Genomic DNA, 263050 nt, shown 5'->3' with positions numbered 1-263050 from the left:
ACTTTAACCACTAGGCCAAACTCCCAGCCCCAAGAGTTTTATTTATTTATTTATTTTTTTTGCCAGTCCTGTGCTTGAGCTCAGGGCCTGAGCACTGTCCTTGGACTTTCTCAAGGCTAGAGCTCTACCACTTGAGCCTCATCACCACTTCCGGCTTTTTTCTATGTATGTGGTACCGAGGAATCGAACCCGGGTCTTCGTGCACGCTAGGCAAGCATTCTACCACTAGGCCAAACTCCCGGCCCGTGGAGATGAGTTTCATAGGGCTGGGAATGTGGCTTGCTCCATGTATGGAGCTCTGGGTTCTATTCATCAGTACCACATACCATATAAACAGAAAGGGCCAGAAATCATGCTATATAGCTCAAGTGGTAGAGTACTAACCGTGAATAAAAGAAGCTCAGAGGGGCTGAGGCTCAAGTGGTAGAGCTCTAGCCTTGAGAAAGTCCAAGGACAGTGTTCAGGCCCTGAGCTCAAGCCCAGGACTGGCAAAAAAAAATAAAATAAAATAAAAGAAGCTCAGAGACAGTGCCCAGCCTCTGATTTCAAGACCCAGGACTGGTTAAGAAAAAAAAAAAAGTTTCAGCCTGGCACCCGGAGCTCACACCTGTAATCCTAGCTACTCAGGAGGCTGAGATCTGAGGATCAAGGTTCAAAGCCAGTCCCGGCACAAAAGGACCTGAGCTCAGGGATAACTCCCAGGCCCAGGGGTAGGGTGGTAGCCTTGAGCTGAAGCATTCAGGGACAGCCCCCATGACCCACCAAAAAAAAAAAAAAAAGGTTCATTGGCTTTGCTGGCTGGCTTGGAGCCATGACCCTCAGATTTCATCCCAGTGAGAATTTAGGCTTACCGACCTGTGACTGGCAGATTGTCTTAAAAAAAAAATCTGAAACAAGTAGAAATAAAGCACAAATTGGTACTACTACATACCAAATATGCAACCTCCCACCCACCTCCTCCCTCCCCCTTTTTTTTTCCCCAGTCTTGGGAACTGAACTCAGGTCCTGGACACTGTCCTTGGGCTTTCTCAGCTAGCACTCTACCACTTCTGGCTTTTTCTGTGTATGTGGTACTGAAGAATCCAACCCAGGTCTTGGTGCATGCTAGGAGAGCACTTTACTACTGGGCCAAACTCCTGGCCATTTTCCTCCATTTATTCTGGTATTGGGATGTGAACAGAGGGCCTGGAGAATGTCCTTTTGCCTTTTCTGCTCAAGACTGGTGCTTTACTTTCAGCTTGTTCAGTCTGCCTGCCTGTCTGTATCTAAGTGATTAATTGAAGTGTCTCTATTTCCAGTTATTGAGTGGTTTTAACTGGGGACTTTCCTGCCTGGGTTGGCTTTAAATCTTGTTCTTTTTTTTTTTTTTTTTTTTTTTTTGCCAGTCCTGGGCTTGAGCTCAAGGCCTGAGCACTGTCCTTGGACTTTCTCAAGGCTAGAGCTCTACCACTTGAGCCTCAGCACCACTTCCGGCTTTTTTCTATGTATGTGGTACTGAGGAATCGAACCCGGGTATTCGTGCATGCTAGGCAAGTGCTCTACCACTAGGCCAAACTCCCGGCCTGAATCTTGTTCTTATCTCAGTATCCTGAGCAGTTAGGAGTTACAGGTGTGAGCCACTGGCAGCCTTCATTCATTCATTCATTCATTTATTTGTCCTGGGGTTTGAACTCTGCACCTAAGCACTGTTTCTGAGCTTTTGTGCTCAAAGCTAGTCCTCTATCACTTGGGCCACAGCTTCACTTCTGGCTTTTTTTTTTTTTTTTTTTTTTTGGTAGTTCAGAGGGAGTAAGAATCTCATGGTCTTTCAAGGCTGGCTTCAAACTATAATACTCAGATCTCAATTTCCTCAGAAGTTAGGATTATAAGTGTGAGACACTGGCCTACTGCCTTGTCACACAACTCTAGCTACTCAGAAGACAGATCTGATGATTGCATTTGAAGTCATCCCAGGAGTAAAAGCTGAGGCTTGAAACTTAGAACTCAGGGATTGGACACTATTCCTGAGCTTTTTTTTTTTTTTTTCCTCTCAAGGCTACTGCTCTTGAGCCACAGCCACACTCCCCCCCCCCTTTTTTTTTGTTTATGTGGTGTTGAGGAATAGAACCCAGAGCTTCATGCATTAGGCAAGCCCAATAAACTTAAGCCACATTTTCAGACCCTGAGAGATTGAATGCTAGCCTTGAGCTAAAGGGCAGAGCTCAGGCTCTGCTTTCAAGTCTTAGAGCGGGCACACACATAAACAGTAACAAAACACATAACATACAAGTTGCATTTTTCAGTCATTTAAATGAATCCTTAAGTTCGGTTTGTGTCAGTAGTAGGACTTGAACGCAGTTTCTCAGCACTGTCAAGGCTAGTGCTCTACCACTTTGAGCCACGGCACCGCTCCTGGTTTCCTGGTGGTTAACTGGAAGTGAGAGTCTCACGGACTTTCCTGCCCAGGGCAAATTTTGAGCCGCGATCCTCAGATCTCAGCTTCAGAGTAGCAGGGCTTTACCGGCGTGAGCCTCCGTCGCAGGCTTAATTTCAGTATCCTTAAAAGAATGGATATCCAAATCGTGTTTTTCCACACACCACTGCACACAGCTGGCTGCGTATCCCGTAAGTAGAGTCCGCACTTGGCTAGAGCGTAGGATGACACACTATTTCCCAGCACAAGACAGGAAGTTGGGGCAGCAAGGCGCTCGCCCCTGTGCGCACGCGCGCTGGGAATCAACGTCTCCCGGCGCAGACCCGCCTGCGCAGGCGCGTCGCGGAGGGGCGGGACCGGCGTCGGCCTCTCTTCTTCCAACTGCAGACTGAGGCAGCGCCATTTTGAACCTGCGGCTGCTGAGGGCGTGAGTGTCGGGCGTCTGGGCTGCGGCCTCGGTTACCGGGCGGTGTCTCCCCTCACTTTCTCTGGTGTGTTTCCCTAGATACATGTGGAGACGGATCCGTCTTTACAGCTAGGGTGGTATCCAGTATCCGAGGCGGCCGCGTTGAAGATGATGTTACGAGGAAACCTGAAGCAAGTGCGCATTGAGAAGAACCCGGCCCGCCTTCGCGCGCTCGAGTCGGCAGCGGGCGAGGGGGAGCCAGCGACCGCGGCGGCCATGGCGCTGACGGGGGAGCAGGCCCCGTCGGGCCCCGCGCCCTCGGAGGAGCACGCCGAAGAGGAGGTGGGCTTCACCATCGACATCAAGAGTTTCCTGAAGCCGGGCGAGAAGACGTACACGCAGCGCTGCCGCCTGTTCGTGGGGAACCTGCCCACCGACATCACCGAGGACGACTTCAAGCGGCTCTTCGAGCGCTACGGCGAGCCCAGCGAGGTCTTCATCAACCGCGACCGCGGCTTCGGCTTCATCCGCCTGGTCAGTCCTCGGCCGCGCGCCGCCGCGCCGGGCCCGGGCGGGGCGGGGGCGGGGGCGGGGGCGGGCGGGCCCGCCGGGGTCGCACACCGGGCGTCTGGAGGGAACTCTGGTTCGGTCCTAGGCCTTGAACTCGGCCTGGGCACTGTTCCAGAGCCCCCCCCCCCCCCCGCACCCCACGCTCTACTACTTGAGCTCCTTCTGGTTTGGGGGGTGATTCATTGACTTTAAGTCTCATGGATTTCTGGGCTGACTTGGAACCGTGATCCTTAGATCTCAGCTTCCTGAGTCGCTAACGTGGCAGGCGTCGGAGAGATCCTTCTTAAGAGGCAGAGTTTAAAAGTTGGAGCAAAAGCGACTGTCCAGCTCGAAATTTCCGAGTGGGAGGTTCTCAGCAGCAGACCTGTGTCTGTTGGCTTTCCAGCAGAGTCGCCATGCCTTTGGCAGGAAACGCCGCTATTTCTCGCCTCCAGCTCCGTTCGCTTTTTTTTTTTTACCTTGTACCGCTCCGCTGCCTCAAACTCTCTGCCAGGCCAGTAACGGCATAATGCTGATTTGATAGGGGTTTTAGTATTTTTTGCTTTGTCGTGTTCTCGGGGTTATGAATGGGGGAAAACAGGATGTATCCCAGCATTACAGTATTGCACATCCTACGCCATCGATACGAACTGTAGAAAGTGCTCCAGTAATATGTGCCCGCTTTCCTTTTTGGAGAAAGAGGTAGTTTTTGAGGTTTGAATTGAAGGCCTCGTATTTATCTTTGCAGGCTGGTACCCTGCCACGGGAGCCACGCCCCCTAGCCCTATGCTTAACTTTTCTTTGTAGCTTGAACTGTGGGGATTATCTCAGGATAAAATTTACTTTTTAACGTTTTACTGTGTGCTTTGTGGTGAAGACCGTCGATTATACAGTGTGTTTTGTTTTGTTTTTGTGTTAGTACTGGGACTTGAACTCTGGGCCTGGGCAATCTCAGCTTTTTCTCTTAAGGCTGTCAGGCTATCGCTTGAGCCACAGCTCCACCTCCCGCTTTTGGTGATTAATTGGAAATAAAAGAGTCTGTTGGGCTTTCCTGCCAGATCTAGGTTCAAGTCATGTCCTCAGCTCAGCTTTCTGTCTCCTGCATAGTGAGAATTACAGATGTGAACTATAAGTGCCAGTTCACAAAAATTACCTTGGATACCAGGCACCGGTGGCTCATGCCTGTAACCCTAGCTCCTCAGAAGACTGAGATTTCAGGATCGAGGTTCGAAGAGAACCTGGGCTGTAAAGTCAGCAAGGCTCTTATCTCCAATAAACTACTCAGAAGTGGGAAGTGGTCCTGTGACTCTTAAGTGGTAGAGCTCTAGCCTTGAGCAAACAGAGGCTCAGGGTTCAAGAATGCCTAGGACTGGCCAAAAAGAAAAAAGAAAGAAATCCTGGAATGTGGATTATATTAATACTTCTGGTAAACTTATAAAGTTGTGGTAAAGTATTTATGCAATACATTTATGGTTTTTAACCACCTGGCCTATCTTATTTAGAAGGTGGTACTCTAGGAGAATGAAGAGGTCTGTTTTAAAAATTTTATGATTAGGGGCCGGGAGTTTGGCCTAGTGGTAGAGTGCCTGCCTAGCATGCACGAAGACCCGAGTTCGATTCCTCGGCACCACATACATAGAAAAAAGCCGGAAGTGGTGCTGAGGCTCAAGTGGTAGAGCTCTAGCCTTGAGAAAGTCCAAGGACAGTGCTCAGGCCCTGAGCTCAAGCTCAGGACTGGCAAAAAAAAAAAAAAATTACAATTAATAATAAACCAATAATCATTTTACTAACACTAAAAAAACCTTTTTCTTCAGTTTTTAGGGTATTAAAAGCAGTTCTTTTCCCTTGGTGTATCAGCACTGTCCAACAGAAATTTCTGCATTGGTGGACGGGGTACTATTATAGTAGGCATATGACTTAAGCACTTGGAATGTTATTAGTGGGACTAGAGAGTAGAAGTTTGCTACCACCCTACCCCTTGAGCCACAGGGTCACTTCCAGTTTTCTGGTGGTTAATTGGCGATAAGAGTCTCAATGGACCTTACTTAGTGCCTAGGCTGGCTTTGAACCTCGGATCCTCAGATCTCAGCCTCTAAGTAGCGAGGATTACAGGCGTGAGCCACTGCGCCTGGCTTATTTCCAGCTTTTTTGGTGGTTAATTGGAGATAAAAGTCTCAGGGACTTTTCCTGCCCTAGCTGGCTTTGAACCTCGGATCCTCAGATTTCAGCCTCCTGAGCAGTTAGGATTACAGATGTGAGCCACTGGCACTTGACATGGAATTTGAAAATTTATTTATTCCTATCATAAATTTAAATAAGTCCCAGTTGGTAGTGTATTGGGCCGAGTATTATCTTTTTCTCTCTTCGTTTTAAATAAAAAATAGGAGATGAAAAGGATGCTGTTGCCTGCTTCTTTGGGATATGCTCCTACCAACACAATCTACACTTAAATTTTTTAAATTATTTATTTATTTTTTTGGGGTGGAGGTCATGGGCCTTGAACTCGGACTGGGCACTGTCCCTGAGCTCTTCAGCTCAAGGCTACAGCCCTACCCTTGAGCCAGGCATCACTTCCTATTTTTTAGAATTGGAAATAAGAGTCTCAGGTCATTTTGTGCCTGGGCTGCTTTGAACCTTGATCCTCAGATTTCAGCCTCCTGAGTAGTTAGGATTACAGGTGTGAGCCACCGCACCCAGCTTAAATTATTTATTTATTTATTAATTGTTTTATTATTTTTGCTAGTCCTGGGGCTTAAACTCAGGGCAATATCCCTGAGCCTCTGTGCTCAAGGCTAGCATCACTTGAGCCGCAGTACCACTTCTGGCCTTTTCTGAGTAGTTTATTCAAAAGTCTTACAGACTTCTTTGGGCTGACTTTGAACTGCAATCCTCAGATATCAGCCTCCTGAGTAGCTAGGATTGCAGGTCTGAGCCACCCGTGCCTTGTTACTACTTCATAAGTTAGATAATGAGTACATTTCCCCCTCCTTTTTTTTTTTTGACAATGTTAATCCATCACTTTCCCTCAGTTTCCTCCTCCCATTCCTACCCACAAGTTACTTAGGTTCAGCTGGAGTTTTTTGTGTTGGAAAGGAAAGATTTGTCTATAAGAAATTAGTTTGGGGATGGGAGCAGAAAACTTGGAGTGATGGAAAGGGTGACATTTTCCAAAAAGAAATGTACTCCTATATAACTATAATCCCTCTATAACAAAAAATGAAAATGGCATACATTTATTTTTGGTGTTGGTCTTGAACTCAGCCCGGTTGCTGTCTCTTTTTGCTCAAGGCTAACTAACACTCTACTACTTGAGAGCCACACCATCACTTCCGACCTTTTTTGCTGATTACTTGGAGATGGAGTTTCTTGGATTTTTCTGTCTGGGCTAGCTTTGAGCTTCAATACTCAGATCTCAGTCTTCTGAGTATTTCTCAGCCTCCCCAGTAGTTATAATTATTGGGGTGAGACACTGGTGTTAAGCTATGTTTAGTTTGCTGAGGAATGCTCCAATACTGATTTCCATAGCACAGTAATTGCTCCAGTAAACAGTGTATTGAGAGTGTCTTTTACCCCCACTCCTCATCAGGATTTCTTTTTTAGCTCCGCGCGTGTGCGTGCATGTGTGTTTGCATACATGTGTGTACGAACTAGATTTCTATTCCATTCTCAGCTTTTTTTAGAACCACTTCTGGCTTTTTTCTATGTATGTGATACCAAGGAATCGAACTCTGGCTTTATGCTTGCGAGGCAAGCACTCTACTACTAGGCTATATTCCTGGCCCTCTCCCCTTAGCTTTTGTTCAGACCTTTTCATTCATAACTGAGCCCTACCACTTTTGCCATGCCCCCAAGTTCAGTTTTTGTTGGCTAATCAGAGATAAGTCTCTGGGATTGCTTTGCCCTGGCTGGCTCTGGCTCTACAGACTGGTAGCCAGCTTGTGTGTGTATGTGTGTGTACACCTGTGTACCTATGCACCTGTGGGAGAGCACACACACACACACACACACACACACACACACACACGACTTACTGAGGCTTGAACTTGAGGCTCTTATATTCTTGCTTGGCTTTTCTGATCACAGCTAGGGGCCTACTGCCCCTCAACCTCCAGCTTTCTGCTGGTTAATTGGAGCTAAGAGTTTCCTGCCTGATCTGGGTTTGAACATCTACTCAGTTCTTACTTCTAAGTAGCTAGGATCACAGGTGGGAGCCATCAGCACCTATCCATGGTTTTTGTTTTGTTCAGATTTAATTCAAGATCCTCCTGCCTCAGCCTCCCTAGGATTTCAGGTGTACACTACCTTGTCTGCTAAATTTTGCTGTAGTTTTCACATTTTCTACCCATTTTCATCTGTCATTTTGTGGTCCTTAACATTCCAGTAGAATGAAGTCCAGTATTGCTGTCTAAGTAATTTGTGTGTATATATATGCACACAAGTGGGCATGTAGATATGTATATATGTATATGTACACACATATATATGTATACACACAGTAAAAGGTACTTTTTGAAGACAGTGATGAGGATCAAACCTAGAATTTCGTTCATGCTGCTATTGAAGCATCCCCACACCGAGAACTACATTTTGTGTAGAACTACTTTTGTGTGTATATGTGTGTGGGGGGGTGTGGGTCGTGGGGCTTGAACTCTGGGCCTGGGTGCTGTCCCTGAGCTCTTCAGTTCAAGGCTACTTTCCTACCCCTGAGCCTGGGTGTTGTCCCTGAGCTCTTCAGCTCAAGGCTACTGTCCTATCCTTGAGGCAAGCCCTACTTCCCGTTTTTTGGAGGTTAATTGGAGAGTCTCATCCTCTTGTGCTGGGACTGGCTTTGAACCTTGATCCTCAGATTTCAGTTTCCTGAGTAGCTAGGATTACAGGCATGTGTTCTGCGCCTGGCTGGAACTACATATTTTAATTGTGCTCATTAATGAGGTTTTTTTTTTTTGTTTGTTTTTTCCAGTCCTGGGCTTGAGCTCAGGGTCTGAGCACTGTCCTTGGACTTTCTCAAGGCTAGAGCTCTACCACTTGAGCCTCAGCACCACTTCTGGCTGTTTTCTATGTATGTGGTGCCAAGGGATCGAACCCAGGTTTTTGTGCATGCTAGGCAAGCACTCTACCACTAGGTCAAACTCCAGGCCCCTGGTTGATGCGTTTTACATCTGCTTAACTTAAACTCCATTGTGTGATTGTGTGTGTGTGTGTGTGTGTGTGTGTGTGTGTGTGTGTATGTATATAATTAATTAATTCCCCAATACATTTCCTCATGTTCTTTCTTATTCTCAGGACAGCATTTCAATTCAAGCTTCCATTCCTAAAAATCTAGCTTTCATCATTGTTAGATGATATCACATTAGGTAACAGAGTGCCTGAATTTTTATTTTATTTTGTGGGCCACACTCCCAGCCCCTTAATTTTTTTGGGGGGCGGGGCTTGAACTGGAGGCTTTTTTTTTGTCTTTTGTCAGTCCTGGGCCTTAACAGTCCTGAACAGTGTCCTTTGGCTTTCTATAGGCTAGTGCTCTACCACTTGAGCCACAGCACCGCTTCTGGCCTTTTCTGTGTGAATGGTCCTGAGTATCAAACCCCAGGCTTCGTGTATACTAGGCAAGCACTCTACTACTAGATCACACTCCTGTCCCTAAAAATTATTTTAATTTTCAATATTAATTTTTAATCTGTTGTTACAAAGGTGATGTACAGAGTGGTTATAATTACATAAGTGAAATGAATGTATTTCTTTTTAAGAAAATGTTACTCCTTCCCTTACTCTATTGTTATTGTGTGTGTATATATGTGTTTGTGTGTTTGTGTATGTCTTGGCACCTGGGCTTGAACTCTCTTTGTGCTCCCCCTTAGCTTTTTTGCTCAAGGCTGGCACTCTACCACTTGAATCATACCTTGCACAACTTCTGGCATTTGCTGGCTTATTGGATATGAGTTTCTTGGGTTTTGTCTGTTTGGGCTGACTTTGAACTGAGATCCTCAGATCTCAGCCTTCAGAGTAGCTTGAATTATAGGTAAGAGGCTTAACCTACCTCATGTAGCTATTGGAAGAGTTGAGGGATATGTTTGTGAATATGAGACAGAGAGACAGTCAGGGCCTTGTGGTTTTTATGCTTAAGGCTAGCACACTACCTTGAACCATAGCTCTACATTGTTTTTTTTGGTGGCTAATTGAAGAACAATCTCATGGACTTTTTCCCTGGGTTAGCTTTGACTCATGATCCTCACATCTCACTGTACTGAGTAGTTAGAATTGTAGACAAACTATCAGCACCTGGCTTGGTACTGGGTTTGGAACTTAGGGCTTGCTTTTGCTCATCTGGTGTTCTACACATTGAGCCATGCTTCTAATCCTTTACTACTTAAACCATACCTCTAGCCCCCTTAAACTTAAAACGTTGATAATCTCTGAATAGCTAATAAACTGTTCTACCAAAAAGGTGAAAAAATTGGATGAACACTGGTACTTTTTTTTTTTTTTTTGCCAGCCCCGGGCTTGTACTCAGGGACTGAGCACTGTCCTTGGGCTTTCTCAGGGCTAGAGCTCTACCACTTGAGCCACAGCACCACTTCTGGCTTTTTCCCCCATATGTATGTAGTACCAGGGAATTGAATCTGAGTCTTTATGCATGATACTAGGCCAAATTCCCCACCTCCTGGTGATTCTTATAATCCTAGTTACTTGAAAGGTAGAGATGGAGAGGATTATAGATTGGGCAGTAAGTTAAGACCTCATTGTGAACACTGTGAAGCAGTGGCTCAGGCCTATAATCTTTTTTTTTTTTTTTTTTTGGTGGGTCATGGGTCTTGATCTCAGCCTGGGCACCGTCCCTGAGCTCTTCAGCTCAGGACTACCGCCCTATCCTGGAACCACACCTCACTTCTTCCCATTTTCTAGAAATTAACAGGAGATAAGAGTCTTAGGTCCTTTTGTGCCTGACTGACTTTGAACCTTGATCCTCAGATCTCAGCTTCCTGAGTGAGCCACCACACATCAGGCCTATAATCTTTATACTGGAGGTAAGGGTTGAGATCTGAGGATGGAAGTTCAAAGTCATTTTGGGCAGGAAAGTCTGTGAGGCTCTAATCTCTAATTAACCACCCCAAATAGGAAGTGGAGCTGTGGCTCAAGTGGTAGAGAGCTACTCTGGAGCAAAAAAAAAAGCACAGGGATAGTGCCTATTCCCCAAGTTTAAGCCCCTGGTCTGGCAAGGCATGTGCATAAATGCACAGGATCTGTCTGTCTCTATTTATCTCTATCTATCTATCTCACTCTATCTCTCCCTCTGTGCCTTTCTCCTTCTCTTTCTCTCTCCCTTCCTCATGTCTTTTAATAGCTAGAAGTAGATTGTGCTTGTTATCCCAGCTATGGTGGGAAGTGTAAATATGGGGATCTTGATCTAGGCCAGCCCAATTTTAAAAGGCAGGGGGCTCAGGAGTTTGGCCTGGTGGTAGAGTACTTGCCTAGCATTCATGAAGACCCGGGTTCGATTCCTCAGTATCATATTCATAGAAGCTGCAGAAGTGGTGCTGTGGCTATAGAGTGCTAGTCTTGAGGAAAGCCAAGGACAGTGCTCAGGCCCTGAGTTCAAGCCCCAGGACCGGCAAGAAAAAAAAATGAAGACCCTCTGGTGACAATGACTCATTCCTGTAATCCTAGTTGCTCAGGAGGCTAAGATCTGACGATTGCAATTTGAAGCCAGCTGGGACAGGAAAGTCCTTATGAGACTCTTTCTCTGATAAACTACTCCGAAAAAAATTAAGTGGTATTGTGGCTCTAAAGTGATAGAGTGCTGGCATTGAGTGCCAGAGCTCAGGGACAGCACTCAAGGCCCCGAGTTTGAGCCCTATAATGGATCCCTATCCAAAAAAAAAAAAAAAAAAAAAAAATCAAGACCCTACCTAAAAAGATCAAAACAGACATGAAAGTTGAAAGGGGGTGGCTCAATTGGTACAGTTCCTGCCTATCAAGTCTGACTGAGGTAAACCCCAGTATTGAAGTAAATAAATACATAAATAATAAAGTGATTCTATCATTCATTTCCTAAAGATATCCATTATTTTCTCTAAGTACAAACCACTGCATAGATGTGTTTGCTATTATTGGCTTTGAGCTAGCGTCCAGAGGAGCTAAGGTTAATTGGCATGGATAGCTGACTCTTGGCTAAACTGTCAACTTACATATATAACAGAAACTTTTTTAAACCTCTCAGAAGTAACAAAAGGTAACTGCAGTTCCCTTTCTGGTTCTCATTCCTTTGTCAAAAGAAAGGAGCAGTTAATATAAGGAAGGCAAAAATGGATAAACTGTAATATACAGAAAGAATTGGATTAATAGAACTAGTCAAGCAAACCCTAAAAACTTGGAAGGTATATGCCTTTTCGATACAGTGCATTGATTCCCTTTAAAAGACAAATGAAAAACCACCATTTTAAATTTCTTGTTACTGCTATTAAAAAGCTATTTTTCCTTCTAAAAAGGAATCCAGAACACTGGCTGAAATTGCAAAAGCAGAACTGGATGGCACCATTTTGAAGAGCAGACCCCTCCGAATTCGCTTTGCTACACATGGAGCAGCCTTAACTGTCAAGAACCTTTCTCCAGTTGTTTCCAATGAGCTTCTAGAGCAAGCATTTTCCCAGTTTGGTCCTGTAGAGAAAGCTGTTGTGGTTGTGGATGATCGTGGTAGAGTGACAGGAAAAGGTTTCGTAGAATTTGCAGCAAAACCGCCTGCACGAAAGGCTCTGGAGAGATGTGGTGATGGGGCATTCTTGCTAACAACGTAAGTTAAATATCTTTTTGTTGATTTAAATATGAGTTCTTTAAAAAACTTCTGTCTTTTCTGGTAGTTCCTATTGCTGTTTTGCCATTTGGTAAGTAGGTGTTTAGGGAATATTCAATAAAAATAAGGAATTATTGTATATTACTAGGAATCATGTGAAGTGATCTTTTAGGAAATGATAACTTATTGGGGTATAACATATATTAAAAAGCATCCCCATTTGTTTGTGTGTATTGTGTGAATTGTGTGTATGCTGGGACTTGGGTTTAGCTTTTTCCATTTAATTTTAGCTATACCTCCACTTCTGGTTTTTTATTGGTTACATTGGGGAAGAGTCTCTTGTATTTATCTATTTAAGCTGGTTTCTAACCATGATTCTCAGATCTGAGCTTCCTCAGTAGATATGATTACAGGTTTGAGCCACCAGTGCTCAGCAAGTACACTATTTTCAGTGTGCTCAGTAAGTTTTTTAAAATTTTTTCTAATACTTTTACTGTTACCACTAAGCAAGATATGGAAAATTTCCATCATTCTACAGAAGTTATTTTGTTATTTCATATTTCTCCCTCTGTCATATTTAAATATTGATCTGTTACTAAAGATTTTTTTTTTTTTTTTTTTTTTTTTTGGTGGGTCATGAGACGAACTCTGGGTGTGGTCCCTGAGTTCTTTAACTTAAGGCTACCACCCTATCCCTTGAGCCACTGTGCCACTTCTGGTTTTCTGGTAGTTAATTGGAGATAAGAGTTCACAGACTTTTTAGTGCCTGGACTGGTATGAACTGTGATCCTCAAATCTCAGTCTCCCAAGTAGCTAGTTTTACAAGTGTAAGCCACCTCACCTGGCTCTGTTACTAAAGGCTTTTTTTTTTTTTTTTTTGGTCAGTTCTGGGCTTGAGCTCAGAGCCTGAGCACTGTCCTTGGACTTTTTCAAGGCTAGAGCTCTACCACTTGAGGCTCAGTACCATTCTGGCCTTTTTCTATGTATGCAGTACCAAGAAATAGAACCCGGGACTTCGTGCATACTAGGCAAGCACTCTATCACTAGGCCAAACACCCGGCTTCTGTTACTAAAGTTTTATCTTGAGTAGTATTAAATGGAACTATATACTACTGTTCACTGTTTTCTATTTTCCATAACATGAATGAAATTGCATCCATATTGTATATACAGTACTTTGTTACTTTTACAGCTCATTCTACTATATGGGAATAAGTATGTTTTTATGCTGGTTCTGGGTGTGAACTCTGGGCCTGGGCACTGTACTTGAGCTTTTTTGCTCAAGGCTAGCTCTCTACCATTTGAGCCATATACTTCTGAGTTTTTGGTGATTAACTGGAGGTAACCAGTAGGCCAGTAGCTAAGCATGAGCCACCAAAACCAAACTTGTTCATATTCTTCCTTCTTTCTTCCTTCCTTCCTTTCTCTCCTCTTCCTCTCTTCCCCTCTCTTCTCCCTTCCTCCCCCGCTTCCCCTCTCTCTCTCTCTCTCTTTCTTTTTTTCTTTCTTTCTTTCTCCAACCCTGGGGCTTGTACTCAGGGCCTAAGCACTATCCTTGAGCTTTCTCAAGGCTGGAGTTCTACCACTTGAGCCACAGCCCCATTTCTGGCTTTTCCTGTGTTTGTGATACTGAGGAATAGAACCCGTGTCTTTGTGCAAGCTAGGCAAGCACTCTACCACTAACATTCTACCACTTAGCCAAACTCCCTGCCCTTGTTCATATTCTTGATAGCTAGACTAATTGGAGGTGAGATAGAAGCTCAGTGTTGTTTTTATTTGCATTTCCTCTATGGCCAAGATTGTTGACCTCCTGCATTTATTGGCCATTCTGAGACATGTATATTTAACTCATTTGTCCATTTATTGATTTTTTTTTTAAACTTGAGCTCTTTGATATTTTGGTTATTAGGCCCTTATGATGTCTAGCTACTAAAGAATACCCCATTTTGTAGGCTCTTTTTAGCTTAGTAACTATGCCCTTTTGCTGTGAAGAAACTTTTTAGCTAGATGCAATCCCATTGTACAACCTCTTTCCAATCTGCTGCTCAGAAAATTCCTGCTTTGATAGTCTTTTTTTCTCTCCTTTTCCTAACCTACTCCTTGAACGTCTTGTGTTTTCTGTTCCTCTTTTTCCCTTTTGCTAGCTGATTTAGGTTCCATTCTAGGCTGTGTTTTGTGTGTTCCATCTGTAAGCATTGATGCTTGCATGCCAGTACTGGGACTTGAACTCAGAACCAAAGCATTCTCTCTTAGCTTTTTGTTCAAGGCTGGAGCTATACCTCCACTTCTGGCTTTTGCCTTAAGAAACACTGTTCTGAAGCCGAGTGCTGGTGGCTCAAGCCTGTAATCCTAGCTGCTCAGGCTGAAGTTTGAGGATCAGGGTTCACAGCCATCCTGGGCACTAAAGTCCATGAGACTCTCATCTCCATTTAATCACCAGAAAACCAGAAGTGGCACTGTGGCTCAAGTGGTAGAGTGACAGCCTTAAGCAGAAGAGCTCAGGCCTAGAGTTCAAGCCCCACTGCCAAAAAAAAAAAAAAAAATACTATTCTGAGGGTCGAGAGTTTGACCTAGGGGTAGGGAGCTTGCCTAACATGTCCCAAGACCCAGGTTCACTTCCTGGGTACCACATACATAGAAAAAGCTGGAAGTGGTGCTACAGCTCAAATGGTATAGAGCTCAAGCCTTGAGAGAGCCCAAGGACAGTGCTCAGTCCCTGAGTTCAAGCCCCAGGACTAGCCAAAAAAAAAGAAGAAGAAAGAAATACTGCTCTGAAGGCTAGAAATATGGCTTAGTGGTAGAGTGCTTGTCCAGCATGCATGAAGCCCTGAATTCCATTCTTCAGTACCACATAAACAAAAAAAAAACCCAAAACAATAAAAACAACAAAAAACAAAACAGAAGTGATACTGTGGCTCAAGTGGGACAATACTAGCCTTGAACAAAACAGCCCAGGCCCTGAGTTCAATTCCCAGGACTGGCAAATAAAAAAAAAGAATGCTATTCTGCACCATAGTTTTAGGCACTGAAAATTACAAGCAGAAATTAGTGGTTTGAATTGGGGAGGTGGTGAAGATAGGGATTATATATATAGAATGTGGTAGGTACACATTTAAAACCTTTTTTTTGGGGGGGGTGTCATGGGGCTTGATCTCACCCTGGACTTGAACTCTGCCCCTGGGCATTGTCTCTAAGCTCCTCAGCTCAAGACTACCACCCTACCCCTAGGCCTGGGTATTGACCTTGAGCTCTTCAGCTCAGTGCTACTGCCCCTACCCTTGAGTCAAGCCCCACTTCCCATTTTCTAGAAGTTAATTGGAATATCGGGTCCTTTTGTTCCTGGGCTGGCTTTTAACCTTGATTCTCAGATCTCAGCCTCCTGAGTAGTTAGGATTACAGGCATGAGCCACCACGCCTAGCTCAAAACTTTTTTTTTTTAATTTTTGGGGTAATATATAGAGGGGTTACAGTTACATTTGTCAGGTAGTGAATTACATTACTTCTCACACATTGATACCCCTTCCCATGTTTTTGCCCCCGTTTCCTTCCCCTCACCTCCTCCCAGTCATCTTGTTTTCCCCCTTCCCTATTTCAAATAAATGTATATGCAGTATACCAGGTAACAAAGTCAGATACTGTAGTGACATGGGATTAATCAATCATAAGGGGAAAAAAGATAAAGAAATAACATAACACATTAAGAACAATAGTCACAAAGATAAATCTCTTGTTTCTATATTCTGGAGTTCATTTCATGTAGTCTCATCCTATATGACCTTATGTACCTAGATTTTTGAGCTATTGTAATCCTCTGCTAGGAGAGTCCTAGATGTGTGCTAATTATTACAAATGAGGGAAACCATTGAGCCTATGTTCCTTTGGGTTTGGCATACTTCACTCACATTTAAAACATTTTATTGAACTTAATTATATAAGTTGTGCTGGTTCATAATTAGGGACATGTACTTCCATGTTTATTCTCCTATAAGTGACTGAGAGTGTTTATTGACTGATGTTTATGAATGTGCAATACTTGCTGATATATTTTTGTTAACCTAGACATTTTTCCAAGTGTATATTTTTAACACAAGATGGTTAGAAGAGATTATTCATTTTAGACACTACATTTCTTCTTACTAATGGCTCTGTTCTTATCCAGTACCCCCCGTCCAGTCATTGTGGAACCCATGGAGCAATTTGATGATGAAGATGGTTTGCCAGAGAAGCTAATGCAGAAAACTCAACAATATCATAAGTAAGAGATGGATAATAAAGAATATTTGGGGCTGGGAATATGGCTTAGTGATAGAGTGCTTGCCTAGCATGTATGAAGCCCTGGGTTCCATTCCTCAGAACCACATAAACAGAAAAGGTCAGAAGTGGCACCGTGGCCCTAACCTTGAACAAAGCCCTGTTAACCTTGAACAAAGCCCTGAAGTCACATCCCAGGACTGGCTTTAAAAAAAAAATGTGTGTGTGTGTATATCTATCTATCTATCTATCTATCTATCTATCTATCTATCTATCTATAGGGTATGTGCTATCTGTAGTTATTATAATTGCTACCAAATACTACTGATTTTTTTCCCCTTCTTAGTTGTTCCTCCCCTAGTCATTTGCTAGGCATGCACTGTACCATGTGACTCATGCCCCATCCTATTTTTGCTTTGGTTACTTTTTCAGGGAATGCATCAGGCTTTTGCTTGTACTCCTTCTACTCAAGGCCTTTGTATAGTTGGGATCACATATACATGCCACCATGCCTTTTTTAAATTTAATTTTTTTTATTTAAAGAATTTATTAACATTGATTTTTACATCATATTTCAAGTGACGTATTTAACAAGCAAGTATTTAAGAAGGGAATCTCTATATACAATCACTGGCACTTAGATTTTAGAACATAATTAAAATTAGGCTGAGGGTTTGTATGTCATAGATACATATTAATCTATGTAATAAAACATTATGCCTATAAAGCCATAAATTTTTATGTCTATGTGTTTATATTTCCAATACTATATCCATAGCATTGGGTATGCAAATATTGAGTTCTCGCTCTTGTACTGTTTGGATCTGATAGCCACATACTAAGGATACCATGTGCCTTTTGTTCCTTTGGTCTTGACTTATCTCACTTTTTTTGTGGGGGGGTTCGATCATGAGGCTTGAACTCTGGCTCTGAGCGTGGGTGCTGTCCTGGAGCTCTTTAGCTCAAGGCAAGCACTCTGCTACTCGAGCCACAGCACCATTTCTATGCCTACCTTATTAACATGGAATGGGGTTAATTTGGATTGGCCTCCTTAATATTTTGAGATTATAGGTTATTATCTATGGCCATTTTTTTAAGTATTAGTAAAATTGAAATGTCTGTTTTCATAACTATAGCAGGGCTTAGTAGGGGAAGATTCAGAAATCATTGAAATGTAGATCCTATGAGTAAAATTCTACAGTTTATATTCTTCGGGTATATTGGAAGTTAAAATAACACTTTGGGTGGATGGGGTCTGATAATAGTTAAATAAAACTGGCATAGAGGAAAGAAGTCTTTTTGGAGATTAAAAAAATAGTTTGACCAGGGTACTGTGGCTAATGCCTAATCCTAGATACTCAGTAGGCTGAGATCTGAAGATGGCGGTTTGAAGCCAGCTCAGGTAGGAAAGTCCATCAGACTCTTATCTTCAGTTAACTACCATCAAACCATAAGAAAAATGGAGGTGTCACTGTGGTTCAACGTGGTAGAGTGCTATCTTTTGTTGTTGTTGTTTGCCAGTCCTGGGGCTGGAATTCAGGGACTGAGCACTGTCCTTGGGCTTTCTCTAGGCAAGTGTTCTGCCATTTGAGCCACAGCACCACTTCTGGCTTTTTCTCTGTATGTGGCAGTGAGGAATGGAACCTGAGTCTTTGTGTATGCTAAGCAGGCACTTTACTACTAGGCCACATTTCTGACCCTAGGATGCTGTCCTTGACTGAAAAGCTCCATGACAGTATAAAAGTTTATTTCAAAATGTTTTGTCTTTATTCCCTCCTCCCCCCCCCCCCCAAAAAAAAAATTGTTGATCCTTTGGCTTGAATTCAGGACCTGGGTTCTCTCTGAACTGCTTTAGTTTATTGCTAGCTCTCTACCACTTTAACCATAGCTCTGCTTCTGGCTTTTTGGTAGCTAAGTAAGATATGAGTCTCATGGACTTTCCTGTGAGGACTGATTTTGAACCATGATACTCACATTTCAACCTTCTGCACAGTTAGGATGAGAGGTATGGTGCACTGGCACTATATTACAAGTGGTGTGTTTGCCTTTTATCTGTCCTGGGGCTTAACCTCAGTTTGGGTACTGTCCCTGAGCTTTTTGACTCTACACTGGAGCCACAGTTCTACTTCTGGCTTTTAGATGTACTTAATTGGAGATAAAGAGTTTCACAGACTTTCCTATCCAGACCAGCTTCAAACTTTGATTCTCCAATATCAGTCTGCTGAGTAGCTTGGATTACAGGCATTAGCCACTGTTACCCTGCTTTGGTGGTATTCAGGCTTAAACTATTGGTCTTGTTTTCTACCATTTGAAGCAAGATGATTTTGCTGCAGTAACAAAAAACAAACAAAAACAAAATAAAATGAAAAAAGCACCATTTCTTTTGGTGATGCTGTGGTATCGCACATGATCCATACTCTTTTTTTTTTTCCCACCTTTTTTTGGGGGGGGGTGGCGGGGCAGTCCTGGGACTTGAACTTAAGGTGAGGCCTAGGCTCTGTCCCTAAGCTGCTTTTGCTGAAGACTAACACTCTTATCACTTGAGCCACAGTGTCAGCTGCCAGCTTTTTCTGTTTATATGGTACTGAGGAAAGGAACCAAGGGCTTCATGCCTACTAAGCAATTACTCTATCACTTATCCACATTTCCAACCTGTACTTCTGGCTTTTTGGTGACTAATGGAGATAAGAATCTTACCAATTTTCCTGCCCAGACTATTCTGGAATTTTTAGATCTCAGCTTCTTGAGTAGCTAGGATTACAGGTATGAGTAATTGGCACTGGCTTTATATTTTTTATTGCTTAAAAAAAAGTCCAATTTTTAAGTCAGTTGACATAGACATTTGATCCTGTGGTTTTGTTGCTGCTGTTCTGTTTTTGGTCAGTTATGGGGCTTGAACTCTTGAAGATTGTGTGTTGTCTCTGAGCTATTGTACTCAAGGCTAGTGTTCTGCCAGTTTGCACCACAACTCTACTTCCAGCTTTTGATTGGTTAATTGGAGAAAAGAGTCTCATGGGGATTTTTATCTGCCCAGATTCGGTTTGAACTGCAATCCTTAGGTCTCAAGCCTCCTAAGTAGCTAGGATTACAGGTGTGAGCCACCAATGCCCAGCTTGATCTGTGTTTTTTAACCCCCACTATGTATATTAAATGAAATTCAAAAGGCTTTATCCATGGTAAGGGCAAGGCAGTTTGTAACATTTACATGTGTAGTTTTAAATTCTGGTCCTGTTGCTCACTAGATAGGCATTCCTTTCTTAAACAGTGTCTCAGACTCATGCTAGTTGAATATGTGTATTACCATGAGATAATCTAAAGTACCTGTTAGGCAGAATGCCTTGAACATAATAGCATATATTTTTTTTTTCTTTTAAATGAAATTTTAGGGAAAGAGAACAACCACCACGGTTTGCACAACCTGGGACATTTGAATTTGAATATGCATCTCGATGGAAAGCTCTTGATGAAATGGAAAAACAGCAGCGTGAGCAGGTTGACAGAAACATCAGAGAAGCCAAAGAGAAACTGGAAGCAGAAATGGAAGCAGCTAGGCATGAACATCAATTAATGCTAATGAGGCAAGGTAAAAATGAATTTGTTTATTTTTTTGTTGGTTGTGGGGCTTGAACTCCAGGCCTGAATACTGTCCTTGAGTTGTTCTGCACTGTACCACTTTGAGCCACAGTACCACTTCAGGTTTTCTGGTTTAATGGGAAATAAGAGTTTCACAGACTTGCCTATGTCAGGTAGCTTGAGCCACGAGCTTCCCGAGTAGCTAGGATTATAGGTATGAGCAACTAGCGCCTAGCAAAACAACAAACTTCTCATTGAAAATGCAAGAGATTAGAAGTGTTTCACATTTCTGAGTCTGGGTTTCAGTTTTTTTTTCAGTTAAATATGCTCATCCTATAAAAATGAGTTTTACCTGCATTGATAGTAATACAGCAGAGACAGTTGTCTGATACTTTTTGTATGTGTGTCAGTATTTGGGCTTGAACTCAAAACTTCTCACTTTAAAAAATATTTATTTATTTTTTGCCAATCCTGTGGCTCGTACTCAGGGCCTGAGCACAGTCCTTGGGCTTTCTCAAGACTAGCGATCTGCCACTTGAGCCACAGCACCATTTCCAGCTTTTTTCTGTGTATGTGGTCCTGAGGAATTGAACCCGGGTCCTCATGCATGCTAGGCAAACACTCTCCGGCTTGGCCAAATTCCCGGTCCTAAACGTCTCTTCTTTTGCTGAGCTTTGTCAGTTAGAGCTGCCCTTCTACCATTTCAGCTACACTTTTTTTTTGCCAGTTATTTGGAGATGAGTGTCACAGATTTATCTTCCCGGTCTGGCTTTGAATCACACTCCTCACATATTAGGATAACCTTAACCGTGTTAAAGTTATTAATCTTTTCTAATAGCAAATATATGATTTGTCTGGCAAAATGAGAAGCACAGTAAGTGATTCTTGGGAGGCAGATAGGACATAAAACCATAAATTAAGATTTTAGACTGTAGAGGGGCCCGGAGTTTGGCCTAGTGGTAGAGTGCTTGCCTAGCATGCATGAAGACCCGAGCTTGATTCCTCGGTACCACATACATAGAAAAAAAGCTGGAAATGGTGCTGAGGCTCAAGTGGTAGAGCTCTAGCCTTGAGAAAGTCCAAGGATAGTGCTCTGGTCCTGAGTTCAAGCCCAGGACTGGCAAAAAACAAGAAAAAAACCCAACATTTTAGACTGTACAGAGAAGTATAAGTGCTGGCTACTTAAATTTACCTACTAGACAGCAGCATACTAGGTGGGGCTAGAGATTGCTTTGCATAGCATGCACACACAAGTCCTTAAGTCCAATTCTGAGTACTTTGAGGTTAAAAAATATGGTACCTAATGAATAATCTGATAGAGAGGAAAAGAGTTTATGTGTGCATATGGATATGGAGTTTCAGAAAGAGTAAAAAAATTTTTTTTCTGCCAGTCCTGTGGCTTGAACTCAGGGCTTATGCACTGTCCTTGGGGTTTTTCAAGGCTAGTGCTTTACCACTTGAGCCATAGCACCACTTCTGGTTCGAACCCAGAGCTTGGTGCATAGTAGACAAGCACTCTACCACTAGGCCATACTCCAGGTCCATAAATTTTGTTTTTCTTTGTGCACGTGTGCGTGCGTGCATGCACACATGCCAATACCGTGGCTTAAACTTTTGGCCTGGGTGCTATTTCTCTCAGGGCTGGTATTCTCCCTCTTGAGCCAGAGCTGCACTTTTAGCATTTTTGTTGGTTAATTGGAGATAAAAGTCTCAGGTCATTCCTGCCCCTTTTGGCTTCAGATTATGATTCTTAGCTAAGATTAAAGGCATCAGGTAAGCACCCAGCTTCAGACTTTTTTTTCCTTTTTTCTTTACTTTTTTATTGTCAGGGTAATGTATAGAGGGGTTACAGTTACATTCTCCAGGTAGTAAGTGCATTACTTTTCACACATTGATACCCCTTCTCATGTTTTTGTCCCCATATCCCTCCTCCTACCCCTCCCATTCATCTTGTTTTCCCCCTTCCCTTTCCTCTTTCAAATAAACATATATACAGTATACCAGGTAACAAAGTCAGATACAGTAACAATATGAGATTAACCAAAGGGCAAAAAAAAGAAAAATAGAGAAATAACAGTATATTAAGAACAACAATCACACAAGATAAAGCTCTTGTTTCAATATCCTAGAGATCCTATATGACCTTATGTACCTAGGTTTTGAGCTCTTGTAATCCTCTGCTAGGAGTCCTATATTTGTACAAATGAGGGAAACCATTGAGCCTATATTCCTTTGGGTCTGGCTCACATAACTTAAAGGATTTTTTTCCAAATCTTTCCATTTCCTTATGAATAGGACAATGTGTTCTTTTTGATTATCAGCATAGAATTCCATTGTGTATACCACATCTTCTTGATCACATTATCTACTGAGGGGCAATTGGGTTGGTTCTATATCTTTTCTATGATAAGTAGTGCTGCAGTGAACATTTTTGTTCTAATGGCTTTAGTATGTCCTTGTTTTCTGGACATTTGTGTAAATGGCAAGGAGTGGGATTGCTGGGTCACAGGGGAGCTCTATATTTAGTCTTTTGAGGAATCATCATACTGCTTTCCAGAGTGGTTGAACAAGTTTACACTCTCACCAACAGTGTAGTAGGGATTCCTCCTGACCACATCCCCACCCAGCTTCTGCTATTAGATTTCTTTTTTTTTTTTTTCCAGTCCTGGGCTTCGGCTCAGGGCCTGAGCACTGTCCTTGGACTTTCTCAAGGCTAGAGCGCTACCACTTGAGCCTCAGCACCACGTCCAGCTTTTTTCTATTCGAGGAATCGAATCCGGGTCTTCATGCATGCTAGGCAAGCACTTTAACCACTAGGCCAAACTCCCGGCCATCTGCTATTAGATTTCTTGATCTAACTGGAGTGAGGTAGAATCTCAAAGTTGTTTTGATTTGCATTTCTTTTATGGCCAGAGATGTTTAGGATTTCTTCATGTGTCAATAGGCCATTCTTTCTTCCTCTTCAGAGAAGTCTCTTAAGTCTTTAGCCCATCTTTTAATGGATGGTTGTTTCTTTAAAGATTAGTTTTGGAGAGATTCAACTTTTTTAGCTATGGATATATTTTAGATATGAGGCCTTTGTCAGTTGTTTGGCTGGTGAAGATCTTCTCCCACACTGTGGGATATTTAACTTGGTAGCTATGTCCTTTGCCATACAGTTTAATGCAGTACCGGTTATCCAAATTTAATTTGTTGTGTTTCTGGGTCTTTATTAAGAAAGTAGTTTCTCCTCCTCCTCCTCCTTCTCCTCTCCCCACCCCCCTTCTCCTCTTCCTTTTTTTGCCAGTACTGGGCTTGAGCTCAGGGCCTGAGCACTGTCCCTGGATTTTTCTCAAAGCTAGAGCTCTACCACTTGAGCCACAGCACCACTTCCGCTTTTTTCTATGTTTATGGTACCGCGGAATCGAACCCAGATCTTCATCCATGCTAGGCAAGCACTCTACCACTAGGCCCAACTCCCAGCCCCATTATATTATTCTTGTAGATTATTTTGTTTGGAATGCATTTATACTCATAACTAAAGTAATAGAAGTATATTTACATACTTCAAGTGATAATTTCCCACTAAGAACATGAAAATAGCTATGTTTGCTTCATCCTCTTCCTTTTCCCTTTCCTCTCTTTTCTTTTTAAATTTCCAGTGTGAGCCTGGGAGTTTGGCTTAGTGGTAGAGTGCTTGCCTAGCATGCACAAAGATCCAGGTTTGATTCCTCAGTACCACCTATGTAGAAAAAAAAAGCTGTAAATGGTGCTGTGGCTCAAATGGTAGCGCTTTAGCCTTGAGAAAGCCCAAGGATGGTGTCCAGGCTCTGAGTTCAAGGCCCAGGACTGGGTGTGAAAAAAAATTCCAGGCTGAGACTGAGACTCCTGCAGTCTGTGCTTGATATTTTTGCTTGCTTAGTACTGTACTGATGGAGCCATTCCTCTAGCCTTCCCTCTCTCCTCTTCGCTTGTATGTGTTTGTCATGGCACTTGAACTAAGGTCCTGGGTTGTCTCAGCTCTTCAACTCAAGGCTACCCCTTGAGACACAGTGCCACTTCTACTTCCACTTTGGACCCAGTTCCACTTCTGGCATTTGAGTAGTTAATGGGAGATAGAGTCTCATTGTGAGTTTTCTGATCAGGTGGATCCAAACCATGATCCTCAGATCTCAGCCTCCTGAGTAGCAAGGATTACAGGTGTGAGCCACCGCTGAGCCACCCAGCGTACGAGCAGTATTTCTTGAGCTATTGGATGTGCTAAAATACTATTATTCAAGTACTTTAAAGTTGGAAGGTTAAAATAACTTCATTTTTTTCCTCCTCAAGTGATGAATAGTTGTCTTAGCTTCCTGGTTTAATATTTTTTCAGTGGTGTCTAAAGTAAACCTCAATTTGAATTGTACTTCATTTATTACTTCTTCCTGCCTATCTTTGTAATTTATATCTTTTCTTTGTTTTGGTTGGTCATGGTGCTTGAACTTTGGGCCTGGCTGTTGTCCCTGAGCTTTTCAGCTCAAGGCTATCACCTTACCCCTTGAGCCACACCATCACTTCCAGTTTTCTAGTGATTAATTTGGAGATGAGCCTCACAGATTTAAGTGTCCAGGCTGCCTTTGAACCTCGATCCTCTGATCTCAGCCTCCTGAGTAGCTAAGATTTCAGGGGTGGAGCTACCTTGCTTGTTAATCATACTATCTAGAAATTTCCTTGAGGCCAGATAATCTCTTTCAGTTTTTGTTTCAGATTTTACAGATTAGAATTGGTAGTTCAAAAGGTATGCATTCTATTTTCATGAAATGCCAGGCATTAAAAAGGAAATTTCTCATGGTAGGAGATCTTCTGTTTTATCTGGACCAATTCTTGCTAACTTTTTTTTTTTTTTTTTTTTTTTGCCAATCTGGGACTTGAAGTCAAGACCTGGTTATGGTCCCTGAGCTTCTTTTATTCAAGGCTAGCATTCTACCACTTGAGCCACAATGCTACTCCAGCTTTTTCTGTCTGTGTGGTACTGAGGAATTGAATCCAGTGCTTCATGCATGTTAGGCAAACACTCTATCAGTAATCCATATTCTCAGTTCTGGACTAGTTCTTAAATCTGCTTTACTAATATCAGCCATGGAGAACCTTCTTGGGCTTTGTGTTGCTTGCGTTGCTTGCTTGCTTGTTTGTTTATTATGACAATTTTGTAATTTTCCTTTTTGTTTTCTTTCTTCTCTCTCTCTCTCTCTTTTTTTTTTGTCAGTCTTGGGGCTTGAATTCTGGCCCTGGGTGTTGTTCTTGAGCTTAAAAGCTCAAGGGTACTGTCTTTACTACATTGAGCCACAGCACTACTACTTGTTTTCTGGTTGTTAATTGTAGATAAGAGTGTCACAGTCTTTTGTGCCTGGGCTGTCTTGGAACCATGATCCTCAGCTAGGATTACTGGGTGGCTTTTGTTGATATTGTCCTTGTTAGTCCCAGTGCTTGAACTAGGGCCTGTGTACTGTCTTTGAGGGTTTATTTATTTACTTATTTTTGCTCAAGGCTAGTGCTCTACCACCTTGAGCCACAGTACCAATTCTTGTTGCTGATTTCATTTGTGTACATTCCTTTTCCCTTTTGCTTTTTTATGTTTATGATACACTGAAGTTTGTTAATCTAAGCATTTTAGGTATTATTTGACTGAGTAACAAGTAGGTCTTCACATCTGTGGTTGCTTTTGAATCTTCCTCCTCCTTTTCTTTTGCCAGTCCTGAGGCAAGAACTCAGGGCCAGAGCACTGTCCTTGAGTTTTTTCCTCAAAGCTAACTCTCTACCACTTGAACCACAGCACCATTGCTGGTTTTTCTATGTATGAGGTACCTAGGAATTGAACCCAGGCAAGCACTCTACCACTAGGCCCAACTCTCGGACCCTGAATTATTTTCTTAATTTCCAACATTAATTTTCCAAGCTCATGATTGTCCTTCTAAATATTGAGTAATTGTTTACCTTCTATTTTGATTGTTGAGCCATTGAGCTAATTGTAGTATTGTGCCCAGAAACTTGAAGCCCCCCCCCTTGATAGCCAGAGACCAAAGATCATTGTAAATTGCAATGAGTCGTTTATTGACGAGCTCGAGCACGGGTCTCTGCGCACTGATAGTTGAGTGCAGATCAGAGGCCCTGAGCACAAGATTACAATACTTTTTATACATTTTTTGGTAGGGGGAAGGTTCCAGCAACCAATCAATAACACCACGCAGGAGATTTTATACTATATTCCATTAAATGGTTGGTGCAACACAAAGCAGGAAATGGGTCGTGACTAATCATTGGTCAGTCTAGCTCGCTGTCATTTTAGGAGGATGGTTTTAGGCCAGATATGAGTCTAGGGGAATCTCCATGGTGATGGGCTTGTGATTGGTTGACATCTGCCCTAGTTTGCTGGCCCTCACAAGTCTGACCTTGCAGGTACCAGATGGCTACTATCTCTAGCTCCGGGCTTGGAATGTGTATACTCCTTACTACAGTGTAGCTCAGTCTGGGAACCAAGGACAAATGGGTGGTTGTAGATTAGCCACAACGAGAGCACTTGAATTTCTCAGGGTATTAGCAAGCAGATACACAGAAGCAGAAAGGCAAGTTAAAGAAATACAATTACAAAAAAAGTTCATATAGAAAAATACAATATAAGAATACAAATGATGGTTAACATAGGTTTATAAAAATATATGTGTAAATATTTTCTACACTCCTCAGTCCTAATATTTAATACTAGAGGTGAAGCCAGACACGATGGCTCATGTCTGTAATCCTAGCTACTCAGGAGGCTGAGATTTGAGGATCAAGGTTCAAAGCCAGCCTGGGCACAAAAAGACTTGACAGTCTTATCTTCAATTAACTTCTAGAAAATGGGAAGTGGGACTTGGCTCCTAGGTAGTTCCGTAGCCTTGAGCTGCAGAGCTCAGGGATAGAACCCAGGCTGAGTTCAAGCCCCATGACCCCCCCTCCCAAAAAAGAAAATTGTAGGTGAGAAAATATAAGAGATTATAGCAGCTTTGTCTATTTTTTTCCCACATTTTCCTCTTCTGTTTTATTGTTTATATTTTCCCAAGAATTGAATGAAAGGCCTTGAGTATACTTGATTTAGCCATACCTCTCTGCTGAGCCGAACCTCAACCCTAATTCCATTTTCTCAAATGACAAATTGAAAAGTATAAAATCCATTTGTGGCTAGGAGTTTTGCCTAGTGGTAGAGTGTTTGTCTAGCATGTATGCAGACCGGGGTTTCCATTCTTGGTACCACATACATAGAAAAAGCCGGAAGTGGTGATGTGGCTCAACTGTAGAGCTCCAGCCTTGAGAAAGCCCAAGGGCAGTGCTCAGGCCCTGAGCTCAAGCCTGGGACTGGTTAAAAAAAATCATTTATTACAAGAAAAAAACCCCAATTTATGTTCTTTATATAAGATCCTTTTTTATGGAAAAATAAATATATTTTTATGTTATGGTAAATGGTAGATAGCTTTCCTACAGAACAAATCATGGATAAAACTGTTACAGGATGTGTTGTATTAACTTTTTTGGATTTTTAAAAAAATAATAGAACAAGTCTGATACTTCAGTTCATTGAAATATTTTGAGCATACAACTAAATTATAAATTTCTAGTAAGTTCACTAGGTTTCTCCAGCTAAAATGATGATTGTATGTTTCTTAGTGTTGATGCACAATGAAAACTTTTAGTCACCGTTTTTTCTTTTTCTTTTTGTTTGGTTGGCCATGGGGTTTGATCTCTGTACTTGAGCTCATCAACTCAAGGGTAGCACTTTACCCCTCGAGCCACAGCGCCACTTCCAGTTTTCTCGTGGTTAATTGGCAATAAGAGTCTTAAGGACCTCCATGCCCAAACTGGCTTTGAACTATGATCCTCAGATTTCAGCCGTCTGAAAGGCTATGATTATAGGCATGCGCCATCAGGCCCATCTTACCTAGTTACCTTTAAACATAAGAATACTTGGTCCATATTCCTGAAGGTTTTGATTTGATAGGTTTTAGAATAAAAGGATTTTAAGTAATTCTAATGAGTAGTTATTTGCTAACTAATAAATCTATAATTTTCACTGTGCACTGGTGGCTCATACTTGTAATCTGACTCAGGAGGCTTAGATTTGAGGATTGTTGTTCATTCTCTGTGGCTGGTTTCCTGCCCACCAGTATACATACATACATACATACATACATACATACATACATACATACATACATACATACATGGCTGGTTTCCTGCCCACCAGTATACATACATACATACATACACACACATACACACATATGTACGATCATGTATATATAATTTTAATGTTTAAGTCCTATTGAGTGATGTTCTGTGCTTGACCTCAGGGCTGAGTACTGTTTGTGGACCTTTCTGTTCTACCACTTTAGTCACAGTGGCTTTTTCTGAATAGTTTAATGGAGATAAGTCTCACAGACTTTGCTTTTCAGGCTTTGAACTGTGTTCCTCAGATCTCAGCCTCTCCTGAGTAGCTAGACTTGAAAAGTGCATGAGACTTTTACTTTTTCCTTTTTTTCTTCTGATGCAGAACTCAGGCTGAGTGCTGTTCCTTAGCTCTTCTGCTCAAGGCTAGTGCTCTGCCACTTTGAGCCACAGTGTCACTTCTGGTTTTCTGGTGTTTAATTGGCAATCGGAGCCTCATGGGGACTTTTCTGTTCATGTTTGCTTTGAATTGTGATCCTTAGATCTCAGTCTCCTGAGTAGCTAGGATTACAGGTGTGAGCCATTGGTACCTGGTTATAAATTTAATTTTATGTTACTTTGGAACCCCAGTTCTTGTTAGTGTTAGGAATTAATAATAGTAAATTCTGGGGTATGGTACAAGACTTTGTCCCAAAAAGAGCAAGCCAAAAAAAATGAAAGTGGCTATTTATTTATTTATTTATTTATTTTGCCAGTCCTGGGCTTGAGCTCAGGGCCTGAGCACTGTCCTTGGACTTTCTCAAGGCTAGAGCTCTACCACTTGAGCCTCAGCACCACTTCCGGCTTTTTTCTATGTATGTGGTACCGAGGAATCGAACCCGGGTATTCATGCATGCTAGGCATGCACTTTAACCACTAGGCCAAACTCCCAGCCCCGAAAGTGGCTTTTTAAAATACCACTGTCTAACCTTTTTATTGCTGTTTGTTTTTTCTTTCAAGAGTTTCTCCTCATTGCCCTTTCAAAAACATTTAGTTTAAAAGTGATTTTAGGCTTGTTATATTAGGAAGGGCTTAGGATTTTTTTTGGTCAGTGATGGGGCTTGAACACTGGGCCTGGGTACTGTTCCTGAGTTCTTCAGGTCAAGTCTACAACCCTACCCCTGGGCCTGGGTGTTGTCCCTAGGCTCTTTTGCTCAAGGCTACCGCCTTACCCCAGGAGCCACAGCCCCCTTCCTGTTTTCTAGAGATTAATTGGAGTTAAGAGTCTCACTTTCTTTAGTGCCCTGGATGGCTTTGAATCTTGATCCTCAGATCTCAGCCTCCTGAGTAGCTAGGATTACAGGTGTGAACCACCACACGGCTCTTAAGGATTTTTTTTCCCCTTTTTTTCTTTTTTGCCAGTCATGGGGCCTGAACTCAGTGACCAGGCACTTTTCTTGAGTTTTCTCAAGGCTAGCACTCTTGTCACTTGAGCCACAGCATCACTTCCCGAGTTTTCAGTGTATGGTAGCAAAGAATCAAACTTAGGGCTTCATGTATGGTAGGTGAGTAATTCTACCACTAGGCCACACTCCTGGCCCAGACTTAGGGATTTTATGCGGTGAAACTATGTATATATATTATTGCAGGGCTTGAACTCAGGGTTTTTCTCAATGCTAACACTCTACCACTTGAGTCATAACACCACTTCTGGCCTTTTCTGTTTATGTAATATAAGGAATTGAACCCAGGCCTTTGTGCATGTTAGGTTAGCACTCTACCACTAAGCCTTGCTCTTGGCCCACTAGTCTTAATGATCTGCTGATTGATTGTACTGATTTGATCTGGTTCTTTCTTAAGTATGATTTGTTAGTGTCACTTAAGGTAACATTTTCATCTTCGAGTTTGCTGCTAAAAATCATGTGATCTTCAAATTGTAAATTTATGTCTTAGTACAGCTACCATTCTACTTTTTGTGTATGCTAGGCATTTGCTTTTCTTCTCTAAGGGGATAGATAGATATGCCAATAGCATATATTTGCTTCTAATTCAATGTCTTCCATGGTCTATTCTAACATTAGGATTGCAGGCATGTGCCTAGCCAAACTACAAGTGTTCTTCTTTTTTCTTACTGTGTGTTTGTTTTTGTGTGGACAAGGAACAAACTCAACAACATAGCAAGCAAGTGCTTTGTCACTGAGCTATGTCCCTAGCATTTGTGCCATGCCTTATGTTTAAACAATTAGTATCCATTTAATTTCTAACATAAAGAAAAATTCTGTTAGTTTCTTGAAGAAACAAGCTAGAAAATACAGTGTTTGGATTATGTATCTTTTAATATTAAAAGATTTATGGAACTGGGTGCCAGTGGCTCACACCTGTAATCCTAGCTACTTAGAAGGCTGAGATCTGAGGATCGCAGTTCAAAGCCAGCAAGGCATGAAAGTCTGTGTGACTCTCATCTCCAATTAACTAGCAGAAAACTGGAAGTGGGGCTTAAAGTGGTAGAGTGCTAGACTTGAGGTGAAGAGCTCAAGGACAGTGCACAGGCCCAGAGTTCAAGCCCCACGACTGATACCCCCCTCCCCCCCAAAAGAAAGGTTTATAGAAAATATGTTAATATTGGGCAGGAGTTTGGCCTAGTGGTAGAATTGCTTGCTTACCATACATGAAGGCCCGGGTTCAATTCCTTAGTACCACATACATAGAAAAAGCTGGAAGAGGTGCTGTGGCTCAAGTGGTAGAGTACTTGCTTTGAGGAAAGCCCAAGGACAGTGCTCAGGCCCTGAGTTCATGCCCCAGGACTGGAGAAAAAGAAAAAAAGAAAATGCATTATTGTAAGTTACTAGGTATATCGTCAGTAATAGGGACTCTGATATAACAAAGGTAAAAATATTAATATATAGTTAATATTTTATAGATCTAATGAGACGTCAAGAAGAACTCAGACGTTTGGAAGAACTCAGAAATCAAGAGTTGCAAAAACGGAAGCAAATACAGCTCAGGTAAAACATATCTAGAAGATTGTACCACTATTTAACATAATCTTTTGTTACTCTTTGGATTTTTTTTTTAAGCTGGTATAGGCCATTTTGATTGTATATAGTTTGGGATTAAATAATAATTTTAATATAAGAATATTCAATGACAACCACTTTTCTAGAGATGTTTATATTTGAGTTGACATTAGTTTTTATTTCCACATGTATAATTACTATGCCTTTATGCAGATTTTATAATTGCTTAAAAATATCTGTTAGTGGACTCGGTTGGTTCAAAGGGCTTAAAATCACAGTATTTAGGGACCGAGAGTTTGGCCTAGTGGTTAAAGTGCTTGCCTAGCATGCATGAAGACCCGGGTTCGATTCCTCGGTACCACATACATAGAAAAAAGCCGGAAGTGGTGCTGAGGCTCAAGTGGTAGAGCTCTAGCCTTGAGAAAGTCCAAGGACAGTGCTCAGGCCCTGAGCTCAAGCCCAGGACTGGCAAAAAAAAAAAAAAAAAAAAAAAAAAAAATCACAGTATTTAATAGATTAGCCTGATATGTAAGTTATATGTACAAATAATACATTGACAGTTTTCCTATGCCTTCAGTAGTTCAGTTTGAAATAGGGGATACACATTACTCTCAATGCCAAAGTTATAATAAGAAAATGTTCTGAACAATGACAAGAGAGAGGAAGTAAACTTAGAAATTTTGGTTTTGAAAATACTATAAAGTACTTATGGTCCAAGTGACTCATACCTTGTAATCTTAGCTACTCATGAGGATGAGATCAGAGTACCAAGGTTTGAAGCCAGCTTGATGGACAAATCTGAGAGGCTCTTAATCTCTCAGCACTAAAGAGCTGGAAGTGAAAGTGTTTAAGTGGTAGAATACCACCCTTCCGTGATAGGAAAAAACATAATTAAGAGTATAAGGCCTGATAACTGGCACAAAATAAATACATAAATACAGAAAAAAGGAACAAAAGGAAAGAAAAAGAAAGGAATAGAGAGAAAGAAAGAAGGCTGAGATCTGTTGATTTTGATTCAGAGCCAGCCCAGATATGAAAGTCCATGAAAAACCCTTATGTGTACATAATCACCAAAAAAAGTTGAAAAGGGAATTGTGTCTTAAAGGGTAGAATGCCAGCCTTTAGTGAAAAAACCCCAGGACAGCACCCAGGCCTTGAGTTGAAACCACCTAGTACTGGCCAAAAAAAGTGCTGTGTGAAGAAGCTACTTAAGTAGGGAGAGGTGAGTGACTATAATCCTGCCACCCAAAGTGAAAAACCATGAGTAAAGTTTCCTACGGTCAGCAGATACATAATATTCAGGGTTTCCTTTTTCTTTTTTTCTGGCCAGTCCTGGAGGTTGAACTCAGGACCTGGGCACTGTTTCTGAACTTTTTTTGCTCAATGCTAGCACTATAGCACTTGAGCCACAATGCTGCATCTGGCCTTTTCTGTTTATATGGGACTGAGGAATGGAACCCAGGGCTTCATGCATGCTAGGCAAGCACTCTACCACTGAGCCACATTTCCAGGCCTTTTATTTTTTAATTGGTTGATATATATATATTAATTTAATTTTTTGGGGGGGGGGTCCTGTGGCTTTGAACTCAGGGCCTGAGTACTGTCCTTGGGCTTTCTCAAGGCTAGAGCTCTACTACTTGAGCCTCAGCAACATTTCCAGCTTTTTTCTATGTATGTGGTACTGAGGAATTGAACTCGGGTCGTGCAAGCTAAGCAAACACTCTACCAGTAGGCCAAACTTCCTGCTCTGTTCAGTACATTTTTATGTATTTTTTCCAAGTTCATACCTAAGCAAAGCAATTCATGTGTAGTTTCTATATTGGAATTGATTTTACTTCACTCAAGTTTCAAATTTCAGTGCTTAGAAAGGCATAGAAAATGTATTTTCAAATCTCCTTCCAGAATTTCTGACCCCCAAAATCCTAGTGGTTGGTCTGGAATTGTCTGGACATTCTGATATATCCTCTAGTTTTAGAACTAGAGGTCTGGTGCATCTGAAGTCTGGAACTATATCTGTTACCTCCTAGGACCCTTCACCTTTTGGTTGCTTGTATTTGTAGTCATTATTAATCAAGTCTCTTCTGCTTTTACAAATAGAAGGAATCCTTTCTTCCCCATAGTAAAACACTTTTTTGAAATCCACCTTTCTTTTCTTATACCTCTGCTTAGCAGCTAAACTTTCCAAACAGATTCTCTTGGAATCTTTTCTCACATGTCCAGATAATTAAAATCAAATAGAGTGTGAGAGGATATTAAATGAGCCTGTTATTTATAAATGAATATCATAATTATCCTGGTAGGTGATGGGACAAAAATGAAAGACATAAAAAATATTTTTGAAAAGCAATATTTTTACTGGTAACTCCCAAGAATAAAGACAAGAACAACCATACATACTTTCTGTAATTTAGCTATACATATGAATTAGCATGTATCATTCCCCTATGTCTGCACGTGCGTGTGTAACCCTGATTTTTATGGATTGAACTTAGGCCAGATCTTTTTTTTTTAAATTTTTTTAAATTTAAACTTTATTATCAGGGTGATATATAGAGGGGTTACAGTTACATTCGTAAGGTATTGAATACCTTACTTTTTTTTTTTTTTGCCAGTCCTGGGCTTGGGCTCAGAGCTTGAGCACTGTCCTTGGACTTTCTCAAGGCCAGCACTCTACCACTTGAGCCTCAGCACCACTTCCAGCTTTTTGCTATGTATGTGGGGGTACCGAGGAATCGAACCTGGGTCTTCGTGCATGCTAGGCAAGCACTCTACCACGAGGCCAAACTCCTGGCCCCTGGCCAGACCTTCTTTCTCATTTTTTTCTTACCTGCTTATAGCTACCTTTGTATGATTTTCCTAATCAGCAATTTGTTTGCCTTGGCTGACTTCAGATCAGGAACTTCAGATCTCAGCCTCCTGTGTAGCTAGGTGTGAGCCAATGGTGTCCTGCTTCTGAAACTGTGTGTGTGCTAGTCAGGCTTGAATGTTAGGGCCTTGAACTCTTGCTTGGCTTTTCTGAGCAAGGCTGGTGTTCCTTTACTTGCTCTGGTTTTAGATTTCTGCCAGTTAATTTGAGATAAAATTCTGGAGGATTTATCTGCAGAGGATTTGTCTGTTGGGGCTAGCTCCAAATTTCAATTCTGAGCTCTCAACTTCCTAAGGAGCCATCAGCATTCAGTTTCTATTTTTTTGTTGTTGTTAGCTTTTTTTTTTTTTCCTTTTTTTTGCCAGTCATTGTCCTTGGACACTTTTTGCTCAAGGCTAGCACTTTGCCACTTGAGCAACAGCACCACTTTTGGCTTTTTCTGTGTATGTGGTACACTGAGGAATTGAATACAGGTTTTCTTATGCATGCTAAGCGAGCATTGTACCACTAGGCTATGCCACTGGATCCCCCCATCAGCTTTAAAATAATAATAATATATATGTATATATGTATATTAGCCGGGCATGGTAGCTCATGCCTGTAATCCTAGCTACTCAGGAGGCTGAGATCTGAGGATTGAGGTTCAAAGCCAGCCCAGGAACTAAAGACTGGGAGATTCCTATCTCCAATTAACCATTAGAAAATGGGAAGTGGTGCTGTGGCCCAAGGGGTAGGGCAATAGCCTTGAGTTGAAGAGCTGAGGGACCTTGCCCAGGCCCAGAGTCCAAGCCCCACAATCTATCTCCCCCCCCCAAAAAAAGAGTATGTATATTTTTGTTGTTGTAAATGTAATGTGCAGAGGGTTTACGGTTACACAGGTAATGGGTACATTTCTTTTTGGACAGTGTATCCCTTTCCCTCACTTTCTCCTAATTTTTCTCTTTATTCCCACCCACAAATTGTATAGTTAATTTTCAACATAGTGTCTAGTAAATATCACAACTGCATTTGTTCACCCTTTGTCCCTCCCTTTTCATATCCTTCCTTTAACCCTCTTAAAAGACTCTTTAGAGAGACAAAAAGAAAACAGAAACAACAAAAACCCCTCCCCCACCCCCCTATTTTTTAAACTACCCCTGGGGCTTGAACTCAGGTCTTCGGTACTATCCCTCAGCTACTTTTTTTTTCCTCCCTTACTGCTACTACTCTACCACTGGAGCCAGAACCCCTCTTCAGCTCCCCTCTTCAGCTTTTTCTATTTATGTGGTACTGAGTAGTCCCCCCCTTTTTTTGGGTGGATCATGGGGCTTCAACTTTGGGCCTGGGCTTTGTCACTGAGCTATTCAATTCAGTTCAAGGCTACCACTTCTCCCTTGAGCTCTTAAGCTCAAGGCTATTGCCCTACCCCTTGAGCCACAGCCCTACTTGCTGTTTTCTAGTGATTAATTGGAGATAAGAGTCTCACATACTTAGTGCCTGGGCTGGCTTTGAACAGCGATCCACAGATCTCAGCCTCCTGGCTAGCTAGAGGTACAGGTGTAAGCCACCTCACCTGGCTAAGGTACTGAGTAATCAGACCCAGATCTTCATGCATGTTAGGCAAATAATTCTTCCACTAAGCCACATTCCCATTCCCTTGTATGGTTTTCTAATACTGGAAAATAGATGCAGCTGGGCACTGGTGGCCCATATTTGTAATCCTACTTACTCAGGAGGCTAAGAAGCCAGCATGGGCTGGAAGGTATGTGCTGTGGCTGAAAGTGGTAGAGTGCTTGACTTGAGCAAAAAAGTTCAGTGTCAACATCCAGGCCCTGAGTTCAAGCCTCATGACCAGAACTCCCCTTCCCCCCAAATGCAGAAAACAGGGATGTGTTAGTTAATATATTTACATATATTTCCTAATATTATCCACCAAGAGGCCTGAAAAAGCAATGCTGTTCCTATATAACACTGTTGCCCCCATCTTTGTTTCTAAGTACCAGTCAGTAATAAAAGAAAGCACGTTTTAGAAAAGGTGGTTATTTTTATTTAAATACCTAAGACTTTTATTTAGATAAAAAGATACCAATTATCTGGAGAAAAGGAACCTAAGAGCTCTAAATCTAAAGCTGGTAAAATCTTAAAAAAAAATTCACAGTAATTATTTAGAGTATAAGACAAACCATTTACAATTAAGAACACAAGAAATGATCTGATGAGAAAAGATTGATTTGTATTTGAAACCAATTTGGGTATAAATTCTCATCAGTTATATTGAAATAAAAATACAGAAATAAATTTGAGAAAAATTGAAGCACTAAGAAAATTTCAGACTACATGTTAAGTAACTGTAGGCTAATAGGGCTATTATTAAATTTTTCACAGTAGCTTTAACCATTTGAAATAAAAGTGTTAACTTTCACTGATATTGATTAGCTTTTAAGAAATGATTCTTACTGTGGGGCATTTTTCACAAATGACGCATATTATGAGATTCCGTGGCTCTCCACTCCTCCTTCCTGAAAGATAAATTGTGTTTTGTCTGTGTGAGTGAATCTTGTTCATAGGATAATGATTATGTTTAATAGTGAAGGTTCCCAAGTATATTTGAACTGATGAGTGTGTGTGTGTGTGTGTGTGTGTGTGTGTGTGTGTGTAACATCAAATAGAGGATGTTAGAATGGGATATTAATATATAATCTTAAAAAATACAGATGTTACTATGATAAAAATGATATAAGAGGGAAGAGTAGTTTATTATAGGATTAAAAAATGCTTGGTGAGGGCTGGGAGTTTGGCCTAGTGGTAGAGTGCTTGCCTGGCATGCATGAAGACCTTGGTTCAATTCCTTGGTCCCACATACATAGAAAAAAAGCGGGAAGTGGTGCTGAGGCTCAAGTGCTAGAGTTCTAGCATTGACAAAGTCCAAAGACAGTGCTCAGGCCCTGAGCTCAAGCCCAGGACTGACCCCCCCCAAAAAAGAAATTGCTTGGTGAAACTGAGACATGCTAACAAGAGAATAAAGAAGTGCTTCAAAAAGGGTGTAATTGGGCTGGGAGTATGGCCTAGTGGTAGAGTGCTTGCCTACCATGCACGAAGATCCGGGTTTAATTCCTTTTCATCATATACATAGAAAAAGTAGTAAGTAGTGCTGTGGCTCAAGTGGCAGAGTGCTAGTCTTGAGCAAAAAGTGTTCAAGGACAGTGCCCAGGCCCTGAGTTCAAGCCCAGGACTGGCAAAAAAAAAAATAAATAAATAAATAAAAGGTATAATTGTGGCTTAAAACAATAAAACTACTTTGAAGCAAGTCTGAAGTTCCAAATGCTTCAATGCTTCAAGAGCCAACAGAACAGAACTAATGGCCAGAGGTGAAAGGATTTATGGAACAATTTCAAAAACAAAATAACCCCTCTCTGTACCTATTAACTTTTGTTTTTTGGTCAATTGTGGGTCTGAGCTTTTTTGCTCAAGCATAGTATACTACCACTTTGAGTCACAGCTCTACTTCCAGTTTTCTGGTGGAGATAAGAGTCTCACGGACTTTCCCACCTAGACTGGCTTCCAATTGTGATCCTTAGATCTCAGCCTGAGTAGGTAGGATTACAGGCATGAGCCACCAGTGTCTAGTCCATTTGTTGCTTGTTTTAGATATTTTATTGTCATTAAGACGATGTACAGGAGGGTTACCATTAAGTTAGATGAGTACTTTTTTTTTTTTTCTTCCAGATCTAGGGTCTGAGCACTGTCTTGGGGATACTCGAACCACAGCACCAGTTCTAGCTTTTCTATGTAGGTGGTACCAAGGAATTGAACCTGGCTCTTCATGCATGCTAGGCAGGCACTCTACCACTAGGCCAAACTCCTGGTCCAGTACATTTCTTTTTTTTAAGACAGTGTCATCTCTTTCTTTGCTTTCCTCTAGTTTCTCTCTTCTGCCCCTGCCCCCAAATTACATAGTTCATTTTCCACATAGAGTATACTGAACAGCATGATTGCATTTGTTTATCTTTCTATCCTTTTATGGCGCCTCTTCCTCCCCCTAAACCCAAAAGCAAAACCACCACCACCACCACCACCACCACCACCACCAAACCCCATGTTGCTGGGCACTGGTGGCTCACACCTGTAGTCCTAGCAATTCAGGAGGCTGAAATCTGAGGATCGAGGTTCAAAGTTCAAAGTCAGCCCAGGCACAAAAGTCCGTGAGACTCTTTTCTCCAATTAACCACCAGAAAATTAGAAGTGGCACTGTGGTTCAAGTGGTAGAATGCTAGCCTTCAGCTGAAGAGCTCAGGGACAGTGCCTCAGGGACAGAGCTCAAGCCCCACGACTCATAAATAAATAAATAAATGGCCCACATTTCCATTTCCTGGAATTCGTTTAGATAAATAGTATTTTGAATGCTCAGAGTTAAACTTTTGGGTTCCTTTCCTAAGACTGTCCTTTAGTCTGGCTGCCTATGTGTGTATGTCTAAAGTTCTGTATCATGTCCAGTTATATTTTAGATCTAGTTGGGTTTAGTTAAATTTTATAAAGACGACATGGACTGTTTGTTTCTGTGAGCTTGGCTTACCTCACTTAGCATGATTTGTTCTAGGTCCATCCATTTTCCTGCAAATGATATAACATTATTTCTAATGGATTAATAAAATTTCATAATGTATGTGTATATCACATTTTCTTGACCACCATATTTGTTGAGGGCTTCTGGGCTGTTTCTATAACTTGGCTACTGTTTGCTTGCTTGCTTGTTTGTTTTTTGGGTTGTGGGGCTTGAACCCAGTGCCTGGATGCTGTCTCTGTAATTTTTCACTGAACTCTTCAGCTCAGCAATCTGTACATCTACATTTATTGCCGCACTAATTACAATAGCCAAGTTACAGCTGGGCGCCAGTTACTTGCTTGTAATCCTAGCTCTTGGGAGGTTGAGATCTGAGGATTGTAGTTTGATGCCAGCCTGTGCATGCACATCTATATTTGTAGTGATGTTTTGGGTAGAGTAGTATAGCTGGATGGTATGGAAGTTCTATGTTTGGCTTTTTGAGGGACCTTCAATATTAGCATTCTCTCACATTCCCATCAGCATTTGTTGTTCTTATTCTTGATGTTGGCCAATCTAATGGGTGAAATGGAACCTCCAAGGTGTTTTCAAAGTTGTTTTTGATTTGGATTTCCTTTTATAGCCAGGCATTTTGAGTATTTCTGTTTACCATTTGTATTACTTTGAAAGAGTTTCTCATAAGTCCCTTAGCTCATTTATTGATTGGTTTTAGGTTTGAGGGGTTTTAATTTTTTGAGCTCCAAATATACTTTGGATATTAGACCTTTGTTGGATATATGGCTGGTACAGCCTGTTGACTTTCTTTTTTACTATGTCCCTTTTTATTTTGATGTAATTCCATTTATCAAGTCTCTCTCATATGTGCTCTGTGTGGCTCTTTTTAGAAAGTTTCTGCCTATACCTGTGAGTTCTGATGTTTTTCCTGTTATAGTTTCTGGTCTGATGTTGAGGTCTTTTGATTCTCTTTGAGTTGATATTGGTATATAGTGATGAAGATCCACTTTTAGTTTGCTGCATGGGAATGTCCAGTTTTCCCAGCATCAGTTATTGATGGGGCTATCTTTGGCTCCTTTGTCAAATATGAAGTAATTGTAGGTATATGCCTTTATTTCTGGGTCTTCTAGTCTGTTCCATTATCTTTGGACCTGTTTTTTTGTGCCAAGCTGGTTTTGTTATTATAGAGTATGGGATCATAATACTACCAGCTTGACTTTTTATTTTGTTTGGTCCTGGGGTTTGAACTCTGGGCCTAAGCACTATCTCTAAGCTTCATTTGCTCAACGCTAGCACTGTATCATTTGAGCCACAGTGCCACTTTAGCCTTTTTGGTAATTTATTGGAGTTCAGAATCTCTAGGACATTCTTGCCCAGTCTGGCTTTGAACCGTGATCCTCAGATCTCAGCCTCCCGAGCAGCCAGGATTATGGGTATAAGCCACCAGCTTATGCTTTTATTTTTAATGCTGGTACTGGGATTTGCACTCAAGGGCTCAAGCTCTTACTTAGCTTTGTTTTCAGTTAACAGTCCACTACTTGTGCCACAGTTCTGGTTCTGGATGGTGGATTTTTTTTTCCCTAATTAATTGAAAAATTATAGGATTTTTCTGTCGTGGCTGGCTTCGAATAGTGATTCTCAGATCTCAGCCTCCTGAGTAGCTTAGGATTACAGTACCTAAATATAGAATAGCAATTAAGTTTCTAAACTGTAGAAAAAACATTAATGTCCATAAGACCATACTGTTAAAAAATATTTGAACAAATATAGAAATGGTAGAGAAGGAAAAACTTCTTATAGTAGAATTTTAGTTAATAATGTGGAATTGTTGAAGAACTTAGAAAGTTACTGATAAGTAAGCAGTAGAAAATATTTATTTCTAGCTAATAACATTGATGGCCAAAAGCTTGCAAAACAGGATTAAAAAAATAGTTTCAATATAAATATGTAAGAGCTACACATCTAGACAGATGAAAATGTACAGATGGAAACATCTACATTTAAAATAAACAAAGCAGTTAACACTATAAACAAGTATTAAATTTTCCTTGTCCCACATAATGAAACTATTTGCATCAGGCACCCCTTGATACTATACTGTGAGAAGAATATAGCATATGATATCCTTTATGTGATATTCTTATCAAATATGCATAGTTTTCAGTCATGAGAAAACAGCAAAACTCAAATTGGACATTCTCCAAATAATTCTCCTTCAAATTCATAAAAGATTGGAAGACCAAACTGTTACAGAATACAGGAAAGTACGAGAAATAATGATTGAATACAATAATGTGGAGTTCTAATAAGGTCCCGAAACAGGAGGAGGACATTAGTAGGGATATTAATAAAATGAATAGGTCCATAGGTATAATTAATACCACAGTTAATTCTTGGTTTTCATTACTTGAATAATGATTGAATATCATTGATGAATGAATATAGGATCTTATTTTACTGCTTTTGTAATCTTTCTGTAAATCTAAAAAAGTTTTAAAACAAAAAAGTACTTTTGATGTCATGGAGATAAACTTATAAAAGAAGCAGATTCCAAAGTGGAACTTAAAATGCACACAAAATTTTAGGTAAACTTCAGTTAGAATAATCAAATTACTCAAATCAAATGCATAGAATATGTACTTGAATTTGTGAGTTACTTAATCCATTCATTCACTGAACTATTAGTTGTCTGATATGAAAACTATTCTCTACATGTAATTAACTTTTTGGTAGTATTGGAGTTTGAACTAAGGGCCTTGAGCTTGCACTCTGTTTCTTCTCAATCCTTTTTGTTTTAGATTTTCAGATGAAGTGTCCTCCTTTTACCTTTGCTAAGCTTGGAGATTTTTTACTTATGATTCCAAATAGCATTCATTTTGTCTATCTACATGATAAGTTTTTAGTACGCTTAATAAAAGAACATCATTGTACATGCAAGGACAGTTGAATCCATTTCAAATTCAGTTAACTGAGTCTGGGCATGATGTTGTATATCTAGATTGTAGTAAGACTATGTCTCAATACTCTTTTCCTGTCCTGTATATAAAAATTCAGATAAGTAAATATTGACAGTAAAAATGCTTGAACAAGAAGAAGATATAATTTAGTGATTTTATTTTTGCCTAAATTCTAGAAATCTTATTATAATCTTCCTTTACCTTGTGGCTAATTTCTTTTAAAATTAAGCCTCTTGATTTAGGAAATGTGGCAACCTGTCTTAAAATTAATTTTTTTTGCCAGTCCTGAACTCAGGGCCCAAGCACTGTCCTTGGGCTTTCTCAAGGCTAGAGCTCTACCATTTGAGCCACAGCACTACTTCTGGCTTTTTTCTATGTATGTGGCACCATGGAATTGAACTTGGGTCTTCGTGCATGCTAAGCGAGCACTCTACCACTAGGCCAAATTTATGGCCTCAAATTAAAGTAATTTTGTACCATGTATCAAATAAATAAAAGCAGTTCTGTCTTAGGACTTAGTTTGTGTTAATGATGGTTCACGAGAAAACAAGGAAAATTACAATAATTAAATGGAAAATGTCTTAGCTTGCTACCATGTGTAAGGTTAACTGTATTTGTTGAATTAGATAATCTAAACTTTTCATTTTATCTTAGTGGAAAGATAGGAAAAACTGTCTTCTGCAAGTATATTTTGAAAGAAATGAAAACATTTGTTTGTTTTACACAGATTTTTCATTTTTCTTAAAATGCTACAAGTAAACTATTTAACTTTTCATGGGTTATTTAATACTTTAGAGGCTGTGGTGGTACAGAAGGAAGACCAGGGCAAGGCACTAGGTGAGCTGTTTCTACCCGTGACATGACAACTTAGTAGTTGTTCATTTGTTTTGTTCACTCATTTATTCCTTCTCTTTTCATCACCTTACTAACCTGCCAGCCTATTTATCCATTTCCTTAAGTCATTCAATATAGTTATTCTTATGATTTATAATAATAAAAATAATAATCCTTATGATTTATTGGGTCCTGTTATATATTGGAGGACACAATACAAGGCTACTTTATCCATTAGGCATCATAGTTTTATGCCTGGGAGCCTCTCCATCTTTAATAGTCATGTGTGAATATTCATTTTACTACAGAAAGATTGACATAGTTGATTTGGATGCTGCTCCAGATTTCCCTGAGAGATTAGGAAGAAGATGATGATGTTAATGATGTTACTGTAGTTACACCAAGAGGTTTCATTTCCATATCAGTGTTACCCCTCCATTGTTATTCCCTATTTCCCCCTTTACATCCCTACAGTCATATCTTGTGGTTCAATTTTTACATAATGTACTTTAGATATAATGACTACATTTGCTTACTATTCTTCACTCCATTTGTGTACCCACACTCTTTATCCTCCTTCCCCAAACATGGTTCCAGTTTCACTCAGAATGAAAGGAATACTGTTACAGTGATCTTTGAAAAAGGTCAGGAAAGTTGACTTTGAAAACACATTTGGCCTTATGGTTGGTCAGATGTAGCACAAATATGGGTACATGTTCTGCAGTTATATGAATGTGAAAGTATTTTATTAATACTAAATTTTATTAATAATAATGCATATAGGAAAGTTAACGTTTTTGCTTGAAATTTATTTTGTTTTGTTTAGGTTTTGCTTTGATTTGTTTTATGGCTCTGGTTCTGAGACTGAGTTTGAAGTTGCTGGAGTAGTTTAGTCTGGCCATAAACTGTAGATCCTCCTGCCTCTACCTCCTGAGTGCTAGGCTCATAGACATGCACTACCCTACCTTGTCTGTCTTTGAGGTTGCTTTTTTGGCCAGTCCTTGAGCTTGAACTCAGGCCTAAGCACTGTCCTTGGGCTTTCCTCAAGGCTGGCATTCTACTACTTGAGCCCACAGCACCAGTTTTGGCTTTTTTTTATATGTGCTACCTGGGAATCAAACCCAGGACTTCATGCATGCTAGGCAAGCACTTTCCCACTAGGTCATGCTCCTGCCACTTTTTTGTTTTAATTGGTTGAGGAGATTGAACTAGGGGCCTGGGTACTGTCCCTGAGCTCCTTTATTCAATGCCAATACTTTACTTTAGAGCCATAGCTCTACTTCTGGGTTTCTGGTATTTAATTGGAGATAAGAATCTCTTGGACTTTCCTGCCCAGGTTGCTTCAAACCTCCATCCTTAGATGTTAGTCTCTTGAGTAGTTAGGATTATAGGCAGGAGCCACCAATCCCAGCATGAAGGTTCTTTTTTGGGGGAGGGGGGTCATGGGGCTTGAACTCTGGCCTGGGTGCTGTCCCTGAGTTCTTCAGTTCAAGGCTACCACCCTACCCTTGAGCCATAGCCCCACTTCCTGTTTTCTAGAGGTTAATTGGAGATAAGAATCTCAGGTCCTTTTGTACCTGAGCTGGCTTTGAACCTTTATTCTCAGATCTCAGCCTCCCAAGTAACTAGGATTACAGGCATGAGCCACTGTGCCAGCTCCAGCATGAAGGTTCTTTTAAGTGGACTATAATAGATAGAGCTATACTTTGGGAGAGTAGACAGCAGTCTGAAAAGAATTCATATTTTGCTTGAAATCTCTTCGGAACACTTTTTACTTAATGGGGTTGATGTGAAATTTTAATTTTTTTTTCCACTTTGGCTATGGAAAAAGTAGTGTACTTGTGTTTATAGAGAAAGTTATACCACAAATAGCACAATGTCTTGAAGTTTGAAATTATTACCATGTTTGTGTACTATGAGTAATGTGGAAGCTAGGCATTGTGGCCTATGCCTGTGAGCCCAGCACTTGGCAGACTGAGCAGGAAGGACTTGAATTTGAGGCTAGTGTGTATTCCATAGTGAGTTACAGCCCAGCCTGGATTACTGAGGGCGACCATGTCTCAAGAAAGAAAACAAATCAGAATACATTCCAAAACTAGAAAATTAGGCCTATTTGAAGATGTTATCAACTTGATACAGTTTTTGCTGTTTAAATTAATTATACATTTTGTGTATTTGTATGGACACATAGGTGACTTCGCAGTGACTTACTTCCAGTATCATGTGAAACTTCCTTTAATATTAGTGTGAACATTTATTCTCTTCATCATGTTATAATTGATTTTTGTTTATTTTTTCTTTGGTCTATTTCGGAACTCAGCGCCTAGGAGCTGTTCTTGAGCCTCTTTGTCCTCCTGGCTAGGGCTTATCACTTGAGCCATAGGGCCACTTCCAGCTTTTGAGTTGTTATTTGGAGATAAGTGTCTGGTGTACTTTCCTGCCTAGGCTGGCTTTGAACCATGATCCTCTGATCTCAACCTTGTGAGTAGCTTGGGTCACAGGAATGAAGCCACCACTGACTGGCTTAATTACTAATTTTATAAATATTTTTTTTAAACTATAAATTAGCTTGCTCTGGGATGGAGCATTTTTTTTTTTTAAAGAGAACAAAGTAGGGCCGGGAGTTTGGCCTAGTGGTAGAGTGCTTGCCTAGCATGCACGAAGACCCAGGTTAGATTCCTCGGTACCCCCACATACATAGCAAAAAGCCAGAAGTGGTGCTGAGGCTCAAATGGTAGAGTGCTAGCCTTGAGAAAGTCCAAGGACAGTGCTCACGCCCTGAGCTCAAGCCCAGGACTGGCAAAAAAAAAAAAAAAAAAAAAGAACAAAGTAGCAAATATTTTAGATGTTGTAGGGTTATATGATTTTCATTTTAACTATGCAATTCATTCAACTGGGAAGTAGCAGCCATAGATTTTTCTATTAAATTGTAAACTTCTTCAGTGGAGCAGTAGGGTAATGATAAAGAGAGCCATATAAGACTGTATGTAACCAAATTTTTATCTATATGATGTGGTTATGCTAGCTTAAGGATGTGCCCTACCTCTTGAGCCATGCCACGAGCCATAATGTGGTCATGTAAGGTGGTTTATTTTTGGGTAGATTTCAAGTGTCTTTGAGAAAAGAGCTTTGCCATGGCAGTGATTGATCCAGAATTCTCTTTTTATAGTGAGAGGACTGTATATGTATATATATATTTTTCTTTTTTTTGAATTGTAGATTTCTTTTTTACAAGTATAAAATCTTTCAAAAGTATTATTGACTTTATAGTAGAATCTTTCAAACATTTATAGTGACAAAAGATTGTGGTGTAGGAATAATACCAAAGTAGAAGCAAGATTTTGTTTGTTTTATTTTTTTGGTTGGTGTTTGGTTTGGTTTTGTGCAGTACTGCTGGAGTCTGAGCTCTGGGCCTCACACTTAATAGGCTTGGCATTCTTCCATTTGAATCATGTCTCTAGCCCTCTAGATTTATTTTATTCAAGTACTGGGGATTGAACTGAGGGTTTTGTACATGTTTTCTATTCTCTTGCCTTCATCTCTCATTGCTTGGATTACAAATGAGCAACAATATACCTGGTTAGATTTTTAAAAATATAAACATAGTTTATTATAACTTGTATTTTGGTTTATTGTAGTTGTTACTTTAGGTTTAGAGTAAAATAGAAGAAAGATAAATCTAAGATGCCATAAGCAATCCTTAGTCACAGTTCAGGCATAATCTGTATAATCTGTATAGAATCTCCATAAATTATATAAATTATATATATATATATAAATTATATATAGAATCTATATAAATTGTTTTAAATGAAGTAAAGTGGCTAGCATGTCACAGTAATGGAATTCTTATTTGAAAAATTTTTAGACATGAAGAAGAACATCGTCGTCGTGAGGAGGAAATGATTCGACATAGAGAACAGGAGGAACTGAGGCGACAGCAGGAGGGTTTTAAACCAAACTATATGGAAAATGTAAGTAAAATGTTAACTAAAATTATATTAAATGGGTGGTGTGTTTTTGGTAAATTTAAAATTTTTGTTTATACAATAATATATTTTCTAAACTATGAATTTCATATTTTCATTTCATACTAATGATTTCCTCATCTCAATACTAAATTTTATTTTTGAAGTATGTTTTATGAAGTAACATTTTTTTAATTCAATGGCGCTTTTAAAACTACACTACCAAGTTTGAAATCTTAATGTTTATACCATCTCTACTTCACTGATTACCATATACTGTTATTAACAAGTTTTTATTTGGGAAGATTTCAGACATTTACAAAAGGAGACTGGTATGTGATCACCATTCAACCATAACAACTCTAAGCACATGGCTGATCTTTTTCGTCTTTAAGTATATTCATTTTCTTTATTATTGTATATGGAATAACCTGACTTTAAGTATTTTCAGTATGTATTACTAAAAGATGAACTCTTATTTTAAATCTTTATATCATTTCTTGCAATTGTCAGTATGTTAATATTGTAATAAATCAATCTGTACCGGTTTTTAAAAAATTACTATTTTCTTTTTTGGGTGGTATACTGGAGCTTGACCTCAAGGTGAACTTTCTCACTTAAGACTCGTTTATGATTGGCGCTCTACGACTTGAACCATATTTCAGTTTCCAGCTTTTTGGTAATTAATTGGAGATGATTCTCATGAACCTTCCTGCCAGGCTGGTTTTAAACTGTTATTCTCATCTTGTACTTTCCTGAGTAGCTAGTATTACAGCCACTAGCTGGTATAAAGATGGTTTTTAGAGGCTTGTTATACTTAATTGTTTTTTTTTTTTCCCCCTCTAGTCCTGGGCTTGAGCTCAGGGCTCAAACACTGTCATTAGACATTCTCAAGGCTTGAGCTCTACCACTTGAACCTCAGTACCACTTCTGGTTTTCTTCTGTATATGTAGTACTGAGGAATTGAATCCGGGTCTTCGTGCATGCTAAGCAAGCATTCTGCCAGTAGGCCAAATTCCCAGTACCCTTGTTGTTTTTTAAATATATCTTCTCCTTTTTCCTTATAGTTTTCCTCCCAGAGATATGGTGTCATTATGTAGACTGTCTCACATCCAAGATTTTGTTTGTTAAATAACTGCATTTATATTTATACTTTGTGTGTGTGTGGGGGGGGGCAGGTCATGGGGCTTGAAGTGGGCCTGGGCACTGTTCCTGAGCTATTTAGCTCCAGGCTACTGCTGTACCTCTGGGCCTGGGCACTGACCTTGAGCTCATCAGTTCAAGGCTACCACCCTACCTTTGAGTCAAGCTCCACTTCCCATTTTTTAGAGATAAGAATCTCAGGTCCGGGGCCAGGAGTTTGGCCTAGTGGTAGAGTGCTTGCCTAGCATGCACGAAGACCCAGCTTCAATTCCTTGGTACCACATACATAGAAAAAAGCTGGAAATGGTGCTGAGGCTCAAGTGGTACAGCTCTAGCCTTGAGAAAGTCCAAGGACAGGGCTCATGCCCTGAGCTCAAGTCTAGGACTGGCAAAAAAAAAAAAAAAAGAATCTCAGGTCCTTTTGTGCCTTTGTGCCCTTTTGTGATGGCTTTGAACCTTGATCCTCAGATCTCTGCCTCCTGTATACCTAGGATTAGAGCCACTGCTCCCGGCTACATTTTTTTCTTTTTATCTCAGCATTTCCTACAAAATAGCATTAATTCAGAACAATTCCATCCAGGCTTTCATTTTTCATTTATAGAATAAATAAGAATACATAAAAAATTAAAAGCATAACTTAATGATAATTAACAGAAGTTATACATTTTATCTTGAAAGAATGCCAGCGTAACATTATTTTTAAAAATACTCCCCCCCCTTTTTTTTTTTTGGCTAGTCGCAGGGCTTGAACTCAGGGCCTGAGCACTGTCCTTGGGCTTTTCTCAAGGTTAGCACTCTGCCACTTGAGCCACTTCACCACATTCCAGCTTTTTCTATGTATGTGGTACTGAGGAATCGAACCTGGGCCTTCATGCATGCTAGGCAAGCACACTACCACTAGGCTAAACTCCCAGTCCCCCAAAATACCATTTTTTATGTCATGCCTCTCACCCCTCTTTTTTTTTTTTTTTAAACTGATACTAGCATTAAATAGAGCCTTATATTTTAGTTGCTTTCTCGTGGCTGTGCTCTGAACCCCTTAACCACACCTCTAATTACAGATGCAATTCCATAGATTTTTCTGCTTTGGCTGACTTTGTGTCATAATTCTCCAGGTCTCAGCCTTCTGAGTAGCTAGGATTACAGGCATGAACCACAAGTGCCCAACTGGTTGGTTAAAGTTTTTGTTTTGTTTCCTTTTGTTTTTTGTTTTTTTCCCCTGGGGCTTGAACTCAGGGTCTGAGCACTGTCCTTGGGCTTTCTCAAGGCCAGAGCTCTACCACTTGAGCCACAGCACCACTTCCAGGTTTTTCTGTGTATGTGGTACCGAGAAATTGAACCTGGGTCTTCATGTATACTGGGCAAGCACTCTACCACTAGGCCAGACTCCTTGCCTTTGTTAAGTTTTTTATCTTTCTGAATTTTGTTAATTAATCCTAAAGTTCTCTTTTCTTCCTTTCGTACTAACCACTGTGTCAGATCTTTGCTTTTATCATGAGCTTTTTGGTTATATTTGATATGTCAATATAATATGATGTGTTTTTCAGGTCCATATTTTAAAATTAGGGTGTATATCTAGTGTTTTTATCCTCAGTAATCTCATGTAAACCATGTGTGATATATAAGGCAACTACTGATACAGAAAATTCCATCAATTCCTTTTATTTTCCTAGATATTTAATGAAGGACTTATAGTAAAAAGATTCAAACATTTATTTTTCTGACATGTGCTTTATAAGTTTAGAGCAGGCTGATGTTATTGTATGTCTAAATAATCACCCTGTAGATTAGAAAATAAGTAAAATGTATTCTTATGCTTAATCTGATTAAGTTGGTCATTATGATAAATCTTTGAAATAATTTGCAACTGAAAATTAAGTGAGGTTTTTTCCTTGTTGTAATTTTTAAATTGTTATAAGGTAATGTACTGTTAAAAATTTTTTTTTATTGTAATTAGTGAAAGGGTTACATGATATTTGCCAGATAGAAGGTGCATTAATTCACATACATTGATACCCTTTCACATGTCTTGGTACCCATTTCCCTCCCCCCCACACACAAGGGCTTGGGAATGTGGTTTAGAGGTAGAGTGCTTTCCTACCATGCATGAATGACTGGGTTCTATTCCTTAGTACTACATAAGCAGAAAAAGTCATAAGTAAGTGATGTGAGTCGCTCATGGGATAGAGTATTAGCTTTGAGGAAAAGAAACTCAGGGACAGTGCATGGATTGGCAATAAACAAAATAATTAATTTAGCAGCTCTTAAACTGGAATTACTTGTAATAATAGTTTTCATGTTTATTTTTGTGCCAGTCCTTGGGCTTTTACTCAGTGCCTGGACACTTCTCCCTGAACTTTCTTTGCTCTAACTTAGTATTCTATTTTGCCACTTGAGCCACAATTCCACTGCTGGCTCTTTTCATAGTTAATTGGAGATAGAGTTTCTTTTTTTTTTTATTGTAATTAATAAAAGGGTTACATGATATTTGCCAGATAGAGGGTACATTAATTCACATATATTGATATCCTTGAGATAGAGTTTCATCTACTTTTCTTCCTGGGTTGGATTTGACCTTAATCTTTAATCTCAAACTTCTGAGTAGCAAGTGTTATAGGTGTGAGCCACTGAAGCCCAACCTAAATTGAAAGAGAACATAGTAACTGCCTGTAATCCTAGCACTTGGATGTTTAGGCTGAGGGAGTGTGAATGGACATTAGTGACATTTCCTGTGACATTTCAGGCCAAACTTCAGGTATATAATGAGACATTGTCTCAAAACAACAAGAACATACAATTGACTATAACCCTTCTTATTTTCATTTAAAAGTACTTTGCTTTCAAAATTTATTTTAAATGATACATATAATTTTACTAGTATTTACTGGGGTTCGGGAATAGATGAATTTGATATTTTTGTTTTTATAAGATTACACTGCTAGAGAAAAGATTAGATAATTTGGGCCAGGAGTGAGGCCTAACATACACAAAGACCTACGTTCGATTCCTTGGTACCAAATACATAGAAAAAGCCAGATGGATTGGTAGAGCTCCAACCTTGAGAAAGCCCAGGACTGCCCCCCCCAAAAAAAAATTCAAAAAAGATTAGACAATAGTAAAATAGTAAATAGTAAAATACCTTCTTTCCAATTTGTTAGAACAGTCTATGTTGGATACTTTATGTAACAGTGTTGTTAATTGGGCTTGAGTAGTAGATTATAGCCTGGTACTACAGTCCATTTTACTACAATTCCACCACAGAAATAGGGATGGTCTTTACAATTTTCAAAAGATTGTTGACAAAAAAAGGCGGGGCCTGGAAAGCTGGGCATGATTTTGCTTACCTATAGTCAGTCTCAGCTGAGGCTAAGGCAGGAAGATTACTTGAGTCCAGAAGTTTGATGCCAGTTTGAACATATTACCAAACGCTTATTTCAAAACAAAAATTATAGATACTATTTCAGTTGCACAATTAACTTAAAAGTATTTGATACCTGGACTTTTATAATATTTTCTGGCGGAGCAGCAATAGCCCATACATGTAATGCTACCTACTCAAAAGGCTGAGATCCGAGAATCCAGGTTCAAAATCAACCTGAGTGGACAAATTCGACAAATTCAAATGAAAATTGGAAGCTGAAAACCGAGAATTTAAGCCCCAGTCCAGGGACCAAAAAGTAAAAAGAAATCATAGGCACTAAAAGAAATATTAACAAAAGTTCTTCATGCATTTCAGTTATTAGTAGGAAGATAGCTTGATAACCTGAGCACATTAATGGAAGCTGTCTGAATCGTCCTTCATTTGTTCGAAAACTGTCTTTGGAAAAACTTGCTTTGAAATTAGGCTCTCTTCTCACCTCCTCTTGCCCCCCATCCTAGGGCTTGAACTCAGGGCCTGGGAACTGTTCTCAAGGCTAGCATTCTACCACTTGTAACCACTTCTGGCTTTTCCCGTGTATGTGATACCGTGGAATTGAACCCAGAGCTTCACCCATGGCTAGGCAAGCACTCTACCAGTAGGCCATGCTCCTGGTCCTAGACTTTATTTCAAGTTTTCTCTTTTTTCACTATTCAATTTAAAAGGAAGAATGACTTGGTGAATTCATTTTGCCCAAGCAATAATAGTGAAGTTAATTTTCATGGCTACTTTAAAATATTGTCTCTTATTATTTATTACTCTTCAGTATATTCTCACTCAACTAAGCATATTTGAATTGTAAACTAATATGATCATTGTTTTTAATACAGCAAAGAATGAAGACATTTTTCTTTTTCTTTCTTTTCTTTTTCTTCTTCTTTTTTTTTTTTTTTTTTTTGGCCAGTCATGGGGTCTGAGCACTGTCCTTGGGCTTTCCCAAGGCTAGAGCCCTACAACCTGAGTCACAGTACCGCTTCCAAATTTTTTCAATGTATGTGGTAATGAGGAATCTAACCAGGGTCTTCATGCATGTTAGGTAAGCACTCTTACCACTAGGCCAAATTCCCGGCCCCCAAGAGACATTTTTTTTTTTTTTGGTCACCCTCTAACTTGACAGTTTTATGATTTACATGGAAATGTGTTTCAAGGAGGTTTGTCAACATTTTGTCAAGTTGAAGTTGCTTGCTTGTTTAAGTTTCTTTTTTAGTGACGTCCTGGGGCTTCACTTTAGGGCTTGGATGCTGTCGCTGAACATTTTTGCTCAGTACTATTGCTCTACCACCTGAGCCACAGCTCCACTTCCGGCTTTTTTTGGTTAAGTGGAGTGTTTCACAGACATTTCCTGCCCAAGCTGACTTTAAACCACAATCCTTAGCTCTCAGCCTCCTGAGTAGCTAAGATTATAAACATGAGCTACCAGCACTTGGTTTAAAAAAATGGCATTCTGGGGCCAGGAGTTTGGCCTAGTGGTTAAAGTGCTTGCCTAGCATGCATGAAGACCCGGGTTCGATCCCTCGGTACCACATACATAGAAAAAAGCCGGAAGTGGTGCTGAGGCTCAAGTGGTAGAGCTCTAGCCTTGAGAAAGTCCAAGGACAGTGCTCAGGCCCTGAGCTCAAGCCCAGGACTGGCAAAAAAAAAAAAAAAAAAATGGCATTCTTCACATTTTTTTCCTCAAAGTCAAACTCATTGATAATTACTGTTGTAATTATAAATTAAACATGCTAGTCGGGTACTGGTAGCTCACACCTGTAATCTTAGCCATGTAGAAGGCTGAGATATGAGGATCATGGTTTAGAGCCAGCCAGGGAAGAAAAGTCTCCATGAGATTCTTATCTCTGATTAATTACTAGAAAACCAGAAATGGAGCTGTGGCTCAAAGTGGTAGAGTGCAATTCTTGAGCAGAAGAGGTCAGGGACAGTACTGAGGAGGCTTGAGTTCAAGCCCGACAATTGCCAAAATTTAAAAAAAAATTATTTTTATTTGTACAACAACTTATACCTTTAATGTATAGCTTTTTATGTTCTGTCTTAGGTACATCTAGAATTGTCTTAACCAAAGTACAGAATGTGCTTCTAGGTAGTTTTTACTAAACGTTTTCTACTATAACAATTTTATAGCTCTTGAACATATGACGGTTACTTTAGAAACAACAAAAAAATTGTAGGATTGTCTTGTAATAGTCTTCATCTTAAGTTATTCTATTACTGTAAATTAGACTGAACACCAGTTTTTTTTAATGGAAACAATGTGCACTATAGTAAAATTGGCAGATTTAAATTGTAATATTTGTGTTTGCAGTTTCTTGAGGTAAATTTACTTAGAATTTTAATTGTGAAAATATCCAGATATCAGTCTTAAAAAATTTAGTAATTATATTACATAGTGATAACATACTTTGTTTAGGGTAAATTGGGACAGTGTTTATGTTGGGTGCTTGCATTTCTTCTTCTTCTTCCCAGCGCCTGCCCCGCCCCGCCCCGCCCTGCCCCAGGCCAGGCCAGGCCTACGGCTTGAATTCAGGGCCTGGGCACTGTCTTGGATACTTTTTGCTTACAACTAGCTTCCTGCCACTTTAGCCACAGCACTATTTCCAGCATTTTCTGAGAATGTGGTACTGAGGTACCCAGGGCTTCATGCATGCTATGAGAGCATTCTACCACTAGGCTATGCTCCTGATCCATAGCATTCTTTTTCTTTCCCTTTTTATTTTAATCTGACTCATTCATTGACTGGGGCTCTACCTCCTGAGCCATGCCTCAACCCCTAAGATGCTAGCAGTTCCAAGAACTGCTTCTTCTTCCAAGAACTGTTTTTCAAACCCTAAGGCGCTTTGTAAAAATGTGAATCCCTGCTGGTGTGGTGTTCTAACACCTGACATAATAGCTACCCTGGAAACAGGATGGAGAATCACAATTTCAAGATCAGTCTAGTTATTTAAAGAAGATTCCTCAAAACAAAAGCTGATGGCTTATACCTCTAATCCTAGCTACTCAGAAGGCTGAGATCTTAGGATATTAGTTTGAAGCCAAACTAGGCAAGAAAGTTCATGTGACTCTTAAGGCCAGTTAACCACTAAAACGTCTGAAGTAGAGCTGTTGATCAAGTGGCAGAACCTTAGCCTTGAGCAAAAAAGCTCAGGGACAGCACCCAGGCCCTGAGTTCAAGCCCTAGCATTGGTGTACACGTACACATACGCGCACACGCGCACACGCCCATGCTCTTTTTTTCCCCCTTCTTCCCTCCCCTCATCTCTCTCTGTCTCTCTGTCTTTGTGTGTGTGTGTGTGTGTCTCTCTCTCTCTCCCTCCTTCCCCGCCCCCCAGCAGAGTTTGGAAATGTATTGTGGTGTTCAGGGTACTTTTCTAGCATGCTTAAAGCCCAATCACTAGTACTGCTTCTCTCAAAATTGGAATCTTAGTTGTCATATGTCAGAAATTTGTGTGATCAAAGTAGATTCTGATGTATTTTCTTTTGATTATTTTTAAAAACTAAATCCTGTAGATAACCAAACTTTTGACACACTTGTGAAACTTAAGACAAATCTTGAGCTTCACCAAAATAAACAATTTTTCTTGCTGGGCTTAGTGGCTCATGCCTGTAATCCTAGCTACTCAGGAGTCTGAGATCTGAGGAGCAAGGTTCAAAGCCAGCCCAGGCACAAAAGAATCTGAGACTCTTTATCTCCAATTAATGTCTAGAAAACAGAAAGTGGGACTTGACTCAAAGGTAAGGTGGTAGCCTTGAGCTGTGCAGCTCAGGGACAACGCCCAGGCTGAGATCTAGCTCCATGAGCCACCCCCCCCCCCAATTTTTTTTTTCTTGATACTGGGTCTTGAGTTCACAGTTTCAAGCTCTCATTCTACTTTTTCACTCATGACTAATACTGTACCACTTGAACCATCCTTTGACTTTTCCTTCAAATATTTAAATAGGTCAGTGTTGGAGTCATGGATTCTGCATTAAAAAATTCTACGTCTTGTATAAGTTACTAAGTTTCCTGTCTACCTTCTTTCTCTTTGGTGCTGGTACCGGGGCTTAACATTCGAGCCATTCCTCCAAATCCAATATTCTGCTTGTTAATTAGAGATGAAATCTCGCAGACTTCTTTTGTCCTGGTGGGCTTTGAACTCCAGTTCTCTGAGTCTTAGCCTACTGAATTGTCTGTGTCTGTGATTTCAAGAATAACTGAAATATGTTGAAATAAAAATGGTGCTAGTTCATTTTTTTTTTTTTTTTTTTAGTTGGTTGTGGGACTTGACTGTGCTGCCCCCGATATCCTCATCTTAAGGATATTAGCACCCCTTTGAACAGCACCACTTTGGTTTTCTAGTGGTTAATTGGAGATAAGAGTCTCACAGACTTTTTAGTTCCTGGGCTGACTTTGAATTGTGATCCTCAGATCTCAGCCTCCTCAGTAGCTAGGATTACAGGTGTGAGCCACCCCTGCCTGGCTAAGTTGGTTCCTGAGAATTCACATGGTGAATAGGTTTGGTACAATGCCAGAGGCAGTGGGCAGGTAAGATTCATATAGGACACGATTTAAATAATGTAACATTACATACATATTGTACCTCGTGGATTTGAGTGTTACAACTTTGAATTTCATATTACACATGTATATATTTCTCAAAATAAATGTTTAGTCTTATAATCATTAAATCTACGCCAGAGTCAATAGATTGTGGGATAAAATAAGCTTAATCTGCATAGCCCTCTTTTTGTAAATGTATTTTTTGGGGGTGGTGGGATCAATTATGTAGCTTGAACTCACGGTCTGGGTGCTGTCCTTAAGACTGTTTGTGCTCAAGGTTAGCACTCTACAACTTGTGCCACAGCATCACTTCTTGTTTTTGAGTGATTATCATTGAGGTACAACTAGTTACGTGTTTGTAGTAAACTTTATAGAAAGTAATAACAGTCAAATAACAAACAATTTTTTTGTGCTTGGTTTTCAGCACAACTAACTTTTCAATCTGAGGATCTCACTTGAATATCCCTTCACAGTGTTAGCCTTACAGGAAGACTGATTTCCATTACAGGAAGAGGTTTTCATTTAGGAGGAAAATTTTGTTTTCTGTGTTCCAAACATAGTGCTGAGCACTATAGAGGGCCTTAGTGGATATTAAGTAGAGACTACTTTACACAGAGAATTTAAGAGTTAAGCAAAATGATTCTGAAAATTTGGAGAAAAGAAATTCTCTACTGGAGAATGTTGTATGTTATTGAGGAATTTTGATTGTTTCTTCCACATCCCCATCTTTTTATTATTCTGCTGTGTTATAGGTCTACCTCATGTCTTTTCTTATGAAATGGTAAGTTTTAATTTTTGGTTCAGAATGGTAACACCTTTTAACCTAATATTCACCTTTTTTGAGGAAATGGAGGTGAGGAAAGTCAAGACTGCAGAAGTGATGAAGCTAAATGTATTTTGTGAAATATCTAATATGTGCAACAGACAAAAAGTTTACTTATTAAGTAATATGAATTGATAGTGATCTAGGAAGTTACAGTATTTACTTAGTTATCATATTTAAGACTTGTTTTACATGGTTGTTATTATTTTAAAATGTTCTATACATAAATGTTTTATGTGAAATGTCAATTTTATTCTAAATTACATTAGATAAACACATGTTCATGTCTAATATTGGATTGCTAGCAATATGGCATAGGAATTTGTGGTCATAAGCATGCTCTCTGTACTGATGAAATGTGTAAAATGTGTTTATGAATTCATAGAGATTTCTATGTGTTATTATTTGAGGCTTTAAAAAAATATCAGATAGCTGAAATATATGGGTAAGTTTGGGGCTTTTTTTATTTTTTGCATTATGATGCTTTCTACTAATTGTATCTTTTTTTTTTTTTTTGGTGGGTCATGGGGTTTGAACTCAGCAGGCCTGGGTGTTGTCCCTGAGCTCTTCAGCTCAAGGCCACCTCCCTACCCTTGAGCCAAGCCCCATTTCCCATTTTCTAGAGGTTAATTGGAGATAAGAGTCTCAGGACTCTTTTGTGCCAGGGTTGGCTTTGAACCTTGATCTTCAGATCTCAGTCTCCTGAGTAGCTAGGATTACAGGCCTGAGCTACCACACCTGGCTCATATCATGTTTTAAATGCAATCTTTTTTTTGGTAAACCTACCATCATTTTTGTGAGATAACTTTGTCCTCTAGCACATTGATGCCTTTTTGAAATTTTGGTTTTAAATAATGCATAGTTTTTTTTTTATATTCATTTCACTCTTTAATGGGGAGCATAGTTTTTTTTTTTAACAGCTTCTCTTATGGTTAAAAACTATAAATATTTTTGCTATTTTGCTACCACCTAACACTGAAAAATTGTATCAGATTTTTTGAATTATCTACCTAGAAAAATGTATTTATTTATTCAAAATGTCAAGATCTCTGAAGAACTGTTAAGATAATTCATGTAAGGCTTAGTAATCACAAACAAAAATGTCTTTCTCTATGTGTACTTATGAAAAAACTAAGTGCTTTGTTTTCTTCCATTACTTCTTTTTATTGAACTAATCTCTGGTTAATCTTTTATACATTGACTTTGCCTATTATAGTAGTTGTTTAAGTTGGCTAAGAAAATATTTTTGAACGGAAAAGGATTATGGATAAAGAAATGCAAACCAGTCACCAGTATTATCTGAGTTTCTATTAATGGTATTTTGTTATCTTGCAGTTGATAACATTGCTCTTTCTTTCTTTCTTTCTTTCTTTCTTTCTTTCTTTCTTTCTTTCTTTCTCTTGTTTGCTCTTTCCTCCTCCTCCTCCTCTTCCTCCCCTCCCTCCCTCCCTCCCTCCCTCCCTCCCTCCCTCCCTCCCTCCCTCCCTCCCTCCCTCCCTCCCTCCTTTCTTTCTTTCTTTCTTTCTTTCTTTCTTTCTTTCTTTCTTTCTTTCTTTCTTTCTTTCTTTCTTTCTTTCTTTCTTTTTTTTTTTTTGTCCATCATGGGGCCCAGGGAAGGTCCCTGACAGCTTCAGCTTAAGGCTCCTGCTTTAACCCTAGAGCCACAGTGAGCTCTTCAACTCAAGGCTACTGCCCTGTTCCTGGAGCCACAGCACCATCACTTCTGGTTTTCTAGTGGTTAATTGGAGATAAGAATCTCAGTCTTTAGTACCTGGGCTGGCTTTGAACCACAATTCTCAGATCTCAGCCTCCTGAGTAGCTAGGATTACTGGTGTGAGCCACCGCGCCCGTCTCATTTTCTTATGAGTTTGGATCAAACTGAATTTGGTGAATATTTCTGAGGAAGTCTCAGTATTAAAACTACTTCAGCTGAGCTTGAGACATACATGTGATCCTAGAAATCAGAAGTTTGAGGCTAGCATCGCCTCAAACTTAAAAAAAAAAAGAAAAGAAAACCAACACAAAAAATGGAGTAACACTTCAGAGTTTTCCTTGGTTCTTGAAAATGGTAATCAGGCACATTAAAAAAATAAGATACTCTGCTGAATAAGTTTATTTAAAGTTAAATATTCCCCAGTGCCTTTGGTGTATACTAGATTTTATGTGATTAGTTTTTTCTCCATTCAAAAGCAGTCAGTAATTTTTTTTTACATACTGAGGGTTTTCTTTTCTTTTTCCAGATATTTTGGATTAAATCAGGGCCACCCATATGGTAGACATGTGCCCTACCAACTGAGCCAGGCCCCAGGTCTTCTTGTTCTCTGTCTTTGTTTTTACTGGTCTCACCCATAAATTTCTTTTGCCTCTGACTCCTAAGTAGTAGCAGGGATTACAACCAGGCATTTAATTTTATCAGTAACAAGTGCCACCATACCTTGCTGTGGAGGTGAATTTCAATAATAACATCAAAATACTGTATTTGTTCACCAAACCAAGGTTTTGAAGTGATAGTAGTTGAGAAGGTATATGCATCAAATAACGCATTCTTGTTTGTTTTGACGATTTGGGTTGAATATTTAACAAGGAGCAACCAGTTTCCTTGTATCAGTTCAGTTTTTTTGTTGTGAGGACCATTGGGTATCAAACCTAGATAGAGCCTCCTGCATACGTTAAGCATTTGTTCTACCATTGAGTTATTCCCCATGCTTCCCTACTCCCCTCCCTTCCCCTTTGACTCTCCCCTTCCTTTTCTTTCCTTTTTTCCCTTCCCCTCTTGTCCCTCTTTCCCTACTCTATTGTACTATTTCCCTCCCCTCCCCTTACTCCCCTTTCTTTTCCTCCTTCCCCTCAACTTTTTTAGAGTGTTTTTTTTTTTTGCCAGTCCCAGGCTAAAGCTCAGGGCCTGAGCACCGTCCTTGGGCTTTCTCAAGGCTAGAGTTTTATCACTTGAGCCTCAGCACCACTTCCAGCCTTTTTTCTATGTATGTGGTACTGAGAAATTGAACCCTTCATATGTGCTAGGCAAGCACTCTACCACTAGGCCAAATTCCCTGCTTTAGAGTTACTTTTGAAGGTTTTTTTTTTTTTTTTTTTGCTAGTCCTAGGGCTTAAACTCTGGGCCTAGACACTGTGCTTTTTTTAAAGAGCTCTACCCCTTGAGCCACAGCACTACTTCCAGCTTTTTCTGTGCTTATGGTATTGAGGAATCGAAACTAGGGCTTTGTGCATGCTAGGCAAGCACTCTACGACTAGGCCATGCTTCTAGCCCAAGAGTTATTTTTGATTCAAAAAAATGAATGGTTGAGCACTGGTAGTTCATGTCTGTAATACTTGCCATTCTGGAGGCTGAGATCTGAGGATTTAGGTTTGAAGCTAGCCCAGGCGGGAAAATCAGTGAGATTCTTATCTCTAATTATTCACCAAAAAGCCAGAAGTAGAGCTTTGGCTCAGGAGGTAGAGCATTAGCCTTGAACATAAAAGCTCAAGGATAGTACCCAAGCCCTGATTTGAAGCTCCAGGCCAGGCATGCACACACAGACACAATTGAATGGAAAATACGGAGATTTTCTATATACCTCTTCTTCATATGAATAGTTCCCCTACTATCAAAATTCCAAAGCAGTGTGACATAGTTGTTAACAGTTGATGAACTTGCATTGAGGTGTTCTTATCAATCACAGTGAATAGTTTACATTAGGTTTATTTTCTTTTCTGTTTAACTAGTTTAATTCTGGCAGCCAAGGTAAAACCAAGGATTTGTTAGTCTATCTTATGTACATTAGTTTTAATTCATGTATATTAGTTTTAATTCTTTGTACTATTCATCCATTAGGTTTTGAAAGAGTGCAATACCATTTACTCTGTGCCAAATTATTCATCCCTTCCTCCTGACCTGAAAGCCACCATTCCTTTTAGTATTTTCCTAATTATTGTGTCGATATAATGTCATATATTTAGACTCCTACACTATATAACCTTTTTAAATTGGCTTCTTTCATTTAGCAATAGGTATTTTCCCCCATGTCTTTTTATGGTTTGATAGCTTATTTCTTTTAAGCACTCAATAATATTCCATTGGATGTACTATAGTTTATCTGTTCATCTACTAAAGGAATCTTGATTGCTTCCAAGTTTTAGGACTTATGAATTAAGCTGCTATTAACATTCATGTCCAGATTTTGTGTGGACAGAAGTTTTCAACTCCTTTGGTAAAAAGCAAGGAGCGTGATTGCTGGATCGTATGGTAAGAGTATAGTTTTATAAGAAATTACCAGAGTATCTTCCAAAATGGTTGTACCATTTTGCATTTCTCCCCACAATGAATGAAGATTCCTGTTGCTCTATATCTTGCCAGCATTTGGAGCATGAATGTTTTGAGACTTTGGCCATTTGAGTTATTATATAGCACTGTTGGTTTTTTTTTAATGTGAAATTTCTAAGTAATATGATAAAACATTTCATTTTAGCAATCATAGAACCTGTAAGTAGTTTTCCTCAGTTTCCATGGGTTTGGGATAGTTGGAATGTATGTATTCAAATTGAGGTGGGAAAACGCAAGTTATACTAAAAAATTATTTTATATTCTATAAAATATTTTCCCTTTTCTTATCTAGCAGTGAGATCCAATGTTCTGGAATTTGGTTTTAGTTCCTTGAATTTTGTAAAGTTTACATACTGCTATTTTCATTGTATCAATGGGAACATTAACTCCCTTTTAGTTAAAAAACAATTTTATCTTTTAGTGTTTAATATGCTGATATAATCTGTTCAGTATTTTGACACTTTTTATATAAGTGAACAATTTCTTAGCAAAAAGGCTTATCTTTTGAGGTTTTCTTTTCTTTTTTTCTTTTTTGCCAGTTCTGTGAGACTCTTATCTCCAGTTAACTACCAGGAAACTGGAAGTAGCACTGTGGTAGAGCACTAGTCTTGAGCTGAAAAGCTTAGGGGCAGCAGCACCCAGGCAGGCCCAGAGTTAAAGTTCTATGAAAAAAGAAGAAAACCCACTGATTACTTAAAAGAGGTTTTGTTTGGGGAATGGCAAGTGTTTGCTACATTAGATATTAAAGACAATTATAAAGGAAGTATATTATAAATGGTAGTGTGGCATTATTTTACTTCTGTAAGGTCGTCTTTTCCTTTTTCATTTAAAATTTTATTGTTGAGGTTATGTACAGAGGGATTACAGTTACATTCATCAGGTACTGGGTACATTACCCCATCCCATGTTATTCTCCCACTTTCCCTCCTCCCACCCCTGTATTTGACTTAAGTGTAGTGAGGAAAATGGTATTGTTTTATATTTTGCCTATTTTTAAAAATGTTTCATTCTTTTGAAAATAGTTGATTTCCCATATGTGCCTTTGTATTCTGTCCATCGCAAAAAAAAAAGTCTTTTGGTTAAAAATCCATGAATATTTCTCATTTGTGGATGAATAGAGTGGTAAATTAATATAATTTTTTCAGACAGTTATAGATAATTTGCAACATTATAAGTAATATGTAGTAGTAATGACTTAAAAGTTCTCCTTGCACTAAAATCCATTGGTCTAACTTAATGTTTTATTCATGAGTTTTATATCACTATGTGCCAATTAGAAAAACAGTAAAAATGTGATACTTTAGTAGGTAATTCAAATGTTAATGTATCTAATTTTACTACTTCTTCTAGGCAGTCATCTGAAAAGTTTTGAGTTGCATTTAATCTGTACATGTCACAAATAGAATAGTTAACTAATTAAAAGTGGGTTCACAGTATATATTATTATTATTATTATTTTGCTATTCAATTTTGGTGGTTGTATTGAGGTAGAGTTGTGGCTCTAGGGCTAGAGAGAGCTTTGTCAAATAAATGCAAGCCCTGAGTTAAACTAACAGTACTGCTACCCCTCACCACCCATACTCATACAGTGTTATATAACTCTTAGTGTGAATGAAGTGGAATCATTGTGACTTTGTGTGTACCTCTTTGAGAGGGTCTTGGGGCCTCCTAGCACTTTGTGAGATCTCTTGTTATCGTGGGTTATGCTTTGACATATGTGAATTAGCTATACTTTGCTATACTTCTTTTGCCTATTGGTCAATTTATAGTTCCTTTTACCTAAAAGTAAACAGTTTTACAAATCCTGTACATTAATAATCTTAAGTTTTACTAGGTTTCTACTGTTAGTATCTTAAAGAATGAAGAATGTATCATGTGAAGGTGTAACTTTATGAACTCTATTCAACTGATATCTCCTATCTATTAAACTTAAATAACTCAGTGTCTCAGTTTTATTATTCCTGAAGTGGGATAACAATTAGATATGCTTTGTGGGGTTTAATCAATACTTTTAAACTTGAGTTTTTATCATGTTTCTCTATTGCATTAAAGTCTTAGGAAATGTTGGATTCAAATTATATTAGCTTAAACTATAATAAAGTTATAAAGTGTTATTAAAAGTGTCATGTAGCAATTCTAACTTAAAGTATTTTAAGAATAATTCATAAGAGAAGTCAGGGTCTTTTGGGTGGGTACATAGTTGTGGGTCAAGTAGTGAGATACAATCTGAGAAATACTGCCTTAATTTCACTTTATAAAATCCACTTAATTCTACCCCTTTTGCATTTTAGTAGAAATATATAATAGTGGTTAGTGGAATCTGAACATCTGACTAGGAAGCTCCCCAAATTGTTATAAAATGATTTGTCATCTAATTACACTATATCATTTTAAATTTTAGACTTAAAAGTTTTATAAACTAGGGTTCCTTATTTTTTCTTTATTTAACTATCAACAATAAAAGAGTAATAAATTATCACCGACCAGCCTGGGAGTTTGGCCTACTGATAGATTGCTTGCCTAGCATGCACGAAGACCTGGGTTTGATTCCTCGGTATTTCTTGGTACCCCACATACATAGCAAAAAGCCAGAAGTGGTGCTGAGGCTCAAGTGGTAGAGTGCTAGCCTTGAGAAAGTCCAAGGACAGTGCTCAGGCCCTGAGCTCAAGCCCAGGACTGGCAAAAAAAAAAAAAAAATAGATATCATTGACCAATGCAATTAACATTGTATTCCTAACCTCTATTATTATAAAAGTAAGTCCAAAAGCAAAATGTAAATTAAACCCATTCTCCACAAAAGCAAAAATAAGATCTATGTATTTTACTGTACTGTGCTTGTATACGAACAGCTTCTCAATAACAGATAAGGAGTGTGGTATTTTTTTTTTTGAGACAGTGGCGGTGTGGGTCATGGGGCTTGGACTCTGGGCCTGGCTGCTGGCCCTGAGCTCTTCACCTCAAGGTTCATGCTCTGCCCCAGAGCCTGGGGCACTGGCCCTGAGCTCTTCAGCTCAGGGCTACCTCCCTACCCCTTGAACCATAGCACCACTTCTGGATTTCTAGTGGTTACTGGAGATAAGAGTCTCATGGTCTTTAGTGCCCATGCTGGCTTTGAACCTGATTCTCAGATCTCAGCCTCCTGAGTAGCTAGGATTACAGGCATGAGCTACTAGAGTAGGTAAAATTTTAAAAAATATATTCATTATTGCTTTTAAACATTTTTGCCAGTCTCGTTTGTCTTAAAGTCTATGTTGTGGTTGTTTTGTTTTGTTTTGTTTTTTGGCCAGTCCTGGCACTTGAGCTCAGTGCCGTGAACACTGTCCTTTGGGCTTTCTCAAGGCTCTACCACCTGAGCCACAGCACCACTGGCTTTTTCTTCTGGCCTTTTCTATGTGGTATGTGGTACCAGGGAATTGAACCTAGGGCTTCATGTATGCTAGATAAGCACTCTACCACAAAGCCCTGTTATGTTTTTGTAATAGGTTAATTATAGCCTCCATTAATACATGAGAGTTGAGAGGAAATTTATTTTGTGGAAGTTAAAAAAATAACTTTTAGGAAGATAAGACACATGACATATCTTCATGATAGTACTTTAGTTGCAATTTATTCACTTTATCAGATGTTAAAGATTATCTTTGGACATATTTATTTGGGCAGTGTTTTAAATCTTTCTCTCCCTTGCCATGGGCACTGAGCTATATTCCCTTTTATTTCAAAAGGAGCCATTTGCTCTTTATGACATGTTTCTATCATAAGAAACCCTTTTATGTCCTTTAACTTGTTTCATATTTGCTTTAGATTTAGTAAAATGGGTCTAAAATGCAGTAAATATGCTCTTATTAGAATTAAACAGTCTGTCATGCTGGTACCTGTGCTCTTTGTTTTTTTTTTCCCTCAAAGCTGGTGTTCTAGTCACTTGAACCACACTTCAATTCTGGCTTTTTTTCTTTCTTTTTTTTTTTTTTGCCAGTCCTGGAACTTGAATTCTGGGCTTGGGTGATGTTCTTGAGCTTTTGTGCTCAAGGCAAATTAGCAATGTACTATTGATCTACTTCTAGCTTAAGATGTAGTTAATTGAAAGTAAGCATCTACCAGGCTTTACTGCCTAGGCTAGCTTCCTGGACCTCATATCTCAGCTTCTTGAGTAGCTAGACTTACAGGTATGAGCCACCATCACTGGGCCATTTCTGGCTTTTTGTTTTTTGGTGGTTAATTGGGGATAAGAATCTTACAGATTTTCCTACCTGGGCCATAATCCTTGAACCATACCTTGAACCATAATCCTCAGATCTTAGCTTCTTGAATATTGAGGATTATAAACATTGATTCCTGGTTTAATCTCAATATATTTCATGATTACATACTTAGTGCATTTATCTGAGTAGAAATGGTCATCAAATCAAGTGGAAATTGCTTTTGTTAATTTCACTTAGAGATTTTATTGAAGTTAGCTGCATGTGTTGTTTGAAGTAGCGTCTGTAATGATATTGAAAGGTTTTGATCCATTGTGTTATTTAACCTTCATAATGTATTGTTTCAGAATTGCTGAAGAGTAATACTTCATTCAGGTTTTAAAGTAAAACCACTGCTCAGTTAGAGAAAAGCAGTGTATGTTTCATGCTGAATATTCACTAATTGCTCATCTTTTCTGATATATCAATAGGCCGTCTGTGAAATTATACTTCTGTAGTTAAAATAAAATTCAAGAATGATTGCCGACTTCTAAACCATGGAAATTGTCTGAGACTTAAGCAACCTGAGATGGAAGAAATTTTTGGTTCTAACTAGTGAAATTGTCTTGAGGATTCAGATCTATATCTTTGGAGTAGCATACTTTGTAATAGATTTTATGCAAGTGGATAATTTTAATTTGTAATCTTTCATATAAAATAGGTGGCATAAACAGTTGTATTAAGCCTATGAGGGTGAGCTTTTTTGGTGTTATTATGTAAATAAGTTGGAAAATTTCAAAGATTTGAATGGCAAGTGATGTTGCAATTCACTCTCTTCTTTTTGATTTTTAGATGGGAAATGTAAAGTCATAAAATCTTTAGGTTGACTGTGACAACTATGTTTACTTACAGAGAGAACAGGAAATGAGAATGGGTGATTTGGGTCCCCGTGGAGCAATAAACATGGGAGGTAGGGATTTGAAGCAAAAGACTTTCTGTAATTTACTTGTGATTTTTTGGGGTAAACTGTATATGCTGTTTGTGACATCTATCTGCATTACTAAGAAACTAAAATATGGAACAAATACATGAATGAAACTTCTTACATTTATTACATTGAAATTAAAAGTTACTATGTTAAAGTGAATGCATAGGAAGAATATTTACAGCCAAAATACACAGTATTAATATTCTTTGAAAATTTTGATTATACTGAAACAAGATCAGTCATTGCATGATGTAATACAATGCCGTTATACTTTCAGTCAGATTTTATTGTTTTTTTAACCTTAAAAATTTATATCTGTTGAGTTATATTTTAAATATTTTAGAGTGTCTTTTAGTGTTTTATAAACTTTTATACTAGTAGTGTTTCTTTGAAGCTAGTTTTCTGTTTTCCAGTGTATCTTTTTCCTTTATCTCCAGTAAGTATTGGAGAGTATGGTGACTTGTTGAGGAAATGAGATGTCTTGTCAATACATATCTTTATAGTTCATGTAAAACTTTCCAGAAAGTACCTATACTAGCAACTTTTAATATTACATGACTATACAAAAGTAGTATCACATAAACTGAAGGAAAAGTGGAATATTACAAGTTTGATGAAATTTGAAATGTTAAAGAGATTATAGATAATGTGAAAATAGTACCATGAAATTAAAATCTATATAGCTCAAATGCCTTTGGTGTTTTAACATAATTTGATTAGCATAACATCCAGTGCATACACCCATCTTGAATGTTCTTAAAATATGTGGTACATGCAACAAAACTTAGAATATGTAGCCTTTTTTTTTTTTTAAGCCTCTGATGGTAATTCTTTAATCAGATGGTATTGCTATTTATTGGTCACTTTTCTTACCCACTGACAAGTAGTGATTTAGCATCTGAAATATAAAAGAAGAAAGAAACATAGTCATGATCATGATGTGTCAGTACATGGACACATGGTATCATTAAGAATATACTATGTAAATTATGAAGAATAGATGAATTTGTGTAATTTTTTTCCACTTTAGGTTCTGGGTTTTAAAGACAGTAAGAATAAGGTTACTGTGTATTATAGGAAAATTTGAAGATTCCTATAGTCATTAGATTATGTTAGCATCAGAATAAAACTCTGAAATGGTATAAAATTTAACTTAATATAAATTCTAATACCATTTTGTGGGTTGCAGAGAGTCCAGAAGGTATTCTTTTTGCTTGATGAGTGATTTTATGAGAATATTCCTTTCTGCTGTGTGTGTATGTGTGCATGCATGCATACATACATGCATGCATGCACACATACACACATCTCTGGTCCTGGGGCTTGAACACAGAGCTTAGGTACTGTCCTTGAGCTTTGTGTCTTTACCACTTGAGGCACAGTTCTACTTCCAGATCCTTTCTCCCTCCTCCCCCTTTTCTTTTTCTTTTTGGTGGTTAATTTGAGATGAGGATCTCATGGACTTTCCTGCTCAGGTTGGCTTAGAACTGTGTCATCTTCAGATCTCAGGCTCTTGAGTAGTTAAGATTATAGGCAGGAGCCACTAGCGCTCAGCTCCTTTGTGCTTTTTAGTTAGGAATTTCTTTATTTTTTAGTTGTGAATCCAACTGAATAAAATTTTTTATTGCATTTTATTCACCAGAAACCTTATTTATCTTTTTAAATACTTATAATCCTAATAATATCTAGTTCACTTAATAGTCTTTTCATCTTTAGTCTTCACAGTCCATCTATGTTTTAGTGGTTTATTGGAGTTATCCAGTCAGGCTGCTGTTGAGCAGGTAAAACTGTCATATCTCATCAAGTTATATTGATGGTGCTGGAGAGGTAAAACTCATGCTTAGTGTACTCTATACACTCTGGGCTTGATCTCAGTAATATCCATTCAGGACCCCTGCCCCCAACGTACTAGTGGAATGTGTAGCAGATATTTCTGGTCTGTTGCCGGTGTGCTGCCCATGTAAAATATAGGTTATAAAGCTGCTGTTCAGATAGCAGCTAATGGTCCAGCCTTTCTTAGATTTAAAATTTATTTATAGGTTATACTACTAGAAAATATAAGTGCTAAAATTAGTGCCTTAGTCAACTACTTAAGAGTTGGAAATATAATTTTGAATTTAAAAATACTCATAGTGTTTAAGTTATTATTCACACTAGTTAAGTATAACAGTTGTGGATATTAAAGAGAAAGGAAGGCCAGGCCTGCCTAGACAAGATCCCTTTCCCTAATATGGAAGAAGTAAAACAACACCATTAATTTGTTGTTGTTGGGATAAACTGAGGTAAAATATCTTCATACTGTCTTCCATATTATTTAAAAATTATGTCTGTTATGTATTTACAGTAATTAAAGTATAAGTTTATCAACAAGAGTATTTTTGAAATTAAGGAGTTATTCCTGGGGCTGCATTCAAACAGTAGTATGGGAGGCCAGGCACTGGTAGGGGGAATAGTACTATTTCTTTCTCTGATTTGCTCATTGCATTTGACCACTGTGTAAAGTTAATTAAGTTGCTTTAGATATTCAGTAAGTAGTAGGTATGAATGAAAATTTAACTATTTCATAATGTGCTATAGAGAAATTGGAGCCCTGTGTGTTAAGAGAATTGATCTATATAATGAATTAGAAGAAAACCTAAATTGCAACCTGTCTTTAATTATAAGCAGATGTGAGCATTTTAAAAGGAATATGATTTTAAAGAAAATGCCTAAAATTATATTAAGAATTAACTATAGTATTATAGTCCAAACACTGCTGCAATTAACATGAGGTGGATACTTCTTTTGATGATTCCCTTTTTCAGGATGTCACATGCCAGAATATTCACCTAATGATTTTATCTGTATTTAAGTGCAGTTGTGTTTAAAAAATAAGTTTCAGATGCTAGTAATCTAGTTACTCAGCAGGCTGAGATCTGAGGATCATGGTTCCAAGAAAACTCAGGCAGGCAGATTCTTGAGATTCCTATCTCCAGTTACATGCCAAAATCGCCAAAAGTGGATCTGTAGTTCAAGAAGTAGACTCGTGCACACAAAAACTCAAGGGGTAGTACTTTGGTCTGGTTTAAGTCCCAAGACTGAGGCACATACACACATAACCTCTCTCCCTACCTGCACAAAGTGTAGTCATGATATGCCATTTTAATTTTTTTTAAGATTGGATAATTTAATATGTGAAAAAAATCCCATAATTTTAAAAGGGATTAACTGCATAAAAGTCAAGAGATTTGTTCAGTCATCTTTGTGTATATTCCAAGGAGTTTCCCCTATGTAACTTAAGGTCTATACATGCCAATATTTAGGGCAGGACAAGTGTGTTTTTGTTTTTTTCTTAAAAGTGATACTTCTTTGCTGTTCATTAAAACTGATAGAGGTGCAGTCAAAATTTTTAGAGATTATTTGGCTATATTAAATAATTTGAAACTGTTGCAATCTCCATTATTGTAAAATAGTTACCTCATTTGTTTCAGGGATTTAAGTTCTACCTACAGGTAATCTGTTTTAGAGTAGATAATTGAGTGTTCCATCTTCAAGGAAGATGACTTTTATACTGTGCATATAGATTACATACATTTTGTAAAATTATTATTGTTTATTAAACTAAGATAGGACAGCTCTAAGTATAGATTGTTTTACATAGATGCGTTTAGCCCAGCACCTGCTGGTAACCAAGGTCCTCCTCCAATGATGGGTATGAATATGAACAACAGAGGAACTATACCTGGCCCTCCAATGGGTCCTGGTCCTGCCATGGGACCAGAAGGAGCTGCAAATATGGGAACTCCAATGATGCCAGATAATGGAGCAGTGGTAATGTATCATAAACATTATTTTGATTATATTTAGTAACATATACTTCTGCCCCAAAGATAACTTCACACTTAAAATAATTTGACATCATTTGGATTGGTGTGGTAGTAGAGACTGACAGCCAATGGAGAAAAAATAACTTAGTGAAGTTAAATTTAAATTTATAAGAAACAATTTTTTAAATTGCTAGTGTTAAGATTACCATTCTTGGGATATAGATGTGGATAAAACTGCAGTTGTTTTTTGATGCTTTTAATTAGGTTCTCTATCAGTATTTATTATCGTGATTAAGTATTTTGTAGCTGTTCTTTTTATGTGAGAGCTCTAACTTTTGGAGATAAAACTCACATACTAAAATCTAAAATATAGTTTTCAATAAACAGCTTTGATAAGATTACTTACGATTTATTTCAAAGTGTTTATTTTCACTATAAAACTTAACATTTTGATTTTGATCTGAGAGTGTGAAGATATCTTTGTATGGGTTAAATATTCTAAAACCCAAGGCTTTTCAGTTGTTACGTTTAAATGTTATGTTGGCAAGACTGAGCCCTTTTATTTTCTTAAAGTTTGCTGCTATTTGAATGAGTCCATTTAATAGAAAAATGGACTCATATGTTCTTTTTCAATTGATTTTTTTTTAATGATAAAGGAAAATTGGTTGAATATTTTGAATAATTATTATGGCACTATTATTGGTTTTAAAACAAAAGAAAGCAATTAAAATGAGACATTGCCATTATTTATACAATCATAGTGATTAAGAAGACATTAAGCCAGGTGCTGGTGGTTCATACTGGTAAACCTACTCAGGAGGCTGAGATCTGAGAAAGTCTAAGACTCTTTATCTCCAGCTATAATCACCAAAAAGTAAGAAGTGAAGCTGTGGCTCAAAAGGTAGCAGAGCCATAGCCTTAAGCCAAAAAGATTGCCTTGAGCACAAAAGCTAAGGGACACCCTGTGGTTAAGCCTTAGGATCAGTACAGTACAAAAGAAAAAGTTAAGACATTGTACATTTTAGAATTGAGGAATACATAAACTCTTATGAATTAGAAAGTTTGGACAGCTGGAGTTTTTTTTTTTTTCCTTTTTTTTTAAATGAAAGTTTTTTGTTTTTTTTTTAAGGGTAATGAGGCAATGTCATAATACCCTCTATAAACAGATGGCACATAAGTCACTTAGCGTATTTGTTCCTTTCGTAGATTCTACATTTTTGTAGTAAAATGCCTCTGAAAGGTAATAAAGATATTTTGATTCAATTTTTGTTTAGTGTGTAATCATTGGTAGTAACATGGAAGTATCATTAACTCTTATGCTCCTATCTCCTTTCCTGAAATTGTGAACTTCATTTAAAATATCATCCTTGGTGTTTTTTTTTTATCTGCATTTTACTACTGTACTTAAGGAGTATTTAATTTTGTAATTATTGTGAAACTTTTCAAATAAGTTTTTCAAATGTTCTATATTATCAAATCAGTCTTAAAACTTAGTCTATTTTACCAAGATTAGTACTTGAATGAAAACAACTCAAAAGTGTCCATATGGAAGTAGTAATTCTTTGTGTTGTTTGTACTAGAGCTCTGTGTCTTAAAAATATTGATATTTAGGTTATTAGAATGTTGAAACCTTTTAGAACAGAAGCTGTCTCCCCAGTTTTATTTCTCTGATTTCTTTTTAAAAAGTTATTTTAGTTTCTGGGCATGATAGCACTTACTTTTAATTCCAGTACTTGAGAGTCTAAAGTAGATTGTGAGTTGGGAGATAAGTTTGGGCTACAGAGCAAGACTCTAGACCCACAAGCAACCCAAAATAAAAACCAAAAAAAGGAAAGATTGATTAATCATATTTTTGTTTTACAGCAGTTTTATCCAATACAAACTTTTCAAAAAGGGATCAGAGCAGAAATAACATATTGATTAGGTTTAAGATGGCATTTGCTTATGTGAAATTAGTTCTTTTTTTAAATGAAATTGGGGCATAGCATTAGCAGTTTATAAATCATCAGATGCTGCCTTTTTTTTTTTTTTTAACATAGTAACTAATTAAATTGCTCCTTTCTTCCTTCTATGTGTGATCCTGATTCTGCTGGACTTTCTGCTGAACTTCATGACACCACCACTTGGGATTTTGCCAATTTTTCTTGTCACTTAAATTTGGTGTGTTCCAAATGGACTTGACTTAATAATATGGCACTATAGCACAATGATAGGTTTTCTCAAGGACCACCATCCCAGATGGGTTCACCTATGGGGAGTAGAACGGGTTCCGAAACCCCACAAGCACCAATGAGTGGTGTTGTTCCTGTGACTGGTGGGCCTGGTGGCTTTGGTAGAGGGACTCAAGGGGGCAACTTTGAAGGTCCTAATAAGCGTCGTAGATATTAAATATTCTTTGATTCCTGGCTATTTAGAAAAGAATATTCAGTGGTATGCCTTTATACTTCTACCTGTTATCTGGAAGAAATAGTTTTACTGTTAATGTTCGTAGAGTTAAACTTATGTAAAACAAGGTTTTTGTATTTTTCTTTATTCATAAGCTTTGTAGATTTAGAATGATGATGCTTATCATTGTGAATGTTAAAATGTGTTTGTGACTTTAGCTAAGAATAACTACGCCACAGTACTGTGAAATTTATGTAGTTACTTAATCTCAATAAAGAAATCTTTGGATAATTTAAAAATGTTATTAGTGGTATTCCCTTATGGTTTTACTAAACTTTGCTGTAATAGTAATATTTTGGTTGCTCTAATCCCGCCCATTTAAAAGTGAAAATGATTTCACTTTATAGTTTGCATAAGTAGCCCTGAAGATAGAAGCTTAGTAAAGATAATGTCCAAGTAGTAGGTAGAGAAGTATATTTGGGGGTGGGAGGGCATGAGAGTTTAATTTGTATAAACACTTGCTGTTCTGTTAAATTGGAGTTGTTGTTTACTATCATTCTGATTATTCAAATATTCTTAGGAAGATTATTAAGGATATCTTGTCCTGTGCTGATTTTTCAAAATAAATCTTTTGAATCTTGAAAAACTGTTTGAAGGCAGATCTGTTTGCTCATAAAATAATGTTTTAGTTTACCTTTGATCACTTATTTGGTATCAATATCCAGATCTTACCCATTATCAGTATATAGTTAATATTAATTTAAAAAAAAACAAACCATATTGTTGAGTTAGCACATAAAGAAACCTTCATTATGTGATTCATTCATGGTTCAGCATTTGTTCAGAATGTCGATTTCATTAAAATGAGGGCTTGACTTCATAGTAAAGCTTTTCTAACGGCCAGGGGGCTGAATCTAAGAAATACAGTTCAAAGGGGGATTTTAAAAGCAGAGTTTACTTCAGGCTGATGTAATCAGAAGGCTGAGGCAGGAGAATATTGAGCAGCAGAAACAGACCAAAACAAATAATTTAGAATTGCAGGATTGTTGGTAACTAATCAGATCACTCTTGAAAGACCTGTTTTTGATTTTGATTTTTCAGTACTTGGGGAAAATGATTTCATCACATTATAATTTTTATTTCAAAATATACTCAATTATCATTGCATTTTAACATTTATTTCAAAATATATTCAGATATATTTTACAGTTTGGTCAGATTGAGCATGGATGTTTAAAATTACATTAAGGAATCTCATATAAAACCTGCATCATGTAATTCACCATCTACTGATCATAGTTGTTATATCTCACATATTATTTTTAGTATGTTAAAATATCCTGCTATTACCACAATTCTGAAAAGCAGCATGCTATTTTAAGTAGACAGTATGTAAATTGTTCCATCTCTGCTTTTGCTACAGGTGTATTTTGGTTAAGAATCTTTCATAAAAGCAGTTGGTTTAAAGCATAACTGAGGTGTGTTCTTTTGTTCTGAATACTCGTGCGTGTGCGTGTGTGTGTGTGTGTGTGTGTGTGTTTTAAGATAACAATGAATAGATGGGATTTTTAAAAAAATTGGCAATATTCACAAGCTTTTGTTTTTGGCAATTTCTTGAAAGCATAATTAGATGATTGGTGGTAGTAATACAATAGCTGAAGACTTTTCTAATTATGCCTTCCATAAATATGATGCGAGTAAGGTTTGTTTTAATTTATTACATTAATTTGAGTATGATTGTACTCATTTCACTTAAATCTACCTTTCATCATGTGTGTTTGTCATATAAGCCTTTTGTAATTATTAGTGTTATATTTTATTAAAATCTGAATAAGAGTGGGGAAAATATGATTCTTTGATGTTAATATCCATTGAACTTTGGCCAAGGCTGTGAAATTTTGTATGATTCATTTGATAATGTTTGAAAGTCAGTGCACAAAGAGAATATCCCAATCTCCTGAACATCCTAGTGTCTGGGCTCAACTTTGTCTCCAAGAACAGATTTCTACACAACATTCCCCCAGCAACAGGAAAATCCTTGTTCCAGTACTTACCAAGTTTATCCTGGGAACAGTCAGCTTCTGAGTGACAGTCAAGTGGAGCATCTCTGAACTTACAGTTACTCAGCTTTAGTGTTTTTGTGTAGCTGAACAAGTTTGTGACTACTCAGTATTTTTTCTTTTGATTTAGTATAACAAAAAAGAGTTTTAAATGTCATTCCATTTAAAATAGTTGGTAAAAAAAAATAAAGAGGAAATTCATTAGCATTAGTCTTTTCTAAGGTGTGAAGTTGTCATGCTACCAAAGGCAATATGAAACTATTAATAATACAGTGCCACCAGCTTATATTTTGATTGTGCTATCATTTGAAGAAACAAGTTTAGGATCCTGCAGGACTTAAATTTCATATGCTATGAGTATGCATAAAAGAGCGTTCGTTTTCTAATTAGTTTTTCTTCCAACAGCATATTTTGTTGTTTTTTTTTTTCTTTGACTCTTTCAACAATTTTTAAAGTAAATGCATTGGTTTTTTTTTTTCTTGAGCAATATAATTAAAGCTTAAGTCTGTTTTTAGTTTGTTGCTTCGAGGATTTTGGATTTTTCTGTCTACAGTCTATACTTGGTGCAAAGTATATGATAAAAAGATAAAATATATAGGCCAGGAGTTTGGCCTAGTGGTATAATGCTTACCTAGCATACCTGAAGACCCTGGTTCAATTCCTTGGTACCACATACATAGAAAAAGCCAGAAGTGGTGCTGAGGCTAGCTCTAGCTCTAGCTCTAGCTTTGAGAAAGCCCAAGGACAGCGCTAAGGCCCTGAGTTCAAGGCCCAGGATTGGCAAAAAAAAAAGAAAAGATAAAATACTTATTTTGAATCCTAAAATGTTAGCATTTTGGTGGAAAGTTTATTCAGAATTATGATTGTTGAATATTTCAGGAACTGATAAAGGCTAGAATAATTGTTTGATGTCAGTGTGGTCAGTTACTAGTCATTAATACATGGGAGGTTGACAATTAGTAGAACATAGATTATGAATGAGAAAAAAAAATGTGTAGGTGGGAGCATAGCCTAGTGGCAGAGTGCTTGCCTAGCATTCATAAAGCCCTGAGTTTGATTCTTCAGCATCACATACTCAGAAAAAGCAGGAAATTGCGCTGTGGCTCAAGTGGCAGAGCGCTAGCCCTGAGAAAAAAGCCCAAGGACAGACCCCAGGCCCTGAGTTCAAGCCCCAAAGCTGGCAAAAAGCATCAACAACAAAAAGAAATGTGTGATTGAAATAAGATTTATTTTAATTGAAATTTGATCAAGTGTATGGTAAAAGTTTTAAGAGTTAGTATAAAGGGTACTTGTCAAAAATAAAAGGGCCATGCCATTTTGGAAAAGTAGGCAGTTTCCGATGGCATTTAAATGTTTTATGTTAGAGTTTGATTAAATATTTATATAATAAAGCATTCTTACAGTTTCTGAAGATGCTGATTTTTTAAAACCCCTTTGGGGGCTTATAGGTTATTGTTAAATGTGTGCTTATTTAGCATACTATAGTTCTGTGTACCACAAGATAATGAGAATTTCCATAAGAATTAGGCAGCAAGGCTGGGAGTTTGGCCTAGTGGTAGAGTGCTTGCCTAGCATGCATGAAGACCCGGGTTCGATTCCTCGGTACCACATACATTGAAAAAAGCTGGAAGTAGTGTTATGGCTCAAGTGATAGAGCACTAGTCTTGAGAAAAAGTCCAAGGACAGTGCTCAGGTCCTGAGTTCAAACACCACAACTGACCAAAAAAAAAAAAAAAAAAAGGCAGCAAATACCTGTCTCTTAGATTCAACACTTGTTATTATTTTCTTGATTTACTTCCTAGATATTACTAAGCATGGGATTCTAGGAGAGATGAGAAACTACTTAAGTAGCTAGCAGGTTTTATGTTACTTTTCCTCTATAATAATTCGACTTTGTTTTTTCTCTCACCATTGGCACTCTACTACTTTAGCCATACCTTCAGTTCTGCATTTTTGCTGGTAATTGAAGGCAAATATTTCATAGATTTTTGTCTGTGGTTGTTTGGCTTGACTTTGATCCTTAGTTCTCAGCCTCCTGAGTAGCTAAGAATACAGGTATGATCTGTAACTTTAAAACTTCTTTTTAAGTAGTTTCATATTAGAGAATGTTCATTTGCACACTCAAATGAAATATGCGTCAGATTGGGCATGTAGCTCACTGGGAGAGCACTTGCCTAATATGTATATGACTCTGGGATCATCCTGAGCACTGTCAGAAAAAAGTATGTCTCAGTTCCATAGCTCACTATGGGTTTATTTCGTTATATGCTACTACAAGTATGATTTCATTTCTGGCAGTCTTTATTTATTACTAAATTTCTTGATCACTGAATAATTTATATGAAGTTTGAAGCTTCACTTAAACGTATTATGAAGATTGGGGATTTAGCTCAGATCAGAATATCCTAAGTGTAAATACTGAAAAAATATTTTTATTTCTCTTGTAAATCTAAGAGATGTTACCCAATTTATTATGGTTTTTCTGTAAATTGGTGTCTAGATTGAATATCTCTCAAATTTCTTTAATAATTGGTTATATTTTTATTTACATGCTGTAAAGTAACAATATGTATTTTCTGTTTTATATATTAATTATTTTTTCAAGTAACGCTGATTGAGGGTACCGAGTAAGATTATTAAAGCAATATAGCCATTGTTCAAACATATACATTGGAAAAACTTCCACAAATACATTTTATGTCTTGAATCACTATGATTGCTACCAGTTTCCTCTCCAGAAACACTGTATTTATTCTTGACTATTAAAAAACAAGTCTCCAGCCAGGCATGATTGCTCACTCCTATCACAACTTGGGAATTGAAATTGGGAGAATAACTGATTCTAGATTGAGTATAATGTTCACAAGTTTCCCCCCCCCCCCCCAGCTCACTTGAGTAGGGTAGCGTTTATCCTGATGCAACAGGATTATGGTATAAGCTGACTTCGACAAAAAGCAATGCCCTATCTCAAAAGTATTTTGAACAAAGGAGATAAAGGCAAGCCCAAAACTCAATTCGAACCCTAGTAACAATGGGGGAAATAAAGGCTGAACTAAGAATTTTTCCTTTTCACTTTTTCTCAGGGGCCTTGGTTAGTTTTTAGAAGACATTATGTTCTGTTTATGTGCATAAAATTTCAATTTTGTCTTGTAAGATACCATGCAAAACTTCATGTGATGAACTTATGAACTTTTCATCACAAATTATAACAACAATTAGTAGAATTAGGACCAGGAGTTTGTCCTAGTGGTAGAGTATTTGCCTAGCATGCACGAAGACCTGGGTTCAAGTGGTAGTATACATCTAACTTTGAGAAAGCCCAAGGACAGTGCTCAGGCCCTGAGTTTCAGCCCCAGGACTGGCAAAAAAAAAAAAAAAAAAAAAGGAAAGAAAGAAAAGAAACAAAGAATTACATGGGAATATGCTTGTTTTAAATATATATATTAAAATTTATTTGTTTATTATTTTAATTTATTTATTTATTTATTTATTTATTTTTGCCAGTCCTGGGGCTTAAACTTGGGGCCTGAGCACTGTTCTTGGGCTTTTTCCTCAAGGCTAGCACTCTGTCACTTGAGCCACAGCACCACTCCTGGCTTTTCTATCTATGTGGTATCAAGTAATTGACCCTGGGTCTTTGTGCATGCTAGGCAAACACTCTACCACTAGGACAAACTCTCAGCCCTGAATTATAATTTTTTATTTTTCATTTTAAAGTAAGTTTACTAAAAGTATTTTTGGGATTGGGGATGTGGCTCAGGTATAAGGATGCCTGCCAGTGGAGCAAATAGAAGAGAAACTGAGTTTAAGTCCTGGTCTTAGACCCAGAAAAATTGTTTTTGGTTCTGCATTTGGTACTTTCCTTGGCAAGCGGCATCAAGTGAGTGAGACTTTCAGCCAAATGGAAAAATTTTATTCATTGTACTCAGGGTTTTGCCTTGTATTGGTGGTAAGGTAAGTGGACCTTATATTCTCTCCTTCTCCATCTCCCCTCCCTTCCTCCTCTCTCTCCTCCTTCCTCCCACTCTGGCTTCCTGGGCTTTCTCGTATGAGTGCGTGCGTGCGTGCGTCTGTCTGTCTGTCTGTCTTAGGACTATGTTCTTTTTATTTACTTTTTTCTTGTTCACAGCTCATGTAAAATAGTTCAACAGACAACTTTTGTCTTCCTTTTTGTGGGGGGGTCATTTGTGGGCCTTGAACTCTGGGCCTGGGCACTATCACTGAGCTCTTCAGCTCAAGGCTACCCCCACCCCACCTCTTGAGCCACACAACGCTACTTCAGGTTTTCTAGTGGTTAATCGAAGACAGACTTTAGTACCTGGGCTGGCTTTGAACCACAGTCTTCAGATCTCAGCCTCCTGAGTAGCTAGGATTATGGCGGTGAGCCACCACACCCGGTTAACTTCTGTCCTCTTGACTTTCATCCTACTACTTGAGCCATTTCTCCAGTATGGCTATTTTATGTATGCCTGTCTTGGGATGTAAACTCAGCCTGGGCTCACTTGAGCCACAGCTCTACTTCTGGCTTGTGTGTGTATGTATATGACAGTGGGGGAAGGTGTTTCTTGGAAATAAGAATATCTCACAGACTTCTGCCTGGCATGGCTGAGAACCTTGATTTAGCCTCCTGTGTAGCTAGGATTACAAAGGTGAACCTCTGGCTTTCCAGTATTGCATTTTATTTTGTTGGTTAATTGGAAATAAGTGTCTCCCCGACTTATTTGCCTTAGCTGGCTTTGGACCTCCATTTTAAGATCTCAGTTTTTGACTATGCTTAATAAGGAACTGTGGTACTGGGGTTTGAACTCAGGGCCCCATTTCTGTTTTTTATATCTTATGTGCTTTATGTAAGTGGCTTTTGATTTTGCCGAAGTTTTTGAAATGATGTTTATATCTAGATTTTTTTCTAGGTTTTTCTAGTTCTTCAGTTCTAAATGACAATTTATATATGTATTGTACATCTCATGGAAGTAATATACAAATGAGGTAATGTCCAGAACAAATAATATCAGCCATTTATTACGTTTTATGCTCTGACTGAATATCTGAATATAAGGGCTATGTAAATATAAGCATGCCTATTTTACCATATTTGGACCATGAGTTAATCTATATTTTTATTTCTGTGTACTTATCAATTTTAAAAACTCTTGTAACTTATTTTTAAAAATTAGATAATCTATAAAAATAAGAAGCCTTGTTATTGCACTTATAGTCCCAGGACTTGAATTCAGGGCCTGAGCACTGTCTTTGGACTTTCTCAAGACTATATAGTTTTACACTTGAGCCACAGCACCACTTTATAAGTATGTATGTTGCCTAGTGTTTTATAAGTTAAAAAATCATCTGTAATCATTCTAACTTAGCAATTTCTGTATCTTGATATTTAGAAGCTGTAAAGCAGTAATTTGCACAATGGCTAATTTACCTGTGAATTTTTTGAGCTGATTGCAATGTTTTACACATTCATATCTCAAAGATTTTATACTATAGTATAAAGTCTAGTATAGGTTTGGGCAGAGTGATAATTGGAATAACCATCTCTCAGAATTTCACTGTATTTGTTAATTTAACATTGTGGTTTTGTACTATATAGTCATCTTTAGCAATATGAAACAAAATTGGCAAAGAGAACCCCAACAGTAATGGCAAAGAAAACCCCAATAGTAATGTTTTATATAACAGCAGTTCTCAGAGTCCATCTTCATTCAAATCTCATGGGAGGCTAATTAATGCAGATCTCTAGGCTTTCCACCCTATGATTGTGATTCCATAGGTATTCCAGTTTGCTGAGAATCTATTCAAAAGAAGCCCACTCTGTAGCTTGGTGGTAGAATACTTTTAAAATGTCTGAGTTCAGACCTAGTACCAGTTAATTAAAGTTCTTTTTTACTTTCTTTTTTGTAAAGCATTTTTAATGGTGTGTGTTTGTAGTATTATCTCAATACATGGTACCTTGAAGATCCCTGGTCAATCATTGAGTCACTCTAAAATATCCCCAAAGATTTCCATCTATTCTTAACTGACAAGCACTGCAAAATTTTGTTTTTACTTGGAAGTATACTAGATTCTTCACTTTGTAGTACATTGCATATATGATCCATTTTTCAAGCTAAACTTAATGTGTTAACAAACCTACAAGATAAAAACTAAAGAAAGATGATAGAAAGGTACATTTTGAAAATGCTAGAAAGGACTAGAGAAGCAATGTGACAGCCAGTATTTATGTCACTATAGTTAATTATGCTTGGTGGATGATGGATGGTGGTTCTGGAAAACTGTCCTGGTCTTTGTTTATATCCTGTAAAGTGGGAGTATAATGATAGCATTTTTGATTGGCTAAAATAATAGTTTGACTTTATATGTTTGTCTTTTACTTTTCTAGATTGAAGATAAAAGATGGATAAGATTATTTATTATCTATTTTAGGAAGTAATGCCCACTTAAGAACTTTTAACAAATGGAAATTAATAGCTTTATTATAGTCTTACGAGACTTTCAGAGGTTTATGATGTTTGTATAATAAATCTGTTCATAATTTAGTGCATCCAAAAAGTTAAATTGGTCCATTTTGAGAACAAAACCAGTGGCTGCTATATTGACAATAATTGTTTATCCAGAAATTAGGCTGTGATTCTATAAACAATTAACTGCTTTTGACCCTTGTAATAATCAGATAGTTTCTATAACGTTGACTTTGTTGCATTGGTTGGTGCTAGAGTATTTGTGTGTAGCTTAAGTGTTGAGTGTTTCTAGTTTGAGTTGTAATGCAGGTATCATTTATGGGGCCTTCTCATAGACCTTGCTTTTCAAAGGTTACCATGGCACAAAACTTACTCCAATCTATCTTCATTAGAAATTCCTATTTACAAAGCATTTTGTGAGTTTTCAGTACTGAAGATAATTTTGGCTCTGTGATGGCACATTAATTCCGGATCCAGGAAGTCATCCTTTATCTGTTTTTTTTTTGTGTGTGTGTGTGTGTTTGTTTTGGTTTGGGTGTTTTTTTTTTTTTTTTTTTTTTTTTTTTGGTTAGTCCTGGGGCTTGAACTCAGGGCCTAGGTACGGTCCCTGAGTTTCTTTTTGCTCAAGGCTAGCACTCTCCCACTTGAGCCATAGTGCTACTTGCACCTTTTTCTGATCACACAGTATTGAAGAATGGAATCCAGAGCTCCATGCATGCTAGGCAGATACTCTACCACTTAGCCACATTCTCAGCCTATGCTTCTTATCTTCCATTCAAATCCTTGCCGCCCTCATTTTTCTGTTTAAGAGTCATAGTTCCTGTTCTTGAACTGCAAGAAGAAAACACCAGACTTCTACCCCAAGGGCACTTATTAGCCTCTTTCTAATTGAGGTTATTATGCAGGCTAATGAGACTAAAACTCCTTCTACTCCCTTTTCTCTATACAGAGCCTTGAGTTTGCTTGGCTGACACTAATATTTGAGCATCTACCCTAGCATTTTATTGGTCATTATTGGAGATGGAATCTCAGTCTTTCCTTCCTGGATTAATTTATGACTATAGTTCTCTGGATTTCATCCTAAGTAGCTGTGATAACTGTATGACTCACCAGTAGCTGGATTAAGTATTTTCTTTAAACATTCTTAAACAAAAATACACAAACCCTAGATATATCTCCCCCCCTCTCATTTTTTTTTTTTTTCTTGTTGCTGGGGTGTGTACTTGCCCTTATTCTTGGTAAGTGCCTACCATTTGAACCGTATTCCCTAATGCGTTTGCTTTTCTTTCTTTTTTGCCAGTACTGGGCCTTATTCTCGTCCTGAACAGTGTCCTTGGGCTTTCTCAGGGCTAGCGCTCTACCACTTGAGCCACAACACCACTTCCAGCTTCTCTATATATAGGCACCAAGGAATTGAACCTGGATCTTCATGCATGCTAAGGGAAGCACTCTACCAAACTCCTGACCCATTTGCTTTTTTAAAATTTTGTCTGATCAGATGAGGTCTCTCATTTGGCCTAGTAAGCCTCAGACCCTGATCACCCTACCTCTGCCTCCTGAGTAGCTCTGGTCTTGTTAACTTTTGCCCATACTGTTTTCTGCCTTCAATCCTGTCTTCTCCTTCCAAGATTCTGCCATTTAATGATATACATAACCCAGTTTTAAAACTAGGATTTATTTGGATACATTTTGTTAGATTATCTGTTACTAAATTCAAGTAATATTTTTAACTCCTTGACACTGAAGTGAGTTAAATTTCAACTGAAGTGAGTGCTTAACTTTGTATATGTTGATTTGGATCAGTTTTTAGTAATTAAGTGATTGGGGATAGCTGCTTTTTTTTTCTTTCTTTCTTTCTTTTTTTATTTTTTTGCCAGTCCTGGGCTTGAGCTCAGAGCCTGAGCACTGTCCTTGGACTTTTCTCAAGGCTAGAGCTCTACCAGTTGAGCCTCAGCACCACTTTATATGGTATTGAGGAATTGAACCTGGTCTTCGTGCATGCTAGGCAAGCACTCTACCACTAGGCCAAACGCCCAGCCCCTGCTTTTTTTTTTTTTTTTTTTTTTTTAATGAGAGAAAGATCAGGAGTTTTTGAAGATGTATACTGCAAGTTTGGGTGGGAAGTATCATAGAAACCATTGATTTTGTCTAGCAGTAGAATGTGTTTAACCATATGTGCTAATTGTGTCCATATGGGGAGAAGGGATTATATATTGATATTGGTGATTTAACCTGATGACATTCTAGGTTGGTTGAAAATATAGACCCTAGATTTGTGTTATTTTGGAATTATTCAAATGCCATGGATAAAGACTGCCTCTCACAACACTAATTTCTATGATAAATGAAATACAGTACAAGGAGGAATAAATTAAGGAACATTTCAACATTCTCAGTTAAATACCAATTTCCTACAATTGATATATCTAGTTTCTTGCAATCTAGGTGCTAGACATGCCTGTGAGTGTGGTGTGCCAGTCTGTGCCTCAATGGCATTTATCTTCTAGATTAAGAGATGTAGATATAATGATAGGGGCCAGATGGCAGTGGCCTAGTGGTAGAGTGCTTGCCTAGCACGCATGAAGCCCAGATTCAGTTCCTCAGTATCACATACACAGAAAAAGCCAGAAGTGGTGCTGACCCTCAAGTGACAGAGTAGTAGCCTTGAGCAAAAAGTGTCCAAGGACAGTGCCCAGTCCTGACTTCAAGCCCCAGAACTGGCGATGATGATGATGATGATGACGATGACGATGACGATGACGATGGTGATGATGGCGGCAGCAGCAGTAGTTTGCCATGCAGTGACAAGGGCAGAGGAAATGCCAACTATGATTGTGTGCAAAGATACTTAAAAATATCCACCCTAAGAGAAGAAGATGCTGTCAATCTGTGGAAATGTGCTGTTTCATTGAGTCCTTTGAAGGAGATTATAAAGATGGAGTACTGAATTTTTACTCTTATTACAATTGACAATTCAGGTATGATTGCAGTATTAAGTGTACTTGGAACGACGTTAATATTCAACTTCAGTTGTATGTATTAAGTATTTTGAAGAAAATTCAGCATGTGAGTTCGATATACAAAGGCTTAGTATAAAAATGTAAAATATCTTGTTTTTGGCTATCTGTTGAAATTATAATTTGGATATGTTGGGTTAAATAAAATACTATTATGCTAATTTTATCTGTTGCTTTTTATTCCATTGATAAGGATTCTAGGAAATTTAAAATTGCTTATACAGTCCATGTTTTCTTCTGGATAATGCTAGTTTTAACAGAACAACTTAATATTTTTCCTTTTATAATTGTGCCAGAGTTCTGTTATTCATTATATTATGTCGTTCATTATTTTGTCTTACATAACGTAAAATTGAACTAAACATGACTGGAAGGTAGCCCAGTAGTAGATTGCTTGCCTAGCTTGCACAAGACTTTGGATTTGAGCCACACACAAAAAAAGCTATCTAATTATGTACCTTACATGTTGAGCTCATTTTTTGGTTTGGTTTTGTTTTTCCTTTCTCTTTATTTACCTCTTGACAGAGTCTCTCTGCAGTTTAGGCTGGCCTAGAACTATATAGCCTTAGGCTCAGTTGAAATTCTCATTTTTTACTGCTTCAAACTCACTCATGAATGGTGGTATTATAGGTATCATAATGCCTGGCTCAGATCAACTTTTTGTATTATTACCACTTGGTGATTGCTATAGTTTAGGAATGAAATTTGAGAACCCAATTCTCAAGAAATAAATTGTACATACTGATGTTCAGCAGTGTACCTTTTCATTTCTCAAGTTTGCCTTGATATTATAAATATTTTTAGCAAATTCTCCCCAGATATTATCATACAAGGTTTCTCTTTAAAATTCATGTGACATCTGTTTATATAATTGTTCATTTAGTCTCATGTAGATACCAACCCCTAGAGAGTATTAGCTTTATCATGTAGTGACTTGCTCTGATTTCCAATGACTTTTTCTTTTTCTTTTTCTTTTTTTTTTTCCTTTATGCTGCTCCTGGGACTTGAATGTAGGTCCTGAGCACTCTCCCTTCGCTTTTGTGGTCAATTCTGGTGACAGACCCATAGCCCAATTTTTTTTTTTAATATTTGTTTGTTTTTGATGGTCAATTAAAGATAAAGAGTCTTAGACTTTCCTGCACTGGTTGGTTTTGAACCATGATTCTTAGATCTGAGACATGAGCTACCAGTGCCTGGCCCAAGTGAGTTGTTTGGTGAAGCACAGGCATGGTATATAGATGATAATTAAGCACGAGCATGTGCATGCGTGCACACAAGCATGCATACACAAACTACGAAGTGAAGTGTCACACCCTTGCTTTCTGTGATTTAATACTTAATGGGACAGGTAGAATTATAAAGGAGCTATAAGAACAGTAATAAAGAATATAGAACTGCTTTATTTGGGGGAAACAATGCTTCAGGAATACAGCAGTTTCTGAGCAGATTGTAAGGGGGTCATAGCTTCTTGGCAGAAGGAAGTAGGAAAGTTCATAGGGTGCCAAGATTGTGTAGTCAAAAAGGGTAGTGACAACAGAGTTCATGAGATTGTGGGAGGCTGTCTTAAGGTGAGGGAGCTAGACGGGTAGCAGAGAAGTAAAGTTCAGGGTGGGAGATGTAGTAGTTGTAAAGCACATGCCTTTTTGTGTACAATCCTTAGTACATATTCAAAAAAAAGAAAAGTGAAGTTTAGATCTTTTATATTTTAGATGAGTTGGACTCATGCCAATTAGAGTTTCAGACTGACTAGGTTACTACTGATTTTCTGGAATGCAGAAGGAACACATAGCTGATTCACACACATTTGCACCATCTACAAGATCTTTGAAAGGCTATTTAATGACAGGCAAGATTAGATTCTTTTTTGTTTTTATTTTTTGTTTTGTTCAGTTTTGGGTCTTGAAGTCAGAGCCTTTTACTCAACACTAGTATTCTACAACTTTGAAGAACAGCTCTACTTTTGGTTTTCTGGTGGTTAATTGGAGATGAGAGTCTCATGGACTTTCCTGCTTAGGCTGGTTTCTATCCGTGATCCTCATAGCTCAGTCACCTGAGTAACTAGAATTACTGGCCTGAGGCATCAGCACCTGGTTGTTTTGGTTTTTAATATGGATAATTCATAGATAAAATTAATAAACTAGTATTTAAAGAAAAGATACAAAATGTTAAGGTTTTTCTCATTTGAATGGTGGGTTCAGGGATCTGAGACTAAGGTAAGTGTTTTCAGGAGTGATAAGGAAATCCAGTTCCTAATGAAGAAGAAGGTATAATCCCCTGGGTTTTTGAATGTTTCATATTGAGTGTTTATACTTCGTTAGTAATTTTTTTTGCCAGTCCTGGGCTTGAGCTCAGGGCATGAGCACTGTCCTTGGACTTTCTCAAGGCTAGAGCTCTACCACTTGAGCCTCAGCACCACTTCCGGCTTTTTTCTATGTATGTGTACTGAAGAATCAGACCCGGGTCTTAATGCATGCTAGGTAAGCACTATACCACTAGATCAAATTCCCAGCCCCATTTTGTTAGTATTTTTAACACTTGGAAAAATCTTCCTACTTGGTAAATAATACTCCAAAGCCACTGACATCGATTACATTTTAGTGAACATCCCCTTTGCATCTCCAATGCATCTTGTCAATAACAAAATAATTCTACTGGGTGCAGATGATTCAAACTTATAATTCTAGCTACTGAGGAGGCTGAAATCTGAGAATCATGGTTCAAAGCCAGCTCCTGTAGCAAAGGCCACAAGCTTCCAATCTCCAATCAACTACTCAGGAAAAGCCAGAAGTCATGCAGTAGAGTACTAGCCTTGATCACAAAGAGGCTCAGTGATACCACCCAGGCCCCAAGTTCAAGCCCCAGGACTGGCAAACAAAACAAAATCCTAATCACTTCAATTCCCCGATCCCTCTCTTTTTTTTTTTTTTTTAAATGCCAGTCCCAGGGCTTGAACCCAGGGCACAACACTACTTCTGGCTTTTCTATGTGTGTTTGTGATACTGAGGAATCAAACTTGAGTCTGCGTGCATGCGGGGCAAGCACTCTACCACTAGGCCAAACTCCTGGCCTCTGATCCAATCCTTTTTTAAGTGCAGTAGTTCCTCATTTGAATTAAGATTGAACTATATTATAGATTATAGGACTTCATTTGATTGCATCTCATTCTACTTTTTTTTTTTGAGTAGTTTATTGGAGATAATGCTTATCTCATGGGAACTTATTTGCCCCAGCTGGCTTTGCATCCCAATCCTTAGATCTCAGCCTTCTCAGTAGGTAGAATTAGAGATGTGAGCCACGAGTGCCGGGCTCAATCTACCTTTTTAATTTTTTTTTCTTATGGCCAGTTCTGGGCTTGAACTTGGGGCCTGAGAACTGTCCTTGGGTTTCTCAAGCAAGAGCTCTACCACTTAAGACACAGTGCCACTTCTGGCTTGTTTCTGTATATGCGATACCAAGGAATCGAACCCAGGTCTTTGTTCATGCTAGGCAAGCACTCTACCACTAGGCCAAACCCTGGCCACCAATCTACCTTTTTAACCTGTTATGCTGCCCCCCTTTTCACTAAACTGTACTGTGCTGCTTCTGTCTCCCAGTAGTTGTGTAGGTTTCTTACCAGTGGAATTTCATAGCACTTCTTTTTTTGCATGTCACTTTGTCAGTATGTATTTACTCTCTATATCTGCATTTTATTCACCCCTGTCAGTATTTATGCACAGTGCTTTTTTGTTCCCTCACATATTTCAAAGTCATCAATTCAATAAAACTTAGACTAAAAATACTTCAAAATTTAGTTAAAGGCCAGTTGGTATTGGTGTCTCATGCCTGTAATCCTACCTTATTCAGAAGTCTGAGATCCCAGGGTCCTGGTTCAAAACCAGTCTGGACAGGAAAGTCCATGAAACTCTTATTTCCAAATAACCACACAAAGCTAAAGTGGTAGAGTGCTAGCCTTGAGCATCCGGAACTGCACCAAAGCCCTTATTCCCTTTAAGCCCCACAACCTGCAAGCATACACTCAAAATTTATTGAGCTTCAACGTGAGGTATGGCGGTTAATTCCTATAATTTCAGCGCCGGGGAATCTGAGGGAGGATGATCACAAGGTTGAAGGCCCTATACTACAAAGCAAGTTCAAGGTGGCCCTAGACTAAAACAGAGGTTAAAGCTGAATGTAACTTTCATTGAATTGTGTGGATAAGAATCTCAGATCAATAATAGATTTTGCCTGTGCACATAATGGTGAAGAAAGTAGAATTAGTCTTTCCCCTTTGAGTTTGATACCTAATAGGTAACAAGAGAAATACAGGAAGAAAGTCTGTAAAAAAGATTCTTAGACAAACAATTCCACCACTGTCCGGAGGGTCAGAGCAAGAAGAGCCAGCCAAGAGTGTAATTTAATCCAGTTTTGACTAGAATTTGGTAAAAGAGTATACACACTATCCAAAAAAAAAAGTGAAGAATTGGGTTGAATTAATGGGAAGATGTTTTGCTCTGAGACTGAAGTGTGAATAAGGTTGGCAGTACGAGAGAAGACGTTTCCCACCATTGAAATAAAGTTGAAAACAAAACTCGCAGTGTTCTGTGTATTGGCTCTACCACATATATGGTGTATTGTGTTGGATCCCTAGGTGTGAAGACGAGAGGACTCAGAAGTAAGTTTTAAAGACTAAGGTCTCTCCAGGAAAGAGAACATTCTCATATTTGCATTGTAAGAGGTACTGGTGGTTTTTTGTTTTTTAATAAGTTTGTAAAGTTAATAGCTTCCTTTGTGTCTTTGGTGTACATTGAAGAGAACATTAAAATCAACAAAAGTGGAAAAGATTGGTTTGCCAAGAACATCTTGCTAAAAAATACCTTTTGGTGATGTGATTATATACAGATCTTGCATATGATCGCCTCTGCAAATACTGATCTAGTTAGTATGATTCTTATTTCTTGTAGTTAAAAATTGTTATGATTTTTTTGATAAGTAACTTTATAGAGGTTGCATGTTTTGAAGGGAACCGATGTATTTATGTTGGAAATAGTACAAAAATAAGATTGAAAAATTGTGTTCACAAATTTTAGATGGGATATAAATTTAATTTAGAAGAAATGTTATTCACAAAATATTCCTCTGAATTTACCTTTTGTGTTGGTAATCCTTTCAAGTGAACAGTTATTAAGATACTCTGAACACTTAACAAGTTTTCTTCTATTCCATTCTTTTTTAGCTGCTTGCTTTCTTATCACATTCTTTGGGCTGCACTTGGTTGTGTTACTGGAGACTGAACTCATCCTGAACTCATCCTCTTGCATTTTGCTCCCCAAGTTCCTGTGTATATTATTAGTATCTGTATGACTGGGTGTCATAAGGGCTTCAAAAATTGCTTAAAGATGGGACCAAGAGTTTGGCCTGGTTTTACAGTGCTTGCCTAGCATGCACAAAGACCCTGGTTTGATTCCTTGTTACCGCATACATAGAAAAGGCTGGAAGTGGTACTGTGGCTCAAGTGGTAGAGCTCCTAGCCTTTCGAAAGCCCAAGGACAGTGCTTAGGCCCTGAGTTCAAGCTCCAGGACTGGCAAGAAAGAAAACAGGAAAAATATTACTTAAACAGTACATTTTTCTGAACTGCTTCTACAATAATTTTAAATATGCCCATGAAGAGATAAGCTGTTATTTTATGTCTGATTGTGTCTTAATTTGTTAAGTTCAGCTGGTATATTTATTTTATCATCCTGGCCTCTATATTTTGTAAGTTCAACTTGAGAATGAAAATGTCATCAGGTCTAAGGATCTGGCCATTTTTCTCCTTGATTTCAGACTTTAGGAAAACTTGAAAGATAAAAGCATAATAAAATATTTGGAGGGAATTTATTTTTTAAGGTTTATGCAACTTGTATTAACAATCAGCATGCTGTAGTGGTATATACATTCAAGTACATTTGCACCACAAATGAATCATGTTAGCAAAAAGTTACAGTATTTGTCTTTTCAGCTCATGCATAATATATAAAATGTAAATATATTAAACATTTAATAAACCTACTTAATTTTCTGTCCTACTTGCTGAATTTGAAGAAAACAGGTTTTTAAGACTTAGGCATTTGAACTATTCTACTCTTTATTTTCATATATTTTCCCATAGCATTCAGGTCTTTACCATCCTTAAATTTCCATGTTATATTTGTCATATTGTTATTTGTTCCCTCCAGCTTCCTTTTGGATGATTTCCCTTTCTGCTAGTCTAAACTGCTTGTGTGTCATCACACCCTTAGGACTGCAGCTCTCTGATTGGAACTGTGGCTGGATTCACATTAAATGAGAACAATTTGCTGGGCAGTTAACCATCTTTCTTTCCTATTTTTTTTAAAATTACTGCCTTTGTATAGTAACAAATCCAATATAGATTGTGTATTGGGGTCATGCAGACTTTTTTGGGGGGGAAAAAAACAATTCTTTTTTGATGTAGGTTGTATGTTCTGAATCTGAAATTCAAAATGGTTACAGTTCTGAAACTTTGGAGCACGGACCTGATGCTGAAGTGAAAACTTACCACCTGACCTTGTCTTATGGGACCACAGTCAAGATATTATCTAGCATTATTGTCAGGCAGAGTGTGTGTGTGTGTGTGTGTGTGTGTGTGTGTACGCGCGCGTGCATGTAAATATACATGTAAATTGTACATATACATATGTATATACATGCATGCACTAATGCACACATATATGAATGAAACACTTGCCAAGATATTATAATTGTGTGTATATAAATACTCCAGAATAACAAAGCAAACAAACTAGCAAGAATCCCAAATACTTAAGGTCCCAAGCATTTTTGTAAGGGATACTTACCTAATATGAATGTTAGGTTTTGTCATGTCACCCAGATACAAACTAATAAGCTAACACACTAGTTGGACATCAAAACCGTAATTAAAAGATTATTATATAGAGTCTGTGAAGTGGTTGTAAGAAATTAAACATTTTTGAAATGAACAGATTAGCTTTTGCTTATTGAAGAAGATACTTGAGCCAGGTGGTGTAGGCCACTCCTCTAATCAGCACATGAGATGAAAAGAGGATTACAAGTTTGAGGTCAGTCTGGGTTCCATAGTGAATCTACCTGGCATACCCTCTCTCTTCTACAGTATGCTTGACCGTGATTGGCAGGGCAGGATAGATGGGAGGTGTATCTGCAAACTACTGGCAGAACATAGCACAGAAATCATAATGGAGGTAAGGTGTAAGGGATGGTAAACACCAGGGGCCATTGTATCTCTTAAAGCAGTTTGGGAGGTGAAATACAGGAGTTGGGGAAGCAAACAGAAAATGTTGTAGGAATGAGACAAAAGTGAAATATGTGTCCGGGGATTAGGTGAGCTATGGTCATCTCCACAGAATATCTTCCAGTATCTTTTGAAGAATGGCTATGACCACTGTTAGGAAATTTTGAGACCTGCTAACAACTCAAAATGAGACTTGTACACTTAATAAATGGTGGAATCATTAAGATTTTTTTTTGGCAAAAGAATTGTGCTGGTGCTGGTCTAGGTGGCTCAGGCCTGTAATGCTAGCTACTCAGGTGACTGAGAGCTGAGGATCTCAGTTCAAAGCCATCCTGGGCACTAGAGAATTTGAGACTCCAATTAACCACTAGAAAGTGGGAAGTGGGGCTGAGACTCAAGGGGTAGGGCAGTAGCCCTGAGCTGAAGAGCTCAGGGACAATGCCAGGCCCAGAGTCCAAGCTCCACGACCGACTTAAAAAATATATATATATTATATATATTGTGCTAGTTAAGACAGGCATAGTAACAGGTGTATAGTCTTAGCTGCCTAGGAGGCAGTGAGAACCTTTAGACAGCAAAGGAGATTTGTGTTTCACATAATTAGCAATTTGAATAAAGTCACATATGAAGCACTTAGGCAGGTTAACATACAGACAAGTAGTGCTGGAGAGGGTGGGCAATTTTGACACCTGTGAGTTGAAGTTAGGATGTGGCTCAGTGGGTAGTGCTTTGTTTGGTAGCATGCATGGTGCCTCAGGTTTAACGATCCCTAAGAATAAGAAAACTTGGTAAATATGAAGGAGTTCAGATCATGTGTGTAGAAGCAGTGGTAGGAAGGATGGTTATATGGAAAAAACAATGCAGGAGTTACAAGATTTTATTTTTTGTCTTTGTTTTGTTGGTCATTGGGCTTGAACTCAGCCTGGATGCTGTCCCTGAGCTCTTCAGCTCAAGGCTATTGCCCCACCCTTGAGCTAAGCCCCACTTCCCATTTTCTAGAGGTTAATTGAAGATAAGAGTCTCAGGACCTTTTGTACCAGGGTTGATCCTCGGATCGCAGCCTCCTGAGCAGCTAGGATTACAGGCGTGAGCCATCTCATCCCAGCTTTCTTGGTTTTTGGTTGCTATCCACTTTAAGAATACATTGGATGGAAGGCTTTAAGCTCTTGTGAGATTTAAAGGGCGTAAAACTGGAAGAGCTAGGGGCACAGTAGAACAGTTGCTTTCTAGAAGTGTAAAACCCAGAGTTCTACCACAGTTACTTCCAAAAAAAAGGACTCCCCAATGCTTTGTGGAAAAAAGATAGCTGAAGAATTTTTAGTTATTGTAATCAATAAAAGAAAATGTACAATAGGAATTGTTTGCCAGTACAAGACTTAAACAGTTTAAGGCACTTAACATTTCTCTAGTACAATATATAAACGGAGTAGTCACTTAAATAGATCATACAAAGCTATGTTAACAATCTTATTTGTATGTCTCATATACAAGGCTTTACATGGAGAAGGCTGAAATTACATTCATTAGTAACAGAGACAAGCATCTTACAGAAAAGAATATGTGTTATAGTTGATTTTATTGGTCGTTGTCCTGCACAAAGAAATGTAGGTGGTCAGACTCTTGTGCTTGTATTCTTCAGATTTAAGTTACCTAAATAGTCCTTCTGGTACATAAGCTTCTCTGCTGTCCCCTGGCCACTCAGATTGTGTATCCAGGGCTGCACCTATTAGTCTGTCTCCTTCCCCAAGTTTTGGTACATGCATGGATGTATTCCTGTATATTTGTAATACAGACACAAAAGCTTCATGCTGTGTACTTGTTTAATTGATTATATGACTTTTAATGTGTGTGAAGCTCATGTACAAATACCATCATATGACAAAATGACTATTGTATTCATATATAAATATGCATCTATATCAACTTAAAATGCTGTTTTAACTGTGGATTCTAAGAATTAAACTATATTCCCAGCAGTTCAATATATAAGTTCAGTAGAGATCAGATGTCAAAACCAGGGGACTGATCTAGATGGTAGTAAACATATAAAAGTCGCACTAGGTGCTGGTGGTGGCTCACAGCTGCAGTCTAGCTGCTCAGGAGACCAAGATCTGGGGAACATGGTCAGAAGCCAGACCAGACGAGAAAGTCTGTAACACTTTAAAAAACATATACATGTATATTATTATTGTCAAGGTGATGTACAGAGTTAACATCAATCAGGTAATAAGTACATTTCTTTTTGAATAGTGTTTCCAAGTAACCAGCAAAAGATAGAAGTAGAGCTGTAGGCTGGGAATGTGACTTAGTAGTAGTGTGAATGAAGCATCGGTTTCCATTTGTCAGTACCACACAGACAGAAAATGGTTCTGTGGCTTAAGTGGTAGAGTGTTAGCCTTGTGCAAAAGAAGCTCAGGACAGTGCCCAAGCCTGAGTTCAAGCCCCAGACAGGCAAGCAAAAATAAATAAATAAATAAATTTTAAAAAAAAATGGAGATGTAGCTTAAGTGGCTTTTGTATGAGGACAGAAGTTCAGAAATAGCGACTAGGCCTCAAGTTCAAGCCCAGGTATGGGGTACATGCATGTGCATGCACATATACATTCCCAGAAAGAATAGAAATTTCATACAAAACGTGTAAAGAAGTCTGAGCCAGGTACAGGTGGCTCACGCCTGTAATTCTACCTGTTTTGGAGGCTGAAATCCGAGGATCATGTTTCAAATCCATCCTGGGTATGAAAAGTGGCTCTGTGGCTCAAGTGGTAGTGCTAGCCTTGACCTGAAGTGCTCAGGGACAGCACCAAGACCCAGAGTTCAAGCACCACCAAAGGGGAGGGGGAGGAGGTTTTGACATTAGCTAGTAAGAAATTCTGGAAATCATATACTTTAGCGCTGGGAGTTTTGCCTAGTGATAAAGTACTTGCCTCACATGCACAAAGATGTGGGTTCGATTCCCTGGTACCGCATATACAGAAAGCCAGAAGTGGTGCTGTGACTCTAGTGATACAGTGCTAGCCTGAAGAATGCTCAAGGACAGTGCATAGGCCCTGAGTCCAAGCCCCAGGACTGGCAAACAAAACAAAATATATGCAGTATGCATGTAGAATCATGTAGTACATGTGTAATATATAATACATATAATATGTATAAGTAACACATTTATCAGACCAACTTAAGAATACAAATGAATTCAAGGGCTGAACTCCAAAAAGTAGACTACTATTGTGGGGCTAGGAATTTGGCCTAGTGATACAGTGCTTGCCTAGCATACAGGAAGATCTGTGTTTCTCCACGGTTAGAAAAGGAAAAAGAAAAAAGCATGCTCATATAACATGTAAGTGGTCCAGAAAGGAGACAGACACAATATACTTTTTGCTGTAACCGGATCTCTTCCAAGTACTGGTGATCACAGCTGAAATGTGTTTATGTGCCCATTTCACCTCAAATAGCCCCAAAGAGCTCAAGGTTACATTTGAAAGGTGGACTTAAAAGATGTGTTGCAGAGGAAAAAATACCATATTAGGGGTTATTTTTAAGTCGAAAAGTACTTTGGCGGTTGGAAGCATAGTCTAGTGGTAGTGTGCTGGCCTAGCATGCACGAAGCCCTGGTTTCCAATTCTCGGTACCACATACACAGAAAAAGCCGGCAGTGGCACTGTGTGGCTCAAGTGGTAGAGCACTAGTCTTGAACAAAAAGTGTCTAAGGACAGTGCCCAGACCCTGAATTCAAGTCCCAGGACTGGGGGAAAAAAATGGTTTATGGCAGAGACTTTGGGCAACCTCCTTTCATTATCCTTTCTCCAAAAGCCCCTAGGCTTACTTTTTCCTTGTTTATCCCTTCAATGAAACTTTGACAGCTCAAGCCAGCAGAACATTGCAAGGGGCAACACTGGTCATGGTACTTTGTATAAACTGACAAGTTAAATCGAAGCCTCTTTGTACAACTACTTGAAGGTACTTTCCAGAAGTTTTTTTTTTTCTTTTTTAACAAAAATGAATAGAAAGAGCTGATAACTGCTGTAGAGACATTAGTAGATATATAAAAAGGGAGAAAGGGGGATTGGGAATGTGGCTTAGTGGTAGAGTGCTTGCCTAGCTTGCATGAAGTCCTGGATTTGATTGTTCAGTACCACATAAACAGAAAAAGCCAGACGTGGCACTGTGGCTCAAGCAGTAGAATGCTAGCTTTGAGCAAAACAAGTTCCTTGACAGGTGTGAGTTCAAGCCCTAGAACTGGTCTGAATATATCCAATTTCATGCCTTTTGTTCCAATATTCAGGACTAGAACCCGATTAGAGTTTTTCCTTTTTCCCCTCTGTGTATTTTCTATTAACTCACTGATACTTCTCTGATTCTTTTCCTTGGCACATGGTGACCTCCTAGAGGGGCTCATTGTCCGTGCTGTTGAATTAATAACCAGGCAGTTTGTCCATGGCACACAGGGGTTTGAAGCAGAGTCAAATAAAATTTCTTTGTTCTATGGCTTGGAAGTGTGGCTTCGTGATAGAGAGCTTACATAACATTCACAAAGACCTGGGTTCCATTACTCATTACCGCATATACAGCTGAAGCCACAGAGCACTAGCCTTGAGCAATAGAAGCTCAAGGATGGTGCCCAGGCCCTAAGTTCAAGCCCCAGGACTAGCAAAAAAAAAAAAAAAAATTGTTCCATAGACTTTAGGTTCCAAGTAAAATGAATAGAAAATGCCTTAGTAAGCACTGAAAGTTGGAGGGAATGGGAGGTCACACTTAGGGAGGTACTTCCTCTGTCAGGTGCTGAGTCTGAAAACAGTGAATGTATTGAGGGCATTTTCTGGAAGGGCACTGAAGGGCAGTGATAGGTGGGCAGCAACTTTATGCATTAGAGCTCTGGCCTTGAGAAAGTCCAAGGACAGTGTTCAGTCCTTAAGTTCAAGCTCCAGGACTGGCAAAGGAAAAAAAATAGACTATGTACATTTTTTTTTATGTGTTCCTGGGCACTATCCTTGGGTTTTTATTGAGGCTAGTCCTGTACCACTTGAGCCAAAGTATCATTTCCAACTTTTTTCTGTGTATGTGGTACCAAGGAATCGAAAACTGGGGCTTTGTGCATGCTAGGCAAGCACTCTACCACTAGGCCACACTCTCAGCCCCATTTTTGATTGTTTTTTTTAGGGGGTGGGAGGGGCGATCGGCCTGGGTACTGTCCCTGAGCTCTTCATCTCATGGCTAGTATTCTACCACTTGAACCACAGTGCCACTTTCAGTTTTGTAGTGGTTAATTAGATAAGAGTCTCAGGATCTTTCCTTCCCAGGCTGAGTTTGAACTGTGATCCTTAGATCTCAGCCTCCTGAGTAGCTAGGATTACAGTTGTGAGCCGCTGGCACCCAGCCCATTTTTAAAATTTTAAGCCATGTAAGTAAAGTTGTGGCTCAAGTGTTAGAAGCCCAGGCTTAAGTGAAAAAGAGCCAAGGGAGAACAGCAGTCCCCTAGTTCAAGCCCCAGTATTACCACATAAATGCATGTGCATAATCTCTCTCTCTCCCTCTTGTCACACGCGCACACACCTTAAACTTCCAAACCAGTGGTCATTAACAAGCAGAGTTTTGGTGCATTTTTTTTTACTTTATGCAACATTGTATCTCATTATATATTTCTTGTTGATTCCCATTTTCTTCCTGCCTATTGAGTGTTGGGATTACACATGCACCACTAAGCCTATTTCACTTTTATGCACTTCACAAATACCTTGCAGTTCATTAGGCTTTTTTTTTTTTTCCAACCAGTCCTATGTCTTCTACTCAGGGCCTGAGCACTGTCCTTGGACTTTGTCAAGGCTAGAGCTCAATCACTTCAGCCTCAGCACCAATTGTGGCTTTTGTATGTATGTAGTAATTGAACCCGGGACTTCGTGCATGCTAGGCAAGCACTCAACCCCTAGGCCAAACTCCCGCCCCTAAGTTCATTGTTTTCAAAGCATATATGTGTGCATGCACGTGTGTGCATGGATACTTGTATTAGTAAAGGGGACAGAACTCAGGTCCTGGGCGTTCTCTCTCAACTTGGCTTTTTCCACTCAAACTTGGTTCTCTACCACTTCAGCCACCGCCTCGTTTCCAGATTTTTGGTGGTTAATAGGAGATAAGTATGGAATTTTCTGCCTAAGTAGTCTTAGAAACATCCTAGCCTTCTGAGTCTACAAGGATTACAGAAATGAGCCGTCAGTGCCTGGCTACTTCAGGCTTTTTAGAAGATGTGTTGGCATCCCATATTAATACAAAACATTCGTTTAGCGATCTTGATAAACCTTCATGCAAATCCAGTTGTTGGGCTGTAGTTGTAATTGAGAGGCCATGACCCTCCAGTGAGGATGTGCTGGGTGGGGCAGCAGGTGAAAGCATCCTGACTGGTAGACATTTTAGCATCTCCTCCTACAGCTAAGTTAGTGTAGATTGTGTTTGCTTGCTCTTTATGCAGCATTCTGATACTTCATTCACATCACCTACAAGGAATGTGTTTTGCCTGGGTGCCTTTGACTCATGTCTGTAACTAGGAACCACTCAGGAGGCTGAGATCTAATGACGATGGTTCAGAGCCAATCCAGACAGGAAAGTCCGTGAGGTTTTTATCTTCAGTCAACCTTAGAAAAGCAGAAGTGGCACTGTGGCTTTATTTTGCTGTTGTTTTTGGCTGTTGCTGAGGCTTGAACTTTGGGCTTGGGCACTGTCACTGAGCTCTTTTTTTGTTCAAGGTTAGCCTACCACTTGAGCTACAGTGTCACTTCCTGCTTTTTCTATAGTTGGTTGGAGGTAAGAGTGGCATGGACTTTTATGTCCCAGCTGGCTTCAAACCATGGTCCTCAGATCTCAGCCTCCTGAATAGGTAGGGTTACAGTCATGAGGTACTGGCACTTAGCTCCATTTGTTTTGGTGGATCATGGGGCTTGAACTCTGGGCCTGGATGTTGTCCCTGAGCTCTTCAGCTCAAGGCTACTGCCCTACCCTGAGAGCCAATCCCCACTTCCCGTTTTCTAGTGATTAATTGGAGGTAAGAGTCTCTTGGTCTTCAATGCCTGGACTGGCTTTGAACTGTGATCCTCAAATCTCAGCCTGCCTTCCATGAGTCTCTTATCTCCAATTAACCACCAGAAAACTGGAAGTGACACTGTGGCTCAAAGTGGAGCCACTAACCTTGCAAAAAGTATCTTGGAGATAGGAGCTGGGAATTTGGCTTAGTGGTGGAGTGCTTGCTTAGCATGCATGAAGACCTGGGTTCGATTCCTTGGTACCACATACATAGAAAAGCTGGAAGTGGTGGTGGGCCTAAGTGGTAGAGCTGTAGTCTTGAGTATGCCCAAGGACAGTGCTTTAGGCCCTGAATTCAAGCCCTAGGACTGTCAAAAATACGGGTTATGATAAGGACACCTGCTCAGCCATGTTCATCGCTGCACTATTCACAATAGCCAAGCTATGGAAACAACCCAAATGTCCTACTGCAGATGAATGAATTTTTAAAAATGTGGTGTGTACACACACACACACACACACACACACACACACACACACCACACATACCTAGACACTAGACGAGATAAAATAATGGCATTCTTTGGGAAGTGGATGAAATTAGAGCAAATCATGTTGAGTGAGATAAGACCAAAGGAACAAAAGGTGCATGAACTACATAGACATAAAAATCTATGGTGGGCTATATACTTTATAGACATGTTTTATTACATAGATTTATATGTATCTGACATAACAAAAATTCAACTTAATTATGTTCTAAAATCTATGTGCCAGTGATTGTATATAGAGATTCCCTTGAATACTTGTTTGTTAAACATGACATTTGTAAAATGATGTAAAAATCAATATTAGCAACATCTTTAAAAAATTATAAAATAAAAGATCTAAGGGACAGCTCCCCAGGTTCTGAGTTAAAGCCCTATGACTGACAAAAAAGCATTGATAAAGTAAAAGTAGTTTGTTAGTAATGTGGTTCAATTTACTACTACACGCTTTTTTTTGTAGTCATGGGACTTGAGCTCAGGGCCTGGGCACTGTTCTTGAGCTCTTCAGCTCAAGGACACACTGCCGGTTTGTGTTTTCTGGTGGTTAATTGGAGATAGAATCTCATGGCCTGGGGCCGGGAGTTTGGCCTAGTGGTAGAGTGCTTGCCTAGCATGCACAAAGACCTGGGTTCGATTCATCGGTACCACATACATAGAAAAAAAAAAGCCAGAAGTGGTGCTGAGGCTCAAGTGGTAGAGCTCCAGCCTTGAGAATGTACAAGGACAGTGCTCAGGCCCTGAGCTCAAGCCCAAGACTGGCAAAAAAAAAAAAAAAAAAAAAAAGAATCTCATGGCCTTCAGTGCCAGGGCTGGCTTTGAACTGCAATCCTGAGTAGGTGAAAAAAATTTTTTTTTCCAGCCCTGGGGCTTGAACTCAGAGTCAACTAGACTGGCAATAATAAATATTAAATAAGTTTTAGTTGATTTATAGCATGTTTAATTTTAAGAATCTATATATTTTATAAACACCCCCCCCCACACACACACATGCACACACATACATATACATATATCCTGGGCTTGAGCTCAGGGCCTGATCACTATTCTTGGGTTCTCTCAAGGCTAGAACCCTACCACTTGAGCCACAGCAACACTTTCAGCTTTTTCTGTGTATGTGGTACTGAGGAATCGAACCCAGATCTTTCATGTATGCTAGGCAGGCACTCTACCACTAGGCTAAACTCCTGGCCATAGTTTTCAAAATAATTAAGGAATTTATATAATTAACAAGGATCATGATGCCATGCAGAACTAAGAATTCCTAGAAAGCACTTGCAAAATTTTATATGTATACTATTGCAGGTACATATGTTACAAAAATTGTATTATGGGGCTTCACACTTCAAATGAATTTGAGACTTAAATGGATTTTGAAAATGCAGTTGGTTTAGGACAGAAATTTCTAATATTTTGTGATCATGTGTACCCTAATAGGTTAAAAATTGAATACGATTTGTGTATATTACTACATTGCAAGTACGTTATACTGCATTAAGAAGTCAGGTATGAGGCTGGTACTGGTAGCTACTCAGGAGGCTGAGGTCTGAGGATCGTAGTTCAAAGCCAGCCTGAGCAGGAAATTCCATGAGACTCTTATTCTCTCCAGTTAACTGGGAGTATTGCTGTGGTAGCCTTGAGCAAAAAAGCTCAGGGACTGCACCCACATCCTGAATTCAAGCCCAGGACCATCCCTTCCCCTCCACGCCTCCTTGCAGAAAGTCAGGTAGGTTAAAGCATTAAATTCTTAAGAGGTAGAGCACTTGCTGAGTCTATAGAAAGCCCTGGGTTCCAAACCCTAGTACAAAAGAGGAAGTAACCCAAACCATCCACATTTTGTAAGGATTAAATGATAGACATGAACCTTTCCGTATGAGCAATCTTGTTTTGTGTTCTTTGGAAATTATTGTTCCAACATAGTTCTATGATAGGAGTCTTCTGATGAGGCACAGAATTATATTTATTTCCTGCTGTGGTACAAGTAATAGATTTTTATAGATACATTAGTTTATATTCTTTGTGTTATTCTCCCATTATAGAGGTTTTTGTTCTTGTTTTTAAGTCAGTGACGGGACTTGAACTCTGGGCCTGGGCGTTGTCCCTGATTTCTTCAGCTTAAGACTTCTGCCCTACCCCTTGAGCTACATCACCACTTCCAGTTTCCTGGTGATTAGTGCTTGGGCTGGCTTTGAACTCCAAACCTCAGATCTCAGCCTCCTGAGTAGCTAGTATTACAGGAGTGAGCCACTGCACCTGGCTCCATTTTAGAGTTTTAAGTTATGTAAAATCTCACCAAGAGATTTGGAAACAATTCCGTATTTAGGATACCCAAACATAAAAATTGATCTGTATTTTTATTTTTTGATGGGTCCTGGGGCTGAAACTCGGCCTGGGCGCTGTCCCTGAGCTCTTCAGCTCAAGGTTAACAGCCTACCCCTGGAGCCACAGTGCCACTTCTCGCGTTTTCTAGAAGTTAATTGGAGATAAGAGTCTCATGGTCTTTAGTGCCGGTAGTGGGCTTTGGACCATGATCTTAAAATCTCAAGCCTCTTGAGCAGCTAGGATTACAGGAGTGACCCACTTGGCACCCAGGCTTGATCTGAATCTTAAGTCCTGTAGTGGCATAAGCCACTACAAGTCAGTCTTTTGAGGAAATGTTGAATAATTTGAATTGAATGATAATACTCACTGAAAATTCTTTCATCAACCCATGCTGTATAAAGTGTTAGGTTAATAGAATTTTAATTATCTTGAAAAACTTTGAAGAGATTAGTTTAAAACTTTGAGATAATTCATAAAATATTAAGTAGGTGTGTGTGTGTGTACGTGTACGTGTATGTGTACGTGTACGTACGTGTGTACATGCACTCTGGACCTGAGCTGGGAATTTGGCCTAGTAGTAGAGTGCTTGCCTAACATACAGGAAGACCAGGGTTCGATTCCTTGGTGTACCACATACACGGAAAAAGCCAGAAGTGGTGATTGATTCAAATGGCAGAGCTTCAGCCTTGAGAAAGCCCAAGGACAGTGCTCAGGCCCTGAGTTCAAGTCCCAGGACTGTCAAAAAAAGAAAGAAAGGCTAATACTCAGCCACTGGAGCCCCACGTCCACTTCTAACTCTCTTGGTGTTGAATTGTAGATAAGAGTTTCGTGGACTTGCCTGTGGGAGCTGATTTTGAACAGCAGTCCTCAAATCTTAGTCTGAGCAGCTAGGACTACAGGTTGTGAAGCTTTGATGGTGGACTCACATACGTTTTTAAAAGACTCAATCTAATTTTGTTTCCTAGGGAGATAAAAGAAAACATGGATGAAGCTACCAGCGTTCAGCTTGTGATGTGATTCAGACCAGAAATGCCAGAATCCAGCTTCCTCTCAGGTCAGTCAGCATTGCTGTTTATTCAGATTCTGTTCGCTGTAATGATAAGCCCAGTGCTGGGTTTTAGGAGTTTGGTTTGTTCCAGACAGCAGGGTCTCGCCATGTAGCCTAGACTGTTCTGGAATTTGCCATTTTTCTGTCCAGGCTTCTGTGTTCCCACATTATAGGCTTGAGACACCCTACCCAAGTTTTGGTTTGGCAGTGTTAGAGACCGACTCCACGGCGTTGTGCGTGTTAGGCTAGCACTCTGCCATGAACCACATACAACCAAAGCCCAAGTCTTCTAGTTGTCTTTTAGTTAGTAGAACATCTAGAGTAGTTTAGCTGAAATCCATGTGGAAATTATCTGGCATGGAGGATGGATAGAAGGGGATCTCTAGCTCTAAATTGCTGTCTCCTTTTCCAGTTGTAGTAATGTAGTAATGTCTATTTTGATTTTCTTTAGGTAAAACAGAATTAGAAATGATATATTTATTTAAAAGGCCGTATTTTACTCTATGAATGAACTATACAACTGGTGGGTAGCGATGGGAAGGAGAAACTGGGAGAGAGTGAGGGAGGGGTGACATTGTCCAAAAAGACCCCCCGGGTGTCACCTTTATATTATCAATAACATAAGTAAAAGAAATAATGGCCTTATTTAAAGGGCAGATATGGCAGTATATGCCTATAATTCTTCTACTTGGGAGGTAGAGATCAAGAAGACCATGGTTTGAGGCCATCTCGGCCAAAAAGTTAGTGAGATCCCCATCTGGTTTGGGGATCACATGCGTAGTCCTGGCTACTGGGAGATGGACTGTAGTCCAAGGCTGGCCTCTGGAAAATGAGATCCTGCCCAAAGAGACAACTAAATCATCAAAACAACTGAGCATTGTGTTCAAGGAGACAAGCCTGCAGGTCAAACACCGTCAGTACTTTGAGCAACTTTTTTTTTTTTTTTGGGTCGTTCATGGGGCTTGAACTCTGGGTCTGGGCACTGTCCCTGTGCTCTGTAGTTCAAGGCTAGCACTGCACCACTTTGAGCCACAGCTCCACTTCCGGTTTTCTGGTGGTTAACTGGAGAGGCTAGGAGCGTGGTCTAGGGATGGAGTGCTTACCTAGCATGCCTGGATCGAGTCCCTGGTACCACATAAACAGAAAAGGCCAGGAGTGGCTTTTTCAGCCTGTGACTTGAGTGGAAGAGAACTAGCATTGAGAAAGCCCAAGGACAGTGCCTAGGACCCAGGACAATGAAAGCTTCAGGAATGTCCCCCCCCAAAAAAAAAAAAATCGCATGGACTTTTCCTGTCCTGGCTGTCTTTGAACCGTGATCCTCAGATCTCTGCCTCCTGAGTAGCTAGGATTACAGATGTAAACCACCAGTGCCCGGCTTTAGTATTTTTAATATTATATCAATAATTTTACTCTTGGGATGCATTTTTTTTTTTTTTGCCAGTCATTAGCTTGAACTCAGGGCCTGAGCACTGTCCTTGGGTTTTCTCAAAGTTAGCACTCTACCACTTGAGCCATAGCACCACTTCTGGCTTTTTCTATGTATGTGGTACCGAGAAATCGAACCCAGGGCTCTGTGCATGCTAGGTGAGCACTCTACCATTAGGCCATGTTCCCAGCCTTTACTCTTGGTATTGAAATGTATTTAATTCCCAGCCACCTATTTGGTGATGGCAGACGTTGTTCTCTCCTGCTCTTGCTGGTACATGTGCAGTACTGAGGACCACGTGTCTGTGGGGCCGGAAGCCTGGGAATGCAGGTTCTGTGGACAGCAGAGTCCATTTCATTAATAAAGCTCTGGAAAAACTGTTACCACTTGGTTTAAGCAGCACTGTTGCTTTCCTGAATCTTTGGAGAAACATTTTTTTTTTTTTTTAAGGTATCTGCTGCACCTAACTCCTTCTGCGACCCAAAACTGAGCACTGTTGTCATCCAGCTCTAGAAGTCTTGGCTTTAGTTCCCAAATCCTTACTGTGCCTGTGTTACTCATCCCCTGGGAGTTTGAGAATTTGAGAAGAAAGCCTTATTTCCTTCAGGTCAAGCGTGGTGCATGGCAAGTGTTTGTCTGCAGCAGGTCACTCTGACTTTGACTTAGCTGAAAGCTTCCTCACCCTGGGCAGAGCACTCCATTCTGGTCCTAAGAGACCATAGCCTATTTTTTGTTTCCTTGTTAAGACCCATTGAAGCCCAACCCCAAATCCAGCCTCTCGCACAACCTCCATGCCCGCAGAAAGGTAATAAACCATTCTAGCCTGTTGAGGGTTATGTCTGCTCTATCCCTTTTTTGTTCTCTTCCATTTTCTTAACCTTGATTAGGGTGGATCCCAGTGCTTGGATGCTGTCAGCACTTTTCCACTAAGTTGCATCATCAGCTCCTCAGGGGTTTCTTGGCATCTTAGGCCACAGTGCAGCCAAAGGAGAGGCAGATCAAAATGGCTAAGTACTTGCGTAGCTTGCCCAAACTCCTGGGTCCCACATACAGCACTCAATTCAAAACAAAAACCTTGTTACAAACATTAAATTACCCTTGTTTTTATCATTTCCAAGTATCTCACCTTGGAGAGTTGAAGGCATGACTCAGCTGGTAGAAGGCCAGGGCAAAAGTATCACGCACTGAGTTCAATTCCGGGTTTCAGACAAAAAAAATCTGGTCTAATTTCTAAAGCTGTGCAAGTTCAGATTTAGGCTCCCGGACGAACATCTCTTTCAAGTTCCCAGATGATGATGCAGCCCTAAGGGGAACAGTTACTTTTTCAGGTACTTAAACACTGAATAGGGCCGGGGTTGTGGCCTAGTGGTAGAGTGCATCCACGAAACCCTGGGTTCAATTCCTTGGTACCACGACACAAAAAGGCATAAGTGATGCTTCAGCTTAAGTGGTAGAATCCTTGAGTTCAAGCCCCAGGACTGGCACAAAAAGAAAGAAAGGCTAACACTCAGCCACTGGAGCCACACGTCCACTTCCAGCTCTCTTGGTGTTGAATTGTAGATAAGAGTTTCGTGGACTTCCCTGTGGGAGCTGATTTTGAACAACAAAAAAACCTCAAAAAGGGGCTGGGAGTTTGGCCTAGTGGTAGAGTGCTTGCCTAGCATGCATGAAGACCTGGGTTTGATTTCTCAGTACCACATACATAGAAAAAAGCCGGAAATGGTGCTGAGGCTCAAGTGGTAGAGCTCTAGCCTTGAGAAAGTCCAATGACTAGGGAAAAAAAAAACCCTCAAAAAACTACTGAATTGGAGGAAAAAAACTTTCAAGGGTGAGATGTTAACTCAGATGAGTATTTTTAAAACTGCTCTGCAGTGATCCTTCAGGACTGAAATCCTTTTCACACATACAATATGGATATTAGTTTCTGTTTACTGATAAACAATCCATCTCTTTTACAGGTCCAAGTCTAAGGCCTTGGAGTCAGCTTGCTGAATAAGTCCCTGCTCTCTTCAAAAATCTCTTTTCCTGGATGTGGATATTCCTGGTGTGATATACAAATCCGCCGCTCTCCTCTCCCCGGCCCCCAATTTTCTTCCCCACACATCACACCTCTGGTGGTGTTGGTGCAGGCCCGGTGGCCCTCTCTCATAGGTCAGCGTGCTTGTTCCCTAGGCAACATTAGGCCCATTCAATATAGTAAATAGCCACCAACCCTCTGGTCTGGGACAGTTCCCTGTTGCTGAGCTATCACCATGTAAGTAAGCAAGGTCCCCCTAAAACCTTGCAGGTCCTATAGGTCACCTGACAATAGCCGGCACTTGTGCATGTATGCATGTAGTGGGGAGAGAGAGGGGAGGGAGGAAGTGGGCCGGTCCCTTCTTCCTTTGTTCCCTGTCTGGATGTCTGCATAGTTTTTGGCAGTCTCCATATTATCTAACCCCCTTCTCAGAATTGGCTCCCTTCCTGCAGAAATGTGACCCATGTGACTGCCCCCTAACTTTTTACATTTCATCCACACCTGTCCACTGCTGCTGCTTCCATTCCTGCTTGGAGCAGCCCAGGTCAGACCCCAATAAAGCCTTGAGCCCACATCAGAGGTTGCTCGCCTCTCATTTCTTACCCAAGTCACTGTGGAAAAGCTAAGACCCAGAAGAAATAAGCCAGAAAACCAATCTCATTTGTACATGCAGTTTGTGGGAAGGAGGCCGAAACACGGAGGCTTAGAGAAGGCTGACTCATGGTGGGACTGAGCTCATGTCGGGGGAAGGCAGGAAGAGGTGTAGCTCTAGGGATGACCTTAGAGCCAAGGACTGCCCACTGCCCCAGGTGGACCAGTTACCTGGTGCCGGGGCCAACCGGCAGCAAACCAGGGTTCGCAAATTGGGATTCCTGAAATAGGAGGCAAGGACTAGGAAAAAATAGAAGAGAGACAAACAGATGGGGTTCAGGAGGGCTACAGCCCAAATCAGGAGCCACAGCTTAAGAAGCCTGTAGCCCAAGACCGTAGCCCAGTTTATTTCCAGTTCTGAATCTTAAATACACTTCTTTAAACTAGGGAACTGCCAGGGGCTACATTCGTACAAACAGTATCAAGTCTCAAATAGGTTGAATGAGAAGCTACCAAGTCCCAAACAGGTTAAATGAGAAGCTATTGACACAGCCCAAAATCATGATAAGAGCTTACTTCCTTGTGTACTCAATTGTGCGGGTCCAAGGTCACTGACCCCACAGTCGGTCCCCGACAACCTGGGTTACTAGTGCTGGGCCGGGACTTCTAGAAGGACCACAGGTGCACAGAGGGAAAACAGAGGAAGGGTTGTTTCTCCCACACAGAACTAACAACATTATTCTATATAAGCAATTTATAGCTACTTAAGTAGTTCAGTGAGCAATCATTGTTATCAAATATGCCCAAGAGGCACATTTAAAACGGTACCTACTGTAAGCTCCATCCCAGAAAACCACACAGACACAAACTAGAAGCAAGATTTCATGTCGATCAAAGCAGACATGCTGATCTCCCGTGGGATAGCAAAGAGTGATTTCCTCTCAGGCAGGGGGAGGTAATTACAGGGTGCTGGGGGCAGGATATCTTTGAAGCTGTAGCGGGACCCAGGAGATTTTAGCCATCCAGGGCCAAACATCCTATAGCTGGCTTATGCCAGGAAACCATCCCCTACTGGTACAGTCAGGTCAGGGCACCTGGCGGAATGGCGCGGGGACTAAAGCTACAGCATGTTGCTGACACAGTTGGGGCTGGGAGTATGTGTGCTTTGGGGAGAATGGGCTGGGGGTACATGCAGTTTGGGAATGGACAAATGTAACTTGGCCTGGCCTGTGGATGCCTCCATGATGTCAACCTAAATTAACCTAAAATGGGGCAACTGTGCCTCCACCTACTTTTTAACTGAGTTCCTTATTAGTGTTTGCTCATAAGTAGAGGGTTTTGTAGTGTCTTCATATATGCATTAACAGTTTTGTAAATTAGATATAAAATATTTTGTGTTGTGATGGCTTTGTGTTGGTAACTGGACCCACAAGTCTTCCTTTTCAGTTGTCTGAGAGCCACCCAAGATTCTGCTTATCTGCTTTTACTTTATAAAAATTTTTATATTGCCCAGGCACAGCTGGCTCACTTCTGTCCTTTCCACAATTTAGGAGTCTGAGATTGAGGGGCTTTTGATTGTAAGCTAGCTTGTGCCCCAAAGTCCACCAGTCTCCTCAAAGGAAGAGGGCATGGTGGCATGTCTGTGGTCCCAACTGTTGACACACATTGCTGAACTAGCCTACGGGTCAGCATTGTTCAACCCTGTCTCAGAAGTACTCAGAGCTGAGCTCTAGCCACTCAGGAGGTTGAGATTTAAACCAATTTGAGTAGCTAAATCTGCAACTCTTTATCTTCAGTTAACTGGCAAAAAAAAACTGTAATCAAATTGTAGAGCCTTAGCCTTCCAGGAAAAAGCTAACAAGAGTGAGAGGCCTTGAATTCAATGCCAGTTTAGCACAAGCATAAATGATAGTAAAGTCGTGGGCTTGAGCTTCGGGCTTGGTCACTGTCCTTGGGCTTTCCTCAAGGCTAGCATTCTACCTAGAGCTACAGCGCCATTTCTGGCTTTTTCTATGTACGTGGTACCCGGGTCTACTAGGCCATACCCCTGGACCTGATAGTCCAAGTTTTAAAAGGTCTGTCCCTGACATTTTGTTTTCCAGTCCCTGTGTACTGGAGATGAAACCTCAGCTTCACTAGGCAATGGCTCTCCCACTGAATCCACCTTTTGGAACCTTCCTTTGTTTCTGTGACATGCTAAGTAGCTTGCATTTTAAGAGCTTCATTGGCCCTTTGCTGTGGATGCTAATCCTTGTCTGCACTGGCATATTTCCATACTGAGCTGTTTTTGCAACAGTACACAGGGGAGCTCTATGTTTAGTCTTTGGAGGAATCACCATACTGCTTTCCAGAGTGGTTGAATGAATTTGCACTCCCACCAACAGTGTAGTAGTGATCCCTCCTGGCCACATCCCTGCCAGCATCTGAGTTCTAGATAATACTTGATAATGAAGAGTCTCAGGGCTGGCTTTGAGCCTTATCCTCAGATTTCAGCCTCCAGAGTAGCTGGGACAATGGGCATGAGACGCTGTGCTCAGCTTGATTTGCATTTCCTTCATGTGTCTATAGGCCTTTCTTATTTCCTCTTCAGAGAAGTCTCTGTCTTTAGCCCACTTTTTAATGGGCAAGTTGCTTCTTTGAAGATGTTTTTGAGAGATTCAATTTTTTGAGCTGTAGGTATATTTTAGATATTAGGCCCGTGTGTGTTGCATGGCTAGTAAAGATCTTCTCCCACTCTGTGGGCTGTTTAACTGTCTAGCTATGTCCTCTGCCATACAGAGGCTCTGCAATTTAATGCAGTCATGGTGGGCTTTTATTCGAACAAAATGCATTAAATTGTATGACTTTACATTCCTAACAGCTGTGCTACAGAACACACATCTGGGAAAAGCTCCAAATGTAACAGTCCTGACAGAAAACATTAAGCTGTTCCTTCCACATTCTAACTCCTTGCCCACTTCACCATCCATTAAATCCTCTGTTCAAAGATCATGTTTGCCTACTGGCTTCCTTCAACTTCCACATTTTCAGCCCAGACTCTTAAAAGGTCCTGTGTAGATTTCTATTTGGCTTGCTTTGTTGTAGCTGTTTCCTTGATAAACAGCCTGAGTCCAAGGATAAATTTCATTTGAAAGCCTTTGAAAACAGGTATTCGGCTACATGATCTAACCTACCGTTCCTAAATTTTCCCCAGGGAAGCTATGACATTAGATGAAGCCACCAGTATAGGGCTTAGTTCAGTTGAAAAAGTTCAATACTCTTCCATTTAAGTAGGAAATACACATATTTAATGTACCTTCTTTTGAAGTTCAGGGACTTAAGACAAAGGAGACAGACTGAATTTATTGAGAAAACCATTAGTTTTAAAGATGTGAGCTTTACAGAGGCAGAGTGCTTATCTAGTGTGTGCTAGTACCTGGGTCCACTCTTGGTATTGCGGTGAAGAGAAGATATACAAAAACAGAAGGGTTAAGGGCATTTAGCTCAAGTGGTGCTGTTTACGTAGGCCATCACGAGCCCCGGGGTTCAATCACCAGTATGGCAAAAGGTAAAATAAAAATAAAAAAGGTAATATAATTAGAAACCTTTAGTTTTCAACGTTTCCATGATTTGTGCTTGACAATGTTTGCTAAGTATTTTCAGAAGATGTCAACGTGAGGCAGTGTTTTCATTCACAAGGCACTGTGTAGCGGCTGATGCAGCAGAAGGCTTGGCTGGGAGCCAGGCCAGCAGCATCACTATGTAAACTAGGCACAGGAGCTGGCGTGCAGTTTCCTTCATGGATGGCCTATGCAGAAAGCACTGCTCGTGAGCCTTGTAATGGCCTGGACCCGAGGTCTTGCTGAGACTCTACCGTGTTACTGCGGGTAAAGATAAGCAGGAACTGCACACTTAGAAAGGGACACCTTATGTGGGTGTCACTCACCACCTTAGGTCAGTCCTCGCGTTCAGATGCATTCCAACAGGATGCCTCCCTCCCCGCGCCCTTGCTGTAAGCACCTGAACCTAACAACGAAGTCTCAGGGCTAGAAGGTCATTGCAAGTTAAAAAATCTTTAATGCTCTTAAATAGTCCTTATATATATAGCATTCCACATTGTGGAAAAAACAGAAATAGGCAGTCTGGATACAATGCTGAAATTCTGATTACAAATAATGACATCTAGATTTTGCTTAAGTTACAGCCACCATGTCCCACCTTACAGACTACAACATGTGACACAAGAAGTTTGCAGGTGAAAATTTATGTTTGAAACATAAATTCCAAACTGCATTGAAGATAATATTTAGGAATCCATCTGAAAACAGATCATTGCGGTCCTTGGGTCACTGCAGCTGCACTCGGTATGCACCTATCAGCAACTTAACCTGGGAAGGAGAAAGGCACGTCAGTACACAACTGCAAACTCTCTCACAAAAACATGGCCAACACCTGTCTTCACTGGGACAGTATTTTAACCTTGGTTATCAACTTAGGTTATGGATATTTTAGTAAAAAAATTCAAATCTTTCTAATTTAAAGTAAGATAATCACATGTATTATCAGATTAGCCATTTTAACTAGCTTCCCTCCACAGGGAGTGGTTAGTCTGAACATAGAGTGGGAATTCAGCACCAAAACCTAAACAAGACTCTGACTGTTGAGTCTTCCCAGCGTGGCCAGAGTGAGTGGACTCCGTGAAGGAAGGGGGACTCCTTCTTCTCATGGTTTGCTTTGTCTGCTCACGTCTTAGACCCTTCCATTCACTGTCCTAAGGAGTACCGTCCCCACCACTGACAATTTGGAAGCAAAAGTAGCCTGCTGGAAGGTTTCTCCTGACAGCACAATGGGTGGCAATGACACTCACCTTGGTGAAGGGTGCTTCTGTCAGTCTTATGAAGAGCTTATTAGGGCCTGCAACAGGGCTGAACGAATAAACAAAATGACTATCCTAGAAAAGAAAGACAGGAGGATAGGTTAACATTTATCAGCTAAACTCTCATCTATGTACTCTAGGTTGGGTGTGGAATTTGCAATGCAGTACAGGCTAGACTCAAACTCCCAATCCTCCTGCCTTGGTCTCCCAAGGGATGACACTGCAGATGTACCACCGCAGCTGGCCAATATGTATGACATGCTTTCTTTTCTCTTGATTTATTAAAATACGCAGATACGTGTTTCAGGTTCACACCCAAGAACAAATTTTTAAAATGACTATAACAAGTAATACTGCTTAATGTAGCCCAAGGAAAGAATTTAAAAGTGGTGAAAGGATTAAATATACAAATTCTTGGAGAACAGCTTTTTGTGGTATCAGAAATGAACACAGAACTTGGGGCCGGGAGTTTGGCCTAGTGGTAGAGTGCTTGCCTAGCAAACACAAAGACCCAGGTTCGATTCCTCGGTACCACATACATAGAAAAAGCCAGAAGTAGTGCTGTGGCTCAAGTGGCAGAGTGCTAGCTTTGAGGAAAAAAGCCCAAGGACAGTGCTCAGGCTGAGTTCAAGCCCCAGGACTGGCACGCGCACGCGCGCGCGCACACACACATACACACACACACACACACACCAAACACAGAACCACTAACATGAACTAAAATGAGCATAAAGAGCCAGGCACAATGGATACCTATAAGACCAACCACATACACACACACACACACACACACACACACACACACACACACACACACACACACACACACACACACCAAACACAGAACCACTAACATGAACTAAAATTGAGCATAAAGAGCCAGGCACAATGGATACCTATAAGACCAACACTCAGAAGCTGAGACTGTCTCAAACAAAACAACAAAAGGGGTTAAGGGTATGGTCTACACTTGTCTTGCGAGTGTGAGCCCCTGAATTCAAACCCCAGTTACATACATACACCCCAACAAAATGAACAAAAACAAAAGTGAACAACAAAAAGAACAAATACAAGCAGTGAAAATATTAGTTGCAGGGCTGGCGGCATGGCTCAATGGGTAGAGTTCCAGCTGAGCAAGCTAGTTCAGCGAGTATGATATGCCTAGCAATAACACATTGACAAATTCAGAATAACTATACTCTGATTAAAGGGAATGTCTCATTGCCAACAACTAGTTTCTAGATCACTTATTTGTAATCATATCTTATTCACACCTAACTATCTACACTTCAATTTAAACTTTCAATATTGAACAACAGGAAATCTTACCAGAAAAACAGGAAGTTGAAATCTGTCATTTAAAACTACTGCTTGTACACTGCATGGGCCACAGAGCCGAGCAATAACTTCCTTACCCAAAAAATTTGCATGGAAAATGAAGAGCAGGATACCAGAGCCTGAAGGAGGAAGAAAGAGAGTAGTTCACACACAGGCCCCATCAGGCCCCAAGGGGACAGCTCAGGAGCCGGGTGCAGCGCATGGCAGAGGACACTTAATCACTCAAGCACAGCCTTCCAATCTCTGCTGCTTTCCCCTGCAGTTTCTACCCTACAGAACTCAGCTTTTTGTCCATGTAACGCTTACCAATTGCTCTTAGACTTAAACAAAGCCCAGCGCCGGGCACAGTGGTTCACTCCTGTAATCCTAATTACTCAAGAGGCTGAGATCTGAGGATCAGGGTTCAAGCCAGCTGGGCACTAAAGACTGTGAGACTCTTATCTCCAATTAATCACTAGAAAAAACAGAAATGGGGCTGTGGCTCAAGTAGTAGGGCTATAGGCTTGAGCTGAGGAGCTCAGGGACAGTCCCCAGGCCCAGAGTTCAAGCCCCACGACCAAACAAACGAGAGAAGGGGTGGGGGTTACTTAAAGGTGAAGCTAGCTGGGCATTAGTAACTCACACCTATAATCCTACTCAAGAGGCAGAGATCTGAGGGTCTCAGTTGGAAGCCAGCCCAGGTAGGAGTCTCTCCTTTTCTCCTCCCTTCAGGGTACTATTACTGTAATACAGATTTTGCTCTTCTGACCTGTTTGCAGCTCCTCTTGCCTACAGCACCACTCAGAATGCTAGGGATAGGGTTTAGTCTCTTCTTTCAGCTCTACTAAGTAGGAAGCAGCCATAGATGTAAGGTTGGGATCTAAGGATAGAGTATCTGGTTTCTGTCATGAGGAAGAGACCGCCATGGGAACACTAGTGGCTCTTTTTAGTGACAAAAGACTACTATTAAAAAAAAAAAAAAAAGAAAAAGTTTCAAGGCTTAGAATCTGGAAGGAGTATTTTAGTAAAACTCCATTTAAAAAAGTATTGTTAGGGGACTGGGAGTTTGGTCTACTGGTAGAGTGCTTGCCTAACATGCACGAAGACCCGGGTTCAATTCCTCACTACCACATACATAGAAAAAAGCTGCAAATGGTGCTGAGGCTCAAGTGGTAGAGCTGTAGCCTTGAGAAAGTCCAAGGACAGTGCTCAGGACCTGAGCTCAAGTCCAGGACTGGCCAAAAAAAAAAAAAAAGTATTGTTGGGACTAAATTCTCCTACAGTTCATGCTCGGTGGCACTGCCTGAAATCATAGGGTCTCTGTTTTGTCAGCGTAGCGTTGCTGTTAACTACCTTACATAATTTTTACACATAACGACACTTGCTTAAGATTTTCTTTAAAGAAAAGCTTCTAACAGTTTACATTCATAGGGTACATTTCAAACAGATCTGGCTAAGCATAGGTTTACCTTCTGGTATGTTCTGTGGAGGGTTGTAATTGAAATCTGTTGAGAAATTAGGCCCCTCACAGAGGCGATGACATGCTATTGGGAAAACAGGCTCCAACAGAGCAAGGCGAGCCTCAAAATAATCCCTGATCGTCTCTTCGGCTACTCTTGAAAGCCTAGTAAAAGAGAACAGAGGCCGGGAGTTTGGTCTAGTGGTTAAAGTGCTTGCCTAGCATGTATGAAGACCCAGGTTCAATTCCTTGGTACCACATACATAGGGAAAAAAAAAAAAAAGCCGGAAGTGGTGCTGAGGCTCAAGTGGTAGAGCTCTAGCCTTGAGAAAATCCAAGGACAGTGCTCAGGCCCTGAGCTCAAGCCCAGGAGGCAAAAAAAAAAAAAAAAAAAAAAAAAAAAAAGAGAACAGAGAACCATTAAGATAAATGTACATATATTAAAATAAAACAAATATTACATCTTAATAAAAAAACGTTTAAAATGAGGGAAATGCTAATTATGCTGATTTCATCATTAAACATAGTTACATATACATCAAATGAAGACAGTATATCCCATTTATTTATATAGTTTTTTTTTTTTTTTTTTTTTTTTTTGCCAGTCCTGGGCTTGAGCTCAGGGCCTGAGCACTGTCCTTGGACTTTCTCAAGGCTAGAGCTCTACCACTTGAGCCTCAGCACCACTTCTGGCTTTTTTCTATGTATGTGGTACCGAGGAATCGAACCCGGGTCTTCATGCATGCTAGGCAAGCACTTTAACCACTAGGCCAAACTCCCGGCCCCCTTATTTAGTTTATAATTTCAATGTATGAGTTAATAGAGAAAAGAACAAGCCATAATTCACAACACTGACCATGTTCTTCTGAGATAGAACTGCATCTCTTTGGGCTGGGAGTGTGGCCTGGTGGTAGAGTGCTTACTAGCATGCATGAAGCCCTGGGTTCCATTCCTCAGTACCACATACACAAAAAAAGCCAGAAGTGGTGCTGTGGCTCAAGTGGTAGAGTGTTAGCCTTGAGCAAAAAAAAAGCTCAGACAGTGCCCAAGCCCTGAGTTCAAGTCCCAGGACTGTCCAAAACAGAAAGAAGAACTGTGACTCTACCTTCCCTAGTTTCTGTGCCATATTAAGACATCTTCTGTTTTACTATCTCCTCTGTTGTTTTTTTTTTTTTTCTGAGACAAAGTATCCCACTAAAGCCCGGGACAACCTTGAACATGGTTCTCCCACATGCTGAGACTGCAAGTCTTCTGCCTTGTTTTCTCCCTATTACTGGTGGTTATCTGGTACAGGACTATGCTTAATACATGTTTGTGTGAATTGTGAGAAATAAAGAGTCCCTCAGTCCTGGGCAAACAGGATGGCTAGCTGTCCCACTGGCTGGCTCTGTAGCTACCCTATGCAGCAGGAGAAGAAACAGCCAGCTTCTCTGAACTACTTAGAAAGTTAGAAAGTGCCTGCTACAGATGTCTGGAGGGCAGAGTAGATACATGCCTTTCGTAGGCTTTCTGCTTCTGGATCCTCTACCTGGAAGTGGAGTGACCATATTGCAGACCCAAAGCCCAGTGATTTCCTAGTGTAGTGGGAGCAGGAGGCACAAAGAGGCACTACCTTTCCCAGGTCTGCTCCCATACCACACTCACCTATGCCAGTCAGCTGGGACTGCAGCATTCCTGGCAGGCACTGCCAGAAGAATTTTTACATTTGTCTGTAGGACTGAGGATGGAACCTTAAGGCTCATATCCACTAGTCAACACTACACCGAGCTAGAGTGCCCAACATTCACACAATGTTTTTCTGAGTAGGCGCACACAGGCTATTCTAATTATAATATGCCCAAACAGAGATGTCATGGTTTGCAATTTAACCACAGCATTCCCTTTTTTTATTTGCCAGTCCTGGGCTTGAGCTCAGGGCCTGAGCACTGTCCTTGGACTTTCTCAAGGCTAGAGCTCTACCACTTGAGCCTCAGCACACTTCTAGCTTTTTTCTATGTATGTGGTACCCGGGTCTTCATGCATGCTAGGCAAGCACTTTAACCACTAGGCCAAACTCCCGGCCCAGCATTCACTTTTTGCACTTACGTCTCCAAATGGCTCTTCAGCAACTCATATACAAGCATGTTGTTACACTGCTTTGCAAAGTAAAGTGCATTATTTTGGTGCTTTGACAAAATGTTGCAGTCAGCTCCCCATTCAATCACAAGCCGCACAATGTCTGAATTTCCTCTTTTACAAGCCTAGAACAGAAAAATAGTTATACTGTAACTGTAATCTAAAAAGTACCGTCATCTGCTTCCTTCTTCTTGTGAGTTCTCTGTGAAGAAGGCCAAGGTTCACAGGTGCTAGCAACTGTGCACAATTAAAAGGAAGAACTGAAGCTGGGAGTTTGGCCTAGTACTAGAGTGCTTGCCTAGCATGCTTAAAGACCCGGGTTCGATTCCTTGGTACCACACACATGGAAAAAGCCAGAAGTGGTACTGTAGTTCAAATGGTAGAGTTCTAGCCTTGAGAAAGCCCAAGGAGAGTGCTCAGGCCCTGAGTTTAAGTCCCAGGACTGGCAAAAATAAAAAAGAAAATATATATATATATATATGTGTGTATATATATATATATATATGTATATAGATAGATGTAGATATATCTAGAGATATATAGAGATATCCCTCTCTCTCTCTCTCTCTCTCTATCTAAGTTTGCCTGCCAAAATGCTCACTGTTTGAATGCTTTTCTGCTTTTGTCCTGATAAGTTTTTCCAAAGGTTCCATCTTTCTCATGCAGTCCACTTTTAGTTTCTGGCTGGATCTCTAGCCCAGGGCTCTGTCCTTAGCATAATTTGAGGCGCACTCTTCCCACAGCCAAATGCCTGCCTCCTGCTGATACCTGTGCGGTCTGCACTTGCTAACTCAGGCCCATCAGCTCCACTGCTGTTCTCAGGTTCTGTGAACTCTGTCCTCAAAAGCTGGTGACCTGAGTGGGAGGAAGGCACAGAACCAGTGGAAAATGGGTGAAAAACACAACAGGGCCCACCAGCTGCACTAGACATGGACAAAAGTAAACTAAGCAACTAAAGGGCAGTGAAGGGAGGGAGGAAATGGGAGAGAAAGAGGAACAGCTGAAACTAAGTAACAGGAAAGAAATGAGAAATGTACATTTCATCTGATCAGGAAGAAATCATTTTACCATTAATGTTCCGAAGAGTTAAACTTTTTTCCTATCTAAAACTTGAGGTCTTCGTATTTTTTGTTAAACTTAAATTTTGTAATTCAGAATGATGACCTACCTGTGTAAGTGTGAATGTAAAAGTATTTATGTAATTACTTAAGCGCAATAAAGAAAAAAAAAACTGGTGATCTATCCTCTCTCATCCCTCTATTCCCACTTAAGTACAAATTACTACTATTTTGCTTCATTTCAGAACTCTCCCTACAAGTTTGCAAAGTGCCTGTCTTTTACTCCATCCATTTTCTTTACTGCACTACAAAACGTTAAGCAATCCCTTTAAATGGGGATTTGTCTGGAGCGTTCATCTTTCAATGGCTCCCAGCTGTCCCAGTATCCTCCCAGACCCGTGTCTTGGTGAATGAAGTGCCCGTGGCTAGCCCTCCCTCACTTTCTTCTCCCCAGGTTTTGAGTAGCTGCTATCCGGAAACACCCCATGACCACTGGGTCTTGAAGACACTGGGCAGAAATAACAGCAGTGCTCTGAATCTAAGTCAGTAATCGATACATAGGAATACTAAAGGATTAAAGACCAAGCCAAATGAGCATTTCCATAAGCTAAAAATGGTGAGGGGAACCCCCAAAGTACAAAGTAGGTAAGTCCTATATTGTAAGTGTGGCCAGGGGCCAGAAGAACTCTGCTTAGAAGGCCAGGGTTCAAAATAAAACAGTGTCGGGCCTGTTGCAGAGCCCAGCCACACTGCTCACACTGGATGTGAGCTGGGGTGAGGTGTTGGAGACAGATCCCTTTGTGGACCATGGTTTTTGTGAAGCTCCACCTCAGAGGGAGAAAGTCACTTTTGGTTCCGTGTCTGGACCTTCTATTCATGCCCCAACAGCAAGCTGGAATTGCCACAAAGGAATATGCCAGCCTAGATTGGGGGACAGATGCAGTCCTGCTGTGCACAGCACTCAGCGTGCTTAGAAGTAGCGGGAGGCTTCCTAACCCTCGCCTTGAAAACCCCGCAAGCCAGAGTGCCACACAAGACACATGAACCAATATGAAACAGTGACGACCAAGGGAGAGCCCCATGCTTTCCTACTCAGGCTTGCGTGGCCACGAGCACTCTAGCACGGCTATTTCATGGGCTTGCTGTGTTGGTTGTGACTCCCGCTGTGCCAGCTGGGCACCTCTGGCACACATCTTAAGCCCTACTGGACAAGGCCATGATGGCAGTGCGCTGGAGCTGGCCACTGACACCTGTCTCTTACTTGTCACTGAACAAGCCAGTGGCCAACAGAATTGGAGAAAGGCCAAAGAGAGGCTGGTCTTAGATCACTTTATTGTCAGACCTGGGACTTGAACTCAGGGCCTGGGTGCTATCTTTGAAGGTTTTTACTCAAAGCTAGTGCTCTACCACTGAAGCCGCAGCTGCACTTCTGGTAGTTACTTGTAGATATGAGTTTCAGTGACTTTCCTACCAAGGCTAGGTTTGAAATCTCAGCCTCCTGAGTAGCTAGGTTGACAGGTAGGAGCCACCAGCACCAGGTGCTTTGGGCCCCTTTTATCTGCTTGGTTTATAAACCCTTCCTTGGAATTTGGGATCAACCTCTCTTGTTAGCATTTAAGACAAGTTTAATAGGTTGCAATCTGAAATGCGTCTGCCTCTTTCTTCAACAACTTCTCCTTCTGGCAAGATAGTCGGTACACACTGAGACTTAGGTGTCCCCAAAACAAATGCAATCCTTTCTCGCTCTCTGGCTATCATGATTATTTTTTTAGGACACAGCTCGGCACCTGCTACATCCCATCCCAAGTCTTGTGGTGGGCTCGGCAGGCTGAGCTCAGGGGCACTTCCCTGTGTGTGTTTCCACACATCACGTGCACTGCCACACTAAGCGATGCCCTGCTGGCCCACCCCAACTCACTTGTGAGCTGTGGATTCTACTAGCGTTCCTCAGGAAAGCCGGGGGCTGGTACTGGTAAGCACCACAAGAACAGCTGCTGGGACGGAGAGACTTACCTTCATGAGTGCGGTCTCGCCGTTGCTCTGCTGCACATTAACAAAGGCTCCCGCTTCCAGAAGAATAGCCACTGTGGTTAAAAAGTTCTACTTAGAAAAAGAAAATAGGAAATTTAATTCTTAGAATTCTTTATTAAGACGTCTTTTAGATACTATGCTAAATAGAGGACGGGGTGGCCTGCTCCTGTATCTTTACTGAAGGGCTGTTGGAAGCCCACATACTGAGCCAGCAGCTCTGGCCACCTGCCATGCAGCCACCTGCTGCTCTGCCCAGCACAGGCCACCTCTACCTAGAAAGAGCACTCAGGGCTTGACACTCTTACTTGGCTTTTTTTTTTTTGGCTCAAGGCTGGTGTTTACCACTTGAGCCACACCTCTACTTCAGCATGGCTTTTTGCTGGTTAACTTGGAGATAAACCGCCTCTCAGACTTTCCTGTCCAGGTTGGCTTCAAACCTTTATCCTCATATCTCAGTCTTCTGAGTAGCTGGGATAACAGGTGTGAGACATCATTCCCTACTTCAAAAGACATTCTTAATTTCTGCTATAAAGGAGTTTCAAATTGCTTAAGTTGCTCAAGACAGAAATTAATACTGATACTTCAGATGTATATAAATTATTCCCAACTAGGTAAGTTACATTTTGAAGTTATTATTTCAAAATACTTCTGATAAAAAAAAATCCATTCATAATGTATCACAGACCAAGTGAAACATGAAAGTGCAGAGTCATATGACCACATGACCATTATGCTTTCCTACAGATATGGATTCGTAATGGCCTGAGGACCTTCTCGGCAGCGTGGATGAGGGCTGTGGTTCCATTCTTCTGCTGTCCGTTCACTTTGGCCCCCTTAGTGATGAGCAGCCTCAAGAGGTCATCCTGCCCTCCCGCCGCAGCCAGCATCACCAGCGTCATCCCGCTGGCATCCTGTGTCCGTTTATCAACAAAGAAGCTTGTTAATTGTGAGTAACCACCATTTTAGAAACAAGTCTCATTAGACAGAACTCATTTAAGCATCCACCAAGTTTTTCACTAACACATCCTAATAATAAACAGACAGGCATCAGTGGTTCATGCCTATAATCCTAGCTGCTCAGAAGGCTGAGATCTGTGGGTCAAGGTCTGAAGCCAGCCCAAGGAGACAAACCTATGAGACTATCTCTAATTAACTGGAAAAAGAGGAGAGAGAGGAAGAAGAAGAGAAAAAGGAAAAGAAAAGAAAAAGCAGGAAATGGAAGTATGTCTCAAATGGTAATAATCATGACAAGAGCAACAGAACAAGTTCAAGGCTGGTATATAAACTACACACACACATACACACACACACACACACACACACACACACACCATTTAATCCTTTTTTCTACACTTGTTTTCATAAAAAATTATACATTTCTAGTGTTAAATTCTAAAAACATGCCAGGTACAGTGGCTCACACTTATAATTCTAGCTACTCAGGAAGCTGAGATCTGGAAGATAATAGTTTGGGGCCAGCTGGGCAGAAAAAAATCACTAGATTTCATCCCTAAAATAACCAGTATAAAGCAGGCTGGAGGTTTAGGTAAAGCATAAGCCTAGCAGGCATTAGGCACTGAGTTAAAAACCCTAGTACCATCAAAACAAAACAAAATACCCAAAATACATCAATAGTTTTCATAGTATATAATGAACAGTAAATTCTTTTGAAGCAGATAATCAAATCTTCTAACCAGAAGATCCAAAACCAGTAACTTAAGCTGGGAATATGAATTGCATTAAGTGATTGAAAGCCAGCCACAACCAACATACACACACATACATACACATACACACACACACACACACACACACACACACACAAGCACATTAACAGCTTCACCTTCTATTCTTAACAACAACCAGTTGAGTAGAAAATGGCCTAAGTATAGTAACAAAATTATGAAACATAAAGGAATATACCTAAATGTATAAATAAGTCCTACATAAACAAAAAGTACACAGAACTTGGCTTAAGTATATAAACCAAGAATCAAATGCACAACGTTATTGTGCTTATGATGGAAACCTCAACATTATCAACTTGCAGTTAATTTCATGCATTTTATGCAATTTTAACCAAAATCTGATGTGTGATCTCAATCTTAAAATATACACCTAAAACAAGAAACTAAGAAAATACAAATTTTTCTTTTGTCTGTCATGGGACTTGAACACTGGGTCTAGGTGCTGTCCCTGAGCATTTCAGCTCAAGACTACCATGCTATCCCTTGAGCCACAGTGCCACTTCCAATTTTCTAGTAATTGGAAATAAGAGTCTCAAGACTTTAGTGCCTGGGGTTGGCTTTGAACTGAGATCCTCAGATCTCAGCCTCTTGAGTAGCTAGGATTACAGGAATAAGCCACCATGCCATGCCATTTTTTTTTTTTTTTTTTTTTTTTGCCAGTCCTGGGCTTGAGCTCAGGGCCCAGGCACTGTCCTTGAACACTTTTTGCTCAAGGCTAGCACTCTGCCACTTGAGCCACAGTGCCACTTACAGCTTTTTCTGTGTTTGTGATACCCAGGGCTTGGTGCATGGTAGGCAAGCACTCTATCACTAGGCCACACTCCAGGCCCCAAATATGCTTTTTTTCTTTTGATGGGTCATGGGGCTTGAACTCTGGGCCTGGGCTATGTCCCTGAGCTCTTCAGCTCAAGGCTAATGCTATACCAGAGCCACAGCCCCACTTCTTGTTTTCTAGTGATTAATTGGAGATAAGAGACTCACAATCTTTTTCTTTTTTTTTTTTTGGGGGGGGGGGAGTCATGTGGCTTAAACTGTGGGCCTGGGCACTGTCCCTAAGCTATTTGGCTCAAGGCTACCACCCTATCTCTGGCCCTGGGCTTTGTCCCTGAGCCAGTCCCCACTTCCCATTTTTTGTAGAGGTTAATTGGAGATAAGAGTTTCAGGTCCATTTGTGCCCGGGCTGGCTTTGAACCTTGATCCTCAGATCTCAGCTTCCTGAGTAGCTAGGATTACAGGGGTAAGGCACCACACCTGGCACTATGCATTATTTTTATAATATTAAGTACTGAGCATAAGTAATTATAAGTAATTTGGTCATTATTAGTAATGACTGAAGTATCAGATTAACTGGAGGCAGGGCTCAGGTGGTAGAGTTCTTGCCCTGAAAGCATGAGGCAGAATTCAGTCCCTAGTATTCTTCCCACACACAAAAAATGACTTGTCAAATGAAATTATGTCAGGCATTCCATGGTTCCTTCATGAGACTTCAAAGGCACATTACCTCTTGTTCCAAGTTATAATCTTCATCTGAGTTGAGTGCAACTTTTACAGTAATATAATCCCCATTTTTCACAGCATCCCTCAACAAATCTAAAAGGAAAGGAAAAAGTGAATTGAGTTTTATATATTTAGATTGGTAAAATGAAACTGAATAATTCCAGAACCACTCACTATTTGGAATTACATTCACTGTGGCAAAAGTCTCATCTTCCCCATTAAGGTGCTTCTGAAAATCTTCTAAGCTCATCCACTCCAGCTGCAGATCCATGCCCAAACTTAAGATCTGTTGCCTACCATCTGGTGAAAAAAAAAAAGGGCCTCATTAACGTATTTTCATATGGTATACTGGCAAAACCAATACGCTGCTTAGAAATGTACATTTTGGGCTGTTGTGAGGTTTGAACTCAGTTTCACACTTGCTAAGCAAGCACTGCCACTTAAACCACTGCCAGACACCTGTTCTTTTAGTGTTGGGTTATTTTCAAGATAGGGACTTGCTCTAGGCTTAGACTGGCCTAGATTGAGATCCTCTATCCAGAGTGCTTCCCTTTGCTGCTGGGATGACAGGCATATATCACATTGTTCAGTCACTGTGCACTGCTTGATAGCTTGGAATACAGTGTGTATGTGGGTGTGTCTTCCACGGCTGGGGATGAACTGGCATATGCTACCAGCCATAGATCAAGATGGAATCTCATGGACTTTCCTGCTTGGGCTTGCCTCAAACTGTGATTCTCACATCTTTGTCTCTTGACTAGCTAGGATTACAGGTATGAGCCATTGGTAGCTAGTTTTAACTGAAATTTTATGTACACTTTTATATATAACTCTTTTCCTTTTGGTGAGGACAGTACTAGGGCATGGACTAAAAGATCTCACTTAGGTTTTTCCATCATGGTTGGTGCTTTACCACTTGAGCCCTACCTCCATTTGGGCCTTTTGCTGGTTAACTAGAGCTAAAAATTTTTGTGCCCAGGCTGGCTTTGAACTCTCATCCTAATATCTCAGCCTCTTAGTAAACACAGGCTTTGTGTGTTCTGGTCCTAGTCTTGAACTCAGGGGCTGGGCACTGTCCCTGAACTTTTGTGTTCAAGGCTACTGTTCTACCACTTTGAACAACAGCTCTATTTCTACATCTCCATTTTGTTAGTTAACTGGAAAGTCTCATGGATCTTGCTTTTAGGGCTAGCTTTGAACTATGATCCTCAGATCTTACCCTCCTGTGTCATTAGGATTATAGACATCAGCCATTGGTGCCCAGAAAGAACTGTGTAAGTAAACACTTAAGAAAGCCTGTGCTTGGGTGGAAATGTGGCTTAGTGGTAGAGTGCTTGCCTAGCATTCATGAAGCCCTAGCTTTGCTTTCTCAGTGCCACACACATACACAGAAAAAACTGAAGTGGCACTGTAGCTCAAGTGTTAGAGTGCTAAGCCACATTTCCACCCAAGCACAGGCTTTCTTAAGTGTTTACTTACTGAATGGCTAGTATGTGTGATAACTGTCCAGGCAGACTCGATCTTGGAATTTTGGTTTAATATACTTGTTTGAAATGATAGTCTAAGCCAGGTGTGGTGGTTCAGGCCTGTAATCCTAGCTACTCAGGAGGCTGAGATCTGAGGATCAAGGTTCACAGCCAACCCAGGCACAAAAAGACCAGAGACTCTTATCTCCAATTAACCTCTAGAAAAAGGGAAGTGGGGCTTGGCTCAAGGGCAGGGCGATAACCTTGAGCTGAAGAACTCAGGGACTGTGCCTAGGCCAAGTTCAAGCCCCATGACCCTCCCCCACAAATAATAATAGTCTACATTATACATTATTACAAGTTAACTTTGTCTAATTAGTTACAAAGGTACTAGCAGTCATGTGCTTTTTCCCTCAGTCATGTGCTTTCTCAGTTGGGTATAAATTATGTTTCAAAAATAACTTTTACGCCAGGCTCTGATAGTTCACACCTAAAATCCTATCTACTCAGGAGGCTGAGATCTGACTGTGGTTCAAAGCTAGTCTGGGTACAAAAAGTCCATGAGACTCTTATCTCCAATTAACCACCAGAAAACTGAAAGTAGCACTGTGACTCAAGTGCTAGAGAGCTTGAGCTGAAGAGCTCAGGGACAGTGCCCAGGCCAAGAGTTCAAGCCCTACGACCAACAAAACAAGCAAAAAACATGTCTATTTAAACATGAGTCATTTCCTCTATATGTTACTTTATAAAATGAAGACCAAAAACATTTGACAGATTTTCACCTAAAACCAATTACACAATTACAGGGCAACAGAAATAAACTGTGTAAGAGAGATGCAAGTAAGAGAAAGAACTAACACCTCTCTCTCTTTTTTTTTTTTTTTTTTTTTGTTGGTTGTGGGACTTGAACTCTGGTTCTGGGCATTGTCCCTGAGCTCTTCAGCTTAAGGCTAGCGCTCTACCACTTGAGCCATAGCACCACTTCTCCCACACTTCTCTTTCCTAACTCCAAGAGCAATGTTGGTTCTCCATACCCTGGCTATGTCCCCGCTGCCTATGGGCTGTATAGTTCCTTGTGCCACTCAATTCTCAACAGCAGCGGAAGTGGTAGTAAAAACAGCTAACATTTACCAGGAGTAACATTTACCTGGTGGTAGAGTGCTTGCCTAACATGCATGAAACCCTGGGTTTGATTCTTCAGTACCACATACAGAGAAAAAGCAGGAAGTGGTGATGCCCATCAAGTGGGAATGCACTAGCACTGAGTAAAAAGTGCCCAACGGCAGTGCCCAGGCCCTGAGTTCAAGCACCAGGACAGGTAAAACAAACAAACAAAAACCTAGCTAACCCTTGTATTCATGCAGCTTACAAATGATATTACAGATGAGGAAACAGGCTTAAAGTGGCTCTGAGGTGTGTCAAGAAATAACAGACTTGATTTTAGCACTGAGCCTCAGTGTATATCTTCGTCACGAGCAGAGCCCCTGACTTCCCACCCCAGCTATAGAAACAACAATGACACTACTCGAGGAAAGAGTGAGATAGAGCAGCTGAATCCACAGAGTAGAAAAGCCAGCTCTGTGGATTTCTATGGTGACTCAGATTTTGGTCTGATTCTATGTTCATTCCTATCATGTGCTGACTGTTCCCTCTGCACATATAGATTTTTTTTTTTTTAAGTACAAAGTGAGCTAGAGGTCAAAGGATGAATAAATGTTGTGAAGCAAAACAAGTATAGGCCTGCGAGCACCCAGTCTGAAGTTTGAGATGCTTGTGACTTCTGTACTGCTAGTTTTTCTACAGTGTTATTTACATCTAGCATGTTTGGGAGGTTGTTAATCCTTTAATAATTTTTACCAAAAGTAAATGTATCAGACTGGAGGAGTGGACTGAATATGGACTAGCTATGAGTAGCAAAGCTCAAGCCCCAGTATAGGCATAAAGATATCACAAATAAATTTATCCTGAAAACATTATACTTGTTTCTGAGCTTCATAGAAATTACAAAACTTGCCAAGTACTGGTGGCTTATGCTTGTGATTCTACTCAGGAGGCTGAGCTATGAGGATTACGGTTCAAAGTCAGTCCAGACAGTGAAGTTCATGAAATTTTTATCTCCAATTAATCACCAAAAAATCGAAGTAGCATTGTGGCTCAAAGTGGTAAAGTGCTAGCCTTGAGTTAAAAAGCTCAGAACAGGGCCAGGAGTTTGGCCTAGTGGTACAGTGCTTGGCTAGCATGCATGAAGACCCGGGTTCGATTCCTTGGTACCACATACATAGAAAAAAAGCTGGAAGTGGTGCGAGGCTCAAGTGGTAGAGCTCTAGCCTTGAGAAAGTCCAAGGACAGTGCTCAGGCCCTGAGCTCAAGCCCAGGACTGGCAAAAAACAAACAAACAAACAAAAACTCAAGAGCAGGAACATAGCCAAGGCCCTGAGTTCACGTGCCAAAAAGTTCTTTACTTTGGCTACCAATCCTGTGTCTTTTCACTCAGTAGCTTTGATTAACATGTCATGCTTTGTAGCAACTTTACTCTTTAAATTTCATGTCTGTGTACGTGTGTGTGCACATGAGTGCTTGCATTAGTACTTCTACTTAGTGCTTTATTTTCTGGCTGGGCTTTCTTACTCAAGGCTGGCACTCTTGAACCATGCCTCCCCAGTTAGAACTCTCTTTTGCCAGTCCTGGGGCTTCAACTCAGAACCTGAGCACTGTCCTTGGGCTTTCTTAAGGATAGCACTCTACCACTTGAGCCACAACATCATTTCCAGCTTTTTCTATATATGTGGTATCAAGGAACCAAACCCAGGTCTTATTGCATGCTAGGCAAACTACCACTAGGCCAACTTCTGGCCCCAAACCATGCCTCCACTTCTGGCCTTTTGCTAGTTAATCTCTTATCTGCCTGGGCTGTATTCTAATTGCTACCCTAGGATAAACAGTGTTTTTCTGTCTTGAAAAATCTTTCCCTAAATGAGGGAGGGGAAGATCAGTGTTTAAAAAGAAATGTATTGGGCCGGGAGCGTGGTCTAGTGATAGTATGCTCACCTAGCATGCACAAAGCCCTGGGTTCAATTCCCCAGAACCACATACAAAAAAAAAGCCAGAAGTGACACTGTGGCTCAAATAGCAGAGTGCTAGCCTTGAGCAAAAAGTATCCAAAGACAGTGCCCAGGCCCTGAATTCAAGCCCCAGAACTGGAAAAAAAAAAATGTACTGGGAATAGGAATGTAGCATAGTAGTAGAGTTCTTGTCTAGCATGGACTGAAGCCCGTGGTTCCATTCCTTAACTAGCATACGAAAACAGAAAAAGCTGGAAGTGGCACTGTGGCTCCAGTGGAAAAGTGCTAGCCTTGAGCAAAAAGAAACTCAGGGATAGTGCCCAGGCTCTGAGTTCAGGTGCCAGGACTAGCAAAAAAAAAAAAAAAGCATAATGTACTTATTACTACCTTCCCTATGTAACTGTAACTCCCTCCCCCAATTTGTCACCCTTACAGTAAATTTTTAAAAAGTTTCCCTATCCCAATGTCAGAAAGATTCTCTAAATACTAGTATCTAAATGCCTAATATCTAGTTCTCTAATCCTAGTTCTCCATACTAATATCAAATACTAAATCCTCTAAATGCCTAATTTCTAAATATTCCCTGTGCAGTTAAGGGCTCACTCCACCAGAATCTGATTTCCATACACCAGGGGCTGTCTGGTAGATAACCAGTTACCTTGAAATAGTTTCTCCTTCCTGCGAGGGTCTCTGTCTTTTGCCTGCCACAGCTATCTCATCTGCATGGGTCTCAGGAAGGTCTGGGCTTTGCTGCACTAGTCAGTATCCCTTCCTAGTGCCAAGCAAACTCTCCCATCAACTGTCCAGTTTTACAAAAGGGATATGATTGCTATTGGGATAAATTGGGTTTGCTTTTCTTGAATTAGTAATTGTAAATTCCATTAGTAGCTTTTTTTTTTTTTTCAGTATGGAATTCAGGGCTTTTCACATACCACACAACCATGGATTTTAGTGATTTTCAAGACAGAACTTTCTCTATACAGATCTTACATTATAATATCCTTGGTAATCTTTACAATGCTTCTGCCCTCCCTCCCCAAGTCATGGGGCTTGAACCTGGGCCTGGTGCTTTTGTTTTTTTTTTTACATTTTTTTATTGTAATTAGTAAAAGGGTTACATGATATTTGCCAGATAGAAGGTGCATTAATTCACGTACATTGATACCCTTTCACATGTCTTGGTACCCATTTCCCCCCGCTCCCCCCGGTGCTGTCTTTTGAGTTCTTTTGTTCAGGCTGGCTTTGAACCATGGTCTTCAGATCTCAGCCTCCTGAGTGGTAAGATTACACCAACAGTGCCAGGCAAATGTTTGTGTTTTCAATGGTGGTCCTGTGGCTTGAACTCAGGGGCTATGTACTCTCCCTAAGCTTTCTTGCTCAAGGTTAACATTCTACCTTTGAGTCACATTTCATTTCTGGCTTTTAGGTTATTAACTGGAAGTGAGAGCCCAGGCTGGTTTCAAACCACAATCCTCAGATATCAGCCTTCTGAGTAGATAGGATTACACTGCCGATATATAGAAAATTTACTAATTTTAGGACTGGGAGTTTGGCCTAGTGGTACAGTGCCTAGCATGCAGGAAGCCCTGGATCTGATTCTGTGTGTGTGCATGTGCGCGTGTGTGTTTTGTCTGTTGTGGGGCTTGAACTCAGAGCCTGGGCCTCTTTGTGCCCAAGGCTAGAGGCTCTACCACTTGAGCCACAGCACTACTTCTGGTTTTTGAGTGGTTTATTGGAGATAGAGTCTCAAGGGGACATTCCTGCCCAGGCTGGCTTCAAACCATGATCCTCAATCTCAGGCTCCTGGTAGCTAGGATTACAGGTGTTTGCTACCAGTGCCCAGCAAAACATAGGTTCTAAGGTTTCACAATTAACAAATGATTTATCAACAGTTTAATTTTCTGTCAATTGACAAAGCTATCCTTTTTCACAGTTAGCCAGTTTTCTTTTTCTTACTTCCCAGTGCAGTGAAATCTAGACACCAGAGTAATAAAAGCAGCATGATATTGGCATGAAACAAACCCAAATGGAACAATAACAACAAAAACCCACACAGTTACAGCCATCTGATCCTTGTCAAAGGAGGATAAAATACAATTAATGAAAACAGCCTCTTCAATAAATGGTGCTGAGAAAACTGGCTATCTCAAACTAGACCTGTAATTCTCACTCTGTAAAATATCAACTCCAAATGGATCACACATCTTAAGACCTGAAACTTTAAATTTACTATGGGAAAACACTGAAAATCATAGGCACAAATAATTATTTTCTTGATAGGATTCCAACTGCCTAGCATGTAAGAAGAAAAAAAGGGACTGCATCAAATTTAAAGGCCTTTGCACATCAAATAAACAATCACCAGAATGCCCCTACAGAATGGGAGAAAAATCTCTGCCAAGTATTCAGTGGACAAAGAACTAAGATTCAGAATATACAAAGAGCTTAAAAAAAATAAAATAAATAGAACATAGGCTAGGAATTTGGCCTAGTGGTAGAGTGCTTGCCTAGTATGCACGACACTCACAGTTAGATTCCTCAGTACCACATACACTGAAAAAAGCCAGAAGTAGTGCTGTGGTTCAAGTGGTACAACACTGGCCTTGAGGAAAGCCCAAGGACAGTGTTCAGGCCCTGAGTTCAAGCCCCAGGAATGCCAAAAAACAAAACAAAACAAAACTAAAACTAAACAAAGAATCACCCAATTCATAAATTAAATACTAATAGCTAATAGATACCTGAAGAACTACTCAATAATTCCTAGCCATAAAGGAAATGTAAGTCAAAACCACACCAAGATTCCATCTTATTCTACTCAGAATGGGAATCCAGTAAACAACAGCCAGTCACTGGTAGCAAACCCCTAATCCTAACTACTCAGGAGGCTGAAATCTCAGGACTAGGGTTCAAAGCCAGACCTAGTAGTAAAGTTCATGAAACTTTTATCTCCAATTAAGGACCAAAAAATGCCAGAAGTAGCCAGTAGCTCTCTTGTAATCCTAGCTACTCAGGAGGCTGAGATCTGAGGTTCACAGTTCAAAGCCAGCTAGGGCACAAAAGTGCTGCTGTGATTCAAGTGGTAGAGTGGTAGCTTTGAGCTGAAGAGTTCAGGAACAGTGCACAGGCCCAGAGTTCAAGTCCCATGACTAACCAAAAAAAAAAAAAAAAAGCAGTAGAGCTGTAGCTCAAGCCATAGCTATAAAGCAAAAAAGGTCAGCATCAGTGCCCAGGCCCTAAGTTCAAGCTCCTGGACCTGCATTTACATACACCAAAAATCCAAACTTCCTGTGTTAATTTTCCTAGGTAAGCTCCATTGCTAATTTTTTTCGGTGTGTGCTGGTAATGATGCTTGAACTCATGGCTTTATGTTCTTAGCTTGGCTTTTTCTATTCAAGGCTGACACTCTAGAGACTGAATTCACCTCTATTTCTGGATTTTTGCCAGAGATAAGAGTCATAAACTTTCTGCCTGGACTGGCTTTGAACCAAAATCCTTAGTTTCCTGAGTAGCTAAGATCACAGGAATGAATCACCAGTGCCTGGCTTTTTCTGTTTTTTATTTTTTAAATAAGACTAGATTCAGTCTTCACATTTAATTCACAATTCAGTCTGCATTCATTTTCATTCCTTATGTAGTTTTGTTAAGAAAAAGTTATAATGGTCCCACAGAATGAATTCATGTTGGGCTGGGAGTGTGTGTGGCCTAGTGGTAGAGTGCTTGACTTGCATGCACAAAGCCCTAGATTCCATTCCTCAGTATCATAGAGAAACAGCTGGAAGTGGTACTGTGGCTTAAGTGGTATAGTGCTAGCATAAAGAAGGCACAAGAACAGTGCCCAGACGCCTGAATTCAAGCCCCAGGATGGGGGTGGGGGGGCGGAGAATGAATTCCCATGGTGTTATTTTTAGGAAGGTATTTTTCCTCCTGAGAGAGGTTCTCACTATGCAGTCTAGCCCAGGCTAGCCTCAACCCTGAAATAAGTACTCTTACCTCAGCTTCCCAAATGCTGGCATTACAAGCATTTGCCATCATGCTAGGCTTTTGTTCCATTTGGTGGATTTACAATAAAAAACGAACGGTGAGGTTTATTCATGTTATATCAGCCATAAACAGTTACTTGGTCAATTTTTCTTAGGCCAGCTTTTTTTTTTTTTTTTTTTTTTTTGCCAATCCTGGGCTTAAGCTCAGGGCCTGAGCACTGTCCTTGGATTTTTCTCACTCTACCACTAGGCCAAACTCCCGGCCCTCATTTTTTTTTTTTTTTCAGGAACCTTACTGTGTCATTCAGTTTTCAAATTCATTCATAAGAAATTGTGTTCACAGAATTCTTTTTAATTTTTATACAATCTGCAATTGTGTCTATTAGCCTTGTTTTCCTCCCCCTCAATCATGGTCAGATGATTAGCTTAGTATTTTTCTCACAGCACCAGCTTCTATTTCGTGCTCCTACATCAGTGGGCTTTTTTTTTTTTTTTTTTTTTTGGTGTTGTTACTGTTTCTTATGTGTTTGTTTTCCAGTAGTAGGGTTTCATTCAGGGTCTGGGAGCTGTCCCTTAGCTTTTCTAATCCCAGCTAACATTCTATTTTTTGAGCAGTTAAGGCAAGAATCCTACAGACTTTACTTTCTGGGCTGGCTTCAAACCATGATCTGCAGGTCTTAGCCTCCTTGAATAGCTAGGATTACAGGTAAGCCTCTGACTCTGGTATCTTTTTCACTTACTGCTTATTATCTTAATTGCAGCTCTGGTCTTTGACATTTGCCCAGAGGGAAATGTCCTTCTTTCCTATTAGTCCTGGAAACTATCTCAATTTCTTGCATGTAATCTCAGCAATACATCCAAAAGTACACTTGGTCCTCAGAATTCTATACAAGATCCTCTCCTTCTCAGTTCCAGGAGAGCATTAGCAATAGAATCTAATTTGTATTTCTTATTATTCCCAAGTTAAAAGGGAAGAATGTCTTTTTTTTTTTTTTTTTTGCCAGTCCTGGGCTTGAACTCAGGGCCTGAACACTGTCCTTTCTCTGTATGTGGTACCGAGGAATTGAACCCGGGTCTTCGTGCATGCTAGGCAAGCACTCTACCACTAGGCCAAACTCCCAGCCCTATATGACCATTTTTTAATGTGACTTTTCTAAAAGAAATTTAAATATATACCATAAGTCTATAAAATCAGACATACTTATAATTTCCAAATGTACAGATAAGCACATTTCAGGAAATCAAAAAAATATTTCATGCATCTACAGGTCCAAGTATGACTCAAGACTTTAATATAAAAAGTTATTTATTTAGGAGATACAAATAAATTTTTCTGTTATTTTCTGACCTGACATCAGCATTACACAGTAGGAAAGAGTAATAGAATGTGCACTATCTTGAAATCATTCTATCAAACTATGCCAAATGAACTTACCTGAACTCTCATCCATTTGGCATACACTGTCCGGAGCTTCCTGATCACCTTCTGCAGCAATGTGTGCCCATGTGTCAGTGTCATCTCTGGTGGTTTTCTTTTCTTTAGGTGAACACTTGCCTTCTTTCATTTTACAATCTTCTGTGGTTTTACAATCCAGTGGCATTTCTTCTTTTTTCCGATTAGCTTCAGGCACATCATTCTTTTCTTCTGTAGTTTTTTTAAGTAAATCAAATGCATTTTTGATTTCCTTAATTGCTAGTGCTAAAATTGCAAGTGATATACAATATCAGTCAAAAGTTTATTTCATAATCAAAAGAAAATGTTAGTATTAAAATTACAGTCTTTTACTAATACCATCTTTGGTTACAAACATGACCAAATTTTCAATCAAGGTCACAAAGTCTTTTTTTTTGGGGGGGGGGTCAATTGTGGGCTTGAACTCTGGGCCTGAGTATTGTCCTTGAGCTCTTTAGCTCAAAGCTAGTGCTCTACCCCTTGAGACACAGCACCACTTCCAGTTTTCTGGTGGTTAGTTGGAGGTAAGTCTCATGACTTTTTGTGCCTGGGCTGGCTCTGAATCGTGATCCTCAGATCTCGGCCTCCTGAGTAGCAACACAAAGTCATTTTAACAAATCTTCCTGTTAAGCATCCAATAGAAAATGACAGGGACAAAAAAACTATTTCAGCCTGTTCATTGTTAATTTTCTTCCATATATCTTCAATTATCTGTTCATTTGCATGGTGCGGTGATCATTTCCAGGTTTTTGTATATTTCAGACAAGTGCTCTACCAGTGACCTAGACTTCTGGCCCAGCTATTTGTATCTTGTAAGCAAGATGTACATAGGTATTTGTCTGGGGAATTTTATTTTATTTTCTGCAGGTCCTGGGGCTTGAACCCTGGGCCTGAGCTCTGTTCCCAAGCCCTTTCAGGTCAAGGCTAGAGCTTTACCACTGAGCCACATGCCATTTCCAGTTTTCTGGTGGTTAATTAGAGATAAGAGTCCCATAGTCTTTTGTGCCTGGGCTAGCTTTGAATCTTGATCCTCAGATCTCGGCTTCCTGAGTAGCTAAGATTACAGGTGAGAGCCACCAGCACCCAGCAACTCTGAGCTTCTTTTGCTCAAAACTAGCCCTCTTATCACTTTGAGCCACAGAGCCACTTTAGGTTTTCTGGTCATTAATTGGAGATAAGAGCCTCAAAGACTTTCCTGGCCAGGCTGGCTGTGAACCATGATCCTCATATTTCAGCCTCCTGAGTAGTTAGGATTACAAATATGAGCCATCAGCGACTGTTTTGTTCATTTGTTTTTGAAAGTACCGAATTTAAAATCAAAGCTTTATGGTTTCCAGGTTGTTTTGCTAGTTTTTGAATAGTCTTAAATGTATGACTAGGCAAGCCTGGGCTCCTTAAACTTCTGGTTAACTGGAATAACAAGCATGCTACCATACCTAGCATTTTTTTTTTTTTGCCAGTCCCTGGGCTTTGAGCTCAGGGCCTGAGCTCAAAGTCCTTGGACCTTCTCAAGGCTAGAGCTCTACCACTTGAGCCACAGCACCATTTCCAGCTTTTTTTCTATGTATGTGGTTCCAAGGAATCGTACCCAGGTCTTTGTGCATGCTAGGCAAGCACTCTACCCACTGGGCAAAACTTCCAGCCCCAATACCAACTTTTTATTAGTTGAGATGAGCTGTAAACATTGTGCTGGGGCTAGCCTCCAATTGCAATCTTACTATCAATACCTCCAAGTAGTTAGAATCACAGGAGTAAGCCACCTTGCTCAGCTCTGTTTCAGGTACATTTTGTTATGAACATATTTTTGTTAAGTGCAACTACTGTTTGCTTCCCTTACAACAGTACTCACTGGTACTATTGGAAGTCTGGTTTTTAGTGTCCTTGGTTATATAATTTGTCTACTGTATAGTCACAGCATATAATACGGTCCTTCCTAATTGTCTAGTGCTCAATACTGGGGGGAGGAGGGTGCTTTGGAATAAACCAAAGGCCTAGCCAAACATATAATAGGCATAAGTTCTCTGGGCTGTATTCCCAGCTTTTCTTTTCTTTTTTTATTAGTCATGAGGCTTGAACTCAGGGACTAGGTACTGTCTCTGAGTTGTGTTTCAATACTTTTGGCTTATTTAACAATGGTAATGGTGATTTCTAAAATAAAGTATTTGGTTCCAATTATCATTTATCTTTAAGTGATCTAAAAACTGTATTCAATATTACATATATATAGATGACAGTTAAGTACAATTAATACACAAATTTTATTTAGAATATACTCTTGTTTAGCACAATTAATTTTGTCTTTGCAATTTTAACTTATTTTATCATCATATAATATACCATACACACACACAATTTTTATTTATTTTTTTTTTGCCAGACCTGGGCTTGAGCTCAGGGCCTGAGCACTGTCTTTGGACTTTCTCAAGGCTAGAGCTCTATCACTTGAGCCTCAGCACCACTTCCAGCTTTTTTCTATGTATGTGGTACCAAGGAATCGAACCTGGGTTTTTGTGCATGCTAGGTAAGCACTGTACCACTAGGCCAAACTCCCAGCCCACACGCACATAATTTAAACTGTTATATAGGTAGAGTATCCCTAAAAATCCAAAATCTGAAACTTTCTGAGTTTTAATATGATTGAAAATTAATTCTGCATGGAACCTCATATGACAGGTTATAGTCAAAACTCGTAAACACTATGTGCTATGGTCAGTATAAAACAAAAATTAACAACACACAAGAAAAATTCACAAAGTACCTCATGATATAAAAGCAAATATCCCAAAATCCTAAAAAAAGGAAAAGTCTAAAATACTTTTAGTACACTAAGCATTTCAAGGGATATTCAACCTTTACTATTTATTTATTGCCAGTCCTAGGGCTTGAACTCAGGGGCCTGAATACTGGCCCTGGGCTTTCCTCAAGGCTAGCGCTCTACCACAAGAAGCCACAGCTTTTTGTATGTATATGGTACCGAGGAATCAAATCTGAGGAATCTTTGTGCATGCTAGGCAAGCACTTTACCATTAGGCCAAACTCCTGGCCCCTCAATCTTTATTATTAAATGTAACATAAAGCTCTAAATTTCCTCAGCAAACAAAACTCTAAATCTATGACATTTTAGGTTAGAAGAGATTACTTCAGAATGAGCTGAATTCCTTAAAAAAATGAGATGATATGGGAAAACATTAGAATTTATACTTACTCCTTAATCCCTTTGGCTCTTTTTGACCTTTTTCTTCCTTGTCTAAATTGGGCTTTTTCTGACACTGTTCTTTGAGGTCAGTTTTTAGTGTTTCTTTTTCCTAAAGATATAAGATCCAAAAGAAGATTGGCTAAAGAGCTGATACAGTCTATTTGGACACAGAAAAACACGGGTTAGTAACATCAACATTTGTCTATGTAAACCAAATCTTTTCCATATACCTCACACCAATCTCTTTTGTATTACTACAAAAACAATGTTGCTTTCACTATATAATCTGGTTCAACACAAGTCCCCTCTCTCTTTTTTTCCTTTTTCTCCTTCCCCTCTATCTCCACATACCTCCATCTTGTCCAGGCTCACAGTTTGCTCTCCCCCCAATAAACTCTTTTCTGCCTGAAAAATAAAATTAAAAAAAATTTAAAAAGTACAATGTTTAGCTAGGCATGGTGGCTCACACCTGTAATCCTAGCTACTCAAGAGGCTGAGATCTGAGGATCACAGATCAAGGCCAGCCTGGGCACTGAAATCTGTAAGACTCTTATCTCCAATTAATCACCAAAAAACTAGAAGTGGTGCTATGGCTCAAGGGGTAGGGCAGTAGCTTGAGCTGAAGAGCTCAGGGACAGCACCCAAATTCAGAGTTCAAGTCCCTCAATAGACCAAAAAAAAAAAAAAAAAAAGTACAATGTTTGGATATAATTAAACTTCTTTATATATACAAAATGTCATAATGAAATACATCATCATATTGTACATGTACATATTACCGTATGATTAAAAAACAAACTTCCAATAAAGTTATAAAATAGCAAATTAAAAAAATTAGGGCCAGGAGTTTGGCCTAGTGGTAGAGTGCTTGCCTAGCATGCACGAAGACCTGGGTTCCAATCCTTGGTACCACAAACATAGAAAAAGCTGGAAGTGGTGCTGTGGCTCAAATAGTAGAGCCCTAGCTTTAAGAAAGTCCAAAGACAGTGCTCAGGCCCTAAGTTGAAGTCCCAGGACTGATAAAAAATAAAATAATAAAATTAATGTTAGCTTTGTAGAAGCATGATTATTTTTATTTTTCCACACTCCTTTTGTCTTTTTAACTTTAGAGGTAACTCATTTTTTATTTACTTATTTATTTTTGCTTGTTGGACTTGAACTCAGGGGCTGGGCAAAGTCCCTGAGCTTCTTTGTATTCCAGGCTAGCGTTCTACCATTTGAGCCATATTACCAATTCTGGTTTTTGAGTAGCTAAATGGAGATGAAAGTCTCACAAGGATTTTTCTGCCTGGATTAGTTTAGAACCATCATTCTTATATCTCAGTTTTCTGATTACAGATTACAGATTTGAGCCACTGGTACCAGGCTTATCTCTGAGCTTTTTGGGTCAAGGGTAGAACTCTACTACTTCTGGCTTTTTGGTCATTAAATAGAGATAAAAGAGTTTCATGAGCCACCAGTGCTTGCCCTGTTTGCCACCCCCCTCCCCACACCTTTCTTTTATACTCATCTTGACTGGCCTCAAACTCATAATCCTTTTGCCTCAGCCTCCCAAGTGTTAGGATGGATGAAAAGAAATTGTGTGTGTGTGTGTGTGTTCTGGTACTTTAACTCAGGGCTTGGGCTTTGACGCTGAGCTTCTTTGCTCAAGGGTCACGCTACCACTTGAGCTACACAGCTCAAGCTCCACTCCTGGCTTCTTAGTAGTTAACTAAGAAATAAGAGACTCACTAATGTTCCCACCAGGGTTGGCTTCAAAGTGTGATTCTTATATTTTAGCCTCCTGAGTAGCTAGAATTACAGGTATAAGCTACCACCACCCAGAAAAACTTACCTTGTTTTTATAGACTTTGATAAATGTATTTTTATAATCCTAAAAATTTCCATTTTCTAAAAACATATATTATACTGGGACAAACTACTAAAAGTTTTATAAGAACTAAAAGATTTATAATGTACTGTGTAGTTCTAATTACAATGGAAAACCTACCAAGTAAGCTGATAAATTCATAAGCCTAATTATACAATGAATGCTACATTATCATTGAATATCTCTAAAAATATTCTGACTCTTGTTAAGAAATTAGCCTTCTATTTTCAGTCATATTTCACCTAAAAGAAAGCTGGAGGCCTAGAGTGTGGTCTATTGGTAGAGTGCTCATCTAGCATGCATGAAGCCCTGAGTTCAGTTCTGTGGTACCATATACACTGAAAAGCTGGAAATAGTGCTGTGGCTCAAGTGGTAGAGTATTAGCCTTGAGCTTTCTCAAGGACAGTGCCCATGCTCTGGAGTTTAAGCACCAGGACTGTCAAAAAAAAAAAAAAAAAAAGTTGGAGACTATGAGACAGGCTCGAGGGCCAAAGACTAGCTCTTCTGGCTACTTATCAGTAAGTCACTCCTTGATAACCACTTAGCAGTACTTGCCTTGCTGAACACTTCTGCACTCTTTTAAGTCTTACCTCTTCTGTGGAGTCAGATGACCGGAAGCCCCTGTCTTCCCCAGCAGATCTGGCACTCTTCTGTGTTTGGGCAGACAAATATGGCATTAGCTTATCTAACTCTATGTTACTTGGCTTGATTCCCTGATTCCTCTGCTTTTTAGGTATAATTTTCTTCTCTGAAAAGGTCTTCTTATTTTCTACCATTATGACCTCTTTCACTTCCTCAGTCTTTCTCGGCTTCTTTTTTTTCCTCTTGCCTTTGCCATTATCATCCTCATCTGCATTGACGATGTCATTCAGCTGTTTCTCAAAAATATCATCTTGCTTTGTATCCTGCTCTACTGTATCTTTCGCACCTTTTAGTTTCTGTTTCTCTTCTCTGCTGTCAGAATGAAACTCTTCCTTATCATCCTCCTGCAAAGGGTAATCAGTAAGTATACCTGATTCAGATTCCAGCTGACCATCAACCCATTTCTCTTTTGTTGTTTTTCTGTTGTCTTTGGGATCTTCTTTTTCTTTATTTTTTACATCTTTTACATCTGCCTTTTTACCTTTTCTTAATTCCTTAGTTTCTTTTATTTCATCCTTTCTTGTCTTTTTGGAGTCCTTTAATTCTTTTTTAGCTTCCAAAGTTCTTTTTTTGGTCCTTAAATCTAAAACTAAACTTTCAGAGGAGCTCCCCAGCTCTGATTTTACTCTCAGTTTGCCAGTCTTAGTTTTTCTCTTTTTCGGATCATCTGGGCTTTTATCTTCTTTGTTTCTTAATTTCTTTTTCTTCTTCCTTGGAGAAGAATCTTCTTTTGTTTCACTTTGCTGATCACTATCAGAATTTGCCTCAAATATGTCGCTATTTAAAGACAGTTTCTATAAAATATCAAAAAAAAGTTAAAACACTGACAAATTTAGGAAAGTAACATAATGAAAAACATTTTTAAAATTTAACTTTTAAAATTACCTAGAATGAAATTGTTCATTACTTATTTATCCACTAAAAAAGTGGAGGTAAGTCATAGTGGTGATAATTCACTATCAACTTTAAAAAAACAAACTGGATGACAATGTTCAAATAAAGAAATGTACTCATTACCTGACTTATCAAATGATAACTCCTTTTACAATACCTTAACATTAACAATAAAAGTATATTAAAAAATGGGCCCGGAGTTTGGCCTAGTGGTAGAGTGCTTGCCTAGCATGCACAAAGGCCTGAGTTTGATTCCTCAGTACCACATACATAGAAAAAATGCCAGAAGAGGTGCTGTGGCTCAAGTGGTAGAGCTCTATCTAGCCTTGAGAAAACCAAAGGACAAAGCTCAGACCCTGAGCCCAAGCCCAGGACTGGCAAAAAAAACAAAAAACAAAACAAAACAAAAAACTATATTAAAAAAAGAAGAAAAAAAGCAAGCACAGACATCAGTGTGTCCTGGAGGCCCCCAAAGAAAGCAGGGGTTAAAATAGCAATTGACGTGAACACCAAAATTCCTGAAATTCCAAGAAAGTTTTTTTATTTTTTGCTGGTGTGGAGTTTTTTTTGTGTTGTTTTTTTTTCCTTTCTCTCTCTTTTTTTTTTTTTTTTTTTTTGCCAGTCCTGGGCTTAAGCTCAGGGCCTGAGCACTGTCCTTGGATTTTTCTCAAGGCTAGAGCTCTACCACTTGAGCCTCAGCACCACTTCTGGCTTTTTCTAAGTATGTGGTACCAAGGAATCGAACCTGGGTCTTCCTGCATGTTAAGCAAGCACTCTACCACTAGGCCAAACTCCCAGCCCCTTTTTTTTCCTTTCTTCATGTTGGTCATGGGACTTGAACTCCAGGACTGGGCACTGTCCCTGAGCTTTTCCTGCTCAAGGCTAGCACTGACCCACAGTGCCACTTCTGGATTTTTCCAAGTAGTTTTTTGGAGATATTCAAGTCTTATGGACTTCCTCTGAAGCCCAGGGTGGCTTCAAACCACAATCCTCAGATCTCAGCTTCCTGAGTCCAGCCCAGTTATGTGGGTTTGAACATAAGATCTCATACTTGGTCATGGGCTTGGCGCTATCATTTGAGCCTCCAGTGTAGGGTTTTGCTCCTTATTTAGAGATGGAGTCACACTGATTTTCTTACCTGGACTGGCTTCAAACCATGTTCCTTCAGGCCAACGCTAGTGCTCTACCACTACGCCACAGCACCACTTTTGGTTTTCTGGTGGTTAATTGAAGATAAGAGTCTCAATCTTTTGGGCCCAGGCTGGCTTTGAACCATAATCCTCAGATCTCAGCCTCCTGAGTATAGGCATGGGCACTGGCGCCCAGCTAAGATAATGTATTTTAAGATCTGAGATCCCAGAATGTTCTTAAACTTGCTGCTATAGTTCATAGTAACATATGGAACAAGCAAACTGTATACAAAGCTTTCTAATGTTATAAAATCTGAACCATTTCTTATAAAAACATATTTCCTACGCTAAAATTAAATAGAAACTTAAGAATAAGATATTTATATGATTACAAAAACACTGTACAAACTATTTTAACTTCCCATTTTCCTAAACTGTTTAATCCTAGATAACTTGAAGGTAGAAAAAAAGAGAAAAGACACTCTACTTAAAAAATGGCCCTGAGCAACATGTTATAAATTGACAGTTTGAACTGGTCTCTTTGTATAGCTACTTAAAAGGTAATAAAAATAAATGGAAAACTGTATGAAGATTTCCCTATAGCGATACTTTTAGAATTTTCCTGAATCAGACCGGGAGTTTGGCCTAGTGGTTAAAGTGCTTGCCTAGCATACACGAAGACCAGGTTTCGATTCCTTGGTACCACATATATAGAAAAAGCCGGAAGTGGGGCTTTCTCACTCACATCTTAGAGGAGGCCCTGACCGGTCAGTATGATTCTCGATGCTAGGCGCGGAATAAAACTCTGTTTAACTTAACTTCCAAATTCCACTTTTGTGTCAGACTCGTTCCTTTGATCACGGACCCTAACATTTGGGGGCCTTGTCTGGGATCAAAAGATGAGGACTGAGCCAGCATCAGAATTTTGAACAAAACCTCTGGAGCAATCTCCAGCAGGCCCATGGAGAAGGACAGCAGATCCTCATTCAGATATAATTTTGGCCCTCACCAAGTTCCAGTACTGGGCCTTGAACTCAAGGCTGAGCACCGTCGTTGGACTTTCTCAAGGTTAGAGATCTACCACTTGAGCCACAGCACCACTTCTGGCTTTTTTTTATGTATGTGGTACCGAGGAATCGAAGCCGGGTCTTCGTGGACAAGCACTTCCACTATGCCAACCCTCCAGCAAATTATTTTTATTTTTTAAAGAATTTACAACATTGATTTTCACATAATATTTCAAACAATGTGTTTAACAAACATGAAGGGAGTCTAAAAAAAAAAAAGAAAAAGCCGGAAGTGGTGCTGAGGCTCAAGTGGTAGAGCTCTAGCCTTGAGAAAGTCCAAGGACAGTGCTCAGGCCCTGAGCTCAAGCCCAGGACTGGCAAAAAAAAAAAAAAAAAGAATTTTCCTGAATCATCCCGTAAAAAAAACAAATGACTAGTACAGTATTACAACAACATATATAGCAAAATAGTGGTCACGGTTGGTGGGGATTGAGTCTTGTAACGTGTTTGATATACAAATGGTCTTCAACACTACTCCCATGAGGGGAAAAAACTTCAAATAAACTGTTAAGCAAAGGAAGGTAAATAAAGACAGGTTAACTTAAGATTAAATATGAAATCATGTGTTGGATCTGTAATAACACTGCGAATTGTAATGAAAAACATTTTCTCCAACTGCACAAAAATAAGTTGCTTATACCATGGACAAACAAGTGATTTTTTTTAATGTAAATTTTAGTATCAGGGTAGTGTTTAGAGGGGTTACAGTTACATTCATAAGGTAGTGAGTACATTAATTTTTGAACACTGTAATCCTTTTCATCTTCTTTTCCCACTTCTCCTCTCCCTACCTCCTTTACAAATTGCAAAGTTCATTTCCAAAATATTGTCTTGTGAATATTGCTGTTACACTGGTACATGCTTTATCCTTTGTCTCACCATTTTGTCTTACCCCTTCCCTTCCCTGATTCAAATAAACAATAAATGTGTATTATGTGCAATTCTTTATCCCCCCCCCCTATTGGTTTATCCTCTGTTGCTGCTATATCTGACTGTATTATATACAAGTGAATTTTGTACGTGTTTTTCATTTCTTTTCTCTTCTTTCATTATAGCTGAACAATAGTAGGGTGAAGTTAATCAAGATGTCATAACATAGCATTTTAATTGAAACTCCTTTGTACAACTACTTAAAGAGATGAATGAATATTTCCCTATAGTGGCATCAAGGCAGAAAGATGAAGAATACCACAGTGCTTTATAAATCTTCCTAATACCTAATACTTCCATTACAAAAAAAAAAAACAACCAAGCAGGATGAAGTGGCTCACGCCTATAATCCTAGCTACTCAGGAGGCTAAGTTGATCTAAGGATCACAGTTCAAAGCCAGCAAAGGCACTAAAGAATGTTGAGACTCTCCTTTTCAATTAACCTCTAGAAAATGGGAAGTAGAGCTGAGGCTCTAGGGGTAGGACGGCAGCCTTGAGCTAAAGAGCTCAGGGATGGTGCCCAGGCCAAGTTCAAGCTCCATGACCCAACAAAAAAAAAAAAAAAGAAAAAGAAAAGAAAAGCTACATATATAATAAAATAAATTACTTGGAGCTAAGGATCTTATTTGATCTTCAGTATTGTACCTTTCCCTCCCCAAAGTGAACTATTTTAACTGGTAGCAAAATGTAAGATAAGACAGGTTAACATAGAAATATGAAAGCAGGGGGGTGGGGGGGGAGGGTAATGGGACCAAGACATGTGGAAGGGTATCAATGTATGTGAATTAATGCACCTTCTATCTGGCAAATAGCATGTTACCCTTTTATTAAATACAATAAAAAAAATAAAATATAAAAAAAAGAAATATGAAAGCATATATTCTGTCAATGACACTGTGAGCAATTTTTTCCAAACATAAAGAAGCAAGCTACTCACATTTTCTATAAATAAATTTATGATGTATCTTTACTCTACCTTCCCTTTTCCCTTCCTTTTTCTCCTTCCTGTTCTCTCTTTTTGCCACTACTAGGGCTTGAACGCAGAAGTTACTTGGCAACTTAAGCCTTATCTCCACCCTACACTTCCCTTCATTTTCATGATTTTTTTTTTTTTTACAGTGCTAAGGATTGAGCCCATGGCCTTGTGCATGCCATAGACTTGTTCTACCACAAAGCCACACCCTCAGTCCTTCTTTCTTAGGTTTCACACCAAGGAAATTATTAACCAACTAACTTATCTTCCACAGTTTGCATGCTGAAGATCTCCTAAAGGTCTGTGAGTTTAAAGGATGATGTTACCAGATGATAGTGGCACTGTTACTGCATCAGGCCTAGGAGGAGATCCTTAGGTCATCAAGAGGATACCCTCAGAGGATGAGGAACCCTAGTCTCTTTCTGCATCATAGCTTATGCAGGGAAGGAATGTGCCACATGTTCCCCAACACTGCCAGCCAGGTAGGTCTTGAACTGGAACCTCCAAATCAATGAGCCAATTTAAACCTTTCTCTGTACAATTTAATTATCTCAGTTATTTCATGACACTGTAAGCTGAGTGACACAACATTCTTCTATGCTTATTTACCTACTGTTATTGTAGGCTGGCAACAAGAACAGATCAGCAAAAATCACTGAAATCCGTCTGGGAGAAAAACTAGTCATATGAAACTTTCACTAGGGGAGCCAGAAGCATGACCTTGTAGTAGAGTTCTTGCCTATAGCATACACAAAGACCTGGGTTCAATTTGTCAGTACCACATACATAGGAAAAGCTGGAAGTGGTGCTGTGGCTGAGTGGTAGAGCTTTAATATTGAGAAAGCCCAAGGACAGTTCAAGCCTCAGGACTGGCAAAAAGACAACAACAACAAAACCCAAAACACTTTCAATAAGGCTAGAAATGTGGCTTAGTGCCTGCCTAGCATGCATAAAGCCCTGGGTTTGATACCTCAGTACCATATAAATAAAAAAAAGCTGGAAGTGGAGCTGTGGCTTAAGTGGTATGTGCCAGCCTTGAGAATGCCCACATTCTGAGTTCAAGCCCTAGGACTGGCAAAACAAAACAGTACAAAGTAAAACTTTCCTTAAGTGCTACTATAAATTTTATTTTAGAAATGTGGCTCAGGGGGCCAGGAGTTTGGCCTAGTGGTAGAGTGCTTGCCTAGCATGCACAAAGACCCGGGTTTGATTCCTTGGTACCACATACATAGAAAAAAGCTGGAAGTGGTGCTGTGGCTGAAGTGGTAGAGCTTTAGCCTTGAGAAAGCCCAAGGACAGCACTTAGGCCTTGAGTTCACACCCCAGGACTGGCAAAAAAAGAAAAAAGAAATGTGGCTCAAGCAGTAGAGTGCCAACTTAGTAAGTACTAGGCAAAAAGAAAAAAGTGAAAGAGAAGTAAAAAGATTCTGTTGAAAGATTATGCATACTGATGGCCCACACCTGTAATCCTAGCCACGCAGGAGGTTGAGATCTGAAGATTGAAATTCAAAAGTCTGAGACTCCCATGAATTCTCCAATGAACTTAAAAAAAAACTAGGCCGGTAGTTTGGCCTAGTGGTAGTGCTTGCCTAGCATGCACAAAGACCTGGGTTCAATTTCTCGGTAACACATACATAGAAAAAGCCAGAAGCGGTGGTGTGGCTCAAGTGGTAGTGCTCTAGCCCAAGGACAGTGCCCAAGCCCTGAGTTCAAGCCCCAGGACTGGCAAGCAAAAAAAAAAAAAAGCTCAGGGGCAGCACCTAGGCCCTGAGTTCAAGTCCCAGAACTGGAACAACAAAAACAAACAAACAAAATCCCACAAAGAACTGTTGTGTGGGATACCAACAAGAGGTAGGTAGTCAGACAGATGGTGAGTAAGAATGAATATGGTTGGGGCAGGGAGTTTGGCCTACCAGAGTGCTTGCCTAGCATGCACAGAGACTCAGGTTCGATTCCTTGGTACTACATATATAGAAAAGCTGGAAGCAATGGTGTGGGCTCAACTTACCGTGAGAAAAAGCCTAAAGATAGTGCTCAGGCCCTGAGTTCAGTCTCCAGGATTGGCAAAAAAAAAAAAAAAAAAAGAATATGGGGAAAGGGAATAAAGAAGAGTGATAGAAGGGGTGAGTTTAAGACATATTATGTGCCATGTATGACAATGTCACAATGAAACTACTACTTTGGGGGGAGAGTGATGGATGAGCTAACAATGATAACGATGAACTGAAGTTGGTCACCAGCGGCTAATGCCAGCAACAGCAGCTACTCAGAAGGCTGCGATCTGAGGATCACGGTTTGAAGTCAACCTGGGTAGAAAAGTCCGTAAGAATCTCATCTCTAATTAACCAGCAAAAGAAGCCAGAGAGAAGTGTGGCTTAGTGGTAGTGGTAGAATGCTAGCCTTGAGAGAAAGGATAAGGGACAGTACCCAGGCCCTGTGTTCATACTCAATTACAGGCACTGTAGACATAAATTGATATGCTGACTTGAAACCACTAAGTCTAACTACTTAAAGATATTAAAAAAAATTTTTTTAAGGCCTTACTACTTTTTTTTTTTTTTTTGCCAGTCCTGGGCTTGGGCTTAGGGCTTGAGCACTGTCCTTGGACTTTCTCAAGGTTAGCACTTTACCACTTGAGCCTCAGCACCACTTCTGGCTTTTTGCTATATATATGGTATACTGAGGAATTGAACCCGGGTCTTCATGCATGCTAGGCAAGCACTCTACCACTAGGCCAAACTCCCAGCCCCCAAGCCTTACTACTTTTATACAACTAAATACACTAATAAACAATCATTTAAAAAAGAAAAAAATAAAGATGCAGTAAACACAATACCTGAAGATCCTTCTTCAATGCTTTAGCTTTGTTATCTGAAAGTTCCTTCTTAAATTCAAGAAGAACTTCTTTACAGTCCTCCAGGTGAATCTCAGGTTCCCAGGTGTCATCATCTGATGCATATCCTTTCCACCGTACTTTATAAAGGATCTTACCCTGTGATGCAATTAAAATCAAGCATACTGCTGACTATATTGCCAAAAACATACAACTGCTGAGAAAAAAACTTGAAAATTGCTTCTAAATGGAAAATCACATTTTTAGGTATGTATATTCCTCTCCTGAACACAAATGGCTTAAGGAAAATCAGTACCACTGAATTAATTTTTTTCAAAACAAAGAGGTGAAAGCTTTTTTAATATAAATTATATGAAGCAATGTGGAATGATGGAAAAGCAATAAAAAAAAAGAACAGGGATGGATCAAATTATTATCTTTGGGTGACTTTTATTACATAAGAAAAAGGATAAGATTAAAAAATAAAAACAAGGAGCTGGGAATTTGGTCTAGTGGTTGCCTAGCATGCCTGAAGACTTGGGTTTGATTCCTCAGTACCACATACAAGTGACAGAGCACTAGGATTGAGGAAATCCCAAGGACAGGGACCAGAACTGACAAAATATCATTCAAATATGGCAATTGAGTTGAGTTTCTTCCAACTATTACATTAATATATACTGGAGGTTTTAAGATATTGTAAGTACATCTATCTATTGTCAGCTGTGGGGCTTGAATTCAGGGCCTGGGCACTGTGCCCGAGCTTTTTTTACTCAAGGGTGGGGCTCTAACACTTTGAGCCACAGCACCACTTCTGGTTTTCCCGCCCAGGCTAACAAACTATAATGCTCAGATATCAGCCTCCTGAGTAGTTCCAATTACAAGCATGAGCCACCAGTGCCCAGTTTACATGAACTCTTTAAGTAATAGGATTACTTCCTAATACCTTAAATATGAAGTATGAGTGTTAATGTAAGGTGAAAGATACAGATCAAATTATTATCTTTGAGTTTTATTACATAAGGTAAAGTATAAGATTAAAAATGAAAAACAAGGGGCTGGGAATTTGGCCTAGTGGTAAGAGTACTTGCCTAGCAAGCACAAGGACTCAGGTTCAATTCCTCAGTACCACATACATAGAGAAAGCCCTAAGTGGTGGTGTGGTTCAAGTGGTAAAGCTCTAACCTTGAGAAAGCTCAAGGACAGGGCCCAGACCCTGAGTTCAAGGTCCAAGACTGGTCAAAAAAAAAAAATTTAAGGGCCGGGAGTTTGGCCTAGTGGTAGAGTGCTTGCCTAACATGCACGAAGACCCGGGTTCAATTCCTCAGTACCAAATACATAGAAAATAGCCGGAAGTGGTGCTGAGGCTCAAGTGGTAGAGCTCTAGCCTTCAGAAAGTCCAAGGACAGTGCTCAGGCCCTGAGCTCAAGCTCAGGATTGGCAAAAAAAATAAAAAATAAAAAAAAATGTGTGCGAGGCTTGAAAGAAAAGCTTTCAGGACTTATGTCAATACCTATGCAAAATATCTGAATAAAAGATGACTGGCTGATTACTTTTGAAGAGAAGTTATCCTGGGGAACATCTCTGAGGAGCTTAAGTATATTATAGAAAATGATCCATTGAGCCGGGAGTTTGGCCTAGTGGTAGAGTGCTTGCCTTGCATGCTCGAAGACCCGGGTTCGATTCCTCGATACCACATACATAGAAAAAAGCTGGAAGTGGTGCTGAGGCTCAAGTGGTAGAGCTCTAGCCTTGAGAAAGTACAAGGACAGTGCTCAAGCCCTGAGTTGAAGCCCAGGACTGGCAAAAAAAAAAAAAAAAAAAAGAAAAAAGAAAAGAAAATGATCCATTGAGCCAGGCATGGTGGCCCAGGCCTGTAATCCTAGCTACTCAGGAGGCTGAGATCTGAGAATCAAGGTTCAAAGCCAGCCCAGGCACAAAAGGACCTGAGACTCTTATCTCCAATTAACCTCTAGAAAACGGGAAGTGGGGCTCGGCTCAAGGGTAAGGGGGTAGCCTTGAGCTGAAGAGTTCAGGGACAACACCCAGCGCCAGGGGTAGTATCAAATGGGCTAGAAAAATGATACATGTAAACATTTAAAAAATAAACTGGGTGAAGGTGGCTTATGCTACCTAAGGCCTGGGACCTGAGAATTACGGTTCAAAGCCAGCACAGGCAACAACAAAGGCTGTGAGACTCTGAGTCTCTAACCACCCAAACCCAAAACTGGCACTGTAGCTCCAAGTGGTAGAATGCTAGCCTTGAGCAAAAGAGCTCAGGGACAAGGCCCATGCCCTAGGTTCAAGCCCACTTCTGGACACAAAAAAATAAGGAAGGGTTGATATTGTGGTTTAAATGTTGGAGTGCTTGGCCCTAAGTTCAAATCTTAGTACCACTAAAAAAGAACTCGAAAGCTGTATTATCAAATGAAAGTAAATTAATTGTAGCTGGTTGTGATGGCTCAAGCGTTGGAAAGCGAATATCAAAGTTTGAGCCAGCAGGACAAGTTCTCAAGACTCCAATAACTGGCACAATAGCATATACCTGTCATACACAGCAACACAAGGGAAACCAAAGTAGAAGAATTACAACTCAGGCTGGATGCTGGTGGTGACTAGCTAGACAAGAAGTTGAGATCTCAAAATTGTGGCTCAAAGCCAGCCTGGGCAGTTATGTCTGAGACTCTTATCTCCAGTCAATCTGCAAAAAAGCCAGAAGTGGAGCTCTGTTTCAAGCAGTAGAGTGCTAGCCTTGAACAAAAAAAGTTCAAGGAGGGGGCCAGGGGACTAGTGGTAGAGTGCTTGCCTAGCATGCACAAAGCATTGGGTTCAATTCCTTGGTATCACATAAAACAGAAAAAGCCAGAAGTGGTGCTGTGGCTAAAGTGGTAGAGCTCTGAGACTTAAGACACCCAAGGTCAGTGCTCAGGCCTGGAGTTCTAGCCCCAGGACTGGTGGAAGGAAGGATGGAAGGAAGAGGGGGGGGGGAGCAGAGAGAAGGGAGGAAAGGGGGAAAGGGGGAGGGGGAAAGGACCTGCCACTTCAATAATCCTTCAGCCTCCCAAAAGCAGGGATTACAGGCAGAGGCATCAGGACGTCCAGTGTTTAAAAACTAGCATTTTTAGCACAAGTTTGTTACTGAAGTTTGCCTCCTTCACTAATTTACACCTTTAGTTTCACTCACTTTAGACTAAATAAAACACAAGACTTATTTTAATTCTAAAGATAATACCTTTAATCTCAGTGTGGTAGTACCCAGCTTTAAGGTTAGCTGAGGCAGGAAGAGTGTAGGAGGCCAGTGGGGGCTAACAAAAATCAAAGGCTAGGAAAAACAGAATGGGGAGTTCAGGCATGGAGTGGGCTTTCAAGTTTACCATATGGTTACAATCATGTTGTGTACACATTAAGAAAGGTAAAGGTGGCTTTACCTTTGGGTAAAGTGGACTGGAAAGGGGGCAACACAGGGGTTTGACCTCAAGGCTCTACACTTGCTAGGTTACTTGAGCCAAGCCTAAAGGCTTTTTTTTTGGTGTATTGGTACTGTAGCTCAAACTCATAGCCTCAAGCTCACTTGGCTTGTTGGTGGTTAATTGGAAGGACCTCTCATGGACTATACCCCTTGGGCTGGATTAGAACCCTGATCCTCATCTCAGTCCCCTGAGTAGCTAGAATTTCAGGTCTTAGCTATCAGCGCCTAGCCCAAACCTTTAGGTTAATTTTAAGGGCTCTTAACATTAGCTGTCTAGGACTGGGATGCCCAGGTGACAGGATGCCTAGCACAGACGAAGACCTAGGTTCGATTCCAGGGTATCACATACATAAAAAAAGCTGGAAGTGGTTCTATGAGCTCAAGTGGCAGACCACTAGCCTTGAGAAAGCCCAAGGACAGTGCTCAGGCCCTGCGTTCAAGCCCCAGGACTGGCCGAAAACAAACAATAAAAAACATCAGCTGTCTTGGTGGGACTGGGATTTTACTCTGGGGCCGAATGAAACGATCTTTAAGTCGTGTAATTCTGGTTTTATAAAACAACGGCGAGGTGCCAGCTCCGGATGAGAACGCGAAGGCAGCAGCGCCCGGGCTTTCTCAAGGCGGGAGCATCTTCGCAGGCGCGGCACCGGGGTGGCATTCTGTGTCTTCTGTTCCTCGAGTTTCCCCGGCCGCGGCGGGCCCGGCCGGCAGGCGCTGCGCCGCGTCCCCGGGCGCCCCGCCCGGCCCGGCCCGCACTCGGGACTCCGCGGCCCTCCCGACCCACCCTCGCCGGGACCCTCCATTCGCCGCTCGCACCAAAGCCCTTTCCTCCCCGCACGGCCACGCATGCCCCTCCACGCACCGCCTCGGTCTTCATGTCTAGAATCTTCTCCACCTCGAACACATCCTCTCCGTCCTCCTCGCTTTCCCCAACGGCCTCTGTTCCTTTCGTGGCTGAGTCCTTCTCGCCATCTCCTCCTTGGACTTCTCGCCACTCACCAGAGCTGTCCGGCCCTGACACAGGTGCTGCGGCCAAACTCGTTCCCTCCACAGCCGGCGTCACTGACGCCATCGCGGTAAGTTCCCAAACCGCCGAGAAAAACAACCTCGGCGCCGCCTCGTGCTTCGCGAACACCTCAAACCCGCTACAGCGGAGTGACACGGCCTTGAGGAAAATTAGCCAATGGTGGACTCGGGGTTCTGGAGTAACACCTGCACTGGCCAATCACGTGAAGGCGAGTGCGCCAGGCCACGCAGAACCTACGGGAAGCGGGTGGGCCGGCCCACGGGCGCCCAGGGCGGAAGAACGCCACCGGGGGCGGGGCCGAGTGGGTGGGCGGGCGGGGCTGCAGCTTGGCCTGGGCTCCGCTGACTCCGGGGGCGGGGCGGAGTGGGTGGGTGGGCGGGGCTGCAGCTTGGCCTGGGCTCCGCTGACTCCGGGGGCGGGGCGGAGTGGGTGGTGGGTGGGCGGGGCTGCATCCTGGCCTGCCTCCGTGGACGGGGGGCGGGGCCGCCGCCTGGCCTGCCTCTGCTGCGGTCTGGGGGGCTGGGCGGTGTCGCCCTGCCGCTCCCGGCCGCTCTCCCCCGCTCCCCCTGTTGCTTACTTCCTGCAGGAGTGACCCCGGGACTTCCTAAGATCCAGGTTTCGGTGGGGTGCCTCCGGCTCAGCCCAGCTGCAGAACAATGCCCTGGAAATCATTTATATACATATACAAATGTATGGCTCGGATTTGCTGGACCTGTTTGGTTATTTTAGTATTGTTTAGAAGATAAGGAAATTTGGCTGTGGGCGGCCTCTGCAAGTCATGCGTTTAAACTTCAGTTCTACAAGAAAACAAAAACAAGTCTCCCAAATTCTGGGGGGTTTGGGTTTGTTTTGGGCCTAGCCCTGAGCGTCTTTTGCTCAAGGCTAGTGCTCTGCCACGTGAGCCACCACACCACTCTGCTTTCTGAGTAGCTTCTAGGAGGTAAGAGTCGCGTGCATTTTTCCGTGAAAGCCAGAAGAGCTGTGTGTGGCTCAAGTGGTAGTCACCTTTGAGCAGAAAAGCTAAGGAACAGACCCCAGGCCTTATGTTGAGTTCAAACCCAATACTAGCGCACACAGAGAAAGTACTTATAAGAAATACCCGCCTTCTCACAGCACAATAATCATTTGGGCAAGCGCAGAGGGGATACTTTTCTAATATATGCTGCAGTTTAGACCAAAGAGAGCACACATTGTGTTTATTATCAAGTTATTCATGAGTGTCTTTCTTCATTCCTGGCTTTTGAGTTCCATATCCCATTTTCCCTAATCTCTCCTGCTTCAATCTTATCAGTACTTAGCAATTTATTAAACAAGCACTCTACTACTAAGCCAAACTCCCAGCCCGCTGTTTAACTTTTTCTATCTTGTTGGTTCATGAACTGAGGGTCTAGGTGCTGTCGTTTAGTAGTAGACTAGCTCTCTACCACTTGAGACACACCTCCATTTCTGGCTTTTGTGGTTAAATGAAGATAAAGAGTCTCAAGGACTTTTCCTGCTTTGGTTGGCTTTGAACCACGATCCTCAGATCTCAGCTTCCTGAGTAGCTAGGATTTCAGGCCCTGTACCTGGGTTGGCCTTGAATGTTTCATCTTCCGTTTGTCTAATTCCTTAGTACTGGTAGGTCCTCCAGGGAGAAATGGTCCCTTCTCTTGTTCTCCCGTTGCACCCTAGGAGCTTGAGCACCTGTAACCTAGGCAACTGGCATGCCTGGGGGAAGCCGGAGTTCCTCTAGACTCTGAGGTATTTCCCTAGCCTCTGAGGTCACCTCTGCTTCTGCTAAGGCCACACAACCCCTCCCTGCATGTAATCTCTTTTCCTAGGTTTGACTTCGTCTTAGAGTGGTTGGAAGTTTGCTCCCTCCCTCAATAAACCGATCTTCCCTTGAATAGCTTGGGAGTTTCCTTTTAGTAACAGTTATAAGAGTTGAAAGAGGGCTGGGAGTTTGGCCCTAGTGGTAGAGTGTTTGCCTAGCATGCACAAAGCCCTGGTTCAATTCCTTGGTACCACATACACAGAAAAAGTTGGAAGTGGCACTGTGGCTCAAGTGGTAGAACGCTAGCCTTGAGAAAAGCCAAAGGACAGTGTCCAAGCCCTGAGCTCAAGCCCCACAACTGGGGGGGAGGGGGATAGAAAGAGGAAAGGGAGAGATTAGCCATAATGGTATACACTTAAAATCCTAGAACTAGAGAGACTGAGGCAGTAGAATCACAAGTTCAAGGTCAGTTTAGGCTACATGTGAGACTGTCTCAAAACAAAACAAAAAGCAGTAATAAGAGGTTTTTCTTTTTCTTTTGCTGTTTGTTTTTGTTTTGTTTTGTTTTTGGTACCAGTCCTGAGGTTTGAACTCACGCACTAGATGCTGTCCTTGAGCCTTTTCTCAGAAGGCTAGCACTCTACCACTTGGGCCATGTTTCCACTTGTGGGGGTAGGGCGGTGGCCTTGAGCTGAAGAGCTTGAGGAGCATAGAAAATATCTATTTTCTATAAACCTATCTTAGCCATTTGTATTTTTATGCTTGTATTCATTTGGATGGTTATACTTGTATATCCTTAACTTGCCTTTCTGCTTCTGTATATCTGCTTGCTAAAATCCTGAGAAATGCAAGTGCTGTCCTTGTGGCTAATCTACACCCACCCATTTGTCCTTGGTTCCCAGACTGAGCTACACTGTAGTAAGGAGTATACACATTCCAAGCCGGGAGCTAGAGATAGTAGCCATCTGGTACCTGCAAGGTCGGACTTGTAAGGGCCAGCAAACTAGGGCAGATGTCAACCAATCACAAGTCCGTTACCAGGAAATCCCCTTAGACTCATATCTAGCATAAAACCATCCTCCTAAAATGACAGCCAGCTAGACTGACCAATGATTAGCCACGACCCCTTTCCTGCTTTGTATTGCACCAGTCATTTAATGGAATTATGGTATAAATTTCCCGTGTGGCGTATTGATTTGTTGCTATTACTTGCTGGGGCCTTCCCCCTACCAAAAAATGTATAAAAGGGACTGTAATCTTGTGCTAGGGGCCTCTGATCTGCACTCGACTATCAGTGCGCAGAGACCCATGCTCGAGTTCGTCAATAAACGACTCATTGCAATTTGCATTGATCTTTGGTCTCTGGCTATGGGGGGGGGGCTTCAAGTTTCTGGGCACAATAGTGGTTTAGTACTGATAAATGTGCCTTTTAAAAATGTCTGATTGATTTATTCCGGTGTTAGGGTCCAGTCCCCCAATTTTAGGGTCCGTAATCAAAGGAACGAGTCTGACACAAAAGTGGAAGTTAAACAGAATTTTATTCTGTGCCTAGCATCAAGACAGTCAGGGAAATCTCTAAGATGTGAGTGAGAGAGTGACCCCGCCTAAACTTACAGGCTACTTTTATAGGCCACCAGCCATGTGGTTGGGCTTGGCCATACACAGGTGGCCAATGGAATCTCAACATCTTGAGTGATAGCTGGGGCGACCACTTGACACCTTTGCTGTTTGAGCTGACCTATCATCTCGGTGGGCTTCTGGCACACTACTCTGATGACAAAGGAAAGGGGAAGGAGTTTCCTGGTAGGCAAAGGGGGTAGGGTGGGGGAGGAACTCTGATAACTCCACCTGGTTATGCTGTTCTAGTAATCTAAGCTCTGTTATCAGGGAATTTACAGCCTCCAGCTCGAGTCAAGTACTCCTTTGTCATGAAGACAGAAATGCCTATAGGGGATGGAAGAGAGATCTCAAGGGGTCTCTATGTTTTAAAGGGAAATCTAGAGCGGGGTCCCTTCACCAGTAGCCTTGGTCCCCTCTATAGCCACGTTTCCCGCCAGCGTTTCACACCACTCAACGGCAGGGCCTGGATTCAATTTCTGACGAAAGTGATTTGGTTGGGTTCTTGTTGAAGGCAGGTGTTATGAGCATGAAGATGTAAAGGTGGAATGGGGATAATGATGTGAAAATACTAACATAATGAATATGATTAGAATGAAAAAAATGGGATGAAATATAGCTAAAATACTTAAAGAAGGGGTGTGTGGGGGGGAGGGAAATGGGTACCAAGATATGTGAAAGGGTATCAATGTATGTGAATTAATGCACCTTCTATCTGGCAAATATCATGTAACCCTTTTACTAATTACAATAAAAATAAATAAAAAAAAATAAAAAATACTTAAAGAAGTATATTGTCTTTTTTTTTTTTTTTTTTTTTGGTGGGTCATGGGGCTTGAACTTGGCCTGGGCACTGTTCCTGAGCTCTTCAGCTCAAGGCTACTGCCCTACTCCTTGAACCTCAGCCCCACTTCCCACGTTCTTTATTGCCTGGGCTGGCATTGAACCATCCTCAAATCTCAACTTCCTAAGTAGCTAGGATTATAGGCATGAGCCACCTCGCTGGCTTGGTTTTTGTTTGTTTGTTTGCCAATCCTGGGGCTTGAACTCAGAGTCTGGACACTGTCCTTGGACTTTTTTTTTGCTCCAGGCTGGCACTCTGAAACTTGAGCCACAACACCACTTCCAGCTTTTTCTGAGAAGAGGTAGATTGCCAATGCCAACTTGTATCTAAGAGCATATGGCCATAAGAGATAAAACCACTAGAACTGGGCATATGGCAGTAATAATGGAAACATCCAGCACCCAGGCACACAAGACAGAGTAAATGGCAAATGGCTAAGAGTCCAGACACCTGGCATAGGAGATAAGAGTAAGACACCCCTGGGCACAACCAATTTGAAGAGACTTTTCTGGGCCCTAACCAATCTGAATCAAGCAAGAAGGAGTTTGGGCTGGAGAGGAGCAGCTGAGGACTGATATAAACAAAGGACCCAGAATGAAGGACAGCATTTCTGCTGGCCTTAACCAAGACTGTGTGGTTCCAGGATCTTTGGCCTGCAGAAGATGCTCCTTGCCTGAGAAGACCGACAAGGACCGAGACTCATTTCCATTTTCTGGAGTTCAAGTAATATATATATTATCAGTAAAGGTCTTCCTTGAGCTCTGTAAGCTGCATTAGCAAATTAGTCAAACTGAAGGTGCTTAAAGGTCAGAGGCAAGCGACCCATATGGGCTAAATGCTTTATTGGAAGATAGACTTGCTCCAAGCAGGATTGGAGGCAGCAGCAGTGGCCAGGTGTGAGTGGAATTTAAACAAACCTTTAAGGGGCTGAGAGTTTGGCCTGGTGGTAGAGTGCTTGCCTAGCATGCACAAAGATCTGGATTCGATTCCTCAATACTGGACAAATAGAAAAAGCCAGAATTGGTGCTGTGGCCCAAGTGGTAGAGCACTGGCCTTGAGAAAAAGCCCAAGGACAGTGCTCAGGTCTGAGTTCAAGACCCAGGACTGGTTTAAAAACAAACAAACAAAAAATTTTAGGGCCAGGAGCGTGGCTTAGTGGTAGAGTGCTTGCCTAATATGAATGAAGCCCTGGGTTCAATTCCCTGGTACCACATACACAGAAAAAGCCAGAAGTGCCACTGTGGCTCAAAGTGGTAGAGCTCTAGCCTTGGGAAAGCCCAAGGACAGTAATGTGACATGGGTCACATTACGTAGACTGTGGGAAATCAGGGGGTAGTCAGTTACCGAAAAAAGTGTTGTGAAGGTGTTATGTGAGCTATAGGAATTGGGAGGAGAGTCTGATTTCAAGAAGGCGTGTAATGGGACCGTAGGAACTGGGGCAGGAATTTGTACATCACACCAGGAAAACACAGCATTGGGGAAATAGAAACTTAACAGATTTTTGGAAACAGGCATGGACACAGGGTTGGGACTTAATTGGGAAGCTGACTCTGAGACCCTAGATAGGGAACTCTGATTTATAGCCATTTCGTTAGAAGCACAGTGAAAAATAATCTGCATCAAAAGTGGCTGCAGTGAGAATTATCCTAGAAGATGCTCTACAGACACCCACAGTCCTGTAGCTCAATAGTCAACTCCTGTAAGGTGGCTTAAAACAATTAGAAATATTTACCTCACACATGAGCCACAGGCATATATTTCCAGAGCCTTTCCTGTTATTCTGGCAGATAGGACAAAGATTCGGCAGATACACATGAGTATGAGCAAATCAGTTCTCAGCTGGTGTCCTTTATGATTGGGCCACCATCTGTCTATCAGGCTATCCCTTGCTCTAACTACTGTGAGACTGTACTTGCATCTACAGTATGGAGCAAGGCAGAACTCTGCCCCTGCAGCCTCCCATCCCTTTTCTCCTTTCTTCCCTCCATCCTTCCCCCACCCCCTTCTTTTTGAACCACTGAGAACTGAACCCAGGGTTTTGGGCAAGTACTCTCCCACTGAGGCATGCCCACAGCCTCTGAAACAGTTTTCCTTGGTTTCTTCTTTTTGGCACATACATGTAGAAATTGTCTTTTCCCCTGAATTTATCTCTTCAGTCTCAAGTAGAACCAGCACCAGTGGTTTACACTTGTAATCCTAGTGAAGTAAGGCGGCCGAGTCTAACTTCTTACAGTCATCTTGGTGCCCCAACTTTGTCAGCAACAGGCTTCTTCCATAGTCTGGATGACCATTCCTGGCCACATGCTATTTCTAGTGTCCAGATGCAAGATGTCCTGTTCTGGCTACATGCCCCATATAGGATGTTTTCCCTGGCTATAGCTATGCCAGCTATAGAATGCTTTGCTCTGGCTGTGAGGTTAGATATAGGATATTTTGTCTTGCCATAAGTCAGCTGTAGAATGTCCTACCAAGGCTTGTCTAATAACTACAGTGACTACAAAGATTTCCTGCTTTCAGACCCTTTTCCTGCCTTCAGTCCCCTATACCATATAATTACCTCCCCGCCTGAGAGCAAGCTGCTACTAAATCCCTGGAGAGCTTTGGTTGATAAATTCTTTCTTCTATATGACTGTGTGTCAGCTTGGTTTTCTGAGACAGTGCTAACAGAGAATGCCCTGATTCTTGGGGAGATCTGGTCTGGGCAGTGCCTTCTTGGCCACATGGTGGATGGTAGGACTTAGCACCTTGTCTTCATAGTGGGGGAGGATGAAGCCCTCACTCAAATCCCTGGAGACAAGGGGGATGTCAGTCTAGTGCCAGGGACTGGAACTTTCCTGTGGCCCCACCCCATGTGGCCTGGCCTGGCCTGGCCTTGCCTTGCCTTGCCTTGCCTTCCTTGTTTGCTACAAATTTTGTGTACTCTTATTGCTGTTCTGTTTTGATTTAATTCTCACGAAGATGTGGACCCATTGAGTTGTATGACATGCTAGGCTATCCATCAGAAGATGAGAAGTCACTGAAGATGAAGACAAAGTGTGTGTGTGTGTGTGTGTGTGTGTGTGTGTGTGTGTGTGTGTGTGTGTGTAGGAATCTTGACCCACATCAATGAGAGGACATTCTGGGAATTGGTGAATACAATGAGAACAGAGGATTTTGTAAAGCCAAAATACTAGAATCTCAAAGCAACTGATTGTTTTATATAATGAGAAGAAGAATGGTCTGGAATGGAAGAAGGTTGTGTTAACTTGCTTTCTGTTGCTATGACAAATATTTGAGGGGAACCATTTAAAAGGAGGTTTTATTTTGGGTCTATGCCTGGCTCTATGGTGAGGCAGAGCATCATGGAGGGGTACATGTGCTTGTGGTGGAACAAAATCAGCTCAACTTATGGTAGTAGACAGGAAGTAGAAAGTAACAGAGAGAAAAGGACAGGGATTGGGTACAATCCTCTATAAGTCCACACCTATGGACTTACTGCCTCCAATCAGGTCCTAACTCCCATCATGGGATGAATCTACTGCTGAATTAGAGTCTTCCAGATCAGCTCAGTTTCTAAAAGCCCAGCTAGCAGCCAAGACACAATACATAAGCCTATAGGGAACATTTCATATTCAAACCACAAGTGGAGAATGGCCTTCTTCCTTTCACAAGTTGTAAATCCTAGCACAAGTTGTGCTCGTGGCTTACATTTGTAATCCTAGCTACTCAGGAGGCCCAGATCACAGCCAAGGCAAGGAAGTCCATGAAACTTCTATCTTCAATAAGCCAGAAGTGACACTGTGGCTCGAATGGTAAAGCATCAGCCTTGAATGAAAAAGTTAAAGGGACAGTGCACAGGCCCTGCATTTAGGCTACTGTGTAGACATCAAAATACAACACAACACAAAACAAAAATAAACAAAAAACCCAAAACCAAATTGTAACTCGAACTGATTGTCGACCTAAAGGTAAAATGCCCAACTAGAAAACCTCTAGAAGATTAAAAAAAATGCAGAAAAATGAGATGAGATGATCTTGGGTTTGGAGATAATTTCTTTCAGGATATGACAAGCATATAATCTATGGAAGAACTGCCTGGGACCTTGCTTCTCTAAGTAACAAGCAGAACACTGAGAAATTAGCAGATGGCAGAGCCACACAAGGGGGCATGCACACAGTTTGGACACTCAGGGCCATGGAAACAGACGAATGTCCCTGCCATGACTACCAGCCAAGGATCTGGCTTCTTCCGAGCAGCCTGCTGAGCAGGCTAGCTTTGCACTGGACTCTTGGGAGGGAGAAAGAAGGAGCGCCTAGGACCATCATACACATCTCTCACCACCTTCAAATCTAGAAATTAAAAACTCCACTACTGTTATTTTCATTTTATTATTGCTTGAAATCAATTGTGTCTATTTTAAATCATTGGCACACTGAATAAAAATCATACTTGTTATGTAACTATTGCATAACTAATACTATTTGATTACACTTGACATGTGAGAGAAAAGTTTAACATGTAATTTCACTGGCTTCAGCCTTGGTTATAACGCAGAACTCTGCTTAGAGGAGAAGTGGTGGCTAAAGGTTCAATTCCCAGGAGCTGCTTTGTGGCTGAGTCCCAGTCTTTACCCAGTTCAAGCCGTTGGCAGATGGATGGATATTGTCCTTCTATTATTCTAATCCATTTACTTGTTTTCTTTATTTTCTCAACAGCCCAGGGAATAGTCCTAGATGAATTGAAAAAAAAGTTTCCGTAAGGTAAGCCAAGCTTAGAAAGACAAATGGCAAATGCTCATACTTTGAATATGGAGGTTTCCACCAACATTCTTGTGCCTATGACCTGCCAGCTGTTGGGAACAGGTCTGACCTTCCAAAAGGTACCTGGGATCAAATCCCTCCCCACCCTCTCACCCCCCAGCAAAGAATACCAAATAGCAGTCCAGAGCAAGTGTAAGCTGTACAAATACTCTGAGATGGTTCCCATGAAGCCCAAGGCAAAAATCTTACCCTACTTACCAAGGCTTTGTATTTCAAGGTAGTACACACACACAGGCATTTCAGTATAGCTTCATGTAAGGCTTATATTAAGAAATAGCTGAAAATATTAGGTGCTAATTACTATAGTTAAAGTCACCTGGAAATGAAAGCTTCATCCAGTTTCATCAACGATTTGAAGGCCATTCCCCTTTTTTCCAGTTTGGTTCGAATAAACTGTAGTACCAGCAAGGTAGCAATAAGGTACAGAAGACATTCTTTTCCTTTCATACCTAAAATAAAATAAAATCAATAAAATAAAAATAAAAACCTCTTTTATTTCTGTTAGAGACTCTACATCTCAAATTATATCCTTTTAAATAATTATACAAATGTCAGATGCTGGTGGCTCATGCCTACAATCCCTGCTACTCAACAGGCTGACATCTGAGGATGGAGGTTTAAAAAGCCAGCTGAACAGAAGTCTGCAAGACTCTTATTTCAAATTAACCAACAAAGCCTGGCATGGTGGCTCATGCCTGTAATCCTGGCTACTCAGGAGGCTGGGATCTGAGGATCAAGGTTCAAAGCCAGCCTGGGCACAAAAGGACCTGAGACTATCTCCAATTAACCTCTAGAAAACGGGAAGTAGGGCTTGGCTCAAGGAAAGGGAGATAGCCTTGAGCTGAAGAGCTCAGAGACAACATTCAGGCCGAGTTCAAGCCCCAAGACCCACCAAAAAAAAAGGGGGGCTGAAGTATGGAGTTTAGTCTAGTGATGAGTGCTTGCCCAGCATGCACAAAGATCCGGGTTCGATTCCTCAGTATCACATACATAGGAAAAAGCCAGAATGGTGCTAAGGCTCAAGTGGTAGAGTTCTAGCCTTGAGAAAGTCCAAGGACAGTGCTCAGGCCCTGAGCTCAAGCCCAGGACTGGCAAAAAAAAAAAATCACATTAATCACCAAAAATCTGGTGGTGAGGCTTAAGGAGGCTTAAGTAGTAGAGTGTCACCAGCCTTGAGCAAAAAAGCTAAGGAACAGTGTCTAGTTCCTCAAACCATGCCCCAGTATTCTCGCACGCGCACACACATTCTTGTGCACACACACACACACACAACAAATACAAAAGCCAGGTATAACACTATGTTGAAAATGAACTATACAACTTATGAATGGGGACAGGAGGGAAAAACTGGGAGAGGCAGGGGCTGGTGGTTCCAAGCCTGTAATCCTAGCTACTCAAGAGGACAAGATCTGGGGATAGTGATTGGAAGCCAGCCTGGGCAGGAAAGTCTGTAAGATCCTTATCTCCAATTAATCACCAGAATTCTGGAAGTAGCTCTGTGGCTCAAAGTGATAGAGTGCTAGCCTTGAACAAAGAAGCTCAGGGACAGCATTCTTGTCCTTAGGTCAAGCCCCAAGACTGACAAAACAAAACTGGGAAAGAGCAAGTGAAGGTGTGACATTGTCCAAAAAGAAATGTACTCATTTTCTGACTTATAGAATGGTAACCCCTCTGTACATCACCTTTATAACAGTAGTAATAATAATAATAATAATAAGCAAGGTATAGAGATGTAAATTTGTAATCCCAGCAATTGGAAGGTTAGGGAAAGAGGATTCAGAGTTGCAGACCTACCTGCCTGGAAGACACAGGAAGACCCTTTCTCAAAACAAAAAACAAAAAACTAAGCAGGGACCGGGAGTTTGAACTAGTGGTAGAGTGCTTGCCTATCATGCACTAAGACCAGGGTTTGATTCCTAGTTACCACATACATAGAAAAAGCCGGGAATGGTGCTGTGGCTCCAGTGGTAGAGCTCTAGCTTCAAGAAAGCCCAAGCACAGTGCTCAGGCCCTGAGTTCAGGCCCTGAGTTCAAGCCCCAGGACTGGCAAAAAAAAAAAAAACCCAAAACCCATCTAAGTGCCAGTGATTGTATATAGAGATTTCCTTCTTGAATACTTGTTTGTTAAACACATCATTTGTAATATGATGTAAAAATCAATGTTAATAAATTCTATAATAAAAAATCCCACACAAACAAATAAAACTAATCAATAGGTAAATACATTCAAAAGAAAAAATTAAAACTAAAACAAAAAAACCCAAAACAACAACAGCAAAAACCCAGATAAAGACAAGTGGTACAAGATGGGATATATGGCTCAATGATAGAGCACTTGCAAAGAAATATAAAACAAATCAATGTAAAAATGATCTGAATATACATTTTCCAAGGAAATATAAAAAGGGTCATCAGATGTCTGAAAAAGATGCTCTATACCAATGATCATCACAGAAATGCAAGTCTGGGAAGGAAGCAGAAATCTTATACACTATTGGCTGGGGATGGACAATGGTGGTACAGCATTATGGAAAATAGTTTATACATGTGTATAACCAAGCCAGAGAGACATCTGCACTCCTAATTTAATTTACAGCACTATTTGTAATGGCCAAGATACCAAAATAATGCAAGCATTTTAAGTTGAAATGTGTCCAATTTCAAAATTTCTGAAAATTCTCTCCTATGTGTCCTCTTGGAAGTTTTATAGTTTTTTCCCTCCCTCCCTCCCTCCTTCCCTCCCTCCCTCCCTTCCTTCCTTCCTTCCTTTTTGTCAGTCCTGGGGCTTGAACTCAGGGCCTAGTACTCTACCACTTGAGCCACAGAACCACTTCCAACTTTTTCTATGTATGTGGCACCAAGGAATTGAACTAGGCAAACAATCAACCATTAGGCCACAGTTCTAGTCAGTTTTATATTTAGAACTATGATTCATCTCAAATTAAGTTTATTTTTGCAATGCTAAGTAATGGACATTGGGTACTGTGTATGCTAGGTAGGCACTCTACCACTGAGCTAACATTCCAATTTATTTTGTGTGTGTGGTGCTAGGAATTCTAATTACTTTTTGCTCTGCCAGTTCTGGGGGTTGAATTCAGGGCCTGGGCACTATTCTTTCTTTTTTTTTTTTTGCCAGTCCTGGCCTTGAGCTCAGGGCCTGAGCACTGTCCTTGGACTTTTCTCAAGGCTAGAGCTCTACCACTTGAGTCTCAGCACCACTTCCGGCTTTTTTCTATGTATGTGGTACCGAGGAATCGAACCCGGGTCTTCATGCATGCTAGGCAAGCACTTTAACCACTAGGCCAAACTCCCGGCCCCTTTCTTTTTCTTTTCTTTTTTTTTGCCAGTCCCGGGAAGTCCAGCTCAGGGCCTGAGCACTGTCCTTGGACTTTCTCTACCACTTGAGCCTCAGCACCACTTCTGGCTTTTTTCTATGTATGTGGTACCAATGAATCAAACCCGGGTCTTCGTGCATGCTAGGCAAGTACTCTACCACTAGGCCAAACCCCTGGCCCTGTGGGCACTATTCTTTATCAAGGCTGGCACTCTACCACTTGAGCCACAGCTCCACTTCCCACTTTTTGGTGATTACTGGAGATGAGTGTCCCATGGACTTTTCTCCCTGGGCTGACTTTGAACTGTGAGCCTCAGATCTCAGCCTCTTTTTTTGTTTGAAATATTTTTTAAATATATTTTTTATTGTATTTAACAGAAAGGATACATTATATTCACCAGATAGAAGGGGCATTCACTTAACAAATATTGCTACCCTTTCTCAGTTTTTGTCCCCATTTCTCTCCTCTCCTTCCCCCTCCCCTCATCTTGTTTTCCCCCTTTCCCTATCCTATTTCAAATACACAAATAAACATATATACAATATATTCTTGTTTCTAGATGATTGGGTAAATGCCAAGTAGTGGAATTGCTGGGTAATAGGGGAATTCTATGTTTAGTTCTTTGAGGAATTGCCACACTGCTTTCCATAGTGGTTGAACGAGTTTGCACTCCCACCAACAGTATAGTAGTGATCCCTCCTGGCCACATCCCCTCCAGCATCTGTTGTTATTAGATTTCTTGATCATGGCCATTTTATCTGGAGTAAGGTGGAATCTCAGAGTTGTTTTGATTTGCATTTCTTTTTTTTTTTAATTTTTTATTGTAATTAGTAAAAGGGTTACATGATATTTGCCAGATAGAAGGTGCGTTAATTCACATACATTGATACCCTTTCACATGTCTTGGTATCCATTTCCCTCCCCCCCCACACCCCCCACCCGTCTTGGTTTTCCCCCCTTCCCTATCAAATTTCAAATATCCAAATACAAATAAATTCAGTATATTAGATAACAAAGTGAGGTACTATACCAATATGAGATAACAAGGGTTGATTTGCATTTCTTTTATGGCCAGAGATGTCTAGCATTTCTTCATATGTCTATAGACCATTCTTATTTTCTCTTCAGAGAAGACTCTTTTTAAGTCTTTGGCCCATCTTTTAATGAGATGGTTGTTTCTTTGAAGATTAATTTTGGAGTGATTCAATTTTTTTGAGCTGTTGATATATTTTAGATATGAGGCCTTTGTCCGTTGTACAGTTAGTGAAGATCTTTTCCTACTCTGTGGGCTTTCTATTTATCTTGCTAGCTATGTCCTTTGCCATACTCAGCCTCGTGAGTAGAGAGGATTATAGGCATGAGCCACCAGTGTTGGGCTCAGTTTTTTGTTTTATTTTGTTTTTGCCAGTTCTGGGCTTGAGTTCAGGCCTAAGTACTGTCCTTCAGCTTTCCTCAAGGCCAGAGCTCTACCACTTGAGCCACAGAACAACTTCTGGCTTTTTCTATGTATGTGGTACCAAGGAATTGAACCGAGGTCTTTGTGTATACTAGGCAAACACTCAACTACTCGGCCAAACTCCCAGTCCCTGGACTCAATTTTTTTTTTTTTGCCAGTCCTAGGCTTGAACTCAAGGCCTGAGCACTGTCTTTGGGCTCTCTCAAAGCCAGAGCTCTACCACTTGAGCCTCAGTGCCACTTCCAGCTTTTTTCTATGTATGTGGTACTGAGGAATTGAACCTGGGTATTCATACATGCTAGGGAAGCACTCAACCACTAGGCCAAATTCCTGGCCTGAAGTCCAATTATTGTATCACATATCAATTGCCAATCTGCCTAATATGGAATCTGAAAACTCTGATATTTAGAGGCAATGTTAGATAGACACTGCTGTTCTATGTATCTATAAAAAATGATAGCTTGTAGCTTAAAAACAATTGTTATTTTAAAGTTGATATACAGAGGGCTTACTGTTATGTAAGAGGGATACTGAGTATATTTCTTTTTTCTTTTTTTGCCAGTGGTAGAGTGGTAGAGTGCTTGCCTAGCATGCATGAATACCCGGATTTAATTCCTTAGTTCTACATACATAGAAAAAAGCTGGAAGTGGTACTGTGGTTCCAATTGTAGAGCACTAGCCTTGAGAAGGCCCAAGGATAGTGCTTTGGCCCTGAGTTCAAGCCAGGAATGGCCAAAACAAACAAACAAAAATCTCTAATTGGGTGCTGGTGGTTCACATCTCTAAGCCGAGTTTAGTCTAGAGGCTAAGATGTGAGGATCAAAGTTCAAAACTAACTTTGGCAACTTAGTGAGGCACTGTCTCAAAATAAAGTAAAACAGGGTTTGGAGTGTTAAGTGTTACAGTGTTTACCCAGCATGCATGACACCCTGTGTCTGATACCTAGTACTTACAGTAGAGCCAGTCACTAGTGGCTCACATTTGTAATGCTAGCTACTCAGGAGGTTATAATTGGGATTGAGGTTCAAAGCCAGCATAGGCAGGCAAATTCTTGTCTTATCTCTAGGTAAGTAACAAAATTCCAGAAGTTTGATGCCATTGGTGTCTGGCCCACTTCTGGCCCTTTGTTTAACTGAAGAATCTTAAGGACTTTCATATGGGGGCTAGTTTTGAACTAAGGTCCTCAGATCTCAGCCACTTGAGTAGCTAAGATTGCAGATGTGAGCTACCACCATTTGCTTGGGTTAAGGTTTTGGGGCTTGAACTTGATCTGGGCACTGTCCCTGAGCTCTTCAGCTCAAGGTTACCACCCTTACCCAGGGTGTGGGTGTTGTCCCTGAGCTCTTCAGCTCAAGATTACCATTAGGTTAAGTTTTAAAAGCCACATGTAGAAGGTGACAGTCTCTATGCACAGTGTAATTCTATGATAACCATTATTGTCTGTGATATGGGTAGGGAAGTAATCTCTGGTGTGTTCAGCTAAGATTTTGGGTTTCTTTTCTGTAGTAGTGCCACATATGCTAGTAAATGTGTACTTTACCCTAGTTAATAAATAAGACAACCAACAAGTCTCCTATTTTCTTCAAAGGTTCACAATATAATTCTATCTATATATAACTCCCACAATTCTTAGATGAATATACTGGTTTTAAACAATTTATTAAAAGTAAGGCCATTACCTATGAATCACTGACTTACCCAGAGATCGAATTCCTTTTTCTTCAAGATAGCTGTGTAAAATATCTGTATTAAGATTTAATATAAGCCCTAGTTCTGGTGTGAGTTTCCAGTAACCATCCTATGAAGAAAACAAATTTAAGTCATGAAATAGGAATTTAATTACAGAAGTAATATGATAAGTTGCATCACATAGGAGCTGGGAATGTGGCTTGTTAGTAAAGTGCTTGCCTAGCACGCACGAAGTCCTGGTTTTGTTTCCTCAGTACCACATAAACAGAAAAAGCTGGAATTGGTGCTGTGGCTCATATGGGAGACTGCTAATCCTGAGCAAAAAAGTGTCTCATAGACAGTGCCCAGGCCCCAAGTTCAAGCCCTAGAACTAGCAAAAATAAAAACCCCAAAGTTGCATAAAACAAAACAATAAGTTTAGTTATATATTACAATTCAGTTCATTAAGTTTCTGATTTTTTTGTACTAGAGGGGTCAGGTACTCTATGCCCAGGCCTAGATTTATGAAATTGTTATTATCATAACAATAAATAATGTGAAAATTAGAATTTTTAAAAATATAATTTTGTTACTATTAAGGTATAATACAGAGGGATTACTATTTTGGAATTTCATAAATACTATGGACATTAGGTGTCTGGCACCATTTAAAAAAGCCTAGAGTGTGGTTCCTGAATAGCATTTTCAATATACACTATGAGCTGCTGCTTCTTCTTCCTCTTTCTCCTCTTTTTCCTCTTCTTCTTCTTCCAGTCCTGGGGCTTGAACTCAGGGCCTGGGCACGGTCCCTGAGCTTCTTTTGCTCAAGGCTAGCACTCTACCACTTGAATCACAGCGCTACTTCTGGCTTTTTCTATGTATGTGGTACCAAGGAATTGAACCCAGGTCTTTGTGCATGCTAGGCAAGCACTTGTACCACTAGGCCAACCTCCTGGTCCTCTTTGGGCTTTCTCAAGGATAGTGCTCTACCACTTGAGCTACAATACCACTTCTGGCCTTTTCTATGTATGTGGTATGGAGAAATTGAACACATGCATGCTAGGCAAGCACTCTACCACTAGACCATGCTTCCAGCCCCGCCCCCTTTTTTGTCATGGAACTTGAACTCAGAGCCTGTCTCTGAGCTCTTTTGCCCAAGGTTAGCATTCTACCACATTGAGCCACAGTATCACTTTCAGTTTTCTGTGGTTAACTGAAGATAAGAATACACAGAAAATACATGGACTTTGCTGCACCAGCTGGCTTTGAACCACAATCCTCAGCTCTTAGCTCCTTGAAGATTACAGGGTAAGCCATGACTTCCCAGCTTCATGATTCCTTTTTATTTTAAAAATTCTTCTTATTATCTTTAAGTAGTTGCCCAAAGAGACCACACACACACACACACACCACACATGACCAATCGTGACATAAGGTAAGTACCTCTGTTTGCAGTCTGAAGATGGCAGACCAAGGCCCACAGCTCTGAAAGTCACTTACAGGCCCCTTCTGGGCCATGGGTAAAATCCTTGGTGCTGAGAACACTTCTGGTGTTCCCTCCTGACCTGCATCAAAACCAGAGTCTGTCTGGTCAGAAAAAGAGAGTGAGTACCATTGCGGATGCAGATTCTTGATGTCTTTGCTGTAGGCAGCCTCAAGGACTGCAGGATTTCGGGCTTGTAAAGAGCCACTTTGGGCATGAGTGAAGGAAAAAGCAGAGCAGGAAAGAGGAATTCTGGGAGGAGCCAGCTTAGGTGCTTGGCCAAATAAGTAGTTTGTCTTAAGGGCATCATAAGGTTTCTTTTGTCCAAACTGCTTGGCATTAAACAAATTACCTGAAAAAGTACCGCCAGCAGTGCCCAATCCAAAACCTACAAGAGGGGTTGGGGAAGCTGACTCCAGGGCAATGCTGGTGTCCCTGTCAGGCTTAGAGCTTGGATCACATACAGGGGGGGCAGCCTGGCCAAGAGTAGGAAGAGAATGGAGAGGAATCCCGCAGGCTGGTGGAAGGAGTGAAGCCTGGGTTACACAAGCCAGAGCTCTTGCTCTTTGAAACGGTGCTGAGTAAATCTGGATTGCTGGCTGAGAATCCAAGCAAACCACTTCAACATCGTCAGAAGCTCCCAGCGTAAATAACTTCTTTTTTTTTCTCTTGCTTGATAAGTATGTTTTTTTCCCTTCTTCATTCCTTTTGGAGGACACAGGGAGCTGCTGCGCAGAAAGGAAAACTGTGTAAGGGGGAAACAGAATGAACCAAACAAGCAGACATTCTTCCCCGTCATCAGTCACTGCCCAGTTACCCCACCCTGACAGCTGCCCAGTCAGGAACATCAACAGTCAAGAATGGGTAAGGAGGTTCCCCAAGAAGCAGCAAAAAATGGGCGTGCTCCTCAACTCAGTTCTTAGGTTCTTGTCTCTGACTTGCATGGTAAGAATTAAGCAGAGCGTGTCTGTGGCTCACATCTGTAATCCAAGCGAATCAAGAGGCTGAGATCTTTAAAAGACCAAGGTTCAAAGCCAACTGCTCATATAAAAGCCCATGAAATTTGTGTCTCCCACTAACCAGCAGAAAGCTGGAGGTGGAGATGTGGTTCAGGTGGTAGGGTGCCAGCCTTGAGCAGAGAAGCCACGAAGGAACATAAAGCTCTGAGTTCAAGCTCTAGTTGTGAGACAAACAAACAAACAAAAAAGAATTTCAGACAGAATCGTATGGCAAGACCCAAGTGGAGAATTATTCAGCGGTGTCACTTGGGCAATGTATGCTTTGGAAGGATGCGAAGCCAGCAAATGAGCTGGTTTGGTAGGTTGAGAATACTTGGACAATTGAGGTGGGTGGGGAATGGGTCTTTAGTGTGAGCTACAAATGGGACTTAGTGGTAGAGTGCCTGCCTAGCATGCATGAAGCCCTGGGTTCAATTCCTTAGTACCACATAACCAGCAAAAACTAGAAGTGGGTAGCCTTGAGCAAAAGAAGCACAAAGACAGTGCCCAGGCCCCGAGGCCCTGAGTTCAAGCCCCGGGACTGTGCCAAAAAAAAAAAAAAAAAAAAAGAAAGAAAAAAAATCCTTTAGTATAAGCATATGCCTTTTACTCTAGGCACCTTTATATATTCCAGTCAATTCTGTTGCAGGAGTCTTCTGAAGTTTCCTTAAAAAGATAATTCTTTGACATTGATTTCTGCTTCTTAAGATTTGTAACAGCCAGGTGCTGGTGGCTCAAGCCTGTAATCCTAACTACTCAGGAAGCCAAGCTCTGAGGATCATAGTTGAAAACCAACCTGGACAGGAAAGTCCGTGAGAGTCTCCAAATTACTCCATTGGAAAACTGGAAGTAGAGCTGTGCTCAAAGTGGTGAGGCACTAGCCTTGAATAGAAAAGTTCATTGGTGGCTCAAACCTGTAATCCTAGCTACTCAGGAGGCTGAGATCTGAGGATCAAGGTTCAAAGCTAGCCTGGGTGCTAAAGGACCTGAGACTCTTCTCTCCAATTAACCTCTAGAAAATGGGAAGTGGGGCTTGGCTCAAGGGTAGGGAGATAGCCTTAAGCTGAAGAGCTCAGGGACAACACCCAGGCCCAGAGTTCAAGCCCCATGACGTACAAAATAAAAAAAAAAAATTCAGGGATAGTGTCCAGGCCCTGAATTCAAGCCCCATGACTGACCAAAAAAAAAAATTCATAACAGTCACTCTTCACATAATGCTTGATCCTCAGGGGACAATGAAGCAAGGACAAAGGTGAAAAGATTTGTCTTTGTACAAAGGTCATCTTTGATTTTGATGAGAGGTACTGTATTTGTGTATTTCTAGTCAGGCCATGTTTTAGTGCAACGTTTAGCTTTGTACTCCTGGTTGCTGTGTCTTATGTCCCTTGCTTGTTCCTTATTACACTGATTTAAGGGCCTGGGGCACACAGCTCAAATGCAGAGTGCCTGCCTCATAGAACCTAGTAGGAGGATCTGAGTTCAAACACCAGTATTGAGAGGTAGGAAAAAAAAAAGCTGAGAACTGATGTCTCACATCTGTAATTCTGAGATGTGAGTAGGAGGTTCAAAACCAGCTCAAGGACAAAAGTCTATGAGACTCGTATCTCCAAATAACCAGCAAAGAGCCAGAAGTAGAGGTATGGCTCAAGTGGTAGAGTGCTAGCCTTGAGCAAAATGGCCAAACCAAAAACTAAAAAAAAAATGGCCAAGCCAGAGTGCAAAGCCCTGAGTTCTAGACACAGTACCAGCAAAGGAAGAAAGGAATGAGAAAAAGAAGGAAAAAAGGAAGGAAGAAGGGAAGGAAAAAAAGAAGGAAGGAAAACGATACTTGAAGTATTCAACATCATTTAAACAAAATATCTTTGTTTTCTTTCTTTTTTTGAAGTGTGAGGGAAAGAAAGGAGTGACATTAAGAAAATGAAGGCCAGATGCTGGTGGCTCATGCCTGTAATCCTAAGTACTCAGGAGGTTGAAATCTGAGGATTACTGTTCAAAGCCAACTGGGAAAAGTCCATTATCCCCAATTAATCAGCAAAAAAGTAGGAAATGGAGGTATGGCTCAAGTGTTGGTGTCTTGAGTGAAAAAGCCAAGTGAGAGAATGAGGGTCTAAGTTTAAGCTCCAATACTGACTCACACATGAGCACACATACATACATATAAACACATACATATATATATTCACAAAGAAAATTACAGCCACTGCATGGTGTCAATCTTGTCTCATAATATTTTGGCAAAAGATAAAATAAAAAATCAGAGTAACAAGTAACCTGGAATCTTAGCTAATCTGGAGGCTGAGATCTAAGGATCGAGGTTTGATCCAGTAGCCAACCTGCAAAAGGCCAGAAGTGGAAGTATGGCTCAAGTGGTAGTGTACCAGCCTTGATTTAAAAAAAAAAAAAAGCAAAGCAAAATCTGGATGCCAGTAGCTCATGCATGCCTGTAATCCTATATACTCTGAAGGCTGAAATCAGAGGACCATAGTTTGAAGCCAGCCAGGGCAGAAAAGTCCATGAGCCTCTTATCTCCAATTAAGTACCAAAAAGCTGAAGTGGAGCTATGGCTCAGGTGGTAGAGCACTAGCCTTAAGAAAGCTCAAGGACAGTGCTCAGACCCTGAATTCAAGCCCTGGCAAAAGAGAGGAGAGAGGAGAGAGAGAGGAGAGAGAGAGGAGAGAGGAGAGAGGAGAGAGGAGAGAGAGAGAAAGAGACAGAGAGACAGAGAGACAGAGAGAGAGAGACAGAGACAGAGACAGAGACAGACAGAGACAGAGAGACAGAGACAGAGGAGAAACAGCAGCCAGGAACTGAGGATCAATGTTTGAAGCCAGCCTAGGCAGTAGTCTATAGTCTCGGAAATTCTTACCTTAATTAACCACCAAAAAAACTGAAAGTAGACCTGTGGCTCATATGGTGGAACACCCAGGCCAAGTACTCCAGCCCTTACAATCAGCACTCAGAAAAAAAAACAAAAACGAAACAAAACAAAAAAAACCCTCAATGTGGATGAAACTTTAGTTTTCTGTGGATGAAAACTGCTTGAGATATTTTGGAGATAATTAGCTTGTAATTTTGCCCTTGAAAATGAACTTTTTATTTTAAAAAGTATATGTATTTGTCATTGCAGTCACATTAATTTCAAACAATTAATATTGAAGAACATGACAAAATACATATAAATATATTTTTGTCAGTCATGGGACTTGAACTCTGCACCTGGGCGTTGTCCCTGAGCTCTATCAGCTAAAGGCTACCGCCCTACCCTTGAGCCATAGCACCACTTCCCGTTTTCCAGTGGTTAACTGGAGATACAAGTGTCATGCTCTTTAGTGCTCGGACTGGCTTTGAATCTCGACCCTCAGATCTCACTCAGCTTCCTGAGTAGTCAGGATTATAGACAGGCATGAGCCACCTTGTCCAGCACAAAATACATATTTTAAAAATAATTCCTGGGCTTGGGATGTGGCTTCATGGTTCAGTACTAGGACCCTGAGGTGGATCCTGAGAACCACAGAAAGAAAATTTAAATTATAAACCTTTCTAAACTTAAATGTAATATAGCTACTCGGGAAACAGAAAAACAAACAAAAAAACTAAAACCCAAACACCAAACAAAATCAAGAAATTCAAAGATTAAAAACTGTTCTAGACACGTTCTAGAATTATCTTATGATAACTCCAGCTACTTGGGAAATTGAGGCTGGAGGATCACAACCCAGAAAAATCTACATGACAAAAAAAATCATAAGCAAGGTTAACATATGAATGACAGTGGAACATGAGGCCTGGTAGCTTAAGTCTATTATCCTAGCACTTGAGGGTCTAAGGTAAGAGTGCTGTGAGTTCCATGATAGCCTGGGCTACACAGCAAGACTGTCTCAAAAAAAAAAAATCAAAACAACAAATGGAACAAACAAACACAAATAGCAAACTGGGATAGAAACACAAACAGCAGCCAGGAGTTTGGCTTAGTGGTAGAGTGCTTGCCTAGCATGCACGAAGACCCAGGTTCGATTCCTCGGTACCACATACATAGAAAAAAGCAGGAAGTGGTGCTGAGGCTCAAGTGGTAGAGCTCTAGCCTTGAGAAAGTCCAAGGACAGTGCTCAGGCCCTGAGCTCAAGCCCAGGACTGGCAAAAAATAAAAAACAAAACAAAACAGGAACAGTAAGCTGGGAAATATATACATATAAAAAATATACATAACATTTTATAACAAATATATATTTATAATATGAAATATTATCATATGTATATGTTTTCCTTTCCCTTCAAGTTGATTATTAATGTGTTTAATGGTGGTATACCTTCACCAAGTTGGTACCACCCATGTCTTCATCTTGCTCAACTTCTAGTTCACACTCAGTCTGTTAGGACAAATCAAGGAAAGTAAGGCATGGAAAGAGCAACCAGGAATTTATAGAGTAGCATTGTACTTAAAAGCATATAAATGCAGCAGGCACCAGTGGCTCATACCTGTCATCCTAGCTACTCAGGAGGCTGAGATCTGAGGATCCTGGGTTGAAGCCAGCCCAGGCATGAGAGTCTATGAGACTCTTCAATTAACCATCAGAAAACTGGAAGTGGCACTATGGCTCAAAGTGGTAGAGCACTATACTTGAGCTGAAGAGCTCAGGGACAATGCCCAGGCCCAGACAGAGTTCAAGCCCTGCAACCAACCGAAAAAATGAAGAAAAAGAAAAAGAGTTTATTTATATTTCATATATACCTGGTACATATGGTATAGAAGGTGGATAGGTTGTTTTATTATTGTTTGTGTATTGGTACTGGGGATTGAACTCAAGGCTTTATGCCATCTCTTGGCTCATTTTGCTCAAGGCTGGTGCTTTACCACTTGAGTCATAGCTCTACTTCTGGCTTTTTTTTCTGTGTATGCGGTACCCAGGAATAAACCCAGGGTTTTATTGGTCTTGGGGCTTGAACTCTGGGTCTGGGTGCTGTCCCTGAGCTCTTCAGCTCAAGGCTACTGCCCCACCTCTTGAGCCATAGTGCAACATCAGTTTTTCAAGTGGTAAGTTAGAGATAAGAATCTCATGGACTTTAGTGGCAAGGCTGGCTTTAAACCATGATCCTCTTACCTCAGCCTCCTGAATAGCTAGGATTACAGACATTAGCCACTGACACTCAGCTACAGATTCTTAAAAATAAATTTTCATTGTACTTAAAATTACATATCTCTTAGCAACATGATATATATATATTGAAGTACCCTCTTTTTTCTTTATTTATGATCCAAGTGGATGACTATTTTTCTCTTGGATTACTGATCATTTTCTTAGTAACTCAAGGAAGAAAATTAAACTACTACTTTTGTGAATACATTTTTTCCAAGTGATCATTTTGTTTCCAGATTTTGTTTCTCAGAAGTCTAAATCTCTTTAGATTTTTGGAATACCATTTAAAGGTAATCTGATGTTAGCTCAGCTTTTCAGTAGTTTTGGTTCATTTATATTTTGGTTCAGGACACAATACCTGGTTTTGCAGTGGTTGTTCCTCCAGCAGCTTTAACTTCATATTGACAGGAGGATGTGAACAAATATAAACACAGTTTTCCCAAGTTATCACCATTACTCAAGTTTTCATTCATTCATTTATCTACTCATTCATTCGATTTTGGAACTGGGTATTGAACCCAGTGCCTCCCACATGTGAATTCCCTTTTGTTATTTCCTTCCTTCCTACCTTTGTTCCTTCCCCTCCCTCCCTCCCTCCCTTCTTCTCTCTCTCCTTCCTTCCTTCCATCTGTTTCTTCCTCCTTCTCCCTTCTCTCCCTTCCTCCTTCCTTCCTTGGTTCTTTCTCTCCTACCTTTCTTCCCTCCCTCCTTCCCTTTTTTTCTTTTCCTTTTCTGATGGGATTGCTCAATCTAGTTTGAATTTATATGCTTAAGCAATCTTCCTGCTGTACCCTCCTAAGTAGCTGTGACTGTAATACATGTGCTAACACGCCAAGCTCATTAGTCCCTCTGCTCCTTGATTTTTTTGACAGTCATGGGGCTTGAACTCATGGCTTGGGTGCTGTCCTGAGCTTTTTTTGTTCAAGGCTAGCCCTCTACCATTTTAAGCCACAGCTCCACTTCAGGCTTTGGAGTGTCTAACTGGACATAGAAGTCTCATGGACTTTCTTCCCTGGGCTGGCATGGAACTGCGATCCTCAAATCTCAGCCTCCTGAGTAGGATTACAGGTGGGAGCTACTGGTACCCACCTTCATTAGTCCCTTTTATAGTCACTAACCTAAAAGCAACTATAAAATAAAACCCGATTACTGAGTGAAGGATTAAAAAAATATATTTTCCTCCTCTATTCCCTTCTTTTCCCTCCTCTCCTTTCTCCTTTTTTTTTGGCAGTCCTGGGGACTGAACTTAGAGCCTGAGCACTATCCTTGGACTTCCCTCAAGATTAATGCTCTACCACTTGAGCCACAGCATCAGTTCTGGCTTTTCTATATATGTGGTACCAAGGAATCGAACCCAGGTCTTCATGCATGCTAGGCGAGCACTCTACCACTAGGCCAAACTCCTGGCCTCCTCTTCTTTTCTTGTACTAGTACTAGGGTTATCCTCAGGGCCAGGCATTCTTGCTAGGCTTTTTCAAGGTGAGTGCTCTACCACTTGAGCTGCATCTCTACTTCTAGCTAGAAGTGAATTTTGGTGTTGAATTAGCAGTAAATCTCACAGATTTTTCTGTCTAGGCTGGCTTTGAAAACTGACCCTCAGATCTCAGCCTCCTTAGTAGCTAGGATTACAGGTTTGCTTAATTGTTTTTGTTGTTATTTACTATCTCAAAACTCAGCAAATAGCAAATGCTAGCTAACATATTAATTTTTGTGTGTGTGCATGTGTGTTGGTACTGTAGCTTGAACTCGGCCTGATATTTAGATTTTTTTGCTCAAGGATAGCTCTCTACTGCTTTAGCTACACTTCCAATTCTACTTTTTCTTTTCTGTTGGTGGTAGGGCTTGATCTCTGGGCCTTGGCGCTGTCCCTGAGCTCTTCGGCTCAAGGCTAGCGCTCTACCACTTCAGCCACATCTCCACTTCTCCCATTCTACCTCTTTTTTTTTTTTTTTTTTTTTTTGGAGTGTATTGATGATAGGTGTCTCATGAACTTTCTTACCTGGGCTGGTTTTGACCTCAGAACTCAACCTTCTAAGGAGCTAGGATTACAGGTGTATAGCTTCTATTTTAAAATATTTTAAACTAACTTTCTTGTATCAAAATCTCTGCTTTTTTGCTTGGGTCTTTTTTTTTTTTTTTTTTTTTGCCAGTCCTGGGCTCAGGGCCTGAGCACTGTCCCTGGATTTTTCTCAAGGCTAGGGCTTTACCACTTGAGCCACAGCACCACTTCTGGCTTTTTGCTACATATGTGGTACTAAGGAATTGAGCCTGGGTCTTTGTGCATGCTAGGCAAGCACTCTACCCCTAGGCCAAACTCCCAGGCCCTGTTTGGGTCTTTTTTTAACTGTATTTTTTTGTCCTTTCTTTTTTTGGTATTGAGGATCGAACCCAGGACATTGCACTTGCTAGGCAAGTACTTTGCCACTGAGCTACAACTCAGTCCTTCTTTCCTTTTTTTTGGTACATGGAATCAACCCTACAGCCATGCCCATAGTCACTTTAAAATGGAGTGAAACTGGAAATGGTGGTACATTTTTTAAATCCATGTACTCAGAAGGCAGAACCAGGAAGATAAATTTGGGCTACATAGTAAGATTTTTTTTCTTCAAAAAGATCAAAATAGGAAGTGGTGCTATGGCTTCAAGTGGTACAACTCAAGCCCTACAGCTTGACAAAAACAAAACAAAACATAATAGGCAAGGTGTCAGCGCCCTGTAGGAGGTGTCAGTATGTATTACGACTGTCCAAGGCTACATATAGTAACGGGCCTTGCTTAGTCACCTAGCCACATGCTTCTAGAACATAACCCCATTGTGAAACAAGGAATGACTATTTACCTGTGTTATACTGGCTGTCTCTGGTAACTCCTCTTGCCACGTCATGTATGGCAGAAAGTCTATATCTTCTTTGGCAATAAGTTCAGAAATATTTGGATTACTAGGAAAGGGTGACTTGTTATCATCCTGTAGTGAAAATACAATTGAATTCAATTTAACCCAGATATGATAAAATTAAATTGCAATCACACATTCCAAAGCCTTGTGGAAACTGGGTTTGCTGTATTGGAGTGTAAGACTAGTTAATGTGTCCCTGGACCACTGGGGCTGGGTGAGAGGTCTTCATTACTGGGTGCTCTGTTTTAGTCACTTGTCCATTCACCTTTCCATATTCCATTCCATTTGGAAGGGAAAAGGTCTTGCTTAGGTATGAGAAACCCAGGTTTTTTCTATTTTTTTTTTTTTTTGTTGTTGTTGTTGTTGGTTGTGGGGCTTGAATTCTGGGCCTGGGCCCTGTCCCTGAACTCTTCAGCTCAAAGGTAATGCTCTATCACTTTAAGCCACAGTGCCATTTCCACAGTGTCATTTCTGGTGTTTAATGGGTGATGAATCTCACAGACTTTTGTGCCCAGGCTGGCTTTTTTTTTTTTTTTTTTGTCAATCCTGGGGCTTGAACTCAGGGGCTGAGCATTGTCCTTGGTCTTCCTTGAGGCTAGCGCTCTACCACTTGAGCTAAGGTCATGCTACCACTAGGCCATGCTCCTAGCCCTTTTCTAGTTTTTGAATATCTTGAATTAATAAAAGATGACAAATGCTAAAAAAAAAATCACAAAATTGTAGTTACTCATGACATTAAAAACTGTAACATATAGGCAGGGGATTTGGCCTAGTGGTAGAGTGCTTGCCTAGCATGCACAAAGACCTGGGTTTGATTCATCGGTATGACATACATAGAAAAAAGCCAGAAAAGGTGCTGTGGCTCAAGTGGTAGAGCTCTAGCCTTGAGAAAATCCAAGGACAGTGCTCAGGCCCTGAGTTCAAGTCCCAGGACTGGCAAAAAAAAAAGGTAACATATGTATCTCAAATCTTGACACCAAGGAGACCCTTCCTCTAACCTTGCGTTTTTTTAAAATTTTTTTTGCCAGTCCTGGGCTTGAGCTCAGGGCCTGAGCATTGTCCTTGGACTTTCTCAAGGCTAGAGCTCTACCACTTGAGCCTCAGCACCACTTCTGGCTTTTTTTTTTTTTTTCTATGTATGTGGTACCGAGGAATCGAACCCGGGTCTTCATGCATGCTAGGCAAGCACTTTAACCACTAGGCCAAACTCCCGGCCCCTAACCTTGCATTTTGTTTAGTGCTTTGATTTTCTTTAGATATAACCTAAACTGACTTAGAACTTCTGCTTGAGTCTCTCAACAGCTGTGATGACCAGCATGTATTACCATACCTGACTAAAGAGTGACTTTTAAATTGCCTTTTTGGTGATACTGGTGTTTGAGCTCAGGGCTTGTATTTAGTAGGCCCTTCTACTTGCCTCCAGTCATTTTGCTTTAGTTATTTTTCAGGTACAGTGTCAACTTTTTGCTACAGGCTATCCTGACAAGGAACTTTCATCCTCCTATTTATTGCCTCAGGAGTGGTTGGGATCATAAGTGTACACCACCATACTCAGCTGCTGGTTGACAAGGGGTCTTGGGAATTTTTTTTGCCTGGGCTGGCCTCAGATTGAACTCCTCTATCTCTGCCTTTTAAATAGCTGGGATTACCCATGTAAGCTGAGCCCCACTCAGAGTGACTTCTTTTTTTGGTCCTGGGGCTTGAACTCAAGACCTGGGTGCTGTCCCTGAGCATCTTTGTGCTCAAGGCCAGTGGTCTATCACTTGAGCCAAGGTGCCACTTCTAGCTTTTTTGTGTAGTAGGTTGGCTTTGAACTGCGATCCTTAAATCTTAGCCTCCTGAGTAGCTAGTATTACAGGTGTGTGCCACTGGTGCCTGGCCACAGTGACTTTCATAATGTGAAAATATAAACAAAACAGAGTATAGCCTTGAATAAATAATACATACCCTTTTCTCAACTGCCACAAAACTTGTGAACTGTGTTATGAGAGAGTTTTCTTTACTGAGTTTAATAATCAGAGATTTCATGATTTGTTTCTTCATCTAGAATAGAATAAAACAAATGAAGACATAGCTTAAATTAATATGACTGATTGAGAGGGTAATAAATGATCTAAGGAGGTATTTTCTTTGACATATTATAATTAGCATTTCAAAGTAGACATGGAATTAGGTCCTATCAACATTCCTTGTGAAATGGGATCAAGTGACTTCACTATATGATAAAAGAAGCAATTTCTCTTGCTACAGCTCTTGGTAATTTACTAAGTGTTCTCACACATATGGCTTTGGTCATTCTCAAGAGACTGGAAATGAGTGGCTCCCATTGGGAAGCTGAGGACACAGAGGCAGAGTGACCTGGTCAGGATTGTTCAGAGCAGGGCTGCTTTGTGGTCTTCAGAGATAAAGGGCTTAAACAGAGCACAAAAGCTGCAAATCTGAGCACAGAGTGAAGCAGGGAAAACATAAGGCCATTTCTTGCTGCTGTGATTGTCATCGAGGCTATCTAAACCCTGCATGGCACAGCCTTCTTTCGGGTTGGCATTGAATACTAGTGTTCTCAGTCACTCAAGATCACAACCTATGAGAGTGGCTGGGTGAGAGGGGCCCTCCAACAGGACTCACATCTACAGCATGGGCAGAGCAAGGTGGCTAGGGCCATGCTTGTCCTCAGGCAGCTTACCCAGGCCCCTCCCATTTCCCTCATAGGAGATCCGAGTCAACACTCAGAAAAGGACAGTTCCTTAGGATTCTTGAAAGCCAAGTGATAGCAGGGTGATTTTTGTTTGTTTTCCAGCCCTGGAGCTTGATCTCAGGGCCTGGGAACTGACCCTGAACTTCTTTTGCTCAAGGTTAGTACTCTACCACTTGAGCCATGGTACTACTTCCGTCTTTTTTTGTTTATGTGGTACTGAGGAATTGAACTCAGGGCTACAGGCATGCTAGGCAAGCACTCTACCACTAAGCCACTGTCCCAGCCCTACAGCAGTTCTTCTGCTAGTTCATTCAATAACCATCACTGAGTACCTACATCCTTGGAATGACATCACATTGCAGGAATGATGTCACACTATAAGTCTTCTCTATCCAGCTTTACTTTGCCATGGATATGCCCATTTTAAAAGAATCTAGATCTAGGACAACATATAATGAGTTTCAGGAGGAAAAGAACAAACCTCATGGCCAGTTTCATTGTCATGGAGAATGCCATCTTCATAATCTCTGATCAGAGCTTGTGCAGCCAGCTTGTGAATCATCTTTGTTTAGGCAGCAAGGAAAAAAATGTTCCAATTATTTTTAGTAAAAGATCTGTATAGACCATCATTTGGCTTACTCCTGTTTTTATGTGCCATTACTAGGGCTTGAATTCAGGGCCTGGGTGCTATCCCGGAGCTTTTTTGCTCAAAACTAGCATTCTACTCTTGATCTGTACCTCCCCTCTGGTTTCTTGTTAGTTAATTAGAGATAAAAGTCACAGACTTTCCTGCCCAGAGATCCTCAGATTTCAGACCTCAGCCTCCTGAGATTACAGGCATGAACCACTGATACCCCACATCTTGTCTGGCTTTTTGACTGTAGACTGGTGTTCTACCAATTGAGCCACAGCTCCAGATCCAGCTGTTTGTTCTTTACTTGGAGATAAGTCTCATGGACTTTTCTGCCAGGTCTAACTTCAAACTGAGATTCTCAGATCTTACTCAGCCTTTTAAGTAGTCAGGACTATTGGTATGAGCCACTGGCCTAGCTTCACTCCATATACTTTAATGGGAAGCCAGGACCTACCTCACACAAGGCCACACCCCAGCACATAGTTTAAAAGTGTTGATTCTTACAGTTCCAGTTGTCTTTTGGAGCTCAGTAGTTGACACCATTGTACGGAATTCTTTCTCCTGAATTAATGCACACAGACTTGCCTGGAATGGGAAAAACATTCTTGTCTCATTTGCACTCCTCTAGTGTCAGGGCTAGCATCACAGTGATTCTTTTTTTGTTGTTTTTTTTTTTTTTGAGGGTCATGGGGGCTTGAATTCTGCCTGGGCCTTGTCTCTGAACTCTTCAGCTCAAGGCTACCACCCTACCCTTGTGGTCAAGCCCCACTTCCCAGTTTTCTAGAGGTTAATTGGAGATAAGAGTCTCAGGTCCTTTTGTGCCAGGGCTTGCTTTGAACCTTGATCTTCAGATCTCAGCCTCCTGAGTAGCTAGGATTACAGGCGTGAGCCACCACGCCCGGTTCACAGGATTCTTTTGATGTCCTTTTCCCGGGAGATGGAAATAAAAAGCCTCTCCAGCTATTATTTTTTCCCCAGAAGAAGGGATCCAGCAGCAAGGAGAGGGAAAACAAAAGAAGAAATAAACACATTGCTCTTCCTGTAATGCAGCCAACTTCATCTTCTTACCTGTGTGCAATGAGGAATGAATCCGTAGACCAGAAGCCGGTCATTGTGGAACAAGGAAGGAACTCGGGCTGGGGCCTGTAGGGGCTCTGTATTATCTGGGCTGAACTGCTGCCACTTGATGGAAACAGAGTGGCAACTTGGGGACCGTAAGCGGGTCATTTGGTCTGTTATCTATAAGAAAAGAGGGATCACTTCTTCAATATTACGTTTATGAGGTAAGTATACATTCTATCTCTTGGTGGGTCTGATAGCTCTTTGATTTCCTTTTTCTTCTTTTTGCTACAAGGCACTTCTCTAAAGGGAGTCTACATGTGTGTGCATGCATAAACATATACATTTACATATGCATAATCTATAGATCCACATGTCTATATGTGTGTGCATGTGTCTATACATGTGCAAATACATATGCATGTGTGTATGTATATGTGATACATGCATGCATGCATATGTATGTATACATACACATACTGATTTCTCTCCTATTCAGGTACTGGTGTCTCATGCCTGCAATCCTAGCTACTCCGAAGCTGAGATCTGAGGATCGCAGTATGAAGGCAGACTGGAAAAAAAAGTCTCTCTTAAATCCAGTTAACCACCATACAGCTGGAACTGGATAGCTGTGCAAAAGACAAATGAGAGCATGAGGCCCAGAATTTAAGCCCCTAGCACTGGCAAAAAAAAGATTGGATCTTAAACTGACTGTGTAGTCCTGCCTGGCCTTGATCCTTCCACCTTATTGTCTAGAGTGCTGAGATTATAGGCATATATTGCTACATCTGACTAAAAAAAATGTTTTCCCCTGTAAGGCTTGCACTCTGGGCCTGGGCACTGTCCAGGAGCTTTTTCACTCAAGGCTAGCACTCTACCACTTTGAGACACAGTGCCACTTCTGGTTTTCTGGTGGTTAATTGTAGAAAAGAGTCTCACCGACTTTCCTGCCTGTATTGGAACTGAACCTTGATCTCAGCCTCCTGAGAATCACAGGCATGAGCCACAGTGCTCATTGATTCTCTTAGCTACTTGTTAATATACAACTTTAATAAGATAAGGTTCCAGATATAAATGGTAATTGTATATAGAAAAGGAGTGCTGGAGAAACTGGAATCCTAGTACCTTTCTGGTGGGAGTGTGAAATAGTGGATATGATCCAGTAATCCCAGGTATATACCCAGAAACTGCAGCTGAGCAGACACTTGTATACAAATGACAGCAGTCAAAGGGTGTCCTTCAATGAATGGATGGGGACTAAATGTCAAACTTGCACTTTTTCAGTACCAGTGGCAGATGGCTTCTTGAGTGTTCTTATGTAAGATGATATAGTATTTATAGAGCTCCTGCTAGGTCCAAATGGCCACATGTCCTTATGTTGAGGCTCTAGGACCCTTCTTTGGTTCCTTAACACTCCTGTCTTGCTTCTTTCCCAGACTACATAAACTCATGTGGAAGGCACCACACCAAAACTTGCTCCCAGCTAGAGTCTCTCCTATCTCCACCGGAAACCCTATTTCTCAGTGTTAGTCCCACCATTAGCTATTTTCAAGTTACCCCCACTAGATATTGCATTCTTTCAGACTCGCTATAAATACTTCACCTAGTAAGCAAGGAATGAGTCTCTAGATTTTTTGTTTGTTTGTAGGGCTTAAAGTTGCAGTATGGGCACTATCCCCGAGCTCTTTTGCTCAAGGCTCATGCTCTACTACTTTTTTTTGTTTTTGCTAGTCCTGGGGCTTGGACTCAGGACCTGGGTACTGTCCTTGGACACTCTTTTGCTCAATGCTACTGCTCTGCCCCTTGAGCCACAGGGATACTTCTGGCTTTTTCTTGGTATGTGGTACCGAGAAAGTGAACCCAGAGCTTCATGCATGCTAGGCAAGCACTCGACCACTAGACTATACTCCTGGTACTCATGAGCCACTTCTGGTTTTCTGGTGCTTAATTGTGGAGTCTCATGGACTTTCCTGTCTAGGCTATCTTTGAACTGCAATCTGTAGATCTTAGCCTCCTCAGTAGCTAGGGTTACAGGTATGAGCCACCAGAACCTGGTGAATCTATAGCTTTACCTGGAGGCTCCCTTCTTGCAGGGTTTTTCTGAATAAAATTATGTTAGTGTTGAGTTATTTCTGTCTTCTCCTTCCCTCTCCCCCTATTCTCTGCGAGTCCTAGGGCTTGAACTCAGAACCTGGGCACTGTCCTTGAACACTTTTGCTCAAGGCTATACTCTGCCACTTGAGCCATAGCACCACTTCTGGCTTTTTCTGTATATGTGGTACCGAGGCATCGAACCCAGCGCTTCATGTATGCTAGGCGAGCACTCTACCACTAGGATACACTCCCAGATCTCTCTGTCTACTCTTTCTCTTGCCTTTTTTTCTCCTTTTGAACCTAACAGAACTTATGAATGCTATGCAAATAGTTGTTATACTATGTTTCAGGAACTATGGCACGAAAAAATGTTGGAGTTAGAGATACAGCTCAGGTGACAAAACAGCAGCCAATGAGCAAAGAATTCAGATGCTGAGTTTGAGTTTTTGTCTTGGACAAAATTAAAAAGTGCATGTTTGACTTTTCTGAGGTTGTCTGAATTCAAAGATATGGAACCATGGGTACGGAGAGATATCATGCTTTGTTAATTAGCTATATATTATTAGAAATCACTAATCTAATTAGAAATCAAACTTTTATCTATGAGAATGACCCAATTAAGCAATCACTGTGTGCTAAACGGGCAGGGGTTCACTCCCTTGACAATTTTTCTTCTTTTGAGCTCCCCTGTTTGTTCATGAAAATACAAAAGTTATCATTAGACTTGTAAAAGCAACATTTCTACATGTAAAAATAGGCAAGAGATATGATGTTTAAAAAACATACCTGTTTTTTCCAACTATGTTTGGATTTTGAGTTAAAATATTCAAATACTCCAGCACCGCACTGGGACAAAGTTCTTAGGACATGACGATTTGCTGTAGAACTGATCATATTTCATATATTTTAATTGCTAAGGCAGTAAGTTATGAAGCACATGTTAACAACATTAAGAATGTGTAAAGCTTTCTACGGGCTGGTGGCCCACACCTATAATCCTTGTTACTAAAGACACTGAGACCTAAAGTTCAAAGCCAGCTCAGGCTAAAAAGTCAGTGAGACTCTTATCTCCAATTAACTAGCAAAATACCTGAAGTGGAACTGTGTCTCAAATGGTATAGCATCAATCTTGAGCAAAAAAGCCAAGGGAGAGTTCAATATCTAGTATGGACTAGGACAATACACACATGTGCGTGCACGCATCCATGTGCGCGCACACACACACACACACACACTCTCTCTCTCTCTCTCTCTCTCTCTCTCTCTCTCTCTCTCTCTCTCTCTCTCTCCTTGCAAATCTTAAAGGTTAAAGAGATAAAGTGGGGGACCAGGAGTTTAGCCTAGTGGTAGAGTGCTTGCCTAGCATGCACGAAGACCCAGGTTCAATTCCTCGGTACCACATATATACATAGAAAAAAGCCTAAAATGGTGCTGATGCTCAAGTGGTAGAGCTCTACCCTTGAAAAAGTCCAAGAACAGTGCTCAGACCCTGAGCTCAAGCCCAGGACGGGCAAAAAAATAAATAAATAAATAAAGTGGGGATGGCATGTAGTTCAATGGTAAAGTACCTGCCTAGCAAGTGTAATTTCTGAGATCACATTGGAGGGGACGGGGCGGGGGCAGGGGAGAGAGGGAAGGAGGGGGGGCAGAGCAAGGATGAGAGAGAAAAAAAAGATAAAGGAAAAGGAGAGGAAAAGGGAAAAGGGAGAGAGGGAGGGCGGGAGAGGGAAAGGAGGGGAGGGAAAGGGGGAGAGCAGGGGGAGGGAGGAGAGGGGGGAGGGAGAGACACAAAGGAAAAAGTGAGAATGAGAATGAATGTGGACAGTAATACATATCTGAAGATTTGCTTAAATCCCCACACACCAGAGGACTTCATTATCATTAGGATGCAACTTCCAATTTACTGATAAAGATGATTCTAAAATCCCTAAAAGGGGTCTTGAGTATATAGCTTAACTGTACAGCATAAGCTAGGCCAGTGAAATCTTGATCCCCAACACCAACAATAAACATACAGATAGACAAGACGAACAGATAGATTTAGTAGATTTAAAAACAAGCAAACATTCTGGAAGATATCAAAATAATAGAGATAAAGGTATCAGTCTAGGCCAGGAGCAAGGCCTAGTGGTAGAGTGCTTACCTAGCATGCACAAAGCCCAGGGTTCGATTCCTCAGGATCGCATACACAGAAAAAGCCAGAAGTGATATTGTGGCTCAAGTGGCAGAGCCCTAGCATTAAGCAAAAATTGTCCAAGGACAGTGCCCAGGCCCTGAGTTCAAGTGCAAGAACTGGCCAATAGTAATAATAAAAAAGTATCAACCTAGTTGGCACATCAGTGGCTCACATCCTGTAATCCTCGCTACCAAGGAAGCTGAAATTTAAGGAAGGTAGTTTGAAACCGGTCCAGGCAGGAAAGACTATGAGACTATTATCTCCAACTAACCACCAAAATGCTGGAAGTGGAGCAGGGGCTCAAATGGTAGAGGGCAAGCTTTGAGTGAGAAAGCTAAAGGACAACACCCAGGTCCTGACTTTAAATCTTAGTACTGGTGCCCGTGCATGTATGCACGCACACATGCATGCATGCACATGCAGGCACACACTCTTGCACAGGCCAGTGCCAGCTGGCTTTTTCAACATAGTGACCAAATCTCTGAGACTTACCTGACACCACAGGTAAACAGCCTGGTGTGGTGGACATTTCTTTTCACAAGCTGCACTGTCATACTCTCATTCTGCAGGTGCCCATCAGACAAGAGGAGCACGTTCCGCAGTCCTTGAGAAGGGTGCAGTAAACTTAAGTACCGGAGCGTTTTGCAGAGGTCAGTGTTGCCCATGGTAGGCGTAGCGGACTGCAGAAGGGAAAGCAATAGATCATTCCTTCTTTCTGTACACAGCATTGACTGCAGTCACCTCCCAGAGATTCACTGGCATCGAGAAGGTTTTTGCGCTGAGGATGGCTGTAATCTTAGCTAATCAAGAGGCTGAGATCTGAGGATCATGGTTTGAAGTCAGCCTAGGCAGAAAAGTCTGTGAGACTTCAAATTTCCAATGAACCATCAAAACCCATGAGTGAGGAGAGCTGTGACACAAATGGCTTGCACATAAATGCTCAGGGACAGAGCCCCAGCCCTGAGTTCAAGTACTGCTACTGGAACACACACCAAAAATAACCACTTTTTAAAAAAATTATTAATCTGTGGAATAATTACACTTAAGTGCTTTTAGTTTACTTCATCGCTTATGGTAATTATTATTTATTTATTTATTTATTTTAGTCTTGAGTGTTTTATTCTTTTTTTCATTTATTTATTTGTATTACCTTTAGTTATACAAAAAGATTTCAATTTAATCTGTTAGTTTATTAGGCTGAGTACAATGCATCTTGATTAATGTTACCCCATTATTAGCCATCCCACCCCCTCTATCCATTAAAAATAGTTTTCAAAGAACTATTACATCTAAGCAAATAAACAGCCCACTAAACTATCCCTGGAGTGGTACTGTGGCTCAAGGGATAGGGTGGTAGTCTTGAGCTGAAGAGCTCAGGGATAACGCCCAGGCCCAGAGTTAAAGTCCCATGACAGAACCCATCCCCCCCACTAAAAAAAATAAAAAAAGTAAAGTATCCCTGGGATTGCTGTTCAGGACTGAGGTTGTCATTGTTCATACTCAGCTTGTTATAGTTTTAAAATAAATCAAACAAAGAACAGCAAAAACAACTTTCCCAAATGCTAATTATATGAAGTGGTAAGACTATAAGCAATTTTTCTCTATTTTTAAATTCCCAATATTTTAAGTGACTCCCTATCATGTTTATTTTCTTATTATTGTGGGTCTACTACAATGGTTCGGATAACTGAACCATTGTCAAAGGCCTGGTCACCATCCTTGGTGCTACTGAGAGGTGGTTGAACCTTTAGAAGTTGGGACCTATTATGACCTTGACGAGGGTATTTGGGCCCTGGGTCTTTTATTTCTCTCTTTGCTTCACAGACATGAGGTGAACAGGCTTCTCCTCTCCTCTCTCTGCTCTCAACCATGATGTGCTATGTTGTGGCAGGCCCAAAGTAATAGGGCCAAGTCACAATGGGCTGAAACCTCTGCAACTGGGACCTACTAAGTTGTTATATCTTAGGTATATGTCACAGTAATGTAATGCTGATTAATACTTTCACCAATATGCAAAAGTCTAGTCCTGAGCAATCCTACTAAGGCTTCAGGGGATGGAAGAAGCATCATACATACCATAATGAACTCTGTTGGTGCTTCCTTGCTTGTGATGAACTTAGGATATGAAAATAATTCCTTGTAACCTGTGCAGTGAGATTGGTATGAGGGAATATCATTGAGTAGTCACCAGATTGACCTCTAACAAACAATAATGGAACTTCCCACCATGCATCATGCTATCATAAAGACTATTTTGTAACTGGAACTAGTGGCTAGTGCCTGTAATCCTAGCTATTCAGAAAAGATTGAGATATAAGGATCACAATTTGAAGTCATCTTGGTTAGAAAAGTTTGAGAGACTGACTCCAATTAACTGGCAAAATGCCAGACTGGAAACATGACTCAGTAGGCAGAGCACCAGCCAAAAAGCTGGACAAGAGTGCCAGGTTCCTGAGTTCAAGCCTAAGTACCAGTATTTTTTTTTTTTTTTGCCAGTCTTGGGGCTTGAGGTCAGGGCCTGAGTGCTATCCTTGGACGTTCTCAAGGCTGGAGTTCTACCACTTGAGCCATAGCACCATTTCTGGCTTTTTTTATGTGGTACTGAGGAATCAAACCTGGATCTTCATGTTTGCTAGGCAGACACTCTACCACTAGGCCAAACTCCTGGCCCCAAGCATTTTTTTAAGTATATTTTATGTTTACTTTTCTTTTTAGAAAATAATGGGGGCTGAGCACTGATCTCTTGCATCCTATTAGTCATCAAAAAGCCAGAAGTAGAGCTACAGATCAGGCGGCAGAATGCTAGCCTTGAACAAAAAAGCTCAAGAACAATGCCCAGGTACTGAGTTCAAGTCCCAGGACTGGCAGCAAAAATAAAATAAAGAAAGAAAGGCATAATGATATTTATATACTAATAGCTCAGCAGTTACTCAAATAGTAGAATGCCAGCCTAGAAAGTGGAAGGCCCTGAGTCAAATTCAGTTACCATAAACTAACAACTCATCACAACATCCCTGTAAAAAGTACATTCCAGAGAATTCCAACTCTAGTATGCAAAAGGCCTGAAACAAATTCCACATATAGGTCTCTTGCATCTTCTGTGCAATGAGAGGTGTGGGAGCAGGAGAGAAGAGTTACCATGGCATAAGCAGCTTGCTCCTTGGCAGAGCACCATGTAGCCCCTTCACATTCCCCATGCCTATTTCATCTCTGCCCTGAACAGAACAGACATGTTGTGAAGGGTATTCTTCTGAAGAGCAGGAAGATGACCAGACAAGACTGTCCCCTGGTATTTGCTCCTTCTGTTGTCCCTGAAGAGTCATATTCATAAGGATGACTCACCTAGAGTAGCCTTGCCTTCTTCTAACTGTGCTGACCTGATGCCCTGGAGCCCATTGCATAACAGATCCTCCTCCTCCCATTTCTCCCTCTCTTCCTCCTCCTTCTTCCTAGGACTCTCAGCATGACAGCTCTCATACTAAGCTGCCTTAGGCTTCCTTACAGTTGTTTGGTTTGATTTTGGGCAATGCCAAGGTTTGCTTATGTATTTATTTATTTTTGCCAGTCCTGGGGCTTGAAGTCAGGGCCTAAGCGCTGACCTCGGACTTTCTCAAGGCTAGAGCTCTACCACTTGAGCCACAGCACCATTTCCGGCTTTTTCTATGTGTGTGCTACTAAGGAACTGAACCCAGGTCTTCATGTATGCTAGGTAAGCACTCTACCACTAAGCCAAACTCCCTGCCCCAGTTCATTTATTTTTAAAAGAAACTTTCTGTGAGCCGGGCATGGCACGATGGCTTATGCCTGTAATCCTGGCTACTCAGGAGGCTGAGATCTGAGGATCAAGGTTCAAAGCCAGTCCAGACACTAAAGTCTGTGAGATTCTCATCTCCAATTAATCACCAGAAAACCAGAAGTGGCACTGTGGTTCAAGGTGTAGGGAAGTAGCCTTGAGCTGAAGAGCTCAGGGACAACACCCAGACCCAGGGGTAGGGTGGTGGCCTTGAGCTGAAGAGCTCAGGGACAGCGCCCAGGCCCAGAGTTCAAGCCCCATGTCTGACCAAAAAAAAACCAAAACCAAACCAAAACAAAACAAAATCTTCCTGTGATCAGAGAGAAAGAAGGTTTATGTCAAAATAAGTGAAACTGGGGGCCAGGAGTTTGGCCTAGTAGTAGAGTGCTTGCCTACCATGCATGAAGACCTGGGTTTGATTCCTCGGTACCACATACATAGAAAAAAGCCAGAAGTGGTGCTGAGGCTCAAGTGGTAGAACTTTAGCCTTGAGAAAGTCCAAGGATGGTGCTCAAGCCCTAAGTTCAAGTCCAGGCCTGGCAAAAAGAAACTGACCATCATTACCACCACAGTAATTTTTTGTGCTGGTACTAGGGATTGAACTCTCAGAGCTTCTTGTTCTTGCTTGGCCTTTTTGCTCTGGGCTGGCATTCTACCACTTGAGCCATATTCACTTCTAGCATTTTGCTTGTTAATTGGAGATAAGGATCTCAAATTTTTTTTCTTTTCTTTTTTCTTTTGCCAGTCATGGGCTTTAGCTCAGGGCCTGAGCACTGTCCTTGGGCTTTCTCAAGGCTACAGCTCTACCACTTGAGCCACAGCACCACTTCCGGCTTTTTATGTGTGTGGTACTGAGGAATCAAACCCGGGTCTTCATACATGCTAGGCAAGCACTCTACCAGTAGGCCAAACTCTTGGCCCCACGTCTCACAAACTTTTCTACCTAGGCTGGCTTCAAACCGTTATCCTCAGGTCTCAGCTTTCCAAGTAACTAAGATTACAGGCACGAGCCACCAGTGCTCCTCACTCTCAGAGTGCTTGGCTGCCAATTCTTTGTACTTCCAATTTGGCTTTTTGCTGATTATTTTGGAGATGCAGAGTCTTATAGACTTTTCTGCCTGGGCTGTTTCTGAACCACAATCCTCCAGATCTCAGTCTCCTGAGTAGGTAACATTATAGGTGTAAGCCACTGGCATCTAGTCCATTATGGGTTTACAATAGACTTTGCTGACTGCACAGCCTGTCCTTATCCTTTGATCTTTCTATTCAGCAGGGTAAAGTTCTTGTGTTTGCTTAGGTCTCATCTGTTATGAACTAAGATCTATTTTAAATATTTTGCATATATTAGATCTGTCCTCATAAGGCTATTGAATAGGGCCTATTACACCTCAAACTGCAGATAAGAAAACTGAGGCTCCGAAAGTTCAAGGAGCCTATTCAAGGTGACACATAGAGCTTGTGAGCTACATAGTTGGGCTCTGAACCTGTGTTTAAGTTTTATACATACAACCTCCTGCTCTGAAAATGAGGCCGGGCCCGTTATGAGCATGCTCATGCTCAGAAAGAAGCATAGGGGTCAAAGGGCATTCATTCACCTGAGCCAAACAGGATGATGTTGACTTTTTGCTCCTCATCCACCAAGGACAGTGCATGCAAGGCAATCTGCTTGGCTTGCACGAAGGCCTCACCATTCATGGAATTGGAGCAGTCGAGACAAATAATCACTTCATTCTTGTCACCTAGGTCTGGAAAGGTGGCATCAAGATCAGGTTGGAAAACCAGCATGCAAGCCTGAAAGGAGAAAAAGGTGCTGCATTTTTTTTTTATTGTAATTAATAGAAGGGTTACATGATATTTGCCAGATAAATGGTGCATTAATTCCCATACATTGATATCCTTTCACATGTCTTGGTCCCCATTTCCCTTCCCCCCTCCCCCACCCCTTATCTTGTTTTAATTGGTTTTATGGACAGTGCCTGCTCTTGGGTTGTGTCTCTAGCTCTTTTTGCTCTAGTTATTTTAAAGACAAGGTCTCAGTTTTTGCCCAGGCTGGCCTGGATCATGATCCCCTGTTTTATGCTTCCTTCCATACCTGGGATAGTAGGTAGCTACCACCACACCAAGCTATTGGTTGAGAGTGTCTTTTGAAATTTTGCGCCTAGGTTGGCCTCCAACTGTGTTCTCCAAACGAAGTAGGATTATAGATGTGGGCCTCTGATACCCAGCTTGGATTGGAGCATCTTACAAATTGAGCTGGAAAGCATCTACTTACAAAGTTCTGAAACTTTCTAGTAACTACCAAAACATAAAGAGGTGATGTGATGGCACATTCCTATAATTCAGTTCTAGGAAGAAAGAGGCAAAAGGATTTACTGTTCCACAGTTGGAGATGAGATTAGACTACATAAATAGATCTTGAATCAAAAACAAATAAAACAGGGCTGGAGTGTGGCTCAAGGGAAAAGTATTTACTTAACAAGTGCAAGGTTTGAGTTCAAAATCCTGGTATTGCTTAAAAAAAAAACCTAAAATACAAGTAAAATTTCCTTAACAACAACAAAAAATGGCCTGCTAAGAGTAAAAACAAACAGTAAAATTCCACTACACAAAACAAAAACTCCCAAGAGGTCATAAATTAATTTAGAATATCTGGCAAAAATCATAGGCCACTAATGTTGTTTGTAAAACAAATACAGAGTATGTCTTATACTATTCCAAGAGGAATATAGATGCTGCACATATGCCTCTTATTAAGTACCCAATATGTAAAGTACAATTACTGTCTCCAAAGTTACAGTTTTTTGTTTTGTTTTTGCTTCAGTACTGGGATTGGTACTCAGTGCCTGGCACTGTCCCTCAGCTGTTTTGCTCAAGACACTTGAAGCCATAGCTCCATTTCTGGCTCCCCCCCCCCCCCCAGTCATGGGCTTGAACTCAGGGGCTGAGTATTATCCTTGGGTTTTCTCAAGGCTAGAACCCTATCACTTGAGTCACTGCTTCACTTCTGGCTTTTTGGTGGTTAACTGGAGATAAGAGGCTCGTGACTTTCCGGCTAGTTCTGCTTTCCTGCTAGGTCTGGCCTTGAACCACAATCCTCAGATCTTAGCTTCTCTGAATAGCAAGGATTACAGGCACGAGTCACTGGTACTCATCAACAGCTCGTTTTTTTTTTATTGTTGTTTGATCTTTTTAAAATTTTAAATGAAGAGAATAATTCTTTGTTACAATCATACAAAATGGTCAGTTATAATCTGCATCGGGGAACAGATCATAGAGAGATTTACACTAAAAATCACAAGTCTGTTGTATTTGGTAGAAGCATCATTACTGTAGAAAACTGGGAATGTGAGGGTTCATTTTATAAACTAGTCAACACTGTCAATCATCTCAAAAATGAAGGAGCTATTTATCATGAAATATTTTCCCAAGTGTATCTACTTTTAAGTGAGAAGACTGGTACCTCGCTTTCTTTTTCTGGATGTTTTTCAACCCACATTCGGGGGAGGTATGCATCACACAAACCAATGTGGAGAGAAAATCCATCAATGCCTAAGGAGCTGCCTTCCACAGTGCAAATTACAGCTTTACAGTCGGTGTTCTGCAAACAAGCAGACAACAGTAAATCATGCAATAATGCCATAGGTCAGTATGCACTTACCTGACAAATAGTAAGACCCTTGCATAATCTATATAACTCCATAAAAAAGCAATAGCATAACATATATCAAAATTATAAAGTATGGATTTTAGATCTATAATCATATCTATCACCTCCTGAAGTTGTAAGGTTAATTTACACATTGAAACTTAGATAAATCTGAGACAATTTTGTGTGTGTGTGCACATGTGAGTGTACTCACCAGTTCTAGGGCTTGAATTCAGGGCCTTCTGTTCTGACTTGGCTTTTGCACTCAAAAAGTTGGTACCCTACCACTTAAGCCACAGCTCCATTCAGCTTTTTGCTGGTTAACTGAAGGTAAGAGTCACCTGGGTTTGCCTGCTCATCCTGGCTTTGAACCATAATCCTCAGATTTCAGCCTCAGTTGTGAGCCCCAGTGCCTGTCCAGTTTAAGACAATCTTTTTTTTTTTTTTTTTTTTTGCCAGTACTGGGCTTGAGTTCAGGGCCTAAGCACTGTCCTTGGACTTTCTCAAGGCTAAAGCTCTACCACTTGAGCCTCAGCACCACTTCCGGCTTTTTTCTATGTATGTGGTACCGAGAAATTGAACCCAGGTCTTCATGCATGCTAGGAAAGCACTAGGCCAAACTCCCAGCACCAGTTTAAGACAATCTTAACTCTAGATCCAAAGATAACAGATTTTTGTTTGCTGTACTGGATATGTCAGAAAACACACCAGATAATTAGAACCTAGAATAATAAAGAGAACATGAAGCAGAAATCACTGAATACTTTATTTGTAAGTTACATAGACAGGCAGATAGATAGCTATGTTCATAAATATAAAACAAGTTTTGAGAATGTTGATGACAAGTTTTTGTCGGGAGCAAGAGTGGAATCAAACTGTACTTTGATTTGCATCAGATAATTGCTTGATTGTCTTATTGCTTTTTGGCCTTCTCCTGTTCAATTGATCTGAGATTTACCATATGAATGTAACCCCCAACAGTTCCCTGATTAACCATCTGGATGTAACACCTGGCAGTGCCCTGGTCTCAAGAAGGGATATAAACTTTGAGTTAAGAATAAACGCAGCGGCAGTTTTTGCTTGGGCTGCAGGCCTCCTGGACCCGATGTGTTTGTCTCTCTTCTAATTTTTCCAGTCCCTGCCCCTTATTTCAGGAACCCCAATTTGCTGCCGGGAGGCCCCGGCATCTGGCGCCCGAACAGGGACTTGAAACAGGCCTATTTGAAGCCCACGGAACGTGGGTGGAAAAAGGGGTGCTTCAGAGCTTCCTACAGTTTGTCGAGGAGGCATGCCCGAGGTCTATAGAGGAGGAATTCCAAAAAGCCTGGCATCGGATAGGAAAAAGAATTCAAGATTATTATGATGTATATGGCCCCGAAAAGACCCCAATAGAGGCTGCTACTGTATGGAATTTAGTAAGTGAATGCATAAATCCTCTACATGAAAATGCTGAACTTAATCTTGAATTAAGGGAACTTTATGAGTTAAAGGACCCTTCTGAAGAACCTGAGGCTGAGCCATATGCCGCAGCCCAAGAGAGTCTAAGTGAGATCTTGAAAAGGGAACAACAACCAGTAGATATTGAGTATCAGAATTCAGGTTTGAATACCAAGGAGGAAAGTTATGATGAGTCATTGGAGGGCCGGGTGGCTACGATAGAGAAGAAGTTAGAAGAAATGCTACATCTTCTATCGAAAATGGGGACAGAGCAGAGAGCCCCCCCAGAAGTAGGAAAGGAATATGACCCTCAGGCCACTATGATGTCTGATTCTAAACCTTACCCCTCACACCCACCGCCTCCAGCTGCAGCCTTACGGCCTCAATCCCTTTCTCAACCTTTAGGCAAGCCTAAAGGCCCTAGCAACAAGTCCCTTTTAACAGGCACTACAACCAGGCACAGTGCATCGCAATTAAACCTGACTCAGGCTGCTAGAGAGAGGGAAGGTATTTCAGGGCCTCGATGCTTCCCTAGTTTAGTTGATCATGATGAACAAGTATACCATCAACCTGTTCCTGTTAAACTATTACAGGATTTAAAAAATGCCTGCTCCCAATATGGGCCAACTGCCCCTTTTACTCAAGTAATATTGGAGGCCGCGTGTGCTGGTATTGCATGCCCAAATGACTGGAAGCGGCTTGCCAGAGCATGCCTTAGTGCAGGAGAGTACTTATTATGGGAGACAGAGTTCACTGCACAGTGTCGGGCTAAAATTGAAACAAATAGGTCTAAGAACCTGCCTTACACTGTTGATCAGTTGTTAGGAGAGGGAACCTATAAAAACACCGAAGATCAATTGGGTTATGCAAAGGAGGCCTATTTACAAATAAATGCTGCGGCGAGAGAGGCTTGGAAAAAGTTACGCAATTCCAATCGTACAAAAAATCTAGTAGAAGTTAAACAGGGACCGAATGAACCTTATCTAGAATTTTTGTCTCGATTAATGGAGACTGCAGACTGCCTAGTACAAGATGAGAATGCAAGGAAGAGTATAGTTAGACACATAGCCTATGAAAATGCCAACGCCGCCTGTCAGGCGGCTATCAGACCCCATAGGAATAAGGGAGGAATCACGGACTTTATTTCACTGTGTGCTGATATTGGACCCTCCCATGTACAAGGCCTTACTTTAGCCGCCGCTCCTCAAGGAAAGACTGTTACTGAGTCTCTAAAATATAGAGGTCAGCGGCATTCTCGGGATGCTAGACCCCCAGGGCGTTGCTTTTCTTGTGGACAAATAGGACATTGGATGACGCAATGCCCACGCCAGGCCAGGCAAAAGAGAGAAAAATCACCTGGCACATGTCCACGCTGTGGTACAGGGAAGCACTGGGCTAAAGATTGCAAGTCAGCAACAAATTGCAATGGCCGCCCGCTTTTGGGAAACTGGAGAAGGGGCCAGCCCCTGGCCCCGCAAAACCATGGGGCAGTCCCTCCCTCTTCTCGGCCACAAGTGCATCTTCTAACAACCCCCCAAGATCAGTCTCCGGCCTCCTCCGTGCCACCCCAGGCAGTGCAGGATTGGACCTCTGTTCCTCCACCTGCTCAGTATTGACCCCAGAGATGGGGACACAAGCTCTCCCCACGGGGGTCTTCGGCCCCCTTCCCCCGGGAGTGGCTGGATTGCTGTTAGGGCGAAGTAGCTCAGCCCTTAAAGGGATACAGATTACACCTGGCAAAATTGACCAGGATTTTACTGGAGAAATCAAAGTTATGGCCTCTGCCCCGAAACACGTGGTATCGATCCCAGCCGGTCAAAAATTGGCACAACTAATACTCGTCCCTTTACCTCCCGGGGAGACTACTAATTCCCCATGTGGACAGAGAGGATTTAGATCTTCTGATATCTATTGGGTACAAGGCATAAAACAAGAGAGGCCTGAGATGACTATATTTATACAAGAAAAGCCCTTTAAGGGAATATTAGACACTGGAGCAGATGTGTCTGTGATATCTAAGAAACATTGGCCAGCCCAATGGCCCCTGACAACCTCTATGACTTCCCTACAGGGGGTTGGGCAAGCAACTGACCCACAGCAGAGCAGTGCAATCCTTGTTTGGAGAGATGAGGAAGGGCACTCTGGTCATTTTCAGCCATTTGTCCTGGATCATCTGCCAATTAATTTATGGGGTCGTGATATCATGGAAAAAATGGGAGTGTATATGTTTAGTCCTAGTGCTGCGGTCACTAAGCAGTTACTTGATCAAGGCCTCCTCCCCTTTAGGGGACTAGGCCGAGCAGCACAGGGGGAGCTAGAGCCGCTCCAACCCCAGTCTCGCCCTACGAGACAAGGATTAGGGTATTCCTTAATGGGAGCTGTCGTTTGTGTCCTGCCCCTCATGCTGATCCCATAAATTGGCTCTCTGAAGAACCGGTATGGGTCGAACAGTGGCCTCTTTCACTAGAAAAGATCATTGCAGTACAGCAGCTGGTACAGGAACAGCTGGACTTGGGGCATGTGGCCCCTTCTAACTCTCCATGGAATTCTCCAATTTTTGTTATAAAGAAAAAGTCAGGTAAATGGAGGCTGTTACAGGATTTGAGAAAAATAAATGCCACAATGGAACTGATGGGGGCCCTACAGCCTGGCTTGCCTTCACCCATGGCAATCCCAAAGGATACTTATAAGATTATTATAGATTTGAAGGATTGTTTCTATACTATACCCCTGGCGCCTCAAGACTGTAAGCGCTTTGCCTTCAGCGTCCCCTCTGTTAATTTTAAAGAACCCATGAAGCGATATCACTGGCTTGTGCTTCCACAGGGCATGGCAAATAGCCCAACTTTATGTCAAAGTTTTGTAGCTAGAGCCATTTCTTCCACTCATGAAAAATTTTCTTCTGTTTATATTGTTCATTATATGGATGACATCTTGTTGGCTTGTTCTGACCCTATCGTCGTACGACAAGCCTTTGGACAACTAAAGCAAGACCTGAGCCTCTTTGGCCTTATAATAGCAGCTGAAAAGGTTCAGGAACACCCCCCTTTTACATATCTAGGCCATATATTAGGCCCACACTATTTTAAAAGCCAAAAAATACAATTAAAAACTTCACACTTAAGAACTCTTCATGATTTTCAGCAATTCTTAGGAGATATAAATTGGCTTCGGCCTTATCTAAAGCTCTCCACAGGAGAGTTAAAACCCCTCTTTGATCTCTTAAAAGGAGATACCAACCCTACATCCTTGCGCGAATTAAATCCTGACGCCAGGAGGGCCATCCAAATTGTAGAAAAGGCAATTTCCCAGCAACAAATGACCTATTGTGACTATTCTAAACCCTGGGGAGTTTACATTTTAGCTACTTCTCACTCCCCAACTGCTGTACTGTGGCAGGATGGCCCACTTTTATGGCTTTATCTACCATCAACACCCGGCAAAGTGCTGACCCCCTACTACGAATTGGTAGCTAATCTGATACACATGTGCCGAGTGGATTCCCGTAAATATTTAGGTCAGGAACCTCATTTTATCTGTGTCCCATATAATTTACAACAACAAGATTGGCTATTCGCCCATTGCGATCCTTGGGCCATTGCTTGGGCCAATTATACGGGAAAAATTTTGCATCACTACCCGTCTAACAAACTTCTCCAATTTGCTGCGTGTCATACGTTTCTATTTCCTTCCATAGTACAGGCCTCGCCTTTATCTTCTGCCGCTTTGGTATTTACAGATGGATCCTCAAATGGAACGGCTGCTTTGACCATTAATGGGAAAACTCAATCTTGGGTTACAGGTTTTTCCTCCGCCCAAGAGGTGGAATTAGAGGCTGTTTTACAAGCACTCGTCCTGTTACAAGACGAGCCCTTTAACTTATACTCAGACAGTCAATATGTAATTCGTGCTCTTCAAGTCATAGAAACTGTTCCCTTTATTGGAACTACTAACTCCAATATTCAGACCCAATTTCGCCAAATACAAACTTTGCTTTGTTCTCGCAACCACCCCTGTTTTTTTGGCTTTGTTCGAGCTCACACTAATCTTCCTGGCCCTTTAAGTGAGGGCAATGCGGTCACTGACTCTGCCACCAGAGTTTACTTAACTCAGGTTGAACTTGCTAAGCAGTCACATGCCATCCACCATCAAAACAGTCGAGCCTTGCGCCGACAGTTCAAATTATCTAGAGAAGCAGCGCGACAAATAGTTAAGACTTGCTCCAACTGTGTCCCTTTTTCACCAGCCCCCCATTTAGGTATAAATCCACAAGGACTGCTTTCTAATCACATTTGGCAGATGGATGTCACGCATGTTCCATCATTTGGCCGATTAAAATATGTTCATGTTACTGTAGATACTTATTCTAATTTTATCTTGGCCACCCCCCTTGCTGGGGAAGCCACTAAACATTGTATTTCTCACTGCATTCGATGCTTTGCTGTGATGGGGATTCCCTCGCAAATAAAAACAGATAATGGCCCTGGCTATGCAAGCCGAGCATTTCAATCCTTCTGCCGTTCCTATAATATCACTCATATTACAGGCATTCCTTACAATCCTCAAGGTCAAGGCATCGTGGAGAGAGCTAATGGATTATTAAAACATCAAATTGCTAAAATACAGAAAGGAGAGTCGTATCCTGCTACCCCTGTGAATATACTTAATCATGCTTTATTTGTTTTAAATTTTTTGAATTTGGATTCAAATAATTTATCTGCTGCTCAGTGATTCTGGGAAAAAAAGAGAGCAGCGTGCTTTTGCCTTAGTAAAGTGGAAGGATCCCCTAACTGGTGCTTGGCATGGACCCGATCCTGTTCTAACCTGGGGTCGAGGGCATGTATGTGTTTTTTCACAAGGAGAAAATGACGCCCGCTGGCTGCCTGAACGCTGCGTTCGGATCGTGGAGAGTGACAGTGGCCATCCAAGCAGCGACTCACTGGGCCTACACCCCCAACCCTCCAGTGGTGCATCCTGCGACGTGGAAAGGACCTGAGTTATTTGTGCATGTCAATTGGGACTGCTACTGATCCACTTGTTCCACACATTCATATGAGCTGTGTTTCTCCTCCTTTTACTATTATGTAGGGACCTTTTAACATATTCATTGACTCTACACAATTTAATATGTGACATTATTTTGTCTTTACCATCCCTCTTCTTAATAACCTTTTTTGTAAAAGATGCCCAGGTGAAAAGCAAAGGCCTCCAGAGGTAAGTAGAAGTCGGCCTACCCCCTGTATGTCTGTGTTTTGTTTTATTTTTTTTATTTTATTTTATTTCATTTTATTTTTTTTAAAAAAAAAAGGGATGCACTGTGGGCCTAAAATAGAGGCCTGGGTGGTCAAGGGACGCCTTGACCCCCCTTCCCCTTCTGAGTTTCTTGTCAATATCAAGGCATACCTGAGAGTCCCACCAGCAAGACATGTCTAAATCTAAAAATAGCTGTTAAGTGTATCTGATTGAGTCCAATTTTCTTGTTATATGTCAATGTCTGTTTATTTAAAAGTCTCCGCTTCTCTGTCTTGTTCGTGTTACATATTTTTCTTTGTCCAGTTTTGTCTTTAAAATTGGTACCATTTCCAAGTATGGATCCTTATGGTTTTTCTGTGCGTACTCAAGCACACATCCTTGTTATTTATTTGAACATTTCTGGGCCTAGCATGGCCGCTCCCCCATGTCTGCAGTTGTAACAAGCCCTGGAAAAATAAATTCCAGCTAAGTTGCCTTGCAAAAAGTTTTGTTTCGAACCTGGTTCTCACCTGTAAGAGTAAAATTGGCAAAACTCTCTTGACACAAACTTCCGGAAATTGAACGGCCGATATTAATTTTGCGCGCTTTATGATCTTTGAGTATGAATGTGTGTGAATGAGTGAGTGAACATGTTCAAGGTTAAATTGTCAGCATGCTGTATAAAACAATGGATAAATTTATACTTAAACACAAAGACAATTGGGTAAATCTAAGCTTAAAACTTCAAGAAAAATATTAGGTTTGAATGTTTTACAATGTCTCAAAGAATTATTGTGTTGTCTTAAAGAAAAACTGGTAAATATTTTTCTAGATCCTGAAATCTGCATTTTATTGCAGGGCATACAGCTGTTTACATTGTAAACATTGTATCCTGTTCAGCACAGAGGTGTTAGGGAATTTGGGATTTATTACTTTAAGTTAAAGTTTGGAAACATGTATTAGAGATTTAAATGTAAAATTGTTCATTAACGTCAGAAACTTTGCCTGTCCTTTCTTGCAAACTGACACTAGAAATCTGATGGTAAAATGTGGATAATGTGATTAGTATTTTAAAGGAATGTTTAAAAAAAAAAAGGGAAGGAAACTAAGTCCAGACTTAGACTTTTGGTGCACTGATGTCTATAGTTCTTGCATCAGGGAAAAACTGTTATTTGAGTTTAAACTGTTGTTGGAGTTTTAGACAGTAATCTAAACTGCATAAGAGCCCCTTTTTTCTAAAAGGCAAGAGGAGTGCCTTGGGCCCTAGGGGGCCTGAGGGCAGGAGTTCTTTGTGCCCTTAAAGGTTTTTCAATTGCAAATAAAGGCTAAGGTGTTAATTGTTTAAGCCAGTATCAGTAAAAGTTATTAAGAACATTGGAAATGGGTTTCTAAACAATATTTGAAAGTGAAGTTGTCTTAAATGTTTAAAGAAAGAGAGAAAAGGAAAATCAGGACTACCAAAGTAATTGCTTAATTGCTATTTCAGCTTGCTCTTGTAACTTCCAGCTAGCCCATTGGAGAAGAACAGCAATCCTTATTCAGATGTAACTTTGGCCTTTTCCAGGTTCTAGGTAAGCTCATGCTTAGAGACTATTTCTGTGTCGACCACCTTGTTGCTCTAATTGGAGAACCGTGGCCTTTTGTAGGACTCTCTGATCTGAAAACTGCAGTTTTGAGCCAACCCCGGGCAAAGCAAAGTCCCTGTGAGATTGTGGTGTCTAATCTGGCAGCAGAGTGCTATTAAGGCAGAGTTGCTTTGGAGCTCGAAGCCGCAGAGTGCTAGCTCTGAGCTGAACAGCTGGGGGACAGCACTCAAGCACCAAGCTCAGGACTCAAAGTGGCAGGGTGCTAGCCTTGAGCTGGAGAGCTGAGGGACAGTGCCCAGGCCCTGAGTTCAAGTCCAGCAACTAAGCAAGTGAATTGCCAATGGGACATTTATCCCTGTGTGGAGAAACTCTACTGGGACATGATGCAGAAAGCCTCTGCTTGGATGGCAGAGATGGTGTCAGATCTTAGTCACTTGTGCTTGGCCGATCAAATTAATCAGAGCCGGGAGGTCATAGAATAGTTTGTAAGCATGCCTTACTAATGCCCGTGCCTTTCATAACTGGGCAGGAACTTGTCAATCTTCTGTGATAGTGGGTAGTTTAAAGCCCTAATTGAGCGAAATTTTTATTTATTTATTTATTTATTTATTTATTTATTTTTGACACCAGCCACAAATTCAGGAAAAGTTTGTGGATCTGAGACTTGTGTCTCTATTAATCTGTTTAGATCTGACAACTGAAGCATTGTTAAGGTTGCAGAAATTTAGTTCCCCAGACAATCAAGAAAAGGCCTTTGCAAATGGGTGTTATGTAACTACACTATTGTAGCCAAAGATGGTTCGTGCAGTTGTTAAATGTTAAATATGATCTCCAGTTTGGAGCAAATTATTATTCCTGATATCTAATCCTTGCAATCCCTAATAAAACAGGCTAGGCTTCTTAAGGTCCCTGGTCAAGCACAGAGACAACGCCCCTGAGTCAGCTTGAAGAAGTCACAGAAGCTGAATCTCCGCCCATCTATCCCCTTTAGATGAAGGGACCAGTCATTTTTGGAAAGTGAGACAGGATAATGAGATAATTAGAGATAGTGGAAAGAACAGAAATTGCACTTGTGTTTCTTTTAAAATAAAGATGGGGGATATGTCGGGAGCAAGAGTGGAATCAAACTGTACTTTGATTTGCATCAGATAATTGCTTGATTGTCTTATTGCTTTTTGGCCTTCTCCTGTTCAATTGATCTGAGATTTACCATATGAATGTAACCCCCAACAGTTCCCTGATTAACCATCTGGATGTAACACCTGGCAGTGCCCTGGTCTCAAGAAGGGATATAAACTTTGAGTTAAGAATAAACGCAGCGGCAGTTTTTGCTTGGGCTGCAGGCCTCCTGGACCCGATGTGTTTGTCTCTCTTCTAATTTTTCCAGTCCCTGCCCCTTATTTCAGGAACCCCAATTTGCTGCCGGGAGGCCCCGGCAAGTTTTAAAGCAATGAAGGCAAGAGGGTATATGGCAAAATGGCCACAAGGTCTCTCCACTCTGAGATGCTCTTTCTGATGTTACTTGGAAACTCCTCCTACCTGGAGATGGCATCTATATCTCCTTGTTTGATTTGGCCAATGGGGCTGAATACATAATTTGCATTTGACCAATAAGCTATTGGCAGATATAATGCAAGTAGGAGCCTGAAAAGTACTTGTGTAATCAAGTGTGGCCTGTCTCTTTGTTACTGAGTCTATTCCATCATTGATGTGAATGACAGCTGGTGAAGTGGCTCATGCCTATAATCCTAGCTACTCAAGAGGCTGAGATCTGAGGATCTTGGTTCAAAGTCAGGCCAGGCACTAAAGTCCGTGAAACTCTTATCTCCAATTAATCACCAGAAAACTGGAAGTGGTGCTGTGCCTCAAGGAATAGGGTGGTAGCCTTGAGCAGAAGAGCTCAGGGACAGCACCTAGGACCAGAGTTCAAGCCCCATGACTGACAGAAAAAGAAAAAAAAAGAAAAAAAATGTGAATGATCCTGAGTCAACCTGCAGATACATTCTGCAGTGGGGACACCACTCAAGCTGACACTTAGCCAGTAACTGGGTGTGAGAAAGCTTTCCATTAGCCATCCTGTCCTGGCCAAGCTATGAGAATGACAGATGTCTGCTCTATTTTTTGGTGCCAGTTCTAGAGCCTGGTGCTCTAACATGGCTTTTTTCGTTCCCAGCTGGTATTCTACCACCTGAGCCACAGCACCATTTCTGGCACTTCGCTGGTGATCCTCAGCTCTCAGCCTCCTGAGTAGCTGTGATTACAGGCACTGGGCTAAATATTTGTCACAGTTGTGATATGGACAAATCTAAGTGATGTGCAGGACATCTAAAAGGGTTAAATGTGTGTTTGCCTTTACTCTCTAGCAGAATTCTAAGCCTCCCAACAATATAAGGGAAGCAATAAAAAGGATGTGCACTCATAAAGATATTGAGCCCAGGGATCAAGAGATGAGTGGGTGGGTTCAGATAGTAATAACCTGTAATAACCTGCCAAACTTAACTACCAAATTCTGCTTTTGTTTTTGTAAAAATGCCAAACCTTCTCAACTGCGTAGTTACAACTACCTGTGAGTGGTTTCATCCTTGTGGTTGCTGACTGGACACCATAAGGTGACATCATACGGTGACAACGACCTGTGTGTAGTTAGGATCACCTGCCTATGGTGTTTATCTTTAAAAGCTCAGCCTCACTGATAGGGCTGCTCCCTATCAGTCCCCACAAAGTGACTGGGATATACAGTTCATCCAGAATGGAGGAAATTGATGTCTAGATGCCTGGAGAGAATGGGGTCACTTGCATGGTGACATAAGCCTTCAGCAGGCAAGGGAGAAAGCTCATACCTTGAGGCACAAGTTACTACAAAAACATGGTTCAGGGAGCCGGGAGTTTGGCCTAGTGGTAAAGTGCTTGGCTAACACGCATGAAGGGCCATGTTCGATTCCTGGGTACTATATACATAGAAAAGGCTATGTGGTGTTATGGCTCAAGTAGTAGAACTCTAGCCTTGAGAAAGCCCCAAAACAATGCTCAGGCCCTGAGTTCAAGCCTCAGGTGGCAAAACAAACAAACAAAAAAAAGGTCCAAGTGAGCACATAGGGGCCCCAAGGGTCTCCACCCTCAACTAGATATTGTTTACTTCAGGAAATTCAAGCTAAACAGAACTTAGACTGCAGAGTGTTAGGCATAATGAAACCTTCAAAGACATGGTTGTCAGGTGCCTGTGTTTATCTTCCATGACCACTCAGAGCTGCTACCTGAGCTTCTCAAGTCTCAGCCTGAGCTACAAGGGAGAGATACAGAGTCACCACACATTGGGAAGAGTCTCCAACTTGAAATATGGAGACAAGAAGACAAACAAAAAAGTGAGAAAAAAAATTTAAAGCTGGGCACTGATAGCTCATGCCTAAATCCTAGCTAGTCAGGAGGCTGAGATCTGAGGGTCACAGTTCAAAAGTAGTTCAGGCACGATATCAGACCTGAAACCCTGAAACTGCTACATAATAGAGTAGGAGAGACACTGGAACTAATAGGTACAGAGTCCCAGGGTCACAAAAGAGTGGAGAGAGACTCGACAATTGCGACTACCTAAAAATAAAAAGTTTCTGCATAGACGAAGGCATAGCTACTAAAGTAGAAAGACAGCTAACCAACTGGGAAAAGATATTTACCAATTACACATCAGACAAATGCTTAATATCCAGTATCTACAGGGAACTCAAGAAACTAATCCCCCCCCCAAACCCAACAAACCAATCACTAAATGGGCAAGGGAACTAAAGAAAGACTTATCAAAAGAAGAGGTTAAAATGGCAAAGAATGCTGAGCATGGTGGCTCATGCCTGTAATTCTAGCTACTCAGGAGGCCGAGATCTGAGGATCACCATTCAAAGTCAGCTCAGGCACTAAAAAATCCACGAGACTCTTATCTCCAATTAATCACCAGAAAATCACAAGTGGCACTGTGGCTCAAGGGGTAGGGTGGTAGCCTTGAGCTGAAGAGCTCAGGGACAACATCTAAGCCCAGGGGTAGGGCAGTAACCTTGAGCTGAAGAGCTCTGATCCAGAGTTAAAGCCCCACCACACACATATTCTCCCTCTCTCTCTCTCTCTCTCTCTCTCTCTCTCTCTCTCTCTCTCTCTCTCTCTCTCTCTCTCTCTCACACACACACACACACACACACACACACACACACACACACACACACACACAGGTAAAGAAACATGAGAAAATGCTCATCACCTATGGTCAGAAAGGAAATACAAATAAAAACAGCCCTAAGATACCACCTTACCCCAATCAGAATGGCCAGTATTCTGAATTCAGACAATGATAGATGCTGGTGGGGATGTGGAAAAAGAGGAACCCTACTGCACTGCTGGTGGGAATGTAAACTAGTTCAGCCACTCTGAAAGGCAGTTTGATGGTTTCTCAAAAAACTGAAAATATACCCTCCCTACAATCCCGCCATACCACTTCTGGGCATCTATCCTGAGCATCATAATCCAGGATATGAAAAGGACACCTGCTCAGGCATGTTCATCTCTGCACTATTCTCAATAGCCAAGTGATGGAAACAATCCAAATGCCTCACTACAGATGAATGGATACAAAAAATGTGGTACAGGGGCCAGGAGTTTGGCCTAATGGTAAGAGTGATCGCCTACCACGCATGAAGACCTGGGTTTGATTTCTCAGCACCACATACATAAGGGAAAAAAAGCCAGAAGTGGTGCTATGGTTCAAATGGTAGAACATTAGGCACTGAGGAAAGCCCAAGGACAGTACTCAGGCCCTGACTTCAAGCCCCAGGACTATCAAAAAAATGTGGTACATATATACAATGGAATTCTACATAGCCACCAGACAAGATAAAATAATGACATTTGATGGGAAGTGGATGAAATTAGAGCAAATCATGTTGAGCGAGAAAAGCTAAGACCAAAGGAACAAACGGTGCATGGTCTCCTTGATATTAGATCCAAATAGTACAAGAGTGATGACTCAATATTTGGGTACCCAAGGTTATTGACATGGTCCTGGAGATATAAATTTAACTACGTAAAAATCTACAATGGGATATATACTTTATAGACGTAATGTTATACCATATAGATCAATATGTATCTATGACATACAAAGTCTTAGCTTAATTTTAATTCTGTTCTAAAATTTATGAGCCAATGATTATATATAGAGATTCCTTTCTTGAATACTTGTTTGTTAAACATGGCATTTGAAATATGATGTGGGTGGGGGTCCACCCACATATTTCATATATGGGTATATGAAATATGAGGGGCGGAGGTGGGGGGAGGGAAATGGGGACCAAGACATGTGAAAGGGTATCAATATATGGGAATTAATGTACCATCTATCTGGCAAATATCATGTAATCCTTCTATTAATTACAATAAAAAATATATGAAAAAAAGAAATATGATGTAAAAAATCAGTGGTAAAATCTTTTAATTAAAAAAAAAGTTCAGGCAGACAAATCCAAGAGGCGTGTGTGTGTGTGTGTGTGTGTGTGTGTGTGCGCGCACACACACACACACACACGAGCCTCTTAAGATTTGTCTGCCTGAACTTTTTTTTTAATCAAAAGATTTAATTAAGAGATTTTTCTCTGAGCTTAAATCTCAGTACTGTCCTTTAGCTTTCTTAAGGCTAGTGCTCTACCACTTGAGCCACAGCTCTACTTTTAGTTTTTTAGTGGTTCACTGGAGATAAGAGTTTTCCTGCCCAAACTGGCTCCCAACCATAATTCTCAGATCTCAGCCTCATGAATATCTAGGATTACAAGCCTAAGTCACTGGTATCCAGATTCTCATTGTCAAATTAACCAGGAAAAAGTCCAATGCAGTTAAGCTAAATGCCAGAGGCTTGTACTCTTACATTCAATTAACTATCGAAGAAAGCTGGGAGAGGAAATGTGGCTCAAGTGGTAGAACACTGGCCTTGAACAAAAAAATTCAAGGACAGTGTCAGGGATCTGAGTTCTAGCCTGAGAACACACACACACACACACACACACACACACACACACACACACACGCACACACACACACATGCTGGAAGTGGAATGGTGGCTCAAGTGGTAGAGTGACAGCTGTGGGAAAAAAAAAGGAGTGAAAATGTGGTGCCATGCAGCTCCAGTACCAGCATGTAAACAAACAAACATATGAATAAAAAATAAAAAGGGAAGTCAAAGCTGGCACTAGTGGCTTAATCTGTAACCCTTGCTATTGAGAAGGCTGATATCTGAGGGATGCAGTTCAAAGGTTCAAAGCCAACCCGGCAGGAAAGTCTATGACTCTTATCTTTAATTAATCATCACGAAGAAAAGGAAAGGAAAAGAAGAAAGAAAAAAGAAAACCAATGGGAGAGGAGAAAACATTTTTAGAGACAAGCAAGGATAATATATACCATTCATAAGATACACAAAGATAGCCAGGCACAGTGGCTCATACCAATAATCCTAGCTACTCAGGAAGCTGGGATCTGAGGATCACAGTTCAAAGACAACCTGGGCACTAAAAAGTCTGTTAGACTCACCTCCAATTAACCACTAGAAAATGGGAAGTGGGGCTGTGGCTCCAGCTGTAAGGCAGTAGCCTTGAGCTGAAGAGCTTGGAGCCAAACCCAGGCCCAGAGTTCAAGCCCCATAACCCACAAAAAAAAAAAAAAAAAGATACACAAAGATGCTGGGGTAGTTGGGTGGGAGGAGTGCACTTATACGGCAGAAAAGGACACTGACAAAACAGGAGAACCAAAATAAAATGAAAATTTCAGAATTGTTTGAATCCAAAATTGAATAAAATGATCCAGAAAGTAGAACAAGAGGATAATAAAATAGGCAATAAGAGAAAAAACGCAAGACTGGCTAGTGCTCTACCACTTTGAGTCAGATTCCACTTCTGGTTTTCTGGCGGTTAATTAGACAGAAGTCTCATGGATTTTCTTGTCATGATCCTTAGATCTCAGCCTCCTGAACAGCTACGATTATAGGCATGAGCCACCAGTGTCTAGTTGTTGTTGTTTTTCTAATATACAATAAAATTAATGTTGAACAAAAAGCATTTTTGTGCCAATCCTGGGATTTGAACTCAGGGCTTAGGGATTGTCCCTCAGATTTTTCACTCAAAGCTAATACTCTACCACTTGAACTTCAGCACCACTTCTGGTTTTTTTTTGCTTATTAATTGATGATAAGGTTCTTCATGGAACTTCCTGCCCAGGCTAGCTTTGAACCTCAATTCTCAGATCTCAGCTTCCTGAGTAGCTACGATTACAGGCGTGAATCACCTGTGCCAGACTCCAAAGGAACTCTTTAGAAAATAAAGATTCACTGACCTTTTGCTTCAATTTATGTGTATCACTGGAAATGAACTGTATCACATACGGCATTTCAATGGATAGAGCCAAGGAGAAGCTACCAGAAATAAAGAGAAGACTGTCTTAGTATATCTTAAATTGCTTTTTGAAGATGTTTCAAATGATTATTTGTGGTGCTGAGGTTAAACCCAGGGCCCCATACATACTAGACAAGTATTCCACCAGAGTTAACCACCCAGCCCTTCCGATTATTTTATCCTAGTTCATTTCATTTATTTAAATATTATTACCAGTTGTTTATTTTGTGCTGCTACTGTGCCTTGATCTCAGAGCCTTGTGCTCTCCCTTGTCTTTTTCCCTCAAGACTGGCACTTTACAATCTGAGCCACACTTCCACTGCTAGCCTTTTGCTGGTTCACTGGAGATAAGAGTTTCACAGTTTTATGCCTAGATTGGCTTCCAACCATTATGGTCATATCTCAGCCTACTAAATAGCTGGGATTACAGGTGTGATCCACCAGCACCTTGCATCCTTCAAATAATTTTTAATGAGACTGTATAAAGCTAATGTCCATTGAATGACTTGGCAGGTTTAATATTTTAGATACTGACCTTTGCTTTGCTCCTATTTCCTTTATACAGACCTTCTCCACTGTATCCTGTTAAGAGAAAAATATTGATATAACTGCATATCCATTAGGCTTCACAAGAAGACTGACCTGAAGGTGACCTTGGCAAGAACGCTCTGATAGTAGCAACAAGACAGATGGTCCCATTTCCATATGGCGAGACAGAGCTTTTGTTCATAAAATGACAATAAGTTGTACAATTCAACTAATATCAGGGATCACTTCTGACCATTTTGATAGATTTTTCATTGCTACATAGATCTCTCTCTCTTTCTCTCTCTCTCTCTCTCTCTATATATATATATACATATATATATATATATATAAAGTCTCAGCACACATACAACTGGTATACATAAATACAAGGTAATTCTGGAAAGATATATACTAAATTTTAACTAGTAATTATCTCCAGAACACAGAATTAAAGATTGTTATTAAATGTTCTTATTTGTCTTTTCAGGGTCTTGCCCTGGCTGGCCCTGAACTTCTGATCTTCTTACCTGAGTACTTGGATTATAGGTATGTCCTCCTGCACTTGGCATAAGGATGGTTTTAATTGTCCTCAATTGGCTGATGCAGCATGATCATGTTTTTCTAAATTCTGTGTGTGTGTGTGCACGCACATGCGCGTGCCAATATTGGCTCTTGAACTTCCATTCTTTTTTTTTTTTTTTGCCAGTCCGGGTCTTGAGCTGAGGGCCTGAGCACTGTCCTTGGACTTTCTCAAGGTTAGCGCTCTACCACTTGAGCCTCAGCACCACTTCTGGCTTTTTTTCTAAGTATGTAGTACAGAGGAATCGAACCCAGGTCTTCATGCATGCTAGGCAAGCACTCTACCACTAGGCCAAACTCCCAGCCCCAAACTTCACATTCTTACATAGCTTTTTTTGTTCATGGCTGACAGTCTACCACTTAAGTCATGCCTCTAATTTTGGCTTATTGCTGGTTAATTGGAATTAAGAACCTTGAAGCTTTGTTTATCTAGCCGGCTTTGAATCATGATCTTCAGATCTTACCTCTTGAGTAGCCAGGATTATGATCATAGTTCTGGTGCCAGGCCTATATCTTTATTCTTTTCCTTCTGCAAACATTAAATTCTAAATGCATAAATCTGAAAGGTATTTTCATTTGGCCCCAAAGCATTTATTTGGCACTCTATACCAAAAAGATTAGATCAATTTACCTGTCTCTCTCATGCTAGACATTGAATTCAGGGGTTTTCACATGCTAGGTCAATGAACTACACCTACAGCCACAATGGTCTACGTATAAATTCCTCCCCACCCCAAATTTCCCTTCAAATGTTATGTTAAGCCACTGACCTGAAGATTTTCATTCAAAGCCTTGTCCTGTTGCCAGGGGGCTACCGTGGCTGGCATGAAGAAGACGGCCACAGGGCCTTGGATGCTGAGTTCTGTGATGTAGGTAATTTTGATAAGGACTTTAGCCTTAGGAGGTAAGTTTCCAACACTGACAGTAAAAACATCCTGAAATAGAAACATATAACTTAATTTGCAACTCAAAGGCATTATCATTCTATGAAAACTATTTCCTTATATTATTTAAATCATCTAAACTCCTTTTAAAAAAACAACTACTTGAATTTTTTTCTTTCTTTCTTTTTCTTTTTTTGCTAGTCCTGGGGCGTGAACTCAGGGCTAGGGCACTGTCCTTAGACACATTTTGCTCAAGACTAGCGCTCTGGAAGCCAGAGAACAGGGGGGCTCTTGGGAATGTGCTACAAATGACTCCAGTGCCGGCAGAGCTAAAGTAATTTTTTCTAAGCATAGTTTTCACTTAGTCTTCTCACCCTATTGTAATTATTTTATTAGAAATATATATTATTATTATTTGTGCCAATCTTGGGGCTTGAACTCAGGGCATGGGCATTGTCTCTGAGCTTTGTTCAAGGCTAACACTCTACCACTTGAGCCACCGCTCAAGAGTTAAATCATTACTTGTTTTCTGCCAGTACTGGTGCTTGAACTCAGGGCCTCATATTCTCCCTCAGCATTTTTCTGCTCACGACTGCTACTCTACCACTAGAGCCATACCTCCACTTTTGGCTTTTTTCTGGTTATTTAAAAATAAGTCTTCATATTTGTCTGCCTGGGTGGGCGCTGAACCTTGATTTTCAGATCTCAGCCTCCTGAGTAACTAAGATTCTGGGTGTGGGCCATAAGTCTTGGCTTTTGACATCAAAGGTGCCAATTTGTAGGATGGAAACAAATAATAAAGGAGCACTGTATTTCAGAGTTCACAATACCAACTGTAAAGAAAATGTATGAATAAAAGCCCAGAGGCCATTTATGAGGCTGCTACTTACGGAGAAAGCTATCATTCTGTTCACAGAGTGGATAAAGGTAGCTGCAAGATAATGTCACTTTCTTTTTATAGCCTATAATCTACAAAATTGTAACTTATCTTGAACCAATCAGTCAAATGAACTGAATTCTAAAGACTAGTAAGCCCCTCTGAGGACAGCTGAGAACCATGTGACTTCTGACAGGCTTACTCACATAGAATAACTGGGAACTCCTGACCCAACTGGAGTTGACATAGACACACAAGCTCCTATTTTCTACTGGGTCCATTAAAAAGACTAGGGGAGGCCAGGAGACCAAAGAAAGCCCCTCTTAGTAAAGCAAGGTGCAAGGCCTGGGGCTGACTACTGCTGGGGACAGTGGACCCACCCTCTTCTCTTAGTTCTTTTCCCACAAGAAGCAAAAGCCTGAAGCTGATGGTGAAGGACAACAAGTCCCTTTGTTTCCATGGCTACTGGGGAAGGGGCAGTAGAACAAGCAAAACCTTCCTTAATACCCCAGTGACCATTGCTTGAGAGAACAGAAGCAAAAGTCATCTCCCCGTGGGGGAATAGGCCAAACCCTCAGAGGCCCCAAACTCTGCATTAGTCCAGAGCAGGAAAGTCAAGGAACTACCTCCACATTCTCAGCAGTCACAAGGCAGAACTTGGTGGCCACCAAGGTAAGAGAAGGGAGGAATTTTCTAGCCTGGAAAAATACCAAGTCTGAACCTTGCTTTCAACTACATGTATTGCTTTTACACTATTGTGAAATTAAAAAATTCAGTCTGAAGTCAGGGATTATTTGTTGAAGTGTATATTTATGTGTATATGTGTTTGTAGATTATATTTTACTTTGGAATGTTATATGTTTAATATGTAACATATTACTATATTAAATAGTACAGAATGTATGCTGTGCATATAGGCTACATATTATAGAGATAATGTTCTCAACATTTAGATGATTTTATTAGCCTGCAAAATTACAATAAAAATTCAATTTAAAAAAGTGGGGCTTGGGCCGGAATTTGGCCTTGTGGTAGAGTGCTTGCCTTGCATGCACAAATACCCAGGTTCGATTCCTCGGTACCACATGCAGAGGGAAAAAAAAGCCAGAAGTGGTGCTGAGGCTCAAGTGGTAGAGCTCTGGCCTTGAGAAAGTCCAAGGACAGTGCTCAGGCCCTGAGCTCAAGCCCAGGACTGGCAAAAAAAAAAAAAAGTGGGGCTTGGGATTTAGCTTGGTGGAGGAGCACTTGCCTGGCAATGCCCTGAGTTCAGTCCTCAGCTCTGCAAAAACAAAGACAAATGTTTCCAGCAATCAGAAGTTAACAAATACACAGTCTGAACTTATTTAATATAAAAATAGGATATATTGGGTGTGTGTGCGTGCCAATACTGGGGCTTGAACTCAGGTTCTCATATTCTTGTTTGGCTTTTTCACTCCAAGTTGATGCCCTTGAGCCATGCTGCCACTTCCAGCTTTTTTCTAGCTAACTGGAAATAAGTCTTTCAGTTTTGTCTGCCTGGGCTGGCTTTAAACTGGGATCCTCAGATCTTAGCCTTCTTGAGTAGCAAGGATTCCAGGTGTGAGCCACTAGTTTGGCTAACCCCTGGCTTTGCGCATACACTTTAGCTAGGCAGTAAGATTATTAACAGTTTCCATATTACATTCATGTATCAGAAGACGAAAGTGTATCCCAAAGGTTTTCCTTGTATTATCACTTCTTCCTCTTTATTGTATAATACTGACCTCATTTCTTCCTTTATTTAGAAAACTCACATGGATCTGAGTAACTTGGCATCCTATATTTACAAGGGAACCTATAAGCCTATAATTGTAAATTCTCTCTTTTTTTGTTTGTTTTTGCTTTGTTTTGGCTTTGCATAGTTCTAATCCTTCCTACAAGCATGCCTACTACTGGACAAGTGTTCCACCATACCGGGGCATCTTGGTCCATCAGGTAAGCACCATGACCTTGGCGGATAGCTTCTCGGTATTCTTTCTGGGCTTCTTCCTTTTCTTTGATCTGAAAGTGTTTATTTTTAAGCCATTATTACATTCATAAGAAAAATGTCATAAGAAAAATTGTTTCTGTGTGACAGCATTGGACCTTAACTCAGGATGCCTCACACACTCTCCCTTGGGTTTTTCTTCTGAAGGCTAGTGCTCTCACGTGAGCCACACCTCCACTTCTGGCTCTTTGCTGGCTAACTGGGATAAGAATCTCATAAACTTTTTGCCCAGAATGGCTCTGAACCATGAACCTCAGATCTCAGCTTCCTGTGCAGCCAGGATTATAGGCATGCGTTGTAATTACAGGTTGGCTCTGGAGGCTACTTAAGTGAATTGGTTCCTCAAAGAATAGCTTTATTTTTTGATAAGGCTGTTACTTATGCCATAGCCATAGTAAGTAAGATAATGGAGATTTGGGTAAATATCAGAAATGGACTGAAAGCTAAGAGCAGTCTCAGGCACTTTGTTTGCTTACCTCTCCTACCACATGCTTCCCATTAATGAATGCCTCAAAGCCACACACAGCTGCTTTATCATCCAAAGGGAAGATATATTTTGCCTCAATGGGCACATGGCTTTGATTTGTGTATGTTTGGAAAACAATAACCTGAAGAAGGGAAAAAAAACCATATACTTGATTAAACCATAGGAAACATTTATGGGGAAAACAACTTAAAATAATCATGTAAACTAAAAACTGATCCCAGCCTGTTGCCATGTGCGAATATTAACTCAAAATGGATCAAAGACCTCAATATCAGACCCAAAACTGCTACACAACCGAGTAGGAAAGACACTGGAACTCATAGGCACAGTAAAAACTTTTTGAACCAGAGTCCCAGGGTCACAACAGATTGGAGAGTGACTCAACAAATGGGACTACCTAAAAATAAAAGGTTTCTGCACAAAGGCATAGCTACTAAAGTAGAAAGACAGCCAACTAACTGGAAAAAGATATTTACCAATAATACATCAGACAAGAGTTTAATATCCAATATCTATAGGGAACTCAAGAAACGAATCCCCAAACCCAGCCCTCAAACCCAACAAACGAATCACTAAATAGGAACTAAAGAGACTTATCAGAGGAAGAGCTAAAAACGGCAAAGAAATATATGAGAAAATGTTCATCATCCATGGTCATAAAGGAAATGCAAATAAAAACAACCCTAAGATACCACCTTACCCCAATCAGAATGGCCAATATTCTGAATTCAGACAACAAATGCTGGCGGGGTTGTGGAGAAAGAAGAACCCTACTGCACTGTTGGTGGGAATGTAAACTAGTACAACCACTCTGGAAGGCAGTTTGGAGGTTCCTGAGAAAATTAAAAATAGACTTTCCCCATGATCCAGCCATACCACTCCTGGGCGTCTACCTTGTGCATCATAACCCAGGATATGATAAGGACCCCTGCTTAGCCATGTTCATCTCTGCACTATTCACAATAGCCAAGAGATAGAAACAATCCAGATGTCAACTACAGATGAATGGATACAGAAAATGTGGTACATATATACAATGGAATTCTACATAGCCAACAGACAAGATAAAATAATGACATTTGCTGGGAAGTGGATGAAATTAGAGCAAATCATGTTGAGTGCGTTAAGCCAAGACCAAAGGAACAAAAGACACATGGTCTCCGTGATATGTAGATATTAGATCCAAACAGTACAAGAGTGATAGCTCAATACTCAGGTACTCAAGGTCATTGACTTGAACTTGGAGATATATAGCTATATAGACATATACATCTATGAGATATTGATATATTATAGCTCAATATCTATGATAAATTCTCAGCTTAATTTTCATTTTGTTCTTAGATTTATGCACCAGTAATTGCATATAGAGATTTCATTCTTGAATACTTGTTTGTTAAACTTGACATTTGAGATATGATGTAAAAAATCAGTGTTAATAAAATCTTTTAATAAGAAAATCATGTAAATTCAGTTTATATTCATTGAACTCTTTATCATAGCTCATCCCAGACCTCAGGAATTCGTTTTTCTTTTTGAACTCGGGGTCTGAGTGCTGCTCTTTAGCTTTTTACCTCAAGACTAGTACTCTACCACTTCAGCTATACTTCCACTTCCAACTTTTTTGAGGTTAATTGAAGATAAGAATCTCATGGAGGGCTGGGGTTTGGCCTAGTTGTAGAGTGCTTGCCTATCATGCACAAAGACCCGGGTATGATTCCACGGTACCACATATATAGAAAAAGCCAGAAAGGGTGCTGTGGCTTAAGCGGTAGAGCTCTAGCCTTGAGAAGCCCAAGAACAGTGCTCACACCCTGAGTTCAAGGCCCGTGACTGGCGGGAAAAAAAAAGTTTCATAGAATTTCCTACTTTGGCTGACTTCAACCATGATTTTCCAATCTCAGCCTCCAGAGAAGCTAGGATTACAGGAGTGAGACACTGGAGAGTCCAAAGCACATGATACAATGCCCCAGCTACAGCATTAGGCAGCTTACAGATGCCTGACTGGAAGTCCTGGGAATGAGCTAGAGAAGCCTCTTCATGCCAAAGATGTTACTGTTTCCTAAATGGATTGGGCACTCCCAGACACTGATATTCTTGCTCCTATGATGGGACCATGTCCTAAGAAACCCAGGGCAAACTGAGCATGACATGCCTTCAGAAAAAGGACCTTTAGAAATAAGTTATAGTTGGTGTTTTTCCTTATCTGTGGATTCCACATAGGTGACTTCAACCAATTTGTGTATGGAAAATGCTCTGAAAAATATTGTGTCTGTCCAGAGATGCACGAACTAATTTTCCCACTGTTACTACTCCCCAAACAATCAAACTTCTATATTTAGTTGATGCAGCTGAAACTGAATTGAATTCTCACTTATGGTTTTTGTTTTGTTTTGTTTTGTTTTTTGTTTTTTGCAGTCCTGGGCTTGAGCTCAGGGCCTGAGCACTGTCCTTGGGCTTTTTCAAAGCCAGAGCTCTACCACTTGAGCCTCAGCACCACTTCGGGCTTTTTTCTATGTATATGGTACCGAGGAATCCAACCCGGGTCTTCATGCATGCTAGGCAAGCATTCTACCACTAGTCCAAACTCCCGGCCCCTCACTTATGTTTTATACCCACAAAATGATGGAAGGCATACCTGGGCTACAAAGTCTATCAGTCTTCCCTTGATGTGAACTTCCTCCAGAGGGACTGGCTGCCCACCAGTGCCCTGAAGGCCTGCTTTGCCATGGCTAGGATGTTTGCTGTCTGGTAACTGGTAATCTGCATAACACAAACAAAAACACAATCAGTGTTCTGTATGTTTTCATCTTATCTGATTCCTTATTCATCATTTATTCATACGAATAAGTAGCATGTGATGATTCTTATTTTATGTATTTGTTTTTCTGATACTGGGTTTGAATTTAGGGCTTCAGTTTCTTTCTTGCTTGCTTGATTGCTTGCTTGCTTTTCGTTTTGTGGGTCATAAGGCTTGAACTTGGTCTGGGCGCTGTCCCTCTTCAGCTCGAGGATACTTGCCCTACCCTTCAGCCACACCTCATTTCCCATTTTCTAGAGGATAACTGGAGATAATTGTCTCAGGTCCTTTTGTGCCTGGGTTGACTTGAACCTTGATCCTCAGATCTCAGTCTCCTGAGTAACTGGGATTACAGGCGTGAGCCACTTCGCCCAGCTGGGCCTCAATTTCTTGCTTGACTTTTTGTTTTGCTCAAGGTTGGCATTCTACCATCTGAGCCACAGATCTATTTTTGGATTTTTTTGGGTGAATAATTAGAGATGAGAGTCAGATTTGTCTGCTTGAGCTGGCTTCAAATACGAATCCTCAGATTTCTGCCTCCTGAGTAGCTAGAATTACAGGTATCATCTGGCACTGTTGCTGAGGTTTGTTTTGAGATGAGCTCTCACTATGTAGCCCTGGCTTACCTTATACTCAATCTCTCCTATCTCAGCCTCCCAAGTGCTGGGATGCGTTACCACGTATAGTAGATGAATTACATAATGATCTTGATGACATGCTTTGGAATTTCCAATTCCAAAAAGTAAGCCCACAAGGAAAATGGGGCAATAGTCTCAGAAGACACTTCTACCTTTTTTGTTTTTTTTTTTTTAATTTGTCTTGGCACTTGAACCCACTTGGCCTGGACGCTGTCCTTGAGCTCTTCAGCTCAATGCTAGCACTTTAGCTCTTGGAGCCACAGCACCACTTCCAATTTTCTGGTGGTTAATTGATGAATCTCATGGACTTTTGTGCCTGGACTGGCTTTGATCCTCAGATCCTCAGATCTTAGCATCCCGAGTAACCAGGATTACAGATGTGAATCATAGATGCCCAGCCACTTTTACCTTTTACTTCTACTTTTCAAACATTTGTATACTTTGCAGCGATAAGGATTAAACCCAGGGTCTCACACGTGCAAAGGAAATGTTCTACCATAGAGCTACATCCCCAGCCTTTTTACCTTTTAAAACTAGAGGTTTAGAGGCATCATCGTATGTGTGTGTGGGAGGGGGGTGCGTGCGTGCACCAGTTCTAGGCTTGAAAACAGGCCCTTTCACTTGGCTTCTTTGCTCACAGCTGGTGTACTACCACTTGAACCATAGTTTTACTTCTGGCTTTTTCCTGGTTAATTGTGGATAAAAGTTGCACAGACTTTCCTGCCCAGGTTGGCTTTGAACTGAAACACTCAACTCTCAATTTCTGGACTAGTTTGGATTACAGGTGTGAATCACCCATGCCTGGTTTACATTAACCTATTTTTGATACTGGGTCTCAATATGTAACTCAGGTTGACCTGGAATGTGGATCTTCCTGCCTCTCAGCCTTCTATGTGCTGAGATTACATCCAGCACTTAATGACACAGGTATTGTTCTTATTCCCATTTGAGAGAAATGAAGTTACCAAGGTTGTATAGCCTACAAAGAGTGTGTATGCAAAGTCAAGCTTCCTGAGTCTAAAGCTACCATACCTATCATACTGTGATATAAAATAATTCTTTAGAGGTCCTGGACTGGGTTTGTCCCCCAAAGGATCATGTATTAGAAGCTAACTCCACAATTGTGAGCTAAAGAAATCTCTTTTCATTGGGTACCAGTGGCTCACACCTGTGAACCAAGCTACTCCAAAGGCTGAGATCTGAGGATCACGGTTCAAAGCCCGCCAAGGCAGAAAAGTCTGTGAGATTCTTATTTCCAATGAATCATAAAAAGCCCAAAGAGGCACTATGGCTCAAATGATAGAGCTAGCCTTGAGTACAAAGAGGCTTAAGGAAAGCACCAAGGCCCTGAGTTCAAGCTCCATGACCGAAAAAAAAATCCCACTGAAAATCCATGTTACAGTTCTATAAACATTACCACATAAACAAAACTCAACAAAGTTGTCTTACCTTCAACATTTGAACAAATTAAAGCCTCAGGTCTAAATTCCTCTAAGTTAGTATTAGTATGTGGATGAAAGTCTTTTATTTGGTCTCCAGGCATGCAAAATTTAATAAGATATTTCATTTTAATCTGGTTGGTTTTATATACAACAAATTCATCATCCTAGAACACACAGAAAGTATAGGTGGTAAAATAACAGTAACAACAATAAGAACAACAGGTCTTTATAGGTAGTGTTATGAAAATACTTGCACACATGGTATCAAGTGAAAGCAAAGAATTATACTCATTACTGTTATTATTATTGTGTGCCAGTACTGACACTTGAACTCAGGGCTTCAAGTTCTTGTTTGGCTTTTTTGTTCAAAGCAAAAAATAAAAAATAAAAAAAAAGAAAGAAAAAAAGGGTGGAGCCATATTTCCACTTTCAGATTTTTTTTTGTGGGTCTTGGGGCTTGAACTTGGCCTGGGCATTGTCCCTGAGCTCTTCAGCTCAAGGCTACCACCCTACCTTTGAGTCAAGCCCCACTTCCTGTTTTTTAGAGGTTAATTGAAGAGTCTCAGGTCCTTTTGTGCTGGGCTGGCTTTGAACCTTGATCCTCAGATCTCAGTCTCCTGAGTAGCTAGGATTACAGGCATGAGCCACCACACCTGGCTAAAATCCACGAGACTCTTTTTTTTGGCCAGTCCAGGGGCATGATCTCAGGGCCTGAGTGCTCTCCTTGGGCATTCTCAAGGCTAGAGCTCTACCACATGAACCACAACACCACTTCTGGCCTTTTCTGTGAATGTGGTACCGAGGAATAGAACTTCAGTCTTCGTGCATGCTAGGCAAGCACTCTACCACTAGGCCAGACTCCCGGTTAGATTTTTTTTTTTAATTCCATCATGGATTTTTTTTAATGTGATTAATAGAAGGGTTACATTATATTCACCAGATAGAAGGTACATAACTTCACAAACATTGATACCCTTTCTCATTAGAAATAAGAGTCTCTTGAGTTTGACTGCCCAAAGCTGGCTTTGAACCTCGATCTTCAGATTTTAGTATGCTGAGTAGATAAGATTATAGGTATGAGTCACCAGTACCCTGACAAAAACGTGTAATTAATTAAATGAAAGATTTAGTAGAAACAGAGCAAAAACCTGAGTCTGTTCTTTGGGTATTCAAGTCCCTTTTTGCCTGTTTTGGCTTTTTTTTTGCTGGGTAGGACTTGAACTCAGGACCTGGGCCCTGTACCTGACCTTCTTTTGTTTCAAGGCTAACACTACTGTTTGAGCCAGAGATTGACTTCTGGCTTTTAGGGGGAAATTTTATTGGAGATGAGTCTCAGGGACTGGGCTGGGAGGGTGGCCTAATCGTAGAGTGCTCACCTAGCATGCATGAAGCCTTAAGCTGGATTGCTCAGTACCACATACACAGAAAAAGCTGGAAGTGCCACTACGGCTCAAGTGGCACAGCACTAGCCTTGAGCAGAAGTATCCAAGGACAGTGCTCAGGTCCTAAATTCAAGCCCCCAGAAGTTGCAAAAAAAAAAAAAAAAAAAAAAAGAAGAGGAAGAGGAAGAGGAGGAGGAGGAGGAGGAGTAGAGGAGGAGGAGGAAGGAGAGTCTCAGGGACTTTCTTGCCCTAGCTGGCTTTGAATTGCAATCCTCAAATCTTGAGTAGCTAGGATTATAGAAATAAGTCACTAGCACCCAGTCCTGCCTGGTTTTTTTATTTTCATATTTTTTTAAATTGTAATTAATAGAAGGGTTACATTATATTCCCCAGATAGAACATTGATACCCTTTCTCATGTTTTGGTCCCCATTTCCTCCCCCCACCCCCGCCCCTCATCTTGTTTTCCTCCCTTCTCTATCCTATTTCAAATAACCAAATGGTTTAGTTTTTTTTAATGTCAAAAATACCTCAAAGTCTGTGGGAGCAGAGGCTGTTTCTGACACTCCATGCACACTATCATAGCCTGGTGGTGCTTCAGTTAAGGAAAAGTTTTTCTTGAATAAGTCCATACACTTTCCGAGGGCTACATCACAGATAAGGAGGAATCTGGAGCCATCTGTATTTCCTGGGTGTGAATATTTACTGCTTGTGCTGCACATAAATAGAAATAAGTACATATATGTTAGTTACAGCTATATCCAATATCTCTGCATAAATAAGAAATACAGGACAAGAATCCCTAATCCTAAAATGTGTAACCAAAATCTGAAATGCTCCCAAATTCAAAGCTTTTGAGCACTGGTATGAGTTACAAGTGAAAATTTTCACCCTTGTCCTCATGTGATGAAACACAAACAAAATTGAAGAGTACTTTTCTGGGTGTGGATTACAGCTTACTTGTGTAATCCTAGCTACTCAGCAGGTTGGGAACTGAGGATTATGGTTTAAAGCCAGCTGGGGCAGGAAAGGCTGTGACACTCTTTTCTCCATTACCCACCAAAAGCCAGAGTGGAGCTACAGCTCAAGTGGTAGAGCACTAGCCTTGAGAAAGAAAATCTCAGGGACAAGAGCCCTGGTGCTGAGTTTAAGCCCCATGATTGGAACACACACATACACACACACACACACACAACCCACCCTGGACATGGTGGGGTATACTTGTCATCCTAGCTATGCAAAAAATATATGTACTGCAAACCCTCTGTACATCAATTAAAAATAAATTGCTCAGGACCAAAAAATTAAAAAAATAAAAAAATTGAGATCCAGACCAGCCTGGGGGGTTGAGGGAAGAAGAGTGAAACCATATCTGAAATGCCAGCAAGTCCGTAGGTATTAGTGGCTCACACCAGTAATTCTGGTCATTTAGAGGGCTAAGACTGGGAGGATTTCATTTCTAGGCCAGCCAAGCAAGAAAGTCCTTGAGACTCCACTGCAGTGGAAGAACTGGGTATAGTGGTACATGCTTTCATTCCAGCTATAGTAGTATAGTACTAAGTATAAAATAAGCAGGCACATGGTCCAGGGAAGCAAGGCCCTATCATAAAAAAATCATCAGTGCAGGGCCAGGAGTTTGGCCTAGTGGTAGAGTGCTTGCCTAGCATGCATGAAGACCTGGATTCGATTCCTCAGTACCACATACATAGAAAAAAGCCAGAAGTGGTGCTGAGGCTCAAGTGATAGAGCTCTATCCTTGAGAAAGTCCAAGGACAGTGCTCAGGCCCTGAGCTCAAGCCCAGGACTGGCACAAAAAACAACAAAAAAACCCCCAAAAATCACCAGTGCAAAAGAGGGCTGAAGGTGTGGCTCAATTGTAGAGTGACTGCCCAGTAAGTTTTGAGGCCCTGCTTCAGACCTTACTAGGATATCTCTAAAATCATGTGTATCAGCGATAGATGAAAATGAATGAATTTTATGTTTAGACTGTATCTCATCATCAAAATATGTCACTATGCATATGTAAATACCCCCCAATTTGAAAAAAAATCCAAAATTCAAAACATTTTGGTGCCTAGCATTTCAAATAAGAGAAACCACTTGTATTGTGCAAACTGTCTTGCTAGATACTCCAAATTTCATTGTTATTAAAATAGCTCTGAAGATTCAAGTGATTACTTGAATTACCTCATTAGGACAAGACAATCCCAGAACTCAGGAGAAAAAGCCAGTCTGGACTGCTTCGGAAGACCCTGTCTTTTTTTTTTTTTTTTGCCAGTCTTGGGCTTAAGCTCAGGGCCTGAGCACTGTCCTTGGATTTTTCTCAAGGCTAGAACTCTACCACTTGAGCCTCAGCACCACTTCTGGCTTTTTCTAAGTATGTGGTACCAAGGAATCGAACCCAGGTCTTCGTGCATGCTAGGCAGCACTCTACCACTAGGCCAAACTCTCGGCCCAACCCTGTCTTTTTTTTTAAAATATATTTAACAATATATATTTATAGATATTTTCTAGATCAGTACATTCAGTTTTAACTTGTTTTTTTTTCTTCACAAACAGAAGAACTCTTACAATAGTAGACTTTCTAAAATAAATACTATTAAAATAGAGCTTCAAAATAAATATTCTATACAAAGGAAACCTTCTGTGGTAACTTTTGTGGTGGGGTAATAGGGGAACTATAGTGAAAGGTGAATATAAAATAGGAATGTGGTAGAAAGGAAGCTGGAAACAATTTTACCTTTTGTAACACGAAACCAAACTGTGGGACAAGAAGGAAAAGCAATATAGACATCCGCACGCAGTTACCCACAGCAAAAAAAATGGCAACACAAGGTTTGACTTCTACCATCACAGTAAGCAGAGAGCACAGGGAAATGCTTACCAAAGGAATGAGCCAGAAGGCTGGTGAAGTGTCCTAGTGATGAGTTGTGCTGGTTGCACACCCCTGGACACTTCCTGGGGCAGCACAGAATGTGGTGCTTCAAGGTGGCTGGGTTCTGGCCCAGACTAACAGTTCAAAGGGTCCATGCCAATAGCAGGGCCTCATCTTCTGCCTGGCTTCTCTGACGAACCTTGGTTGCATGCCCTGTCATTTGCCTGGGAAGGCTTTGTTAACCTGGACCCAAATCCCCCGGGGACTCACTGAACCACTGACCTTCACAAACTCACCACTGGAGTGGTGAGAACCAACAACTATTTCCCGCACCAGGCACACACCAACCTCAGGTCTGTGGAAAAGCGGGAGCTAGCTGCTTTTCAAGACAAGCAAGCTGCAGGTGTCAGGAAAAGAGCCAGCCAGCCAGAAAGTAGCTACAGAAGTGTGTCCCGTTTCTGAGTGCCTGTTCCCTCAGCAACTCATGAGAAGGAATAGAAGGCCCAGAAGGGCCTCTTCCTCTTTTGTCAAGGAGCCAGGAAAAAAGAAAAAAAAAAAAGAGAGAGAGAGAGAAAAGAGGCCAAGGGAGCACCCAACACAACAAAGCTGGACAAGTGAGGATGCTTTCTCCATGCTTACCACTGAGCATGTGGGTACCAAGGTGATTCTTAGGGACAGTCCTGCAGACATCTGGCAGGTTAAATGCAAGCCAAATAAGTGAGAGAGGAAAATAAAAAAAGCAAACCAAAACCCACAAAAATCCGTGTTTACAACTATGTACACAAAAAGTCAGGGCTCAGGAGGTCTCTACTAGAAAAAGGGTCTGTCGTTAGAGGGTGTGTGTGTGTGTGTAACACAGCTTATATAAATCAATTCTCCATAGAGCAGGTATGTCGAGCAAGGTCAACAAAGTGTAAGTTGCCACTGGATCAAATTTCCTGCAGATGATTTGAGGAAGGGTCCTGGGCAAGATTCCAAGGCCTGTGGAAGAGTGCACATGTGTGCTATCACGGGGCGGGGGGGGGGGGGACTGGGACACACACATCTGCACACCTCTTCTGAGGAAAACATCTCCAGCCTCCTTCAGTACATTTCCAATACATTCAATTAGTGTAAGTCCAACCCTGTCTTTTATACACACAAAACGAAGAAACAACCTTCTTTATGAACTTGGGAAGTTGTTTTTTGGCAGTACTGAAGTTTAAACCCAGAGCTTATCAGGTAAGTGCTATATCACTTTAGCCGTGTCTCTAACCTTTCAGCTTTCACTGTTTTTCAAATAGTCTCCTTCTTTGCCTAAGCTGGCTTGCACTGTGATCTTCCCATTTATGTTGCCTTTTTGGCTGAGGTGACAGGTGAAATCACTGTTCTGGGCTTTTTATTGGTTAAGCTGAGGTCTTGGAAACTTTTTGCTCTGGCTGGGGCCTGGAACCATGATCTTCCTACCTCAGTTTCCCAAGTAGTGAGGATGACAGGGATGAGCCACTACACTGGACTTTTATTTTTAGTATATTAACTTTAAGAAGATGTAATAAGGCTTTCATTTTAAAATTTTAATACAAAAAAAGTATCACCTTTAGTTGTGCCAGATAGTACTTAAAGCATTTTGTTCTCAGGCAGAGATGATTTCTTCTTTTCTTCTTTCTTTTTTTTTTGCCAGTCCTGGACTTGAGCTCAGGGCCTTGGACTTTCTCAAGGCTAGAGCTCTACCACTTGAGACTCAGCACCACTTCTGGCTTTTTTCTATGTATGTGGTACCAAGGAATCAAACCAGGGTCTTTGTGCATGCTAGGCAAACACTCTACCACCAGGCCAAACTCCTGGCCCCAGAATTCTTTTTTTGTTGTATGCCAGTCCTGTGGCTTAAACTCTGGGTCTGGGCTCTGTCCCTGAGCTTTTCTGTTGTTTTTGAACCATGATCCTCAGATCTCAGCCTACTCAGTAGCAAGTAAAGGCATGAACCACCAGCACCTGGCTTAGAGATTAACTTTATATTGTTTTCTCAAATCTTCATAGCTACTAAAACATATACATTCTGGGAGTTGGGAGTATGGTCTAATGGTGGAGTGTTTGCTTTGCATACATGAAGCCCTGAGTTTGATTCCTTGGTACCACATACAAAGCTGGAAGTGGCTCTGTGGCTCAAGTGGTAGAGTGCTAGCCTTGATAAAGCTCAAGGACAGAGCCCAGGCTCTGAGTTCAAGCCCCAGGACTGGTATAAACAAAACAAATAAGTGCACGCATTTTGTTGGAGTAAATGCCAGAGTGGTACAAGGAAAAATTTTAAAAAGAAAAATCTTTAGTTGAGTGGTAGTGGATTTACACCTGAAATCCTGGTTACTTAGGAGTCCTTTGAGAATGGAGATTGAGGTTCAAAGCCAGCCTGAGTAAAAAAAAAATCTAAGAAACTCCATCTCTAACAACAGCAACAACAAACAAAGGCCAGGAGCAGTGGCTCGTGCCAGTAATCCTAGCTACTAAGTGTCTGAGATCTGAGGATCTCGGTTCAAAGCCAGACCAGGCACTAAAGACTGTGAGACTCTAAAAACCACTAGAAAATTGGAAGTGGTGCCGTGGCTCCGGGAGTAGGGTGGTAGACTTTAGCTGAAGAGCTCAGGGACAGCGCCCAGGCCCAGAGTCCAAGCCCTATGACCAACAACAAGAACAACAAAGCCAGACTGGAGGCAAGTGGCAGAGCATTAGCTGTGAGCAAGAAATCTAAGCAAGAGCTCAAAAAAGTCTGATACTAGCACAAAAAGTGTGTGTATGGGGGGGCTCACATTATAAGGAAAAATTAGATTAAATTCTCAATAAAGGCTGAGAGAAAATTAAATGCTATGTGAATAAACACTGGTCAAAGGGAAAGGCAGTGTATTCTTGAAATCCAAATGGAGTAGAACATTTCAAATGATGCCCAATGGAAATACTGAATCAGTTTCCTTAAGAATTTGCATATTTAATAAGGTGAGTCTTGCTATGAGGAGGACAGACAGGTTAGGAGATGCTTTTAGAAACAACTATTATGAGACATACTCCTGTATTAAAAAACAAACAACCAAGCCCAAAACAGCAGTGTTTGTGGAGAAGCTCAGATTCACTCTAAGAGTTGATTTTTTTTTTTTTTTTGCTAGTTCTGGGACTTAAACTCAGGTTCTGAGCACTGTCATTGGGCTTTCTTGAGTATAGAGCTCTATCACTTGAGCCATAACACCACTTCTGGCTTTTCCTATGTATGTGAGAATCAAATTCGGGTCTTCGTGCACGCTAGGCAAGCATTCTACCACTAGGCCAAACTCCAGGTTGAACCATGTTTTTAAACAAGCTGAGGACTTGTTAATTTTTACTCGTGGTGCTGGGGATAACATCTAGAGTGCTTTACTACTGAGCTGCCTCCCTGGCCCTGATAGTTGTCCTAAAACAACAACAAGTCAACTGTCAGGTATTGGTGGCTCATATCTGTACTCCTAGTTACTCAGAAGGTTGAGATCTGAGGATTAAGGTTCAAAGCTGAACTGGGAAGGAAAGTCTATAAGACTCTTATCTCCAATTAACAAGCAAAGTACCAGAAGTAGAGGTGTGGCTCAAGTGGTACAGTGCCAGCCTTGAGCAAAAAAGCCAAAGGAGAGCACAAAACCTTGAACTGAAGCCCCAGTACTAGTTTAAAATGTATTTTTTTTTTTGACAAAAATCACTTAGTTAATGGGGCCAGGAGTTTGGCCTAGTGGTAGAGTACTTGCCTAGCATGCAGTTCCATTCCTTGGTACCACATACATAGAAAAAAAGCTGGAAATGGTGCTGTGGCTCAAGTGGTAGAGCTATAGCCTTGAGAAAGCCCAAGGATAATGCTCAGGCCCTGAGTTCAAGCCCCAAGACTGGCAAAAAAAAAATCACTTAGTAAAATGACTTTGATCACAGAAATGTTTACAATAAAAAATAAGATAACTCCCCCTCCATATCTGTTACAATGATCCAGATTTAGTAAAACCATGGCACATGCATGCATGCGTGTGTGTGTGTGCGTGTGTGTGTGTGTGTGTGTGTGTGTGTGTGTGTGTGTGTGTGTGTGTGCATGTACTCAGGCAAAGTAAGGATTTATCTTTGAGTGTTCTGAGGATTCAGCAAAAAAAACCACACAGATGCACTTAAGAAAATAAAATCATTGAGATGATTTCAAACAGTTTCTCCAAACAAGCTTCTACAGTACACTGAGAAAATTTCTTCTGAGAGTAAAAGGCTCCTTTACCAAGGGATATGGGGTGGGAGGGGTGGGAGAGGGAGGCCAGCAAGTCCCCAGCGGTGACTGCCAGTGACATAGGATGAAGCGCACTGACCTGAGTGAATTACTGAAATAAATTCCACTCCCGAGATTTCCAATGTCTGTTCTTTCCACACCATGATCTTCAACTACTTTGGGTAAAAGCAACCCGCTGAAAAGAAAAGAAAATCATTTATTAGAGCCTTGCAATCCTAGCAGAAATGGATGCTAATAAGCAAAGTGTAATTGGCCTCTATCTGTGAGTTTCACAGTCTCGTATTCAATCAACCACAGAATGAAAATATTTAGAAAAAATTCTGTCTGTACTGAACGTGGCCAGATTATTATATTCATTTATTTGTTTTATTTTTGGGGTCATGTATAAAGGGTTTACAGTTACATTTGGTAGGTACAGATTCTTTTTTGTTATCATTTTCTCTAAACAATTCCACACAGCAATTGCTTCCGTGAAATCCCCATTGTTTGAGATACTACAAGTTATCTAGAAAACAGGCACCTGGGGTTCATGTCTGCAACCCTATTTAGGAGGTTTGGGGATTGAGGTACAAAACCATTTTGGGGCAGACAAATTTGTGAGGCTCTTATCTCCAATTAACCAAAAAAAAAAAAAAAAAAGAAAGCCAGAAGTGGAGGTATGGCTCAAGTAGTAGAGAACCAGCCTTGAGTAAAAGAACCAAGCAATGCTTCCAAGCCCTGAGAGTTCAAGGGCCAGAACAGGCACAAAACAAACAAGCAAACAAACAGAAACGTGTCATTTACTAAAGACAGAGACTTCTCAGAAGAAGTACGAATGACAAATAGACACATGAAGAAATGTTCCACATCACTGGTTATAAAAGAAATGCAAATCAGGGACTGGGATTTTGGCCTAGTAGTGGAGTGCTTGTCTAGAATACATGAAGACCCAGGTTTGATTCCCCGGTACCACATACATAAAAAAAAGCCGGAAGTGCTGAGGCTGGAGTGGTAGAGCTCTAGACTTGAGAAAGTCCAAAGACAGTGCTCAGGCCCTGAGATCAAGCCCAGGATTGTCAAAAAAAAAAAAAAAAAAAAAGAAAAGAAAAAAAAAGAAATGCAAATCAAACAACATTGAAATTATACCTCACTCTTCTTAGAATGGTCATTATCAAGAAAATTAACAATAACAAATACTGGTGGGGATATGGCCAAAAGGGAACTTTACTGCACTGTTGGTTAGAATATAAACTTGTTCAATTACCCTGGAAAGCAGTATGGAGTTTCCTCAAAAGACTAAACATAGAGCTTTCCTATGACCCAGCAACTCTATTCCTGTGCATTTACCCAATAGAACAAAACAATACCACACTAAGGAAACCAGCAAAACCATGTTTACTGCAGCATTGTTTACCATAGGCAAGATACGGAATCAACCAGATGCCCCTCAGTGGATGGATGAATGGGTCAAGAAAATGTGCTATAAGTACACAATATAATTCTATGCTTCCATTGAAAGAATAATATTGTAACGTCTGTAAGGAAATACAAAGAGTTGGAAGCAAATTATATTAAGTGAAGTAAGCCAGATCCAGAGAAATATAGGATGCATGATTTCCCTCATTTGTGGTAACTAGAATGTGCCTATAAATCTACAAGTGAACACACTGAATAGTTAAAGACACACAAAAAATGCCTTGAGACATGGTAAACCCTACAGGTCTCTATGCATTCACACAGTGAGACCAAAGGAGGATATTCTTAGGAGAGGATCACATAGGTGCAATAGATAGGTCCACATGGCCATAAAAAATAATATTTATGGAAATAAATGGAAATCAGGGCTTTTTTCTTGTTATTGCTCTTGTTTCTATTTCCCTTTGTACTGTGTGTTCATTTATCTGTTTGGGGGAGTGCAGGGGAGGCATAGATTATGGGACAAAGGCTGAACAAATGAAGCAGTGTTATTCACTAAATGCTACGTTGAAAATGAACTATATAACTCATAGGTGGAGACCAAATGGAAAAACTGGAAGGGGTGATGTTAAAAAAGAAATATACTCTTTATTTGACTTATATAACCATAATCCCTCTGTATATCACCTTTACAATAACAATACATTTAAAAAATAAATTTAAAGAGTCATCCAGAGGTGATGTAAAATACACAGGTAGGAATATTTAGATTCTATTCAAGTATTGCACCATTTTAATATAATTTTTAGACTCAGAAGGTCCCACAAGAATTCTCTGAGGGTACCCCAGAGAATACAAGGTCCCTAAAGGACCTCTTTAAACCATTAACAAGTTGCAAGCTGCAGTTTGTTTCTTAGCACTCTCTTGATAATCACTAGTTGCTGGTCACAGTTCCTGTCTTCTCTGATAAAGCCCATGGTAAACCCAGTCCACACCAAATCTCTTCCTGTCTATCACCTCGTATTAGTTCATGTTGGAACTTGACAGAGCAAAACCATGGTTAGCCCTTTGAAAGGTAGGCCTCCCTTCAGCAATGCTTCCATTATGTTACTATCTATAGTACGAATTTTGCATTAGGTGATTGAATCCCTCCCTTCTTTCCTCCCTTCTTTCCTTCCTTCCTTCCTTCTTTCCTTCCTTCTTTCCTTTTTTGTGCTAGTACTGGAACTTGCTCTGGGGCCTAGAACTCTATCTTGGCATTTTCACTCAAGGCTAGTGCTCTACCACTTAACTTTTCCTGGCTAGCTTTTGAACTTAGATCCTCAAAACTCTGTCTCTGAGTAGATAGGATTACAAATGTGAACCACCAGCTCTTGGATTAATTAATTTTATAAAATGGATTTTGATACTTAGTCCTGCATAAAAAAGTTATTTCTATTCAAAGATGATTTGAAAAAGAAAACAAGTTTCCCACACGCTCAGTGAATACTCTGCTTTATCCCTTTTAGTATTATTTATGGTTTCATTTTTTTAAATATTTAAATCTTTGCTCTGTATGTAATTTAAGGAACAAAGGGTTCAATTTCATATTTTTCCAATTGGTTCCCTATTTATCCCTATAGATGATACCGAAGCTTTTTGTTCCACTGACATAAAAACTATTTGTATCATATTCACCAGCTTCTAAGGTTTTGGGGGGGGGTTAATATCATTTTTAAATTTTGGGTGGCTCTGAGGTTTTGAACTCAGGTTCTTGCGCTTTCACTTGGACTTTTCACTCAAGGCTGTTGCTGTACCACTTGAGCCACAGTTCCACTTTTATCTTTTTGATGGTTAATCAGATATGATTCTCACAGATTTTCTTATTTCAGCTGGCTTCAAATCCTGATCCTCAGATCTCAGTCTCCTGAGTAGCTAAGATTATAGGAGTGAGCTACCAAGCGCCTAGCTCTAGATCCTTCACCTCAAGTTTTGTTCTATCCAATACCAGATCTACAAGAAAGAGTCATGAAATGTGGAATCACTTTCTTCATACAACCAGGCCAGTCTTCAAAGAACTATTCATACCTAGGAAATACACTTTAAAATAAATACGTAATTTAAATTATTAACAGAATTTAATGATGAACTGTGATAGTTACTTGTATGGAAAAGACCAATGGTTTTTTGTTTACTTTGATGTTGCAGGGATTAGCGGGTTTCTATAGTTCAGGAAGAGCAAGTGAAAAAGAAAGTAAAAGACTTCACATTTTTAAGTTGGCAAATTCTGAAAAATAAATGGCATACCCTTACCGGGACAAAATTCCAACGAAGTTTTGCACAGGAGATCCATGCAATAGGGGTTTCACGTTGCCAAGTTTGCTCAAAAACTCTGTGGCTTCATTTACTCTGCCAACTCTAAATATCTGCAAGATGTTTCCTGGAGTTTTACTATAAGAATTAAAAAGATAAATCTGAGATTACATAATTGGAAGCAAAAGAAAACACAGTTATTCATAGAAGAATTCCCAGAAAAACTCAAATGGCCATTGTCAGGGAACTGATTTCATGAATTATAACTTGCACATATTACACAGCCATTACAAACCCCCACATTCTTATCCAGGCATAGTTGTTCACACCTATAATCCAAATTACTAGGAGATAGGGATTAGTAGTTGTGGTTTGAGGCCAGTGTAGGCAGAAGGGTTTGTGAGACCCCATCGCAACTAAAAAAGCTGGATGTAATGACATGCCTATTATTTTAGCTATACCTGTAAGCATAAATAGGAGGTTCACAGTCTAAGATGTCCCAGATAAGATGTAACCAGTTAAAATAACCAGACTAAAAAGTGCTGGAGGAGGGGCCGGAATTTAGCCTAGTAGTACCATATACATAGAAAAAACTGGAAGTGTGTTGTGGCTCAGGTGGTAGAGCACTAGCCTTGAGAAAGCCCAAGGCCAGCACTCAGGCCCTGAGTTCAAGCCCCAGGACTGCCCCCCCCCCCCCAAAAAAAAACAATGCTGTGGGAGAGAAGGAAGAAGATGGCGATGAAGCAATAGGGAATCACCCTAATTCTCTCCAGTCAAACAGATTTACGGTCCTAACATGTACTTCTCCCCAAGAAGTGGACAACAAAAAACATATATAAACAAATACAGAATCACAGGAATGGGAAAAAGCTTCATAACTTGCACATATAAAGATGGAAAATCATCCCATGCCGGCAGCATGGCTTCGCGAGAGGCCTCAAGGCTGCCTGGGGCCAACCAGCAAGACTGTGGCATCCAGACGCAGAAAATTTCCACAGTGCAGGACCTGCACAGTGCAGACAGTGACACAGACCAGCAATGTGAGACGGCAACATCCAGATCCAGTCAGCCATACATCTTCCCTGTGACCCAGCCATACCACTCCTGGGCATCTACCCTGAACTCAAAAGCCAGGATATAAGGACACCTGCACAACCATGCGGCAGTCCTGCTGCACTATTCACAATACCCAGGATATAGAAAGAGTCCAGATGCCCTACAACAGATCAGTGGATATCAAAAATATGTACCTATATACAATGGAATTTTACACAGATTAGAAAGAGTAAAATGTCATTTTTGAGAAAATGTATGCAACTAAAACAAATTATGCTAAGTGAGATAAGCCAAGCTCAGAGACACAAATGGCACATGTTCTCTTTGATACACAGAAATTTACATATAAAAGACATTGGAAGGGGCTGGGAAGTTATTCTAGTGGTAGAGTGCTTGCCTAGCATGCATGAAGACTCAGGTTTGATTCCTCCGTACCACATACATAGAAAAAGCTGGAAGTGGTGCTGTGGCTCAAGTGGTAGAGCTCTAGCCTTGAGGAAAGCCAAGAACAGTGCTCAGGTCCTGAGTTCAAGCCCCACAACTGGCAAAAAAAGACACTGGGATATATTAAATTATATAGGATCCTAGATAGGCACACACAGTGAGGCTATAAAAGGATATTCTTAGGAGAGAAATACAAAAGCACAATGCTTACGTGCCTTATATTTGTATAAAATAATATACATATTGAAAGATATGGAAACAAGAGACCTTTCTTTTTATTTTATTTTTTGTTTATTATTTGTTTTTAGTTTGTCTTTCCCTTATATATGGCATATTCAAGTGTATAGTTTCAGAAGGGTTAGGGGAAGGATACAAAACTCAAGGGGAAAAGGTGATAAAGTCTAGCAGTAAAATTCACTGGATATTGGTGAAAGTGAATTATATAACTCCTGGGTACAGATGGGAGGGAGGGACTAGGAGAGAGTGAGGAACAGAAGACACTGTACGAAAGGAAATATACTTATTACCTGACTCATGTAATTGTAACCCTTCTGTATATCACCTCTATGATAATAATAAAGTAAATGAATAGAAAAAGAGGGGCATAATATATAACTGCCATCCCAGCTATGTCAGGTATTATTAATGGGAGGATAACGGTCCAGGTCAACCTGGGCATAGATTCTAGGCACTAGAATCTCAAAAAATAGTCAAAGAAAACGGGGCTGATTGCATGGCTCAAGCATTTTCTAGGCAGAGTCTAGAAAATTCAAAACTCTGAAGGCAATAGCACCATAAATAAATAAGTCACCAAATTCATTATTTTCTATACGATGAAGAAATCTAACAAGGTTCAGAGCAAAAACATAACACACATTCTTTGCTGGACAAGAACTAATAGCTCATACCTGTAATCCTAGCTGCTCAGGAGGCTGAGATCAGATGATTACAATTTGAAGTCAGTCTGGCCAGACAAATCTGAGAGACTCTTATCTCCAATTAACTACCAAAACTGGTGGAAGTAGAGCTGTAGTTCAAGTGGTAAAAAGCAACAGCCTTGAGAGAAAATGCTAAAGGACAGAGCCCAGGCCCTGAATTCAAGCCTCATAATCCTACCTACTCATGAGGCTGATATATGAGGATCACAATTCAGACCTAGCTTGGGCAAGAAAGCCTGTAAGACTCTTTTCGCCTATTAACCAGCAAAAAGCTGGAAATGGAGCTATGGCTCAAGTGGTAGACAGCAGCCTTAAATGAAAACACCAACTAGCAAGAGTTCAATGATCCATGTGTAAATCCCTGCACACACATTAATACACCTTCTTGCAAATACACACAATCATATAACATAAAAGTTAACCACTTTAAGTGTACAACATAGTAGTGCTCAATACATCCAAAAGGTTCCACAACCACTACTTCTGCGTAGTTCCAAACCATTTCATACTCCAAAAGAAGCTCTAAACCCATCTAGTGGTTATCTCCAGTTCCCATAACACTAGACAATTTGCATTTCCATAGATTTCTTTATTCCTGGTATTTCATAAAAATGGGAACATACAGCCAGGTGCCAGTGGCTCATGCCTCTAATCCTAGCTATAAGCCCTAGCTTAAGCCCCAGTAGTGGCACAACAGACAAATAACAGCAATAACAACAACAAGGAATGGAATTGCTGGTTACACTGCTCACCAAACAATGGCTGCTCCATTTTTATAGCTAATTGTACAAGGGCTTCAATGGCCCCATACTTCACTAACACAATTTTCCAGTAAAAATATTACAACAATTTTAATGCATACAAAATGGGATTGAGAATAGATTTATTATTTTACATACATACATTTATTAGTTATTTTTAATTTTTTGTTGGTTGTGGAGCTTGAACTTAGAGCCTGGGAGTTGTCGCTGAGCTTTTTCATTCAAGGCTAATGCTCTACCATTTTGAGCCACTTCTGGTTTTTTGGTGGTTAATTGGAGATGAGTGTCACAGACTTTCCTGCCCAGGCTTGGCTTTGAACTGTGATCCTCAGCCTCATGAGTAGCTAGGATAACAATCCTGAGCCAACAGCACCCAGCTTTATTTATTTATTGGTTCTGAGATTAGAACTCAGGGCATTCCTTTGGTTAATCTCACATTGTTACTGTATCTGACTTTGTTACCTGGTATATTGTATATATGTTTATTTGTTTATTTGAAAGAGGAAAGGGAAGGGGGGAAAACAAGATGATTGGGAGGAGGTGGGGGAAGGAAATGGGGACAAAAACACGAGAAGGGGTGTCAATGTGTGAGAAGTAATGCACTGACTATCTGGCGAATGAAACAGTAACCCCTTTATATATTATCCCAATAATTAAAAAAAATAAAGAAGGCAGGGAGTTTGGCCTAGTGGTAGAGTGCTTGACTAGCATGCACAAAGACCCGGGTTCGATTCCTTGGTACCACATACTTAGAAAAAGCCAGAAGTGGAGCTGAGGCTCAAGTGGTAGAATTCTAGCCTTGAGAAAAATCCAAGGACAGTGCTCAGGCCCTGAGCTTAAGCCCAAGACTGGCAAAAAAAAAAAAAAAGAAAGAAAAAAAAAAGAAAAAGAATTCAGGGCATTGGGCTTGCTAGAAATGTGCTCTACTATTCGAGTTTTGGCTCTAGCCCCATTCATTTAATTTTTCAGATAATGATACTGAGGTCAGCTCAATAATGTTTTGCTTTGTTATCCAGGACACAACTCAAGGCATTTGTACTTGCTGGGCAAACACTGTGCTAACTCCCCAATTTCAATACCAGAACAGAATCCCAAAGAGCATTACATGTGACTAGCTCCCAATGTACTGTCTTTTGCTTACCTACAACAATTCTGTAATACCTCTTTTTCAACTTTGGAAAACTCTTCGGTGTTCCATTCAACATGCTCAATTTTACATCGCAAAGCTTGGTATTTGGCAAGAGATGGTGGGTTGGGCTTGGAGAGATGAGTTTCACAGACATTAACCATGTCTCTTATTAGCTGTGGGTAGAAATGATATGCTGATGTTACGTATCAGAATTAATATTTGTAATACATTAGCAGTTTCTTTTTTTTCTTTTTTATATTTTTTTACTGTAATCCATAGAAGGGTTACATTATATTCACCAGATAGAAGGTGAATTACTTCACAAACATTGATACCCTTTCTCATGTTTTTGTTCCCATTTTTCTTCCCGGCCCCCTCCCCTCATCTTGTTTTCCCCCCTTCCTTATCCTATTTCAAATAAACAAATAAACACATATACAATATACCAGATAACAAGGTAAGATACTGTAACAATATAAGGTAACCAAGGGGCAACAAAAGAGATAAGAAATAACATAGTACACTAAGAACAACAATCACACATTATATGGCTCTTGTTTCCATATTCTGGAGGTCCTTTCATTTAGCTTCATCCTATATGGCCTTATGTATCTAGGTTTTGCTCTATTGTAAACTTCTTACATTAGCAGTCTCTTAAAAGGATTGGAAAAAGTAATTCTCCCTTAAAGCCCTCACTATTTCTTTGGTATTTTTTTTTTTTTTGCCAGTCCTGGGCTTAATCTCAGGGCCTGAGGACTGTCCTTGGACTTTCTCAAGGCTAGAACTCTACCACTTGAGCCTCAGCCCCACTTCTGGCTTTTTCTAAGTATATGGTACCAAGGAATCGAACCCGGGTCTTCGTGCATGCTAGGCAAGCACTCTACCACTAGGCCAAACTCCCAGCCCAAGCCCTCACTATTTCTGCTAACAGTATATTGAAGTTAATAAAAGCTGGTTGGAAGTTCCAGCTACTTGGGAAGCTGAGGTGGGAGGATCACACTTCAGTCTATGAGTTCAGGGCTGGTATTAGCAAAATTCTAGTGAAATTTTGTCTCAAAATGAAAACAAAACAAAACAATAAATGGGGCTGAAAGTTTGGCCTAGTGGTAGAATGACTACCTAGCCACCACCAAACCCTGTGTTCGATTCCTCAGTACCACATACATAGAAAAAGCTGGAAGTGGTTCTGTGTCTCAAATAGTAGAGCTATCGCCTTGAGAAAGACCAGGGACAGTGCTCAGGCCCTGGGTTCAAGCCAGGACTGGGAAGAAAAAAAAAAACAATAAAAACAAAATCAAATTCTGGTTGGGGTACTTCTACATATAACCAAAGGAAATACTTCAGATAGGATGCTGTGGACTGTAGCTGAAAGTGACAGGGTACTATCAAATTGTGTGTGTGTGTGTGTGTGTGTGTGTATGCGCATGTGCATGCAGGCATGCGCGTATGCTGAAACTAGGGCTTAAACTCAGGGCCTGGGCAGTGTCCTTTAGCATTTAAACTTTTTTTTCCCACTTTTTTGAATTGTTATAATAAAGGTATAGAGGGGTTAGTTACATAATTCGGGTAAAGAGTACAATTCTTTCTTTCCTTCCTTCCTTCCTTCCTTCCTTCCTTTCTTTCTAAACATGAAGTTCTCTGGGTGTCTGGCTGATACATTTCTTTTTGGACAGTATCACTCCTTTTCTTGCTCTCTCCCAGTTTCTCCCCCCAATCCCCATCCACAAGTTGTATAGTTCATTTTCAACAGTGTCCAGTGAGTACCACTGTTGCATTTGTTTACCTGTGCCCCACTTACCCTCCCAAAGACAGATAAATGAACAAACAAGACAAAAAGAAAACAAAAACAGCAACAAAGAAAAACCTCTTCTTCCCATTTCCTGAAGTTCATTTCAATAAATATTATATGGTCAGATGCATATAGGCATTGTGCCTTTTTCCTTTGGTCTCACTGTGTGTGTGTCTAGAATACTGAAGCATTTTATCATGTCCGCAGTAATTTAGATCTCGTTCCACATATGAGAGAAAACATGCACTGTTTGTCTCTCTGAGCTTGGTTTACCTTACTTAACATGATTTGTTCTAGTTCACTCATTTCTCTGCAATGGTATTATTCTTCCTAATGGCTATGTAAATTTCCATTGTATACAGGTAAGTTTTTTGGATCTACTCATCTATTGTGGGGCATCTGGGCTGTTTCCATATCTTGGAACATGGCTGAGCAGTTGTCCATATCATATCCTGGGTCATGATTTTCAGGGTAGATGCCCAGGAAAGTGCTATGGCTAGTCTGTGGGGGAGATCTATACTTAGTGGTATTTTTTTCTTTTTGCTACTCCTTAGGCTTGAACTTAGGGCCTGGGCACTGTCCTTGGACACTTTTTGCTCAATGCTAGTATTCTGCTACTTGAGCCACAGCATCACTTCTGGCTTTTTCTGTGTATGTGGTACCCGAAGAAATCCAATGCAGAGCTTCATGCATGCTAGACAAGCACTCTACCACTAGGCTACCTTCCAGCCCCCTATGTTTGTTTTTTTGAGGAATCTCCAGACTATTGTCCAGAGTGGTTACATTAGTTTCCATTCCCACCAACACTGCAATAGAGTTCCTTTTTCCCCACATCCCTGTTGTTTCCATTCACAGTGTTGGCCAAGGTGAGGTAAGATGGAATCTCAGAATTCTTCTGACTTGCATTTCCTTTATGGCCTGCGATTATGAGCATTTCCTCATGTTTCTTTGCCATTCTTACCTCCTCTTCTGAGAAGTCTCTCCTTTGCCCATTTTGTGATTGGTTTATTAGGTCTGGAAGGGATTAGTTTCTTGAGCTCCTTGTATATATTGGATATTAGGCCTTTGTCAAATATAATGCTGATAAAGATCTCCAAGTTGGTTGACTGTCTTCTTAATTTAGTAACTATGTCCTTGCTGTGTAGAAACTTTTTAGTTTGATATAATACCATTTGTCAAGCCTCTCTCCATCTGCTGTGCACCTGGTTTCTGCCTATGCCCATGAGTTCTAATGTTTCTCCTATTTCCTCTTACATTAACTACAAAGTTTCAGGTCTGACAAAGTTTCAGGTCTTTGATCCACTTTGAATTGATATTAATGTATGGTGACAAATAGGAATCCACTTTTATTTTTCTGCATAGGGAGCTGTTGCTCTACTACCTGAGCCACAACTCCACTTTTGGAGTTTAGAGTGGCTTCAAACCACAATACTCAGCCTTCTGAGTAGTTAGGCATGAGACACTGGTGCCTGTTGTGGCAATATTAATTTACAATAAATACACATAGATGTAAAGGAGATGGACACTAGATACTCATGCCTATAGCCCTAGATACTCAGAGGACAGAGATCTGAGAATCATGGCTTAAAGCCAGCCCAGGCAGACAATCTGTAAACGACTCTTATCTCCAATTAGCCAGCCAAAGAGGAAAAACAAAAACAAAACAAAAACAGAACTGGAAGTATGTCTCAAATGGTAGTAGAGTACCAGCCACTACCAAGAAAAACTGAGCAACAGTATAAAGCTTTGAATTCAAGCCAGTATTGGCACTCAGTAGATAGCAGTTAGTTAGCTAGCTAGATACTGGCCCCTGATGATAATACTAACAAACTAGGTCACAGAGTAGACTGGACCAACAGCTACCCTACATCTAGATTTCATTAAGTGTCATTTCTTAAAAAGTAAAAATTGTATTCTATATTGACTTGAGAAATGTATAGCCTTAACTGTAATTCCCAGGATAGCAGAAGTGCCTCCATTTTGTGTAGCAGCTGGTGTTTAGCTATAAAAAGAAATTGAAAAATAACCAGCAAAGATGCTCACGGTCAGGGTGACCGAGAACTGGAATTGTATAAACAAGGAAATTCCAGGATAAGGAGTAGGATAAGGAGCATGTGAAAAACATGTTGTGACCAGAAGAAGGACACGTAAGCCCTTCTCTAGCCAAAAAGGAAAATTCCACTACTGCCCAGAGTAAACCCCCAGCCTTATTTGAATGGACCAATCCCTACCCTGTAACTGTGCTTCTGCTTCTGTAACCCCGCTTCAGCTACCCATAAATACTCCCCTCTCCCCAGCCTCGGCGCGCAAGTCTTCTAGGAGACTTTGTTGCCCCGGGCGCCCGTGTACCCAAATAAACCTCTTGCTGTTTGCATCCGACTGCGTGGTCTCGTTGTTCCTTGGGAAGGGTCTCCATCTGTAGACATCCCGCTGAGTCGGGGGTCTTACAGACTTTTACTTGTCGCGCAACCACAAGTTACAAAGCATGTTCAAATGACCTCGTAAAGTATGAAATATTCTCACTTTTGGAGTCAACTACAGTTTCCTAGTTCTACTGAGCTAAGAATCCTAATTTAGGATTAGGGAGATAATTTTCATAGTGCAGCAATCCTGAAACATTTCTATATTGTATCACTCTGTAATACATTCACAACTTGTGAAAAGGTCCAGAGCATTCCAGAACAGTTCAGTTTCGTAGAACAGTTCAACTTCCTTCCTTCCGTCCACCCTTCCTCCCTCCCTCCCTCCCTCCCTCCTCTTCTCTCACTCTTTATCCCACGCCCCCCCAGCCCTTTCTGTACAGTGGACTGAACTCTTACCTTCTGAGTAAGTGGATATTATAGGCATAAACCTATTGTTTAGGTTTTAGTATAATTCATCATATGTTTAAAGAAATATCTTCCCAACATACTTTACATTGAGATATTATGTGGTAGGTTTACCTGACAGAGATCTTCTTTCTTAGTTAACAGTCTCAGGTTCACTTCTTCAGTTTCTGGGTATTTGTGGGGGATCAATCTATAGAACTCAGACATCTTTTGCAGAGCTTCTGATGTTTCACCTTTCTTCAGGGCTGCCCTTACTAGAAGGAGAGTCCCCTCTGCTTTGCTCACCTTCAAACAGAAAGTCAATATGCTTATTAAAATCAGCTTATCCTAGCTAATCTACAGGTTGAGATATGAGAATCATGTTTGAAAGTTAGCCTGGGCAGAAAGTACAAGGGACTCATATCCAATTAATTAGCAAAAGATTGGAAGCAGAACTGTGGCTCAAAGTAGTAGAACATGGGTTTTGTGCAAAAAAACTATCTCTGAGTTCAAGCCCCAAGCCTGGCATTAAAAAAAAAAATGTACATGTGCTAGTATTGAGGCTTGAACTCAGGGCCTCTCATTCTTACTTAGCTTATTTTCTCAAGGCTGGCCCACTGAGCCACAGCTCCACTTCTGGCTTGTTTCTGAATATAATAGCCTTAGGAACTTTCTGTCTCGGCTGACTGTGAACATTGATCCTCAGATCTCAGCCTCCTGAGTAGCTAGGAGTGATCTACCAGTGCCTGGCTGGACTTAAAATTAGACATACAGACCAGAAAAACAGTTTCTGGTGAGCTGGGGGCATGCCTTCCTTTTGTAAGACAGGCACAAGTTTATTAGGAAGTAGATCAGAGCCCAGGCACTTAAGTGGAAACCAAGACTGTCCCTCAGCCCTGCCAACTAGCCCCCCCAGTGTTCTTCAGACAGAAACATCTAGTTTCTTGGGACACCCACACAATTTTTTTTTTTTTTGCCAGTTGTGGAGCTCAAACTCAGGGCCTGAGCACTGTCCTTGGACTTTCTCAAGGCTAGCACTCTGCCACTTGAGCCACAGCACCACTTCCAGCTTTTTCCTATGCATGTGGTACTGAGGAATCAAACCCAGGGCTTTGTGCATGCAAGGCGAGCACTCTACTACTAGGCTATGCTCCCAGTCCACACAATTTTTTTTTAAGGAAAATGTAGTGATTCTTGGAAATGGAGAATCAAGATAAGTCAACTTTATTTTGTAGAAAGCCTAGGGACTACCTTAACTTGTTTTTGGTTGAGTTAAACACACACATTTTTTTTTTTTTGCCAGACCTGGGGCTTGAACTCAGGGCCTGGGCACTGTCCCTGAACTTCTCTGTGCTCAAGGCTAGTACTCTAGAGCCACAGCGCCACTTCCAGCTTTTTCTGTGTATGTGATACTTAGGGATTGAACCCAGGGTTTCGTGGATGCTTCCACTCTACCACCAGGCTAATGTTCTTGGCCCTTCCACATGCATATTCTTTAAACATAAATGCTTTTAACCTTTCTTCCTCCTTCTCTTCCTTCTTTCTCTTGTTTCTTGTACAGGAGCTTGAATGCATTGCCTCAGTTCTGTTTTTAGCTTTTGTTCAAAGCTGGTGTTCTACTGCTTTGAGCCTCAGCTCTACTTCTGGCACTTTTGGTGGTTAACTGGAGATAAGAATGTCCCAGGCCAGGGGTTTGGCCTAGTAGTAGAGTGCTTGCCTAGTATGCTTGCAGACCCGGGTTCAATTCCTTGGTACCACATACATAGAAAAAAAGCCGGAAGTGGTGCAGAGGCTCAAGTGGTAGAGCTCTAGCCATGAGAAAGTCCAAGGACAGTGCTCAGGCCCTGAGCTCAAGCCTAGGACTTGCAAAAAAAGGGGGGGGATGTTGAGAGTTTGGCCTAGTGGTAGAGTGCTTGCCTAGCATGCATCGGGGTTCGATTCCTCAGTACCACATACAGAAAAAGTTGGAAGTGGTGCTGTGGCTCAAGTAGCAGAATGCTAGCCTTGAGAAATAAAAAAGCCCAAGGACAGTGCTCAGGCCCTGAGTTCAAGCCCCACAACTAGCAAAAAAAAAAAAAAAAAAAAAAAAAAAAAAGAATGCCCCAGACTTTTCTGATCAGTGGTGTCCAACACTGATTTATATATCTCAGTCTCCCAAGTAGCTGAGGTTACAGATGTGAACCACCCCTGCCCAGCTTGTTAATTTTTGTTTCTACAGTTAAGCCATATTTCTCATGTCAGGCTTTAATCACACCCCACCAGCACACTGTGCCAATGTTCGCATTACTATGGTAGATTAAGATGACAGTAACTTTTTTTAAACAATCATTTTGTCAAGGGATGAGGTCCACTCTTCTTCACTATAATATGGGTTGTCCTGCAAATGACTCCTGCGGTAATGATATGAATTATTTTCTGTTTGGTGTTTTCATGAGGTTTGAACTCAGGTTCCTGAGCTTTTTTCTCAAGGCTAGCACTCTACTACTTCAGCTACTGCTCTACTTCTGGTTTCTTGGTGCTTAATTGAAGATAAAAGTCTCATGACTTTTATCTTCAGCCAGGGGTTGCTTTGCACTGTAATCCTCATATTTCAGCTTCCTGAGTAGCTAGTATTACAGGATTGAGTCACTGGATCCTGACTATTTTCAAAGCAGATTATAAAAGTCTTCCAGTTTCTGCCTGGGGTACAAGGACTTCTGGGAAATGGAGCTGCCATGAGATATGTAATCACCATCAGACTGCAAATGCTTCAGAGACCACAATCATGCTTGCTTTACAGTTCTTACTGCAACTGCCCTAGACAGAAACCTTGCATTTTGTGGATCAGTGTACCTGTGTAACTTTGGTTTTCTCAATATTCCTAGGCAGGAAGGGACTCCAGACAGTCTAAGCAGCACCTAAAAGCATTAACATACTTAATGGTCAAAGCTGAGAACAGGTTTCAACCAACACATGACTTACATCGTTGAGGCTGATTGTGTTCACTGGCTTGAGAAGCATATGCTCCAAGTGGCCCAGGGTTTCTGCCCACAACAACTCCACCAATTCGCTCACCTCCTGGCTCAGGGTGCTTGAACTGATGACTTCCTCCAAAAGCAACTAAAACAGCAAAATGCCCGAAGAATCACCAACCAAAGTCTTGTCATGAGCAACTTTGTTTAGAGATGAAGAGTCTCGTGAACTTTCCTGCCTGGGTTGGAATTGTAATTCTCAGATCTCAGCCTCCTGAATACCTTGGATTGAAGGAACTCGGTTGGGATGAGCAACTAGATCTAGACTAAGTAACAATTTGTAGTCTAGGAGAGCCAGAAACTGTGAAGTAGAAATGGCTTTCATGTTCTGGGAGCTTGAACCCTAGTGTGGCAGTATTGAGGTGGTAGTCTTAAAAAGATGGGGTTCCTGCTTTTCTTCAAGTAATGACTGTTTTTTCTTCCTCCCCTCTACCCTTCCTCCCCTCCTCCCTTCCTTTTTTCCTTCCTTCCTTCCTGGGGCTTGAACTCACTCCACTTCTGGATTTTTCTTTTTCTTTTTGTAGTTCATTGAAGAGTCTTAGGGACTTTCCAGCCATGGCTGGCTTTAACTATAATCCTCAGATCTCAGCCTCCTGGGTAATTAGGATTATAGGCATGAAGCCCTGGTACACAACTGTTTTACAAAAATGTGACACAACCAAGGAGCCCTTGCTAGGATTCCACTGTTACCCAGTTATCAGGATCGTTGAGTTAAATCAACCTTTTTTTTTAACCTATAAAGTAATCAAGACTCAGACACCTTATGATAGCAACACAAAAAGGACTTGGATCTGAGGTAATTTACAATCAGGCCTTCTCTCTGCCAGGCTTCTCTTTCTTTCTGACTCTCCTTTTTCCCCACCCCCATCTTATTACTCCAGCTAATTTTCCTGTCTTTTCCTTCACCCTGCAGATCTTTGGCCTGTTAATGGCGAGTGTGTGTGGGGGGGGAGGGGTGGACTTGAACTCAGAAACTGGTTGCTCTCCCTTACCTTTGTTGATCAAGGTTGATGTTCTTTAGCCATAGCTTCACTTCCAGCTTTTTGCTGGTTAATTGGAGATAAAAGTCTTACTGAATACCTGCCCATGCTGGCTTTGAACTTTGATCCTCAAATCCCAGTTTACTGAGAGGCTAGGATTCCATGCATGACCTACCGGTATATGGCCTGTCATTGGCATTAAACATACAGACAGGGACAGGGATCTTTGATTTTGGCCCAGCAATAAATCTGTGCTTTATCCTATGCCAACCATATTACTCTATTCCAAACCTTAACTCAGTGATTTATTCACAAAGAAACATTCCAAATTCAGTCAGTAACACAAAGTAACATATGTCAATCAGTCTTACTGCTTGCACTTTTTCGGATGCTAATTGGGTGGCTTCTGGGGTAAAATGGTCTCTGAGGAGAAATCCTTGTTTCTTCAGGTCTTCAATGTAACTTTCATAATACTCACTTGCATCCGCAGGGGTTTTCTTTACAGTGCATTGTCTTCTAGTCTATGAATTAAAGAACACAGAAATGGGGGGTGTGGGGGGGAGGGTAATGGGTACCAAGACATGTGAAAGGGTATCAATGTATGTGAATTAATGCACCTTCTATCTGGCAAATATCATGTAACCCTTTTACTAATTACAATAAAAATAAAAAATAAATAAAATTAAGAAAAAGAAAATCAGAAATGCTAGAGAAACTTTTTTTTTGGCCAGTCCTGTGACTTGAACTCAGGACCTGAGCACTGTCCTCGTACTTTCTCAAGGCTAGAGCCCTACCACTTGAGTCTCAGCACCATTTCCAGCTTTTTTCTATGCATGTGGTACTGAGGAATCGGACCTGGGTGTTCGTGCCTGCTTGACAAACACTCTACCACTAGGCCAAACTCCTGGCCCTAGAGAAACTTTAATATCCTTCCTTCCCTTCCGTGTGTGTGTGTGTGTGTGTGTGTGTGTGTGTGTGTGTGTGTGTGTGTGTGTACGGGGGCCTGTACTCAGCACCTTTTGTACTCCCTTAGTTTTTTCCCTCAAGGTTGGCTCTCTACCGCTTGAGCCAAAGCTCCATTTCCTCCTTCATTCATGACTACCTTCACAGGTTGCATTTTCTTTTTTTTTTTTTTTTTTTTTTTTGCCACTCCTGGGCTTGAGCTCAGGGTCTGAGCACTGTCCTTGGACTTTCTCAAGGCTAGAGCTCTACCACTTGAGCCTCAGCACCACTTCTGGCTTTTTTCTATGTATGTGGTACCGAGGAATCGAACCTGGGTCTTCATGCATGCTAGGCAAGCACTTTAACCACTAGGCCAAACTCCCAGCCCACAGGTTGCATTTTCTATTCTTAGAAATCCCTGCCCTACCTCCCATCTGCCCCCTCATAGCCCAGCAAGGATTATAGTAGCCTGTAATCCTAGCTACTCAGGAGGCTGAGATCTGAGGATGGAGGTTCAAAGCCAGCCCGAGCATGAAAGTCCATGAGGCTCTTATCTCCAATTAACCATGAGAAAACTGGAAGTGGCACTATGGCACAAGTGGTAAAGCGCTAGCCTTGAGTTGAAGAGCTCAGAGACATTGCCCAGGCTCATTGTTCAAGCCCCAAGATGACGACCACCACCACCAACAAAAGAAATCCCTGCCCCTGTGGTAGACAATAATCCTAACACACACTATAGTGAAGATAGGAAGCTGTTTCCTGGTGAGGGGTGCTGGCGTCCACACTAGGGTGCTCAGTATTATAAGTCATCCTCCTCTCAGACTGGTGGCCTCAAAGTGCCTCTGGCACTTGCAAGAATAAAGTGTATTCAATGATATAGATAGGAACTTTTTGGGGGTACTGGTACTAGGGTTTGAACTCAGAGTCTCATGCTCTTTAATCTTAGCTTTTCTAATCTACCACTTGAGTCATACCTCAAGTGAACTTTTTTGCTGAATAATTGGAAATAAGAATCTCATGGACTTTTCTGTCCCAGCTGGCTTCACACTGAGATCCTCAGATGCAGCATCCTGAGCAGCTAGGATTACAAGATAAGAGCACACGTGTTGGACTCCCTGAGCAATTTTAAGGACACTGATTATGAGCAAGATGGATAAATCCATGGGAATTAATGGACCAAAGCCTTACCTGTATGCCATCTGGCAGGAGGAAGTGTGCAGTAATCATAAAAGGACTGTGCCCTGAGTCCTGGGAACAGCACAGCTCTACTACCACAACTTCCTGGCCACCATCAGGCCCCACCTGAAAAAGAAGTTACAACAAGCTACACAATGCACCCCAAATGCTGATTCAAATTCAAAGGCAATCCAAACACATTTGCAAATGAGCTTTTGAAAATGCAAAACTTTTGTGTGTGTGTGCATGACAGAACTGGGACTTGAACTCAGGGTCTCTCATTCACCCTTGCTCTTTGCTCAAGGCTGGTGCTCTACCACTGGAGCCATATCTCTACTTTCCACTTCTTGCTGGTCTATTGGAGATAAGAGTCTCTCTGCTCAGGCTATCTCTGAACTATGATTCAAACATCTCAGCTTCTTGAATAGCAATAACTAAAGGCATGAACTACTAACATCCAGCTAAAAATGCAGAAGTTTGGAAAATAAAAACCACCTGAAATCCTATTACTGACACACAGTCACTATATATCAACATTTTGATATTTTTCCCTCTGGTATTTTTCCTGTATGTTTCATATTTTCTTTATCATATAGAGAAATGACATCTTCAATTTACATTCAATTAAAATATCTAAACTGGGCACAGTGGCTCACACCTGTAATCCTAGCTACTCAGGAGGCTGAGGTCTGAGGATCAAGGTTCAAAGCCAGCCCGGGCACAAAAGGACCTGAGACTCTTATCTCCAATTAACCTCTAGAAAACGGGAAGTGGGGGTTGGCTCAAGGGTAGGGGGGTAGCCTTGAGCTGAAGAGCACAGGGACAATGCCCAGACCCAGGGGTAGGGCAGTAGGCTTGAGATGAAGAGCTCAGGGACAGCACTCAGGCTGAGTTCAAGTCCCAAGGCCCACACAAAATAAATAAATAAATAAAAATCTAAAAAACACATTGATTTGAAAATAAGTATTTATTTTCATTTACATGACTTTGTCAATGAAAAGTTCAAACTTTTTTTAATGCAAAAGGAATGCAATAAGTGTCAAACATGGCCTTTGTTAATAAGAGGAGGAAGATTTATTTTAATGCCATAATTAATGTTATGTAGAGCTAGGGGTATGGCTCAAGTGGCAGAACACCTGAGTAGGAAGCACAAGGATCTGAGTACTAAAAAAACAAAACAAAGCAACTTTTGTGCTTTTTAAATTTGTCTTACAGAAACTAGAGGTAAAGCTCAAGTGGCAGAGGGCCAACTTTGAGAGAAGGCAAATGAGAGCACAAGGTCCTGAATTCAAGCTCCAATACTGGCACATATTTAAAAAATTTGTAGTATGAACATATATTACTTTCAGAATAAATACACTAAACATTTTTATTATTACTTTTTTGCCAGTCCTAGGGGCTTGACTCAGGGCCTGAACACTGTCCTTGGGCTTTTTCAAGACTAGATCTCTACCACTTGAGCCACAGCACCACTTCTAGCTTTTTCTATGTATGTGGTACCGAGGAATCAAACCTGGGTCTTGTGCATACCTAGGCAAGCACTCTACCAGTAGGCCAAGCTCCCAACATTTTTATTCTTAACCATAAAAAAATTTCTGAATGGTAGAAACCAACACATAGGGTATTTAGGATGAATATGTTTCAAGACAATCAGAAAATGATTGTTCAGGAAAAGTACTCATGAGTCACTTTAACAGCTAGGTGTGGTAGTTTAGATCAGTAATCCCAGCACTAGTAAGGCAGAGGGTAGAGGATCATAGGTCAAGGCCAGCTCGAGTTACACAGTAAAACCTTGTCTCAAAAGGGAAGTCTTTAGATAGTGTCTCAGTTAATTGGCCAGGAACTCAGGATGGTCCAGGATGTTCTGATCCTGGGATCCTCTTCCATCAGCCTCTCCTGAGCTAGGATTATAGGCCCATGCTCCCATACCCTTCCCATCTCTTCCTCTCTCCCTTCCTTTCCCTTCTCTCTTCCTTTCTCCTTCCCTCCCTTTCTTTCTTCCTTTTTTTTTTAAATGCTGATCCTAGAACTTGAACTCAGGGCCCGAGTTCTGTCTCTGAAGGCTACCTACCTCTGCTACTTTAGTCACAGCTATACTTCTGGCCTTTTTGGTGCTTAACTGGAAATAAAAGTGTCATAGACTTAACTACTCAGGCTGGCTTCAAACCATTATCCTCAGTAGCCTTCTGAGTAGCTAAAATTACAGCTAAGATTACTCCTAGCACCTGGCCTTTCTTTTCTTTTCTTCCTTTATTCTCTTCTTTTTCAGTACTTGTGTTTAAACTTACTTGCTCACCAAATGTTCTATCACTTGAGTCACACCCTGAGTCATTTTGCTTTAAGTTTCTTTTTCAAAAACATAACTTCCCCTGGGTCTAGCCTGAGACACTGATCTTCCTAACTATACCTCCTAGGATTATAGACATACACTATCATGTTTGACATGTTGGTTGAAATGGTCCCATCAACTTTTTTTCCACCCAATCTCTGCCTCCTAAATATTACATTTTTCTAAATACAAATAAGATTCTTACTTTGTCCAAAGTGTTATACTTTGCAACTTCAAAGTCTTGAGGAAAAGAAGGAATTGCAACATTCTCTTCATAAAACCTGAAATTTATATAATTAAAATATTAATATTAAAATACATTTTAGGCCAAATAGAACTTTATAATACATCTATTTTTTTTAAATCAGTCCTAGGGCTCGAACTTAGAGCCTAGGCTCTGTCCTTGAACACATTTTGCTCAAGGCTAGCGCTCTACTTGAGCCACAGCACCATTTCTGGCTTTACCTGTGTATGTGTTCAGAAGAATCGGACCTAGGGCTTGAACCTGGGCAAGCACTCTACCACTAGGCTATGCTCTCAGTCCCTCCTACTTACATGTAAACTACCTAACAAAAGCTCCAGCCCAGAAGACCAGGTGGATACCAAGGCACATACAGTGAAGTATAATGTCAGCAAGCTGAAAAGCTAACTCTCTCCGGTAGGGATTCTTTTTTTTTTTTTTTTTTTTTGCCAGTCGTGGGCTTGAACTCAGGGCCTGAGCACTGTTCTTGGGCTTTTTCAAGCCTAGAACCCTACCACTTGAGCCACAACACCACTTCTGGCTTTTTCTATGCATGTGGTACTGAGGAATTGAACCCGGGTCTTCGTGCATGCTAGGCAAGCACTCTACCACTAGACAAAACTCCCAGCCCTAGGTGATGTATTAAGATATGGTTAAATAAAGCATATTAACTAAATAGTAATATAATTTTAGTAGTTGATACGCGATTTGTCACATGGTCAACTGAATGGAATTATATTTATCATTAGAGAAAGAACAAATTTTGTAAAAGGATACAGTTATGTCACAAATATAGCTGTCAAAGAATTGAGATAAATATGACTGCAGATCATTCTATCTATTATCATGAGAAATTTGCCTATACTTATCCTATAGTGTGTGTGTGTGTATGTGTGTGTGTATGTGCGCGCGCGCTGATCCTGGTACTTGAACTCAGAGTTTCTGACCTTTTTTTTTTGTCAGTTGTGGAGCTTGAACTCTGAGCCTGAGTGCTATCCCTGAGCTCTTCAGATCAAGGCTAGTGCTCTATCACTTGAGCCACAGAACCACTTCTGGTTTTCTGGTGGTTAACTGGGGTAACAGTGTCATGGACTTTCATGTTCAGATTGGCTTTGAACCATAATCCTCAGATCTCAGATTCTTGAGTAGCTAGGGTTATAGGTACAAGCCACTGGCACCCACCTTCACACTTTCTTGGCTTTTTCCAATACACCCAAGGATGGTGACCTATCACTTGATCCACATTTACACTTCCACCTTTTTGTTGATTAACTGGAGATAGGAGCATTTCAGATTTGTCTTCCTGGGCTGGTTTAGAACTTCAATGTTCAGATCTTAGTCTCCATAGTAGTTAGGATTACAGATGAGAGCCACTGGCATCCATCTTTATTTTCCCTTCCCTTTCCTTCTTTCTTTCTTTTCTTTCTCTTTCTTCCTTTCTTTCTTTGCCACTCCTGGGCACTGTCCTTGGACTTTTTCAAGGCTAGAGCTCTACCACTTGAGCCATAGCACTTCTGGCTTTTTCTATGTATGTGATATCAAGGAATTGAGCCCAGGTCTTCATGCACACTAGGCAAGCAATCTACCACTAGGCCAAACTCCCAATTGTTTTTCTTTCTTTGGGTGGGGGAGGGTTGGTTTTTCCATGTTGCCCAGCTTGGCATAGAACAGTGGGTGTATTAGCACATGCTTATAATATCCCTAACATTCAGAAGCTGAGGCTTGGGAATTTGAGGCCAGCCTGAGTCATACAGAAAGAATGCTGGGAATGTAAGCATGCACTGCCATGCTCATTTTAATACTCTTTAAAGTTTATAAAATATTTAGATTACTCAGTGAGTTCGGTGTTTTCCTCCTCTGGCTCATCGTCCGGTGATACAGCATCTGTTTTCAGTTCTAGAATTTAAAAAAATTATTTGTTTACTATGCAAAGGTACAATTAACTGTAAGCCCACCTGCTGGAATTGTTAAGCTTCTTACATATAGACTATAGTATATGTATGTGTGTGTGTGAATGTGAGAGTGTGTGATTGTGTGGGTGGAGTGGAGGCAATGGGGATGCAACTGAGGGCCTCAGGCCTGTTAAATGCTGAACCACAGTCCCGGTCCCAATTACAGGTAGGTGTGTGTGTGTGTGTGTGTTTAATTCCAGTGCTGGGGCTTGAATTCAGGGCCTTGAGCTCTTACTTAGCTTTTCCACTTGAGCCATAGTTGCACTTCTGGCTTTTTGGTGGTTAGTTGGAGGTAAGAGATCCTTGGATCTTAGCCTCCTGATCCACCAGTGCCCGGCCAACCTATTACACCTGTTTGGAGATACAATCTCACAGTGTTGTCCAAGGTGGTCTCAAATATTTTATCTTCTTGCCTCTACCTCCTAAATGCTGGGATAGCAGGTATAGATGTGCATGTGTGTGTATGTGTATGTGTGTGTGTGTGTGACCCTGCCCATATCACAATATCATATAAAATGTCATTTGCTTTTCTGAAGGGTCTGGGAATGTTCTGCTTTAGAGAAGGGAAATTAAAGGACTCTGTGAACTTTTGCATCCTATTTTTCTTCTAAAGTAATCACAACTGTCTACAAAATTATAGCATTTCTAGGACACTTCTATGTCTGTAATATTTTCAAACAGACCAAATGTCTACTCTAACACCTATAATCCTTTAAAGCCTTGCTGGATAGTACTTACCAGGACCGCTGGAGTTTTGATGAGGAAGTGGAGTGATGGGCAGTGACTTCTTCAGCTCATAAGTCTTCACATCCAAGAGTTTCTTCTCTTTGATCGATTCCCATATAAAGTCTGGGCCAGCAATGTGGATGTGATTCTTCTGGATAGAATCCAATTGATACTGACTCAGAGTATCAGCATTGTCTAAGATGACATGTGTACACTAAGAAAAAGGAGCCAAATCTGTTATGTATCAGTAAACAAATTTAAGTATGCATTAATTATACTGGCAGTTGTCACTCCTAAAAGTCTTGATTTGAATTAGGCACTTATAGCTCACATATGAAATCTTAGCTGCTTGGGAGACTGAAAAAACTGGAAAGGCTGTGGTTCTAGGCCAGCCTGGGCAGAGGAATCTGAGATTCTCCTTTTTTTCTTTTTTTTTTTTGCCAGTCCTGGGCCATGAACTCAGGGCCTGAGCACTGTCCTTGGACTTTCTCAAGGCTAGAGCTCTACCACTTGAGCCACAGCACCACTTCTGGCTTTTTTCTGTGTATGTGGTACCATGGAATTGAACCCGGGTCCTCGTGCATGCTAGGCAAGCACTCTACCACTAGGCTAAACTCCAGGCCCAGATTCTCCTCCTTGTGAGAGGAAAGCTAGATGGGGTTGTGCAGCCTGTCATTCCAGCAACAACAGGAGGCCTCCAATGGTAGATCACAGAACCAACATACACCCAAGCAGCAAGTGAGACCATGTCTCAAAAACAACCAGACAAAGCAGGCTAAAGGGATGTTCAGTAACAAGAGTGTCTACCGGTCAGCACAAGGCCTTGAATTCAAACCTCATAACAAAAAGAAAACAGAAAGGGGAAAAAAAAGTACATTTCAGGTAGCTTGCTGTGATTTTTCTTCAGGGTTTTGAAAACTTTCTTGAATTAAATAAAAAAAAAACAACTTTCCCCTTCTTAAGGTTTATCTCATGTTGTTACTGTATCTGACTTTGGTACCTGGTATATTATATGTATGTTTATTTGTGTATTTGAAAATTGGAAGGTAAGAGAAAAACAAGATGAGTGGGAGGGGGTGGGGGGAAAGTTAATGGGAGAAAAACATGGGAAGGGGTAACTATGTTCAAGAAGTACTATACATACTACCTGATGAATGTAACTGCAACCCCCCCTCAAAAAAAGGTGATCAAAGGAGAAAAAAATCTGTTGGAGAAATGCTGGAAAAGAATTTGCACATGAGGGGCCGGGAGTTTGGCCTAGTGGTTGAGTGCTTGCCTAGCATGCATGAAGACCCCTGGTTCAATTCCTTGGTACCACATACATAGAAAAAAGCCAGAAGTGGTGCTGAGGCTCAAGTGGTAGAGCTCTAGCCTTGAGAAAGTCCAAGGACAGTGCTCAGGCCCTGAGCTCAAGCCCAGGACTGGCAAAAAAAAAAAAAAAAAAAAAAGAATTTGCACATGAATAATCCTTAGGGAAATTATTTTGATATAAGAATATTACAATTTCTCCAAAATGGAAGGAAATAAAAAATGGGGGGGTGTATTTTTTTTTGCCAGTCCTGGGGCTTGAACTCAGAGCCTGGGCTCTATCCTTGGGCTTTCTCAAGACTAGCGCTCTACCACTTGAGCCACACCATGACTTTCAGCTTTTTCTATGCATGTGATTCCCAGGAATTGAGCCTGGGTTTTTGTGCACACTATGCAAGCACTCTACCACTAGGCCAAACTCCCGGCCCTGGGAGGTGTAATTTTTGTTGTTGATGGTAATGGGGCTTGAACTCTGGGTCTGAGTGCTGTCCCTGAGCTCTTCAGCTCAAGGCTACCTAGGAGGTGTAATTTTTATAGATTATATTTGAGCAAAGTAAAATGGGACAAGAAAGATGAAGAGGCCGATTCCTTCTCAAATGTTAGACTCCTGGATTGTAAACACTTGGTAGCAAGTCTACATTTTGTTTTTCTAGCCCTCATATTGTTTTGGATTCATTTCTCTCAAGATACTGACAGTCCCAGTTCTGAATTTTTCTATTCCCAACTGCTTGTATCACACTGGTTATATATTAAAATTGTCTTATGTCATGAACTGTATGTGATTTAGAAAAAGATTTTCATTATAGAATAAACTTGGGAAAAAAACACGCAAGAAAAAAAATAAAAATAAATCAACAGTTTTTAAGATCCTAGGGTTAAAACTTGAACATGCTAAGTTATAGGTCTACCACTGAGCTGAACCTGAGTTCCCAAACAGCACTTTTATTTTGAGCCATTACTGGGGCTTGAACTCAGGGTCTGGGTGCCATTCCTGAGCTTTTTTTTTACTCAAGGTTGGCACTCTACCACTTGAGCTACAGCTTCCTCTTCTGAAACTAGCTAACTGGAGGTAAGAGTCTCATGGAATTTTCTGACCAGGCTAGTTTTGAATCGGGATCCTCAGATCTCAGCCTTCTGAGTTAGCTGGGATTACAGGCATATGCCACCAGCGCCTGGCTAAAGTCTATTTCTGAGTCTTCACTGTAAACAATGGTGTGAACTGCCATGCACATATTTTCAATTATTTCCTATGAGAGGAAAGGGAGAATCAAATGGTATTCAGTATAATTTTCTTTAGTTTTGAACGAACAGTATATGCCTCCTACACAATATCTAAAAAGCAAGATAAGGATAGACTAACTTCTTCCTTACTATTGTTCTCAGTTTGTTTCCCAGAAGCACCTGCTGTGATCTGTTCATCCATCTGTCTTTCAAGATCTACTGTAAGGAAGATGACAGAAGAATGATCAGATGGCACCATCATATCCATATGTTTCTGTACTGGCTTACGCCTGAGTGCTGAGATTATAGATATGTGTCTCCCTCCCTCCTTCTGTTTCTTCTTGCCTCCTTTCTTCCTCCCGCTCTTCCTTCCCCTCCCTCTCTCTTTCCTTCTTTCCTACGTACTTCTTAAGATTCTTTTGGGGCCTCAAACTCATAATCTTCCTGCCTCTACCTACTAAACACTGGGAGTACAGGCATGTACTGTACCATGCCTGGCTGTCTCCTTTATAACAGCTGGTATATACATTTCAAACATTTATATACATGAAACAAAACAATTCCAAAAGGCTGTACACACACTGTGTGAATGAACCAAGAAGGTAGAACAGGGATGAGTATGCATCCACACACAGACATGGGGAGGCAAGCCTGTGAGGAAAGCCAGGTGAGGGAAGCAAATGTGATTCTGTTTACACTGGAGGTATATAGGAACATTTCACTATAGCATCCTGTGGAGTTGAACTTGCTTCCCAGGACAGATACAGCACACTGTGGCTAGTCTCAGGAAGGTATCCAAGGAAGGGCAAGCTAGGATGGCCTTTTGTATACATCTGCAGAGGGGAAAGCAAAGGACAGGGGCGGATAGGCATAGGATTGTGTAGATGCCTTTAGATTTCAACATTTAGACTTGTTTCCAAGATGCATCCAGTTGTGAAATTGTATGACTAAACAGTTTGGCCTATAGTTCATTTCAAAAGATAAAGGTGGAAGGGGCCCTGTGGCTCAAGTGGTAGCGCTGAAGAGCTCAGGGACAATACCCAAGTCCAGAGTTCAAGCTCCAAGATAAAAACCAAAACAAAACAGATAAAGGTAGGTAGCAAGCTAAGTGCTGGTAGAAGCCAGCCCAGGAAACTCTTATTTCCAATTAGCCAGCAAAAAGGACAAAAGTGGAACTGTGGCTCAAGTGGTAGAATGCTAGCCTTGAGCTAGAAAGCTAAGGGACAGCACTGAAGTCCTGAGTTCAAGCCCCAGTACTGACACACACACCCATGAAAACCAGAGAGAGCTAGGTGCTGGGAGCTTATGTCTGTAATCCTAGCTACTCAGGAGACAGAAATCTGAGGATATCTGTTTGAGGCCAATCCTGGCAGGAAAGACCATGAGGCTTTTATGTGTGTGAGTGCTTTATGTGTGTGGCTTTTTCTGGTCATTAATTTGGAGGTAAGAGTCTTAACAATATTCATGCCTAGGCTGGCTTTGAATTCTCAGATGTCGGTCTCCTGTGTAGCTAGGATTACAGGTATGAGCTACCAGCATCCAGATGAGATACTTTATCTCCATTTAACTACCAAAAAAAAATCTAGAAATGGGGCTGTGGCAAGAGGTAGTGCATTAACCTGAGCAATAAAGCTCAGGGACAGTGCCCAGGTCTTCAGTTCAAGCCCAGGACTGGCACAAAACAAAACAAAAACAGGATTTTTTTTTTTTGGTCGGTTATGGGGATTAAACTCTGGACCTGGGAGCTGAGAGCTCTTCAGCTCAACTAGTGCTCTACCATTTTAGCCTCAGCACCATTTCTGGTTTTCTGGTAGTTAGACTCTTATCTCTGTTCAGTGCTAGTCTGAGCTAGCTTTGAACTGAGATCCTCAGATTTCAGCCTCCTGAGTAACTTAGAATTACAGGCATGAGCCACTGATGCCCAGTGAGGGGAAATACTTTTTAAGTCTTAAAGAAACAAGACAGGCTGCACAAAAAGATCAATGTATACTGTAAGTTTTCTCTCTAATCTGGAGTGACTGGTATCTGTCACCCCAATGATGACTAGTGGTGAGTGATCACAGTGCCCCCCAACAAGTGCTTTTCACTGTGACTTTTCCCCTTCTGGAAAAGATTTTGCCAATATGAAATTCTGTCTATTTAAATCTGTGGCAGCTTGATGTGGGTGGCTCATGCCTATAATTCTAACTATGCAGAAGGCTGCAATCTGGCAACTGTAGTTCAAAGGCAGCTCAGGTAAGAAAATTCATGAGACTCTTATCTTCAATTAACCAGCAAAAAGCCAGAAATAGAGTGACCTTGTCCGAAAAGAAATGTACTCTTTACCTGACTTGTGTAACTGTAACTGCTCTATATATTACCTTTATATAACATTTTTTTTAGAGGGGCAGAAATGGAGTTGTGGTTTAAGTAGTAGAATATCAACCTTGAATGAAAAAACTAAGGGAGAGTACTTAGGCCTTGAGTTCAAGCTCCAAAATAAAATTAAAAAAATAAATCTATGGCTGTGCTGCAAAAATATCAGTCACAAGGCATGTGTGATCATCTCGCACCTGGCACATGGGAAAATATCAAGGACCACCTGGCCTCCTATGCCCTTTCTTGCCCACCAATCTTTTCTGCCTACTTGTGTAACCACAACCCTGCACCCTGAAGGCATCATGTTAATCATAAGGTAATTTGTGAGGTTTGGAAATACCTGAGGACTCATTAAAAAGGAAAACTTGCCACCATTTTCCTTAATGTCAGTTTGTAGCTTTTTCTTCTGTTGACGAGGTAAGTATTTGACTTTCAAACAGAAAATGCAGTTTGCAAAGATTCCCACGGTCATCCTGAAAGAAAAAAAAATTAAATGATGAGTTAAAAATCTGTTATTATAAAGATGATGTCGCCAGGGGCACAGTGGCTCACACCTATAATCCTAGTTACTCAGGAGACTGAGATCTGAGGATCATGGTTCAATCAAAGCCAGCCCAGGCACTAAAGTATATGATATATACTATATTAGAAATATGTTATAAATACAAAAACTGAATGTACTTGTTATGGTGCATCAGTATTGGGACTTGAACTCAGTACCTGGTCACTCTCCATACCTCCAAGTCTGGCTTTTTCGGTAGTTAACTAGAGATAGGAATTTCTGAGATTTATCTTCTGGGACTGGCTTTGAACTGCAATCCTCAGCTCTCAGTCTCCTGCATAGCGAGGATTACAGGCATAAGCTTGGTGGTTTAGATCTCAAATATTCCCCAAAGGCCCAAATGCTGAAGGCTTGGTTGCTAACTAGTGCTTCTGGGCTACAGAACCTTTAGGATGTATAGCCTAGTGGAAGAAAGTTAGGTAGCTGGGGGACCCTGGAACAGGCATCCTCTACCCTATGTTTCAGTCATAATATAGCAGGCCACCAAAGGCCAAGGAACTACGAACTGAAACACTGGAAACCATCAGCTAAAATCCACCTTCCTCCCTGACATGTCTGAAGTGTTTGTCACAGACAAAAAGCCAACTAACATGATCCTAGATTCCAGAATATGTGTAGGCTTTAGGATTCTTTTTTGTTTTTAGACTAGAATTATGACAATAAAAATCTCTGTATGGAACTTGACAGGTATCAGTTACAAATCAGGTGTGTGGCTCAACAGAGAAATCTTTTCCTCCTTTTCTTCCTTTTTCCTCTCTCCTTCCTTTTTCTTTCTTCTTTTATCCTTTTCCTCTTTATTCTCTTCCCTTTCCTTTTCTTCTCTCCCTTTCTTTTTCTTTCAGGGGTGGAGATCAATCAAAGACCTTTGTAGCAAGTACTCTACCACTGAGCTACACCCCTAGCTCTGAAGCCATTATTTCTGAATTAAAAAGAAACTTTATATAATAGGGAAACTTGGGGTAGTTTTTACAGTTATTTGATGACTCAGAGAGACTTATTGCTGGGCGCTGTGGGTTACACCTGTAATCCTAGCTATTCAGGAAATTGAGATCAGATGATCATGGTTCAAAGCCAGCCAAAGGCAGGAAAGTCTGTGAGACTCTGCTCTCCAATTAACCACAAAAAGTGAGAAGAGGAGCTGTCAACTAGCCTTGAGAAAAAAATGCTCAGGAACTGTATCCAGGCCCTTTTTCTGGTCCTGGGTTCAAGCCCCAGGACCAGAAAAAAAATCATTAATAAATTATATCATTTAAAGCCCTTCTGTAGAAAAAAAAAAACATTGAACTAATAAAAACACAGCTTGCTAGGCTCTGATGGCTTACAGCTGTAGTCCTAGCTACTCAGGAGGCTGATCTGAGGATGGAAGTTTGAAGTGCCAGCCCAGGCAGAAAAGTCTGTGAGACTCTTATTTCCAATTAAGCACAAAAACAGAAGTACAGCTGCAGCTCAAGTAGTAGCGCTTTGGGCAAAAGTGCCTAGGCCCAAAGTTCAAGACCCATGATTAGCAAAAACAAAATAACCCCCCCCCCAAAAAAAACCAATTTACGTTAAAATAATATACCTGTGCAGAGTTATGTATTAGAATACATTTGAAATAAACAATTATTTTACTGTCCCATACATTCTCCCAAAATAGGAAAGAGTTATTTGTAAGAGAAGTAGGCAGAGCTGGATATGTAGCTGCCCTGGTTTCTATCCCGAGTAAGCCAGGGTGTAGAGAGCATAAATGAATTGAAATGTGTAGGTAACAATAAAGTAACCAATAGTGAGAGGCCAGCTCGAATTTCTCCATAGTTGTAGGCCAGTTTCTGAAAAGTGATGATGTTCTTATCAAGGTCCCTAAAATAAGCTGCAAAATGGCTCCTAGCCGGATGTGGCATGGAAAGGCTGGGGTGGGTATGGGTGCTGCTTCTTGATCTCTAGCAGCTGGCAGTGGGTTGTCTGTCTCTGGCACTCAGCTAGGTTGAGAAGACAGGCCTTGCCTTAGTCCTCTGCTCTACTGGCCCTTGCACGTCTTGCTCCTTAAGCCAATACTCGTCACCCTAACAATTCCTTCGCCCTGTAAGTGAGGGGTGGTGGCTGCCTCCATTCCCTGGAGTTAAGTCAGGTGAGCTACAGGGAAAGAACATTTAAACTAACCCTTCTCCTAGTCACACCTGGAGCTCTATTTCCTCCTAAGTACTACAGGCAGCCACGCCTCCATGGAGGTAACTACTGATCACAGAACTTCTCCGCCAAGTAGAAAAACTCAAGGACAGTTCTAACACCAAGTAGAAAAACTCTAGGACAGTTCTAACTGAACTGAGCACCCAGATAATGGAAACATGTGTCTTTAGCCTGGCCTTTTAGAATAATCCACTACCTAAGGCTTCACGCAGATGGCTTGCCTAGCATCCAGGTACTTAGAATTACAGGATGACAAACCTTGTGCATGCACACATCCCATTTAAAAAACCTGCCAAGTCACTGTCTTATTCTCCTGTGAAGTCCACAATGACTACTGTAAGTTCTCTTAACTCTTCAGCCCTAGAAAGATGAAACTACATGTTTGCTCTGTAGAGCTGTTGCTTAGCTCTAATCTGCTGTTTCCGCTAATGATGGATTTTTTTCTTTGCTAAAATTTGCTTTGCCATTTTACTTTTGTTTGGGTCTTGGTTCAATTCTTTGTTCTTGACACCAAGGATCTGGGATCTTCACTTCTCAGGTTACCACAGATAAGAAATCCTTCCAAAATGATCAGCTAGGCCAGGCTTCTGCCCAGGACTGACTGTTCAGTTATTATGCATACCTTTCTTCTTTTACCTCAGCTCTTCTGTGTGTGTGTACGCTGAGGTTTGAACTCAGGATCTGGTCTCTGCCCCTGGGTGTTTGTGCTCAAGACTGATGCTCTACCTCTTGAGCCACAGCTCCACTTCCAGCTTTTTGATGGTTAACTGGAGATAAGAATCTCATGGACTTTACTGCCTGGGTTAGCTTTCAATCATGATCCTCAGATCCCAGCCTTCTGAGTGGCTAGGATTACAGGCCTGAGCCCAGCATCCCAGTTCATTCTATATTTATAGAAAGCTAATGTCTGTACCTGTAAGATGGATTAAAGTTCATGCTTTATCTGAATATTATTTCTTGGACTGGGGTGAATGGCAAGACTTGACATGTGGAACCCCTGGAGAGAGCCAACCTTGAGCCAAAGAGATGACAGTGCCTAGGCCCCGAGTCTTGACACAATAAAAGAAACCAAAAACCAAAACAGCCCAACTCCACCTCTTTCAGTCATGAATTAAAGTCCAAGACTATAGAAAAGCTTTCTGACACTATTTGCACAGTAAAACTCAAGTGGCAACACTTACACACTTCCCTAATGGAATTACAAAAGCAAAGCATTACTTATTTGGATAATGTGCTAGGATTCAGGCTCAGAGCTTCTTGCTTGCTAGGCAGCTGCTGGATGGCTGAGCCACGAATCTATCCTACTTAGTTCTATACCTGGCATCCTGCACCTCTAACAACACAGGACCTAAGAGATGCTTCCTGAGAAAACATGGAGTTGGAAGTGGGGGTGTGATTCAAGTGGTAGAGCACCATGCTTGAGGAAAAAGGCCAAGTGAAACCAGGTGTGGTGGCTCATGCCTGTAATTCTAGCTACTCAGGAGGCTGAAATCTGAGGATCAAGGTTCAAAGCCAGTCCAGGTACTAAAGAACCTGAGACACTTACTTCCAATTAATCACTAGCAAAGGGGAAGTAAGGCAGATGCTCAAGGGGTAAGTAGGGCAGTAGTTTAAGCTGAAGAGCTCAGGGACAATGTCCAGAACCAGGGGTAGGATGGTAGCTTTGAAGGGCTCAGAGTCAGTGCCTGGCCCAGAGTTCAAGCCCCAAGACCCACCAAAAAAAAAAAAAAAAAAAAAAAAGTCAAGCGAAGTAGGAGGCCCTGAGTTCAAGCCCCTGTACCAGCACATAAATAGAAAAAAGAGGTGGAGATCTACCCATACCATTCTGGGTTGAAACGTTCAGTTGTATTCTTTGTAGAAATTATTTTACTGACCTATGGCTTCTATACTGGGAACCCTAAGGATTCCGATTCCTTCCAGAAATACCTACGGGGAAATGGAAACCACCACCCTGAAAGTCAGAGCTAGGAGAGTCTCAAGTTCAAGGCAAACACATGTACTCAAGCTGAGCACCAGGGGCCCAGCCCTGAAATGGGAGGATCCAAGTCTGAAGTTAGCTCCAGTAAAACGAATCTATTAGATACGTGTCTCCAGTTAGCCAGCAAAAGGACAGAAGAGGATGTAAGGCTCATTTGGCAGCAGGCTAGCCTTGAACAAAAAAGCCTTAAGGGGCAGCGCTTAGGTCTTGAGTTCAAGTCCCAGTACCGGCACAAAAATTAAACACCCTCCCCCCAATTCGTCCCAGTTCCCTCAAGTGGGCCCTCAACGAAGCCCAAAACTACCTATTTACCTGTTTCTGGGTTTTCGCCCCCCCCCCCCCCCGTTCACATATTAACACCTGTTCAAACTGTGAATTTAAAGTTCCTTTTCCACTCGTCCGCCTCTGCCGTGCCCGTGGCTGAGCCTGGGCACGCAAGCGACGGCTTGGGGCCCGGAGTTCCCCGAGCTCCCCTGCCGGGCCTCAGGTGGCGGCGCGCCACGCTCCCACGCAGGAAGTCACCGCCCGCTCAGCCGGCGTCGGCAGCAGCCCACACACAAAGCACGGCGGCCGGCGCGACCCGCCGTCCTGCACCCCGGCCGTCCTGCACCCCGGCCGGGCAGGGGACGCCGAACACCCGCGGCCAGCCGAGCCTCGCGACCACGCGACCCTTCCCCCGGACTGCGCTGGGAGTCTCCGGCCCCCCTCCGCGCCCGCACACCTGCCGGAAGGCCTCGCCAGGCGACTGGGAGCCCCGCCGTCCAGCCGTCCAGCCGTCCCCGCTTCCTGGCGTCGCAGCTCCGGGTGCCTCGGGACTTCCCAGGAGTCCGGGGCGCTGACCCGGGGCGTGGCCCGCTGCGCCTGCGCCGCCGCGCGCTCCCCGCAGCGTCACCGAGCGCCACCCAGCGGCGTGGCAGGTATGTGTCATGGAGAAGTGGGGGCGAACTGGGGCAGAGGGTAGAGAATTTCCAAGGACCGTGATGGACAGGGAAGCGGGAGAAAATGAAATCAGGCTCTGGTGAGGCGATCCCGTGCCTGGCATGCCAGCGCCTTGAGTTCAAGCTCCAGCACTGCCAATAGAAAGAAAATAAAGGAGATCAAGTTTAACGCTCCCGGAGTTGGAACTTCCTCACGTTGTAAGTAATTGGAGACATTCGAAAGTTAGGCCAGGTGGCTGGTTGCTCAGCTTGCCATCCTAGCCACCCAAGAGACTGAGATCTGAGGACTTCAAATCCAAGCCTGCCCAGGCAGGGAAGTCCATGAGATTCGATGGCCAAGTAACCACCAAAACACTGGAAGTGGAGGTGTGGCTCATGTGGTAGAGTGCCACGTAGAGCAAAAAGCTAAGGAACAGGTCCATGCCCTGAGTTCAGGCTCCACACCAGCACAAAAATAAAAATAAAAATAAAACAAAAATTAATGTAGGGTTGGATAGGTACCTCTTGTGCTTAGCACTTCCAAAAAGAAGGGGGATAACGACTAAGTCCAGCACTTCCTGGGTTTGAGACATTCAAAAGATAGGGGCTGGAGTTACAGATGGAAATATGAATATAAGTGGTCAGATTGCTAGGAATGCAGGAATGAGATGCCTAAAATGAGAATAGAAGGGATAGAATACAGTGTGGAAGGTATGGGATGGAATCCTGCTGCCACCATTTATTACCTAGGTTGTAGACAGGGTAATATACCCAGAATGTCAATTTTATCATATAACCCTTTGGAAAAGGTTGTATAAGCATTATGGCACAATAAAAAGGTCTGAGTCTATTCCTTTCCAGAAATACTAATTAAGGGAGTAAGAGAAGGAGGGAGACAGAGGGAGGGAAAGGAGGAAACAGTGGGGAAGGAAGGGAAGAGAGGCAAAACTAAAACCATCCTCCAAACATAAGAAGAAATTAAGACATCCTCATACAAGTTGAGCTAACAGACCCTCCCTACAGAAAATGCTGAAGGGACTTTCCAAACACACACACACCCCCACACACACACTAAGTATGACATTTTTAGGGGAGAATTCAGTGGCACAATTTCTTGGAAATGAATAGCAAGAAGCTAGGTGCCAGTAGCTCACACCTGTAATCTTATCTCAGGAGGCTGAGATCTGAGGAGAAGTTAGCCTGGGTAAACAAAGCCAAGAAACTCTTCTCTCCAGTCAAGCAACAAAAAGCTAGAAGTAGAGCTGTGGCTCAAGTGGTAGAGAACTAATATTGAGCGCAAAAGCCCAGAGACAGTGAACACACACACACACACACACACACACACACACACACACACACACACACTGAATACCAGGCAACTGGTACTCGAAAGGTATGTGTGTGAGATCAATGGGTGGGTGTAGATAAATGAAGAGAAGAAGGGTCAGGGGGATGCATAACTCTACCACTAAGCCACATTCCCAGCCCCTGAAAAGGACGTTAGAAGCAAAATTGTAATATCTGTGACTGCATACCTGTATCAATGTGATACTGGAGAGGAGTTGGAAGGGATGTAAGGCTCTGGGCTAGACTGCTCCCAACTCTGAAGACACTTTCAGAGTTACATTGTTACATATGTGTCCTTTCTTCAACACTACTGTATATGTAGTGGGCAATTAAGTCTTTATATGAAATATCTGGTCTCTCTAGATATTTAAAAATATGCACACATGATAATGACAGATGCTGGCGGGGTTGTGGAGAAAAAGGAACCCTATTACACTGCTGGTGGGATTGTAAACTAGTTCAGCCACTCTGGAAAGCAGTGTGGAGGTTTCTTAAAGAACTGAAAATTGACCTTCCCTATGATCCCACCATACCACTTCTGGGCACCATAATCCCAAGATATGAGAAGGACACCTGCTCAGCTATGTTTATCTCTGCACTATTCACAATAGCCAGGTAATGGAAACAATCCAGATGCCCTACTGCAGATGAATGGATACAGAAAATGTGATATATATATATATATATATATATATATATATATATATACACACACACAATGGAATTCTACATAGCCAACCAACAAGATAAAATAATGCCATTTGCAGGAAAGTGGATGAATCCAGAGCGAATCATGTTGAGTGAGATAAGTCAAGACCAAAGGAACAAAAGAAGCATGGTATCCTTAATATGTGGCTATTAGATCCAAACAGTACAAGAGTGAGGACTCGATAATTGTGTACCCAATACTATGGACATCGTACTGGAAATATAAACACAACTACATAGACATAAAAACTTATGACTCTATAGAGATGTTTTATTACATAGATTAATATGTATCTATGATATAC

The 263050-nt window shown here is 40.9% G+C and overlaps 3 protein-coding genes across 6 annotated transcripts; 1 reads left to right on the top strand and 2 right to left on the bottom strand.

Moving 5' to 3' along the window:
• The first annotated feature begins 2749 nt into the window (after positions 1-2749).
• Positions 2750-105627, top strand: Pspc1 (paraspeckle component 1). Of its 3 annotated transcripts, none has more exons than XM_090342435.1 (11): positions 2750-2840; positions 2919-3353; positions 11852-12153; positions 16313-16408; positions 19791-19987; positions 31034-31118; positions 42283-42324; positions 46190-46295; positions 65616-65673; positions 69332-69501; positions 71700-72181. In XM_090342435.1, the coding sequence occupies exons 2-11, from the start codon at positions 2988-2990 to the stop codon at positions 71883-71885; spliced, it is 1608 nt and encodes a 535-aa protein (XP_090198561.1). In that variant the 5' UTR covers positions 2750-2840; positions 2919-2987; the 3' UTR covers positions 71886-72181. The 3 variants fall into 3 exon arrangements, 2 of the variants coding, with proteins under 2 accessions (XP_090198561.1, XP_090198562.1); XR_016537170.1 differs by lacking the exon at positions 71700-72181 and adding exons at positions 101528-101616; positions 104995-105627 and having other exon boundaries at positions 2804-3353; XM_090342436.1 differs by lacking the exon at positions 42283-42324 and having other exon boundaries at positions 2812-3353.
• Positions 105628-109928: 4301 nt separating this feature from the next.
• On the bottom strand, positions 109929-149858 carry Mphosph8 (M-phase phosphoprotein 8). Of its 2 annotated transcripts, XM_090342434.1 has the most exons (14): positions 149552-149858; positions 145224-145379; positions 137342-138187; positions 134891-134990; positions 131668-131931; positions 121899-122024; positions 121729-121817; positions 119250-119390; positions 118462-118548; positions 115361-115515; positions 113286-113440; positions 111829-111956; positions 110491-110574; positions 109929-110011 (listed from the first exon to the last, which is right to left on the bottom strand). In XM_090342434.1, the coding sequence occupies exons 1-14, from the start codon at positions 149759-149761 to the stop codon at positions 109970-109972; spliced, it is 2583 nt and encodes an 860-aa protein (XP_090198560.1). In that variant the 5' UTR covers positions 149762-149858; the 3' UTR covers positions 109929-109969. The 2 variants fall into 2 exon arrangements, with proteins under 2 accessions (XP_090198560.1, XP_090198559.1); XM_090342433.1 differs by lacking the exons at positions 109929-110011; positions 110491-110574; positions 111829-111956 and adding an exon at positions 135233-135286 and having other exon boundaries at positions 113227-113440; positions 149552-149856.
• An 8431-nt stretch (positions 149859-158289) lies between these two features.
• Parp4 (poly(ADP-ribose) polymerase family member 4) lies at positions 158290-260538 on the bottom strand. The gene is made up of 35 exons (XM_090342432.1): positions 260495-260538; positions 255408-255540; positions 250193-250394; positions 249335-249398; positions 247467-247542; positions 244945-245058; positions 243186-243335; positions 241785-241922; positions 238959-239129; positions 234240-234400; positions 229900-230037; positions 226292-226387; positions 219616-219799; positions 217712-217868; positions 215463-215587; positions 212814-212945; positions 212265-212351; positions 209342-209506; positions 208000-208046; positions 207406-207484; positions 191611-191748; positions 189746-189941; positions 186434-186501; positions 184850-185037; positions 182968-183067; positions 180097-180267; positions 179533-179613; positions 178876-178956; positions 177647-177742; positions 175643-175768; positions 171978-172037; positions 166633-167400; positions 165220-165319; positions 159047-159179; positions 158290-158639 (listed from the first exon to the last, which is right to left on the bottom strand). Exons 2-35 carry the CDS (start codon positions 255537-255539, stop codon positions 158444-158446), a joined length of 4920 nt encoding a protein of 1639 aa, XP_090198558.1. The 5' UTR covers position 255540; positions 260495-260538; the 3' UTR covers positions 158290-158443.
• Between the last annotated feature and the right edge of the window lie 2512 nt (positions 260539-263050).

This window comes from Megascapheus bottae, chromosome 11, assembly GCF_031878675.1.
Source record: "Megascapheus bottae isolate mThoBot1 chromosome 11, mThoBot2.hap1, whole genome shotgun sequence".
Classification (NCBI taxonomy): domain Eukaryota; kingdom Metazoa; phylum Chordata; class Mammalia; order Rodentia; family Geomyidae; genus Megascapheus; species Megascapheus bottae.
The sequence above is the reverse complement of the archived record's forward strand: the minus strand, read 5'-3'. Positions and strand labels throughout refer to the sequence as shown.

Bases quoted from the DNA above. Each gene is read 5' to 3' on its own strand.
- Parp4 (XM_090342432.1), bottom strand. From the start codon at position 255,539: ATGACCGTGGGAATCTTTGCAAACTGCATTTTCTGTTTGAAAGTCAAA. The intron at 230,038-234,239 runs GTAAGCAAAAGA...TAATTCTTATAG, and splicing joins GTATTACAGAATTGTTGTAG to TAAAACTCCAGGAAACATCT. The intron at 215,588-217,711 runs GTAAGACAACTT...TGTGTTATGCAG, and splicing joins AATTTGTTCAAATGTTGAAG to ATTACCAGTTACCAGACAGC.
- Mphosph8 (XM_090342434.1), bottom strand. From the start codon at position 149,761: ATGGCGTCAGTGACGCCGGCTGTGGAGGGAACGAGTTTGGCCGCAGCA. The intron at 145,380-149,551 runs GTGCGTGGAGGG...ATTGCATCACAG, and splicing joins TAGACATGAAGACCGAGGCG to GGTAAGATCCTTTATAAAGT. The intron at 131,932-134,890 runs GTAAGTATAAAT...TTGCAATTTTAG, and splicing joins AGAGCCAAAGGGATTAAGGA to CACTAGCAATTAAGGAAATC.
- Pspc1 (XM_090342435.1), top strand. From the start codon at position 2,988: ATGATGTTACGAGGAAACCTGAAGCAAGTGCGCATTGAGAAGAACCCG. The intron at 3,354-11,851 runs GTCAGTCCTCGG...CCTTCTAAAAAG, and splicing joins GCTTCGGCTTCATCCGCCTG to GAATCCAGAACACTGGCTGA. The intron at 42,325-46,189 runs GTGAGCTGTTTC...AAAAATTTTTAG, and splicing joins AGACCAGGGCAAGGCACTAG to ACATGAAGAAGAACATCGTC.